This window comes from Centropristis striata, chromosome 9, assembly GCF_030273125.1.
Source record: "Centropristis striata isolate RG_2023a ecotype Rhode Island chromosome 9, C.striata_1.0, whole genome shotgun sequence".
NCBI lineage: Eukaryota > Metazoa > Chordata > Actinopteri > Perciformes > Serranidae > Centropristis > Centropristis striata.
The window spans coordinates 33,105,176-33,391,979 of record NC_081525.1 but is presented as its reverse complement, the minus strand read 5'-3'; the positions used below and the strand labels follow the sequence as shown (position 1 = coordinate 33,391,979).

Genomic DNA, 286,804 nt, shown 5'->3' with positions numbered 1-286,804 from the left:
ATAAATGCACTAAATACACTTCGCTGATGTAGCTAAAGTGATTAACTTCTGTGAATATTGACGAATAAAAAGTATGAATACAGAATTCACCGGAACGCTACCACGCATGGCCACACGATGTCGCCCTTGTTAGAGCTATTCTGAGCATTTATTATTAATGCAGACAGAGGACAGCCATTAATTATAAATATATTTATTTGTATGTGTATGACAGCATCTAATCTTAGTCTCAGCAAAGCTTAAAGTAGCATAAAATGGCAACTTCCATCCACTGATGATAACGCTGTGTGAAAACCTGCAGAGCACAGAGTCGACCTTGAGTTGGGATTAACTAAATCAACTTCAACAATCAACTACAATCAGTCATCATCTATCCATCTTTCTATCTATCTATCTATCTATCTATCTATCTATCTATCTATCTATCTGTCTGTCTGTCTGTCTATGATACAGCAAATGATAAGACATGTATACAAATAAATAAAGCTCTACTAAAAACCAGACTTAAACAATAAAAGCCAATAAATAAATAGACAGATAAATCAGATAAATTGTTGCAATATGCTCTAGTTGCTTTGTTGTTGTCTTTTTATTTTCTTTATAGTCATGTTTGAGTATTTTCTTAGTTACTTTGTGTCTGTTTGAAGTTCATTTGCCCCTTTTCATAATCATTATGAGTCTCTTTGTGCCTTGTTGCATCTCTTTCTAGTTGTTTTGGTCTCTTTTTTGTGTCTTTGTGTTTTTTCATAGTAACTTTATGATTCTTTGTGGCCGCTTTAAGTCTCTTCTTGGTTAGCATATGTCTTTGAGTGACATTTGGTCAGTGAAGGCCAGAGGGGCGTTGTGCCTATGTGCTATCCATCCATGTGTCCATGAGGGAAAACTCTCACACACATGTACAAACACACCTCTGTTTGGTTGTATATGTCTCCTTTTTACTGTCTGGCTGCAGCCCAGGATGTTGTATGCAGGTGTAAAGGGGAGAGGGCAGAGTGCACATCTCGTCTTCACAAATTTATGAGATGCATTAACATGTCACTGACGTTTTTTGTGTAATTTTAAAGACTCATCTCAATCAACCATCCTTCACTGCATAGCTACGTGTGGTTTACATCGAAACAGATAAATAGAGGGTTGTTTAGTTGTTTTTTTAAAAGAGAACAACATAATGTTCCTGATTTCTGAATCTTTCACAAAACATTGTGGTTTTCTGCACAGTGGGCTGAAATTGATGGTGTGGTGCAGAAAATAATACATGATTACTGTTTTTATTAGATTTTTTGTATCACGGTACACTTGTAAACATTTACCAGACTCCCATTCAACTGTTATTGGGTTTCAATATAGAGTATAGATATTTAACATTTAGCTCAAACAGGAAAATCACACTGAACAAAACCCGGCAACATTTTCCTTTTTCAAAGGGGATCTGGTATGAAATAACAGTATTAAAACATGGATGGAAATGTATTCTGTATTTACAATTATACAGGTAAAATTGTTACTAAAATTGTATATACAGGGTTATACACACTGGAATTAACACTATATGTAATCAGAAACTCTTTATAAAGAGATATACAGCACAGCCTGCTTCCACTAAAACAACATTATTTATATGCCATTGAACAGGATATGTATGCACAGTAAGATGATTTTTTTTGCACCCATAATAATTCAAAACTACTATATATTTGGCAAAATAATTTAACTGAAATCAGCCCACTGCTGTCAGACTCTAAGTTCTAAAAAGAACATCAGAGAAGTTCTGTTTAAATGCCTCAACAACTGAGAGAAAAACATGTTCTGCTATGCCCTTGAAGCGCTTCAAACGTCTCCAGCCACTATTGAGGCGCCATGCTTTGTATCTTCTGATGATCTATGAAATAACCCTGTGAAAAGCCTTGAATTACTCTGGATACTTGTACCGCTTGTATTCAGTTCTGCTGCACAAAATATAATAAAGTTTCTATGTATGAGTGTCGCCCTCTTACGAAAAAAAGGTCAACAAAAATCTCCCAGTAGCACGTACTGAACATGAACGGTACATTCCTCTCTTTTTCACAGCAGAACAAGATTTTGTGTTACAGGAGACAGTCTCATGTCTGCTCCTACATGTCTGCATGAATGTGTGTGTGTTTTTATACGTGTGCCTCTGGAGCCGTAATGCGTCCTCCTAGTGACGGGCGAACAGATGTTTGGTACAAGAGGAGACACCTTAACATTGTCTGACACTCATGTGCAAAACCCATAAAACAATATGGGCATTCAGAGGCAAATTTAGACCAAAAATAAATGCAGAGTTTCAGCTGAATAACCTGTCCGCCCTCTTCACCCTCCCCTCCATCCCCCACTCCTCCTCCTCCTCTGTTTGCAGCCTCATCCGGACCGCCTCCCCATCCAATCCCACTTCCAGGCCCAAAAATAATACAATAACAGGATTAATAACAGCGTGTGTTCACTCAGACAGCCTGTTGAGTGTTTGGATATTTACCCAGCAGCTCCGGGAGGAAAAGTACAGGGGTCATTAGGCACATTCTTCTATTTCAAACAGGGAGAGCTGTTAAATCTGTAATGATGTGTAAATGGTCAGACTCAGGGAGTCCTTGTCCTGCCCAGGTAAACATTGTTTCCCCTTTTTGCAGGAAAAGGTCAGACTCAGAGAAAAATATTCATTTCCACTGTGCTCATAAAAACAGCTTCTAGTCTTTGCTATAAACAAACAATTCTCTACAAAGGTAAATATACAGAGGACATATCCAGACAGAGACACACAACATTAGTGCAGCGGTGGCGTCAAGTTATTTCACTAATGATGCAAACTCATACTGCACACACAGCAGGCAGCATTATAAACCACACTTCAGCATGTCGGTCGTTATATATGTGTTCATTTACATACATCAGACTTCATTTAACACTCTTAATAGTTTTGAACAGCTGAATAAGCTCTGTTTATTATCACCACGACTTCAAATCATTGGATGATCTATCATAAATTTTACGGTTATATAAACAAAAACATTAACAGTTCAAAGCTTTTATTACAAGGTTTTCAGTTGTAACTGTTTGAGTTACTGTTTGGAGTGGCTGTCTGTGTGATTGTTTGTCAATGTCTGTTTTATTGTTAGAGGTTTTATTGCCTCTGTAGAATATTTTATTATGTATTTTATTTCTTAAAAGCCAAACCAGGCATGAGGTCTGCAAATTGAAAACACAGTTAGAAGTCCATAAGTTACATCAGTTGCATGTAGTTGCATGTAGCAACATCTACATTCATTGTCCCTAAAATAATAAATTAAGTTTAAATTAAAATAAAATAATAAAATGAATTCTAAATAATTAATACATTAAAAAATAAATGAAAATAAATTAAATCAAATCAAATCATTATGTATCATTCGGCTATTTGTTCTCTCGTGGAGCTGATGTTTGAGAAATGAGAAATAAAATAAAATAAAAAAGTAAAAATAAAATAAAAAATAAAATAAATATGTATTATTAGGCTATTTGTCTTCTTGTGGAACTGATAATTGAGTTCATAATATTCAATAACAATGTGTTCCATGAATTCTGAAGGGTGTAGATTTATATGAACGATGGCATGGTGTTAATTATCACACAGTCTGTCAGAATAGCATTAATCACTTAAATCCCACAGACTCTTCAGCAGCTCTGTTACAATGAACTCAGACTATGTGAACAAGCTCAGTTCAAACCCACAGAGGTTTATTTTGAAATCTCATAGATGGGAGTTTGACTTAAAGCTGAAGGTTGTTGGGTTCAGTATTGACAGTTTGTGTCTGTACAAGGAACACACTGACTACATAAAGTGTCGCTGCAGTCTCGCCTGTTGGCTCTGACACTTGTTGACCGGGAGTCTCAGACAGTCGGGGCCTCTGGGCACGGCCTCACAGACCTCCAGCCCGTGATAAGAATGGTTCAGCCGTGGTGCTGCTGATGTCAGCAAGTTTGCAGTCAGGTTTTCCTGGCCGTCTGCAGATCTGTGGAATTTCTCTCCTCCTCGCCATCTCCAGCGGGGGCAGGCAGGGGCGACCGGCAGCTCTGTCCGTCCTGTACGCCCTGCAGGCTTAGCACGTCGGCCTGCCCTGAGCAAACAGCACCTGGAGGCTCTGCACTGACACTCTGTCACACTCAAATTCACATCAGTGGAGCACCTCGACGGCTCTCTGACCAAAGATGGTGTGGGCTCAACAGAGAGGCCAAGTTTGGGTAGGAGGACTAGTGAAATCAGGGGTTATAAAGTAGGTTTACAACCAGTGTGATGTGGATATCTGTGGTGAGATGCACTGAGATTCTCCTTGTCCCTCACACTTTCCTCTTTATTTCCATATTTTGCATCCATGCACCTTCATCATTACAGTGTTGGAAAGTCACCAAGCGTATTTCCTCAAGTGCAGCTTTGAAGTACTTAAGCATTTCCATTTTATGCTTCTACTCAAATACATTTAACAGGGAAATTTTATCCTTTTTTAAATTATGCAACAGATATAACAGAATGCTTTTCAAATTAATAATTCACCAACAAAAACACTTGATAATATGATAAAATACCAAATTAAACCAGTGGTTGAGGAACCATGGGACTCTTCTTATAAATATTAATACTTTCATAATGTTTAATAAAATATTATAGCAGTCAGAGGAACCATTATTATCTTGCCCTTCTATCAAGTTTTTATTTTATTTTATTATTTCTATTTTTTGTGAAGGCCTACCGATGGCCCACATCAAGATTGAAATTTAAAAATAATGATTAATTAAGATTTAAAAAAAATCACCTGGCTGCTGTCGGTTAGTTTACGTCACATGATGACCTGGAGTCATCATGTGACGTGACCTCCGTTATACTGACGTGCAGCTGCAGACACACAGCGGATCGTTTACATGGTGAGTTTGTGTGATTGATTATGACGTTTTATTTATAGTTACAGCGTCACGCAGCGTCACCTTCAGATCTGCATCATGCAACATAATCTCGGTCCTGATACAGTCTATGGTCCTGACTGCTCTCTGTGCACTGGTTGATGGTACAGTGTGCTGAAGCTGTTACAGTGACTGAATCATGTCGTGTTGTTCAGTCAGCTGTTGATCTGTGTGAGTTAAATGAGTCTGTGCAGGTCTGCTGGTACCTCTGATTTATTTGGTCATCCTGGATTTAAGAGAAGTTGCATTGAAACTTTTTGATCTGGACGGAACTTAAAATTTGTTTTTTTGTGTTAATATTTTCGGTATTCAGTACTGATCCGTACCTCAGAGCTTTGTCATTATATTTGTTTGCCAAGAAGTAAGTCATGTGTCTATGACATGTGGATCATATGGTAAACTGTCTAAACATTTTCTGATTTATGTGTTTTGGTGTTTGCAACACTGCTGTCATACTTAATATTCACATTTTATTTGTTTTTATATATATATTTGACTAAAGAGAATGCAGCCAGCTATATCCGAGGTTCAGGATTTTATTTGAATCTGTAATTAAATTACTCTTTGTATCAGTGCCTCTTTATCTGAGATGAGTTTACAGTCTGTTGATCTGGTGCAGGGAGGTAAACTGTTTCGTGACATAACCCTTTACGTAAATTAATGTCATCACCTCTGTATATACTGGGTACTAATATTTTACTGTATCTTTTATGCCACAAGAGGGCAGAGCACTTAACAGGCTGTGCTGGTTTTAAGTGCAGGTAAATAATTTTAAGCTTTTCCATCTAAAATATTAACTGATTATGATATCATGGCATGCTTTGCCTGAGTTACTTTCATAATCAATTATGTTAATTCAACTGATTACAGTTTTTAAAATAAAAATAATTATAAACACTAGCAAGCACTACAAGTAGTCTTAATTTTACCTACAGTAAGTAAAGGATCTGAATACATCCATCACCACTGTATTAGTGTGTTCGTATCAGTGTGAGCATCCAATCAGAAGTCTCTAAAACTTTCTTCTGCTTCTCTCCGTGCCGTTGTAATTTGCAAAATGTGGAATAACAGATGGAGATCATCGACCCAGCAAACGAGCTCTAACATACGCAGTGTCTGAGAAACCCACAGCACACTCTGTCCATTACCGTGAGAGGGAGGAGAGGAGTTAGTGACCTGCTGTGGCCCTGATGTTGCCATAAGACAGACTGTGTAAGTGAGTCAGTGAGTGAGCTGCTACAGTAGCAGATGCTGCAGAGCAGAAGAGAAAATACCCTCTATGACCTCAGCTCCCACCTGCCTGCATATTCATCTCATAAACATCCTGAAACAATTTCATTCTTTCATCAAGACTCTGCATGAAAGTTTTTCCACTTTGCAAGGACCACTAAAAGTCACTTTAAACAGTTAAAATATTCACACCCCTTTGTGTTCTATATTTAAGACTTGAAGCAACATTTGTTCTGGAGAGCAAAAGGAATTGTGTTTAAAATGGATGTGGTGAGTATTTATTCATATCCACGTCCTAGTTGCTAATAAATCTGGTGACAAAGTGTAAACAGAGCGTTCCCACATGGAGTTATTTCCGGGTGAATAAATGTTTTCTCAATCACTCATCTAACTGTAACACAACATGACAAACACGCAACAACAGGCTGGTGGTGTGAAGCTCCGTGTTGTAAACGTGCTGAGTGGAATCCTTTCAGGTATTTCTCTGACGTGTGTTATTCCAAAAGCATTTAAGAAATGCACCACTCCTCAATCCAATGGCCCTCAGCTTGTGTTAGCTGCTGTTAGCGGTGAATGAGCAGTGGAATGACTTCATGTTGTTAAATATTTGTTCAAATTATCCCATCAGAAGACCCATTAAATAAGGCATCAGTCTTCAATAGTACCTTTGTTTGAAAAAGACAACAACTTTATTATAAAAAAGAATAAAAATTCAAATAATCAAGTACTCTTGCACAAGATTGTAAAAGACTTTTCATGAGTGCGAGGTTAATACGCACGAAATACATATTTTAAGTCTTTTACTCCAATACATATGTGGTCAATATTATAATAAAGAATCATTTTCTCTTACAAGACAAACTGGTAATACATTTCAGGGGGTAAGAGCACCACTATTTACTTCAATTTAAGCACCAGTTCAGTCGTCCAGCATGAATAAATTAATTATAGCTTCATTAGAGCAACTACAAGGAAGTTCAATTTTTTGTGTTCATTTTGGCGGCCCCTGTGGACAAAAGCGGTAATGTTTCCATGAGCATTACCAACTCCTGTTTTACTGAGAAGTGAGTGAAAGAAAGATGCAACATTCTTAATACTTTTTTGAAACAAAGTTGTTTACAGGATGCGTAGCAATGAGGTAATATATCTTTTAATCACTATGTAAGATTAATAAATGTTTTTGCCCGTGCTCTTTCCTTTTGCCTTTTTTTTTGTTCTTTGGTCAATTCTTTTTTCTTTTCTCTTTATGCAGCCATGGTATGAGACATAACCACAAAAGATAACATCAAAAATAAAATTAATTTAACAATTAAAATATATTCCTATGTTTATGCAGCTTATGCTTCCTTTCAACTGGCTACTGTACGACTCACTGTCAAACTTTTCCCTGGAAAAATGTAAAAACAGGAGCACAGGCATTAAAAATAACAACATAGAAAGAGTCAATCTAGTTTAAACAGTTAAAACTCCTTGTAGTTGCTCTAATTTCTTTATATTTGTGAATCTTGTTGACACAATTTACTCAAGTGACAGTACAGTCTTGCATTGCATAAAAATGCATATTCTTACAAATAACATAAGTTAACATCCAGCCAGCCTGGCTGCAGCTACAATATATAAATACAACCAGATAAGAAAACATGTTGAAGAGCAGGAACAACAAGGTATAAAGTAAAAGAAAAAATGGTTTGTCTTCAGTCAGGTCAGCTTCTGTGGAACAAAGAAAAGACTTCAACAGAGAGCTTTTCTTTTTACTTCTGATCTCATCTTTAAAGAAAGAAGGCAATATTGCATGAATAAATAAGTCTGTGAAATAAATCCTGGACTAAATAAATCATGCATCAAATATATAAATAATATGAATGAGTCCGCATAGTTCAATAAATCAATGTTTTTAGGAATTATGAAATATCAAAATGTCCCCTGAAATAAATAAATGTATAATTATGAAATAAAGTCATCATAAATAAGTAAATGTAGTAATAAATGTTATTATTTATTTATTTCAGGATTTATGTCATGGGCATATTTATTTATTGTATTGTATTTAATCAATATTGACTAAAATGGCATTCAGTAAAGATTGACTTACACAGTGATCCTGCAGTTTCTTGCCTGAACGTAGCTTCCTGTGTACCTGATGTCGCAGCGCACCTCGTTGTTGGAGAAATCTGACTCCTGAACCAGCTGAGAGGGATTCACTGTCACCTAACAGAAATGGCAAAACGGCTACGAAGTGTAAATATTTCATGGGAAACACACTGTTGTGAAGTTAAATCATTTATATTGTCCTGTTTCATGAAGCAGATCTACACTCCCACCTTGAGGATGTAGTTTCCGGGCGGAACGTCGGTGATGTCGATCCACTGGCAGTCGATGTTGGCGTGATAGGTGTCATAGCAACCGGGACCGAGCCCCTGAGAACACAACAAAATTGCTGGCTTAGGCTGAATTTAACCGCCGTATAGGTATATTTCCTTAGGTATTCGACAAAAATAGTTGTGGAAAAAAACTGTAAAAACAGGCATTATCGAAATTGGAACCTTCTGACAGTCCTTGAATGAATCGCACGTTACGAAAGACTTCTTTAGAAAAAGTTTTTTGTCAAAATCGCATTATTCTACGTTTCATTTAAAAATTAACTAGATCCTGTTGAAAACATTCATTCTGTGCTCCTCAGTGACACTGTGAAGCAATGATTGATTCTGCTGAGACGAACAGTCACATGACAAATATTCATTGAAAATCAGACAGAACTGCAGGCTGTTTACACAGAACAGAGGGGAGAGGACAGGAGAGGTTACATAAAGGTTGTAAAAACACAAATATTTCAGTATGTATAGCATGTGGAGTCCAATTCTTTTCAATATCATAACACTTGTGGGCACTTGGAAAAGTAATGCATGCATGGACAGATCAATAGAAAAGTCTCTAAATCACCAGGGCGACCAACCTGCGTGTGAGCAGTGCAGGCGAAGCGCCGTCGTACCCCCGGGTCACAGGACGTGTCCTCCAGACAGAAACTGGCCTTGTGTCCCTCTGCGACCTTCTGTTCAGTGGAGACGTCCAGCAGGTCGTAGTTACTGAAGGCCTCCATACTGTGGTAATGTCTGCAGACACAGAGAGACAGACACACAGATCAAAATGAGAGCTTTACTGAAAATATGTTGTGAAAATGATTATTTCCTTAGAAGCAAAAATAAAAAAAGAATGTAAAAAGTGGCAGCAAGAGTTGCCAAACACTTTCATTAATAACAGTAAACAACCGCAAGTTATTTTACAGTGTTTGGCAAGTCTTGCTACCAGACTTTTTACAGTTTTTTACAATATCTCATGTTTCATCACTTTCTGTTGTTCGCCAAAGACTCACAACAACGTATATTATCACAGTATTTAAGTAGTTAAGTGGTTAACACTGTAAAATGGAACTACTTCATTAGGTTCAGGAAAAGGATTTGGGTTTAAAAAGTACATTTTTCTAATAATCCATATGTACGTAAGTGAAGTTACAAACATTAATAAGTCAATGTTGACTTTTGGTTTCACACCTGACATTAACAGTGGTGTCCGTCAGGATGTTGATGCATGTCGTGTACAGCACCTTTTAATGAGTTAAAGTCCAGTTTGCATTGTGGCTTTAAAAAGAAACAACAGAAGTAGTTGATGTTACAGTTAGATGAAGATACTGCAGTATCCTTGTATATGATTTCTGTGCACTTTCTTTTGTTACAACAGTTACATAATGCACTTAAAATGTGTATATTTTGAAGAGCACAAAAACAAGCATTTAAAACTGTAAAATATGTCTTATTTCCTAACGTTAACAGAAACGGTGTCAAATATATGATTCAATAAAGTCTGGCAGGTCAAAGTGTCGGCAGGCCGCTGTGCATGGGCCGGGTAGAATAACAGTAAACTCACTGGTGACAGCTGTGCCATTCCCACTCATGTCTGGGCTTCACCGGCAGGAAGTCCGCGGTTCCTTGGTTCTTCACTCTCTGTGGGAACCGCAGCAGGACTCTGTAGTCGAGGTCGCTCACACTCGGGTGGTTCGCAGACCTGAAAGAAAAGGAAACAGGAAGAGAATGAGCCAAGTTTACTTCCAGTATCTTCGCTTTGAGATGAAATGAGACCGAGAAGACCTGCGAGCACAGCTGGAGGCGACTTGTATCACCTTTTTGTTTGTGGTATCTTTACATCACATTGTCCTCGACACACACTTCACTGCACACTGAACTCCTTCTGCTCCTCACAGAGCAGAGCATAATGGTGTGTTACTGTGGAGGCGGCGGGGATGATTTCTGGTCGTGCCTCAGTAGTTTTTTGCATTCACCTCAGGAATCCTTTGCCCCTAACTTCAGAGCTTCTTTTACTTGGCTGCTCAGATCAGAGGAGCGAGTCTCCGGAGGTTGCCAGGTTTGCGTCCAGCCGCTCTGTCACTCAGCTACGGCTTCCAAGTGGGCCCGAGGCCAACACACATCCTAATGTGGCTACCTCAAAGGAACCCTGAATGACTGTTATTTTCTTTCTTTATTTCTCAAGTGTATACCCCATTGATTTTCGTGTTCAGAGGTATAATCACACAGAGATTGTGCACAACATAATGCAATACAAGACTATAAATATACTTCTATCTCCACAAACTGATTTAAATGGCCTGACAGATTATTGTGCTGTGATGTCATATATATAAAAGAGCACCTGGACAAACAGTTTTCCTCGGCAGCACAGCGAAGTGCGTACATCTGCACTCTCTGGATGTAGGAGGCAGCCTGGATGTAGTAAGGGTCAGGAACCAAGTCTGGGAGACCTGCAAGAAAGACATTTTCCAAAAACTTTTAGATAATTTAAATAGAGTCCATTTTCAAAAACAGATAATAGCCATTCTGGAGATGTTTACACTAAACATCAGTTTGATGGATATAAATAAAAAAACATGATTTTTTCAAAATTTTAAATAAAGAGACATCTTATCAAAACAGCCTAAAACCGCTGTTACTGACATTCCCACACACACAATTTAGGAAAACTTTGTTTGCAAATTAACCCTTCAGTCATTTTACATTTCGTTGTGTATTGTCTTCAAACATTGTCTCTCTTCTGTTGAAAGAGGTGGTTTTTCAGTAATATTCTTGTAAGTTGGGGCAGTAAACTTGAATTAATGATGGCACAACATCATCAACATCATCTTATCTTTAAGTAAAAAAATATATTTTTATCTAATCATTTGATTTATAAACAGGAAATTGAACACATCATTTGGCTTTCAATAACTCAATACATTTGATATTAAATACTTTAATAGCATTTTTTTAGCAGATTCGTGAATGGAAACTTTACACTTTCATAACTTATATTCTGCACCACTGCTGGCCAACTGCTAATGACTCGCTCTCAGTCTATCAATCAGCCATTTAATTTCAATTTAGCTCAGAGGCTTTCATACTGGAGACATTAGCTTTGTCATAAAGGGGCATTAACTCTCAGCCTCATTACAAATGCATTAGAAAAAACGGGGGGATTTAAATTTTGAGAATGAACTTGAGGCACCTCAGTACTGCTCACTCAGTGCTGCACTAAATGAGCTGTAATTAATGGGGTTTGTTGATTATTCAGACTTTGATTTCAGGCAGTTATCAATTAAGAGTCTTGTTTTATTAAAGTCGAACAGACTTTCTTTTTATTCATTTATTTATTTAATTTATAATCTTTGGTTACTTTGGTCTCACCATTATGGAAGAGTCTGGTGCCATAGCCGGGTCCCGGTGCAGGGCGCACAGTGACCCTGTTTCTGCGGTCTGCTGGGTAAACATTATAGAAAACGGAGTTTCTGTGATGAATACTGTGCGGATCCCGTGGGTCACCCATGTCCGCAGTCCTTGTTGTATCCGGCCTCGGACGAGGAATGTGTATTTCTACAGCGTTACTGGACAGCGCTGTGGGAGACACATCTGCCTCCGCAGTGATTCTGGTCAGTGATTGCGCTCTTTGCGCGCTGCGAGCGTCTCCCAAACTGGTTTGTTGGGGCGAGCGACGCGCATTCCCGCTAACCTCCGCCATGGTGACCCATCCAGGTGTGGCAGGTGACCTGGCAGTTGATTCAAAGCTTATTCTGCCGCCCCGGCTGTGCGTAAAGTCCGCTGATCTTACCGGAGACGCAGTGGCTTGCTGTGCGCCATCTCCAGGTGTACTCCGGCCTCCTCGTGGGACTCCGCTGCCGGAAAACTCCTGGATGGAGGTGAAAGCTGCGGCGCTGCTGTTGGACGCCGCCTGCTGTGAGCGGGGTCCCACAGACACGGCCTCCCCGCGCGTTGGGGACTGACTGCGCGCCCCGGGTCGTCCCGAGGCGAGTAAATACTGACCCGCATCAACACCAAGAACCGACGCATTCATTTGACTAAGGTCGTTTTGTTGAGAGTGGCCCCCGGCTGCGTCCTGGAGCTCTTCATGTCTGGTTCTGGTGGATCTACTAAGCGCAACAGGAGACTGAAGACGGTTTAAACCGTTTTTAGTTGTCAACAACAGCTGAGTGCGTCTTCTGCCCTGCGCAGGGGAGCGATACTGAGTCCCGGTGCTCAGTAGACTGTACACCTGACCGTTATTCTCCCACTGGATCCGGTGTCTCCAGGGGCCCACACGTGCGCGTAAATGGTGCTGACCGGTACCAAAACACACCAAAGCAGCAAGGAGGCAAAGTAACAGAAGTACAAACTTCTCCATGATGGTGTCTCTATGTGAAGAGCTTCAACACTGAGACATTAACGGCCAACATTTGAGTTTGACACGGGGTGGTGTTTTGAATACACTCCACTCCGTGTCGCAGCTGCGCACAGCATCACCACAGAGAGAGTTTGGGTTGAGACGTCTTCAAATGTTTGTAAAGTGAGTTACTCCCAGAAAAATGCTTTTATCCACCCAAGGAGCTGAATATTTAAATTTAACCATTTCACCACTGTAACCTGCTGAGTGGGCTTCATACAGTGGGCCTCAGCACAGACGTGCAAGAGGCCCCACCACCTCTCCTATACAGGAGCAAGACAATCTGCCTCTTTTCGTTGTTCTGTTATGTCTTGTGCCTCTTTGTGGTTGTTTTGCTTCTTTTCAGAGTCCCTTTGCAGCTGTTTTCCATTCTCTTTGTAGTTATTTTGTGTCTCTGTGTTTTTGTGTCTTTCTGTAGGTGTTTTGCGCCTCTTATTCATTGTTTTTGTACTCTTTGTAGGCATTTCTATGTTTCTTTGTGGTTATTTTGCATTTCTTCGTCTCTTCAAATGACATTTTGCAGAAGAGTTGTTCGATTAGGACACAATCTATAAACTGTTAAAGTTCCTAAAAGTCATTCGTAATGAAGATATGAAGCCCTTTGTAAATAAATTAATACATATCACGATAATTGAATTTAATCTGAAAGTGCCACTGACTCCTGGTTCCCTGATTCCACTTTGTGAATCAGTGTCTTAACTTGTAATACTATATAATCATTTATTAATTTAACTGTAGTTAGTAGTAAAAATATGAATCTGCAGAGTAACTAATGTTATAAAATAAATGAGTAAATGTATAAAGTAGCATAAAATGGAATAACTCAAGTAAAGAGCAATAAACTCAAAATTCTTGTCAAGAACAGTACTTGAATAAAGTGTTTATGTCTTTAATGTGCTGCACTGAGCTGCCTGTTGAACCTGTAAACTGAGGGAAGGTCGACCTCCACCACATGATGGCAGCGGACTCTCACTGAAGCTGAAAGCCAGAACTCTGCTGACTCTGTTTGAACTTTTCATTTTTTTCTTTTTCATTTTTTATTCTCTATTTTTATTCAGATTTTTACAGTATAATTTGAACAAACATGAGAACATGGGGTGTTTTGTTTTTAAAGAGGAAAAATAAAAAATTCAAAAATTACAGTAGACATTTAGACATGTGATAACACTCATACTTATATAATACTAAACTTGTATACATATGGAAAAAGATTTAAACAAAACAAGGGCGTTTTGGGGATATACACACTTTCTATTCCTGCCATATTTCTTCAAATGTATTTACTTGAAGCTTCAGGGAGAAAGTGAATCTTTCCTTTCCAAAAAGTTGAGCTGTGAAGTATATTTATCAAAGTCTCGTGACTTCTGTGGGTGTCAGCACGTCACACCCATTTCTTTCAGCTTTTGAATATAAATTCATATAAGACAGATATGAAAAATGAAGTGACGTGAAATTTGTGCTCTGAAATTTGGGATTCAGATAAACCTCCTGCTGTAGATCAAACAAACTTGTATTCGTGAATTCCACGTAAACAACCTTTAAACTTATGTAAACAAATGGAAGTCCTTAAGTTTGTATTTAAGATGCAGAACGCCCGTCTTATCTCCCAAAGCATGTCTGCACTTCTTATCTTAACTTGAGCTGTAGCCTGGGACATGCTTCCAAGTCATGTGAAGGCTATTTATAGCTCTAATCACTGTAGAGGACTTGACATCTTGCATATATTAAAATCCATCCATCCATCCATCCTTTTTCATCCACCTATCCGGGGCCGGTTTGTGGGGGCAGCAGGCTAAGGAAGGTATTGGAGACGTACCACTCTCCAGTGACATTTTCCCGATCTTCCTTGGTAACCCTGAGGCTTCCTGTGTGTTCTGGGCTGACCCTGCAGCCTCTTACCTGTTGGACATGGCTGGAGCACCATGAGCTCCAGGAGGCTTCCTTACCTGATGCTCCCTCTTGATGTCTGTGTCTTCATCCTATCTCTGAGGCTGAGCCCAGGCACCTGAAGAAGGAGTCTCATTTTGGCCTTTTGCATCACAATCTCATCCTTTCAGTCACTCCCCAAAGCTCATGGCTCATCTAGTCATTTTTTATGGTTTGGTTAATTTAAGGGCTGATATCTAGAACTTTTCCATGGTTTTCTTGATAATAACCAAAGTCATTATCAAGAAAACCATGGAAAAGTTCTAGATATCAGCCCTTAAATTAACCTCTCATGAGCTATTTTGTTATATTTGTCCAAACACATGTACTTTTTGTTGTACCAGGAATTAAAATGAACAAGAAATTGAAGAAAGCAGTGGTCTAATCATTTTTTCCATGACCGTAGGTGAGGGTTGTGTAAAGGTCTCTCTGGTTCGTAGATTGGAAGCCCGAAGAAATCACACACCAGAGAAAAAGACTGGTCTAAATGCACACACACAGCACACACACAGCACTCGCAGGATCCCAGTCAGAATGAGCAACGATTTCTGTGATATTTCACATTTTCCTTCTTTTCTAGCAGTTAGACATACATGCAAACCAAATCCTATTGGCCAGTTACTTATGACATGGACAGGCCAACAGCTGTTCAAGTAGGTTTTGATACATATTGTGTGTGTGCATTGTTACAGGCGCATATCTAGCCTAAACAAGATAACATATTGTGAGAACACACTGTGTTATGCCTGTCTGTGAACAAAAGACACAGCTACAGTGAAGAAAAACGCACTGGCTGTATGCCTTATTATAATTCTTTACATATAATGTAACAGTTGGAGGACTCAAAATGGGGGGGAGGTTGAAAAGTCATCAGTGTTGATTATGTAAGACAGAGAGCAGTTCAGGAGACTGAGACATACTGAAATAAAAACAAGGACAAGCGTCTCCCTTTCAAAAACACAACACAATATTTTCTTCTTCTGAAACCTGCAATCTTTCAAAGACTTTCAAGGCCCTTAAGGAATCCTGCATAATGTGTGTATAAGAGAAGAAAACATGAAAAACTGCATCCACCAGAGGACAGTCACAGTTAGTTCAGGCTTTTGCAGTGAGAGGGAAATCTATTCAGGTCCTTTACTTCAGAAAAAGCACTAATATCGTGCTGTAAAGTACTCTGTTACATGCAAAAGCCCTGCATTCAAAACCTTGAAAAACCTGAAAAAACTGACTCTGTGTAGTTAAATGTTACCAGTCAGTGTATTAGTGTTAAATTTGTTCTTTTTGAATCAATATTACTGCTGTATTAATGTATATGTTGCATTTTACTGGTGCAGATGTTTAAGTCTCTGCTCATTTGATCAATTTCATACACTGATTGGTAGTTTAATCTACATCAATGCATCTTATTCTATATATTCATCATATGTTTTAGCATCACTGTCCTGGGAAAGCGTGTAAAAAACAGCCCTGTTTTCGGCTTTGTGACGATGCATTTTCCAGCTGATCCAAGAGGGTTTTATAATAGTTTATTTAACTTAAGATGTAGAAGCATTTTCTCAACACATGGTTGATCAAAGTTGATGACAGAGTGCCAATTCAGGGACCTAGCATAATAGAGAGCCACACAGTTGGCATGCAAAAAGTAGCTTTCAGCAAGTTGTCATTTCTAACTTGACAGATGCTTTTTAGGGCTCTGCAGTGTGAGGCAGTTGCAGAGTAGTCTATTAAATGTAAGCATTTGAAAGTGAAAGCATTGAAAATGAAAGCAGATAATTAAAATAGAATGCATGGTAATGGACCTGCACTTATATAGCGCTTTTCTAGTCACTTTGCGACCACTCAAAGTGCTTTAAACTACAGACTACGCTCATTCACCCGTTCACACACACATTCATACTGGTGGCAGAGGCTACCCTAAACACACCGATGAACGCAATCAAAGCAATTTGGGGTTCAGTATCTTGCTCAAGGATACTTTGACATGTAGGCTGCCATGGTCTGGGATTGAACCACCAACCCTCCGATCGGTGGGCAACCCGCTCTACCAACTGCGCCACAGCCACATGCATTTCATGTTGTGTTCAGTGGACTGCGCAAAATGTTTCAGGGCCACCATGGTTCGCAATTTGGGCAAGTATGTAAAAAGGAAATGTCAGTTTTATTGCAAACATTGAAAATCAACCCATTTCTAAAGCTGTAAGAAAAATGTGTTGGAGTAAAAAGTACCATATTTGCCTCTGAGATGTAGTGAAGTAAAACTATAATGCTGCATGAAATGGAAATACTTTAAGTGGACTTACAGGTTCCTTACACTTTTTTTGTCATATTGTGTCAGTTTTTTCAGTTTATCTTCACATAATGTTGTTGTTGACAAGCAACAAGTAGGTGAGAGGCCTTCACCTTTGCCTTTATTTGTCCCGCTCATCTTCTGGTACAACTATTCTGGCCGCCTGGACGTGTGGACAGACTGGTAGCCAGCGGCGTTGTGCCAGTCCCGAGTGCACTGTGACGAAGGCGAGCAGCACTCTGGGGATTAGAGGAGGTCAGAGTGTATAAAACCTCCTGTATCTGCCCCTGTACCAACACGACAAGAACCCCCCTCTAAATATACCCACACACCCTGGCAAGCACTCAGAGCCTTTCAGCAATCTGTGCAAGTATTAATCCTTGAGTGAGTGTGAGAAACAGGAGCAGGGGAGTGTGTGTGTGTGTGTGTGTATGTGTGTGTGTGATCACAGGGTCCAGGTCCTAGTTGGCTCAGGCAGGCTGTAACCGGATGGGTATCATTCCACCAGCATGTCGGGTGGTCTCTCACAGTGTAAGCACTTCAGATCTCTCAGTCAGTGACACTCCCCTGTCCCTAACTCGTTGACACGCATGATTTAAAACTGCCAGCTCTCCTGGCACTAACGTCCAACATATGTGCTCCGACACCATCAATGAACACAGGCTTTAGTTTCCATCATGGCTGCTCTGGAGGTTAAAGATACAGGTTTTCACCATAGAGTGTGTATTCACTAGAGGCCTGTATTTTCAGATGAAACCTGGAAATGTGGTTCTTGTTTTTCTGAAAAAAAAAAAAGTGGTGGAATGTAACTAAGCACATTTACTCAAGTATTGTTCAATTCTGAGGTATTTGTACTTAAGTATTTCCACATATATAACTTTATACTTCTACTTTACTACATTTTAGGGGCAAATATTGTACTTTTTACTACATTTACAACCAGCTATAGTTACTTTTGAGGTCAAGATTTACCATGAAAGAATATGATCAATTGAAAATGATGACCAATGTTTATAAATGAAACCTCATAAAGGTATATTAAGTAGTTAAATTAGCCTTACCTGGACAACAGTAACATGCTGCTTACATAAATGCATCAATAATATTAATCAGTCTGTGGGGACATTCTGCATCGTGATACTTTGACAACATTTTGATGCTGATTCTTTTGTACTTTTTTGTACTTGTACTTTTGTACAATTGAAGTAAGTTTTAAATACAGGACTTTTACTTGTAGTGGAGTAATTTTGCTTTAACTTTTGTAAGGAATCTGAATACGTCATACATCACTGATCAATGGAAAGTTCCATTCAGTTATTATCCTGATTATTTCTTGCCTCTACTGGACTACGGTGATCTGCTTTTTATGAATGCAACTAATCAGAGCCTTAAGAAGTTGGACTGTGTTTATTATTGTGCTCTGCGTTTCATTACTGATTTTGGAAATTACACACATCATTGTACTTTGTATGCCACGGCTGAAATGCCGTCTTTGTATGTTCGCAGGCTCTCTCATTTGCCTAGATTTTATCCATAAATCTATTATTGCTTTTCTTGCTTCCCTTCCCCATCCACTTTTACCTGGTTAAATAAAGTCTGTGTATATATATATATATATATATATATATATTACCTTAAGTCGGGTAGCGGGGGCTGGAGCTGATCCCAGCTGACACTGGGCAGGGTACACCCTGGACAGGTCACCAGACTATCACAGAGCAGATACTCTGTGTCCATGTAGAGCCACTTTAATGACTGGTCGGATTCTCATCTCAATCGGACAGAACAATTCATAGCACGCAGATTGGAAGATCCCAGGCAAAGTTTGGCTATGAGTACAATTTTAAACAGTTAAAATGAAGAGGAAATGGAGATTTTATCTTCAGAGAATCATATTTTTTTACGTTATCTTTTGCATTAATGGCTAAAAGAGAAAAAGAAAAGAATTGACAGAAAAAAACCCTGAAGTGACAGTGATAGATCATGGGGGAAACAACAATCAACCTTGTTTTTTCGCTCAATACATGGAGAGAATTGTGGTTTATCATAAAAATGTATATGAATTTATGTAGGGGTCTAAAACAATTTAAATTTGTTTCAGCGTTGTCATATTACAGATAGTCAGTCACAAATAGATACATTACCTCATCGCTATGCATCTGACAGTGGTGCTCATGGAAACACTACTGCCTTTGTCCATTGGGGGTGCCAAAATCAACACAAAATGAAAGTTTCTTCTAGTTGCTTTAAGTAAAATCCTCAATACATCAATGTGAAAATACTATGTTGCGAGTAAAAATACTGCATTTAGATTCTCAATAAAGTAAAAGTACTGTGCAGTACTTATACTTAAGCATAACAGCTTCCACGACTGGCTCTGAATGTAAAATGCAGACAGTCAACTTGAGCTTACATGCTACAAAACTCTGAGTGAGAGTTTTTCCATGTAGGTAATAAACCTCAGCATCCCATGACGCACACTGAGAAGAGGTTTGGGAATCCAAACAAAGGACATATTCACTAATTTATCAGCCCTCTATTACAAAAACACATTCAAGAGATATAAAAGCAAGAATGGGATGACTCCTGAGTCCTGACACATACACACGTTACATCAACATGTTCTGTATGTGTGTACATATGCAAACACGCTGACATCTATGATCATAAAAACAGAAAATAGCCTCCATCCTCAGTCTGATATTACTGACTTTAGACAGGCCCACAATGCTGATGGATCAGTCACATGATTCACAGCGGCTGTGAGTAATGAGGTCAGGTTTGTGCAGGAAAATGTCTAGACTGAATTTGCTTTCACTGTAAAGCAGCTTTGGATAAAAAAGCCACTGTTTTACACTCACCTCAGCGTGTGTGTGCATGTGGTCAGATTTGCATGTGTGACACACATAATGCTGTTAAACCTTTTGCGTATGATTACCCATTGTGGGTAGGGTTACTGTAGGTCAGGGTTTTTTTATTTACACATTTTTATTCAGTTATTTATTTTTTATTAATTCTTTTGTCTGACATTTTTATTATTTTAATTTATTTTGATTATTTATTTTTTTGGCCTCAATGTATTTTTCCCCCAATAAGAAGATTCTGTTGTGTTTTGTTTTTCAGATAAAACAAACAAACACCACCATGTTCAGATACCTCTGTGAATAACGCTTCACAATATATATATTTGAAACGTGTGTGTGGGTGTGTGTATGTGTGAATCCTCATAAGTATGTTTATACAAAAAGATCAAAAACACAGAAACAAATTGCCGTCTTTTCTTTGTTACATGTTTAATCAACAGTTCGACCTGTGTGTGTGCTTTAACATCCGTAACGCATGCTGCTGTCATTTTTAGCACTGGCAGTCCAGGACACTGTGGTCAACCCACGTCCGTCACATTATTCACCAAGACAAACACATGGGAGATTGCACGTACCTACAGCTGACGTCAGCAGGAACTCAAAGGTTGTTATTGTAACAGGTGTTGATTAGATGAAGGGGAACATGGGCAGGTTATAGCTGCACTACATGCCTTTATTCATGCTCTCTGCTGCTTCAATCACCCAAATCACTTAATCACAGGAAGCTGAAATCTGTTTTGAACATGTTGTGTTAGTGGTGGAGTAGTAGTAGTAGTGGAGTAATTTCAATGTGTGGTAAGTCCTGCATTCAAAACTTACTTCAGTAAAAAATATTAAAGTATCAAAATGTACTTCAAGTATCAAAAGTAAAAGTACAGTGTGCAGTGTGCATAATGTGCAGAATGCCCCCCTCAGATTGTTTTATGCATTCCAAATAAAACTTGTATTATTATTTTTGATGCATTTATATAAGCAGCATTTTACTGTTGTCCAGGTCGGGCTCATGTTAACTAATATACTTTTATGTGGTTTAATTTATAAACATGTAATAATAAACACTGGTATCAGAGCTGTACTAAATTCTCAGATCCTATCTTGTAACTGAAAAAGTCAGACTGGTGCATCCCGACTCCAAATGGTCCTTTGTTCCTCTGATGAAAGAAACATTTGTAGTGAATGTACTTTGGAAGCAAGTGGCCTCAGGACGCATGTATCTACCTGACCCGTTCTTTATTTAGCTGTGGCATGATGAGCTGTTCACACCGACTCTGTGACAGGATAAAGTATTCCCTCGGGGGAAATGAGAAATTATTCTGGCCTATTTATACCTGTGGGAACATAGGTGATGTCGACACGTGCCTCGGCCCTCATGTGCTGTAAATCTAGCGCTAATTGCCTAAATCTTGTGGTTAGTCTATGACCTACTCAGGCATCTACTTTCAGAGGACAGAAATAGATGCTGGAGCTTTCTAAAATAGATGTGAGCAAAAAATTGGCTCAACCTGGATATAGTTCATGTGGATTGTTTATACAGGTGTAATTCAGGTATTCAGATAATGACATTAAACTTATTAAATGTCTTGCCAGTTAGGTCATGTTTTCTAAGTACAGCTGAAACTGAGCTGCATGAAATCCAGAGAGGCCCACTTTCTTCATCTTAGGTACTCGACACAGTCAACCCTTATCCTCAGTGGTCCTAATATTTTCAGCTTGTGCCGCTCTAAAGTTGTTGTCTCGATGTTCTGCATTTCTACACCTTTTCCAAAGTTAAATACAAGCATTTTTCATGCATTTTCAGCACCTTGCAGCTGTGGTAACTTACATATATACTTCATACAGTATAATAATTGAGGATCATAAGTCAATAGAATCGCTGTAAAACCCTTAATTACACCATCAATCCATTTTGTATTGGGATTATTCAGATTTCTTTCTAGTCTAATTATTTTTACTTAGTTTGTTGACCAATAGGTGGAATGCACAGGTGTGCATGTTTTGTATATTGTTTGATGTTCATTCTACATTTTTCACTTTCTTGAAACTCAATAATCATATTTGCATATGCATATAACAATTACGCTTCACACATTACCGTAAATAAAATGTTATTGTCATTTTTAAAAATAAATTTGTGTCATGCAATAGTGGCAAACTAAAGGACACTGCATTTTAAAATGTGCTACCTGTTTGTGAGTACAAATTAAATGATTAAAATGAAATGTGCATGTTTATCCTTGGACAAGAAAATTACTATTTTATTCAGGGAAAACAAGAACTGTTTTAAAAACGTTGGTTTCTTTTGGCAAGTATACTGGGCCAGAGGAGTGAATTTGGAGAGGACTGATATGTTCTGCTCGGAGCAGATTAGGAGCCTTACGTGTATGTAGGTGACTGTGCATTAGAATGAAGTTGACATTGGCAATCACGAGTTCCAGGAGAAACATTTATATATGTATATATTTCTTTACGTTTGTTTTTTTGCTTTATTCTACAGTGAGATACAGAGAAGACATGCAGGAAATGGCTCAGAGCTGTATTTGAACCCGGGCCGCCTGCTCAAAAAGACTAAGCTTTAGTGGTAAACACTACCAGTGTTTGACCATTTTGTGTATTAATATTCTTTGTCTTGTGTTTGAATATTGAAAAAATAATGCATCATTTGTTTCTTGTTGATTGCACAACAATCTGTAGAAGAGTTTATTTTAGCAGCTGTTCAAATTAACTTGCTTATTTAATAGAAGTTACATGATGTGTAGATGAAAACACCAAAGTTTTTTTCCAAATTCAAGCCCTTTTCCACCCTTGAAAATATATTAAAATTAAGCATTTGCAAACCTTTCCTGACAAACCCTATAAATGCTCAGAGGGACACAGTGAATGAAAGCACACTAAATTATGGTTTAGTCCATATATCCTCTGATATAGTCAATAAAATGACCACAAATCTTAATACATGTACAGTAAGTCAGATGATTGCCTAATTTCCTCTAAAATGGATTGAGTTGTTTGGTCAGGCTGTAAAATGATTTGAATTCAGACTATCAACACCTGCAACAAGATGAAACTATCAAATTGAAGGTATGTGTTAAAGCCAGATTATGGGCATTAAAGCTTTGGCTAGTGTTTACAGCTAAACACAATATAATTTGCTTAGATACATATAGAGAATTATACCAACTACAAAATGTAAAGTTTGTAATGAGATGAAAATACACAGAGGTTCTTGATGTACTGTCTATCAACAGCAACTAACATATTTATTATTAGGAGAATGTGACAAATGGTCCGGTATAAGTCAGTGCTTCAAAAAAAACAGTAACAGAGAAATGCTGCTTCAACAATCAATTTGAAAGGGAAAAAAAAACATATTGATCATCTCAAGATGATAAAAACAATGATAAGTTAACATTGCTTTGTTTCATTCACAAACAATTAAATTAAAAAAAACTTCATAAAAAAGAATCCATGGAACTATTTACAACTTCTGTACAGGGATGGAGAGGAGTCTTCCTGCTGCAAGAGACAGAAAAATATGTTGTTAGATGAGGTTGTATACATCCTTTTACTTTTAAGATTGTACCAACAGGGTTCCTATATACATTTATTTGTTTAAATATACACTCTCACATTTTAACTTTTAGGCAGCAGAAGAGACACTGGAAGCGTTGGACAGATTTTTCAAACTAGGATACATGTAGAAACCCCTATAAGTAATTGCAGTCAAGTCAGAAACAGTGACACACTTTATCAGTCGTCTTACCTATAAACGATTGAGCAAGTTGTTCTGAATGCTCTCATACACCTGGGTGTAGATCTCCTCTTTGGACTTCAAACCATCTAAGCACTCTGCAACACATGAAGAGTTGACCAGTTAATAAAATGTTTGTTTGACAATCATCCTCGAATTACAACAAAGACTGTAAGAATAGATGAAACCAAATTTCACAAAGTTTGATCAAATATAAGAAATGGACACAAGCAGCAACATACCAATATTCAAGCCACAGCTCTCCATCTCTTTCCTGTGCTTCAGGTACATGGGCCACACGTGGCCGTCGAACAGGCCGGGGGGGTCAGGGACGGTGTACTGTCTTGTACTGAAAATAATAGCACACTGTTAGAAAACATGCACTTGCCATGAGAGGAAGAAGGATAAACAGCTGAAGCGGACTTCAAAAGAGTAAAAGTGACGTAGTACTGCAATTTCTGCGCAGGCTCACCTTCTCCTTCTCTTGCACTCCTCGTAGGGTATCGTGATGTAAAAGCTCTTGTCAAAAACGTCCAGCAGGGGCCTGCAGGAGAGAAGAACACTGATGAGGACACAATGTCTCAAACCACATCAGAGAAAAGGAACATAGTCATGCACCAGCTCAGACTTTCTCTTATCTTTATCTCTGCAGCATGCTGAACATTTCATTGCTAACGAGTAGCTACCACCCAACAGGCTGCTTTAAGGACGACCCAGAGTGCCCCTTTCTGCTGAACCCCTTATCTTTAACTGCAGGATCTACACATGTTCCCGATGGCAGGCATGGAAATGTACCGTGTGACACGACAAAAAAAACCCAGCACATCCAGTCATGAATTTCTCAGAATGTGAGAAACAACAATGGGCCTCAAAAGAACAGATTTATCCTGACGTGGCCTGTACTTTTGATGTAGCAGAACTTGCTTGATTCACAAAAAGACAAATCACAAGTGGTACAGGTCAGTTTTAAGAGTCATGCAGTTTTTCATTAATGGCTAAATGGCTAATTACAAGTGACAAAATAAGAGAAAGTTAAGATGGGAATAAGAAAATGTTCTTGCAAGAGGCCCATTGTTTCCTTATACTGAAAATGTGTGAAAAAAAATTAAAAAATGAATTATACAAAGATGGTGGCTGTTAATTTATTATTCATATTTTATCTAAAAATATACATTTTTATTTTATCCCTTTATTACATTGTTATCTTAATTGTTTTGTTATCGCAGAGAATGTAATGGCACTTGCATTATATTTGAAAATAAAATCTTATTAACTGCCCAGTCCTAAAATAAACTATACTCAAAAATCGACTTACGCGTAGTTGTAGAGCAGAAAGCCTTCCACGATCAGAATGTGAATCTGATTGTCCGGGTCGGCCACATCAGATGGAGGAGACAGACTGACGCCGTGGGAGCGGGCGAACTTGACCGGGTTCTCCATCCATCCTTTTACTGTGTTGGTCATGGCCTCCATATCCATAGCTGTGATTACTGTAAAACGACAGAAGAGAAAGACAATGGAAAGGATAGATAATAAATAAAGAGAGGCATTAGTGAAGAATATAAAAAATTGGAAATGTGTTTTGCGTGCTGCTCCAAGTTACTGGAGGATATAATCAGCTTTATGGTGTTGTGCATGTTGGAGAGTGGTAGTATGTGACGTTACAGAGTAAACAATGAGTCATTGGCAGTCTTCAGTGAAGTCTTACCATCCCATTGTCTAAAGCCGTCCTCTCCGACTTCTATCTGATCAGGTTTCTGAAATAACAGTCACCAATAAAACATTGCTGCAACCTCACAGCTCTGAACACTTGCAGATCCCACTCACACGCCAGAGTACTGAGGCTAACCAAGTACACACAGACGAACATGGAAAATACTAACGGACATTCACAAAATAAAGCAAGTAATTTGCAAAATTACAAAGCTTTAAAAGAATGGGGGGAAAGGAGGGAAATGCTTAACACCATATACTATGGAAATGTTAATGAAGATGAAAATAAATGCATCTGGCCATGTTAGAAAAGAAAAATAATGACTAAAGAAGTTAAACCAGGAAAAGAAACTATGCCGCATGAACATCAAGTTAATTTCCGTATCAATAGTAGGGGGTGGGTTACTTGCAAGCACCTACTACTTTCCTTACATGCAATGGTCATGCAGAGTTAATGAAGAGAAGAAAATCTAGGCCAACGAAAGCACACTCTTATTATCCATTTGTTAAAACTCACCTTGAAAAAGTCATCTTGGTGCACAACACAGCAGTTTGGCAATGTCTTGATCAACTTATTTGTCAGGGTGGTTTTGCCACCATTAGTGACGCTGTAAACAAAAGTCAAAAATACATTTAAAAAAAGATTATTAATAATGTTTTGCCAGATACTATTATGTTTTAAATCTATTTTTAAATTGTTCTATAAAACATTTCTTTATTAGAAAAAAAGCAGCCATGCAAGTTTTCCGCCTAAACACATGGCACCCTTTGTTTACATTTTATTGTAACTTAAGTGTAGTTGAATTGGGAATTGGTTTACAGGACAGAAAGCAACATCTGGCTTAAACACAGTTAATTGTGATAAAAAATGTGTGGGCAATTTAAAGAAGCACTGCATTAGTAAACAAATTGTGCGAAATAAACAAAACATCCTGTTTTCATAAAATAGCTGGAATAACATGTAATGGAACAGTGTCATTTCCTTATATAAACATGTAAGTATAAATGATAATCAAAACATTAAACTGTTTTAGGTAAGGGACAATACTGAAGTTAAATCTCCCTCCACTTTTGAATAGTCTGGCGGTGAATTTTCAAATGTCCCGCTCGATCTATGACAACAAACCAGCCACACCGGACGTGACTATAAACCGGTTTAACTGCACGACTTTCTGGCGGGCAGCCGATAAAACATGTGGCATAAAAGGATAATGTCTATCAACAAGAAGCTATAGTTAATCACCATTAATAAAATAAAACCGTTGTCTGAATGTAAAGCTTAATTTAAGATATCTCCACCAACAATAACATAACTACTCACAAGATTATTTTAGTCATATGAACAGCGTGACACCACCGAACCATCAGTCAATTTTGCTAAGATGACATTACAATACTTTGGAGATAAATACATGTAACTCTCCGGACAAAATGTCGGTTTATAACAAGCCGTTTGATTAAAAAAATAATATATACAAAAACTTACCCGCCAATTCCTATAATGTATTTCATCTTTTCGTGTCTTCTCGACAGTCCTGCTCAACGTCAGCTGAAGAAACAGTCAAGAGTAGTTTTCACTAAAGTCGAAGATGAAAATCCAACAAAATAAACGCTTCAAAAAGTTGTAAATGTAAGTTGTGATGGCTATGTTGACTTTTCTGTCTACTGCTCCATTGACTGAGCTCGTGAGGAACTGCAATTTATATCCAGCGTGCGCCGCGTTGCGTCACCACTCACGCAGGCATGGGGCGTTCTCGTGATTGAACGTGCTCGTACCCTTTTTAGTCCTCTACGTGCCTCTTGGCGGCAGCCAATCAATGCCCACAAAACCTCTGTCGCGAGCCAATCACAGCCATGGAAGGTGTACTCATTAACATATATTTCTCAGCAGCTGCTGCTGTCCACCACAGATCAGCCGCTCGTACTATTCCATTCACCTGATGACCTGCAGACTACTGTGGAAAACTACCATTCATGGTATCTTATTTAGATATTAATATAACAGCTGTCTTTTACCGGCAAACTGATGGGATAATCTCTATTAACAGTGTGATAAATATAAATAAAAAATCAGTGTGAAAACTGCAAATTATAGAAATGCATGCAACTTCTATTAGACTAACTATCTATAAACAAGGTCATTAAGGTAAAAAAAAAAAAAAAAAAATCGAATTAAAAATGAAACAAAAGTTTAAAGTACCATTTAAGCAATGTACCAATACCTCAATAACATTTACATTTGTACCAATACCTTAAAGATAGATAGATAGATAGAGTCCCTCAGGAGTGTGAGGGACGTGTGAGCCAGCAGGAGGCTAAATTTAAAGAGAAACTGCCTAATTAGGACATATGTCATGGTTTCAGATGTGAGCCAGAGCAGCATGTACAGCAATGCCTGTAACAAAGAATCAATTATCGGTCAAAAAAATATGAGTTACAATGATCACCCATAAAGTTGGAATAATTTTGTTTTCAGACACAATCCTCTGTTGTGATTTCATTTTCATTGTGATGTTTGGAAGAGATTGAGTAATAAAGTTTCGAGAATATATACACTTTATCTGTCAATAAATCACATTGTCACAATCATTTCATGGAAACTTTTTTTTTTTTATATATTCCAACTTTATGGCCAACCTCAAGGTAAATCACCTTCTGTAAAGTGTCTCGTTGTCGTGTGTGACATTCATGTCTATTTGTGTGTATGCGTCCATATGCAATATGAATCCTGTCACAGCCTCTAAGGGTCAGAGGTCAACAGCCAGGGTCTAGGTCTGTCAGTATTAGTGTGTAAGGGAGAAGGATGTGAAGGGTGACTCATGTGATTATCTTATGCTTGTGGTGTCATCACAGGACTCACCTGATCTAAGAATAGACCATATACATTTTCAGGAGTCTGACCTGAACACAGGCCTGCCCAGACATCATGATAATAATAATAATAATAATAATAATAATAATAATAGTCAATTTAATATTTAATATTTTGTATTATCATTATTTTATTATTTAAAAAAATATGTTCCGATTATAGATGATTAATATTTTTGTTTTAAATTATTTTATACAATATCTGATAATAACGAATAACTAATACTAACCAATTAATAATTATTTTTAATAATATAAAATAACAATTTACTTTACTTTATATGTTATACTAATAACGATAATAATAATAATAATAATAATAATAATAACTAGAAGATTTCCTCTGGGGAAATTCTGAAAGGGCCACGGGGGCTACTGCCGGTGTGTGTACACTATGATGAGATTCTTCAGAGATTTCAAACAATTTATACTAGTAATGTTATGATACTATATTATATACAAGGAGTACACCTACAACAAGCATTCCTTTTGAAGTATTTATACAGCAACCTATGCCCTATGTGTGTATGTGTGTGTGTGTGTGTGTGTGAGTGAGAGAGTGTGAGAAACATGTGTATCTGGAGGAGTGCGCGCGCGTGTGTAACTAAAATCACATAAAGTTACGTGTGTGTGTGTGTGTGTGTGTGTGTGTGTGTGTGTGTGTAACTAAGATCACATAAAGTTACCTGTGTGTGTGTGTGTGTGTGTGTGTGTGTATCTGTAACTGTAATCACATAAAGTTACCTGTGTGTGTGTGTGTCTGTCTCGGGGCAGCTATTGCAAAATACAAGGTGCTTCACAAAAAGAAAAAAGAAAATACAATACTGAAATGAAAGATAATATACATTAAGGGCAATATAAAATACAATGAAATTAATGAGCAGCTCAGATAAAATCAGAATATGCTTTCCGATAAAAATACATCTTTAGAAGAGATTTAAATGGAGACACTGACTCAGACAGCCTTATTGCCTCTGGCAGGTCATCCCAGAGCCTTAGGTTCCTGATTGCTAAAGCTCTGTCCCCTTCAGTTTTCATCCTGTACTCAGAAAGAGAAACAAGACCACTGCCCAAACTATGCAAAGGTTCATGAGGGATTTAAAAGTCTGAAATAGAATCTGGAGCCTGGTCATGAAGAGCCTTGAAAGCAATCAAAAAGATCTTAAAATCAATCCTGACACAAACAGGGAACCAGTGTAAAGAGGCTAAAACAGGTGTTATGTGATGGTTCGTAAAGCAGCTGAGTTCTGTACAGTCTGTAGTCATTTCACAGTTCAGCACTTCTAGGCCATCATAAATTAGTCATCTGAAGTGTATGTTTGTCTGTAGAGTATAAATAATATCCTCTGTAAGAGTACACAGAAAGTATGAAAACATAAAACAGGTTTTGGGAGGAACAGTTTATTCAGTTGTATGTACAAGGCAGAACTGATGAATGATATATTTCCCATTTAAATCTGAGCAAACATTTTACAGCAGACAAATGGTAGGCAAAGAATTAATAACAATATAAATATTGTGCTTTTAGAATCAAAATGAACGTTTTGATTTTTGGAAAGGACTCATCAGCCATTTCTATGCAAACCTTCCTCATAATATTGGGTGTGACTTGATATAATAAACCTAAAAACTACAATAACTATAAATGGAAAGGCTACATTTTACATTCCTTCACCTTTCTGGATTTCTTTTTATTTCATTTGGTTAACAAACAGGCACTCAGTACAGCAAAAAAAAAAACTGAGCTACGTCAACTGAGCTGGTGCAAAAACAGGACAAAATAGCTGAAACGTTCAACCCTTGCTTTAACATTCCTGCACCAGAAAGGCAAAAGAACAGAAGTGAAATGGCACTTTTGAAACAAACATTTCATGACTCCTATTTTCTGAAACAAATAAACCTGATCATGCCTGACTAACAGCTACACAACTGCATGAAATCAGTAATGCTACTTGACAACAAATACAGAATATACTTTAGGAGAACATTTCTCCTTTGTAACATGACCGAGTCCAATAGTGCAAAAACAAAAAAAGGCATACAGGCAATATGCAGCTCTTTACAAAAATAAAAACTCTTACTCCGCTGCCCTCCCGCTACAATGAGTTGAACAGATGGAAGACGTGAGAGAAAATCAACCTAACCCCAGAAAAAACCCTATATAATGCATTAAGAAAGTCAGTTAAATATGAGAATGTGCAGACAGAAACATGAGGGGAAACTTTTGAAATCACAAACTATATCTCCACAGAAGCTACATAAACTAATGAAATTAGAACAAATTTCCTGTCAGAGGCCGCTTTCAACATCATGTTAGTGGTCAGAACATGTCCTCACACAGAAAATGTTCCCATATGAAACAGATGAATAAGAATGATAGATATGCACCAATTTTAAGATGAATATGCAATCATATGTACAATGTTTGTGTATTTTGTCTTGATTGGGGCCACTTTGATACAGATGTCATACAGAATTATTGCAGATGTTTTGTATATGGTGGATTAGTATTAGATTTATCTTACACATGACATACAGTAGATATGGATTTTGAGGAATACATAGTCTAAATATTCATATAAAGCATATTTAATGTTGTATGGCATCTATTGATGCAGCCCCAACCACATAATAAACAAACATTGTATTTTACAACATATATATGACTCTTAAAGATTTTCTCATATGGGATTTCCAGTTCACAAATGCAAATATTTATCATGTTCCAGCTGGTTTGTTTTATGCACAAGACGACTGAGGCACATTATGAATACAAGGTACTGTACAGATGTTAGTACATTGGAAGAGTTAATCTGCAAAAAAAACAGATAAAGCTATTTTTAAAATTAATAAAACAACACCAGTTTAAGTGAGTGCAATGTAAACAGAAAAACAGGATTTATGAAAAAAAAAAAAAAAAAAGAAAGATAAAATTATATTGCCTTGCTTGCACAAAAAACACGATTTTAGAAAATAAATAAAGTGACATTATCTGTTTTTCATGATGAACCGTTCATTTGGACATTTTAAAATGTCAGTACAGCAAAGGAGATAGCCTTTATAAGACAGCAAGTATGATGCAAAAAATAAAGATGAAGGCATCTGATATTTTATTATTTACAACTAACACACACTATATTCACACAAACCAGCATGAATATAAATGTGTGTTTGGTCAGCATCTGTAACGCCAATGTCGCTGTCAGACATCTCTGGTGTTAAATCTTTCAGAACATACAGTATGTACACATCACTAGTGTCGGGCAACATGTTTATTTCTCCAATTATCAGATTGTTTTCGAATTTTTTGTTCAAAATTCTGCAACTTTTCCGGTTAATTTAGTATATTTGTTGTATTGATAACAAAAAGTAGAATTGTATATCCCTCAAATGAAGTCACAGCATGAGTATTAACAACTGGAAATTGTTTCACCTAACTTTTCCAAAGTCGAATGTCTTCCTCGTGTTCCAGTTAATTTTTTGTTGCATTATAGGAGCGTGAATTTCTTGTCTATGTCCTCGTCTTCCTTAATATGACAGTTTGAGCTATACAACAGGTCCGACCACACAGCAGGTTAATGAATCGATGAACCCAATAATAGTTCCTATGCAGAAACACTTCCTATAGCTGACTTCCTTTGTACATTTGTATTTGAATTTGAAGTTGGAAGACACACAGGGGGTTGATGAGACGGAGCGTTCACGGTCTCGATGGCACAGATTGTCAGTTGAATGTTGGTAAAACAAGGAAGCATATGTAGACTTGTTGGACCCACTGCATCATACGGGTGTCAGTTGAAAGGTTCATGCTCCAAACACACTTAAAAACAAGGAATGGATGAAGAAATTATTAGATTATTGGCCACTCTTTAGTCATCTGTATGATGATGTAATGGTGTAAGTGGTGAATCTGTTTCACACATCAGGGCAAGTTACCTTCACCTGCAGAAGATCTGTCCTTCTCATAATCCTTGATCAACAAACATGGATTTTGGCCTGAAAATGAGGAGAAAACAATTTTCAGAAAGTTGGTGGGATGACAATATACTCAAACGAATGAATGCCCCAGCTCAGTAAATGTCAAAATACAAAATATGATTTTAAAATCCAGGTTGGACCAGTACCTCTCAGACTTTTTAATTGGCTCCTGTGGGACTGACTGCTGCTCCTGTTGTCTGTGCTCTTGCTCCATCCTACACACACACACACACACACACACACACACACACACACACACACACACACACACACACACACAATCAGGCAGAGTTATTGTAGGCATTTGGGCTGAGGCCCATTTGGTGTAGAATATAAATGCAGTCTTGTGTAGCCAATTTATTCAGATTAAGTGTTTAAACTGCTGTTCGTTTTGAGTGCAAATCTGTATGAATGAGTAATCTTATCAAAAGCACTTTACCTTTCCCTCCGTGCTTTAATCCTCTCCTCGTCAAATCTGGAAATGAGTAACACTGTTAAGTCCTTCAGTAAGTCCTTTCACAGAACTAGAGCACTAATCTTGTTTTACATTTATTCAAATATGTCACATTAGACTTGTTCTCTGCCAGATTTACATGAATGGTCATTTTAGTGTGATAAAAGAGACATCTGGAGTATCAGCTCTGGCTCGTTTTCTCCATCTAGTGGTCAAAGATACTTACTGCACCACACACTCTGGGACATGGACGTGCTCCATGGGGACAATCTCTGCTAGTTCATCCAGACTGTGGACATACTGGATCTTATTCATGAACTTCACACTGCAGAGGGCAACAGGACAACAACATAAATACCGTTATGTGCTGTATCACTGATGTCACAGTGTCACATAAAAAAATCCTCATGAAAAAAAGCATGCTCTGGTCCTCAACAGTGCATTGTGATCAGTACAATAAAAATCAATCTGCATCAAGTTTTGTGGATTTCTTACTTTGAAACATAATTGTTCAGATGTTGGTGTGTGCTACCTGATAAAGGGCCTGGATATAGCCAGGACTGTGCGTATAAACCAGGTGGGATGAGCGATCACCAAAGACTTCAGGTTCTTCCTCAATCTGCCATCACAACAAAAACAAGTGTATATAGTTAGTGCGGTTTGGTTCATTTTTACAAACAATAATAAAATAATAGGACAGAAAATTTAAGAACTTCAGTATTTTAGTTTGGTTTCAGTTAGGTTTTTTTTGTTTTGTTTTTTGCATTTTCATGCTTTTATTTGACAATGATAGAGAGAATGGAAAGGGGAAGAAAGAGGGGAAGGACATGGATGGTAAATGGACCTGCACTTATATAACACTTTTCTAGTCACTGTGCAACCACTCACAGACTGCTCACACACCGATGAACGCAGCATTGGGAGCCATTTGGAGTTTAGTATCCAAGGATACTTCGACATTGAACCACCAACCTTCCAATCGGTGGTCGTCCGCTATACCAACTGAGCCACAGCCACTACAAGCAGCAAAGGGACCTCAGACTGGATTTGAATCCTGGTCCACTGCGACATGACTTATGCACACTTCCAGTGAACCACTGGGACGCCCCAACTTCAGTATGTTTTTTATGCAGCTGCAGAACGGGCTGCAACATAGTTTCCCTCCAGGGCAATTGAGCACCTCCAGTGTACAGTGCGTTCAGTTTGTGCCTGGAAGGGTTTATTGTGCTGATGTACAGAAAGCATAGTGCTAACAATGGTTTCAGATTCATGCATGTCTGAACAAGTTGTGGCTCATTGTGCTACAAATGTGTCCTAACACTTTGCTCTGTACTCTTGTAGGCCATCAGGTGTGCATTGACTGTTTTGACAGGGATTACAACTACTGAGCACAGAGGAGGAGAAATCCTAAACAAAAGCGCTTTTCCGAAAGAAAAAGGTGGAGGTAATGCACCCTCTCCACAAGGTGGTGCCGTAGACAACTGCCTTTACGGCCAATGCCCATGGCCAGCCCTACAGCACAGCATAGCAGGATATGACAAAAACAATCTCTCAACAAGCCAGTGGTAGGTTCAAAATATCAACTGATTCATGATTGATTATAAAATATCTATACAAATTAGATTCCAGCCCCTTTAATAAGCTGCTCGCTGTAGTGTTCCTGTCAATATTGGACCAGTTCAAGAAACTGTCCGCTGTCACTTAAAAAAAAGAAAACATTGTAAAATGAATGATGAAGAAATCCTTTAAGAGGAGTTATTCCTGCTGTAAATCCAGCCTGTGAGTCATCCTCAGTCTCATACTGACTGACAGCAAGTGACAGCTTCCCCTCCCCTCCCCTCCGTGTCCGTCAGTATAAATGTCATGCGTTTCTCGATATTGATGTTGAACAGTACTCAGCAGCTAAATATAGCAGCCTAACTCATATTGCAGTCCAGAGAAGTACTTTCTAATAGCTATCATATTGTATATGTTGGAGTAGTTTCTCAACTATTTCTCACCTTCTGTCAATCATTTGATAACATTTCTTGAGCCAGCTGATCCCAGGCATCCTATTCCGAGGAGTGGCTCCGTTCATGTAGATGATCAGATAATCTTCAGCCACGAGCATCTCCAGACTGCTCACCACATACCTGTAGGAGGGACAGCATCATGTATGAATTATAAAAACAACAGATACATTAACCCTCTGAACTCCAAGCCGTTCCAATGTGTTTTTTACTCTTCTTACTGTGGCCTTGTGTTTCACTGCAATAAATAAGTCCTGCACCTCTAATGATGCACAATGATTGCTAGAAATATATACAACTCAGAAATGTCTTTTTTGCAGAATAACAGTTATGACATAAAAAGTTTCTCTGATATTTTTTTTTTTTATGGAATTTATACATACAATTATTTTCCAAGGGCCCACAAGTGTAATGAATGTTGGGGACATATACATATTGAACTATTTACATTTTTACAACCTCTCCTGTCCTCTTCTCTCTGCTCTGTGTAAACAGCCTTCTGTTATGTCTGATTTTAAGTAAATATTTGTCAAGTAACCATTCAGAATCTTCACTTTCCAGTTTAATGTTTTTCACAGAATCTAGTTATTCAAAATGGTTTATTTTTGGACACATTTTAAATAAGACATGTAGAATAAAGTGATTTTGACAGTAATATAGAGATTTTAAGCAATTTAATGAAAACTTTCATAACCGATAATCCATTCAAGGACCGCCGGAAAATTCAAATTTCGGTGATGATGCCTGTTTTTACAGTTTCTTTCTACAATTAACGGTGTATTTTCTTTTAAAGAAAACATATGTTTAGATTCCACCAGCAGGATGCTGTTCAAAGATCAAGACACACCTACTTTTAACCCCGTGTCTTTCCTAACAGACATGATAATAACGGTTATTTCTGACTAAAGGGCTAAACTACACTCAGCAGTCCATCCATGTACAGCATTTAACCCTGAAAACTAAAAGTCACTCACAGGAAGAGGTTCTCCATGATGTAGTGGTAATCCGGACAGCCGCTGTCAGGCAGGTAACAGGCAGAGAAAACAATGATGGCGTTAAGCCCCTCGCCATAGTAGCCTGATGGGAGACAGTTTCAGTTAATGGACTGTATCAGCATGAAGGTAAATATGCAAATTATTTCCGTTACATGAATGCTGGTCTTATAAGTATGTTGGAATTATAATATGTGTGTTAACGGTTTCAGATTTGTGTGATTCCTGTGCTTTCACTGACCTCCATGTGCGATGACCCGGAGGTAGGGTCTGATGACCTGCATGTCAATACGATGCTCCTGTTCTCCGATTACCACCGTCCTCCAGAGGCGTCCATTGACGGCGTTCCCATCCGCGTCCACTTCTCCTGAACCTTCAGCAGGAGCAGCTTTAGCTGAGGCCACCGGCGTGTCATCTGGACCAACATAGACAGATTTTATTCTTAGTTCTGCACTGAAAATGTGCCACACTGTACGCAGTAGTGGTTTTAAGTTACACTGAAATATATTGTCTGTGTGTAATCTCCTTTTAAGTGAGGCTTAGGCTGAACATTTGAATTCTTAACAAATTTACATTTATTTAGGATTAGGGTGCAGGTTTGTGGTGAAATTTTAAATGTTTGGCTTTGGTTGAGGATATTCAAACTCTTCTGTTATGGACAGTGGTGGAAAAAATACTTAGATCCTTTATTTAAGTAAAACTAGAAATACATAAGTAGTCTAAAATACTGTGTTTTTTTAAAATAAAAGCAGCATATCACTGTATAAAAATACTGTGTAAAAGTAAAAGTCCTCCATTCAAAATTTTAACCGAGTAAAAGCACAAAACTATAATCATTGAAATCTCTCTAGAAAAGCAAGAAGCGTCTGTGTGTGTGTGTGTGTGTGTGTGTGTGTCTAGGGCATATCTTGCTGACCGTTAGTCAGACTGACCTAAGATTTCCTATGTCGCTTGCACATGGCACAAAGGTGTGCATCCTCGATTTTGAAGATTTTTGAATTCATTTTTCAAAATCATTATCATTATTTACGTAGGACGTGTTACGGCATTGCACTGTTTCCGATCGAACGCCTTTTAGTGGAGCTCCGCCCCCTTGTATGATAGGCCTACACCTGGTCAGTAACACAATTCACTCTGGATTTCCTCCGCTGACTCACCTCATCTGTAAGTCTATTTAGCCTACCTATCTTTATAGGAGTTTTGGTGTGCGTAACTAATGAAAAGTAAGTGTTTTATGGAGTTGCAGACGTTGTAGTGTGGCATTTAATGTATGAATACATACTTTCTACGGGCACTGCACAACAATACTTAAAGTGAGGATGATGAAGGGGGTTTAAGCAGTGGACAGTTATGCATGTTCGTTTTTAACCACGCACCTTCCCACTCCAGCTCGTTCCCATTGGTGATGAACTCCAGCGAGTCGGTCTCATCCGGCGTATCGATGTCATCAACGTTGATGTCCAGGTCATCCGGTGTATCCAGGAAGTCATCGGACAGCAACGAGCCTTCGCTCTGGTCCAGTGAAAGGTTCATCTCCGGTGCAACCAGCGTACGGCGTTTCCGGTGGGACATGTTGCCTCCTCCTCCAGGTGGGCTCACATTCAGGGAGCTGGGGGGAGCTGCAGCAAGATGTCACAAAGACAGGTTAGTATGGACTCCATTATTATTTATCAACAGTGACCTTAAAGTCCGAGTGTCACTTACAGGCTCTGTCGTCTGTGAGACCACAATTGGGGTCCATGTCTCCGTACTCTGGTAGGGGTCTGCAGGGAAAAATACACAGTTAAACAACCAGAACTGAGCTTGTTGAATATAAAATAAAATATAAAGTCAGTGAGACAATAAAGGCCTCACCACCTCTCCTACACGTCACATTTGCCTGTTGTTTTGCCCCCTTTAGTCATTTTGCGTATCTTTTTTTGTAACTTTGAGTGTCTTTGTGGTTGTTTTGTGTCCTTTTATACCATTGTGAGTGTCTTTGCATCTGTTTTGCATGTCTTTAGTTGTTCTTGTCTCTCTGAATTTATTTCATTTCTTGATTCTCTTTGTAGTTGTTTTGTATCTCTCTGTGATTGTTTTGCCCCTTTCTTTTTGTTTATTGTTGGTCTCTTTGTGCTCATTTTGAGTTGCTTTCTGGTTAGAACGTGTGTCTTTGAGTGACATTTTGTGTCAGTGAAGGCCAGGGGGGGCTGACGCTTTGGGCCCCGGGGCTGTGCCCAGTCGACCCTTTCAGTAATCCATCCATGATCGCGATTAGGATGATGACATTCAATGGACCAGTCGAGTCGTGGGTGTTGTCACTGATCTGGCTAAGCAGTAAAAAGAGGGGCAAGCAGAAGAGGATAGAGATGGTAATTATCTTCACTCTGGGGAGAAATGAAGATTACAGGGCTGCCAGGCAGGGCGTCAGGCGGAGAGGAGGGGTGGGGGATAGAGGCGAAAAGAGAAGAAATAAAAAAATACAGAACGAGTGGAAGAGGGAGAAAAGGGAAGACGTGTGTCTCTGCATACAGACAAAGTGGTGCACGTCTCTTTCTCTTTACGTGGCTCATTATTTACACCCTGCGCAGGAGGAGGAACGGACTGCATATGCTCTGCATGTTTGTGTGTGTGTGTTGTCTACTGTGTCCATCTGTGTTTACTTGAGAGTAAGCAAAACTATACAAATAAGGACAGAAGTGTTTTTTGCATATCAGCAGCAGCACCCAGTGAGAGCAGGAGACTGGAAACAGGGTTTAAACCTATAATGTTAAAATGCAAGAGATGCAGAGAGTTCTAGCGCAGTGACGTTCAGCAGCAGTGAGGGTCTTAGCTGCAGTCCTGTGAAAGCCAACTGCTCCATCCTCCCGTCTAGAGGGAACAGTGTGCGACAATATGTGCTCCCCCTGAGCCAACAACACTGGCTTTAGCCCAGAGAAACAGACACAGATGAACAGTCGGACCCTTTTCCCCGGGGACCCTGCAGTGATTACCAGTCCAACGCTTCCTTTGTCACAAATGAAAGCAGTTCTATAAACAGATTTATGGGTTTTTCTAATTTTAACAAAAGCATTATAATCTCTTTTGTTCGTGGCTAGACTGTCCTTCAGCTACAACAATAATATCGGGATGAATCGATGATGCTTACCTTCTGACAATAGCAGGGGGCTGATCCGATTCAAACAGCTTTTTAACCTCACACACCTTTAGGTTTGTTTTGCTTACTCACTCCCTGTCTCCTCAGCTGATAGCACACAGTGTGGAGCAGAGCATCCCTCAGAGGCTACCTCAATAATCCATTTGCTGCTGGATGCTTCTCCGTCTCTGTCTGTCTTTAAACAAAACGTGCCACCATTTTCCTGGCGATGCTGTGTTGTTGATCTGTGACTGCTGTTGCGTCACATGACGTAGCCTGAGACCATTTACAGACAGAGCTGCACCTGCTCCCTGGCTTCCTGCCTCCCAATATGACGAGGGAGGAGAGAGGAGGAGAGAGGAGGAGGGAGGAGGGAGGAGGGAGCACAGCACTGGCTGTCATCACATTTCCTACCTGCTCTTTTTATGCTCATCAAGCTCTACAGCTCAACCTCTGCATCACATTCACACACTTTATACATACTTCTGTAGCCATATTTATGGTGCAATAGGAATACATTTTGTTTTTTTAATTCTTTCTCTCCGTTTCTCTTTCTAACTTTCTAACTTTTTTTCTTGTATTTAGGGGGAGATAGTAGGTCAGCAGCAGATGGTGGTACACAGATTTTGTGCACATTGTATTTTGGTTACGTGCCTATTCAAATGTTGAAAGTTTAGAGAGACGTAAAGCATCATGATAGAAGCATATGAAGGCCATCTCCATACTCAATTGTGTCTAGGAAGTTGTTGCACCAAAATGTAGCATTTTTTATCACTTGGGATTTGATAAAAATGCTCCAAATCCATCCAAAAAACACATAAGACATAGAAAAATCTAAGCTGTGATTTATTATGAAAGTCAATCCACTGCTTATACAGTAGATTAGAAACACAATTAGGCTATCATTATGACAACTAAGCTTTTATAAAATAAAAATGTTTTTAAAATACAAATTAACTAAAACAGCACTGCTTTTAAATCCACCCAAACTAAACTGCGATTGAAGTACTATTGTTGCCCTTCTGGCAATTCATCCATAATTAACTGCACAAGTATTTCTAAATAATGAGTAATTCATCCATAAATTAAAATGTGCTGCATATTCATCAACACACAGAAACACAATAATATGCCAGATAGCTAAAGGCACAAACACAAAGCTCTAAAGCTTTTTTTTGCTCAGTTATCCACTTTCAGCATCATCCAGCGAGCTGTATTTGACATCACTAAGAGAGTTCAATAGATGAGGAGCAGTAGAAAGTAAAAGGATCCCACCTGGGGAAATCTTCATCCTGCCACTCATCTTTCACTTCCAAGTTCTCCATTCGTAGAGTTGCCTCTGTGGTGCCCATCCCTCAGAGAGGAGAGCAGGGGCCTGGGGGTGCGGAGAACAATGATTATCAATGAGCCCCATTTACAATAACACAGGAAAACAGTCTGAGGGAATTAGTGTAGAGGGTCCGCTTCATGGCTCCACTGCAGGGACACGTGTTTGACTTAAATGACAAAAGGAAAACTTGGCATTGTTGGAGGATTTAATCCAACTAAATGTTCATTATAATTTAGGTGCTGTAACCACTGTTGGTCACATGGTTTTTATCCCCCCGCCAGGAGGGGCACATGTGAGAGGCATGTGACTGACTCGGACGGAGCCCACTTTCTGAGCTCCTCAAAGTCAAATTTCACATACAAATTTTCTTCCTGGGGGGAATTTGAGAAGCCAATGAGGAGGACGACGTGCCCACCTAATCCTCCCTCACCCCTCCCTAATCCTGCTGCACTGATGTGACTGCTGCATGCCTGTTTGATCTGCACTCACACTCAGGCTTTATGTCACCAAGAGTATTAACAGAAAAACTTTTCTTCAGATCTAATATTCATTCGTTTGTGCTCAAGAGTTTGAAGAGAGTTCACATACTGATGAATTAATGAATAATACAATGATTAGACACTGTGTGACTGCATAATCAATGGTGTCACTAGGATGCACTTAATTCTTCTATATGACATGATTTAGGCCTTAAATACCTATGCATTATTTTCATTATTTCTTTTTTTTGTACATGTTAAGCCACATTATGAAAATGCATGAAGTGTTGTATCATTGTTATGCTGATGACCCACATTGGAACCTCGCTATAAGACCTGTTTGACTCCCTAAATGACCATTAATGCTTTAAAACTAAGCAAGAATCAGATAGAAATTAAATGTTTGGATCTCTCCAGAAATTGCTTTAGATGTAGCTTGTGATGTAGGACCACATGGTTATGTCAAATATACGCTAAGAGTCATGGCATTTTATTTGACCCCGATCTTAAATTTTACAGATAAATGCTGTTGTGTAGTCACTTATTTATCATCTTACAGCTTGAAGTGAGGTCAAACACATATTATTATTATTATTATTTATATATTTATATTTATATTATTATTTTCTTTTAGTTATTCTAAAAAAATGCTTTTATTTCTTCTAGCCTTGTCAGTCAGTAGTCAGTCACATCAAAATGGGGTGCACGTCTGCGAACAAAATCTAAAAAAATCATGCAATATTATGCAGATTTTGACATCATTGCATTGGTCACCAGTGAAACTTAAGAGTTGACTACAAGATTTTACTATACACCTTTAAGGCTTTGAACTGATAGCTCCAGCATATCACAGTGACATTTTTCACCCCTCCTGTACTCTGAGAACACTGAGGTCATCTAATAAGCTGGTGCTTTTCCATCCCAGATAGTCGTTTGAGCCATAAAGGTGAACATGCCATCAAATGTTTTAAATTCAGGCTAAAACTTCTTTTCTCAGGTATTATGAGTTTTAGGAATGTCAGTATGTTCCGCCTTTTCTGTACTTCACTTTTGACTGTGTAGGTACTTTCGTAAGCAGGTTGTTTTTAAGATAAGGTGTATACATAAACTGACTTGACTTATTACAACAGAATAGGGACTCATTAATAACAGAGGCACAGGTCTGTTCTGACTGCTGAACCGCATGAGAGGAGCACTGTGGATATTTGATTCGACCTGTTCTCTTTGTAGTTCTCCTCTCAAGTATAAAATCCACAATGTCTGAGCAGGTTCTGCATAGTGACACAGGACTCCCAGGTTTGTGTTGGAGGGGTATACTTAGAAGCAGAGACACTTTATAGGTGCTTGTGTGGCCGGCATTAATGCAGTTCAGAGCATGTTAAGTGACCACAAAAATGAAATTATTCCAGTCAGCATCAGTGCATTACGTTGGGTTATAATGAGCAATAATGCAGCTGTGTTGCTGTGATATAGTTAGGGGTAGAGTGGTTTTGGTGGTTTTGGCAACAACACTCGTGGATACGTTGGGAGACAGCCAAGTCTCACACAGAGGAAATAATTCATTTCTGCAGGCCTGACGTTACACACGAGAAAAGTGAAGATAAGAGATTATGCCACGAAGAAAAATCAACTAACACATCAAACACTTGTTTGTAGAAGGTCAAACTCACATATAATCCAATGTGACAACATCCTGAGAAAGAGAGCATGGAGGGCAGAAAACAATTAATCATTTGTCATCATTTATCAGAGAGGTTTCTTCTTTCTTACACCATGTTTGACAGGTTGGAAAACGCATGAATTTAATGTAATTGTAAGTGAAAATATTCCAACAATTATTATAGATTTCTAGGAAATTCTGTATGGAGGAATTGACCTTAAAATGCAACCTGGTACATATGTCATTAAAAGACACTGTCCCTGTACAGGTATGTTCAATATTGCAAAATAAAAGATTTCTATACAAAATGAATTGCCATTTAATGTGCTGAACATTGCAGCCAAAGAGGAAAATGGCCCCGCTGCTTTTCTGGGTCACCCCAAAAGGAAAAACCCCTAAATGGATTTTATGTGTTAGTGGACAATCTAATGTGCATGCAGTCAGTCTAAGGTGTCGGTCTTGTGCAGCGAGCAGAAAAGAGATGCAAGGACATTAAATCATACTCACATGAGCGGAGTGAGATTTCCTCAAAACCTCTTGCTGCTCTGTGTGTCCTCCCTCCTCCTCAGCCAGAAAGATTCGAGGGGAGAGCGTACTGATCCTCCACACCGACAGAGAGGAGGCAGGGGTCAGGCTGAAAATCTCTCCTCTCACGCTCCCTGTCTTTCACTCATTCACATGCACACACACACACACACACTCGTGCACAGACACAGTCCTACAGTGTCCTCGATGTTAGCCACCCGCCAGCAGCAGGTGTCTGAAGACAGGGGGCACCTCTGTGCTGGACTCCCCCCGCCTCTTCTCCTCCGCCTCTGGCCACCTTTGTTGGGGAAAAGAAGAGCGAGCTGACCGGCTGCCTCTCAGCTCCTACGTCCACACCACCAAGACACAAAATTCCTTTAATCAGATTGCATCTGCTCTGGCATCATCATCATCTCTCCCTAGCTCCCTCTTTTCTCTACTCCAAATACCTTTGGACTATCTTTTCCCACTCCTAAATGTCAACTAAAACCCTTCTGTTGATTAAAAATATAAGCAACAGTCTCTGTATGCCTTTGCTTCGATAGATAATCCTGCTTTTACGTTCAGCGGTCCTCTATGTGGCTGCTGTTCCCTGGCAACAGCATCTCTCTCCATCCATAGCTTCTCCCCTCCTTCTCTGTCTCCTTCATGCCTACTATACCCCAAATCTCCTAACACATTAATTATTCAGCCCCTTACTTCACTTGCACCCAACCAATCATATCACCCCTGCTCAGTATGCTGCTGCTGCTGGCTGCACATTCCTATAACAGGCCTCTTTTATATAATTTTTGTTCCTCCTAATGAAGCCATAATAAAGAATTATATATAATTTTTATTTGACATTTGTATCTCTCTTTACATTTCTAGCACAAGTGTCTTTAATTTGCCTTTACAACCCAAGGTCGTGTGTACCTTAATAGCTGGATGATTATGATATCAAGGTAGTTCAATTAGAATTTGTTTTGTTTTATTTTTTGTCTGCAATTCAATGCCTGGCCGTTCGGTTTATATTAGAGAGACTATCTTTATCATAGCCGCAAGCATGACTGACATACTGCACACGCGACATTCAGCAGATTCATCAAGTGAACAGATATGCACAGCGAGAGGATTCACTTCAACCCACTTCCGGCTTCGCGTAAAGCCCGTTTTTTGAAAGTAAAGTCCCGAAAGGTGATGTTTGTCTTTACTTTTAGGCACAAGTTGAAAAAACCCTCACCCCAGTTTTTATGAATGAATTTCCTTTCCAGCAGAAGTGATACTTTATTATTTATCCTTTTTTACCATATTTCTTCCGTTTTTCTGCTCTTCGTCCCTTTTATTGTAATTGTACTCTCAACTTTCTAGTGTTAGCCTACTTATTATTATAAATTATCCTCATGTATAAATTGTAAAAGTGTCCCTATTTGGTTTATATTGTATATAACGTTTTCTTATTTGGCTGTCTAAATTTGTATTATTATTATTATTATTATTATTATTATTATTATTATTATTAGGCTAGTAGTAGTAGTAGTAGTAGCACTAGTAGTAGTATTGAATGTATTAATTTTGCATTTATCTGACAGTTTCAGTCATTTACATTTTTTGCAAACAGAAATGAAGAGCGTACAAAAATATGCTTTGTTGAGAAATTCAAGTTACTGAACTACTGTAAAATAGATAACAATGAATAAAATACAACTGACGTGAAAATATCTTGATCATTTAGGTTATTTATTTCTGCTTCCAGCATCACACATGAAAAACCTGGTGCTTTTCATTTTAATATGTTATTATGTTAAAATAATAATAATAACAATAATAACAACAATAATAATAATAATAATAATAATAATAATAATAATAATAATAATAATTACTTACAATTAATTTGGGGGTTTGGACTGCTGCGTGATGGTTTCACTTTTTTACAGTTTTACAAACCTAACAATCAAATGTAGATAATGATTGTAGGAAGGATGCATGGATTATAATAGAGAAAATCATAAAAGTAATCATTAGCCAATACTTCAAGATGGGCTCCATCTTAAACAAATTCAACTGTAAAATCATGATGAACAATAATCAAATAATGATGTGATATAATAGTATAACAGTCACAGCTTTGGTAGTTTATTTTAAATATTTTCGTAGATTTTTATTAATAATGCTTAGGCATATACTTGTATATAGTGAGCAGTGATGAAGGAAATATTCCATAAATACTGTAACTCTGTTACAAGAAAAAAATCCTGCATTAATAATAATAATATTTTAATTTTATACACACACACACACACACACACACATATATATATATATATATATATATACACACACACATCTATTTTATACAGTCTATGATATACATATATAAATATATTTACTTCAGTAACATTTTTAATGCAGGATTTTTCCTTCATCACTGCTCACTAGCAAAAAAAAAAGTTTTCAAAAATATTTTGTGCGCATGCGCGGGGCAGATATTTGGAATACCAAGGACAAATTGTAAAAAATCTCTTAATTCTAAAACAGTTTCGTTAAATGAACTGAAGTGACACATCTATGCATCATTTTGTGGCTGTGTTTGTGTCAATATCTTACTCACGGTGTGTGTGAGATGTGTTTTACGCAGTTCCGGTGTAGCGGAGCGGCGTCCCATTGGCTGCAGTAGCGGGGTGAACCGTCTTGACGGTCGGTTTGAGGGTTTCTCTGCTGTCTGCCAGTACCGTACTGTACTGGAGATGCCAAGATGGCTGCAAGCAATTATTTCGGCTTCACACATGGTGCCGGTCCGCAATACAGGTAATTCAAGTGGTGCATGTTGGTGTCAGCGTGTGTTTTGAGTGACATTAATCGGCCGCTGGCGTGTGACGGTCGGTGGGTGGTTTTCAGTGCGCAGCGCTGCTGAGACAGCTAGCTGGACCCGCTAGTTCGGTTAGCTAACGTTAGCTCGCAGGCCAGCTCTTCCCCACACGCTGCTTGACATTAGGAAACCCCAGTGCGGTCATCTTCAACACTTTACCACTTAAAAAAATACTTGCCTTCAAACCAAAAGTCTGCTACAGAAAGTGTCAGGCAGCTGGTTTAGTTTATGGAACTGGCTGCAGCTGTGACGGTGATATTTTGGCCGGCGTTGAGGATTAAGAGGGCTAACCTGGTCTAGCTGCACTGAAGGTCCTGTCTCTCACTAACAGTCCTCTTGTCATAGTTAAATGTTTGAGAACGACATGCTGCTAAAAAGAATAATTTAAGCAAAAGCCGGTCACCAGTAAGACTGACTTACATAGATTTGACAAGTTTGTGTGCCAGGTAAATCGTTTTACCTGTCAGTTTGACAGGTAATCAGATATAATTAGTATGTAATCTAATTATCATTCACCGTGGTTAGTGAATGATTCTCTTTGTTTGGTATTTTGGTTTCTCTTGGCACTCAACTAAATGATTGTCATTAAACCTGACAAACAGGACTACTTCCTCTGCACCACAGAGTGCTTATGTATTCGTTTTTTCTGTACATGTTTCCCTTAGTTTATCCACCAAGGTAAGCACTTTTCATGATACCAATTCACCAGTGACTTGTCATCAGGCATCAAACCTGTCACTGTGTTGGAGCTGGAGTAAGGTTTAAGTCTTCAGAAGGTGCACATTGCAGGGTTACAGTAGCTGTAGTCAGGATAAAATCTAAGATGGCATGTAAAGTAATTAAAATGAGTTTCACCTTTACCTGCTGCAACATTTAATGTGATAAACACATTCATGCATCAATAGATATAGTCCAATATTATGATATATTCTGAAATTAGCCATTCTGAATGAGTACTTTTACTTTAGGTACTTTATTTTAATGCTGACACTTTTGTACTTTTTACTCAAGAAAGAGCTGGACTTTTACTTGTAAGAGAGTATTTATGCGCTTTAGTACTGCTAATTTCACTTAAATGAAGGTCTGTTTACTTCTTCCACCACTGTAAACAAATTGTTGTTTTTGTTTTGTTTTGTTTTGTGTCTTGGCAAAGGTTCAAAATAAGTTCTGGCCAATTTCCGAGAGAAGTTAAACTAAGGAATTTCGGAATTTTTGTACAATTTCAACTGAATATGCAAACCATCTTTTAACAACATAATGCTCAGTCTCACCGCATGTTTCTTCACAATTACAGACAACTTGCCAGTTTCCAATTAAATCTGAATTTGGTAAAATTATAGCCCTCTGTATGAAGAGTGCATTACACATTACTGCCAACACTACTGCCCTGTCTGAGTCAAAGGACTACATGCTTTCATTTAAGGTTTGACTATATTTCCGCAGTGAATATATTTGATATATTTAGCTAGCAGATAGTGGCCTAAAGTGAAGTACACATTTTATAAGTAGTTTTTGCTTTTACCACATGGGGTGTTACATGGTTGAGTATGCTTAATGAGGAGTTGATATTTTTAAATTTATTCTTCATTATAAAACTTTTATTTTTCAAGTAAGGATTTCACTTTTTTGCAAACAGCCCACAATGTCAGCTCTATTAAAAAAGTACATTTTCCCATAAGTTAGTACATGCTCCCCTTGCCCAAAACCTAAAATATTTAACACTGAAGCATTCTGATAGTAGTTTTGTTAGCGGGCCTTTGTCAGGACAGACAAGTAGGTCAACAGCAGAGTGTTCACCCAAATTTATTGATCTGTTTGTTTTTGGTCAAATATCTAATCCACATCATGGCCTGTGGCATATACAATATTATTTGAGTATGAGATTTAAATAAAAGTTTTTCCAAATCCCTTCTTGATACTCTCTTTGCTTGCATTAGTCAAACTTGAAATTTCTTGTCGACATTTAAATGTACAACTGTTTTATTTCCAAAGGATCCAATGTGTTTTGTTAGATAACATAGTGTGATTACCCAAAGCATTTTGAGTGTATACTCTATTATAACCTTAAGTCATCATTTAATTAGCCTTCTCATGTTCTTCTTCATCCAGACACAGAAAGCCTAATAAAGCTGCTGTTATCATTAGTTACTATGTTGTTGCCAGTAACTGCTATCCTCATCCAAACCATGCTAACAACAAGGCTGCTGTGAAGTCGTTTCTGTGTGCTGCTAAAAATTAATTAGAGGACAATGCAAGGTTGCTCAGTCAATCATTTAATAATCGCGATCACAACGTTGTCCTCCACGAGTAATTAATCTTGATTGGGTGTTGACATGTTGCATTTAATTTGTCTCCCTATTTTTAGTGCCTGTTTCAAGCCTTGCTAGGGGCATGACTCATGTTGTTCTGCTGGTTTGTTAGTTTGTCTGTTGGTCTGTCTATCTGCAACAAGTCCAGACTGATGAATATATAATATATATATATATATATAATATCTTAATGGTTGTTTGCATTTAGAGCATCAACATTCATGCCCCCTTCAGAATGAATGGTGATCACTTTGGTGATCTCTAGCTTGAACAAGGTTCTGACAAAGTTTTGGGATGACCGGCCCAACAGTTTCTGACAAGTTCCGAAAATAGGATTGTTTTTTAATTGAGAAAAAGTTGCAGAGTTATTTTACATTTATTGGGGCAGAAGACCATTGCAGTAAAGAGACAGATGAATTGAAAGATTAACACAGTGAGATGAATTTTGACTCTAAGCCAAGCCGTTTTCGAGAAAATGGCGAAAACATGAGTGTTGAAGCACCAACTTGAGGTTAGTGAGTGTCATTTTGTATGCCTAGTGAGTAAAATTTGCAACCCACCTGGCAACTTTGGTGACTTTTGCTCTTGCAGTTTTTGCTGCAGGAGCATGTTAAGATCACATTTTGCAGAAAGAATGAGGAGAGCAAACACAATAGGGCTCCAGCAGTGAGTGTTTTACAGTAAACTGACTAATATTACCCTGATTATCATATCTGTGTATTAGCATTTTCCCAGGTAATCTACGATATTAACTAGTTCTGCTGTAAATTAGGCATCAAGGTTAGTTGTATAAAAGTACAGAAAAATTATGCCATGATAAAATAAACTGGTGTGCTATGTAAATTTCATTGTTGATGAGCATTTCAGTATCAGTTTTTTTTAGTTATTAAAAAACTTCTTGCACCTCTAATAATGGATTAATTCCAGCTTTACATTGGTACTAACTCAAGTAGACACCTCTGTTGTCCATAAAGATATCCTCTGAAAGCAGTCTAGTTTTCCTTTTTGCTTTACTTAATCTCCTTCTCCTCTCCTCTCCCTCAGTACCCAGCCTCCCCCGGCGTACTCCCATCCCTCTACAGCCAGTTACAGTGTCCAGCAGGCTCCAGCTGTAGCTCACGCAGTGACCGCGTCCTACTCTCCAGCTCCAGTCCAGGCTGCTCGGCCTGTGGTCACTGCTCCTTACCCTACCTATCAGAGCCACCAGGCTCCCCCTGACTACGCCTACAGGCAGCCAGATCCCCCGGTTCCTCCGCAGCCCACCACCACCCCACAGACGTACCAGGTATACTCGGACACGGTCAGTCACTTTCTGCTTCCTTTATGATCTTTGCTTCTCAGTTTTACAGCATGATGTGGTCATATTTGTTGATGTTATGTAAAGGCTTTTGTTTTGGAGTCGCACAATGTGACTTTAGCCACTGAGACAGATATGTCATAATCTTGCTGCAGTTATGTTAAAATATGCTCCTTTCCTTTTGAATTAAAATGTTTTCTTGTTTTCTTGTTAACACCAGCAGGACAACTACAGCTACGGGCGCCCTGCGGCTGTGACTACTTATGACAATAAACAGTACTACCAGACGACTATAGCTACAGCTCAGAGGACGCCCACAGAGAATTACTACCAGACTGGTGAGTCAGTTACATGTTTCCTTCAAAGTTTTGATCATAGCTAAGCGGTGATAGATCTGCAATGGTTAGTTGACTAATGGTCGATAGACAGAAAAAATAACTGTCAACTATTTTGAGAATAGTTTAATTGTTAAACCAAATTCCCATGCAAACGTGGCAAAGAAAGCTGTTTTCAATCTCTCACACATGGAGATTTTCTGCTTTTCTTTGTTTTACATCTCATTAAACTGATAATATTTGGGTTTCTGGAGTAACAGAACAGAACAGAACAGGACATTTTAATACATCACCGTGACTTGGAGAAACTACTATGGATGTTTTTCACTGTTTTCTGAAATTTTATTGATTAATCTAGAAAATAATCAACACATTCATCGATAATGTAAAAAGTCGTTAGTTGCAGCTCTAGTTGAGGAGTACTGCTGCGTAGTTGTTTCATGAGTCAGTATCGGTGGGAGCTGAAGACAAGCTTGAAAATGAAACAAATCTGGAGGTGTTGAGTTAGAAAGACGTGATCTTACCAGAACTCTATTGTCTGTTTCTCATGACTGCTTGAGGATAGCAGCTTGAGGCTCCACAAGATGTAATTAAGAGTGTAGAACAAACACGCACACACACATCTCAGTCTGGCTGGGGGATTCGTGGGTCTACAGTCCTGGTTTTATTTACTCCTATTCCTTTCTGAAGATGTGATATGATGTATGTGGAATGTGTCTGCTGCTCATTTGCTCGTGAAATCAGGATCCTTCCTGCGCTGCCAAAAACTCTCTGACAGGCCGTCCCAGAGGATGTGGTGGATGTGTCAGATCTATTTTGCTGCCTGCTCTCCTCACTCTGATATCCTTCCTCTCCACCTCGACTCCTCTGTCTCCTCCTTCCCCCACCCTTTCCTGTATCAGTAGGAGTAAAGAGTGCTTACAGTCCAGCCCCCTCCACTGTGTACAGCCAGCCTCCTCCTCCCCAGAGGCAGGTAACGCCCCTGAAGCCACTGGCTCCCTCTGTGTCCCCCAGCTACAACATCTACGCAGTGTCCACCAGTGTCCAGCAGCCGCCCACACCCATTTCATCCTACACCCTCGGGTCCTCCTTCGGCTCCACTGCTCCAGTCACCACCTACTCAGGTAACATAAGTCAAGAGATATATAAGAACTACAGCAACCAGAAGGAAATATTTCTGCTCAATATTCTCAATTTCTAAATATTACAACTGCAGCTGGGAGAGACTCCTGCAGGAGGACTGTGCTGCTTCGACTCGTTCTTACTCCTCTTAACGAACCACGGCTCCAGTAACACCAGAAAGAGTTAGATTTGCTAGATTTGTTGCTAGTCGCTTTTTTGAAAAATAGTCGCTAGGGGGGTCTGAAAAGTCGCTAAATCTAGCGACAAAGTCGCTAAGTTGGCAACACTGCCGCTCACTGCCCTAAGGAGCTACGATGCTACGTTGACGTTACATTACCTGCGATTATGGCTATATAGACCGTATATAAGTTTGAACGTTACCTTTTACGCTTATGTCCTAAGAGAGTCCGACAGGATTTAATGCGCTCGTTGATGGCTCAAAACAAGTCAAAAATAACGTTGTGTGTTGTTGTGCTCACACAGTGTGATTAGAAATCATTGGCGCATTGATATAAATGATCATGTGATATTTCACCAGCGGCGGTGCGCCAAAGGTAGGGGAAACACTGGATATATACATATCACTTTGAATATTTATATATATATATAACACTCAGACCAGCCCATCTAGTACTGACAACCATGTTCAAATAGCATTAAAAGTCACTTAAATCAACTCTCTTCCCCTTTCTGATGCTCGCTTTGAACTTCAGCTGGTCGTCTTCACAATGTCTACATGTTTACATGCATGAGTTTCTGACATGTGATTGGCTGATTAGATATTTGCATAAACATGCAGTTGAACAGGTGTACCTATTGATGTGGCTGGTGAGTGTATATGCATAATAAAAACAAATAAAATAATGAAAAGGGAAATGCAAAGTACAAATGATGGTAATACATTTTAAATCTTGATATGGGCTCAGTGGTCGATGACATCAGTGATGGATGATGGCATCATCTATCGACCCAACCTCACCGTAGCTGACCAGCTAACCGCTAACTTGGGCTTTCGTGAATGGCTGCATATTAGGCTTGAGTAATAAATCCTTATTGATTCTTGAGATAGTCAAGTATATACTTCGTGTCATAGATGTTTAGTTGGATGAGAACTTTATAAAAGAAAACCCCAGAGAGTCTGACAGTGTCTGTCTTGATGGAGAGAAAGGTGTGAGCTTATTCTGAGTAGCAGGGACAGGTGTTTACAAACTGATCCCTTGCTTATTTAAGCTGAAGCTTCTTATTACGTGTTGTTACTTGTTAAAGACGATTTTGTGATTAATTTTGTCCTTCTTGGTTTGGCTGCTGTTGAAATTGCGGTGCAGCTTCTGCTGAGATTTTTCAAGTGACCTATATCTTGTTTGCTTTTTTTGTCTGTAATAACCTCGCTCTCTTCCTCCTGCTCTCTCACCCTCAGGCATTAACTACTCCACTTATGACTCAACTGGCTACACCTCCACATCCACCCCCTCCTATTACCAGCCGGCCCGGCAGACTCTTACACAGCCGCAGCCTCCACCTCAGCAGCCACAACAGTCCCAGCCCCCCATCCAGCCACCACCTAAGCAGCTGACAAGCTCATCCTGGAGCAACTCGGGCAGCAACATGGTGACAGCTCCGACTGTAAACACCTACAAAAAGCCCACGTTCCACCAGAGCAAGCTGCAGAAGCCCAAAGGGCCTCCCAAGCAGCCCCAGCTCCATTACTGTGACATTTGCAAGATCAGCTGTGCAGGCCCTCAGGTAGGAGTTTATAATGGCAGAGTGCTGAAATAACAAGCTTGTATTTATTGTGAGCTTTTAACAGAAAAGCTTTATTGTGTTGTGCATTACAGAACACAAACAAACAAAAATAGAACAAACACATTACAATATGAACATTTAAAGCCATATACATGTACATGTCTTAATTTCTGTATGATACATGTATTATATGTTAACTGGTTAGCATCATGAAGTATCGGCATAAAAAACCCAATGAAAAATAACTAAGCATAATGTAACCTAAAGAGCAGTGGCAGAAAAAGTATTCAGATCCTTTACGTAAGTAAAATTATTAATACTACACTGAAATTACTCCACTACAAGTGCTGCATTTAAAACTTACTTAAGTAAAAGTACAGAAGTACCAAAAGTAAAAGTACTCGTTATACAGAATGGACCCACTCGGATTGTTATACTTATTAAAAATTAAAAGTATAACATTTTTTATATTGATGCATTTATGTAAGCAGCGTTTTTAATTTTGTAAATATAGGGTGACCTACTGTACTTTCGAGGTTTAATTTTTAAAAAATGTCTAGTCACTTGAAATTAATTTAAATTCATGTCATGTTTTTATGTTAAATCTTGATTTGTAAATTAACTGAAGCTGGCAGCTAAATGTAGTGGAGTAAAAAATACAATATTTGCCTTTAAAATAGTCAAGTATAAAGTTACATAAAATGGAAATACTCAAGTAAGATACATGTACCTCAAAATTGTGCTTAAGTACAGTACTTGAGTAAATGTACTTAGTTACATTCCACTACTGCTATAGAGTGAAATATTTAAAAAATATATAGATAGAAATAGATATGGATATGTAGATATCTATATAGAGATGGATAGATATTTCATGTATGTGTGCATTTTGAAGTTTCAACTTGATAATCGGTTTAATGATTTCCTGCATCAGACATATCGGGAGCACCTTGAGGGCCAGAAGCATAAGAAAAAGGAGGCAGCTCTCAAATCTGGGGGCCAGACAGGGGCCAGCAACGGACCCAGAGGAGTCCAGACTCAGTTACGCTGTGAGCTATGTGACGTCTCCTGCACCGGAGTGGACGCCTACGCCGCCCATATCCGGGGGGCCAAACATCAGAAGGTTAGCATAGCTCTGATGCTTTTGTCTTCATCTCCAAGTGTTTAAATGTTGTTATTTAAGAAAATATAGGCAGCTGTAGAATATATTGATGTAACATGCTTTTATTATTGGACATGGCTGTGGTGTACTCATGTGATGTTCCATCTGAGCTGCCAAGTCTTGGAACAAAATCTGCCTTAGGGATTTGGGATGGGATTAGGTATCAGTAGCCTTACATGGTCGTATCTCCCTCTGTCTCTCTTTGTCGACCTCGGAAAGGTGGTGAAACTTCACACCAAGCTGGGCAAACCTATCCCTTCCACCGAGCCAGTGTTGGTGAATTCACCCCCAGTTATCACAACCTCGACAGCTGGGAAACCTCCCGTCTCCACGTCCACTCCTGCCTCTGTGTCAACCACTCCAACTCCCACTGTGACGCCCAAGGTGGCTGTAAATGCCACAGCCAAAACATCAGCACCTGTCAAGAAACAGGCTCCTTCAAAAATAACTGTCATTTGTAAGTTTGTTGATTTGTTACAAACACTTTAGCCCCTCTTCATCCTTTGCATAAATTAAGTACTGAAATTCTGCAGTTTTCAGGAAATGACCTCACTTTAAAAGCATTGTGCACCTGCAGAAAGCGATATAATTAGGCAAAGAGAAAAAGTTCCTCCCTAAAAATGTATTTATAGCATTGCCTAAACGTGTTCTTTAAACTACAACATTTTGCTGATTTCTTGCTGTTATGAAATTTGGTGTTTTTGAAAATTTAAGCTTCAGCTTTACAGTTCACTTTTACTCTTTTGCATATTACTGTGAAGGCAACATATGATTTCATTAACAAAATGAACTACTGTCAGCAGCCCTTGGGTTCAACAAATGCTGTTCAAGATGGAATTTATGTAACCATAAAACCCTGAATAGTTAATTATCAATAACTCTTTATCAATCTTTGGAATAGAACCAAAGATGGAGACTACAAGTAGATGTTAAACAAAGAGGCATATGATGTTCCTTAAATTAACTCTATTTATTATATCTTATTGCCGCATAGCCAATAAGCCTGTCAGCACTCCAGCAGCTGCAGTGACAGCAGCAGCAGCAGCAGCAGCAGCGGTGGTGGCTGCCAAGGCGGAGGAGCCGATGCAACTTTCAGTCCAGAGGAGAGACCTTCAGAGTGACGATGAGGACTGTGACAGAGCTGGAGGTCAGGGAGACATCCAGCCAGTGGGACACGACTATGTAGAGGAGGTGAGAAGAAAACGGGCGGATATCCAGTCAGCATATCGGAGAGCTGAGCTTAAGTATTTGCATCAGACCCAAAAATCAACAATTATTATTCAAAAAGTTTATTGTACTTGTTTCTTTTCTTAGAATAAGAGTTAAAGATAATTTTTGTTGTGCTTGTTGTCCTACTTGATCTGTATTTACATTTCAGGTCCGTAATGATGATGGCAAAGTGATTCGTTTCCACTGTAAACTGTGCGAGTGCAGCTTCAACGACCCTAACGCTAAAGACATGCACTTGAAAGGAAGAAGGCACAGACTCCAATACAAGGTAAGAAAGATTCCTGTCTGACTGGTTTCCAGAGAGACGGAATGAACAGGGTTAGGGTACTTACTGTAAAAGTTGTTGATGTTTTAGATAGTGGTCGACCGATACAGGTTTTTTTAAGGCCGATACAGATTATTTTGACATCAGTCTTAACCGATATGTCCTGCCGATTTTTTTTTAAGCCGTTATTGCCTTTTCTCCCTCCATTTACATGATAAAAATGACACAATGATAACAAGTCTCAATTTAAACAAAAAAGAAACATTTATTAACAAAACAAACAAAAACATATTAACAGTTTGATAGCAAAAAATGTGTATGTTGTTTAGGCCTCGAGGTGGTGGCGCCTCAGATGAGTCCACATATTTGATGTGATTCTTTTTTCCGGTATCAGCACCCAACTCACCAGCGAATGGCAGATGTTGCACCGAGCCTTGCCTGGTGTTGGCTCAGTGAAGTGGGCTAATTGATCTGTGAACGCCCGCACGTATCGGCCGATACAAGTAAAAAACGCATCTCTAGTTTTAGATAACATTAGCTGTCAAGCAGGCATCTGTTCACAATAGATAGCACTCCAAACAGTTCCTCCTCTTCTCATCCCTTTCTTTTGGTTGGACGGTAACAATGTTTAGCAGATGCAGCCATTATCTGACACCGATTGAGGTTGAATGGATGGACTGGTTTGACAGACGTACAGATACTTTGTGTGGTCCCAGCAGCTTTTCTTTGTTATTGTTCATTTTGTGCTTCAGTATAACCAAACAAACACATAACCCAGATGTCCATAGTTGCATATGTTTCTTTTGTCAGATGATTGCCTGTGAATTTGATCACAGATCATACTGCGAATGCTACCTTTTCACTGCAGTAGCGTGTGATTAGAAAGAAAAACTGTAATTTTTTTGGACAGCTACATTGAGGCTTTTCATAAAATTACTGAATAAATATATACAATGTGTCAGTGGTGATGCAGATCATGTGATTCGCTGTATTAATGCACAAAAAGATTCGGAAACATTAGAAAATGGCTTAAAGGTGCCATTTGGAGTTGGAGCTGTTTTTCTTTGAGTGGATCCCCATTTTGATGCACACACACAGTTGATACACAATCCTACCAATGGTGTCACACTTTTGCACTGATCAACAGGTGGCGGTAACGCGCCAAGATAGGTGGAGAAGAAGAAGACTCCAAGCTTGTTTACATTTATGGATGTAAACCATGCTGGATTTGAAATACTTGAAAATCAGTTGTGGACATGTTTTATTATGTATTTATTTATTGTTTATATATATATTTTTTTATATCAGCAATTGGATAGTAAGTCCCTGCCACAAATGGGATCTAATTCTGTAGAAAACACTGCTGAAGGTTTAAATGTAATTTTTTTTTAAAGCAATTTTTTTGTGGTAGAAATGCCAGCTTGAAGCAGATGAAGCCCAAATGAAAAGAAAAAGATCAGCAGTAGTGTGGTAATGGCCTGAGAATATGCAGGATCCCCTTTGCAGTGACTTTCATCACATTCTTGTTACAGTCATTTTAAACATTTTCTGTCCCCCTCTCCGTGTCTCTGCAGAAGAAAGTAAACCCGGACCTTCCTGTGGAGATCAAGCCCAGTAACCGGGCCAGGAAGCTGCAGGAGAGCAAGCTGAAGAAGCAAAAGCAGAAGGCCGTGCTGAAGAGACAGAGAGATGACGAGCAGCGCTGGCACATGGAGATGAGGTCAGACTCATGGCCAAAGTTAGTAACCTAAACTTACTTCCACTCTGACTCGCAAGTTTCCTTGGTTATCTCAGAATAGACTTAAAAGGAAAAGATAAAGACGCATTCTTCTAGGTGATATGAGTAAAGAGGAAGCTGAGTGTTAGTCTGAGTTAAAAAGGGAATTTCTTGCCTGATTAAATTGCCTGACTGTTTCCTGTTTTTTTTGTTAATTTCATCAGCTTTCTTGCATGTATAGTAAAATACAAACTCGTAACAACCAAAGGACGTTATATTAATCCAAAACATTGTGAGGTCTTTGTCTTGACAGTTCTATAGCCAGATTAGGGTTTATTCCAGAAAATGTCTTATATGCACAATGAAATGTACCAAGTTTGCTTTTTACATAAAACAAACTGCATAATAATTATCTTGTATGATCAACAGTAGTTCAAAGTAAATGTTTTGGTAAAGTGCTTTTTAATAGACTACTGTGTGCTGTTAATGGCAGCCATTACATCTCCCTGTGGGAGTAGATTACTTTTAATGAGTGACATTAAACCCCTCACCCCTCCCAACCCCATCTCCTGCAGGCGATATGAGGAGGACATGTACTGGAGGAGGATGGAGGAGGAGCAGATGTACTGGGGGGAGCAGAGGCGCAGGATGGCTCCTCCGCCCTTGATGAGCCGTCCTGGTATGCCAGTACCCCCTCTACTGGTGAGCGCCATAAATGCAGCTCTATGTATGAAAAAATAAAAACACAAACTTTCACTGAAACTTAATTCCAAGTGTGATCAAACATGTTATTCTCTCCTCGACTACAAGACGTGTGTGCGTCGGCCAGACTCTCCTGATGACCGTCACATCATGGCGAAACACTCGACCATTTACCCCGTAGAGGAAGAGCTGCAGGCTGTCCAGAGGATTGTCTCCCACTCTGAGAGAGCCCTAAAACTGGTGTCCGACTCCCTGCTGGAGAAGGAGACACCACCTGTTGAGACCGCTGCTACTGAGGGAGGAGATGAAAAAGGGTAAAGAGTGACTTCTGGCAAATATTCACATTTTTCTTTGATAAAGTTGGTAAAAAGCAAGGCTTAACCCATTGAAGCCTGGAAAGCGGATACGTCGTTTTGTAGTATTTGTATAAGCTCTCAAATACCTTTTTTAATTTAATTTCTATCTGCTACAGAGGCTGAAAAATCTATTATTTAGTAGAAGAGTTGACACTTTTTTTCCCAGAATTTTTCCAGAATTTCCAGAAAAAAAGAGGCTTATTTTAAAATCGCCCAGCGATTTTTCAGGCCTCAATGGGTTAAGGTAGTTAAAGCCTTAAAGCATTTTTATGTTTTTGTACAAGATGCAAGAGTGCAATGATAATTTAGGTTCTTGACATGTGGATGATTCCCAGATTGGATGGATGGATGGATACCAATATCAATCCATAGATGCTATTTAAAAAAACTGTACAACATAGACACTACATTTAAAAACGGTTTATAATACAATAAGTCTATTAATTAAGTTATAAACCTAAAGACATGACCAGCAATACAGGAAATAAATATGAAGTATACATTTGTTGTTGAAAACAACCTTTTTCTCAGGTAACGCATGTCATTCAAAACACCCACATACAGTACATTGGAGCTCCAGATGTTCGGTCGTGTAAGAAAATAGAAGCCATTGATAAATAAAATGCACATTATGACTCTTATCACTGTTTTATGAAACCTGTTTTTGCAAAACCCACTTCAGCTGAATCGTTTGTTTCTCTTGACAGTACTGAGAACTCAGCACGGCTGCTAAAAGGTGTGATGAGGGTGGGGATCCTGGCCAAAGGCCTGCTGCTTCGTGGGGACAGAAACGTTGAGCTCATCCTGCTGACTGCTAAGAAACCTACCATCACTTTACTGAAGAATATCGCCAAGCATTTGCCCAAAGAACTGGAGGTACGAAAATGCCGTCTGTTAAAATTAGGACGATGGTTGAGGTCAAGGGAGGGAAGAATTGTGGTAAAGTTGGAATTCACAACACTGACATGCTTACATTTGAAATTTTGTCTTAAATTTTATAGGATTTCATGACCTACACCTGGATGTGGAGTCATAAAGACGAACTGTAAATCCTGACAAAAGCTTCCTTTGCCAGATTTATCAGTATTTTGTTAAATATCATGTTGTCATATGCTTTTTGAAAAGAGGAAATTGTCATCTACTGCCTTGTGACTTGTGTCATAAGAGCTGGATACTGAGGGACCGAAAGGTTTTATAGTTATGTGGCAAATAGCGTGGAGACTTTTTGTTCCCACTCTATTTTATATACAAAACAAACAAAAAAAAGGAAATTGAGTTGCAGTTCTCCCACATGTTGGCAAGCAAAATACAAACCCAGAAAAATAATTCTACTTTCAAATCTCCTCATACTAGATGGATTTCTCTGATATGCTAAACGGCTCATTTGTCATTAGTGGACATGTACAGCTGTCCTTCACAGCCAGAAACAACACAGCAATTAGTCCTCCACGTGTATATAAAAGATTGTTTTTAACAGTGAAAGTAAAACCAGTAGCATGAACTCTGTCCTGTTAGCTTTTATACACAGTTCACATGTGTTCATGGTTCAGGTGTGCCCATAGTAATAGAATAAGAGTAGAACCGACATTCCCATTCAGATCAACAGAGCAGTGCAGAGCAGAGCGGTAACCATATTCATGTTTACCGTTCCCATTGAACAGACATTATAGCGCCTAACGTCCTTATAAACATCTGCATAAATAAACTTATGGCAATTCTTGAGTGATGAACACCTTGAGGTGAGCGTTTGCAGCAGCGATGAACAATCAGGCAGTGGACCGTACGAAGCATTGAGAGGTGCCTCTGCTGCCTTCCTGCTAGAGTAGAATTGAGGATTGCTGGATTTAATTGTTTCATATTTCTGTTGGTAAGCCGTCAAATTCTTTTCATTTTATAAATGATAATCTAATATTACAAACGGTAAGCTAAAATGGATATTTTCAGCTAGAAAAGAACTAAGCAGCGAGCTGGTTACCAGTGGCAGTGCTGGGCCTAATGCCTAATTATTGTGCACATGTTTATCAATAGAGCATCTGTTTACAATGGTACAAACGGATACATAAACAATAGTAGTAGTAAGACAATAGTAGGGCCAGACTGATATGGGACATTTTATCCAGTGCTCTGCTGGACAAACTGTGTTCTAAATCACTCCAGGATTCCTTCTCGACAATATATGTTGTGGGGGAAAAAAACAACAAAAACACTATGGCTGTCTCCATCTCATTATCTGCCGGCATACTTTGCGGCCCAAATGACGTGTACTGTTAACACAATGTCGCCATTTTGTTTTGTACCAGCCAAATGACCACAGCGCAATGTCCCTTCTATCCTTAATCTATTTCTGTGGAGCTGCCGCTTTACAAAGGTAGTTGTGTAAACACATACAGCCTGTTTCTTGTGAATTGTTCTTAGAGGATTTCCAGGCTGTTTATTGTGCTACACCGTAGAAAACCTGTGTTGTTTCTGGCTCTGGGAGATATTTTTCCATGTTCATAAATGACATAACTGCCTCTAGTCTAAAGAGAACTAGTTTTTGAATTTACTGGGATTTCCGTTTGAGCTCCACTAGACATGGGGATTGGCACCAAATACAAGGTTGTGATGTGTTGTAATTCCTCACTCTTCCTCCCTCCTGCTTTAGCTGTAACGAGTGTTTCATTAAAGGTGCTTTTGACTGATCTTTAGATTCACTGCCTGGTTATGACACCTGAATCCTACAGAGTGAGATGGGGCTTTTTTACCTGAACTATTCCATCGCTTTCCTATATATTACAATTACAAAGATCTATTGAATTGTTGAGAAATATATTCTAGTAACATAATAGAACCCTGTTTAAAAAGGGGAACTACCTTGAGAAAAATAATAAATTGCACAACCCAGGGTTAAAAACATAACGGTATTGCCCTGTAAAGTCGCCAACGACGGCTATTCTTTGCCCCTACACCCCTCCTCCTCTGTAGTGAGTAATCCCAAGTGTCCTTTTAACCGGCAGACATTTTCTGAAGATCAGTATGAGGTGCAGGCTCACCCCGAGGAGGCGAACATCGTGATATTTTCAAGCAAGGAGCCCAAAATGCAGGTGACCATTTCTCTTACCTCGCCGCTGATGAGGGAGGACCCTGCTTCTGAGAAGGACAAGCAGGCAGGAGGAAAAGCGGCTGAGAAAGGTTAGAGAAGCCAAAGCTTTCAGTACCAGGCAACCAAATGTAAGCGATGTGTGTAATATACACTTACATATATAAAGATATATACCCTTTGCTCCACCCTTCCACCCATAACCAGCCTAAATTATTAGGCTGAAAAGCTCTTAAATTACGCAAAACGAGAGGTGGGACTTCTAACCAAGCCCACATTCAAGTTGTTTTTTTCTTTAACCCCTAAGATAAGATTTAACTCACACATTCATTTGTCCCACTTTTTTCATTTACCCCATTTTTTGCAGTTACACTAGTCTCCAATTTCTTTATTTCTTTTCCACAACATGGGAATCAAAAGCCGGGCTCTCCGACCTTTCTGTGCCACGAGGGTGTGTTTATTTTGTGAACACACGCTCAGATGAAACCTTTGGGAAACTATAATAATAATAATAGACTGAAGGTGTTGATCAGTGTGCAGATAATGCCCAGGGATGGAAATGCTTCAAATGATGAAACAATTTTATGAGAAACATTTGGCTTCTGGTTGCATTTTGGTCGATACTTACGAGGGGATTTTGAGGTCCAACGACTTCCCCATTCCCTCGTCTCTCATCCCTGCATCATACTGTGGCATTATCAATGAAAAGGTGTTGGAGTGTCTTTTTATCGCCTCACAATGATCAGTATTTAAATAATAAGATGACATTAGTTAATCCATTGTCATTGCTTTCCCCCCCTCATTCAACAATTAATCTAATTTCCAAGATCATTGTGTTGCAAACACTCCTCCGCCTGCTCCAACAACTGTCAGTATTTTAATGTGTTTTTTTTCCCATTTGGAAAACATGGTAGAAATGTTTTCTGTGGCCGTTGTCTTTTATTTTTAAAAAACTTTTGTTTGGGTTTGTTGATCAGTGCCCCTACTTCTGTATCAGCAGACCTAGGCAAACCGACAGCTGATCTGAAGACAACACTTGTTCACATACCACTAAGAACTGAAACATTAACGGAACCAGGTTGCCCATGTTTATTAAGCTTTTCAGAGGAGGAAACCCCTCTTGTTCACTATCATCAGAGGGGCTCAGCTGCTGCTAAATCTAAACTCCCCTCTCTAAGAGGCATGATAAATATGGGTCTGTGATTCTAAGTGGTATGGTAGTGTAGACTTCAAAAAGTGGCTTTGTTTTTCTTATGCATTTCCCCTGTAAGAAAGCTAATGTCCTCTGTTGTTGCTTCAGTTCTAGTAAAGATAGACATGTGGAAAGCCCCAAGACTGATCTTGTGAAATCTTACTTCATCACAGTCATCAGTAACCACATTGAATGTTTTTTTTAAGGTGACTTTAAAGTCTGGTAAATGTGTTTCAAATTTGTCCTAATACTGTCCACTAACCATTTAATTAACAGACACAGACACAAGCATTATTTATTTTCACACAAACATAACTTTGAATTTTCTCATTTCTAGCACTACTAATTTAGTTAATCTTGGGCTTTGTCATACTGATCTCACTCAATTGGTGTGCTTTTTAAAGCTGATATTGTCTTTAAAATATGGAAAGCCAGTGTGCTCTTTCTTGTGCCTTTATCTGCTGGAGAAGTTTCCTTTTAAACCCACTTGTAGAGGAGTAATGGGAACCATTGCTATCTCTACAAAGCAGGGCCAATTAATACATTTGATGTAGAAAGCATTTCCAAAGGGTTAAAGTCTATGTTTGATGGTTTTTTTGGATCTGAAGGTCAGCTGCTCAAACTGTTCAGTCGAGAGGTAGAGATTCCGCAAAAGAGAAAAAACAACAACACAAAAGCGTTTGCTAATCAGACAACTTTGGCCGCCCACGAGAGAAAATCTAGGGAGGTCTTCAAGAATTAGATGGAATTGGGCGACTTATAATTGTTCTTTCGCGTCTGCTCATCTTGACCAGCGAAACGGAAACAGCTGATCAGTCGTGAGTTCAATGTTCACTATGTCAGAACTTAATCTGAAAAAAATGTTTACATCTCCTGTTAAGCCCATTTACTATTTTCTAGTACTATTACTATTTTATTTAACACCTCAAGCGAGGGTAAAAACCTTTATCCGCATTTTTGTAAGTTTTATCAAATTTTCCCGTTTCCATCAAGCTTTTCTCATGCGAATCTTAAAAATGTGCAGAGAAATTTTTGTGTGAAGTAAGTCAAATTGACATGATTGTAGATTTCTCAATTAATAAAGATTGGGGCGTGATGATAATTTCCTCAACTGGAGTAATGTCATAAAACAGTTAAGAGATAAGTTGAGAAATGATTAGACGGCATTAGTGTAACAGGAAATACACATATTGAGAGGGAAACCGTTTAACGCTTGACGTTCATATGATTAAACCTTTTTTCATGTGAATTTTGACTGGTCATCACAGGAAATGATTCATGAATGAGAATGCTCGTCCCTGCCACTGAGACTGTTTATAATGGTATTGTTCATACATGCTGTATGTTTGAGGTCAAAATGTCTTCCAGATGATAATGGGGTCCAAATTTGAAATCTCTATAAAAGTCTTGTGTGGTTTAGTCACCTTTAACTAAATATTAAATATAACTGCACAATTCTGCTCTCTGAATGTTTTTCATTTCCTTCTTTTTTGCACGTATTTCTGTAATCTTCCGTTCCAAAGAATATATCTGTTAAACATAGAAACAACTGCAGTCTCCCTTATTCGTTGATCAAATGTTTTCCTTTCCTCTCATATCTTCCCCTCATTATTTTTCTCACAAAACAAACTGAGGACTATTGAAGGACTCAAGGAAATGTCTGGTCACATGAGATAAACATGAGTGCACTGTGTTTAGCACATCAGCGACTGTGCATCAACAGTTACAACACTTACTACGTGTTGCTAAGTCATGAGCTTGTGCATGTTATCTCCACCAGGTGTGGCTGAAAAAGACCCGACTGATCTTCTGAATAAAAGGAAATGTCTGGAATATCTGGCTGCTCTACGTCACGCCAAATGGTTTCAGGTAAATGCATCACAGGGATGTCAAAATGTACTACAAAGGTCTATCATTTGGGATGAGATTCATGGTATATTTATTTTAAATAGTGTATTATATTCTATTGCAGAAGTGGATGAATGAGGGATCTTGAATGAGCTGATCTCACTTCCTTATATGCTAAAAACAGACTGTGGGATTTTGTGTTAAAGCAATACACATGGGGTTGTCTTGTGAGAAGACATTTCATGTGGTTCGTTTTACAGAAGAAAAATATGCAATTTCTATTCCTATTTCGTTGTCAGTGAAGCCCCAACATAATGACGACAAAATTCCCTGTTAGACGTTGCTCAGTAACAATTTCGCAAACCAGCAAGCATGTGTGGCCATCTTCTCTTTACTTTTCTACTTACAAACCAGATTTGTAGTTTTGAGTACAATTATTAATGATTAATTAAAATATACACTTTATATTCATTTATTTTAAGTCACCAGTTAGATTTTATAGTGACACTGTTTGAAGTAGAGTCTATCTCAAATAATTAATTAATAATCTTTTCTTTCTTCTTTTCTGAAGGCTCGGGCCAACGGGCTGCAGTCCTGTGTGATCATCATTCGGGTGCTGAGAGATTTATGTCAGCGGGTTCCCACCTGGGGGAAGATGCCTGGCTGGGTGAGAGGCTTCAGCTGTCTTATGTTTTGATTTTTTGATTTTCTTTTAAGTGGTGTGTGAGATTTGTAAAGTATTGGGTCATCTTTGACAGCATGTGCACTGTTGTATGTTTGATTTTAACGTTTAGGCCGTTTTCCCACATTTGGTTTGTTTGCTCTGGTGGGATTAAGCGACTAACACCCAGGTTATAAGACAGGAAGTGGACCTAACGTCAGAAACCCGCCTCTCATTTGAGTCCGGTAGTAATCAGATCATGTTCAGCAAAATGCAGAATAACTTTGCTTGAGTTTGTGGAATCTCTACAGTGAGAAACAGCAGGACATGCAGTCCATTATTGTTTTGAATGCACTCGCCGCATCCGTCCCTTATTGTACACATACTGCCACTGCTCTGCTACACATCAATACCATCTCCTTCCACTTTGTTCCGCAATACAGACTTCCAGGAGTCCAGCATTGACCCCTGTACCGTGACGGTTCAGCATTAATACACAAACAGTTACAGCCCTTCTATTGTATGTGAGGAAATAGCTTTAACACACAAGTGTTCTATCGAGTCAAGATGCTTTAGTCCACTGTGATACTGTAAGTGTCTTCTTCCACTCAGTGTGTGTGTTGCTCCCTCCAGGCGATGGAGCTGCTGGTGGAGAAAGTGATCAGCAGTGCTGCAGGCCCGCTCAGCCCAGGAGAGGCCATGCGCAGAGTCCTGGAGTGCATCTCCACAGGAATCCTGCTGCCAGGTCAAACACTTACTCACACCTCATTAACATGTATATTTAAATTAATTCTCCAGTTTTGTCAAACTTGAATCTTTAAAAGAAGAATGATTCAAAATGTCCTGCCTCTGATTTAGTAACTTCTTTTTTCTTCTCAATTTCTGCAGATGGACCAGGGCTGATGGACCCCTGTGAGAAAGAGCAGACAGATGCTTTAGAAAGCATGATGCTTCAGGCCAGAGAGGACATAACTGCCAGCGCACAGGTACCCAGACAGCATTTATTTCATGGCCACTGAAAAGTCTATATTCTGATTGGCCAGAAAGTTTTTTTTCATCTATAGTAACTAGACAGTGTGGTATGACAACCGCAGTGTGGCATGTGACAACTGTGTTTTTTGAGGTGTTTGTTGTAGTTATAAATAGATGAACCACTTTTAAACTGTGGGCAGAGTGTGAGGTTTAGCTTTAGTGCTGAGTGCAAGGGTTATTTATGGGACCACCAGCAGGTTCATGCAAATTTAATTTCCATCATGGTGAGGATGAAGAATAAACACCACTGCACACTGACATTACTTCTCTATGATTTATTAGGAATATGTATTTTTAAATATGTCATTTTGGATAGTATTATTATTTTTTGAAACATTGAAAAAGCAAGTTGTTCCTGCAACTTCCTAGCAACTGATTGCTAAATCAGAGTTCAGTTCTCTGTTAATTTCAGTCATGTTTCAAAATTGGTGAAGCTGGATGTCCAAATCCACTAATGGTCAGAGGAATATAACGAAATAATAATAAAACGATTACTTAAAGTTACAACATCCAGAGTGAAGCTTGTCGTCTGTGTCTGTGTGTCATCTGCTGCAGGGGAAGAAGAGTAGACCACAACATTTGCTCCATGTCATACCTCTCTTTATTTCCCTATATAACTGTACAAACCTATTTCCTGTTTTGTTTTTTTCTGGTTCCAGCATGCTCTGCGGCTGCTTGCTTTCCGTCAGATCCACAAAGTGCTGGGCATGGAGTCTCTGCCAGCGTCAAAGGCCAGCGCTCGCAACCGCAAACGTCGACGGGACGGCAGCGACACGGGCGAAGGGGAGGGGGAGGGCAAAAAAGACAAGAAGGAAGAAGTAGAGAGGGCTTGACCCCTGCCTCCAGAGTGGAGGCGTTTGCTAGTTTAGAGACTGGTAGAATGTCACAACTTTCAAATTTTCTTATCTTGAAAACAATCTTAACACGCAGCTATAAACATATGAATATAACGGACTGTACATGTTACATGTCTACCCTTGAATTAAGAGGAATAATGTGTTGCGAAGAGGAGACTGAAGCTTGAGAATCTGTTCTGCAAATCCTTCTCTTGTATAGTAATTACCTGCAGATTCAGGGTCTTTTAAAGTAAATTGGCTCAGTAAAGAATCATTTAACGCCTCATTCTGCTCCAGTATAATTCAGCACACTAACTTCTGATCATCCCTCTTCAGTTTATTCACAACAGTTAAAGGGATGGTTTAGATTTTTGTGGGTTTGTATGAAGTACTTATCCAAAGTCAGTGTAGTACCTACAGTAGATGGTGACAGCACACCCCGGCTTGGAGAAGCAGGCAGGCAGCACCAGACTCCATTGACAAAAGCTGTAATTTTACCTCCCAGAACACTTTAGTTACTGGTCTACCGCTGCGTCATCTTAATCTTTGTTATTGTGTGACTTTTGTGATGTGAAAAGTTAGTTTAGATTCACAAAAGTCACACAATAACACAGACTACCCATACAAGGCAGCAGTAGACTAGCAAGTCCTGTGTCCTAAGGTGTAAAATTGCGGTTCCTGGTGGTTTTGACAAGATTGTAAATAACAGCTTCAGTTCCCCTTTATAAACTTAACAGGGCTCTCTGACGGCAAGGTTAAACGGTAAAAAATTTGAAAACATACAATACACTTGAATATGAAGTCATTTTTGTTTTCGAAAACAATTTAAAGTACATTTTGTTCTGCTGCTACATTGCATAGCTTGTTTCTCCAAACTGAAGGGATTGCTATCTACTGTAGGTAATACACAGTGTCGGTGGGTAAGTACCTCATACAACCCCACTAAAAATAAATCTGCACTTTAACTTTAAACCACCACAGTCAACTACAGTTTAATTGTTTTTATTGTGTCAAAGCCTTCAGTTAAATCATCAGCACCTTTAGCTTTATTTCCTGAAGACTCTGAACTTGACTTGCTTGAGTTGCTGAACTAATGTTGGTGCATGACAATTGTACACCAAAATGTGTTTTTCAGTCTGCTAAACAAACAAACAAACAAACAAACAAAGATGGGGGTTCAAGTTTGAAAGCTTTGAAACTGTGAGAGAGATCACAGGAGACTGTGTTTAGGATCTATATACAAACAGTACTGTGATGTTCAGTGTGCCTAACATGGCACATTAGTGATAAATTGGTGTGACGCTGTTTCAGCACCTTCATGAGCTCTCTCCCTCTAAACTACAGTTTCAACATTTCCTCGTACATTTTGAAAACCTGAGGCATCACACTTTAAAAACAAGGCAACATTGAAATAACTTCCCCTTGAAAATGAGTCAAGAAGGTTTAACGAGAAAGACATTGTTTTTTTCTTTCTGTGGAGGTCACACTGGAGTGTAAATCTGTCTCTAAGGAGAGAGAAGTCTTATGTTGCACAGTCTGTAGCATGCTGAGGGAATGAAGCACTTACGAAATGACAATGTTACTGTATGCAGCCATAATTTTATCATCTAAGTAATTATGCCTAGCAATCTTTTTTCTTCCAGAGTATGGTTAGCATAGGAGAGAAGCTTTAGTCCGAAAAAATAAGACTGAATATCTACTGTAATGATCAAGTAGTCCTTTGACTTTCTTCCTTGTGCCTGCATCATGTTGTGTATTACGGAGTAAGGGGAACATTCATGAGTTGTTTTTTTGTCAGATTAATATTGTAATAATCTTATCTCACAAAGATGTAGGATGGGGGAGGGACAGTTGCACAACTCTTTGGCTTAAAAGTTGATGTGAGGAGAGAATTATTGTGCCGTTTTTAGTTTGAGTTATCGAGAGCATCGTATATAAGTACTGCTTATTTTATTTCTGAAGGATGTTGCAATCTATTTTGTATTGCTTAAACGGAGAGTGTGAACGTTGCTGTCCTTATTATTTGAATGTCTTTGTAGTGTTGCGTAAAAATTAAGGGACGGTATTAAAACACTTTTAAGCCATTTTGTGTCCTGGGTTATGTTCTCTGCAGGGTTGGGCAGTAATGCATTTCATTTAATCTGGGCTACATAATCAGATTACTTTAAAATTTCAAGGATTACTTGGCTACATTTGTGATCATGTCTTTAAATGATGGCAGTTTTATGGATCATTTTTAGATTCCCCCTTTAATTACATTGAAAAAGGAAGTAAAAAACTTGTTTGAGGAAGTACTTCTCTTGTGATGCAAGAGTTAATTTCTTCATGTGGCCTTTGATTAAAACAAACAAATGAAACAAATATTATCCCACATCCCAGACCCCGTTGTAAAATGTTTTGGATGTTTCTTCTTAACTCACCGACTACTTGGAATACACAAGTCATTATTTGATATAAGAAACATATCTGCACTGATACAATTGACAATTTCACTAATGATAAGATTTCGATTTAAAATCCAATGCAAATTTTAACACTGAAGAAAATATAAATCTAATAAATTCCTCTATACAGACCAACTGACAATGACAAAAACATTCCTGTTGCAGACTCTTTCATAGGAATCAATGGGACCCACCTGCACCATGGTTAAGATTTGGGACCAGTTTTCTTTTTGACCGAAAAATGTAAATTCAGACCTTAACACTGAGAAAATCTGATGAGTTGAGGCAGCACTTGGCTCTCACAAGAAGAGAGCCACAGTGACACGGACTCGAGAACCACAAATGAGATTGAGCCCTCTTTGCACCGCATTGGTTTATTTTCATCAAAAGCAGACCACAAACTACAAATGACCCGTCTCGATGAGCTAACTTGTAGTACAGAGTAGGTGACTCCTTTATAACCCTGTCCAGATGGTGGCCACTAGACATGGTGTCATCTTCAGATTTTGTGAGTTATATTTGATTGTAGATTACTCCTTCTAATGTATGACTAATAGTCCAACTCCATGTACTTTTTGTTTTACTGCCACAGGCCAGAGGGACCAGCTGGAATACCACAGGCAACTTATTAGCTAACAAGGTGTACCTAATAAAATGGCAGTGTGGTATTCTGCTTCTGTAGCCCATCTGTAGACGTGTTGTACGTTCAGAGGTGGTCTTCTGCATACTTTCTGCAATTTTGCTGTTTGAGTTGCTGTTGCCTTTCTATCATCTCTAACCAGTCTGGCCATTCTCCTCTGACCTCTGTCATCAACAAGGCATTCTGGCCCAGAGAACTGACGCTCACTGGATATTTTCCCGAGGTGGTTGTGCGTGAAAATCCCAGTATATTAGCAGTTTGTGAAATACTCAGGCCAGCCTGCCTGACACCAACAACCATGCCACATTCAAAGTCACTGTATCCGGTTGTCTGTATACATCCATGGGTTGGAGGAATTAAGTGTGTTACGATTTCCCCGTCTCCTCTACACTGCTTAATATATAAAATGCATTTTATTTGAGTTGAAAAAGTTTGAGCAATTTAAAGAGAAAAGGAGAATATTTGTGGATTTTCTATATCATGAAAATAGAATTAATATAAGTATAATTCAGTATTAATGCCATGTAACTTGCATTCGGTAACTATACAATTCAGGATAAATTCAAATATGTTTGATTTCACAGAAAGTGAAAAATATACAATGAACATCAAACTATATACAAAATATATAAACAATAAATATATAATCCGGGACACTGGTCAACAAACGAGTAAAAATAATTAAATTAATCACGAATGCCAGTTCAAAATAAATAAGGATTGATGGAGTAAAAAAAATAACAAATTATGTATTTAATCTTTATTTATTCTCATATTTCTTTAGTCTTATTTATAATGTAGTTTTTTATTTTATTAATTAATTATGTATTTATATATTGCTTGCATATGTGTTGGATATGCTCTGTTTCTTGTCTTGTGTTTGTCTTTTGTTTTATTGTTTTTATTATGTTTTTGGTTGGTTTAACCAAGGCCGGATTAACCATATGGGCAACTGGGCAATCGCCCAGGGGCCACGACCTCTAAAGGGCCCAGGGCCGTGTGGGCACAAGCAAAAAAAAAAAAAAAATATATATATATATATATATATATATATATATATATATATATATATATATATATATATATATATATATATATATATATATATATATATATATATATTAAAATGAGCTGAGGACCAAAATGCTACTTAATTATAGATTCTTGATTTTTGTTTCTTCCTCTGTGATTGCTTTATCAATTGGATGCTTTGAAAGTGGTTGGTTTATTACTTCTTTTTTTTTGTGAAAATTGAGGACACTTCCTTCCCTATCTTTTTCTATCTTTTTGTACAGTGTCTGAGTGCGAAGAAAGGCGCCTCCCAAATAATTTTTTTTATTATTATTATCTATGTAGTGGGTCAATTTTGCCAGATTAAATTGATGCTGATGTGTTTTGTTTTCATAATATCATATGTGAGTGAGTGGCCTTGACAAGAGGACATTGTGGTGCATTTGTAGTTCTATGAGCACTTGCACATCTGTACATGAAAATGCACTTGATAGTTATTTATTGATATATTGAGTATATTGTAATTTATTCTGTATTTTGCCAGATTATGGTGATCCTGGGGGCGTGATGATGGGGCCCTTGAATATTGTTGCCCAGGGTACTGCAAAGTTTTAATCTGGCCCTGGGTTTAACAAAATACATAACAATAATTAATTTACAAAAAATGAACAATAATATTAATTTTAGGGTTTTACAGCAATTCTACTTTCTTATGGTCCTCAGGTACAGGCATTGATTTGTATTTCATGCAGTTTACATATTATGATATTCAAGGACTACAGTTCAAAGTAATGTGCCACACCCCCGGATGTTTAACCAGTAAACTCTTTCTACATTACCAGAAGACACAACTTTGAGCAGCAGGGGGTCAGCTCAGCTGCAGCGTCACGTCTTGCGTCGCCTCATGAATTATGAACCACATTTTCCTAAACATTGAGGAAGTGGTCCGACAGACTGATGCGAGTCCACAGCTGCAGGAGGCTGCATGTGTTAGAAAAATAATATCTACACTTTCGATTCCTGCGGAGTTTTGATATTTTGAGGGAATATGACAGAAAATGCCCCCGCTGACTGAGACGAAGAGGATTTGAAATCGGGGTTTTTTTTTCTTGCAGTTTACGGACCGGGCTGTCCTGAAGAGGAGGGCTGTCGGTATCTATCAGGAGAGCCGCAGGTACTGAAACATTCATGTCGACAAGAAGGCAGACTGAACAAACTGAACAAGCTGTCCGGGGTGTTGTACTTTTAATTTATGCGACAGAGCAGCCAGGCACAGAGCTGTCAACATCCTAACATCTGCTCTACTGTATTTCTGGATCAACATAGCCTCGACAACAGCCACTCTCAAAGTCTCTGCTCGGCATTTAGGCACAGCATTGTTTTTAATTGTATGGTATGTAATTGTTAAAAGACATTTTTTTTTTTTTTTATCTCGACAGGTGTTCAACACAGAATTATCCTCCTGCTCTGCTCATGGCAAAGGTATGTAGGGGAGAGCGGGGTCCGTGGTTCCACATGCTTTCTGCTCCTTTAAGAGTCAGCAGAACATAAATATATGACACCATGTCAGCTTTCTTGACCTGATCTAGAGACATTTGAAATGTGTGAAACTTCAGATGGATTTTGATAAAAGATTTAAAAGTGTGTGATGGTAGGTGGATTAGAGTTGGGTCAAATGTGAGCAGGGTTGGTAGGCACGTTTTCATAATGAAACTGATAATAAGTCAGCAAGTAATATAATATAGTAATTTACATATCTGCTAAGGCAATAAAAATACAATGATGCTTAGTTTCAAGTGTATGTGCAGAATTGTGAATATTATGTTCAGCTAAAATCCTTCACACTAAACATGTACTGTGTTTAGTAGAGCTTTACTGTAAAACTCTGATTCTTTATTTCAGACACTGTGGTGTTATTGGGTTGATTAAGATAAATGCAATGGTAACATGGTTTACCTTATTACCACAACCTCTGTATTTGACCCATCCATTTTTACACGCCTATGAACGCACCATGGTTACAAGCAGTGCAGCACATTTCTGTGCCCGGGGAGCAGTCGGGGAGGGTCACGGTTTAGGTGTCTTGCTCAAGGGCACTTCAATCCTTGACCTGGGATTCGAACCGCCCACCCTCCTTGGTGGTTTACAAGCCCGATTCTCTAACCATGCTTCTTTTATTATTTTTTCCCCTCTCCTCCTGCAGATGAGCTGGGCTGCAGGTACACAGTGTGTAGCCAAGGGGGACTACAAGAAACCAAAACCTGGAGAACTAGCCTACCACAAAGGAGACATCCTCTCTATTGTTGACATGAGCAAGGTACTGACGTGTTTTAAGAGGGCCAACAGACAGTGTTTACAATTTCTCTCTCTCCATTTGACACAAGACTCTCTCTTTTGTAGAAGAAGGGATATTTTAAGGCCAGACACAACACCACGGGAGAGGAGGGACTCATAAACTCCACCAATGTGCGTGAACGAGAGGCTCTGCGCGTGGACCCCAGCCTCAGCCTGATGCCGTAGGTCTCCTCTTAAATCTACCTCTTTCTCTTTGATGCTCACATGAGAGCTGGACCTAGCGTCACTGCATACGTAGATACAAGCAGTGTGACTGTGACACAGAGACACACAAGTTTCTAACTTTAGCTGCTGCCTTTTCTCTAAAAAACACATCTTGTGACCACACGATGTGTGTTGGATTACAAACAAACATAGTCTCAGTGTTAATCACCTCAACTTCCCTTTTTTTGGTCTGTTATCTATTTGCATTGTTTTCACCTGCTGTTTAAGGGTTTTCTCGTGTTCAACAGTTCTGCTTATGTTGCAGTGTTTGCGTCACAATTTTGTTTTGCACAATGGAAAGAAGAAAAACGAAACAATTTCCAACATTATCTCTGTATTTTGTCATTTGCAAAAATAACATTTTCTTCCATCCAGAGATTTGGTCTCAACAAATATTATTTCAAAAGCAAATGTGTTATTTAGCCTAATTCATACAAACCTTCTGCATTCCGGCCAGGAATAAGTTTGAGTGATGCTGTTCTGTCGATTTTTGCTGATTTGTTGAAAAATGCTACCGTAGTGCAAATTCTGAGATAGCAGAGACATGATCTGTCCTACTCGCCTTCAGATATGCTGACCCTGATATACTTACCCTAAACTCACCTCTTAGTAGAATATCTCGATAGCGGATATGCCCCGCCATGTTAGATGTTTTATACAAATTGCATATTATATATGTATATTTTTCTGCTTTCTTAAAAAATCTAGAGATTCAGCGTTAACTGTGGTTTGCAGAAACATATCATGCCCACATTTATTTTGGGGACTGGGTTGCTTTTTTATTTATGACCTCTGCTCCCTCGCTTTTTCAGGGAGCTCTTATTCCAGATTTCCACCACAGAGACGTTTGTGACTTATAAGAAAGATGTTTTTTTTGTGCTGTCTTTCACTAGGTGGTTTCATGGGAACATCTCTGGTCCAGAGGCGGTTTGTAAGCTCCAGCCGGCCGAGGACGGGCTGTTCCTGGTTCGAGAGTCTATCCGTCATCCCGGTGACTATGTCCTGTGTGTCAGTGTCTCTGGAGGAGTCATCCACTACCGGGTGATTTATCAGGAAAACAAGCTGACCATCGACAACACAGAGTATTTCTACAACCTCATCGACATGATAGAGGTAAGACGCTGTTGTTTTTGGTTACATTCAGTCCACACTGTTTAATTCAGTGTAACCAGGACAAAATCAGCTACAGCATACGCAAAATCCCTGAAGATCTTTCATGTGAGGGTGAAAGGAAAATACACATATTGCTCCAAGACTGATGGAAATTGTTTTGCCAGTCAAGTTTCATTTAAGTAATCGATCTGTAATTTCTTTACTGCACAACTGCACCTACTTCAAGGACGAGAGAAAATATCTGAGGAGCTTAAAACTCATGTAGTATAGAAAATAACTCCATTGTGTTTTCAGCTCAGGTCTTTCTTCTATCTGCCAGTTTTGCTGGAGTTCTGACCTCTTTACTCCGAATTCAGCCACATTATAGTGTAAAAAATCAGTTTATCAACCCTTTTCTTTCATGAGCATTTCAAGGCTCGTGGTTTCTAACCAGCGGGGCTGCAGCAAGATTAATCTGAGGGAGTCACAAGATGATAAAACGAGGAAAAGAAAAAAAAACATTTTCCATTTCACAAACAAAATAAATGGTCATTTTTTTTGTACTTTGAATGCAAACAACTCGCCAGAGTTTTTAAAAAGGCAACAAAAAACAGCTGGTTTATTAATAAAAAGTGCCAGTGGAGGATCATAGAAAACCCCAGATAGCTGTCATACACCTAAACTGGGCAGGGAGCTGCAACATGATGCTCTATTTGTTTTCAATGTTGTATAAACTCTTTCAATGTAACTTTTAAAAAAAAATTTTTACAACTAATATGGTTTCAGCTATTCAATGCAATAAACAGTACGATTTATTTGTCATATAATGTAGGGTGAGTGTCAATCCTTGTGCCAAGTTAATTACGTTAAAAAGTAAATATTGCAAAAGTGGCCCAAGCACAAAGAAAAATGAGTGTCCTCTGCTCTACAGCCTCCGTGTTTGTACCAAATTGGTGGCTCAATCAGCCAAAGACCACCAACATGACTGAAAGTCACCCGATGTTCACACTGAGACCACAACTTGTGTGGTGGTGTCCCAAATATAAATTTTCTTGTGAAGGGTGTAGCAACCACCTGCTGTATTTACGGCCAAGTGATTATCAGCCAAAAAAAACCATCAGCACATCTGGCACCAGTTAAAATGAAGCAGAGACAGGAAAGAACATGAAACACAGGCCTTTTATGGTTTATCTGTGTGTGTGGCTGGTTTCTGTGTGAGCGTGTATTGAAAGCTTGGCTGCAGAGAGGTTTGGAGATAGACTGCACTGAGATGGCCAGCTCTCACTCAGCTACGTCTTATCAGCGAGCCACAGATGGCTCCAGGCCTGAGTCAGACCGGCTGAGAGAAAAAAAAGGGAGAATATCCAAATGAATATTTGGCCTGAATCATGTTACAAATGCTCTTTTGTCTCAGCGTTGGCAGACTGCTGTCGGTGTAAAACCAGCCTCTGATGTGTGACTGTATCATATCTTTCTTGTGTAATTTAATTCAGCTGCTGCGCCTCGATGCTTTGAGTTTTGTTGTGAGAAAAGAAAGACTTTAAGTGTGTTATTTCTCATAATTTCTGAAGCTAAAAATAGGTTTCACTTAATGTGTCAAACCACAGACATTACCTTTGATCGAAGGGCTTCCTGTGTACTGTGGAGGTGTTTCTGTGACAGAGTTTAGATGAGCAAGTTCATGTTCTTTAGAACTAGAGAAAATAATCATGTATTTTACAAGTGCTTTGTTTATCATCAGTCAGAGTTTATTTATGTAGAACTTTTCATACAGATAAAAAGTAAGACAAAGTGCTTCACACAAAACCCCACTCACAATCCTAGCAATAAATAACTTCATAATTAATAGTTGTAATGATAATAAAAGCACTCAATAACAATAAAAACAAGACAAAACCAAGCAAGAACTGAGAAAACACTATATTAAATGTCATCAGTTTACAGTGGAGAGACACCAGAGGCAGCAACCTGAACCAAGAAGTGAAACAGATTAAAATACATAAATAAATAAAGCCATCATCGTCATATGCACAGCAAGTACATGGAAGCAATTGTTGGCAATAAGAATCTTTAGTCTCAGTCTCCCTCCAACAACTGTAATAAAATATTTATAAGAAAGAGAGAAAAAAAGAAAAAAAACTAAATGAGAATCATGCAAGTTAAAAGGAATAAAATGTCACATAATAAAACATTCATAAACCAAATGTATATGGCAGGCTTTAAACATCAAATCACACAGAGAGTGCCTAATTAAATTGCAGATTTTTACAGATATTAAAAAACAAACATCAACTATAAATAACTCACTATCTGTTGTTGTGTGTTTCCATCTTTTGCAGTTCTACTCGAAGAACAAAGGCTCCATCGCCACAACTCTTCTGAAGCCCAAACAGAAACAAGGAACCAAGTCGGCGGAGTTGGAGCTTTCAAAAAGTAAGTCTGATGTCAGGAAGATAAAATATAATGATAATGATTATGAAAGCATGTGGAGAGATGTGTCAGCTTTATGTCTCTCTCTCCTCCCCAGCTGGATGGCTGCTGGACATCGCCCAGCTCAAACTGGGAGAGATTATTGGAGAGGGGGAGTTTGGTGGTGAGCTTTTATTTGATTTTATCTTTTCTTCTTCTTGGGTCCAAACTCAACCTCAACTGGCTGTGTGGACTTAAAGCCCTGACAGATACCATCTTAAGTTTAAAACTTGTGTCATAAGAAATCAGTCCGTTTGACTGTCAACAGCAACTTTACAGCAAATTCTTTCTAAATAAATCTCAGATACTCATGAAATAATGACAGCATTTTGATGTCACGGTCAATGTAGTGTGGTAAGTTAATTAATTTTATCTTAAATACTGACTTTTTGACTATATTTTGAATTCTATCCTTGTGTAAACAACAGAAGTCAATGGAAAAATCTTATGGAGCAATCCAGCCATTGCAAAAAAAATTGAACTAGGAAATCTCTTTGTTGTCTAGATGGAGTACAACCCTTAAACTTTTTAGGACGCTGTCTAAAATGTATATGAAACAGAATGCTATGATTTGCAAATCTGCTGTGCCATACATTCAAATGAAACTTTATAAAGACTACATGTTATGATCAAACCAAAAATATAAAATCTGAATTCTAAATTTGACATCACAGCTGTTTTGGAATTAGGGTTGTACACAAATTTTGATCAGAAATTTTCCTTGATAACAGAATTTGTGACACACATTTGAAATCTGCTTCATCTGCAGTCGTTGTGTGAAGCTGTGAAGCGATCTCTGGTTTCTCAGTCGGCAGGAAGCTCGGTGTCTGAGGTCGAGAGTTTGAGAATAAATATGCTCGTATATCCTCGGGCAAGGTGCTGTGTGGATAGGAGAAGTTTTAAATATTTATGGTCCGGGAAGTTCTGCTAACGGACCCTCATGTATTTGTTCTTCCTCCTCAAAATGCTGACTCAGCGCTGTGCAGCAGCTTTAATGATCTTTCTACCCTCACAACGTGAATAATGAAAAGTGTCGTCAAACATTTACAGAAAATAGTAATTCTGTTTGAGTTAGCACGGACGCATTCTGATGGGTAAATGCTGTGTGTGATTCTCACCTGCAGCTGTTTATGAAGGAGAGTATCTGGGCCAGAGGGTGGCAGTAAAGACCATTAAATGTGATGTCACAGCTCAGGCCTTCCTGCAGGAGACCACAGTCATGACGTGAGTCCCAAGATTTCCTCAGTTTTATTGTTGTTGGGTTTTTTTTTCACAATTTGTCAATTCAAGATAAGATGATATTATTATTATGAGTAAAAAATATTGAGTTTGCTCAATGAAAAATGAACTTATTTTCGGCTTATTGTACATGTGATTGTATCATTTTAAAAGAAATGTAACTTGTTAGTGTTTTTAATGTGGATTCGCTCCTTCCAGGAAGCTCCAGCATAAAAACCTGGTGCGATTGTTGGGCGTCATTCTTCACAAAGGGCTTCATATTGTCACAGAGCTCATGACTAAGGTAAACATGTCATTTATCAGTGCTGCTTATTAAAGTAAAACATGATCGTGATAACAACCAGTAACACTAAAAAAGATCATATAAATAGGTAGCATAGTAAACAGTTTTTTGAAGATGTGGTGTTATATCAAACTCTGAGGCTGAAAATAGAAATCCAAAATAGTAAGTGAAACCCTGTAGGTTTGTCATATTTGACCAAAATACTTTCAGACGTTAAGATGAATCATTGGTGGAAAGTGTTTTTTAAACAGCAGCGAGGGAGACCCCCGTCTAAACAGAGAGCCGGACTCACCAGCTATGAATACATCTGCTTTTTTCTGCAAATTCAAACACCAACAGATAATGGCAAAAATAGTGAAGAGGGGTTCATTAGTTTACAATTCTGTTTTACTTTCTCTGTAATCAAGTAGTCTGGGAAAATCCTGGAGAACAGACAGAGGGGTTACCTGCAGGTTTGTACTAATGTTTGTTTGTCATTCATTTACTGAGGTGTGTGTGCTTTCAGATTTAGTTTGAAATCAACTGCCATAAACGCTTGATTCTCTACAGTCAGGTGGCTGAGAGGACTAATTGATTTTTTATGGTCTTTCACGCTTTAAACCTCTGGAGTCACCAATCACACCGGCGTGATCAAATCACATGACTTCTTCATGACGTCACATCATAAAATCTTCCCTCTAAAGTACTGGCTTGAAACTCCATGGCAGCTTTTGTTTGATGATGATAGGCCAAGTAAAACGGGAGTGAGTTGAAATATATTTATTATAAAAACATAGAACAAGATCTCTTTCTCATTTTACCTCTTGTATGTAGTATTTTCAGCCTGTGTTCACATTTGCAATGTAAAACTTTTCATTGAGCATTGAGATTCAGTTGTCGAAAGTAAAAAAACACAATTTTTAAATCTGACTTTATGGGGGGGGATTTCAAAATGTTGATCCAATAAATCAAACAGAAAGATAATTATCAGCTCATATAGGTGAGAGTTGTGCTTAAAAAAATGTTTACCATGCCATGTTGGTGTCATTTTTTAAAGTGGTATATACAGGCAGAATGAAAAGGATTCAAAAATGGACGAAATAGCCCAAAAATAAGGTTAAGGCTATAGAAAGTCCTCTTCATAAATAGATTATTTTGTACCTGGAGAAGTACACGCTGTACAGTCAACCAGACTGACGAGTTAAAGGACAGAAAAAGAAAAATACCTCTGAGCAACAGTTAAATGAGAATAGTAGACATCAGCAAATGTGTGCAGATATAAGGAGGAACAGGCTCCTGTTTCAGTGTGCACAATAATGAATAAACAAGCTGAAATTAACAGGTTTGTGGCTTTAGAAAATACATTCTTCAAACACAATCACAATCACAATTTCAACCCATTGAATCTAACCATAGAGTAAAAAAACAGCTTCCCTAAATATTTAGAGCCCAGTTGCACTTGAATGATGTTTGGCTTCCCTCCATGTTTTTTAAAATGTTCCCTCTTTAAGGAGTCGGACTTCCTCTCCTTGTTAATGACATTAGGCCAAAATCCAGAAGCTTATGACTTTAGGTAACATTTTAAACTACTTTATAACTTGTGTAAGCACTAGCCCAACCCTGCCTGTAGTATTTCTATATGTTGTGTCTTGTAACATAACTTTATTCGAATATAATATAATTTTTTTTTACATTCTGTATGTGTTTATGTTGCAGGGAAACCTTGTCAACTTTCTCAGGACGAGAGGACGTTCAGTTATAAGCTCAGTTCAGCTGCTCCGCTTTGCTCTGTGAGTTCAAACTTCAAAGAAAAACTGATGATTTTATTGTTGCGTCTGGCAGAAATTATAGAAATTATAGTGCTTAAAGTATCAAAAGTAAAAGGACTTGTTATTGGGGTTGCAAAGAGGTGGAACATTTTATGTAAAATATCGGTACATTTCCAGAAACTTTCCATTGGAAGTTAAGGGGAATTATGGAAATATTCAAAACCTGAAACTTTCCACGGGAATTATGGGAATTTATGGGAATTAACTTGAAATTTGGGGTAATTTAAACAAACTGTATCATATCAAAACATAAATACTAAACATTTTGTTTTGTCATAACAGACATCCATGCAAAATAATACAAATAAAAAACATTTCAACAGATTTCTTTCTAAGTAGAAATGTATAAAGTTTTGATTATTTCATTGAACAATCAATTATTTCATTGAGCAACAAAAATGTTGAATGAATGTTTAGTTAATTATTACTCATACCCCCAACATCACCCATTTAAAAATGAAGTAAAATGATTTATCTATCATTTATTCTAATAAATTCCCATGGTAAGTATCCAAATTAAAAAAAATCCTAGAATTATGCAACCCTACTCATTATGCAGAATGGCCCCACTCAGTTAATAATCTATTATCACTTTATATACTTTAATGTGGTTTAATTTATAAACATGCATAATCCTTTTAAATATATTCATTACTTGCCCCTAAAACGTAGTGGAGTAGAAGGATAAAGTTACATGTGTGGAAATACTCAAGTAAAGTACAAGTACCTCAAAATTGTATTTAAGTAGAGTACTTGGATATGTACTTATTTAGATTCCACCACTGATGCTGTGTCTGTTTAACAGTCTTCTGCACAAAATTCAAATGACAGTTGTTTGTGTGTGTTCAGTGATGTGTGTGAGGGGATGGAGTACCTGGAGTCTAAGAAGCTGGTCCACAGAGATTTGGCAGCTCGCAACGTGCTGGTCTCTGACGACAACGAGGCCAAGGTCAGCGACTTCGGCCTGACCAAGGTGGACTCCAAGGTGTCGGATAACGCCAAACTGCCGGTCAAATGGACCGCCCCCGAAGCTCTGAAGAAAGAGGTCAGTTTGAAGAGCTGCTATCTGGGATTTCTTTTTATATTTCTCTATCTATCTATCTTTTTATATTCTCAAACTGGCATACACTCTGTAACTGGACATTAATTCACTTGCTTTTATCACATTGTCTTGTTTTTACCATGTTGTGATGTTTTTACCATGTTGTCTTGTTTTTAAAGATGTTTATGATTTTAGACTTTGTAAGGTGACCTTGGGTGACATGAAAGGCGCCTATAAATTAAATGTATTATTATTATTATTATTATTATTATTATTATTATTATTATCTGTTTCTGACTAAGCATGACAATGATTTTAACTAAATACTCCAGCAGCTCATTATAATGGTAGTTTCTTCTTCTTTGTTGAAGGCTGTTATTATTGTGCATGCATTATGTAATGCCTGTGAATGAGAAATAATCCGACAGTAAGGAGTGAGTTGATGTAAACACCTGTAGAATATCTTTCTTTCTTTCCCTTATCTTTTTATTATTTAGTGAATCAGAATGACAGAGTTTGACTACTTACTGGGTTTATAGCAACATAGACAAAGTATTTATCTGTTAGAAATGATTCTATATGTTTTATTTGTTCATATATTTGTGCAGAAATTCTCCACAAAGTCAGATGTTTGGAGTTACGGTGTTCTTCTGTGGGAGATCTTTTCATACGGACGTCAGCCGTACCCCAAGATGGTATGTAGCACCAGCACATGTCACTGTTATACTGCCTGTGTGTTTATATACGGCTGTGTCCAAAGGCATGTAGGTGCATTACAGACATGTCAGTTATAAAATACTTTAGGGGGCTGCAACCAGGTAACCATTATCTTAGCTAAGCATAAAGACTGAAAACAAGGAGTAACAGCCAGCCTGGCTCGGACCAAAAGCAACAAAATCAAGATATTACATTTTTATTTAGTATTAAACACATCATATATTAACCCTCTGAACCCACAACCCACCAGCAGGTTTGAAAGGCATATTTTCTTTTAAATAACTACAAACAACAAATTGAAAAGTACTATTCATTATAGCCAGAACCTGTAAAAATTCTTGAATCATGTGAGACGAACCAAATCTTAGCTTAAAATAGTGATATTCCATCAAAATCACTTTATTCTGCATGTGTAAGTTAAAATTTTGTGTCTAGTGTTTTCACCAGATCCTGTAAGACATTAAATCCTGTGCAGTCATGTGGTAAAAATTAGATGATACAGAACTGCAGGCTGTTTACACAGAACAGAGAGGAGAGGACAAGAGAAGTTGTAAGTAGAGGTTGTAAAATGTAAATAATTCAATTTGTAGAGCATGTGGTGCCCTAATTTTATTTCCAATGTGTGGTTTATTTGTGATTTATGTGTTATAATGCACAAAAAAGTCTTTACATCTGGCCATGATTTAACTGTTTCCATAGAGGTGCAGGACATTAATATTGCAGTGAAAATAATAATGATAATATAATAATAATAATTAGGATAAATACCCTGAAACTGCTTGGAATTCAGGGGGTTAATGTGTACAAATAAAAAGTTGTGTTTTATTGAGTGAGTCAGCTGGCTTCAACTTCTCATTTAAAGCAGTAGGAAAAAAGTGTATATATTCCTTTTAATCAACAGACAAAATCAGTCCCCTTCCGCAATTAATTATCTGACCTCTGTGGAAGACTTGTGACATTATGAAACAACTGCAGAGACACTCTGAGAAGTTTCAGACCTCCATCTCTCTCTGTACTCATGAATAGTTGGTTTTGAGAAAAGACATCTTATAAAGACTCTGCAAAAATAAAACTTCAGACAAAACTGTCCTGTTGACCCTGACTCTTCTGGAACCGACAGGAAAGAGTATCAAGGGTGTTACTTAACTATGTTATTGTGCCATGCCAGGATTTGTGTCAGTAGCACGTAGTAGGAGTGTTCCTGGGAAGCTGCCAGGCTTCGTGGTTAGATACGTCACTAGACCGCCATCGTCTGGGCCGACTTACTGCGTCTGAGCAGGAAACTTCACGGTAGTGCGTCAGCGAGGATAGAGATTTAATGCACATTGTGAAAAGGATGAGATGTAGAAATAATCTACTTGTTCTCAGATTAACTAATCTGTTGATCGGCCGGAGGAAGAGGAAGCTTCTCTTTTCCTGTGTCGTGTAGATAAGACGTCAAAGCAGGTGGTAATAGGCCAAAAACGGAGGGAGCAGAGTTTGACGTTACACAAGGACCAGATCATGCTGACTGTGACTATGCTACTTAAACACAGCTCTGTTTGTCACACTAGTCGCTCTCAGGTAATCTGTGCTCCTTGACGGCGGAGGCCGGTCAGTGAGGACAACAGGATAAGGCAGCATTAGTGTGAGGGGGCTGTTAGCATGTCCCGTTTGCAGCCTACTTCAGGTGTCTTTTTAAATGCAGCTGATTACCTGCTAATTACAGCTTGCGACAGTATGTACGCACGTCTGTTTATTTGTGTTCCTCTCAATTAAACTCAGCACCTACTAAATAGTTGTCTCTTGGCTGAGAGACTACGGAAACAGGTGTGAGTGTGTGATTAGTATCTTTCAGGTGGATATGTATAATAAGGTAGACAGAAGAGTTTCATTTAACCTCCAGAGTGCAGTTTAAGAGCCTTAAATTGCAAAAGAATGTCATCACTTTGTGACGTTGCCCTTTTTCTTTTCTTTAGATATTTTATTTTTATAATTGTGAACACGATTTCTCAGCAACCCCTTGAATTTCTTTAAATTTGGCACAAACGAGGGCGTTCCCGGTGGCACATCTGGTAGAGCGCGTACCATAGAGGCATTGTCCTCATAAGCAGGCGGACCCGGTTCGAATCCGACTCGGAGCCCTTTCCCACTGTCTCCCCCTTCACTCTGTCCTATCAATTAAGGCCAAAAATGGCCCAAAAAAATATCTTTAAAAAAAAAAAATTGGCACAAACGTCCACTTGGACTGAAGGATAACTGATTAGATCTTGGAGGTCAAAGGTCAAGGTCACTGTGACCTCACAAACAGTGGTGAGTCTGTTGTGCCCAAGGAAAAAACTCACTGGGGGCCTGTTGAACCAGCGTTCATCATTTGGCTATATTATAATGAATCTGACACCAACAAAAATAATTGCAAAGTGTAAGCATTTTTTTTATAACAAAGGTTAACATTATTTTCAAAATATGATTATAAACAACTTCAAAGTTCTAATATATATATATATATAGATTCAAACTAAATGTACAGTACAGTACGAGTTCTGCAGGGGGGGCAGATTTTTCAGGGCAACCTAGAAGTCAGAATCACCCTGGTTCCCTCGACAAAAAAGATTTTTTACATTGGATTATTGCAGAAAATAAGGCTGCATGTCTACCAAAGAAGTTAATTTCAGGTGCTCTTCTGAAAACGTCCAGCTGGGAGCACTTAAGAGCACTTTGGAGACACTGTGTTTTTTCAGCTGAGACATTTTGGTTGCATCTAGTTCCTAAAATATGGAATATCTATAGAAGTTAAAATGTTGGCACAAATATATGCTGAGCTCCTCGTCATGTTGCTGCTGTTTTTGGTCATCAAGGTGGTGCTTCAGGAAAAAAAACAATAACTTAATATAATCAGATAATCTTCACATATGAACACAGATTTTATGATTTTTAAAATGCAAAAGTATATGCAAGTGTGATCACCAGAAGTGAATAGCTACTTTGGACTAGCAAACGCCTTTTTGTAAAAGCTTCAACATAGTCGTCCACTAAAAGCTCTTTGGTTTTGCTGATTTTGAACTTTAGATGGATGTGGCACTGTGTGGCAAGCTTCCCATCAGTCCTCTGTAAAAATAGTCTGTAAGCGACGATGGTGTGTTTATTATTAGATTTTTCAATATCGTAATAATTGACATTTTGAAAAAAAATACACACTAAATACCGTACATACACCATACAATACTACATGTATGAGTCTGGATAGAAATAGGTGTAAACTGCAAGACGGTAATTTCTGTCTTAACTGTTTAATTCACTTATAGGTATTTACAGTTTATTGATTTATCACCTTCTCTCTCAGTCTCTAAAGGAGGTGAAGGAGAAAGTGGAGGCGGGCTATCGCATGGAGGCTCCAGAGGACTGTCCCCCCAGTGTTTACTCCCTGATGAGGATTTGCTGGGAGCAGGAACCACGCAGGAGACCTACTTTCCACAAACTGAGAGAGAAACTTGAGCGTGGTTTAGTACAGTCCGGATCAGAGCATCAGGATGGGACCAGGTCTGGATCTGGATGCTGATCTTGATTATGAATCTTGGAACTCAAAATGGTGTGAATATTAATGAATAATGCATTTTAAAATACATGTTTAAGTTATTTTGGACTATGACAAGGAATTACTGAATGTGATTTCAGTTGGACTTTAAATTTTTCTAAAGATTTCTAACTATAATACAAACATTTAAAATCAACCCACAGGATAATACACAACCAAAGCCTTGTTGGTGGACACTGTTTGTTATAGAAATGACAAAAAAACACAATGGATCCCTACAACCAAGCAGTGTTAAAGCCAGTGGTAAGTGGCCTTATAGTGCCAAAATGTGTTGGAAAGAAACCTAAGAGCTGTACATGTGTGAGTTTGTATTTCCAGTTGCCTCGGCTCAAAGTCAGTTTTTTTTTTTATGGGTTTGAGGTTAAATGCTCGAAATAAGGTCTGTGGTTAAAACAAGATTAAGGTTGTTGTTTTTTTCATGTTTTCCTTCTATGACATAAAGAACATTGGTAAATACCCTTCTTGTGAATGTTGAAGCTTTTACAAAAAGCAAACTTGCGTTTGCAAGTCCAAAGTAGCTATTCACTTCTGGTGATCACACTTGCATATACTTTTGCATTTTAAAAATCATAAAATCTGTGTTCATATGTGAAGATTATCTGATTATATTAAGTTATTGTTTTTTTTCCTGAAGCACCACCTTGATGACCAAAAACAGCAGCAACATGACGAGGAGCTCAGCATATATTTGTGCCAACATTTTAACTTCTATAGATATTCCATATTTTAGGAACTAGATGCAACAAAAATGTCTCAGCTGAAAAAACACAGTGTCTCCAAAGTGCTCTTAAGTGCTCCCAGCTGGACATTTTCAGAAGAGCGCCTGAAATTAACTTCTTTGGTAGACATGCAGCCTTATTTTCTGCAATAATCCAATGTAAAAAATCTTTTTTGTCGAGGGAACCAGGGTGATTCTGACTTCTAGGTTGCCTTGAAAAATCTGTCCCCCCTGCAGAACAACAACAACATCACATGTTTGAATGTCACTTCAGTCAGTCAGGTAGGAGCAGCTGGGGTTTATTACTATGTAGATATAACACCTGTATGATCCAAGATATACAGTTTTGCATGAAAAGTAAATACAGGTTGTTTGTATATAATGTCACGGAGAAAAACATCAGAAAAAGATTAAACATGCATATGGGAAAGAGAGAGATGGACAAAGAGGATAGATGTCTGTCACTCTTTTAATCACAGATCAAACAAATCTGCTTGTATCCCCGCATTAATGCTGAACAATATGCCATTGACTCAGGGCTAAATTTGAAAAATATTTAATCTTATTGCTGGTTTACAGGAAGAAAAAAGAAAAAATGCTTAGCAGTTTGCTTGTGTGCAGAGAAGATGAGGAGGTTAATTTGCAGCAGATACAATAGATACAATGGCAAACTTTTACCTTCATACTTGGGGGGCACTTTGATTCAATTCCTTTAAATTTAATTTATTTCATAAGAGTAAATCTGTCGGGAATATGGCATTTATTAATACTTTCTCTTCATTCTTTATGAGGATTTTGAGGATTATAAGAGTGACTTTTTGTTGGCCCACCATCCTCCTGGGATTTCTTGGGATTTTTGCAAATACAGAATGATTTCCGTTTTTGTCATCTTTTGAGAGCACATGATTATTTTATATGTACTGTTATATACTCTATTTATTAATATATATTACTTATTTCACTGGGTGCGATTGTCGGCTGCTTTTATAGTAATTCATGCTATGAAATGTTCATCTTTCTGATTAAAATAAACACTTTCAGTTCAAAACTCACAACAAAATGAAGCCTCTTTTCTTGGGTTGTTGTCACGTCACAAAACCAAATTAAAAAAGATGTAATTTGACCGAGGTCTACGTAAGCCGGATATTTGTCTCTGTCCCAGGAGACGGACCCTAAATTGAGTCTTGATCCTCCGTCTCTTGTTATTGCACAGTGAAAGCGAGGCTCCTCCACGATTTGTTCAATCTGCTCTGTGTTTTCCTGAAGCTCTCTAATAGGATGAGCAGCAATTTTCTGCACAAGGATTTATGAAAGAACCAAATGTAAAAAAATATGAAAAGATTTGGAGTCTTTGATGGTGGATGAGTTCTATATTATTGAGGAAAGGATTTTCTCTTGGAATACTAGAGGTTATTTCCTTGTTGTTTGCCGGTATGTATTTTTATGGCACTGATGCAGGAATATCAGGAAGCTTTCATCCCATAAACGTCAGTGAGTGAGTTCTTTTGCCCTCTGAACTGTACTTTCTATGATGTAGATTTTCTTTTCGTGTTTTTTTGTAGCTATGCATGCAAAAAATAATGCACTGTAATTTGAAGCAAATCCACACAATCATTAACCAGGAGGGGCTTATGGCGGTAGAAAAAGCAGGAAGTGAAACCTTGCTAATAAAGACACTGAAAGCCCTTTTAGGACACGTGTCGGGATGGATCCAACAAACAGTATAGATTACCTAAAATATGATTAATATTTGGTGATAATCATTGGCTGGAGTCTAAGACCTGTGTTGTGGAAATTGCTGATGCTGAACTTCACACACAAATGAGGAAGGAGACTCCAGATGTTTTAAGTTGCTTTTATAAAATGACAACAACTGTGTATCACAGTACAGTGTCAAAGCCAGTTCTGCCAGACCTGTCCTCAGCCGTGGTATATATGTTTTAACATTGTGCAAATATGCAAAAATGTTACTAAATATGGCTCCTAAACCTATGCATACTTTGGATCAGTCATTGAATATGCATGGACCAAGAAGCACCTTTCTGTCTGATAGAAAGAGACAAATGCAACAGATCATTATTGTCTGGTAAACTCACACAATTATTGTTACTTACAAGTTGGAAGAAAGGATGAGTCAGTGTTCAATACTTTTAAATAGGGCAGAGGAGAAGTTATAGACATTTCTTTAACAACCTGCAGACATCAGTAGATTGTCTTACGTGTTACTGCAGACACTCTCAATTTCAGTCTGGTCTCAGATGGATTTTTAAAAATTAATTCTGATTTTCCAGCTTCATCAAGTGACTCCAAATTCAAATGTCCAAATTCAAATTCAAAAGTTTTCATCTTCTGCTAAAGCAATGAGGATATGAGACAAGCCTGGTGAAAAATAATTGAGCAGAGAATCATCTGCTTACAGTTGGTTGTTTTAATGTGGATGTAAAAGCTTTAAAAAAGCTGAGTCATTGTTTTTTTTCACATCCAGTTTGCAGGATTTCAGAGCAAAAACAACATTACTTGAGAACACTTGAGACTGTACCATGTAAGCTGTTTTGGGGGCGTTTGTAGAGCTCCAGGTAAAGCCATGTGCAATACCTGACTGACGTGCAGCAGTCTGTTGCGAGAGGAATGGTGCAGAACAACCTAATAGGACTTATGTTGGTTAGGTTTAAGGAGATCAGAGCACTTCAGAAGGTCTAAGTTCAACAGCAAAGTAGTTAATATAATCTATTAGGTCTTAGAAATGAGACGCTCTTCTAGGAAAACTGTATCCTCTGAACATCTGCTCATTCCTCCAGGATAAGTACTTTCCTTTGCTTCAAACTATTACCCATCAAAGCAGAATCATTGCCTTGCAGAAACAGATTATTGTTATTGATACATTCTAATCATCACTTTGAGATGATTTTTCTTAGGTAAGAACAAATCCTAAGAACACTCAGGAGTACTCTTAAGCACATTTCAGTGCTGACATGTTGGCATGGTTGTGTTGTCTTCTTTTGTTAAGTTCAATAAAATACATTACAGTGAAATTTCCGTCATATTTATGTATTTATTTATTAATTTCATTTATTTTTTCATTTTAATTAAATTAAATGTGCCAACGCTTTAACATGAATCAAGTAAATTGGAAATCATTAGTGATGCCACCCTATATTTATAGGTGGCATTTCTCTATCCAAGGCCTACAAAACAATAATAATAACAAAAATAAAATCAAGCCAAGGTTGCAACCCCTCAAACCAATATAAAAGACATATTTTGAGCTTACACACTCTACACTATGGTAAACTCCTGCCTAACAGGGCACACGTTTATATATATATATATATATATATATACTGTATACATATGAAAATGAATGAATGGATGAAAATATGACCATTCTATTTAAAGTGTGAATCAGTTGCAGTTTCAACACATGGTAAATTATGTTAATGGAACTACTTAGTTATGTTCAATAAAAGATTACGGTTTTGGTTAAAAGTACTATTTTTCTTACATGACTTATTCACTAAAATTAGTGTTTCATTTTTTCTTTCTGACGGGAAAACAGTGGTATCCTGGTTCGTGTGTTTGGTTGACCTGTGCATCAACCCAGGCCTACGGCCAACTTGGACTTTGTTGCTCTTTGAACTATTTCACCTGACTTCCTCCTAAGCTCCTGTAATAACAATGTCTAACAATAAATGTTAATATGGGTCGTGAATAAATTGCTTGTTAAGGCAGACCGTCTCTAATTACAGTTGGTTGTTTAAATATGGAATTGAAAGCGTCAAATTCATAATCAATCTCATAGTCAGCATTTCATATCCAATTTGCTGGATTTCAGAGCACACATAAACAACATTAAAAGTATCGCTGTTTCACTACACGTGAAGTGCATCAGCTGACAGATTGTTGACGTGCAGTGCAACATTGTGAAAAGGGCTGGTGTAGTGTAGATGAACTTAATAGGGCTTATCCTGGTTAGATTTAACTAAATCAGGGTCACTTTAGAAGGTCATAGGTCAAAAGCAAAGAAGCTAATATGAACTAGGCGTTAGGCGTAAGATGCTCTTCCAAGAAAACGGTATCCTCTTAACATCAGCAAATTCCTGGGCTGGTGGAACTATAACCCATCAAAAGCAAGTTCATTAGCTTGTATAAACAGACTGATTGGTGCCCTTTCACCTGGATGTTGTCCCTGTGTCATTTATGGTTATTATTGTAATAGACTTGTATATTTTATTATTTTGTTTTACAATACAAATAAAAACAACTTCCAAACATAATTCAAATTTAAGACGCTGCGGGCCAAATGGCCCAACAGTAACATCATCAACAAAACAGAACAAAGCAAAACAGGAGGCCCAAGGCAGCGTTAGTGTATCTGAAGCAAGCCTTCAGCATAGACGTTTGTCCAGTGTCCACTGTACCATTGTCACATGAGGAATCACAATCCTTAAATAATAGAGTGGTGTCCATATTATAATGTCTGTGTGATTACTTCTGAAGCACCCTCACCGCCTTCATCCAACCTTTATAGTGAATTCAACAACAACAACAAAAGGTTTAAATGAAACCTAGGTTAAAAAAGAATATATACACACACACATTCATTGCAAGTATAGATGATTTGTTGAGACAGAAGTTGGCTCAGATAGATGGAATACATATTAACAACAGTAAGATAGGAAAACCAAAACCAACTAGTCTGGAAGCTAGTTCAAAAAGTCACATTTACTGAGTGAAATTGTAAGAACTTTCTCATTTTTCATTGAACCTCACTACCTCATTCGTCAGACTATATGATATTTTCTCAAATGGCACCACCTTGCTCAGTTCTGACACCCATTCCTGAAATAATGGGCCTGCAGCATCTTTCCACTTTATCATTGTTATCTGTTTGCCAAACATAATGCTTGTCTGGACCCAGTTAGCTAATGGTTTTATCATGTGGTTGATAAGTTTAGGGTTTTCTAGTATGTAGAGTTCAGGACAGAATTTGTAGTCTGTCCCTACTATTTCTGAGATATACTTATGGATCCTGGTCCAAAGAGCATGAGCTAGGTCCCCTAACAGCCTGTCACATCTCCAGCACTCTGAGGAGCCTTTCAGTCTAAATACCCTGGTAGGGTACCAGTAATATCAGTGGAGGACTTTGAACTGTATTTATCTTATCCTGATGTCTCTGGAGACATGTTCAGTAATACCAATAATTTTATTCCAGTCCTCTTCTTCTATTGAAGAGGACTAATGCCCAGATCTTTCCCCCTCGTCAAGTGTTTATAAGCATAGAATAATATTGGGAAGCCTCATGGCCTCTGCAATGCGTACAACTGAATTTAAAAGGTACCTGGCCCTGGGGAGAGGCTAGTGGTGAGCCAAAAATGCTAACCAAAAGGCGTCTTAATTGAAACTATCTTCAGAATTGATTATTAGCCAGATCAAACTGCCAGGTTGCCAAAAGACTTAAGTATGCCTCCTTCATATAAATGACCCATAGTAAGAATCCCTTTATTCCCCCATTCTTCCCAAATCGCTGACGACATAGGTAAAAAAAAATAAAAATCTGTTAAAATCCGTTATGATTATTGGGCATGATACATTTTAATCACTTTCATTTTGAAATGAGTCTTTGAATCCAATTCTGATTGAAGCGCTGACAAAACAAAAAAGATAGTCCTAGTCTGTATCTATTGACCCAATTACCTTGCACTTTAACCTGCCCCTTTAATCTCATACCACAGACTCAAACAAAACATCAGACTTTAGCACTTATAAGAAGCCTAATAAATCAGCACACACGTCAGCTTTCTACAGTTTATTAGTTTCACTGAGGTCAGTAGGTGGTCTGTCTGAACATAACGTCACTTGGACGAGTCAACAGGTTTGCTTCCGACTAAAAATGTCCTAAGATCTGTGAGAAGTTTAGCTGAGAACATACCGTACAGTAACTTAAGTAGATCAGGCTCAGCAAAATCCATATGCATTGGTCTGCATTTTACCGCTGAAGATTTAACTACGTGCACCATGATTGTCCATGTTTAGAATTACCAGACAATTTTCAAACAGGGACAGTAAATGAGCTTTCACATAATTGCATCTGTCACAGTCCGCTGTTATTGCTGAGATTTCACACATTGGGCTTAATGCAGAAAGAGATACTGTATGAACAATGTATTTATGTACTTATTTTTGTTCCTTTCCACACTGTTTATTCATATTTTGTTTTGATTTCTGGAACTCATCGTTATCTCTTATTTCCTAGTTCTCATTTCTCTTTCTTAAGAAATGGTCGAGAACACTTTTACCAAGATCAGAAAAAACCCCACCTTGTTTCCATAGTCCACAAATGCAGTGTTTAGTGGGCGTTACCTCTCCTAATAAACAAATTCAACAGAATATACAAAAGGAACTCTCTTCTCTTGGTGATTGTCATTATGTTACTATTCCTTTGGACACACAATTGTTACTCAAAGTGAAACAATTTGAATGAAGTGATTCAGGTAAGATCATCTAACTGCACGCTGCAGGGACTCCAAATATCTCTTTAATCTTATATCAGAACTGTGAGGATCAAGCTGTGCAAGAACAAGAAAAATCCACATATAAATACCGTTCTTATCAAACAAACCAGATTCCAAAAATGTTGGGACATTGTCTGTTTTTGTAAATATATCCTGATGTTTTCTGATTTTATCTGTCTCACAGAGCATCCCACCTTCCCAGAAGAGATATGTTGTGGCAGACAGTCACTCTGTCAGTTACCTCGACAGGTCAGGTGAATGTAAACATGTCACTGTGTGTACCGAGTTAAAGCTTACTCTCCTGGGGGCAGCTGTAATTCAAGCACCTAAATAAGGTTAAGAACAGCCATCTGTCTCTTGGTCGAAGGCTGAAATTAGACGTACTTGCGTGACAAAGTGCCTGGCTGTCTGACCGACCTATCACAATGGGAAAAAGTAATGCACTCTGATTTAAAAACAAGATATTTAATAATATCTTAATTTTTATAATATGGAGTTTCTCATTTTAATAAACAATATAAAATATATTCTTCTTAAAAATCTTCTACATTCATTAGGTTCATGTGTCAGTTTCTGTCATTTTTCTTTCTTATGATTGTCGTAGCTCTTCTGTTTTTAAATGTTTTGCCGTTGACCTTATGACAGTCCTAACATTCACCTCAACCGGAAGTTTTTTTTTGGCTTTGATCCTGACAGATTGAATCAGCTTTAAAGAGCTAACATTAATGTAAGGATACAACTTTAAGCATGACATCTAAGCCATGATAGTGGATCTAATTATCCTCGTGTGGAGCGGATCAAAATCTGCTTCAGCAGCCAACATCATTACAACTGTCTTAGCTATAAGTAGTCATTATGCAGAATGGGCCCACTCAGATTGTTCTATATATTCCAAATATATTGTTAGATTATTACTTTTGATGCATTTATGTAAGCCGTGTTTGACTTAATTTTAAGTACTTATATACTTACATACCTTAATGTGGTTTAAATTATACACGTGTGTAATCATTTTTAATGGACCATGTTTTTTATGTTCAATCTTGAACGAAATGTAACTAAAGCTGGCAGCTAAATGTAGTGGAGTAAAAAGTATAATATTTGCTTTTAAAATGTAGTGAAGTAGAAGTATAAAGTTACATAAAATGTAAATATTCAAGTAGAAGTACCTCAAAATTGTACTTGAGTAATGGACTTAGTTACTTTCCACCAATGCATAAATGTAATTGACTGAAATAAAAAAGGGGGGAAGAAAAATATATCAGAAAACCTGTGTTATAACTTGCAGTACATGAGGTCACAGCATTATCTGATTTGTTTCTGTGTTACAGCGTCTGTATAAATACGCCCATCACATCCATGTTCAACAGAGTCAGGGGTCGCTAACTCAGGCTTTGGTAGATTATTTGATTCTGCAACCACACATAAACCACACAAAATGGTTTACATGATCAAATGAGTGTCAACACCCTAACTGAAAGTGTCAACAAACCACTGGCAAAATAATCAACCACTATCATCAGCAGAAGTTCAATACCAGTCAAGTTTGGACACACCTTCTGATTCAATGTTTTTTTATTTTTTTTTATTATATATTCTACATTGGATTACATTAGTTCTTTAGAGTAACCACCTCCTGCTTTTGATGGTCTCAAACCCATTAAGAAGGCAAGAAAAAAGAAAAGCTGACTGAGACAATGCAAAAATTGTGCAAAGCTCTCATCAAAACAAAAAGGTGGCTACTTCGAAGAATGTAAAAAACAAAACATATTCTGGTTTGTTTCACCCTTTTTTGTTTACTGCATAATTCCATATGTGTTCTTTCATAGTTTTAATGCCTTAACTATTCATTTAAAATGTTGAAAATAATAAAAAAAGAAAAACCATTGAATGAGAACAGAACTGGTTCTGTACATCTAAATTAAATCCAATTCATTATTCCATTCCAATCCAAAATGAACACTAAGAAAATAAGTTTGCTTGATTTAAAATGAGGTTAACAAACTGTTCCAAAGACATAACAGCTCAAAAGTTGCTAATGTTGGCTATCTGGAGGGTTGTTACTAGAAACAGACTAGAGCGACTTGAGCCAATATTGAAAGGGAAGGAACTATTGTTATCATGGAGAAAAAAACAGCCAATCACATGACAGCGTTCCCTCTTTCTGCCTTCGTGCTTTTGCATGACAGAAAACCAGAAAATCACATGAATTCACCTTCCCCTTTACACCACCACCATCACCCTCTCTCCCCTCCCTCTCTCCGTGTCTCTCCCTCTCTCTCCCTCTCTCTCCCCTCCCTCTCTACGTGTCTCTCCCTCCCTCTCACCCCCCTGTCGTCTCTCTCCACTTCCCTCAGTAAGCTGACACTGCGCATTTACACGTTAGCTGCTTTTACCTCTAATAGGATAAGGGGGACTTACATTGTCATCTGATAAAACTAAGCAGCTTGATAACTGCACTGCTCCTTCTTAACCAATTTATGCACAATTAGGATAACAGAGAAACAGTGGAAGGACAAAAATGAGGAGGGGATAAATGAGCACCTTAGACTATCATTACTCCGTAAGCTTGTTGGCAGCGAGAGTCAATTTTCAAACCAACTGGTGACTGGAATGGGACTGAAAGATTGTTGAAGCAAATAAATGATGTTATTGTGCTACACTTGTTTTCTGGCTTTACTGACTTTTTATTATTAGTATTCAAACTGAAATTTAAATTATGATGAGCCCTCTGGGACCACAGTTGAACCTAAATAAACCACTTTCTGTCTCATTTTTTGATTACGCTGATTACGATGTTAACAATTATGTTTAAAAAGTCTGTTTATTAAACCATTCAAAGGCAGAATTCAGATGTGTCTTTTCCAGGTTTTTTCACTAGCTGTGTCAATGTTAGCTGTGCTAAATTTGTAATCTACAGCACAGAATTTACTGCTGTGAACACCATTACTCATCTCACTTTGTTTCGTTTTCTTTATTTCTTTATTTGGGATCCCCAATAGCACTACTGTTCTTCCTCGAGTCAATTTATAACAATGGTCTGCAACCTTTCCTTACAAAAGAGCTACTGTTGGCCAAAAAAGAAAGATGTCAGAATAGAGCCACAAAACTTATTTTGAGCAGACAATGACGATAAAAGTCTAAAAGTAGGCAACCAACTTTACTAATGGGTCATAATGAGCATTTATTGATATGATTTTGTCAGAATGCAGTGAGGACCCAAGTGCAAATGAGAAGCTGGACACTGAAGAGATATCTCAGGAGATTTGGAATTGAAAGCTAGCCTAGCTGGGAAACCATAAACTAGACTTGAGGTTGGAAAAATGTAGAGGTTAAGGCATTTTTATGCATTTTTTATGCATATATAAGCTACACATTTTTACAATTGAAGAATACAGATTGCTTTGGGCCGACATGATGAAAATGTAAAGAAATAGATGTTTCATTTTGTATAATAGTTTTGCCATAGCCACAGGGAGCCACTGCAGAAGGCCTGAAGAGCCACATGTGGCTCCAGAGCCGCAGGTTGCCTCCCCTGATCTATAACAATATAAATATAATAAGTAAATAAGTAGTTCTCTCACATTAATTTAATCTTAAACTAAGCAGGCAATAGCCTAAAATTATCAATCAAATGGACACGTGATATTTCAAACCCTTAATGTCATATATTGCCTAAACAAAATTTCTATTCAAACCAAATTCTTCAAGCGACCATGAACACATTCAGCTGGAAGTTACTTGTTTAACCGAAACACCAGACGCCCTATGTTTAGTGATTTTTTCTTCTTAATATAACAATGGAAAACCTCAAGTCCTCACTCAATAATGTCTACATTTTATGTCAACCTGTGTCCTCCAATAGCTTAGAAAATGTGTCACCTGTCCAACCGACACAACCTGCCACCAAAGTAATAGCAGAGCCACCAGATTCATCTACACGTACATTTTCTGCTGACTTTTATGCCAGTTTGCCTCCAGCTAGCCAGTAAGTATGTGTGCTTAGATGCTGATTTGGGGGTTAAGATGCTTAAAGTGGTCCCACTTTTTTTACGGAAGAGGATTGGGGCCAGGTAGGAGGAAAAAATAATAGGAGGAGGAATTGACAAGAATTAATTCAACTTTTTGTGTTCGGTAAAGTTGGAAAAATATTCACATATTGGTTGTTCCTGTGTCAATAAGTCATCAGAGGAACATTGTTTTAGAGAAACGTCTATCTGAACAGTAAGGTAAACTGCAAGCTACAACAACTGATTTTTCTTCAGTGCAATAACCACAATATTTAAGGGTGTAGTAATTCTAAAGTCCCCCTACACATAAACAAGCTATTCGTGGTAGTAGGCTACTACAACTGTTCTTTTGGGATTTTTTTTTTCTTTTATGTAATTTATGTGAATTTTTTAAAACATATATTAGACGTATTGAGGAAAATCAGGTTGTAGCTTGCAGTCATTTCAACTTTTTTCTAAACATTGTATTTCGACTTTTTTCTTGAAGTGCATAATTCATTTTTGTTAAGTTATTTTTCCTCCTACCTAGCCCTAATCCTCTTCTGTACTTGTTGAGTCAAAAGCTTGTATGTATGTATGTTTGAGGGGTTTTTTTTTTCAAATCACCAGGTGGCACACATTTTAGGCCATTATCAGTACACAAATCCAAGGTCTTAAGTTTTGAGCTTGGCTGTCTAATCTGCAATGGAGCTAAAACACAGACAAGGTGAATTCATTATGAATTATGGATTGCCTTAAAGAACCCATTTTTCATTTGTCCTCATTTTTTTGAGGACAAACCAAACTTATTATTATCTTCCTTCTCTTTTCTCTCAGCAGAATTTGTTTTACATATTTTGTCACATGCACATTCTCCCAATAGCGACTGAAACTGAATCAGCTGTTCAATCGATGTTTCTCTAATTTATCTTTACATATGTTTGAGGTCACAGTTAATCTCTTTAGCTTCTTTGGAGTCGCAGCTGATTTCTGTGACATTAAGCCAGGGTCAACTCCACTGCTTTAAAGCTGCTCGTAGACACTTTTGTGGTTCAGTACACAAAGAAACAACATCCAAATATGTGACTATAATGAAACAGCAGCAAGGCTTTTGTTTCCAGTCTGCATCAAGCATTACAACCTTGAGGAGTCTGTTTATTGTCATCATATCATCATTGTCAAAAACAATTCACTGCAGCTTTAAAAGGGACGGGTTAAAGGCATAGTCTCATGTATAGTCAGCGTATTTCAGACAGTAGATGGCAATGGGCGTCCCCAATTTGAGAAGCAGGCGGGTGGACACTAAGCAGAGGACGGGAGCAGCAGCAAATTCTATTTTCGCAATCTAGTTTTTTTGCAAACCGCACATGTGCAGAACAGATCGGGAGCCACCGCAAGGCTTCTAAATGCTGCTTTATGCTTCTTGCAGTCAGTGCTGTGTGGGTGGCGATATTGCGCGATAGCAGCCTGGACAACTGTGCACAGTGCCTGAGCACAAAGCTGTGCACCTCCTAGATTTTGTAACCCCTCGGCTGGATTGTCATTGTAATTTTTGCTACAGGAGTCAACAACAACAGAGCAAGACTACAGAGGAGAATCTGTTCTTGACCCCGATTAGTATGACGGCAGAAGTTTGCGGGAACATCTGCACCATCCACACCACTCTGACCACAACAAGCAAAAGTTATCAGCTACGCTTGCACTAGCTAGCTAGCTAGCTTGGGACCAGTTATTAAAAATGAACAGCTGATTCCTGAGAGTGGATTTAGTCCAGCGCAACTGCTGAACAAGACATTTTTAAACAACACTTTGATGAATTGAAGGCAGACTGTGAAACTGTCAAAGAAAACACAAAGTGCACTATGGTAACTACCTGTCAGTCATACGATAGCCCTGCTCTAAAGCATACCCTACTTTATTGTCTATTTTACTCTAAATGGGACCAAAACAAACATCATGTTGTATGGAAGAAGACTTAAAACTACCAGTTGAGACCATGAACTCATCAGGAAAATGTTTACTGAGGTATTAAACTTAGTGAGAAGTAGGGTAATTTTCTCATAGACTTTCAAACTTCTCTTTGACTTCTTTCTGGAACCAGTGGAGTCGCCGCCTGCTGGTCATTAGAAAGAATGCAGCTTCAGGGCACTTCTGCATTGGATGACGTTGGTAGATTTAAAACCATCTCACTTAGTGATGTCATTTACAGTTTTGATTAACTAAATTAGCATAACAGTGTTGGTGGGATATTAATCCAAATATCTATAACTAACAAAATATTAGATATTGGTTCGTTTTGTGTTATCATTTCAAAGTTTCCTTTTTTCCCCTCTTTCTCTTTTAGATGCACATAATGGGGGGCTGGGTGTGCTTAGTGAAAACTTTCAGTGGGTCTTTTGTTTTTAAAACAATACATTTATGAAAGAAAGTTTTGTCCAGGCTTCATTAGCCTGGGCCTCCTGCTGTGGGGGTGAATAGAAATGACATTTAAAACAATTACTTGAGCAGAAACCAGCTGCCAATCACTCTTACAGGGGAAGGATTCCAATTAATAACCCTCTCCTAATCCCCTCGTTTCACCTCCTACGCCCCTTCAGCTTTGTCCACCTCTCCCTCCCTGTCTTTCTCCTCTTCCACTCTCCTCTCTGAGCTGGAGTGCATGGTGTCTGAACTCAGCTGGTGAACGCTCTTTGCACCGGCTGCCTTTATTCAGTTTGCACTTTATTGGAGTGTCTATGCCAGGACTGTTTTCTACATAGATAAATGATCCAAGAGAGATGCAAGGTAAGCAAAGCTGGATGAGTGACTGCGAGCAGAGCACGTTGCGGATCTGGGAAGAGTGAAGTTGGAGACTGAGCTGCTGAGAGGAAGAGGTGGAGCACTGCCATCAGCAACTTTAACAGTTAACGTTAACTACTTCTAAAAGGTAAGCTCTTGTTTTATGGCTGCCATACTTTTCAACAACAATGAACTTTTACTGTGTTGTGGAGCTGTCCAAAAAAGCATGGTGTGCACACATGGTGTGTAAATATCAGGATTTACTGAACAAACACATGCTGCTGCTAAAACTAAGGTATTTTTTAATCAAAACTCCACAAACTCCTGCTCCTCTGTGTATATCTGCTCTTTTTCTCCCATGTCTGTAGATTTATTTCTATTGCATAGCAGAAGCTATGGCCAAAATCTTCAATCCTATTTTAAGCAATTTCATATCTCGATAAAGATTATATCACTATATAGCATGTTTTCTGGTATTTCATTTGATTAAATAGTCAATGTTAAATCATCACATGGTAAAGCCTTTTTTAAATTCTGCTAGTATTTTCCTTTAAGAATTTAACTGCAAAATCGATTCAAGAGAAATTTTAGAGGAAAAATAAAAAATAATACAAAAAATAAAATAATAATCCACATATATGCATCAGATTTTCTCACCAAATGTATGTTAGCATGTGTTTGTTATGTTTAGTTTAGATGTAATTGTGTATCACAATCTCTCAATATGTGATTTCATCATGATCGTGATTCCATTGAAAGATGATGAATGAATTATCGCCCAGTAGAACTCAAGCAATAGATAAATTAATGAAGAATCAATACTGTGCACATCTCTTCCTATTGCCATTCAATTCACTTTACTTTAATTACTTACTCTACTTAAATTTATATAAATTAACATCATGTGATGTACTGCATATCTGCATATCCCAGAAGTAGCATTTTGATTATTTTTTTATTCCCTCTTTTTTGCACACATATATCTTCCAACACATAAATCCTATTTATTCTTCAGCAACATGAATGACTTCCATCATTGTATAACCTGTGAATGAACTCTGCAGACATCACACTTGTAGTTCCTTGATGTGGTTTGTTGCTCTTTAAAGATTTGGATCCTTTGCTCCAGTTACAATCCATACTATAGTATTGACACCAATAACAGTAAAAAAAAAAAAAAAGTACACTTTTTATTTCATTTTATTCCAACAGAGAGACTTTAATTCGCACAAATGGATCTGGTTTGTTGTTTATTTATTCATGATATGCTGCCTTTCTTTTATATAAAAATTGAAAAGTTGAATGTAGATTTAAGATGTTGCAATTAGTTTATATTCATAATCAACTCTGTATTAGAGCTGCAGAGAGTTGGCATGGGCCATATGGAGGAAATCAAATATCACAATATTTTTTTTATCATAAAATGCCTCAATATTAATTGTAGGGTACTTTCAGAAAGTATTCGCACAATTACATTTTTGATCAACAATTATCAGTAATGTGGTTATCATAACTAAGTAAATAATAGCTAAAACAGTTTCTGTAATGCCGCCTTTAAAATCAAGAACACTTTTGTCACATTAGAATCTAAAATCCAAGATGTGAAAAAGTAAGAGGAGTGGATTAAGAAGTAACTTGTGTCATTAGTGTCCATCAGCACAGTCCTCAGCAGAGACTCTGGCCCCCCCGTGAGCTGCAGAGGATAAGCAGGTTTAGATGGATGTACAAAGGGGCATTTAAGGTAGCCAAATGATCTCGGCCCCACTCCTGTACCTGCAGTCCTTCAATTTAACCCTTTTCCTCTCATTGCAGTGCACAGACGCTCGGATGCATTTATCACTGGATACCATGAGCATGGTGGACGACAGCTGCCTCTCACCCAGCAACTTCCACGAACTGGGGAAAGGTGGGGGCATCGCTGTGGGGGGCCGCGTCCACAGCATCGACGTCATTCTGGGTTTCAGTAAAGACCAGGACCCCCTGCTCAGCCCTGCTGGGGCCCCACGACCCCATAAAGTGGACATAGACGGCCTGGCAGAGCCCGGGAGGCAGCAGGAGCCCTCAGCACACCCGACATACAGCGGGCACCTTTCCACACTGAGAAACGGCAGCACAGAGCAGCAGCAGCAGCAGTACCATGGTGAGTCACGCTGCTGCTGATCAGTTTCTACAGTCTTCACCTTTAAGCATGGCCGGATTATGAGACAAGTGGCCCCTGGGCACAGACATAAAAAAAAAGCCCCACAACATAAGAGCAAGACACACTTTCTAATTGTTTAGCCCCTTTTTGTTCTTGTTTTGTGTTTCTTTGTAGCCATTATGTGTCTTTTTGTAGTTGTTTTTTTGCTGTTTTGTTATTGTTTTTATTCTTTTTGTAGTTTTCTTTGTCAGTGGTTGTTTTGCCCCTTTTTGTAGTTGTTTTTCTTCCTCTTTGTAGTTGCTTTATGTTTCTTTGTGGTTGTTTTGAGCCTCTTTCAGTCACATTTTGGAGGCGAAGGCCAGGAGGTGGGGCCTAATACTTTTGGTCCCTGAGCCTGTGCCTGTTCTTTAATCCATCCATGACCTTAAGAGCCCAACTGCACACAACCTTAAGTGCAGATCTTGCTTCAAAGTTTGTTATTAAGGTGAAAGTTTATGAATAATCTGATCTTTTGCTTTTAAACCATATGAGGATATTGATCAAACAGCAGCATCTCTGGTCTGTGAAGGAGTTCAGCTTTTCAGAGAGAAGAAGATTGATTTTGCTGCCCTGAAGTTAGAATATTGAAGCCTGTGAGCAAACATAATAAATCCTGACTATAAAGTTTGCTGGCCACCGACACAGATTGTGGTTCAAACTTCTTCAAGAGCCAGAATCAACTTGTGAACTTGTGAAAAACATCAAAGCCTAAATATGATTTTATACCTGTAACACTGAAGTTTTCACAAGATAAGGAAGCATATGAAACAGCATGTACACCAGTTTCAAGTTTATTAGCATGTACTGAAACCAGTGAAGGAAAGAAACTAAGTACATTTACTAAAGTTCTGCACTTAGGTTCAATGTTGCTTTGTACTTTACTTGAATATTTTAATGTTAGCTACTTCTACTCCACTACATTTTAGAGGGAAATATTCTACTTTTTACTGCACACGTTTATTTGACACAGTTACTAATTACTTTTTTTCATACAAAGACACATGATATGCTCAAATGATATGATACATTAATCTACCCAGTCATATACAAAGCATCTAAAATTGACTCCACATAGATGAATTACATTAAAATGTTCATTGGTGTCATTAGTGATTAAAAAGAAGCTAGTTTAAGTAATGTTTGAATTTAAGAATTGCTTGTAATGGATTTTTTTTTTGTATTTCTACTTTTATTTAACTAAAGGTTCTAAATATTTCTTCCAACACTGTTTAAAAGACATATTACTAATATGTATATCTTAAAAAACTGTTTCTGACAGTATATAAATAGCCACTTTTAGGAAACAAAAACATCCACAAAACTTTTATTACTATAATTTTAAGTACAAGTTTACAAACTGCAATGGCAGATGTTAATAAACCAAAAAATGGAGCATCATTTTTGTTTGACAGAGGCAACCAATAATTAGAAATATAATTTGAGTTAGGTACCACTGCATCTTGGTGCAGAATATCTGTGCTGTTTGCTTCCTTTTAAAAGCATTCACTTTGCCACCGGGAGCCTGTTGCATTAACTGTGTGGAGTGTGTGGGCTGAGATTGAGAGATAAATCACAGGACAAGATGGTGCAGGGGGTTTATGTCCCCAAGCCCAATCCCATCCCCTTGTGGAATTCCCCTAATCTTCTCTTCTGTGCAGATTAGATTGTACAGTAGTTTATTCGGGTGTTATTGTTATCGTTCAGCCTCAGAATCAAATTCATCACGTTTAATCTGAAGCTATTTTCACTCAAGGATCTGGCAGGTGGTTGGTGGTTTTGTGGCAGAAACAAAAAACATTTGTGTTGGGGATGGATATATTGTCAGTCGCTGAATCCAGGCGGACACTCATTTTTCTTGATTAACGTACATCAACACCAATGACATCACTCTTTTGTATGTAACTACCCTGTGAAGTCAGCCCCGTTCCTCGTGAATGAGCAACGTTTTTATGTTTGGTGTCAGTCGGCCCCCTCCTCTCTGAGCTGAGATGTTCTGCTGGCTGATAAACAGTGGGCAGCCTTCAGACCAGTGGCTGTGATGGGCTGACAGACCAGGAGCTGGTCACTGAACCAGACCTGACCTCTGCCTTTGTCAGAGCCTGGCCTTTGTCATAGCTGCTTAATGAGAGGTGGATAAATGAACCACTAAAAATCCTGCTTTGCCTTTGCCTCTGCTCCCGTTTGCCAGTTGAAAGACCACAACGACCCCTCCTCCGTTAACTCCATCAACACGTCTGAGTCACAGAAACATGCTCACAATCACAATTGTGTAATGTCAGTTATAATGAAGCAGTGACAGGTGGAAGGCAAAGTTTTGGAAAAAGGTCAAATACAGACTACAAACTATAACATCAAACTGATAGCTAAGGGTACATTTTAAAAAAACGTAAATAAAAACAGCTGTCATCCACGTTCTTGTAGTGTCGTGATGAATTTTCCTGCTGAATATCCCAAATCTGCATCTTCCCTTGAGCTTTACAGCAACTGTCTGTAAATCTGCTGCTTTTTAGCTGCAGCAGGCAACACTTTTTTTTATTGAATAGGTCAATGTTGATTTTTGGTTTCACACCTGATGTGTACAGCCCAACCCCAATCTCATCCATGTACAGACTTTTATTAAAAACATTTTTGTTATATGTCAGGAAGAAACGTGATACTTTTCCCCAGAAGCGTAATTGACAATGCAGTTTAGTTGCATGAGAACATCTCAGATGGACACAGTTAGCTGTTAGCTGGTGAACATCGTGGAGCAATTAGCAGCTAAAGAGAGCTATATTTTCCTCAGGGGTTGGTAGAGACCAAAAACAGAGCAAAAGGGGAATTTACATGCAGTGGATTTACATTTGCCAGGTGGACATAAACATTGTGTAAATCAGCCACTGTTTGCTGACTATTGACTTAAAAAGTTAATGTTGTGTTCACAACTTGTGTCCACTTGTGAACATCAATATACTGAAGAAAACACCATAATTTGAGTGAATAATTTGAAAAAAAAAGTACACAAACCAAGTATTTTTTGTTTAACAATATACTGTATGAGTTATTATATTTTAAATTGAAATGGCATTAAGAATATTTTTGCTAAAAAAGTTATTAAAAGTCATCTTTGTTTAATTCAATTACTTACTTGGTAGATTCAGCCAACAGTCTTGACAGAGTTAAAGACTTCCCTGTTCTCTGTGAAATGTTTTCTGTTATCACTGGTGCTGAAAATGAGATGAGATATTATGGAAGATTAGGAATGAAGCAACTGAAAGGAAATTGTTTATGTTTTGTTTATGTTTTGTTTGGTGAGAGGTGAAGTAAAATCATTGTAGTGACAACAGCAGCTTGTCAGTGGCTGGTGCTAAAAAAAGACATAGACATTTCCATGTTATTGTGGTTATTCCTTTAATTATAATCCTCTTTACAGTGACATTTAACAAGCAGTTTTGCAGTCCACTGGCCGTGCTAAATAATGTCTTATATTTCAATGGAAATTACAATCAGGTTTACAGATCAGTGCATAATAAGAAAGGGAACACTCTTGTTTCCAAACATCTTTCTGAGGATAGCTTACTTTTGGAGAAGATCAACACTGCAAACAACTTTTCTAAATCCGATTAGGAATGTTTTCGAGCTTCATTGAAGTTCTGGGGATTGCTTGCTTCACTGACCTACAGTAGCCTATTGTTGCAAGTGTCAAATGAATGTCTGCTCTACTGGAAAGTGGGCACTACATTCTTCATTTCAGCTTACCACCCTGCTTTGCTTTTTTTCCATCAAAATTTTAGTTTTAGTAACATATTGTAATGATAACCACAACTTTCAGAACTCCTGGAACTGATTTTTCTCATGTGCTGATGTACAGATACCGGCTTATTCACAAACAAGTGTGACGAGGAGCTGAGTGAACTGAGGAAGAGTGTAGAAGAGAGTGACGAAGGCAAATCTCCAGAGCCGTGCAAGGACGATCAGCCCAAAAAGAAGCACAGGCGCAACCGCACCACCTTCACCACCTACCAGCTGCACGAGCTGGAGCGTGCCTTTGAGAAGTCCCACTACCCGGACGTGTACAGCCGCGAAGAGCTCGCCATGAAGGTGAACCTCCCAGAGGTCCGAGTTCAGGTAGGAGGAACCAAAACATCACCACATGAGTCTATAGTTAGAATTATTAAATACATTCATAAATTAAATGATTAAAGTGTATAAGGTCTTTATGATATGAGTATATAAAGGCTCAACAATGTTATTGTCTATGACAGTGTTTACATTTGGTGCTGAACTCAGCAGTTGTTGTTTTTTAACTCAAGAATGTATCAAAATTATTGAAATTACCTTCAAAATATCACAGTAAGACACCAAGACCTTTAAGAACAACATATCAAAACCCATGCTGGAATTTGGGTTTAAAAAACTTTTGCAATTCTTTTTATTTCTGCAAAAATTGCATTTGTCTGTGATTGGATGGGGAGCACTTCTGTTTTTTAAACTGGTGAGAATCCCCCTTTTTGTCCTGATACCTAGGAAAGTCATACATCCTCTGAATGCTCTAGGTCTCTAGTTTTGTTGTAAAATTTCATGAGGCTGTGATTATCCTAGAGGTCACAACAGGTCATTTTATATAGAGAGGTTTCAGAAAAGAAAAAATGGCAAAGATATTTTGTCTGTTTACAAAAGTAAATATTCATGTTTTTTAATGTTTTGTCCATTGTTTCATCTTGTGTTGGGCCACTCCTTAAGTGGATTAATCAGATAGCCACATCACAAGCCTTACCTGACCTTAAGAGTTAAATTGGTCAGTTTCCAAATGCTGAGGTGCTCTCGAGGGCAGCAGCACAAACACGCCAAGCGTTTGACCTTTGGCTTGTCAGTACTGAGGTGAGGAGATTGTACTAAATAGTTATGCAAGCAGGGTGTGTGTTTCCAAGTGTTGCAACACATCATGATAGAGTCTTCTGAGGACAAGAAGGTGCAGTCTTTAAACCGGACGTTGGCTTCTTAGAGGAACAAAAGGGCTGAGGACAAAATGATAAGATAAGACAAAACAGTAGCTCAAGAATAAATAAGCAAATGAAAAAAGTGCCCAATTAAAATATAATAAGAAAAGAAAACACAATAACTAAAAAATACAATAAAATAAACAGCTATATACATTATATACAGAATTTTAAAAAGACGTAAATACAAATAAAATATTAAGAAATAAATATAACACCTACATAGATACAAGGAAAAAAGAAAAAGATAAGAAAAATATAAAAAGAAAAGAAAATATTAATATACGCTATGTATTAAATAAAAACTAGACAGAAATAAAAAAAATATAGCTATATACGCCTTTCACTTACTCAGAATTGTCTATGATGGATAATTGTACTAATGATACTGTAATATAATTGTAAAATACACGTGTGTAGCATATAGAGAATAAAAACCAAACCCGCTGTGAAAGAATGTGTAGACCTTGTTGGTGTAAGCTAGTTTTAAATAGCTTTACTTTTAACAATGTTTCTGTGAGTGCTGCACTAGAAATACTTGTTTATTTTTTTTACATTTTCAATTAATGTTGATAACTATATACTTGAAGGAGCATAATTGTATGTAAATCACATGTAACTGCAAGTCTAATGGGGAAAAAATCTGCAGACTGACACCGAAGAACAAATCCATTTATCCAAATGTATTTTGTCCTCCAGGTCTGGTTCCAGAACCGCAGAGCTAAATGGCGTCGGCAGGAAAAAATGGATGCCAGCACCATGAAGCTCCACGACTCACCCATGCTTTCCTTTAACCGCCCGGCACCGGTACACACCAGCATGGGTCCCATGACCAACTCCCTCCCTTTGGACCCCTGGCTGTCTTCTCCCCTGTCCAGCGCCACGCCGGTCCACAGCATCCCAGGCTTCATGGGTCCAGCTCAAGGCCTCCAGCCCAGCTACCCCAGCCACAGCTTCCTCAACTCCACTCCTCATCCTCCTCATCCTCACTCTCACCCTCATCCGTCCATGGGCCAAGGGATGCAGAGTATGGCTCCCCCTCCCTACCAGTGCACAGCACCGTACCCGGATAAATACCCTCTGGAGGATGTGGACCAGCGCAGCTCCAGTATCGCTGCTCTGAGAATGAAAGCAAAGGAACACATCCAGTCTATGGACAAGACCTGGCATCCCATGTGACTAACAAACCTGGCAGTCCATGTTACTGACACTGGGAAAGGCTGACGTTGAAGGTTTTTTTGGGAGTTCAGGGTAACAGACATTTGGGTAAAATGTTGGAAGATATGTCAGTGACTTGTCTGATAGCCACTGAGCAAAGGAGACGGATTTTGAACTGTGAAGACGGAGGATTTTAGGACTTCCTTTGGACCTTTTAAAAATTATTTTTCTTCATCTCAAGGACTTGAAGTAAACTCCACAGTCTTGTTGAATTGTTAATTTCAAACCAACAGTTACCAGACATCTGTTCTCCCTCAGATGTTAAAGTGTACAGTGTTGCTTTGGGTGCTGCTGTAAAAGCAAATTCCTTCTTGGTGACTACTGCACCCCAGGAGTAAGGAAGTGTCTTTCCTTATCAACCACATTTTATAACAAACCCTCATCTAATGTAATCTCTATGCAGACAGGCTTCCCTCTGGATGAATGCAGAGTCCCATGCATGTTCATGAACAGCTTGTCCTGTGATACAGGCAGGTTCACAAAGGTCACAAATGTCCTTTGAACATAAGAAATGGCAAAAATATTTTTTAATGCTGAAAGATGTTTAGGGCAAGACACTACAGATTAATAAAAGTTTTAACTAATATCAGTTTCATACTGATATATATCTGGTTGATAACTAATATTAAGGCAATTATTTTACAATAAATTTATGTTAAAATATGCAAATTATGCAACATTATCTAATGCTAACGTTAGCTGAATTTAGAAATCTAGAGACACAAACAGATACATGTATGTGTTGGATGTTTTCTTCGAACTAGTCTGAAAGAAGACATGTTACGGAAGCAAAATGGCCCAAAATCTCAAAATTGACTAGTGCATTAAAAATGTCTTTGTAGTGTCTCACCTTAAATGTGAAAGCTGTCTGTGAACAGGGAATTAAGCTAACATGAATATCACCCAAATATGGGGATTATTGTTGTTCTCATCACTTTTCTGTCCAGCATCAAAAGTTGAGTTGGACAAAACATCCTACATGCAGCTGTTCATTATTTCCTTTCCCCCATTTTTTCTCCAAGTTTATGTTTTTACTAATTAATCCAATTGTCGCAATTTCATGGGTCAGCTAATCAGAGTCTCAGAGTACTTTGTGGATGAAAGTCCAGTCTCAGTTTAATGTGAGAACAGCTTTTAAAAAATCAAGGCAGCATCTCTGACTGTGACTGTTAAATGCACGTCTCACTAATCTGTTGATTTACAAAAAGATGTGTTACTAGCTTTCAGCTGAACGCCTAATGATAGTATGTTGCTACTTACTGGCTGCCCAGTTTAGATATTTGTTGCTTAGATAACTTGGAATAACTGGAGGAAACTGTAATCGTGGTTTCAAATATACGGGAAGAGGAGAGTCTCTCGCTGTAAAATAATTATTTACTAGAGTCAGAGATGTCATGGCACCTTCAGAGCAGACCACGGCTGAGAATATACCAAAAATAATTCTGCACAGTTATAATATATTTCTGATTTGTGCTGAGATGCTTTAAAGAAGGAAGAGGGGAGAAAGACAGGGAGGCAAGAGAGCAGAGTAACCCTCTTTTTGCTTGAGTGGCTGTTGGAGGAGAAAACCTGTTGGCAGCTCAGTGTTGGGTGGCTGCGTGTACGTGCAGGGCAGCAGAAAGAGCCCTGTGTGATGCGTCACCCCACATAGTTTAGTCTTTGTTCGGCACAATTGATCCAAGTGTATCCTCTTTGTCTGAAATTGAAGGGGTGGAGGGGGACGGTTTCAGGCTGCACTAAATAGGCCCCTGTAACCATTTTTTTCATGGAAGTTTTTTTTTTCTTTCTCAATCAAAGGAGGAGAAACATGGATTGTAGCTGCTACGGTCATTAGTGACACAATATTGGTCTTTTCCCATCTGTTACAGAGTCAAGCTCTAATTGTCTTAAAGGTAGAGAAATCTAACCACAATGTGTTTCATATGAACAGTAGAGCTTCACAGATTTGTATTTGAGACATCTGAAGTGGTCGTTTGCAAAATATAGTTGCTTTTGTGCAGTCCAAGCAAAGTCAATCAAACTGCTGTTGGGTTGCTTTTTTACTTTTCCTAAGTCATTTATTTTTAGTGAGCTCCTAAGGAAAAATGCATCACAATGTTAGTTTACACTTTGTTTGTTTGTTTTTTGCAAATTAACTCTTTATTGGAGCATCTAACATGAGTGAATATGTTCAGACGGAAAACTTTTTTTTACTTTGTTACGGAACAAGAGGAAGAGGAAATTGTTCATCTTAAAGTGCAATTTAAGATTTTTTGTTAATGTTTTTTTATTTTAAAAAGGAGACAAATTTTACCCCTAAGTACCTATTGTTATTGGTTGTGATATTTCATCTTAATATGATAAGAAAGTTGTGCTGACAGCGAATCATACACTGACTACAACAACAAGAACAACAACAATGTTAAGTAATTTCTGGTTAATTTTAAAACCCATTGTTGTCCTGCTCAGAGAGGGAAACACAGTTCATCAGCTGCTTGTCATTAGTTCTCATGTAGTTTTTTAAATGTTGTTGTTTAGGGATGTTTAGACTCCTTATTGGACAATGCCAGGACCTCACACCATGTAGGACATGAGGATTACCTTGCACATTAAGAGCTTCTTTATGCTACATACAGTAAATGTGATTTTGGACCAAGAACAAGCCAAAGGTTAGATAATGGACAAAAATGCACTAGAAGTTTAACAGTTTTAGTTTTTTTATGTGAAAATGTTCAGGATATTTTCCTGTTTTGTTTCATACATGTCCTAGTTTTATCTGTCCTAGTGATATAATTGTTTTCTTTCTTTTTGATTTTGTCTGGATCATTGATGTCTGGAATGAATGAAGATCTACTGAAAATAAATATAGTTTGATAGAATAACGTATCTCCCATTTCTCACAAAAAAATTGTATTTTGATCGATACATTTTATATATTATATATATTAAAATGTCATCACAGTGACATATATATATATATATATATATATACAACTTTTCCTGCAGTAGCAGTACTTTCATGTTGACCTGTGCACTCATTCCCACACAGTCGCTGTAGTGAGTCTAAAGAGCAGTCTGAGATTACTACAGTATAATCGTTATCATCTGACATACATGGGCAGAGACATTTTTCTTTCTTTTCCTCTAACACTTGTGCCCTGTCTCTCTCTGTCATACAAGAGCTCTTTCTCTCTTTCACCCCTCCCAATCCTCTCTGCTGTTCCGTGGTTTGGTGGCAGGGTGCCAGCCTGTTAGGAAGATGAGACTCCAATCAATCAGGGCTTCCCAGGGGGGCCTCTGACCGCAGGGCCCGACTCCCTAATTGCCCCCAGGCAGGCCGGCAGGCAGGCAGAGCCGCTGCAACACATGTTCACAGAGGGACCGGTGCCGCCGTGCTAGCTGGCCTCCTCAGCGTGTGAATCACTTTCTTGGACAGATGGAGGCCTGGATGGGCCACACTACCACGGCCATATGGACAGGCCAGCGAGTTTAACAGAGAAATGTTTTTATTTTACATGATTAGATACTGAATTAGACACCATGGTTTGTTGTTGGTCAACATCTGCTCGTGTCACTTATATTATATTCAAGTCACAGAGCTAAGTATCTGATTTTCCGAAAAGTAAATACTTGTTGCTTTTATATACCTGGAGGCTCATTCAACAAAACTTAACACTCTTCTGAAGGCATTCCCAGAATCCTCAAAGTATTTTCTAAGCATCAGAATAAAAAAATACTTTAACTGATGCAAAATTAAAACAATTTATTATTGATTTTTTGTAGCATTTTATATTTTCATATGTTCACATTTTGTGTGAGAGGGGGATTAGAGCACCGGTGTTCTGGTTGACATTGTCTATTTTAACCCAAACCATTATCTGTACCTAAACCTAACCAAGTAGATGTTGCATAAACATCTACCACACAGAGACAGAAAAGTCCAAAAATAAGTTCCGCACTGGTCACAAACTCCAGTCTCCTGAGTGAAGGTCTTGTTTAACCCATTCATGACATGCATGCACTTTGTTGCTCTTTTTACTAAAACTACTACTGCTGAATCTTTCTGGCAGAAATCACCGTCTGCAAAGGAAAGGCCATAAAGCATTTCAAGCTATTTGGATTAGGAAAAATTTGTTGCAACTTGGGAAAAAGTTAATGTTTTTTTCTTGCAGCAGACAGAATATTTTTCAACCCACATACATTTTATAGGATTCTGGAAAAACATCCACAACAGTAGTACGTTTTGTTAAATGACCTTCTAGGATTTTCAAAGGGAGATTTTTTCATGGAATTCACAATTCCATTCACAACAATATTGGTGCAATATCTTAAGACACTTTTTGTTTTAAAAATGTGACAGAAATTGATCTACAGAGAAGAATAGATGACTATTTGAGCTTCAATTTCAGGGTTCACACAAATTACATTTGACTCACCATAAAGTACATATATAAATGCAAACTTGAGAGATTTCTACATTACTTTCATTACTTTTTATAGTTAATTTCTGTTTATCAGATCACTTCTCATGGTGTTCTCAATAAGATGAACAAACATTACGCTGACTGGATGAAAAAATGGGAAAAATGCTTTGGACGACAAAGGATGAAAGGAGAGACAGAGAATGTGAGGAAGTCAGAGTGGGAGAGAGGGAAAAGAGAAACATTAAGAAAGATTAAGCCGAAGAAAAGTGTGGGAGTGAGAGAGAAAGAGGGAGAGACAGAGGGAGTAGGAGCGGAGAGGAAGAGGAGGAGGAGGAGGGATGGCTGCTCATCAGAGTTAATGATGTAGAAAATCCCCCAATTAGAGCGTTTTCCTGTGTTGCAGGATGAGTTCAGAGCGGGGTCCTCTGACAGCCCGAGGATTAGTACCCGGGCCGGGCCGGGCCGAGCCGGGCCTGCACAGACACTAACTAACTGCTGGACAGCTTGGCACTGCTCAGCTGGGGCCGGGTCGGGGCTGTAGCCACAGTCAGGGGCCCGGGGTAGGCATGCGTTGAGCTGGAGTGAGTGGCTCGAAGAAAAGCATGGGAAAAAGAGCAGCAGCAGATAAACATGGAGGAAAAAGGTTCTGGTGGAGAGTTAGTCTCTACTGAAATCTAAAAATATCCAAACTCTTCAAATGTGAGCCACATAAGATTTTAGCTGCTGGTTTTGGTAACTACTCTTTATCTTGACCATTCGGACACAGCATGCCCAAAGAACACCACTAGAAACATATGACAAATATATGATGCTGATGTTGTCCCTAACCCTAACTCTAACCCTAACCCTAACCCTTGCTGATGCATCCGTCTTGTAACAGCAATGCATCCAAAACATAACCTAATCTAACCTGGACATCTGGATTGTACAGAAAATCAATCTGCCTACATGCATCTTGATGTCAAACAATAAATCAATCACAAGATAGCAAAAATCCTGAGTCTGGTGTTGATAAGACACAGGAACACAGCCTTAATCCTGCTGACCCAATAAATCTGAACATCAATCTGTCTCTTCACACAGCGCTCAGACGAAACCAATAAATGCCTTTTAGAAGGTATTCACCTGCAAATACATAAAAGCATAGACAGTGGAATTTAGACCTGAGCATGAAGACATTAAGTATATGCTGTAAATATTCTTAATGCAATGTGCGCTTACTGTGTTATTCCTGCAGCTTTTGACTGTCACATGGCCTAAGTGAATAAACACTTGAGACTTGACTGCAGATATATTTGATCCACTTGAGAATGAACAACTTTGACCCAAAAAAAAGTCTGTTAAAATGTACAGATGGGTGACAATTTAAAGGGAAAAAAAACATGTGAAATCTGTGGAACTCTAGGAGGGATGAACAACATTATATTTCAAGATATTCCCTCATATATGTATATATATATATATATATATATATATATATATATATACACACACACACAAACACACACACACACACATCAGGCATCATCAGGCATCACTAAATAGTTTTCTAACATTTTTCATAGGTATTCAACTGGGTTGAGATCTGGCGACTGTTAAGATCTTTGCATTTTATTCATTTTCCTACTAACCAAACCATTCAGTGAGCCCTGGTGCATGGAGCCAAGTGCATTTGATTTGTGTCTCCACTCTTTTTATTTAGGTTTGATATAACATACCTTGCATAGCTTCACTGTTTGGAAAATGTATTAGGCCATTGCACTGAAACAATTTATCATCTATTTAGAAAAAAACACACTAAGACTTGAAAAAGAAAAAAAAATTGACTAGAGTAACACCAAATCAATAGCTCTGCAAATAAGAGAAGAAAATACATGTAGCCTGGTAATTATTGGAGAAGAGCAAGAGTATTATTAATTGCATGTTTCTTAGAAGAAACAGTAACAATCTGAAATCATAAAGGTAATCCATTCTTGCACATGTCCATGTTTTACTTTTTAGTCTGTAAACTGTAAAGGTCAAAGAGGTCAAAATGTGAGGTTGTTGACTAAACTGCAGATAGGAAGACGAGCCCTGACTCACCTCTGCTACACAGTTACTGTGTTCATTAACAACAACTTAGTCCCTAATGACTAATTGATTAATTGTGCAGTCTATTATTTCGCTCCTGCAGCCCAGTAGATCTGAAAGGGCCACGGCTGGAGTTAACAGTCTTAATGGAGAGACGCGTTCCTCGCTAAGGACAATAAGGGAAAATAGCGGAATTAATTGGGTTTGATTAAGAGAGCTTTTCAATGGGACACAGCTTTTTCGCATGACATAATTAGAGGTCAGTTAAGGGGGGGGGGGGGGGGGGGGGGGGATTTGCCTGTTGGCGCCAGTGTTGTGTGGGTGTGTGTCTGTGAGAGAGACAGATAGACAGACACATAGAGAGAGAGACAGGGAGGGGGTGCTTCCTTCACACTTGTAGAACTATGTTGTGTGTCTGATGCGGTAAATTTCTATAGGCTCACTCACCAGAAAACACACAGTGAAGTTCACAGGGGGCCCTCTGTGTGTGATTATTATCACTACACTTGTCAGCATTAAAGACACAGTGCTCAGTCTTTTGTTTGAGCTACATGCTCATTAGCAGTGCATTGCAGAAACTATGTTATTGTATAGAACAGAGCGGTGACAGGAGAGGACATTCAGCAGTGATTCTGGATGAGAACTAAACATGCAAATAAACTCCAAACATTTGAACACACACTTTATGAAGTTATAATCCTGTTACAGTATAATCTAAAATAAGAGGATGGGCACACAGGCCGTCAGATCTAAAAATACATCTGAACTGTCATGAACCAAAACCAGGCTTCACGCCTGATTAGATTAATAAATATTTCATCACAAGGCTGCATCTGCAGTTTTTTTTCTCAGAACTGTTGTGATTTCACAGTTCTCTGCCTTACATGGATTTTGGATGAATAATGAGCCCAAACATGTTCAGTGGAGTCATTCTTTAATCCCACAGACAGCAGGCATTTACCTTATTGAAGTGCCCATGAGCAAGGCACTACACTACAAGCTACAAGAAACGTGCTCAGTCCTAAACAATATGGTCTGACATCATTTTCTCACATAAGCAGCGCTGGAAGAAGTACTTAGATCCTATACTTAAAAGTAGAAATACCATGGTCTAAAAATACTCCATTACAAGCAAAAGTACTAGGATATCATGTTATTTTTAAATGTAAACTAAACATAGTGGAGTGAAAACTACCATAGTTTGAAATGTAGTGGAAGTAAAAGTAGAATAGCATTAAATGGAAATACTGACGTTGAGTAAAAGTATCTCAAAATTGTACCTTAGTAACTTGAGTAAATGTTCAGTAATATTCCACCACTGTATATTAGTCACTACTTTTCTTAAGACTCTTTCATTTCCCAGCAAGTGATCAACAAAATGTATGTATCTCATCTCATCTTTTTGTTTGTCTGTTTGTTTGTTGTTGTGCTTTACATGCTATATTAGTAGTGTTCCGAAGCCCATCTTTTGATTGAAGCTTAAAAATGAATGTGGGTTTGTTAGACTGCAGGTGAGAATGGGGTGACATTCAAGACAAGACAGGTACATTCTAAAATAAGTTAATTTAGAAAATAAATAAGCAGACCTGGGCTGGTTTAGGATTTGGGACAAGTAAAGCTGACAGACTGCAGCAGTGTACTCCTGCCTTTAACTTTAAAAGTAGAACAAGCACGCCCTCTATGTTTGGTATTTGGACATAACAACAAACTCACCGACAGTAAAATAGACACTTAGCCATAGCCATTTGATAAGATTAATATATGCATCTGAAGACTTTCACTTTTAAGCATAAATTGAAATTGTAAGTGGGAAAGTAGTCTACAGTAGGAAAACTGTATTGTCCTATTTGGTTTTGTATTTTTGTATTATTTTTTATTGCATCAAAAAGGCACTTCATATTCAAAAGAATACAGTTCAAAACAGAAGAGTGAAAAAAGAAATTAACAAGACAAAAATAAATAATAATGAAATGGTGATGATGTAGGGAGTTTTAAAGTTTAATTACATTTTATATAGACTATTTTTGAAAGCAAATATATAGGCATATTTTCTTTTTAAAAAGACATTTGTGTAGGAAATATTTAGCCTCTCGGTTGTGAAACAACCTACTCTAAATCGTAATATGACAATATAAATCAGACATCTCTTGCTAACACTAAAAACTCCCACTGACTACAAATGAAGCATTTCCGTGTTTTGATTTGAAAGTCCTACGTCATGGGAGTGACAGAACTCCCACAATGCATTGTAATTTTCACCTGAGCTAAAGTGAATTAAGCTAACTTACATTACACATCTAAGAGTGACTAACTTTAAATATATCGTTTGTATTCGTCCGATTTCTCCCTGAATTGTTGCTCCTGTGTGGCGGCTGTGTGGTGACACCCAGGAACTGGCTCGCTGCTGTATGTATGTTATTTGTGGCAGTTATGAGCAGATTAGCCACTAGCTGAATTAGCTAACGCTAGCTTCTGCTTTTTAGTACAAATATCAATACAGAGAAGACAATTTGATGACATTTATCTACAAACAAGGCTCTCAAATGTCGTTCTCTGCTTTGGTTGGTTGAAAGTTAGTCGTACCGTAACGTTAACGGAATAGGTTACTTAATCTGTTTTTCCTCCCAATGTAGCATCAAGTCTTCATTTTTTAGGTGTCATTAATGCTTACATGATGTCTATTTATTTTGTTTAATACAAATGATCAGGGGGAGATTTTACGAAGCAAGCTATATTTATAAAGTGGTGTGAGATATGTGAAATGTTGTCTTTTTTTTATCAATAGCAGGCAAGAAATGTAGTTAGCTATAGTCATTTCAAACCTAGCTGGCCTTCTGGTTTTACAGGAATCAGTCAGTAACGTTATTTTAGTCTAGAAGAAAGCCTTTATTGTAATTGTATACCAGTATACAACGAAATTTGGAGTGCTGCTCGTCATTAGTACCTTTGAGAGACAAGTATAAAAAGACTAGTCTAGTCTAGTACAGGAAATACAAGAAAATATACTAAAGGCAATAAACACTCCAAAAAGGCAATACGTTAAAATGTGTAAAGTGCACAGGGGTTTCAGAATGGCTGCACAGAGTCCATGCGTTGCTCCATAGTCAAGATTATAGGAGGATGTTCAACGGGAGAAAATGTGCAAAAACTTTGATGATATGGAAGTATGTGTAAACAGTAAAATAACAAACATCAGCTTAAGTGTTAAGCGTAAAATAAGGAATAGCAGCGTGGTAAAAATGTCTTACTTAGCAGTGTGAATTACTCTCCAAAACCTTTTATTTCAACTGTTGAGATAACTTTGTGTGTGTGTTTTGACTAGGTTTCCAAACTCCCAGCCTTACCTGTGGCTGTGGGATCAGGATTTAAGGATAAGATGGATCCAGAATATGAACATCGCCTTCTCCGACAAATCAACATTCAAAATGACAACCTGAGCCCTGTTGTAAGTCATTTTGTTAGTTGTTTTTCTATAAATGTTGCACATTGAAGTGACCAACACTTACATGCATTTATAAACAAATACACTTATATAACTTAATATTTTGTTGGTTTTGCAGAAGCTAACACAGAGCCTGCGTGTTCGGACGCCCACCAACTCTCCATTATCTTCACCCAGTAAGATCGGAGACAGATTTATTCCAACCAGAGCTGGGGCAAACTGGAGCATCAACTTCCACAGGATCAATGTAAGAACAGTTTGTGGGTGCATTTGTTGAGGGGGGTGTCTCTCTCAAGAGAAAAGTAATAGTCATGTGTGGAATCAAATGAAGCTGATTATTGGATGAGGGTTCTGTCTGAGATACGTTTTTCAATGTAAAATGTTTAATTTTTAGGAAAATGAAAAATCACCAAGTCAGAATAGAAAAACAAAGGAAGCCTCTTCTGATAACATCAAAGGTAAATAAATGTTGTAAATATTTTTTCTGTTTAATTCTGTTACCTGTATTCAGGATTGAAGTTTTTGTGCTGGTGTTTTAAATTATATTTTTGTGCATGCAGCGGACGGGCTGGCCTACTCTGCTCTGCTGAAGAATGAGCTGCTGGGAGCAGGAATAGAAAAGATCCAGGACCCTCAGACAGAGGACAGGCGTCTACAGTCATCAACCCCAGAGAAGAGAAGCCTTTTCACTGTACGAACATTTCATCTCATGCTCCTTATGTATTGAATCACATAGCACATTAATCATACAAAATCAGAATAGATACACTGCTTGAGTGAGTCTTGAGTCATGGTAAAAAACAATATCAACCAATAGAATACTAGTATTCAGTTTCAACATATGTTTTATGTTATTTCAATGAAGCTGATAGATAATGATGGTTTCTGCTTATGCGTTCTTTGCAGTATTCACTCAATACCAAGAGGTCGTCACCAGATGAAGGCAGCAACATCTCCCCCTACTCTCTATCACCTGTCAGCAACAAAAGGTATAGGCTCTATTTTTTAACATTTAGTTGATGACATTGCAAACAAAGAAAAGTTGTCATCAGGGTTTAAAGTGTCAAACATTTCTTGTTGCAGTCAGAAATTGCTGCGTTCTCCAAGAAAGCCAACCCGCAAAATCTCTAAGATCCCTTTTAAAGTCCTGGATGCTCCAGAGCTGCAGGACGACTTTTACCTTAACTTGGTGGACTGGTCTTCTCTCAACGTGCTCAGTGTCGGGCTGGGTACGTGTGTTTACCTGTGGAGTGCCTGTACCAGCCAGGTATGAACATGAATTTGAATTTTTTTGTCTGTATATATTTGGAAGATATGTTCTTGGCAGCACAATACTATGCAACACCACAGTGAATTCCTTGTTTGATTGTCCTCTTTCTGTCAGGTAACAAGGTTGTGTGATTTATCAGTGGAGGGGGACTCAGTCACGTCAGTTGGATGGTCTGAAAGGGTAAGTACACGTAGCTTACTGCTTTTGCTAACTGTCAAGGTGAACTTTAAGGTCAGTCTTAATGAAAGGATTCTTCATGTTTTTAGGGTAACCTGGTGGCAGTGGGGACTCACAAAGGATATGTTCAGATCTGGGACGCTGGTGCTGGGAAGAAACTCTTTGCCCTGGAAGGACACACAGCTAGAGTTGGTGAGAACTTTTTTGTTGTGTTTTAAACTCTCAACATTGGCTGTAAAGTGCCTTAAAGAGATAGTTGGTATTAATTGAACATAAGCCAAACATATTATATATTATTATTATTATAAAGTAATATTAGTGTAAATGTAATTACATTTTAAATAGGGCATTAATTAAATGCCCAGTTTAAGTTTATGTGGGGGAAAACTGAAGACATTACCTGTGCTCTCAAAGCCAACAGACTCCATTGACAAAAACAGTCATTTACCTCGCATTAAACAGTTGCTGGAGTTGCTGGTCTATTACTGCCATAATCATTTTGTTCATACCATAGTTCCTCGTACAATGCCACTTCAATAAATCTGCAGTATCCCTTAAACAGGATCGCTCAAGTCATAATAAAAACACAGAAACTGAAACCAAAAAAACTACAGCTGTATTATTGCTTGACATTCTTGATAGTTTTGTACTGACATTTGGCTGAGAGCAAGTTTAGTATAAATTAAGCTAAATTAACGTTATCTGCAGGAGCGTTGGCATGGAATGCAGACCAGTTGTCTTCAGGGAGCCGTGATCGCATGATTCTTCAAAGAGACGTGCGGACCCCTCCACTGCAGTCAGAGAGACGGCTGCAGGGACACAGACAGGAAGTGTGTGGCTTAAAGTGGAGCACTGATCATCAGCTGCTCGCTTCTGGTGGCAACGACAACAAGGTACAGTTGCTACTGTCATTAAACATGCCTCCATCTTTGTGTATTTACTCATAATGCTCATTAGCGTGGTTGTTATGTGTCATGGCAGCTGCTGGTCTGGAACCACTCATCGCTGAGCCCAGTGCAAACATACGTAGATCACCTGGCTGCAGTGAAAGCTATTGCCTGGTCCCCCCACCAGCACGGCCTGCTGGCCTCAGGAGGAGGCACTGCTGACCGCTGCATCCGATTTTGGAACACTCTGACGTCACAGCCGCTGCAGTGCATGGACACAGGCTCTCAGGTCTGCAACCTGGCCTGGTCCAAACACGCTAATGAGCTGGTAAGTGACTCCAGATACAGTTTGCAGAAATTTCTAACTTTGACATTAGTCTCCATCTTTTCATCGACCTAACTCACTGACACCGCCTACTCATAGACCGACTGCCTCTGCAATAAAACAAGCTCACAAATCAAAGGGGATAATACTCTTTAAAGCATTGTGTCCTTGTAAATAGTGATACATTTGCACATTTCAATAGACCCTGGTTAGAGAGACAGTTCACCCTAAAATTGCATTTACTGTAAACTTCCTAATAACTAAATATTTTGTTTCTAGTATAGTTCCTACTTGAATCTGTTTACATCAGGGTCTGCGGATTGTCTTGAGTAACTGGGTCAAGAGGGTCATTTCTGGAAAGAGACATTGCTATTGAGTTTTTAAAAAATTTTGGACCTTAGAGCACCACAAGCAAATTGCCATCTAGTTCCATTATATTGGAGAGAAGTAGTGGGTGACCGATACGGGTTTTTTAAGGCCGATGCCGATTATTTTGACATCAGTCTTAACCGATCCCCGATATGTGCCGCCGATTCTTTTGGGCCGATTATTGAAGCCGATATTGCCTTTTCTTCCTCCATTTACATGATAAAAATGACACAATGATAACAAATGTTACACAAGTCTAAATTTAAACAAACAAAGTAACATTTATTAATAGAAAAAAAAAAAAACATAATAACTGTTGGATAGCAAGCAAAATGTATGTTGTTCTAGGCCTCGAGGTGGTGGCGCCTCAGATGATCCACATATTTGATGTGTTTTTCTTTTTTCCGGTATCAACAGCAACTCACCAGCGAATGGCAGATGTTGCACCGAGCCCTGCCTGGTGTTGGCTCAGTGAAATGGGCTAATTGATTGGCAAATGCATGCACGTATCGGCCGATGCCGATACAAGTAAAAAAATGCAAATATCGGCCCGATATATCGGCTGGCTTATATATCGGTCTATCTCTAGAGAGAAGGCAGACATATCTAAGGCCAATATCTCCGACACTCACAACAACTTTTGTAGCAACTCGCACCAAAACAATGCAGGCTGATGAACAACTGCAAGTAAGAGGGAAAATATACATTTTGGATTTTGGGGTGAACTGTCACTTTGACCATGGTTTATTAAATTGGTGTTGATCTCTCGTGTGCCAGTGTTCCTCTAAATAAAGACAGCAAATTGGATGCTGTGTCCTCTGTTTCCAATTGTTTTTTGTTAGATACCTTAGAACATGTATACCTGTTCTCTCTGGAAGAAGTATTTCAGCTTTCTGTTTTATATCTTTGACACACAATGTAAAATATGCATTGTTACTGTCCACAAACAAGGCCATCACTGACCCTCCTTTACATTATAATGTTGTCTTTTTCCAGGTGAGCACTCATGGCTACTCTCAAAACCAGATCTTGGTGTGGAAATATCCAGCTCTCACTCAGGTTGCCAAACTCACAGGACACTCCTACCGAGTGCTCTACCTGGTCAGTCTGTGTTTTCTTTCTGGTGTGAATGTGATCTTGCTGTTGATCGTGTCAATAGTAAAATATGGCCATATTTGCCAGAACAGAATATCTGATGATTTTATTTTATTTTAATCTTTTAAACATAAGGCCATGTCCCCGGATGGTGAGGCAATTGTGACGGGAGCTGGAGATGAGACTCTGCGCTTCTGGAATGTATTCAGTAAAACAAGGTCAACAAAGGTGAGAAGACACTTTTTGGGATCAGTATTCTGTAATCACAGACCCCCTTATAGCTGCAAAATAATTAATCATGTTTCTTCATCTTTTGTTTCAGGAATCTGTATCTGTTTTAAATCTCTTTACCAGGATACGGTAACTTAAAGCAAATATTAAAACTGTAGAACACTAGTTTGAGTGAATCCTGGCGTCACTACTGGATAGCTCATCGACACGGTGCTAAGGACACAGAGTACACTCTAAGGCATCCTGTGACATCAGAGGAAACGGCAGCGAGAACAACTGAGCATGTTTTTTTTTTCATGCTAACAATTGTTTTGGAAAATTATTGTTGACTTTTGTGCTCTCATTATGAATGTAGTCATTTTTTTTATTTTTAAAAATTAGGCTGATCTCCATTTGTTTTGTATTCACAGCAAAAAATCAAAGGCCTTACTTAAAAATATTATGTTGTGGATTCTGAAATGTGGAGAGAGCATTTTTAGTTTTTGTTTAACTCAGGTCTTATTTATTTAAATGGATAGTTCAGATTTTTGAAGTAGGGTTGCATGAGGTACTTATCCATTGTCAGTGTATTACCTACAGTTAATGGTGGTCTGCACGCCCCCAGTTTGGAGAGGCAGGCAGGAGTACCACCATGGAAGCTAAGCAATGTCACGACAGGGTCGTCAGTAAAACATATTTTAGCTGTGACTATAATAAGTACCTCATACAACCCCACTTCAAAAAATCCAAACTATCCCTTGAACGCTGCAGTGAAAGCTGACATGGCTTCAAAGGAAAAAAACTGCCATTACACATTATGAATAAAAATGTAAAAACATAATCACCTACTAAGGCCTTTACATTTTGTGCACCATGTTTACTGTGAGCCTTGGAGTACTAAGGTTGGAAGTAGTTGGCTGAAAAAATGCAGTTTTGCTCCTGTGGACAGAGTCTAATGCTGTGCATCTAGACAAACTACATAGTTGACTCTTTGTAGCAAAGGAAGTAATAAAAGATGATGGAACTGAAGAAACTGTGCAGTATCTTTTTTTGACGTGACAAAAACCATTACTATTCTTTTTTTTTTTACTTGATTTCTTTTCACTTGTATCTAGATTTTGCAATGATGTGTCTTAAAACTACAGTTTATCAAGCATGACTGTATAAAATCAATGCAGCCCAAAAATATGGTGTATAGTGAGCACAATTTTTCTTTTGAGTGGTCATTTTGCAACACCTGAAATTCGTTTATACAATGTTTTTATTTATACCAATGGACATATACATATTGACAAAAGGGATCATCAGAATCATATTCAGAAATACTTTATTGATCCCTTGGAGGAAAATTGCTTTTGTTACAGTTGCTGCTATAACACAATAATATAAAATACAAATGAAACAAGTCCAACGTAAATATAGATAGGTACAGATATAAATAAAAACAGAAATAATACTAATATAATACATTTTATTTTATTTTATTTTTAAACTTTATTTTTATTTTAACTATCTAAAACTACTGTGTTTTCATGACAACAACTGACTACAACCGGGAGGGGCGCTGTCTTAACGGATATGCTGACCGGAAATGCTGTGAACGGGCGGGAAGTTGAAAGTTTGAGTCTTCTAGATTAAAAAAAAAGAAAAAAAAAGCTATTACCAAGTTAACTAAACGTTACGTATGTTGAAATTAAGTGTTATCTGTCACAAAAGCACAGTAAGTTGAAGGAGTTTAATTAGCTGAATTACGTTCACGTTACGCTAGCTGTCCGGAATAGTAGCCTGTTGCTGCTAACGTTAGCTAGCTCGTTAACGTTACAGGTTGTTTACTTGCCGTTTGCCAGGATGGCGGACAGAAATCTTGTGCGGGAGCTGAAGCGTTGGGCGACAGAAGAGTTTAATCTGCCCCCGGACAGACTGCCAGATGACAGCTATTTTAAAACGTGGGTATCAGGCTGTCTGTTGTCACTGTCAATAGGTTGTCACAGTTAATGCTTCATTTGCAGCGTTGGATAAACACCGATCATTTGTTTTCTAGGCTCTGCGTCGGGTCAGGGAAGTCAATATGGAAATATATCATCCAACACGTTTATCAACAGAGGTCAGTCTTTTCACTGCCTTCCTGCTCTGTAAGATCACTTACCTTTATTTGGTGTAGTGCTGATGTCTTGCTTGCCCCCATTTCTCTACTCAAAATAACTAACATTATATCATTTCATCGCTAAAATGTGTCAGTATACCCAACACAAACAAATCCACAGACTGCCACTAAAATACATGTATAAATATATGTACATATCCATGTCAATAGGTATCACTCACCATAAATACACAGGGCCAATCATCCACTACTTGTATATATTCTTTATTTCGTCACTATTTGTATATATGTCCATATTTGTTTATTGTTTACCTCTGAGAGCATTGTAATATCACATCAAATTCCTTGTTTGTTGCACACATACTTGGCCATTAAAGCCAATTCTGATTCTTAAATAACCTGCAGTCTCATCCTCTGTATAGTCTTCAACTTGGAGGATTGTCAAATTATGGATCACAGCTTCCTGACAGTTTCTCTGTTTTTCCAGGAATGTGAGGATCATGCATGGCAATCTCCAGTGGTATCCTTTGTGGCCCTAATTGAGCTTTTGAAAGCAACCAGTGTCTCCACAGTGGCCATGGCAATACATTTGGTCGTTTGTTTGCTCTTGTAAATTGAGAGAATCAGTTATTCGCATGTGACTGTTCTGTCAATGAACAGACTCTCTGCCATCACTTTGATACCCATCAACTCCTTTCAGTGATTACCTAAGGTGGCATAAATATAATGGATGCTCTATTGGAGAGTCCTAGTTGTTTGTGGTTTAAACTGTGTGAGGGACCTTTATGCTCTGCACCTGTTCTCACTTTCTCTGTCTCTCTTTTACCTATCAATTGTCTAAAATACTGTCTTATTAATGTCATTTTAAATATGCCCTCATCCAGTACTTGGTATCACTCAGTGTACACTGAGTTACACTGATACTTGCACACTGATTTTCTTCAGCCACAATGACCACTGTGTGTTCAGCATTTACCCAGTTCTTTCCTTGACATTATGATCTTCAAGGTACAAAGTTCTTCAAGACAAAAAGGTAGGTTATAACTTGTTTTCCTTTCTTTGATTCATTTTTATTTCAGGATACACTTGCTTGAGGTTGTACTTGATTAATCTCGAGTAATCACATTTTCCATTTCAGTAAGAAATCCACACATAAACTGAACTGCGTTTGATTTGCTGGTGTTTTTGCATGCTCAGTTGAAGCAGGCTGAGGGTCAGAGTGAGGCTGCGAAGCAGAAAGAGCTTCAGAGGAAGATAGAGCAGCTGAGAGCTGAGATTAGTCACCTGGACTCTCAGATCAGCGGAACAGAGGAACAGTTGGCTACTCAAGGTTAGTACCTTACATGCAGCAAGGGCTGGGTATGTGATCAGACCACATTACTCCTAAGCAGATGGCGGAGAGCCACCCCATTGCTGCCAGTTGCTTAGCTTCTATAGTTAAATAATATTTAAAATTATCTTCCACACCAAGTGTTATCTACTGTCTACCAACAGAGAAGTCCATCAACCGTACCTGGGCCCAGGTGGAGGATAGCAAGCGCAGAGAGCTGCTCCTTCAGGCCTTCAGGCAGGGCTGCACCTTGGGCTCCAAGGTGCTCTCTGATGACATGCAAAAGATCAGTGGGCACTGCCAGTCACTGGAACAAATGGCCAAGTAAGACAGAACACTGAATAAAAATAAAAATGACTAAAGTAGGACCATTTACATAACTAATCAAGTATTATGTAAGTAAGAACTGTATGGTGTTTTGCAGGAAAGCAGAGATTGAAGTGCTGTTTGATAATAAGCCTTCCAGCAGCAGTGATTGTGACAACCTCAACTCTAAAGCTGCAGCAGAGGCACAGGTCCTGGTAAGAGCTGCCTAAATCTGTATTTTACTAAGTGGATTTAAGTAGGGTGCACTTTATCTGGCATGTGCAGTGTTGGTGCATTGCTGCTATCCATTATCAAAAATAAAGAGTGAATGGGCCAACTGGCAAAAATGCTACACAGTGGTTGTGTCCAAAATCACACTCTATTAACTATATAGCACACTATATTTGCCACCCGTGATTTGAGTGTCCAAACTGTGTGAAATTGATCTATTCAGTACTCTCAAAAATTCCTTCAATCAGAGGACTTTTTTTATGGCATGTACACTACTTTCTGCTAATAACTACACAATTCAATGCTTTGCAGTTATGCAACTGTACATCAGTGATATATGAAGAGTCATGAGAGCCTGAAATCTCAATTCACAGCTCACTATAAAATAAACTGCTGGTTCTTTTGCCAGCTGCTTGCTTCTTGCAAGTTCCACTAGTGAAAAAGAAAGCAACATATGATAGTGGTATATGATCATATGAGTGTGGTGGTATTTTGTGAGTGATGTGGTTGGATGTGGGCGCTCTGTTTTTCCCCCATGCTTTCAGACATTTAAAATCACTGTTTTACTTTTTTCAATTAGCGAGAAGTGAGAGAGCTGTGTGGCGACAGAGTCCACTTCTATCAGTCTTTACAAGAGAGTGAACTGAAAACAGCACACTCTGCAGCCAAACAGTAAGGACTACAGCGGATACAATGTTTAAGAAATCAACTATTCACAAATGTCTTACTGAATATTCTCAACTGTTTCTTACTTGAAATAATCACATATCTCTCTTTTTCCTCTCAGTATGAGTCGTGAACAAAGGACTGCTGTGTTTCAGTACTGGCTCAGTGCTGTACAGGTTGGTGTATTTTTTTACTTGTGCATATACGTTTATTTTCCCTTTCAATTAACATGCCGCTCAACATCATTGTCATCATCAGAACATGTTGGATGGTTATCCTCCAAGCCACATCCTCTCAGCATTGGAGTATTTGGCTTCCAGAGAGCAGAAGGAACTACAGGAGAAACTCGCCTCTCTGGATGTGACGCGGGATGTGACAGCTCTACGGTAAGCTTTAACTTATTATAAAGTTCTCAAAGAATATAGTTTTCAGCATCGGAGTATTTATGTAGCACTTTAATTGCAGGTTCCATTATGAAGGCAATCACCTACTGGACATGTCAACAGAAGAGGATAATGAGTTGCCACCAGTTAAGAGCCTCTTACAGGTGCTAATTGCACGAACACACAGACATTGTAATGTGATATTCAGGGAGCTCACAGAAGAGAAAAAAACATGTTCATGTGTTTTCTGGCATTATGATTATGATTAAAGTAATTTTATTTGTGGACTTGTCATTTTTTGATTCCAGGATGCTTGGGAAGAGGTGGAGCACTGTTTGGTGGAACTGGCCCAGACTCGCTCCAGAGTCCAGCGGCTCCAAAACCAGCTGCAGGCCCGTAAGGAGGAGGCTGAGCAGGAGGTGTCTGGCATTGCTGATGAGCTTCACAATGACACCATGGCACTGTAAGTGGACTAACTAGAGTTTGTTGATGAGGTGCCCACAAATCATGAAAAGAGTTTATTATCTTTCCTGTCAGAAAGTAGCCACAGAGTCTTTCGCTAGTAGAAGCTTATTATAGTCAAGCATTTGTAACTGAGGATTGAACAAATTTGTCTTTTTTTTCCTTAGTTCTTTGTTTTGTCTTTGTTGCTGTCAGGTCAGCTCTCGAGGTGGAACTTCAGTGTGTGATGCAGGCAGCAGCCAGAGATCATATCAGAGACAGCTGTATCCAGCTGGACCAGCATGCTCGAAGCCGCCAGGAGGCGCTTAGGAACCTCCGCAGCCAGTGGCAGAGCATCCTTGACTTCAGACAACTCGTGGTGAGACTACATTGACAACATGAAATCTCTCATTACCTCTGCCAGTATTATTCCTGGATCAAGCATTTTCAAAATGGTTTAAAATATATCAGTCGTATATCATTATTTATATGATATAACCCCATTTATATTAGGGAAATGGGGTCCTCAGGAGTTGGCTATGTGTGCTGTTAGCTGCCTGTATATAAACATCTTGATATGCTATATATACTTTTATGAATTTTAAAACATAGAGGTGACAATATTCTCCAACATTTATCATTTAACATGTCCTGTTGTGTGTCTCCAGGTTCTCAGACAGGAGCATATCAGAGGACTGATTAAAGGGAACTCCACAGCCAAGACGGAGCTCATCCGACTGCATACAGAGGTGAAGATGTTCTCCATCTATGACACTAAAGTAGAAAGATTATTTATATGATTTGCTTTGATCTGTGGTGAAAGAAATGGCCTTTTGAAACTAAAAACTCGATCCACAAGAAAATCTAATTTCTGAACATCTCTTGATGATTTCTATCCCTCTGTCCTGTTTCAGTTACAAGAATTTGTCCAGGGCAAACTGGTGCCGCTGTTTCATGCTGTCATCACTGCAGCCAGCGGTCAGAGGAACTCTATTTCCAAGGAGGCCAGACAGTTGGGAACGGTTTCGCTTCCTGCTCTGGACCGTAGGACTATTGACGGGTAAGAACATGTTACCTGATATACCTGAAGGGGTAAACCCAAGTCACTCCATATTTTTTCTGCTGTTTCAGAATGCAAAGAATCCCTGCGTCATGGCTGTCCATCCATCGATTGCAGTCTCCGACCTTTTTCAGCTTATGTCAGAGCCTGGCATTCCCACTGTACAGGGTGAGTTCGGGCATAATCAAACAGTCTGTTGTAACAAAAATCTTCTTTGCCTCTTCTCTGACTAAATTTTCTCCTTTTTTGTTACACTTCAGGCTCCAGAGGAATTGTGTTCCCAGGCGCGCTCCCAGCAGCTTGAGTTGCGTTTTCTCCGTCAGTTACTGCAACTTCACTCTGCTACTCGGCAGAAAATACAGAAGGAAGCAGAGTTGCTTCCTGCTTCTGATCAAAAAGGTAATCAGGGGAACTCGTCAAGAGTAAAGCTCTTATCATGCTTAAAATACAATGTTAGAAAGTGCTGTTTGTACACTATGATGAATAGTGTATATCGATGTTCCCGGAGCCAAGGAAAAAAAGTTTTAAGAATAATTATACATTTTTCTAACAACAAAACTATTGTTTGTCTACACCGTGCCTCTTAGCTCTGCTGTCTAAAGTCGTGGAGGAGGATCAGAAGCTTCTCGAGGCTCTGGTTCCAAGAGTCAGAAGCCTCACTCAACGTAGTGCTCAAGGCCTTTCTTATGGGGCCAAAGTCAAAATTGCCATCTCTCACTGGTAAGGCCTAACTTATTGTGAAATAATGGATGAACAACACTTGGCATTTTCAGTGTGTAGTTCTCTTTTAAAAATTGTCTGTAAAGGAGAATTATTGCTTGTATTTTCATGGTTTGATCACATTTTTCTTGCAGGCCTCCAGTGTGAACAAATAATCCAAAAACGGAGAAAATCTTTGATGCAAACTGTGACACAACTTGTGCAGTTAAATTTATCCAGTCAATGCTCATTACTACTCAAACAAAAAACACCTCCACATAAACAGTCTCACACTTGTACAGGTGCATTACTTGACAGTGAGACAGCCAAATTGTTTTAATAGTAAAAGTTTAGTGAAAATGCATGTTTGGGAAGTAGTAGACATGAAACTGGATAAACACAGCCTCCATTAACTTCAATTCATCAACAACCCCCCCCCCTATTTTTGGATTCTTTGTTCACTGTAGAGGCATGCGATAACAATAAGTTTTGTTCTTGAAATAAAAGGTAACATGAGGTGATTAATTGATACACAAATGATCATCTGGGGGTGAGGTATTCCTTTCAGGGAAACCTGGTTAACTTTTTCTGTTTTGTGTGTTTTCATACATGTAGGTGGAACAAGCCAACCCAGCATGTCCTGCCTGAGATCAGTAAAGGAGGACTGACTTTTCAACAATGGCTACAACGGTGGAAACTTGCTGCCAAAGCCTCTTAGTGGGACACCTAGTTGTTCAGAAAATATAAAGGAGATCCCTTCCTGCACCTTTCAGTGGCAAAATGGCCATACTACAGTAGTCAGAAAATGCAAATCACAAATGTTTTTCATGCTCGTTACTCCTCTTGATGTTTGACTATGTACATGTCAGTCACTAATAAATGATTTTATATCTGATTATTTTCTCCTGTGTTTCTTGAAATGCATTCAAAACACGGAAAAGTTGTTGACAACTGCCTCCCACTGTAGTATCGAACGAGGTGAAACAGTGCTGCACTTTGCTCACATGCTCGCTGAATGAGCTGCAGATAACTAGCATTAGCCCTGTATCGATCCGCCTCACAGTCTGCGCTCATTCTGTCGTTGATCATGTAGTTGTGGGTACAGTGAGGAGTATGAAGCTATCGCTTTGCACGGAGCAACATTGTTCCTTTGTAGCAGTGAAGGGGGAGTGGAGCAATCTGATTCTTGAAAACTCAGCTCCTCCCATCGCTGCGGCTGCGCACTTCAATTTTTCAGCCTTTTTCTTTTTTCTTTTTTTCAATTTTTCACTCCTACTCTGGCTTCCGGACGCCAAGACAGACCGCTGCCGCCGAATTTAAAGAGACAGGCGATAGTTATTTTAAATACGATAAACGACAACCATTGTCCCTTAGCTTCTTTTCCGACGCGTCTTGCCTCAGCTTGTTGTATTCAGCGGCGATGTTTCATCAAAGTCGCAGCGAGTAGCAGCTTGTCTGTCATCACCTCCACTCTGCTGGGTTTCCCGTCCCTTTCTGCGCTGTGCCGAGACTGTCCAGCTAGGCAAAGTAGGGCTGCTTGCTGGCAGGCTGGCTTCCCGACCGAGAGGAAGGTTTGTCGGCTAGCCAACAACTGGAGGTAACAGCGAAGCTTCAAGTTGTGGTAGCGGCTCTCCAGCCTCCTGTCGCCGGGATAATGGCGAAGATTCAGGCGCACAGCACCGCCAAGCAAATAAACCAAATCCAAGACAAGCCTTACGTTATAACACAAAAGCAAGTGCAGCAGCAGCACTTCCAGAAGCTGAAGGTAAGAAGACACGACAAGGGAAAAGTCCCTCAGAGTCACAACCATTTTGTTCGTCGTATCGTTGCTCCGATCGGAGGCTTTTCTCTTTCTGCCTCACGTCGAGAGGAGTGAAAGCAGCGGCTGGCTAGCCTCAGTTAGCTCGCTGGCCTATTAAAAGTAATTCATGGCTAAACAGCCGAACATTGACATTTAAGGTTAGATGTGGAAGCTGTGTTTCATGTATGAATGTGTGAGTGACAGTGGAGTTAGCGCTAGTTAGTTATTTACGGTGTCAATAGGAGGCTGTGAGGAGCAGACGGTAACTAACCCTCGGTGGTGGGAAGTTCCTCCTTCTTCCTTTTTCAGCCTCCCTGAACAAAGTGGAGGACGGCAGCCAGGCTAGCCAACAACGGCTATTTCACTTGATTAGCAGCTTCATTACACATCTCTTTGTTACCGCAGTAGTTGTATATGATGGTGCTGTTTTTGCCAGTTGGCCGGGGACCAGCTGTGACTAAACGTATTGTATAAACGTGTGTGTGTGTAGGTGTTGTAAGTGCTCGTGGAGTTATTACCGTCAGTTAACTGGCTGTTGGCTAACGTTAGCTTCAACAACCCCCTTCAGATGGGCTCTGTGTGTCACAACGCTTTGTGTGACTGGGAGCACATATTTTTTAATCGTAACCCAACCTCAGCTTTGGATGTTGTGAATAAAGAGAGCTGAGGTCCACTGAACAAAAGCTGCTCGGTTGTATTCGCCCATTTATTTATTTATTTAGCGGGTACTTGTACAGCTTGTACAGCTAACTAGTGCATTTGTTGATACAGCACTTCAGCTGACAATGGAGAAGGCAAACATCACCTATTTATAACACTTCATTTGGAAAAAAAAGCCCATATATAGTATTAAGGAATGAAAATATTTAGGTTTGTTAGTTGCACCCTTTCGAATCTGATTGTAGTACTTGCCAATATATACAATTAATTAATGAGAAACCGTGCAGACAAGCCATTGTCTTGTTAAACATGTTAAAGAGCAGGATTGTCATCATTTAGGACCTTCACCATCAACAATACTAACAGGATGTTTATTTAAAAAAAAGCTTCTCCACAGGTCTGCATTAACGATTTTTTTTTCTTTCTGTCTAGGTTGAAGATGCCTTGTCATATCTGGACCAAGTCAAAATTCGTTTTGCCAATGATCCTGGCATATACAACAAGTTTCTCGACATCATGAAAGAGTTCAAGTCACAGAGGTATTTATGCCAGAAGTTCCTTACTAAATTAGTTTCAGTAATACATTTTTAATGACTGTATTCCTTAAAACAGTCTCTCTTGAGATACTGAATGGTGGAGCGTTTGATTACGTTGCAAAATACAAGTACCCAGGGATCAGCCACACATTTTAAGGCATTTATCAATAACTAAGGAATTGCTGCATCCACTCTAATTATTCAGCAATTTATATTCTCCTGAAATGTAGCTGTAGGTTAACAGAAATGGTCATTTATTTATTTTTAAACTAAGCTGCAACGTTGTTTTTGATTAGGAGTTTATGAGGGAGGAAGTTCATCTTTATTTTTCTGTTTTCACACCACATATTTCTGTCTTTGCCTGTTGTCTTAAATAGCATCGACACACCAGGAGTGATAAACCGTGTGTCACAGCTCTTCCATGGACACCCAGACCTTGTCTTGGGCTTCAATGCCTTCCTGCCACCGGGGTATCGGATAGAGGTCCCCAAGAATGGGGTGGCTTTCCTCCAGTCTCCGTTCTCCACACAGGTGAGATACTACAGAAGTTGTAGTAGTAGTGTAGTTCAAAAGCAGTGCTTTATTTATATTCAAAACTATTCAACTTTCAGCAGGTGCATCATTACAAACTTCTAGTAAGTTTAAAACTAATGTATGCTAAACTTTTAAATTCTTAAATGTAAATCGATTTGCTTCATCTGCCCTGAATTTCAATTATGTTATCTTTAAAAAAAATTGCAGATACCAAGGTTTCCAAAGATCCAGAATAAGCCATAGTGAATTGTACAAATACAGTTTCCATTTTATTTTTCATAAAGTTGAGTCAATACCCAGTTTCAACAGAAAATGTATAATTTCGTAAAAGTAGGATGCCTTACACTGACTGCATTAGTTTTAGCAGGTGTACCTAATAAACTGACAACTGCGTATTTGTAATGTGTAAAAAGCATTGGTGCGAGTGGTTGGTATCTATCTTGGACAGTTTGATATGCATTAGATATAATATCTACTATTCGATATATTAAAAAAAAAATACAGAATCCATTAGTAATGTTTTGATGCACTGTGACATAACACTGGTCCAGTGTGGTTTCAATTCAGTTTACATTTGGTATAATCTCACATTGTTTTAATACATTAATATATGTTTTCTGTTTAGGTTGACAGAAAAAAAGACATAGAATACAGAAACCAGTTTCAGTTTCACATGCAGTATGTCCAGTGGACTTTAAGGTGCTTTTGAAGATGAAACAATAGTCAGAGAAAGAAACGTTCTTCTGTCACTTTTATGCAGACCAACATGCCAGACTAAAAGAGGAAATTCAATATACCTAAAACACATTCCTCTCTGAAAATGCCAAGAACCAAATGCCAATAATGTTTTCTTCTGTGAGAGATTTCCTTATTTGAAAGGATTGACTAAGGAATTTGTTTGGGCAACCTGGAACCAGCGAGGTGTGTTCGTCTGTTCGTTACTTGAGATCTGCATCAAAACTGTTTTTTTGCGGCCGTGTTGAAATTAGAACTAGTCCGGATGAATGTTTTTGTATAGAAGCAGTCATATCTCCTGTATTGATTTTGCATTTGATATAACACTGCAGTCATCAAAATGTCATCATGGAAATATCTTACTCAATATAAGTTTGATATTACTTAAGTAAAGTAGACACAACATATGTAGAATAATGTTGTCAAATAGTGAAACTTCTTAATTGTAATTTTAAAGGCAACACTCAATGTGTCCAAAATCCATCAGTGTTTACTTTTTAGTAAACTATAACTTACTGTCAGCCATTTTAGTTGATTTTAGCCTTAATTCTGAAACAACGTCCTGAATCGCACATTATGCACTACATGTGTACTATTGTAGTTTTGTGTCAATAAACAGTAGTATGTAGCTGTAATGTAGCTGTAATTAACATGTCACTTCCTGTCAGCCACCTTGCTGGCTGAAGATGCGTGTCGCCTCAGCTGACCTAATTTAAAAAATATTACGCCTTAACTAGCAGAAGCAGAATCTTATCTTACACTCGGATTGAAGCGTTATTGTTTTGTCCACCAATGTGTCTTATAAATGTTGATGTTACTACTGCATTGCATTTTGGTACATTTAAGCCGATGTAGTGTCCGGTGTTTACATACTGTAATATCTCACAGGAAAGTACATGAAATTCACATACTATTGGTCTCGTACAAAAAAATCTCTATCTAATCTTTAGTGCACTTTATAGCATGTTAGTAATGTTAATAAGGGATTTTGCCTGATTGTCAATTTTTTGCATTACATACAGTACTTTTCAAAAGTCTTAGGCAGATGTGAAAAAAAGTAAAATAAGAATGCAAAAATAGGAATATTATTATTATTATTTTTTTTATCAATTAACAAAATGCAAATTGAGTGAACCAAGGAAAAATCTAAATCAAATCAATATTTGGTGTGACCACCCTTTGCATTCAAACCAGTATGAATTCTTTTAGGCACTTTTTCAGACCTGACTCTTGCACAGTACTGTAGTTCCCTAAAAATATGTTAATGCAATTGAAAAAGTAGTGTTTACTCCTCTCTGGTAACAATCACACTTTGCAATGGGCCACATTATTTATAGATGTGAAAGTTTACTGTTCATAAAATAGTTTTGAGTTTAGTTTTCCCTAATTTCCATCCTGTTTCACCTCAAAGAATTTGACTTGGTGCAATTTACATAGGGAGGAGTGAATGAGTGAACGTGGGAGTGATATTTTTTTTTTCAGCATTAACATTGCTTAACCACCACCTGGGCATTCCCCAAATCGTGTTTTAACCAAACAATTTTAGTTACCTTAATGCACCTCTCAACACGCCACTCAACTTCTTCCTTCTTCATCTGCCCAGGTTTCCCCAGGACAGCAGGGGAAGAGTGTAACCACCTCTGCAGTGACCGCAACCTCAGGTAGTGCCTCTGCCGCCAACATCGAAGCTGGACCTGCCCAGACCAGTGAGGTCAAAGCAGCCCCCTCAGAGTCCCTATCCTCCTCAACCACAGCAGGACCCCCAGAGCCTCCCAGCAGGCTTTCTCTTCCCCTGACGAGCAGAGAGAGCCAGAATCAGGCGACCACCTCGACCGTTTCCCCACCTGCCTCAGAGACGAGCCCCGTAGAGTTTGACAGTGCCATCAGCTATGTAAACAAGATTAAAAACCGTTTCCTGGATCACCCAGAGATCTACAGAGCCTTCCTAGAGATTCTTCACACATATCAGGTACTGTGGAGATAAAAGGGGGTGATTTAAGTTGCTTTTTTTGGAGGCATACTATGATATAATATAGGCAGTTTTTTCCCAGTCACTGTGTAGTGTTTCTTTCATTCCACCTGTTCTGCCTCAAAGACTTTTCTGTTTTAGAGGTCTCTCAGTACTGTAAGTCTAGTGAGAACCTGAGGCCTTTCTAAATAGCTTCATCATGGTATTTTAAATAAGAATTTATCGAGCAAGTAAAGGTTATAGTTAAGATGTTTTTGTACGGTATCAAATTACTGCATCAGCCTGTTCCTTGGAGGACAGTTTGTATCTCCTGCACGAAGACGATGACTACATTTTTGTAGCCAGGCCAAAGAATTGAAACTTTTTAAATCAAGTGTGATTCCTCACCTCTGATCACCATTTTCCTCATTCAACCCCTCAGAAGGAGCAGCTGGAGGTGAAGGAGAGTCGGGGCAGCCGAGGCAGCAGCGGGATGACAGAAGACGAGGTGTTTTCGAAAGTTGCCAGCCTTTTCAAGGGGCAAGAGGACCTGCTGGCTGAGTTCGGGCAATTCTTGCCTGATGCCAAGAGATCATTGGTCAGTAAAGCAGCAGGCAGATAAATAATGTAACGCAAAATCAAAAAGTGTGTGAACATGCATCACAAGTGAATACTTTTAAAATTTTTTATTTAATGCTACTGCTTAGAAATGTAATACTTGTATTTTCTTAGTAGTCAATGTGCTCCGATTTTTATTTTTTGAATACAGTAATTAAAAGTCCAGAGTAAATCTGGGATGATTTAGTAGACGAGTCGATCAACAGAACATTCATCAGCAACTTATTTGATAACAGATCAATCCAGTGGAAGGCCTTTTTCAAAGGAAAATTCAGTTGCTTTTGATCCATCCTCAGATGTAAATATTTTTGATTTTTAAAGTTTTCTATGAAAGTAAATGACTGGTGGTTACACAGAACAAGTATTTTAATACAACCGCTATTCCAAAAAATGTTGGGACTTAAATCAAATTCAGGGTTTATATTTACAAAAACATATTTATCAGTGTAAACACACTATATATTTTCTTTATACAGTTTTCAATTCATTAGGATTAGCAAATAGTGGAAGAATTTCAACTTAGGCTCTGTGAAATTGTGAATTTTCACCATTTTCTGACACTGTGTGACACTTTCCTGTGTTCTTCATCGTCTGCAGTTCACAGGGAGCTCACTGACAGGAGGGAAAGAGCAGCTGAAGAGGCCGGAGGAAGAGGACACGATAACCAAACAGAACAAAAAGAGGCCCAGGCCCATCCTGCTGCAGCACATGTCCCCACTGCTCAAGGTAAACTCTCCATTTAGAATAATGGCCTCAGGCAATGCACCAGTGTATCTACACATGTCCTTGAAAAGGTTCAACTCTTTGCATCGTTTTTAAAGCAACAATTCAAAAGCTTCAACTACAATAACTTTAATAACTTATATAAATAGAAAGATCATTGAGCATTTATTTTTTATTTTTTATTTAGAAAAAAATGAAGTATTCCTGTACCAAAGATCAGTCCTTTGCTTCAGTTGGCAAACACGGAGTCTTAAGAGAATTCTCCTTCTTTGATAAGGTGAGGCTTCAGTTTCCATGGCAGTGATGTTGAATTTCCTTCGTCCTTGATTCATACTTTTCTTTTGACAAACTGCCACTTCTTTTTATGTCTTTTTATTAATTGGTTTGACTTCCCTGTGAAACCACTCATGATACAGGTTCGCCGCCTGTTTAAAAGCCAGGAGGTGTATGAGAACTTCCTGCGCTGCATCGCCTTGTTTAACCAGGAAGTCGTGTCCGGAGCGGAGCTGCTACAGCTAGTCACTCCTTTCCTGGGGTTAGTGCATGGAAAGATGAATGAACTGAATAAATGTGAATTGGTTGGATGGAATCAGGAAAAAAATATGTAAAAATTAATGGATACAGTAGCTGACTATTGGTATTACTGCAGGGGGGGCACCACTGTTAAAATTGTTGACATGTATAAAAGGCTTTTAGGGCTATTAAAGCTGGGGTAGGTGGTTTTCTGGAAAAAGCAATACAGCCTTCCTCCTGCAGCTCTCCCGTCTCTTTCCTGAGCCCCTCCCTTCAGACGAGCATATGCTCCTCAAACACAAAGTGAGTGATTAATAAACCAAATGAAATGTTGCTACTGATGTGTTTAACAATTTCGTAGCATCGACTGAAGGAATCCTCATGTTTGGAGTCTAAATTAAACAGTGAATAAGCGTATTGAGCAGCGTCTTTACCCCCATTACCAGGCAAAAATCAGTGTAGCAGTACAAACCTGCGCTTTACACAGTAACCTGAATGAGTACTAGTATTTCATTTCAATCATCCTGATTGTGCTACTGATGCTGTTATATAGCAGCAGTTCAGTAAGAATAACTGTCCTGTTTTTTCTTTGCAAACTTGTGCACCTGTAAAGCCCTTTGAGATGACAGACTGATTTGAGGTTCTAACGAGCTACATAAAAATGAACTTTTTTAGCTGCAGCCATGAGACTTTGACTACAGTTAGCAGAAGACTTAACTATTAGCATCTCTGAAATGCTTTGCATACGCCATTTCTATCAACAAATGTCTATGCACATTTTGAAGATTTGCATGAGAAAAGCTTGATGAGCATTTGATAAAACTTTCGAAAATGCACATACGTTTTTTCGATTGCTTCAGGTGTTTTTTTTTCTTTATCAAATAATAGTTAGTACGTTAATGGGAAATGGTTTCCCAATGAAGTTCTGACTGATTTAACTCGCATGATTTATCAGGTGTTTCCGCACATCTGCTTTGTTAGAACAGCCAATAAGAACGCTCTCTCTAAAAAGTAGCAATAATTTTCCAAAGTCTCTCGTCACAGACTAGACTTTCTAAATCCTGAAAACAGCCAAGAGGAGGTGCAGAAGTCTAGTTTTCTCTCAGCCAACCTTTGAATATGCTGAACGGTTATGGACTTTTTGCCCAATGCCACCAAATTAAACTGCTTACCCCAGCTTTAATTATTTTTTATAGGTATATGCAAATTGTACTGATCTCTACATATGGAACTTCTATAATCTTATCAATTAGGAACCAAAATGTGGGTAGGATTTTTCTGATGGAGTACTTTGGTTTGTGATCAGCTGTTCTTCTCCTGATTTATCTCTCATTCATGATTTAATATATCTCCTTCCAGGAAGTTTCCTGAACTGTACACACAGTTCAAGTCATTTCTGGGGGACAAAGAGCTCTCTCATGCTGTGTCAGGGCTGTCGGATCGCTACATGGAGGGGGGAGGGGGCAGGGAGGTGGATTACGCCTCCTGCAAGCGCCTGGGGTCCAGCTACAGAGCACTGCCCAAGACCTATCAGCAGCCTAAATGCAGCGGGCGCACTGCCTTGTGCAAGGAGGTACAACCATTTACATTTTCCTAAAGAGCTGTTGCTATATCTGTTCATTGCTTAAAGGCAACATGTGGAGTTTTCTTGTAACCAAAGTTTCTGATTACATTTATTGTGTTACTCACCAAGACACAATGTGTGTATCATTGAGGGCTGTTGAATGGATTTCCTTCTTCATTTTCACAGCAGATTGTATTTAAAAGTTAGAAACATGCATTGTTTAGGAGTCCTCTTCTTCCTTATCTTTTGCTACCATTTTGCTGTTTTCTAGCATAAATTTATTCAATGACAGAGAAGCTAGAATGTCTATGTCATTGTTTTCCAATAGAAATTGTTTTCCCATTGTTTTGTTTTTTACATTTGTGTGTCTGTGCAGGTGTTGAACGACACGTGGGTGTCGTTTCCCTCTTGGTCGGAGGACTCCACCTTTGTCAGCTCAAAGAAGACTCCTTATGAGGAGCAGCTGCATCGCTGTGAGGATGAAAGATTTGAGGTGCGTTCACCCTACTAGGACTCTATGTACACTTCTTTACACTTTGTGTTCTTGCTTTCTGAAAAGAGGAGATAATACGCTTCAGCTTGTAGAGCACTACTATACTGGATGAGCTGCTCTCTGTACTCATTCAGGTTTGGAAAAAACTAGTGAGGCATGTGAAGGTTTTCTTTTATTGCTGTTGAACCTCTTGTGTGTCAGAAATACGTTTTTATTGAATTGTAGTTGATGGCTGCCTTCTGTCTCATACAGTTGGATGTGGTTCTGGAGACAAACCTGGCCACCATCAGGGTGCTTGAGAGCGTCCAAAAGAAACTCTCTCGTCTTTCACCCGAGGACCAGGACCGGTTCAGATTAGACGACTGCCTGGGCGGTACCTCTGAGGTCATCCAGCGTCGTGCTGTGTATCGCATCTATGGTGACAAAGCCCCCGAGATCATCGAAGGACTGAAGAGGAGTCCTGCTACCGCTGTGCCTGTGGTGCTCAAGAGGTCAGGACTGACTTTTTATTTCAAATTATTCACAGTAAAACTGTGTCATGGAAGTAATTCAGTGCCTATATTCTTGTGTATTACTATGACAGTAGACATTTAATTTCATTGGCATTGCCAGGGTCGTTTCAGACTGCTGTTTCAAGCCACCATATTTGCACCTCTGTGATGTTTCGCCTTCAATCTGAACATCCTAGAAGCATAATGTGGGGACCGAGTGATCTGTACCGCCTTCGGAGGCGTTAAATTGTCAAGACTGTTCAAGGGTGTGACGTACGTTATTTGTGTGACCAACACCGGGGTAATAAGAAAGGAAGTGGGCCGTGTCATCAGAAACGCACCTCTCACTTGAGTCCGACAGTAATCAAATCATGTTCAGCAAAATACAAAACAACAGCACAACGGGCATTTCTTCTGCCATCATTGTTTTGAATGCATTCGCCAATGCGGTCCCTTATTGTACACATACTGCCACTGCTTTGTTACAAGCCACTACTGTCTCCTTCCATTTTGTTCAACATTGCCGGATTGCAATGTGAATTCACAGACTGGGGACGCCAATATTACGCCATTGCGCAATCAGTATGAATGTTCTAAGGCGTAATGATGGTATAACTTTGTTACGGCGCTGAACTAAACCATAGGGCTGCACAATTAATCGAATATTAGTGCTGATTGTGATTTGGTTTCCAACAATTTAATAAACTTGATTGAATGCGATACCGATGCTTCACTCATATAAAACTCTGCTGCATTTTAAATCAAGCACTTCCTAAACCATCAGCCAGCTATCAGGGGAAGATAACAATGTTTTGGCCTTACTTTTGGGGAGCTGTCATGCTGCTGCGCTCGTACCCTGCAGCTGCAGCTTGTGTAAAACTGTAAAAATGTTGCAGCTGCAGTCCAGAATAGAAGAGTAACACACAACAGAGCAGAAAGGAAAATGATAATCAAATGTCTGGAGCAGAAGGCGAAGAGCTCATCCCTCATCAGGTCTTTGGAAGGATTTTGGATTTGTATTATATGCAAAGAGTGCATAACATTAAGCACAACGCAACACAATTAACTTCTTCAACCTCCTGAAAAACGCCACAAACTGCAGTGTGATGAGTGCATGGAGGCCAAGTTACCTCACTGAATCCCTGCCTTGGTTCAGCATCAATATCCATAACAGCTTCACTGTGCAGTTCTCCACCATATTCATACAGCTTTTATTTAATTTGTTTTGAATTAAGAGTTTAAAAAAATGGTACTTATTTTTCTGGGCGATTCTCTGTGAATAAGGACCAGTCTTATTTAAATGGAAAGATTTGTACATTGACAGAAATGTAGCAGCACATGGAAGTGAAAGCAGTTCTCTTGCTCTTTCTTTTTTTTAATGTTAAAGTGCAGTAAAACTATTTTGTCCCTAAAATCAATTAATAAACACGATCTCTGTATTGATCAAAATAATTGTGATTATCATTTTGGACATAAACCTGCAGCCTCGCTGTGCCAGCAACAGTTTTTAAAGAAGTCTTTGTTTATTCAGTGTACTGTTATAGACGCAGGGAAATATATTTTGCAGGCAGGGTTTCACAATAAGAATGCATCCTGAAAAACCGACTTTCCCACCCACAGATACTTTAACTTTATGTTTAAATTGCCATCAGTTTCAGTGACATATTTATATATGTAGCTGTGTTTCGTGAAGTATTTACATTAAAGGTGTGTCTTCCTCTGCAGGTTGAAAGCCAAGGAGGAGGAGTGGAGAGAGGCCCAACAGGGTTTCAACAAGATTTGGAGGGAGCAGTACGAGAAGGCTTACCTGAAGTCCCTCGACCACCAAGGAGTCAACTTCAAACAGAATGACATGAAGGCCCTGCGCTCCAAGAGTCTTCTCAATGAGATCGAGAGCGTCTATGATGAGGTAAAAACTTTCTTCCCGTCTTCTTATTACACTAGAGCTCTCATATCTAAATTTTTGGGCTGGTTTGTAGAGCCACAATACATTTTTTCATTACCTCTAAACTATTCTTGAACTGATCTTCTTTTTAAATTTCAATATAACCCTTTTTAGATTTTCAAAAAATGCAGCCAAACCTTGAGCCCACCATACATGATAAATCCCCTTATTATGGTGGTCATTTAATTGTGATGATTGGGTGAGTTGAGCCCAGCATTCCTTTAAGCAAATCAGTCCTTCCTCTTATTTTCTGGCTTCTTGTATAGTTGAGTTTTACGGTTCAGTCGTGACTATAAAACAGGCGATGGCATAACAATCTCAACTCAGGACTTTATCACAAGAGTCAACCAGAAGTTCACCTGAATCTACTAATGAGCATTGTGTGATTATCAAAGCTCCAAAACAAGCAAGCCGATAAAAGGGCTTGATGCTGTTCTGTAATTTCCTTGTATGCTGTTTTCTTGTCATCCTTTATGTAGTGCTGCTGTTTAAAGAAAACTTTGTAGCTGCGAAAGATTTGATCATATTTTCCCCTTAAATATTATATAGGAAGATTAATCTTTCCGAGATCAATGAAACTCATTAAAACGTGTGTGTGTCAGTGAATGTTGCCAGATCTCACCAGAGAAAATATAATAAAGAAGTTGCATATAATGAACAAGCCAAGTAATTATATCAGGAAGCGATGCTGCGTGTCTTTTATGTTTATCTGGCACGTTGAACAATATCTTCACGATGACAGACTCCTACAGAATCTGCAGACTGCTTTTGTATCGTCCCATACTTGAGGTTAAATCCTGTCTTTTTATCCTCTGTCTTTCTCCCACTCTTTGTTGAAATTGTCCCAGGCATAGAAACTTAATCAATTGTGAATTTGTCTGAATCACTGACTGTCAGTCACCTGTGTGTAATGGGCAAAGGAAGGTTGAAGGGAACAGGAACAAATCTTATATTCATCATGAATGGATCCTGCTGCAGAACAACCTGGACAAGAATATTGGAGAGAGACAGGAGAGGGATCTGGCCCAAATATGCCACTACACTTCACTACAGTGTAGTGGCACTACATTACTACGTGTATTCATTAATTTTTTTCTGTCTCCCAGCGTCAGGAGCAGAGCACAGAAGAGGGCGGAGTCGGACAGCAAAGCCGTAACGGCTCCGGAGCAGCCTCATCCAGCGAGCCTCACATGGTGTTCACATACGAGGACAAGCAGATCCTGGAGGACGCCGCCTCGCTCATCATCTACCACGTCAAACGTCAGCCCACCATCCACAAAGACGACAAGGACCACATCAAGCGCATCATCCAGCACTTTGTCCCCGACCTGTTCTTCTCCCGTCGCGGCGAGCTCAGTGACACTGAAGACTGGACGGATGAGGAGGTTGAGCCTGAGGAGGGAGGAGAGAGAGGAGTAGTAGGAGGTGGAGCAGCAGCGGGAGTGGCGGCGGCGGCGGCAGCAGCAGCAGGAGGACCAGGAGCAACAGGAGGAAATGGGAATTCTAATAATCCATCAGGGGCAGCAGCAGCCACAGGTAGTCAGTCTCAACCCCAGCCTGCCCAGTCACAGCCGCAGACCCAGTCCCAACCCCAGCAGCAGCTCAATGGTGAGTCCAGGCGGAGGCGCTGCAGCCCATCCCAACCTGCAGACACGGAGGCCTCCACCACCTCCAGTAGCACGAGCCAGCCTGCAGGGACCGCCTCCTCCACCCCTGGATCAACGCCCATGGAGACGAGTTCAGGTGCAGCAGGGGAGAAGGTGGACCTGCGCGACCCTGAAGCAGAGCACCAGAAAGAGATGGACGGCGTCTACAACCTTTTCTTCGTCAACAACAACTGGTATTTCTTCTTGCGGTTGCACCAGACGCTGTGTTCGCGGCTGCTTCGGGTTTACCGACAGGCAGAGCGGCAGCTGCTGGAGCATCGAGCCGAGCAGAGCAGGGAGAGGCTGCTGATGGCCGAGGGAAGGAGAGAAAAAGCATGTGACCTCGCCATGGAGCTCCGCCTCAAACAGCCCAGTAAGTTCAGCTACTCGCTGGTTATGCAGATCATAGAATAGTCTGATTAAAAAATTCAATAATTTGGGTTGGTTCAACCAGATCTCACATCTGTCTCAACATGAATAAACAAATCAGTGTAGGACGTTGGATCGTTTTAGATCCTTGAACTATGATCAAAAGCTGTAGTAAAGTTGTAACCTCACGAGGGAAGAGAGTTAATTACTTTTAATTAATGAGCACTGAATCAGAACGTGAATTAAAATCTGTTTCTGATGTCAGTTCACTTAAATTAGTCCAGGATTCACTGTGTTGAGTCACACTACATGATGAGAAAGGCTTCTTTGAAAATTATTCTACGTGTCGAAAGTCCCGATGCTATTCTTGTCTTTGCATATGAAGTAGCATTATGTTAGAGAGTGAATAACAGATTTGAAGAATATAACCATAGATATACTATTCAGTGTGTTTTTATTGGTAACAAGTAGAGCTGTACTGAATAGTTTGATGCTTAATGATCAAAAACCCTGCATAGCATCCACATGTCTACTTATTTAGTCTAAATTAAGTATTTTTGCACAGTTGCATATAAAGATTATGCTACCAAGTTTAATTATTACTATTCTACCATGTGTTGAACATGCAGGCATCACTGGAATTTAACTATAGAGTGTTGTAAAATCCAAAAGTCAGAATTTATTGCAAGAAGACGGATGTAAAAATAAACTGCTTCAATCCATATTTATTGGCTTAAGTTTAGGCTTTCAAAACCAACATTTTCACTGTGAACAAAAAACGTTTAGTCTGCCTCTTGATGCTCACATGCGGAGGCACGCGTCTGTATTAATGGGGCGGTCTAACAGAAACATAAATTATATTTATAGAACATTTACTAATCCCTTTATTCAAATTGTGAACTTTGTTTAATATTATTTTTTTTAGCTTGATGGCGACATACAAGCTTCATCCAAAAACCTCAAAAGTTTAAAAAAAAAAAATTGATCTAGTCAATAGTAATCAAGGCCATTTCCTTTTTGCATCATTCATTAACCCATTGAGCTCCAGGCAAATCCAATTGGCTAAATTAAAAGGCAAACACTTTTCCCAAGTCAAAGCTTTTCAAGCAAGTGAACCACAGAGTGGCGCTGAAGTTAACAATTATCTCAATCAATGAATCTTGTTGTCTGTAAAATATCATAAAACAGTGAAAAATGTCAACACAGTATCGTTGAGCATAAAGTTATGTCATAAATTGTCCTGTTTACTCCAACCAACAGTCCAAAAATAAAACCCACCGCACCGTAAGGCCAAGAACATTTTAACATTTGGTATTTTATCTCGTAAAGTGATTTGAACAGTTAATAAATTATGCAAATATCTGATGATTGTCTTTTTGATTGATTAAATGACTGCAGAGAAAAAGTACATATGAACATTTTGAAGTACTGATCTCCACATTGACCTCCAGGTTAAAGTGCAGCTTTTGGTCAAAAGCTTTATCTGAAAAATACTTTATCCAAGCCTTCCAGCCAAAACTCATGTGACGTCTCTTTGTTCTACAGGTGAGGTGGAGTTAGAGGAGTACTACCCCGCCTTCCTGGATATGGTGCGCAGCCTGCTGGATGGCAACCTGGACTCCACACAGTACGAAGACACGCTGAGGGAGATGTTCACCATCCACGCCTACATCGGCTTCACCATCGACAAGGTCATCCACAACATCATTCGGCAGGTAAGCAGAGTTTTCCGTCACGCTGAGTGCCCATATTTGACAATGCAGACAGCATTTAACATATTCTAATCCCTTCTGATCTTTGACTTCAGCTGCAGCACCTGGTGAGCGACGAGGTGTGTCTGCAGGTGGTTGATCTTTACCTGGCTGAGAGGAAGAGGGGGGCAGCGGGGGGAAACCTGTCCTCGCAGTGTGTCAGAGCGGCCTGGGAGACGAGCTACCAGTGGAAAGCTGAGAGAGTCATGGCTGAGGAGAACTGCTTCAAGGTGAGCTGCTGAATAACAGATTTGGCCCTGACATTATGCTGCTGTTTCAGGCAGGAAAACTATTTTCTATTATCAACTATTTTCGCTGCAGTGGAAATATGCTGTTTGTTCAGTCATTTTAGAGGACAGTAAAAAAACTCTCAGAACACTAAATGTTCCCAGAAAAGCAAAGTACGTTTCTATCAGTTATTTCTTTAATGGAGTGTTCTGTTTATTCCAAATGGTTAGTTTTTGCCAAAGTTTTGAATGAGACATGTAGAATTAAGTGATTTTGACAGAAATAACTCAATTTTAAGCTTTGTTTTGGTTACTTTTACTAAGGGAAACTGTTGTAACCTATGATCTGTTCAAGGACCGTTGAAAGTTCAATCTCTGACGATAATGCCTGTTTTTAATTAAATTCAACTTTATTTATAGAGTGCATTTCATGCACAAGGCAGACTCAATGTGCTTCACAATGGATATACATAATTACAGTTAAAAAACAAAACAAAAGAAAAACAAACAAACAATTTAAAAAAATCAATTCCAAACGCACACAGTTCAACCGAATGCTGTTGAAAAGAGATAGGTTTTTAATCTGTTTTTAAAAATGGCTACTGATGATTTACAGTTTCTTTCTACGATAAAAAGTGTATTTTTGGCGATCTTTTAAACAAAACACACATTTCAGAGGATTACACATGAGCAGAGGTTTGAACAGCTCAAATATCCTGGTTTTATTTCTGGCTTTTGTGAGTTGATTTTAGGTAGTTAACTGATGTTTCTTTGTGTCATCAGGTGATGTTTCTCCAGAACAAGGGTCATGTGACGTTGACCATTGAGCTGCTGGACACTGAGGAGGCCCAGGCTGATGACCCGTTAGATGTACAGGTAAACACACATTCACAAACAGACTCATACAGACACCTTCAACTCATTTGAATGGATCTTGCTACAGTTATTAATGTATTTGCTGTCTTCTCCCTCAGTGCCTGTCAAGCTACATGGAGCAGTTTGTAGGAACTGAGTCCAGTCTCTGTTCTCAAGCAGAAGGCTACTTCTTCAAACCTGTGTTTCTGCCCAGGTACACAAGTTTAGCACTTTTGGAGGTTTTGACTTCACCAGACCACTTCTCACATACCGTCGAGTTAAATCAACCTATTTCTGACTGTGCTGATGTGTGTGATTATATTAGATATCACCAGTCTCTATTTTACTTCTATGTCAGTGTACATTTTAAGCATTTTAAAATGCTGGAGGAAAAAAAAAACATCTGCTTGAGATGTAAACTTGCACAATAGATGATATGGTTGGATTTTTCTGTACAATTCTTTAATATTTACTTCCATTAAATTGGTATTAAAATATTTTTTAATATATATATTTTATATATATATTTTAATAATATATTTATTATTAAATAATAAAAGGCCATTGTTTACAGACAGTGGCCTTGCACATCTGTGTAGAACGTGAAGATATTTAAAGTGATTGTGCCGGTTTTAAAGTGTCGAGGCTTGAGCCGGGTAAAATTATGCTACAATTTTGGAATTCTGGAAAAGTTTCAGTTACAACATAAAGTCTGACTTTATTGTTTACATCTCTGATATCATTTATACAAATTAATAGGGTCTGATTGAGCATTCGGGGCATTCAGTTGTTCATTACAGTATGTCATGTAAACATTGTAATGTGATCAGCATGTAATGGTCTAGTAAACGTGTCTCTGCTTGTAGGAACCTGCGTCGTTTCCGTCGCTGGCAGGTGCGGCAGGTGGAGGCCATGCGCTGCAGGAGAGAGTGGCACCGCCAGCTGGGCGTGGAGAACGCCGGGAGTCTGGACTGCCGATTTAAACTCAACACTCACAAGATGGTGTTCGTCATGAACTCTGAAGACTACATGTACCGCAGAGGAGCGCTGGTCAAGGCCAGGAAGGTAGGCGGGAGTCTGCAAGCAGCTCACTTTTTATCTGTTTATTTATTTGTTTTTCACGTCAACTTGGGTGACACTGCATTGGCAAAAATATATTAAACTGTGAGGACTTGTTGCATCACTACTTAGATGGTTAAGTCAGCAAACACTGGGAAGTTTGTCAGTGAACACACCACTCTGTGCACTGTATGTCACATCATTCACTCTGTAGTTTTTGTATAGATTTCCACTTGTAAAATAAACTTGATGTATCCCAGTCATTTAGTCGGCCCTACAGCAGGGAAAGCTGAAGATGATTTAACTTTATGCAAATTAACACAAAATGTCATCGTGCTAACTTAGCTGCTGAGAGTGCTGTAGTCCAGCCAACGTGTTTGGACGAGCCGGCTCTCATGATCTAATGTTAGCAGTTGTGAAAAACATTCACGATAGTCTGAAGACACATTCTGCAAAACAATGTTGCATAAGAGCGAAATTTTTTGACTTTCGAGAAGTTAACTTAGTCATCACGTCATCAAACATTTTGCAAGCAGCATTAAACTTGGCTTTCATTTTAAGAGTGAGAGAATTTAAAGGAACGTGATGCACTTCTTCTGCAACAGTTAGATGCAGGTTGTAAGTGCAGTTAAAAGTGGTCATGACTAAAACTAGAAGCCACAGCCAAGCACACATTCACACTGTCTGACTTTGTGATGATTAGATGCACTCAAAATAAATGTAATTTTGGCAGCAGGGGTTCATGTTCATGGCCTGTTCTCACGCTGTCGGACAGATATCCACAAACTGAAACACAATCACAACAACACAAAGGTCAATCCTGGCTCCGATAGCATTTCAGAGCACCTCTTCTGTTTCAGCTGTTTGACCTCCACTATCTAAAAAGCTGCTTTGTATCCTGATTCTTGTGTGCAAAGTTCTAATTATTACAAGTACAGTAGAAGTTTTACTGTCCCATATATTTATACAGAACATTTTCTATTAATAAAAGCATATAACAAAGAGTGTTTCTGCTATATTCATTTAGTAGCAGCGGCCAATTTGCAGTTGAGTGTCTTTTTTTAAATTATTTTTATACTTTCTGAATTGCTAATGGTATTTACATGAACACACCATCCAGGGGACAACTAACACTTTACCCCCGCTGCTGAAAAAAATCCTCGAGGAAACACTGAAATACCTTCATAACATGGCTTTATCATATTATGTTGTCACATTTTATTTATCTTTTTTGCTTTTATGCTTTTTTTCACAATATAAACACCATTTATACATGTTAACTGTTACATTTTCAAAGTAAAATATATGCTTTAAATAGAATTGAAAACGCTTATTTCTCAACATAATCACAACAAAAATCATCAAAACATTTAATCAAAATTAATGAAAAAAAAGCAACTTGTAAAAAGCATCCATTGCTGTGGTTATAAATGCATTGTGTAAACTTTTTTTCATAATTGCATTCACAGTAACAGTTAAGATGCGTTGTTAAAGGCTTTGAGAGTAACTAGAATTTGACTTTGTATGAACCCTGGTGTTTGCATCACTGGCATTTAATTTCAGTTTCCTGTGGTGGTGTAAGAGATGTACGTGGAGAATCTGGGTGACGATGTGTGTCGAGAAAATCAAACCTCACTTGTACATTTTCTGCTTGTTAAATTCTGTGTGCCGTCTGACAGTTTTTCCTCTTCCTCCGCAGTCGCAGCACAGAGTGGCAGCGAGCCAGCATGAACGCTTTGACAAGTGGCACCAGGGCTGGCTGGCCAATCACGTTACGGCCTCGGCTGATCGCTCGGTGCAGAACTGGTTATTGGGCGAGGAGGAAGAGGACATGATCCCCTGCAAGACCACCTGCCTGTCGACTGAGGTGAAAGGGCAGGCGGTGAACAGATACCAAGTTCATTACAGCGGTAGCAAAGCCCCGGCCTCCCCGTAGAGACGGACACACAGCACAGACACACACACACATGCATGGACGTACAGGACATTCATACACTAAACACAGACATAAACAGCTGCAGTCCCACTTCTCCACTGTCCTCCACGACATGTCCACTCATTCACTTCCACTGATGGATGAAGAAACACAGTGCAGACTGTTTACAGCAGTGGACAGTGAGTCAGTGAATGAGTGCACAGCGAGAGGAGCGATGACGTGGAGGAAAAGGACCAAAACAGACAGTGAAGTAATCAATGAGAGTGAACTCGACCCCCGATCGACGGGACGAGTCGGACACGACGGCACAAACGGAGCTCATCATCCTCATCATCATCATCATTCTAGCTTCTCTGGTGGCACTAAACGTTAATGGACACTGAGACGGTTGATCATGCGAGAAGTTATGAGATCATGAAATTTGTTTCAGAAATGTGAATGTCTGTTTCTTTTTCTTCTTTTTTTTTTTCTTTTTTTTTAAAGTCAAGTGTAGTTTTTAGCTTCTAAAGCCAGAGAGCCTTCTGTTTGTTGGTTGGTTGATTTATGCGTGTTTATATGGAGAGATAATGGTAAACGTGTGTATGTATGTGTATCCTGCTCTCTTCATTTTGTCTGTTTGTATGCCCAGTACAGGCTCTACAACTCTAGTAATTGCATTATTACTGTATGTGCATATATATATAAATATAACAGGGATCCTGTATTTTTATATATGCATCTACACGAGTTGATTGATACATCTTAAGATCACGTGGTTCTTTACAGTGTTTGCTGTCAGCCAACTCTTGATGTTTTGCATTTTGTTTTTTTGTATTTTTTCCCTTTTTTGTGTTGTAGCTAAACAAAGTTATCACAAAGGCAACAAGGAGTCCTTAAATTAATTGGTTTAATATGGAGGAAGCAGTCAAATTATGTATCATATTCATGATACTAAATGTTTACTTTGTATTGTCCTTTTTTTTGCATACTGACATTGAAAATAAAAGCAAAATATCAGTGTTAAAATAGAATGTATAACATTTATCCTGTATCAGTTATCATAAAATAAACAACCTAGTTGTGACCTTCTTAGATGTTGACTGGCAGGTTGTCTGTTTGTTGACTTGAGAGACGTTTCATGTAAAAATTGCAATACCTTGATAATAAAACAAGAAACGAGAGCTATTAAAATGACAGCAGAGTTGAAACGGTACATTCCTGACAGTAGTGCTGGCGATTAATCGATAATTTAATCGTCAAATACTTTGATAATCTATTAAGGAATTTTTATATTCAATACAATACCACTATATATTTTTTAATAACTCGATACAGCCCTAAACCAAATGATAATTGATGTTAAAGTAGTACATGTTGCAGGGCTGTTTGATGCAATTGTAGACTTATTTTTTTTCTTTTTTCTAAAAATATGATTGTTTGGATTACAAATTACACATCTAGATTAATTTAATCAAACTCAATCTGCTGAGTGAAATAATGCAATAAACTCCAGAACAACCACTAATCATCTTTGTGGTGAGACTGTTTTGCTGTTTCAAAGATCAAGAACGTTTTTGTTTTTTTCAGTCAAACAGTATTTCTTTTAAGTCAGTTCGTTTGACAATTTGTCTCAAAGTGAAGCTGTCTTCTCCTTTGGTTTAGTGGGTGCTTCTTCTCTGCCAAGAAGTGAGATTTTCAGGCTTTTCAGGATGACTCATTCATCCTTACTGGCACACTGAACATAACGGCGTCAGATTCAGTCACTGAGAACAAATGGGAAAAGGCTCAAATCCCTGATCGCTGCTGCTGCTTTGGGACATAAATGTCAAAGTATTCAAAACCTAAATCTTTTTTTTTAGAACCTGCAAAGCCACTTTTCACCATAAGAATGAACCTCTTCATTAAGCAATAAAGAAAAAAACTTTCATAGTATTTCATAAAATAATTCAATAAAGCATTTTGTACAAATGCATTAAAGTAAGAGTTTAATAGTCTTAATAAAGTTCATTTCAATAAAGTTAGTTTAGTATTTCATTAAATAAAGTCATAGTGTTTTGTCATAAAAACATAGTATGGTACGATATTAAAAAAAGGTTAGCATGTAGTTTGTCCAAGACTGCCATAGAACAGTCCGTTGATAATGGTAGAGTATAGTTTGTCCAAAACTATTTTTTAAAAAGCATCATATTATTGTATGTCCAAAAAATAGGGGGGGGGGGGGTCATACTATAGTGTCGCAAATTTTGTCAAAAATGGTTGAATCTTAAAATGCCTAAAAATGCTAGAAATGGCCCAATGATACTCTGTTGATACACAGGTCGTAGTATATTTTGTCCAAAAATAGCGAAAAAAAACACCCTATTATGTATGGTATCATACAATAGCATGTTGATTTTTGTCAAAAATTGTCAAATTTTAAAATGCTTAAATTGGGTCAATGATAGTCTGTTTATACATGTGGTAGTATAGTTTGTCCAAAAATAGCGTAAAAATACCGTATTATGGGATGTCCAAAATTGACCCCTCAAAAAAAAAGTCATACTATAGCATGTTGATTTCTTTAAAAAAAAAAAAGGTCAAATTTTAAAATGCCTAAAAATGCTTAAAATGGGTCAATTATAGTCTGTTGAAGACATATTAGAGCACAATATGGCCAGAAATGACAGAAAAACACCAAATTATAGGATGTCCAAACATTTTAAAAAAGCCGTACACGTTGATCATGGTAATAGTGTAGTATATAAAAAAACACTATATAGCATATTCAAAAAAAAAAAAAAAAAAGTTTACACAGTGGACAATTTGTCCAAAAATGTCTAAAAACCGCTTTAGAATAGTATGTTACATGGTAAGAGTATAGTATGTTTAGATGTGTTTTTTTTTTTTTTTAAAACACAACATATGTATGTCCAAAACTTAAAAAACCTCAACATACTGTATAGTATGTCGATTTTTTTTTTTTTTTAATTGTCAAAATGTAATTTGTCCAAAAATGCTTAAAAACACTTCAGAATAGTACGCTGATCATGGTAATAGTGTAGTATGCCAAAAAATATTTAAAAAGCACCATATAATAGTATGCCCGAACATTAACATTATTAGTATATAGTATGTTGAAAAAGGTAAAAGAAATAAGAGGTCATCTTGTAATTTGTCCAAAAATGCTTTAGAATACTACATTGATCATGGTAATAGTATAGTATGTCCAAAAATCATATCATATGTACAGCATGCCCTAAACATTTTCATTACAAAGCCTTTTACATATTATAATAGTATATAAAAAAAGTAATTTAAAAATTATTTAAAAGCTGTACATGCATTTTATTCTTAAATTTCTTGGTCCATTACTGCACTGTTGCTGTCATCAGCTAAGATTTAATACAGTACACAGACTTTCTGCGGTGAAGCTCTCCATCATCAAAGTACATTGTAAAATACTGAACAGAAAATGAATCAGAAGAGGAAACAAAAAACACCCTGAGAACCACAGCAAACAACTAAGAGATTATGTGTTAATGTGCGTGTTGTTATTTTCACAGTCCTGCATCATTAAAGGAGGACATTCTTGTCTTCCACGAAGGTCAGAGACATCCAGGAGACCTAAAAGTAGACTGTGAGGAACTGAAGGTCATAAAAATCTGGGGAAAAAAACAAAAAAAAACAGTCGAGAGGCAGAGAGAGTTTTAAAAATAATCGTGGTTTATAAAACCCAGATATGACAGGATCACCAAAGTGTATACAGAAATACAAATACCATCAGGAAAACCATCATAGAACGGTGTTATACACTCGACATGTACAAACTACTCTGTAAAAGGGACTCGGGGGAGGATGGTTCAGACTGTAAGACATTTTACTTTCTTTATGTCTCTTTAAATCACATTTAGCCACAATGTATTTACTCTATTATCTTTATCAAAGTAGAACATCCATCTACCAAACTACAGGTACTATCACGTCCATCTAGATCAGAGAGCGGGCACGAACAACATCAAGAGAGGCAGAGGGAGGGGTGGACACATATCAAGCACTTTAACATCATCGGGGGGAGGGAGGGGGGTTCAGCAAGCAGTGGAAACAAAAATCACCCATGAGAAAAAATGGGATGTCAGGGCCAATCTTATCAAACACAAACTGTACAAAATAACCCTGTTTTTGTCACTGTCACTGGGTTACACATACTGAACATCTGGTCACTAAAACGTTTGTTTGTCTCACAGAGAAGCACCTCGAAAAATGCTTCGAATAAAGATCTGTGTGTGGAATACTCAGTTTAACAGTATCATGTCATGGTGTTGGCTCCGCTCTGTTCCTGCGCCCCATACGGTATGTCAAAGTGCTTCTGTCAGCAGGGCATGTTTACAACAAACAGATGTAACGTCCACAATATTTTCATGCACATTCACAAACAGTATTACAGCTTCAGGACACAGTGATCAGCCCCTCACGCCTCCTCCGTGAGCCCTGGACGCAAAGCCTTGAAATAAGAAGGAATCACTGACAAGATAATCACATTCTCCAGTTCTATGGATTTTTTTTGTTGTCTATTTTTATACAAACACATTGATTTACACATGAAAAAGAGTGCAGGATCGTGACCAAAGAAAAGCTCCTCATCACCTAAAAAATACTGCTTGTCAACGTATGAAATCAATCATTGTCACAGTAGCTACAATGATCGTCAATATACACATCATGTCAAATAAATTAAGACCTATGTACAATGTAAAACTAAAGCAGCATGCAGGCAAGACAACAGAGCCTTTTTACAAAACTATCTGCTGTAGAGTTGTGCTCTCCGACACAAGAGAGAGAGGCAATGTGTGTGTGTGTGTGTGTGTGTCGTGTTTGGTGCTATGTAATGGTGTGTGTCCCATGTGTGTAAATGGATCAGGAAGCTACCCATCTTCTACATTTTAACACATTTTCTTTTTTTTTACTTTCTAGTTCACATTTAGCTCATTGCACACAGAAGCTTTTCAGTCTTTTAGCCGCTACGGGAAAAACAGAAGTAGAAGAAACTTTCTATAACGCACACACGTGTGTTTGCAGCTCTCCGGGCTTCGTCTCATGACTAGCTGGTGGTGACGCAGTGAGGCCACAGAGTGTGGGGGTCGAACAGGAAGAGAAAGTTGAAACACAACAAACCAGCATTAAAATTAGCATCTTCTTGTATAAACGCCGGGACAGCAGCAGCAACACTTTAAAACTACAACCAACAGCTGCTGCTTTGAAAACAAGCTGAGGGGACAAATAGTGGAAGTACAGCACATGTTTCCTGGTTGTTACCAACATTTCTTATCAAAGATTAGTAGATTACATTTGATCTACATCACAACACTTGAAATCATTTTTTGAAAAGTGCTAAAATGAACGGGGCAACATTAAACATCCGAGACAAACAAACAACATTTATCTGGTGTTGTGATGTCACCTGAATGTGGTGATGAAGCTATTTTTTTTAAGGCTAACCCGAAAGTTAGCATCACTGAGCTTCTGTCAGAGTGTCTGGTAGTTGAAGTGTGTCGCAGTCAGTGTTGGGGAGTAACTAGGTACATGTAACGGTGTTGCATACTTGAATTACAAATGACAAATTAAGGAGTTTTCTCTCATTCATTTAGCTGTTTGTAGTGCAATTTTGAGCGCTGTTTTTGATCGGTTCTCTTGTTTGAATTTAGGAATTTAATTTAATAAGCTACATTAGTATAATGAAGTAACTGAATGAGGCTACATTACTTATTATATTTTAAAGTAGATAACTAGTAATCTGTTATTTCTTACACTCCAAATTAACCTTTCCAACACTGGTTGTAGTATGGGGTTCTCAAACTTTTCTCTTAATTCGAAATTCTGTTCATATTGGAAAAGCTAATAACAATTTAACTTTACATGCTGTTTTGCTGTCTGAATGAAGCATGTTAGCCTCGTTAGCATCGAAGCTCTCCTGTTGGTTATTGTAGCCTTCGTTAATCAAATTTAATCCATTTTAAAGTGTTTTACATTTTCCTTCCTGGTCCCTACGCTCAGTTTGAGAACCACTGGCACCAACACTTTGACTCAAGAACAAATCAACTTAACCTTTGAAGCTGTACATCACATCACTGTTGAGGAACTTCTACTCATATTACTGGGATTTCCAACAAGACGGAGACTAACAGCAAAAGCAAAACGTTCACTTTAGTAAGAGAACGCTCAAATCTTGAAACAAGCTTTGTGCAGGTTGGATGGACACATTCATAAAAGTAAAGCTTTGGTAGTTAATGCACATACATTTCCTGTAGCTTATAGGGCACTTTGAGATGAAACGGTGACTCACAGGTCGGTTTTGCACTAATTTGAGGTTCAGGATAAATCAAGGTCTAAATATTAAAAACGTTGGCACGAGTCTAACCGAGAAAAACATTCCAAATATTATAAAATACAAATAACAATCATCGTGTGGATGCTCAAACTAGTCTCACTAGTATAAACAACACATGTAGAAGTACTTAACAACTACAGTAGAGTAATAATGCACATCAAAATATATTAAATATATTACAAAGCAACTTCACAGACTAGAAAGGTTTGAATCAAAACAGCCCCATTTTGTGTACAAGTAGGGTTTTTAAAATGAGTGTATTAAATGCACTTTTCCTGCAAGTGCCTCCAGGTTGTGATTGTACACTGACGTTATTACAACTCAACCAAAAAAAAAGAAGGAAAAATAAGTGTATAAAAAGAATCAACGAGTTGAAACCAGTTGATTTGTTTTGATATGCTGTGATGTGTGTTGAGTCCTTCCTCAGGTTTCTATTGGTTAATATTCAGTCTTTTGATTGGCTTGTCTTCTCCCTGTTGATCCTAGCGTAGTTAAAAAGGGTGTAAACAGTCTTCTATGCAGCTTCTCAAAAAAAAAAAAATCCAGAACAAGTAAAGAAAAATCTAAAGAAACACAAAGATCTCAAAGTAAACAGCGCATACTAAAAAAAGTCCTTTAAAAAAGAAGAGGATAATCCCAGGGCAGTGTGGTCTGTGTTTCCACTTATGTGCAGAAAGCTGACGTGTGTGTCCATCTGTCTGTCTGTGTGTCTCTCTCTACAACTGTAGCTATTACACTCTGTTTGTGCTTCAGCAGGGTTTTTTTTACGTGTGTTTCTGCATTATAGTGTGTATTGTGTGTGTTTTTCTATACTTATAAAGACCAAATATACTCACAGGGATGTAAAGATGAGGTAAATTGTCCGACATGGGGACGCTCTGAGTCCTCACTGCTTTAAAGGTTTAAACTGAGGGTTAGGTCACTACTCTTACCACTACAAAGGAGAAAGGCTGAGGTTGTGTGTTAGTGAATGAGGTCCCTATAAGTATAGCATGGCTGTGTTTGTGTGTGTATGTGGAATCAGCTGAAGGCCTCGTCGTCCGTGTCTTCAATAAGCACCTTTGTGTCCTTTTTCGATCTGGAAGAGGATTGAAAAAATGATCATATTATAATCAGGCATTTCATTCATTTATAGAAATGATAATGACTGTTGCTGTATGCTGTATGAACTGTTTTCTACAATTGAAATGAGTCCAAGACTTCATAGTTCTATCCCCAAACAAGTCCTATTTATTGCATTTTATATATATATATTATAATGTTCACAGAAAACTAAACCGAACCAAAATAAAAAAGCTTGTTTTAGCACCTTGTATCTAGTTATTGTAGTGCTGTTTTTCTCAAGGACATGGTGACAGCAAAGATGAAAAACGTCAAATCTCTTCAAGGAATTTGGTTGTTTTAGTCAGTAGACTTTATAGTCATTTGTACTCGTCTGTCTTTATAAATCAAACTAAAATAAAAAACTATGAGTGCGTGAGCCTGATGTCAAGTGCCATGTTGTCTCTTACTGTGAGGAGGACAGTAGGGGGCGTCGGAGCGACAGGCTGTAGGACCTCTTCCAGGTCTTCTTGCCCGAGCGGTTCCGGACGCCGTCATCCTGGTCCATCATCTGCTCCAGCAGCGTCTGGTCATCAGCGTTGAGCGGAGCCACGGAGATATCCCTCACAGCACGAAACTCACCACAGTTATTCAGGTGCTCGTTCTCCAGACGGAAGAAGTTCCACACGAAACGTCTGCAGAGAGAGAGAGAGAGATGAGCAACAGCGTGAGGACAATGAAGTGGTGAAACTATATTAGAAATCAGTGTTAGGGTCTATGGGGATGAGTGGCTTTGAAGAACACCATATGCGACTTTAGGGGTGTGTTTAACAAAAGACTATCATGTAATTTAAACCAGTGGTGGATTGTAACTAAATACATTTACTCAAGTACTGTACTTAAGTACTGTTTTGAGGTACTTGTATTTCTATTTATGTAACTTTATACTTCTACTCCACTACATTTTAGAAGTAAATATTGTACATTTTACTCCACTACATTTAGCTGACAGCTTTATTTACTCATTAGGTCAATATTTAACATTAAAAACATGATGAATTTAGAATGATTACGCTATTTATTTAGATTAACAACACAACAGTATATTAAATAGGTAAAATTAACAGTATAATGATGCTTCCATTATTGCATCAATAATAATAATCTAAAAATATATTTGGAATATATATATAACAACATTGAGTACTTTTACTTTTGATGCATAAAGTACATTTTGATGCTGATACTTTTGTACTTTTACTTCAGTAAGGTTTTGGATGCAGGATCGGAGAATGGAGTAATTGCACAAGGTGGTATTAGTACCTTTACTTAAGTAAAGGATCTGAACACTTCTTTCACCACTGATTGAAACCCACCTGAAGACCTCGAGGGGAGCCAGCACAGTGGATACGATGTCGCCCACAGAGTGGATCTTGGTCGTTGTGGTCAGAGAGATCTGGATCGTCCAGGCAAAACGCAGGATCACATCTTCTATGATGGCGCAGTAGTAGTAGGCCTGGACGCAGACGAGACAGGATTAGGGTAACTGTGTGAGTGTGTGTGTGCGTGTGTCATTAGATTCCTATGAGATTGTACCTTGTGCGGATAAACAATTTCTTCTCTGAGGAAGGTGTTTTCTCCGGCTCCACGGTCAAACAGACCCCAGTCCATGCGCAGATCCCAGATCAGTGTGTACAGGGAGCTGATGGTGGAGAACACGATGAGCAGGTAGAAGAACATGTCGGCGTCTGTGTGTCCTTGCTCTGAAATAAACACAAACACAAACTCATTGAGAATTTTCCTCTCAAACATTGACAAAATGTGTTTGATGATCTGGTATGAAAGGAACTGTATTTACTTTTGAATTAACGTTTACAGAAGCTATCACTTAACTGAAGTGAGTCAACAACCCTGTGACCACTAGAGGGAGCCCTCCTGTCATGAATACACATGCAGTGATTAATAGCTGTCCTGTGGAGGACTACGCAGTTCAGAGTTTAACTTGCACTCACATCAGACATTTTTCACTGAATGGAAGATGACCAAACATGAAATTACACATTGTTATCTTTCTGCACTACTGATATCTCTTCATGAAGGAGAGGTTATAACTATAGTTACACGCAGAAACTGAACTCATGTTGAGTTGTCCTCATGGATTCTCAGCTCAACAGAAAGCTTTGCACGTGTCTTTACTTGTGTCAAATATCAACAAAGGCAGTATGCAGAGGTATTCATATCAATTTCAGTTGAGTGTCAGTTATATCGTTCCGTTGCATAAAATTTGACCTTCTTTAATATCCAAAGAAAGACCTAGTACTTTATTTGCTGAGTAAATATTTATACTTCTCTAGGGGCAAGTCCCTGTATGCGTTGAATGAACTTTTTCACTGCATCTGCATGAGAAAATTATGTAACTCAGCTGTAAAGAATGATTAAAAAGTATTAGATTTATTATTACTTATTATATTATTATTTATTAAGACTGTTGGTTTCCAGATGAAGAAACTGCTGCTTTTAACACCATTAGACTGTTTAATCTACCATTATGTTTGCTTTACTTTTGAAGTCTCGAGTTTGGCATTTCGGCCATCACGCTCTTTATTTTTTCGAGTCAGAAGTGCTATCTACTAGCACTGAGTAGAAGTTTAGTTAGCAAGGTGAAACAGTGTCTTTTACACTTATTACTTTGTACAGCCCTCATTAAAAAATTTTGGATGTGGAAAACAATGATTTGCAAATCATTTGCAACCTACATTTAGTTGAATACAGCATTAAGACAAGATATTTAATGCTCAGACTTTTTTGTAATTATATACACTTAATTTTATGAATTCTGTGTTTATTTATGCTTTACTGAGCGTCCCAATCTTTTTTTTAAATTGGTGTCGTACAATTGAACGCTGAACAAAACACTTGCAGTTGACCGAAATATCACAATTAACTTTATGAGATGAAAACACTCTGTGAAAGAATCAAAATTCTAAGATAAAGGGGCGTTCCCGGTGGCACACCTGGTAGAGCACATACCACAGAGGCCCAGTCCTCGTAAGCGGGTGGCCCGGGTTCGAATCCAGCTCGGAGCCCTTTCCCGCATGTCTTCCCCTCTGTCTCCCCCTTTCACTCTCAATATCTCTCCTATCAATAAAGCTACAAAATGCCCAAAAAATATCTTTGAAAAAAATAATTCTAAGATAAAAACACTACGTGGACATGGTGTCAACCCCTGTTGGCATTAAACAGAAGCAGGTTCTGATTGGCTTCACTTTTTTGCTGCTTGGCTGCACTTCATCAAAAACAAAATATTACAGTGACAGACTGAAATAAATGCATGTTGGCTGTAATGATAATAACCGTTGATGTTTAAACAAGCTCTAAGTAAGTTTACAGTGATTTGATGTGCTGGGTAATGTCAGTGTGTGTGTGTGTGTGTGTGTCACTGTGGATGTGTTTTGCTTGTTCCTCAGTGGGCGTTGATACATAAATCAGCACCCAGTGGCCTAACACAGTGACTCACACAGACAGAGACAGCAGCCACCAGACAGAGACCGGCCTCGCTCCCATTTGTCATAGTCACTGCTTCTTCCCGCTACCAGCCAAAGAGACGCCGGGGAGCAAAGCGAGGGGACATTTCTACCCGAGAGTTACTGCTGCGCTGCTCTGTTAACTGCTGCGCCCATTGTGCTGTTTGCTGCTTCAGCTGAGTGATGGGTTGGAAGAAGTCCCTACGGCCACACTGAGATTTCCCAGCTGTAGATTAAACTTAGTCCTGGACAATAGATTCTTTTCACTGGAGAGTATCCAATGATGTGATTTCCTCAGCTTGTAAAGTGTAGGAGTATTTAACCCTTCAGTTGCTCTTAAGGCTGATGTGTTTTCCACCACGCTGGTTAGCCACTGGACCATTAAGAGGTTAAACATGCTGAGATGGACATTGATTGGATGCTCAGTAAGGGCTAACGGTGGTCACTGGCTCCTGTCACACACAGTTGCTATTGCAGTAAGATATTCATGAGGATAAACATAATTTAAGGCAGAGCACTTCAGCAGGCTCATTTTATGCAACAGGCTCAGTTCTCGCTGATGGAAACGAGTTCACACCAGGAACAATCAGTTCCTGCTATTAGGAGTGATTAGGAGTGATTTGTCTGTTGCAGTGGCAACCCAACCTGTCAACAAGGTAATTAGGAGCCTTGAACCTAGACACCGTTCAACAACAGACCTCAGCCAACAAAATATAGAAATTCCAGCAGTCTCCAAACAGAGACCTTCATCTTTGAAATGTCTGGAGAAATCGGGCTCATGCAGGAACAACTCGTACAAACAGATTTATTCTAATGGAGCGCACTTTGTGGCTTTCAATAAATTTCTCTTTAGTACCAAATAAGGAACAAAATTTGCAAGTAGTCATACCAGTCATACACAAATAGTCTGACTCTCTCCACAGTGCAGAAAACAAGGCATTTTTGCTTGACTTAAGAACCATAATTCCATAATTTAAATAATTTTGAAGCTTACATGGTGCAGGAGTTAACTTTAATAAAACAACAAAGCAGAATGAAGCCTGTGCTTCGGCTGCATTCTCACAATATCCGTGCACACCTTTCTGCAGAGCTGTGCAGAGGTAATTTGTGCTTTAGAACATAACCGCCATGAAATCAGAAGATAACATTTTATTCCTAGGATTCACAGCTTTGTTCCCACGAGTGCTCTCTCTTCATTCATTCTCTATATATCACCTGCTCACTGCTGCTCTCAGTCTCCGCTTTGTTGAGATCAATTTACATATTATACTACAGTCTTATAAGTACAGTCTTACCATATTTTCCAATTGTTTCAGGTCCTGTTATACCACTACTGAGTTGACACTGATAAAATTTGTGAAATCCTTTCACAAATTGTTGGCGCGCAGATTATGCTAATCATCTGTTGAACGCACACCTGAACAGGTGATGTTCAAAATGCAGAAACAAGGGATGTACTTCAAGTTGGTGCAGGTAAGTAAGAAAGCAAACCTCAGAGAGAAAAGTTTAAGAGTTTTCAGATAAGAATACAAGAAATGTTCCTGCATAAGCACTATTGAGGCTGCACCTTCATCACAGTTAACTCCATACTGTGTGACTCCTGATAAAATATATTCACTGCAGCAGCAGTCTGTTTGGCCTCAGCAGGGGTGAATTAGAGTTCAAGCAGGCACAGAGAGAAATTTGACTAAAAGTCATATCTTCATTGGTTAACGTGTTTGACTGAGATTGTGTGTGTGTGTGTGTGTGTGTGTGTGTGTGTGTGTAGTGCAATTTCTCTCCTGATAATGAATGAGGGGTCAGAACATGAAATGAAGTTATAAAAGCTGTCAGCTGTGGGCTCATCTCTATTCCAGCAGAGTCCAGCAGACATGTGTTCAGCCCCGGGCTGGTAATTACACTCTCCTCTCCTCTCCTCTCCTCTCCTCTCCTCTCCTCTCCTCTCCTCTCCTCTCCTCTCCTCTCCTCTCCTCTCCTCTCCTCTCCTCTCCTCTCCTCTCCTCTCCTCTCCTCTCCTCTCCTCTCCCCTCCCCTCCCCTCCCCTCCTCTCCTCTCCTCTCCTCTCTGAATCACCATCCCTTTCAATTTGATCGCTTTCTTCTCTTTCGTTCTTTCTTTCCTATCTCCACTTATTTTTTACCTTCCCCTCCGTGTTCTATCAGCTCTAAATTTTCTGATCCGTTACCTCAGCTTGACTTGATTTATTTCCACCCCTCACTGTCAGCTTCCTACAGAGCCCAGCAGGACTAATGTTCCTCTTTGGAACCTCCTGGTTATTTTAACTGTTCTGTGGAGTGTGTTTTGATTTTGATGTCACAGACAGGGAAATGTCTTTAAAACTATGTTTGCACTGGCGGGGCAAGCCTCTGTATTTCTTCTCATTCATGACCTCTCACTTTGTTATTTGCCCAGGCAAACAACATTTCTCTGTCAATCGCTGTTGCACTATTCTTGCCCACCATGCAACATCCTGTTCTCCTTCCTTTGCCTGTCCATGACATAAATCCCACGGGTTTAAATTATCATTAGGCCTGTAACTCCCCTGCATCTAAAACAGCAATAAGTCTCAAGCCAATGCACATAAAGCTGAGCCCGTATTGATCCTGAGTAGCGTATCTGCTTTTATTATCAGGCCTCACACAGTATCTTACAGGGTTTGGGAATTCTGCCTAAACCAGGAAATCCTCCATCATCTCTGGTTACAGGCCTCTGAGCATCTGCTGAGATTACAGTTTCATGACAGTGTCCAATCACTTCTTCACAGCCTTGAATTGAGCATTGCTCTGAGGCACAAATCTGCTTTGTCCACTGCACCACATGAAAAAAGATTCAACCCTTGAATTCCATATTGACACAACACAGCCACAAAAAGGTTTCTTTCTAAAGACTGCATAGTAGTTTGCAACATGTACAGCAGAGAGGTGACTGCAGCTCATCATGTGGAAGAACTAGACACTGAATACTGCTCAGTCCTCTACAGAGAAGCCCATGATTTATTTGTTGCATTCATGGTTTAAGTATTTCACTTTCCCGGAGTTAAATGTGTGCAGTTCCAGGAATGAGTGAGGCAGTGAGGTCACACACAAACCATCAGGGCTGTGATCAGGTTAGTAATGAAGGTGACACATCCACCAACAGACACTGGGAGCTCTGCCAGATGCTACTGACACTCCAGCCACCTTTTACAGCTGGACCCAGCAGTGTGAACATGACACCACCCTGCTGTCTGTTCTGGCAGATGCTGATTAATGCAGGAAGACTGGCCATAATCAGTCCTGCCTATAATACCACTACACTACAGCACAGGCTTTTTAGCTGCAACCAGCAGCTTGATAGCTTACTATCAGTATGTAAGTCAACATAACAAAGACTCCCAACACTTGAAATTCGGCATGGTGCGTGTGTGGGGATGTGTTTTTACATGTTGGCTAAAATGGGGCGTGGTCTATCACAAAAAAAGGTTCATGATTTTAAAATGAATTCACAGACTTGCACAAGAATATGTGGAAAGGTTGGTCATGAGCCAGAGGACAACTGATAAACTCTTCCTGCCAACTGTCAAAAAAGGGGGAGTGGCTCGTAACAAAACAGTGCAAACTTAAACTGATTCACAAAACAACTGTCTTGTGAATCTTGTGGGAGGCATCTCTGTACTCAGCAGAGCTTTCCTCTTTCATCTTTGCGGATTGGCCCCACTCTCCTAAGCCACTGCCCCTTACATAATTTATGAACCGTTTGTCGTAGACACTTGTGTGAAGCATCATTGGCGTCTGCAGAGAGTTTAAATGCATGAGGGTAAAAGAGTCACATGATAAAATAGTGTCACATCAATGGGGTGCAATGAGTTTTTACCCTAAGAGGCTGAAATTTGGGATGGAGGTCAAGTGTTCATGAAGTTATGGATAAACGTGGGAATGCATGCATGTGCACGGTCTCAGCTATTGTTACTTCTCTCTTGGTTTATACCTGTGCTTTGTATTTCCATATCTGGATGTGAGATATTCTCACACTGGTGCCCATATTTGTTTAGCAAAGGCTTAAAAATTGACCAGAACAATCATTTCTGCAGCAGACACATCAAATAGCTCCACAACAGGCAATTTCCTCAACCATCCATTCACCATCAATGTGTGTACGTGTTCCCACCCTGCTCCTTCGCTTAACCAGAGATTGGTCTCAGCCTCCATTATCGTGCTGGATGAAAGTCAGCTTCATACAGAATAACACATGAAGAGAGGCCATTAGTCTACAGGCTTCAGACCAGAGGAGGAAGGAGGATATGGTTTAATGGACGCTTCTCCTACCGAGCTGTAGTAGAAGAAAAAAAAAGAGGCCTGTCTGTCTGTCTCTGTCTCGTGCTGGTTCATTTAATATCAGATCACTGGCGGTCAGCTTAGGAAGCAAGCATATTGATTTGAATTTATATCGGAAAAGAATAAAGTCAAGCTGGGAAATAACATTTAGCGGTTTAAAAGGTTGAAGATGAAGTTTCATAGTTGGCATTTTGCTGCCAAATAAATATATAAACTGGCATCTGAGAAGAGTTTAAATAGATGAGTGAACAGGAAAAAAAATGCTTTCAAAGAAGCCACATGGATAAATATCTATGATGGAGAACTGAATTACAAAGCATGCATGCTGGAAGGACGCTTTTATTGCCCGGGTGCTGTGTCTTTGAACATTAGCTCTTTTGTGATATGGCTTCTGAATTTGAATAATTGCAGGCTAATTGTGAAGCTGTCAGAGGCAGAGTGACTTGATTTTTAATGGTAACGGCTCCCTCTTTTTGCCTTTCAATTTTGTTTCTGATAGATCTCAAATGGGAGTATATCTCTTTATGTCCCTCTATTTTTCTATTCTACGACTTCTCCTTTCCTCAGTTCTATCTCTTCTTTCTCTCTGGCCTCGTGCCTGCATATTGAATGTCATATTGTGAGAGCAGAACCTTGTTTATTTGTGTCTGTGTTTGACAAACCTTTCCCATTTCCATTATAAAGCTCTAGGCACTGACAAGGAAACCAAGGCCAACTTCTAGCATTTGCACTCAAGGTCACCTCTGCTTTCTCAGCACACACGACTCAATTCAAAGGCTCAAAAAGCCTGAGTATTGTTGACATCCTCTTGTAATAGCAACACATTTTGTTGTTCTTCTGGACTCCTGTGTGATTCTGAGCTGTATTTTACAGCATTGTAATTGACAGAAGATGCGTTTAAACATAACCATGTTACATGACACCAAAGATATATACTTGCGTGTAGATATATTTGTGTGTCCTACCTCTGTGTGTTGCGTAGAGCGCAGCGAAGGTGACGACAAAGAAGGTGGTAGAATATTTCCCAGCATTCACCAGGTGAGGGAAGGCCCTCTTGGTGTCACGGTAACGCCTCAGGCATTGGATGAAGCGGAACCAGGCGGGCAGACACTGGATGATGGCACGCAGGCCGTACGAGTAGCTGTGGCACACGTGGATATCAGGGTCTAAAAAAAGGAATAAAATGGTGCATGATTACGTTACAATTTATTTTTCTTGATCTCAATGTCCTCTGCACATTTCCCTTCACATAGAGAAGCTCATCATTATTAGAGTCACATGGCGACCTTTGTGTGGCTAAACATTTCCAATCCATTAGCTCCATGTTAATTGGCTGCATGGAGGCCGAAGTGTCAGTGTTGGTCAAGTGGATGGACAGCAATTAAAACCTTATTGGCATCACACTTCCTGACAGGACAGCTCAAGTTTCTGGCACAGCGTCAAAGATCCAAAGGTTTGGATCTTTATCTAAATATTATGATGCAAAGCAGCAGCTGAAGAAAAAAATACTAATTATTTATCAGTGGATGTATTTAAATATCTATACCATCAATCTGAAATGTTTAGTACATTTTAGGATTACTTTGTGTTCTACACTATCTACAGGCCTCCTTTATGGACCATAATGAGCAGTTATGAGTGAGGATGCACAGGTGAATCCTTTGCAGAAGTCTCTCTGGCACCCGATGATCTGACAAAGATAATAAAATGCAGCAGTCTATGCCACATTTTTAATTGGAGTTTAAAGTTTTAGTGCAAAAATTTAAATTGAATCTAGGCTTAGAATAAAAACTAAACTTAGGTTAAAAGAAGGGTTTTAATTTAATATTTCTTAATTTTAACGAAGTTTGGTGCAACTGCAACATGATTTAAAGTTAAACCGTGACAGACAGCAGTGCAAAGGACACACAGTGATAAAATTAAGCCATTAGGAACATGGATTCAAGCCTCACCTCTGATCTTGGGCAGCAGACCCTTGCTATTGCCCCACTGCAGCTCAAATATGTAGTAGCAGATGAGATACTCCAGGTCCATCAGAACAAACACCAGAGAGTTGAGCTGATCAGCCAGCCAGAAGTCTGCAAACTCCACCCGGTGAAACGGTGCTGTGCAGACTCGAAACTAGAAATAAGACAAGAGAGGAAAGAAGGAAGGAAGGTGAAAAGGACCGTTAATATATTAAAGTCAAGCTGTAATATTTAATCTCAATGAGTTATAACAGTATCTAAGAAAAACATATGCATAGAAAAATGTATTTCAGAAAACACCATGGCTGTCCTCACTGCTGGAGTGAATTCTGTTTATGTGCATGCGCTTTCAACACTGGGACTGAATTAGTCAACAATTAATTAGTGTAGAATTGCTGCAGTTCATCAGTAGAGAAGTGCAAACTAGACACCAACCTCTATTAAATGATCTATAACCCATGAAGGGATCGAGCCTCTAGACTACCTTATCAGCACACCGCAGGACAACCTAATGAGTCACGCTTTGTGTCCGTGTGCATAAATCTGTTCATTTTGTGTGTCACTACTCACTGGTGTACAGCACAAACACATGAAGTAGCTGGCAGTGTTTTGTTGCGTGCATTGGCTTCTATGGGCATGTTATTTGGGATTTGACTTTTGGCAGGAGCTCCGTTATTGACCGTGCTTTGTAAAATGATCCAATGCTGCTCGACTCTTTCCATTTACCCCCCAGGCCACATCTGACATTCAGGAGCGACTGTATGCCTCTCACCATGTACACTTTCAGACAAACACACACACACACACACACACACACACACACACCCTCTCTCTCCACTGGAAATGTCAAAGAATATAGATCTATTTTTTTTTCACGTATCAGCTCATTACATATTTCTCTTAACCTGTCAATCAACATTTGTATTGATCGAAGGGCCATCTCACCTATATCCGCTCTATCTGTGTGGAGTCTCAAGGCTAAGCCCTCTGCAGTGATGTGGTTAGGTTTTCATTTCTTCAGCAAACATTAGTAATCCAGGTGATAGCTCTGCACTTTGTCCTTTTATGAAATCTTTGTCCTCTGTCTGGTGTTTCTTGTCGGAGGAAATAAACTCATTTTATAACACTGCTAGAAAAAAACAGCAGATTGTTTGTTCTAATAAAACTACAATTCTCCCTAAACACCCTTAATCACTTATTGCGTATTCTATGAGGCAACACGTCGTACAACAATCATTAAAACAGCTCATATCAGCTCTAATTCTGTGTAGGTGGTTATGATTACTAAGGACCAATCAAGACCGAGGCTGATTATGGAGCCGCATCAGTAGAAGAGGGCTGAGGGAGTGTTGCTGAGGACTGTTGGGAGTTGTGAAGGAAAGGACAAGAATATGAGGAGGGGGCCTGCTGCTGCTGGGGGGAGAGGCAGGGAGGAGGAAGACGAGGAAGAGGAGGAGGGACAGAGGAGCTCAGGGCATCAGCATACTGATAGATCTATGCCTGTAATGATTGCACAGTCACAACCCACCTCCCCTGGGACGAGGCTGCATTCTATTATCCCTCAACCCTCTGCCCTCTGTCTCGCTACACCCCCCTCTATACACACATACACATACACACACACACACCCTACCCCACCCTCACTCCTGTAGCTCGGCTCAGACAAAGAACAGAGTAACATAGGAGGGTTTTGTAAACATGAGGCTTGAGATAGATATCTGAATTGTACACGCCTTCATTGTGTGGGACACACACACACACACACACACACACACACACAGACACACTCTCATGGATGGCATATTCAAATTATGTCAGCAGCACAACACGGTAACAAGACAGCTCCTAAATAGCAACAGGAGACAAACAGTTCCCACATGTCCGTTTTTGAGCCCAAGTGACCACCTTTCATGACAGTGACCTGTCATCCCACATGTTAAGCACGCCTGAGTGTCCTGGGAGAGGGACGCCTCCTCAGGTTCTCTTCCTGAGGTTTCTTCCATTTCTTCTAACCTGTTAAATGGGTTTGTCTGGGGAGTTTTTCTTACCTTAATATTTACAGTATAATACTGTAATTATATGAAAATGGACATAGACGTAGGGGTAGGCTAGACAAATGTATACATTATGAGGTGTGGACCCTTACTGGTAGGAAATTTAAGTTGTGGGCCCTTTCATTTTTCATTGTATACCCCAAGATTAGAGTAATATCACTTGCTACGGTCTGGTTTGGTTGTTTTGTCTTAAAGTATGTCTGAAATCTTGCAACTACTGCAAATAATTATTAATTTTAATGCGAATCACTTAACATTTTACATTGTCTCTTGCACTTCCATATTAATACCTCATCTTATTTGGTTCATTCTGTTATGGTGAGCCATTAATGTAACTAATTCCTGGTTAACAGCTGTCATCATTTGTCTTCTGTATATTTATGAACCCTGGCTCATTTATCCAGCTTGGAGTAAAGTAATTATAAAATATCATCCAAGGTTCAGAGGTGTAAAAGAAAAGCTCCAATAAATAAAGGAGTGGACTGACCAGCAGCTTGAGGAGCCAGAAACGTGATTTGTAGTAGCAGGTCTTGAAGGGGTTGATGAGGAAGAGAAACATGAAGCCATAAAGGATGAGTGGGTTGATCTGCATGGGGAGGTAGGTGTACTCTGAGTAGAGACAGGACAGGATGCTGAGACACCACAACACACCCAGGAAACCGGCAATCTGCAGCGCACACACAGGGGAGAAACAAAGAGACTGGCATTAACAGAAAGCACTTTTGACACAAAATCACAATCAACAAGGCAATCCGAATAATTATGTGCAAATGATGTTGTGTTTTGTTATTCCAGAGTATAAATAAGACCCTGTGGACATTAGGTATGGTCTGTTTCTGCTGAACTTAATAAATAGTAATGTTTTCCTTGCATGTATATTTCCCTGATGACTAAACAACCCAATTCACTCATTTTGCATATTTAAAAAATGCATGATCAAGCATATCAATCGTGTTGTTTTTTTCCTTACAGAGAAAAAGTTTATTTTCAGGGTACTCATTCAGTAACAGAAATAACTGTTTACATTTCCATATTCTGACCTCAAATAGGTGTTGGTGTGAGAGGTTGTTTCGGGGGTTGATCTCGAAGATGAGGACATGGTTGACTCCAGCCTGTCTCCATCCGTACGTGTTGATGCCCAACAGGAAAAGGAACTGGATCAACAGGAAACCGCCCCGATAAATTCGCACCAGTGGCCATACGTTCTCGAAGCGGATGAACACAGCACCTGATAAAACCACAGTGGATTTTGTGCTTTTTAAAGATCTGTTTGATAACACATCTGAAGGGGAAACAGTAATAAAACCTGCCAATCATGCTCCCTATTAATATGAAACAATATACCAAAACTGGCAGTTATCTTACAGTGACACATGACAAATTGTGCAGGACGCTACAGGATATGAAAAATGTATGAATGGATGTTTATGTGACTTACCACTGAGAACGAAGGCGATGGCGAGAATGATAAAGAAGCCGCAATAGAGACCCACACGAAAGGTTGTCCAGGCCAGAGCAGGCTGAATCAGGCAGAGATGAATACAGAAAAACATTATTAATATTCCATAATGTTAATTATTAAGTCACCTAATCACTGTCCTATTATATATTAACCTTCTGAAACTATCTGTAGCAGTTTTTCAGATTTTTAAGCTTCAATGAATATATTTGTATCACATTAACTAGACAGCCCAAGGAATCCAATGGACATGCATACTTTAGGAAAATACCATGCAGTTTGAGGCAGGAACCATGCAGTTTTTTTGCATGCAATATAAATGTGTTATATAACACATTCAGTGGTGTCTAAAAATGATGTATTTGAATATTTCTGCATCCTGTGGTCCCTTAAAAGTATTGGATTGCATTAATTGGGTATGAGTGGAAAGATGAGACTATTGTGGATTCAGTGAGCCCAACTGAATTCTTCTGCGATGATGTTAGTAAAACTTTCCAAAATGTTAAAGGTTGGATTCTTTCTCCAAGTGGTCTAAGCCCTTATAGACTAAACTTTCAACATCTGAATAAGCACTTAACTCAAAGTGTCACTATGTATTATGACTAGAATAACTTGACACACAGTGATGAGCATCTAAAATTAATCTTCAGGTTCCCCGCTTTCAGATTCTGCAAGGCGTCTACTCATGACCTGCTACCTCCTCCTAAACTCCCCTAAAAACGACAAAAACGGGTCTCAAAGTTCTAACAAGCTCACAGACACTGTAGTTGTTTACGTTTAATAAGTAACTACAACTTTTAAATGTAATATATCTCCATACAAAGCCACTCTGACTCCTATTATCTGCTTGAATATATTTATTATATACATCCCTGATGATGAAACAGAGAGATCAATATTCACATAGCATAATTCAGGTCTGACATTACAGTAATTAATGCATTAATAGCAGTAGATATAACATAAGGGGGTAAAGTGGCACTAGCCTCGATTATTTCTGAAAGATATCCTGTTGTGGAAAGGCACTTATAAAATCAATACTAAAGGCTCTCATGGTTTCTCTGTCTTTGTCTCTACCCATCTTCATCCATCTCTCCATTTCACTCATAAAAAACCTCTCACCTTTTGATTTAACCTGTATTCATCACCAGCAAAACATCTTGAAACCAACATTACAGTAAGATGAACGCAAAGATTATTCTTGTTGGGATATTCAAAGACACGGATACAAAATTTGTATTCAGGTCATTTTATGATGTACAGGGGGAGAGATGTCTTGTGAGCCTGAAAAATTTGATATTTGCTCACATTTATTAGCCATTTATTTTAGTTTGCAGTCTCCCTTTCTACTCTGACAATAAATCAAAGGGCACTAACTGAGGAAATATTATTGAAGGCATTAGCTTGATTGAGAGGTTATAAGTCCAAAGGTTTGAGACATAATAATTAGGATCATATCACTAAGTGTTTTCCACTGTAACCAGCTGTACTTCTGACCTGAGCTGCACCCAGCGGAGGAACTCTCAACCTCTTCATGGCCTTCTGACGATCTCCTCCCTCCAGCTCTGTGGTGACGATGGTCTATACAAACAAAAATACAATCATTTAATCTTTGATTTGCAGTCTCTATCAATGTGTGTGTTTGTGTATGTGTGAGCAGGCACCTCTGTCTCGGAGATGAGCTGTGTGATCTTCTTGCAGGTGTAGAATGGCGCCACCTCCACGTGAGCCACCCGCCAGTCGGCCCCACGAGGAGTATCCAGGATCTTGTCATGTTTCTTCAGGATTTTGCGGAAACCAGTGAAGTTCAGATTCTGTGGACGGCAACCCAGGAAACAACAGTTAGATACCAGACTAACAAATGGAATGTTTAATTATTTAAATCAAACAGGAATTACAAAGCACCAAAAGTGTGAGCGTAATGCTACCTGGTAGTTCTGAAGCAGGATGAGGCTGAGGTAGAACTCGCTGAAGGCTAGCTTCAGGTCCTTGATGTTGTGGTGTTTGCAGCGCTCCTCCTGCGACAGGTGGAACATGGTCTTACGTCTCCGCAGGCCGGGCGGAGCGTTGCTCTCGCGCTGAGCATCAAGTGAAGACTGAAGCTCATTCTGCAGCGTGGCAGAACGTCTCTGGGCTTCAGCAAGCTTTTCTATGGGTTTAAAATAGTTAAGGTTAGGTTTTAATATGGCTGATTATTTCTTACTGTTGTGGTGCACCATATGAACACATTTTTCAAATGCATATTTTCACACATAGAAGCTGTGTTAAACAGCTTCTCCCACTATTCTTCCTCAGTAGTTATATTCTTTGTGGTCTGACCTGATGACCTCATTCTGAGTCCTGTGTATTGTTGGTTTTGATGAAGTAGGTCAATCTAATTCAATATTACTGCCTGGGAGGGACAATTATATACATAAAAAGTACAAAAATGAGGGGTATGAATTGTTACTATCAAATAACATCAATAAGAGTTCTGTTGAGTACACAGTTCCTCACTGTACGATGTGTTTTTGTAATTTCACCAATATGCCTGAGGGAGAGAAGAAAGCGAACTCTTTAGTTTTGCTTTTGCCTGGTAAACTACTGGTGATACAGTAGATGTCAACTTGCTTCTTCAAACTTGACACCAGTGATCTTGGTAGAGGCAGGTCTCAATAACAAGCATTACAGAGAAACCTTTTATAGACTGTGTCTCCTCTGCTAGCTCTCCTGCTGTCTGTTCCAGGAAGCACAAGCGTGGAGACTATTAGGTTGAGCTGACATGTAAATGTTGCAGAGGGAGGAACCATTATCTGGGTCAGAGATAGGTTAATATACCCAGAGAGAGAGGCGGGGGAGTCACACAGGGCCTGGGCAGTAACCTGCATTTCATTAACTTCTCTAGCACTGACTTCTACCTGCTTTTCCCACACAGAATAGCTTTCATTCTGCTACTGCTCCTCCTTCTTTTAACCAATCAAATGCCATACCAGGTTCAGTCATGGAACAATGGAGCCCACATCTTTTCTTGCCCCTTTACTTTTTCATTCGCCCATTCTGCTTTTCCTTTTTTTCCTATACATAATCTTCTAAAAATAGAGGTGTAGACTTGTCGGCAGTTTTCATGGAGTCCAATGTAGAACTACCATTGAGTTAATGATTTCATTAGACTAGTTTGTGGACCTATGTTAAAATAAATTTCGATATCAAATAAATTAGTAGTAGTTTTTCATTCGTAGTATTTTCGTACAGGTCCAATGAGTCCACTGAGTGTGTTTAGTCAGTGTACAGGCTGGCTAGCACCTCCCTTTCATCACACTGATACACTATGGCTTTTAAAAAAAGAAATACTATAACAGCAACTTTGGCAATTGGCAACTGTTTTGAAATAATAAAATATTCCCTAAAAAATATTTCACAACAGATTTTCTGAGAAATGTGTTTAGACAACATGATTGTGTATAATGACATCTGATTTAATCACAATTTCATCCCACTGAAAGATGATGAATGATCATATTGAATTATCGCCTAGCCGCAGTCCTAAACTGGGAAAAGCAGCTGTGATGATGTGAAGGGCTCACTGGTGACTTTCACGCTTTGTTGCTTCAACACACACACACATTCTCCACATATCACACTACCTTCCTCACAGGAATGCCACAGCTTTTCTCTGACATCTAAATTCCCAGTAATCCCTCTACTCGACTCGTACAGTCAGTCACAGCAATGCTCGGATGAACACATGACAACAGCAGGAGGCGTGAGAAAGTTGAGACCCTTGGTGCCTGCCACAGAAATCTTTAGATTAAATCTGAGGATTGCAGTGGCACCTTCACAACAGAGGACATGGCTGGACAGTTCATGTGTGTGGGACTAATGGACCTTAAACAGACAGGTGTTGGTGGTTCAGATTTCATCTTTAGCGGAGGAGTTAAAAGACCCTGTTGTTCCTCCTCTGCTTTAAGGATGAAAGGATATTCTATTAAAAAAAGCAGTCTGCAAAAATGTCTTTAACCCATCAAGATAAAAGTGTCGTCCAGCAGGTAGGATTTCAGCGCAGTGCAGTAGAAAGGCTCTAAGAGGTCAAGGACCCCTTTCAGAGGGAGCTACAGAGGGAAAGAGCTGTGTGGAGGCAAGTGTCTTATGTAAAGTCAGCACACGATTTTTCTCCATCTATCCACTGCTGTCTCTCTCTCACAACCTATCCAGCTTTTTCAACTACTACACACATACGCACACACACACACACACACACACACACACACACACACACACTAACTGGCATCAGATAAAGCTGCCTGTCGGATACAAATTTCCTCCTGTGTGTGGCGGATAAACAAGACGCCTGAGAGCAGGAAGGAGACACTGATGTTTTCATACACAACATTTAACCAACCTCACAGCCCAGGTCTACTGAAGAGACGGTGACTCACTGATGGTAACACTGATGTGATATGACTCTGCTGTCGTCAGACTTACAGACTTACTTGCATCAGAAATGACAACAAATGTTTGTGTTGTTTTCTTCCTCACTCTGTTTTTATTCATAAAGACAGATACTAACATATACACAAAAAAAATCAAAAGCCTCAAAACTCTGAGGAGTATTTTGATGTTTGGGTAGCACTTTTTATGATGCCCATGTTTAAAGTATAGTTTCTAAAAATTTTAATAAAGCAAATGAGTCTTTAGAGTGAGTTTTTAGGGGAAACATTAAATTAGTGAAATGTAAATGTGCATCATACTGTTGTGTCAAATTTGGAGTACTCTATTATTGTAATGATCCGTTAAGCAAATAAATTAATTTTTTGCAGTGTTTTGTCTGTTTTTCTTGCACAGATTTTACTTTAATTAAAGCAAACGATGAACACTTGCAGTAAATGTTCTTGTATATCATTATATCTGCATATAATTCAGGAATTTCATTACTTCACTTAAAGCATCTAATGACCACTTAGAGTAGAATCAGAATCGTTTTTATTGCCTTGTATTGCCTACTTGGCAATTAAAAAAATCTGATTCTGAGTAACTAATCACATTATAATGCATCATAAAAGTGACTTTAATGCTTAATAAAAATGATTAAAATGTATTACACCTATGATGATTTTAATATGCTATGATAGTTGCAAAGAAAGAGCAGCAATTAGTAAGAATTATGATAATTGTCTTAATAAGTAATTATGAAATGCTTTACAATTATTGTCAGTGTTATTGTTGTAAAGCACCATCCATATTTATGAGTGCTTATAACAACATTTATACAGTGCTATAAGCAGATAATACACATTTTTAGTATGTTAATAATGCATTATGGAAAAAAGGGTGCTATTTGTGGCCCTAATTGGCATGCACCTATCCATATACTTTGATGCCGTCATAAGCAAAGATTAGATATTTGTTTAATGGATTTTTTTATCACTATGATTCCTCTTGCACTCATAAGGCGAGGCTGCTGAATATACAGATAATAAATGGCAAAAGAGTAAAACATAGTTGTAATTCCATAAAATATGTCTTCATTAAGAGGTTGTTAAGGCGGTATCTGTGCACTACTACATTGCAGTGTACTACAAACCATTTATTTAATGTTTTTATATGGCTTAGAAATGCTGTATCAGGGGGCTTGGATTAAAGCGTTACCCACATTCCGTTCTGTCCTAAGCAAAGGAACTACATCTCATTATCGGCAAAAGATAATAGGTCAGGACAATAAGAATTGGCATGTACAGTAGCTAACATAGGGCTTCTGGCATATGTCAGTAATCAAAACAGACACTATTGTTAGGGGAAAAAATAACTTGAGGATCAAAGTTTCTTCAGTAAATCAACCGTCAGCTAACAAGATCTGCAGTGATTTATGCGTTTTTTTATTTGCTGCTCTTGCCATCCATCTGCCAGTTATGTCCCATCATTATGAGCTGGAACAATCTTGCCAGTCAACCTTGGCCTCAAGCTGACCTGTAGTTTCACAAACAGCCTCTAGAGGAAGCACTCTGTGTCTTCAGACACCCCCTACTTCCCTCTGAAGTTTGAAACCAGAAGGCAACCGTCTGGTACCAGAATACCAGAATATATTATGGCTGCCATCTCATGTTACACGGCACACACATACTCGTTCCCTGAAATACACACAGGCAGGCCTGCTCGCCATAACACGACAAGCACTGGCTACTTCAATCAAAAGACCAAGATTAGACACAATGTCATTCAGCACTGAAACAGGCAGCTTAGCAAAGAGTGAGTAAAGTGTGCATACAATTATGACATCTGAAACCTATGTTTTTACACACCATGTGTAATTTTATTAATAAAAAGTTATTCTAAGACCAGGTGCAGAGTTTATGTGCAGATGGAGTATTATTGCAGAGCAGAAACAATCAGAGATTTATTGTTTTTATTAAATCAAGGTGATATTGCTTCATATTAGCACAGATGATTCAAAGTGAATTAAAAAGTGTTTCTCACTACCAGCCCAATAATCCAATATAATATCTGTTTCTGATATCTGATCTGAAACTGCATTTCTAATTTGACATTAATGTACCTGAAGTAAGTAAATACCTGAATAGAATGTGTTGATTTTCAGGAGCTCCTTCTCGCAGGTCTGGAAAAACCTCTCCTCAAACTTAGCGTAGTATCGCTTCACTGTGTCTTCATCTGTGACTGGAGAGAAAACAAGGAGAGAGATAAGAATGGTGAATAACATAATAATAAAGCACTGATGCACTCTTCTTGAGAGTTTTTATTATGTTGCCCTTTTTTTGCGATTACCATTTAAGCAGTTTATACAGTGATAAGCAATGACAAAGTGGGGTTTATATTATGGTGAACAGCACTAATAGACAAAGTCATGTCAAAAGTTTCTCTAATAGACAGTAACAAGAACAATAAAAACACAACTTGTTTTAAACTGATGTCCTTTCCGTTTTAGCCACATGCTAAACAAGGGTAGGAACTAGAAGATTTAAATCAAGCCTCATACACACATTTGGCCTTACAGTCCTTCTGTTATAAGCCATTCATTTAATCCTTTTTGGATCTAATCCTAACCCTTCTTTTAACTTTAATGATGCCATCTATCAGTTAACGCAGAGTCAGCACTTACTGGTGAGTGCACTAGAGGAAAAAACACCTGTTTATTGTTGGTGTTTATGTTTTCAGGACCTACTAGGTGTCCAATCCTTCAAAAGTGCATCCTGTAGGTTTGTCTGAAATGAGACATCCGTACAAGGTTACAATTCAATTAACAGCTTCCTTCCGTCTCACTCGGTCTGACAAAACCCTGCATGTCTTTTTCAGGACTGGCCAATTCAATCAGCATTGATGCTCTGTCTCAAATAATCCTCGGCCTCATTCACAGCAGGCTACCTGACACCTCAAAGATTTTAAAATGTGGAGTTCCCTGTCAAGCCAACACAATGAATCTCTGTGTCATGTTCATGGGCATATATTATACAGTTAAATTAATGTCAGTCACTCTTACCAGTATGGATCTTTAAATTACATTAAACCAAAGCAACATCAAACTATGACAATAAGTTCTGCTAATTTCCCATCACTTTTATTTATCAAATATCTAACAATAATTCATCCACCGTGGGCCTCACATATTCTTACATAAGCATGACCTTCTCATCACTCAGACCTATTGTGTCATCGCTATCTAAATGTCAAACGCACACGTTCATTCCAAGCAGAACAAAGAAAGATGTGGGTTTTGCTTGATAAAGTGTCAGATCCAATAGTGATACCACATCGTAAACATTTGCTATTATATAAAGTGAGCCTTGGCTGTAACTGGTAGATGGAGAGGCTTTTCTATTCAACAAAGTAATAACAAAGAGGGGCCCCAGGCAACAGCCTGTCAATATCACTGCTCTATTCACACACAGGCACTCACACACTGCAGCAGGGGTGCATAAACCTGTGATGAAGAAGTGAAAAAATGTTCAACAGCAGCTTCAACGTCCAACAGCTTTACAAGGAAAATAAATGAGAAACTGCCTCCACACCCGTTAAGATCAATTACAAGTTAATTAAACTGCGTTGTGCACATAAAAAAAACTGTACAGCCCAAAGACGAAATTCTAAGCAGCATAAGAAAAACTTCCTGCAGTAGTAGCACAAATACCCTCTGAATGTATGCTGAATTATATGAGTGTATCAGAGTAGGATTTATTAAACATCCAAAACAAGATCATTATGGTAATGACAACATCTAAAAAAAAAAAAATGCCTGAAATAGGGCTTGGTGATAAGGCCAACTCTTCTATCCTCATATAGGTCACTTCATATCACTATAATGATATACATCATGATATAGCAGGTTTTCTGGTTATTCAATATTAAATAATGCTAAAGCCCATTTTTGTATACTTAATGTGCCATGTTAGCAAAACAGCACCTCTATGATTCGCTCCAGCTTTGCTCCCACATGAAAAATGTATAGTGTAGTCTGTAGTTGTATTGGCTCTAAACTGGTTTATAATTGTAGTTTGTAAAAAAAAAAAATAATTAAACTGCATACTTCCACTTAACAAAGACAGTGGCTTTTTATAGAGAGAGAAAAGGGAAACAAAGCTCTTAGAGCACTGGTAATATTACAGGCTCAGTGGTAAGGAAAGACAAGAGTTTAGTTAAAGGAGAGGAGAGGTTAAACAAAGATGCATAAATATTGCTGTAACTGGTCGAATAGGTCATTGCATGTCCAAGTTCCCCACATCCCCACTTAATACAGAGTGAAAGAGAAGAGGAAAAGACTAAAGGGGGGAGATGAAAGGAGGAGAAAGTGAAGTGAAATAAATTTAGATGGACAATAAAGAGAGAGAGAGAGAGAGACACACACAGAGAGACAGAGACAGAGACAGAGACAGAGAGAGAGAGAGAGAGAGAGAGAGAGAGAGAGAGAGAGAGAGAAAAGGAAGCAGATGGTCTCCAATCTGCCTCGCACTTCTACACAATTGCACAGTTCAGCTGCAGTCACAACTCCTTCAGCCCTACAACGATGCAGAGCTCAGCCACCTCAGTGGCTGCCAGCTGACTGACTGGCTGGCTGGCTGCTGCAGACGAGTGGATGGATGACTTCTTGGATAGAGGGATGCATGCTTGAATTGCTGACCTATCGGCTGGCAAGCAGGTTAGCTGAATGACTGAAAGCCTAGCCAGTTAGTGTTCCATGACAGAATGACTAATGGTTCAACATTATCCTTTAGTTAGACCTGCAGGCAAGCAGCAGACTGAGCTGTACTGTAATTCAGAGTAAAAGGTTACACAGCTAATGAACACTTTGTATGAAAGAGCACAGAAGGAATAGAGACGTAGAGTAACAGGAGGGGAAAAGACAAGGAGCAGTTAGTAAACTGCTGGTATATGATTAGGTTCTTAATTGTAATATATATAATATCACAATTAAAAACCTAATATTATTTAATAATTTAGAAACAGCTGGTCATTAAAGCTTCTGATCTAAACCCCCTCTTTGGGCAACTAAGGACAAATTCTGTTGTTTTATTAAAAAGAATATTTATTGTTTTGTTTTGGGATATATATTATTTTAAATGAATTATATTTTTTAACAATTGGTACGATACTGTGCAATATATTCAGTGACATATTGCATACATAAAAAAAAAAACAGAACAGAATGCAGTGAATAAAAAAAAAATCCTAAATGAAATAAAAAGACAAGATAAAAGAAGTAGTAGGCTATCGAATATGTATTTGTATAAATTTAAAAACTATTGCAGAGCAAAGAGAGCTGTAATTAACGCAATAAGTCCTCCAAACCATGTAACTACATAGGCTTCTAATAATCCCACAGGAGCCTTTTTTTCAAATGAATATGAAATTGTGAAACGGTTGCGTTAGTTACGTAGCTGATGTAAAGTACGACGTAGACGTGGCCTAGCTATGCCTGGGCCACGCATGGATTTTAAGTTGTGAATACATTTTGTGAAATTATCTTCTTTCTCACTTGGATGCCGACTAACAAAGTGAGTGTGTTGGTGGATGAAAGTGTAGATGAGAGGGCAGGTATAGAAGGGGTTATGAAATGACCAAGAACCCCCGTCTCTTTGTTTCCCGCTGACCTTGTGCACTACTGAACACATCAGTGAAGGTGTGGAGGTGTATTTCCACATAACAGTGCATGCACACATCTCTTTTTGTTCATGCATTTATGTGTGTGAGGTGTAAGAACAAAGGCCTCAGTCAGAGTCAGTTCATCTTCACAGCTGTGTTTCGCTGAGGCTTCACCCACAGACTCTGCTAACATCTCTGCAGCTGCTGAAACCATCAGCCATCTTCCCTCAATCTGCCATACGTTTTACATTCAACCAGCATTAGCATAAAAGAGCGACAGCAGCATCTCATAATTACATTGTTTCAACACTTTACCTGCCTCCTATGATGAACAGTGTAAATGCATGAAACCTAATTACAAAGACATTCTGAATTCATGCAGCTTCTATGACATTCACTGTATTTTTAATTTAATCCACGATGTCCATGTTCATGTAAATCTGACAGCTTTTCTTTCAGCTACACAGTATGGGTTCTCGTTATCACATGTCTGGGAGGATGATTGCAGAGATGGCTTTCTAGATTCCAACAGTGTTCACCACATGGATTTGAAGGTAGATAAAACTTTGGTCTTCATGGGAAAGGAGAGCTTAAAGGGAGTGACAGGATAGAAAAAACGTTAGTTCTTTCCTAACAAATAAGCCGCAAGGCTACATGCTATTATGACATCACAATTCAAGGTTAATTATTTTATTTTTTGCCCCGATGAGGAACTTATGCCTCCTGCTCAAGGTGCTGGACTCATGTCTCCAGAGAGATCACTGCCTCCAGCATGCAGACGGCAGGGCAAACAGAGGTCCCTTCCACCCTGTCCTCCTGACATGCTAAAAGGTCTCCTGCACATCTAGTTCCCCTGGTATCTAGGATGAAGGAACTAATAATGCTCCCTTCACAGGCAAAAAACTCTGGACCTTAAACAGAGTTGTGTGCATATTCATGCGTGTGTGTGCAGTTGTGTGTGTGGGTAAGAGATGATGATAGAGCACCTCGGTAGGGAATAATGGTTCTGTCCCTGCAGGGCTGTGCAGTGATATATGCTTCTGCTTTGTGTGTGTGTGTGTGTGTGTGTGTGTGTTTGTGTGTGTGTGTGTGTGTGTGTGTGTGTTTAAACTGTGTGCCTTGGACAGTAATTCTGCACTGTCAACAGTTAAGGCTATTGCCCTTTGCCTTCAGCGAACTAAACAAGCCTGTGTTTACAGTGGTTGTGGGGACATTTCGTAACTATGGTGTTCATATACCTGACCAACCAGAGATGAGCTGCATTTTGCTCAAGGCAGCATAAATACCATCAATTGAAGATCTAATTAAACTGAAGCAACAGAAAAATCAATATGTGGCTTGATTAGATTTAGGAACATCTAACATCTGTAAATCACAGCTGTAAACTAAGAGTGGTCAGCGGTGATGCCTACTTTTGGTTGTCTCCCCCCCTCCCGGAGTAGTTAATGAAGCAGTTATTTAATGAATCATTTATTAAGTAAAAACATTTCACAACTCAAAAGACAAACATGAAAATCAAAATACTGATTTTGTCCATGTTGTATCATTATAAATTTGCTACTTCAGGTTTTTTGACAGTTGATCACAGAAAATGACTCGACACTGAGTTGATTACATGTGATTAGGTTTTCAATTTAGGCATTTTAAAGTTTTAATTACACAGGTTAAAAATTAATAGACTATTCAATGATGACTAAATTATCCAATAAAATGTGAAAGTGATGTCTACATACTGCATAATTTGTCTGATAATTGGTCAAATAACACAAACTAGAGACCATCCTGCGATGGGATCGCTCTAGCAGCAACACCAAATTGGGCCAGGGGCGTAAGGTACAGTGACCACATTGCATCATGATGACAAACAGAGGTGGGGAAAATATAGCCAGATAACAGTCATGACGGATAATAAATAAAAAAATATGTGTAGGTATTCAATTTACAGTATAACATTGGCCATTTTCTAAATCAGCAAGTGTTTCATATTTTAACTTAATAAATACACAAATTGCCAATGACTGAATTTGTGTGGACCTGTCCTTTAATCAGCAACCATAAGACCCAATATTTGTGTCTTTGTTTCAGCATTATCAGCACGAAAAACAAAATTACTGGACCGTCTAATCAAGCAGCACTTGCAGGTGTCCTAACAGCAGGGTACCCAAGGGCTTTTGTACTCAAGATAATGAGACATACTTGAGTACAACATGCTATGAGAGGAGAAGATCCAGTGTAGTATAGTGTGTTAGCTCAATCATTGGCTTCACTTTTTCAGACAAAGAATTGTGCTGGTAGCTAGAAAAACAACTCTTGACCTACAGTATTCCCAGGGCGGCTTGTAGAAGGCAGCCCCCCTCTCTCCGCTAACCCCATCTTCTGTAGATTGTATAAATAAATGATGAGACAGCTTCCCCAGAACCCTACTACTCTAACCCCCCAAACCCTCCACACACACACACACACACACACACACACACACACACACACACACCACACACACACCACACACACACACACACACACACACACACACACACACACACACAGAACCCAACCCCCAACTTCTTATATTCCCATACAGGAATTCTGTGACGCGACCCCATAAAACCGGCACATAAATCCTTCGGGCAGACCCTCCAGTTTGTTAACAGGGAGAGAGAACAACAACCAACACACAAACACATACATGTGGCACATCCTTCACAGCTCTGCTCGTTCACTGCTTTGGGTTTTTTGTAAGTTTGTCGTTCTAGTACTTCTTATTTTATTCTTCTTTTGCTCTATCACCTGTTTCATGCTGAACATCTGTTTCTGTTAAGTTAGGAGGGACAAGAAAGGTGAAAAGAAGAAGAGTAATGGTTTCCTGTGTGTTAGGAGCTTAGATATGATTTGTCATTACACTGGAGCCTGGAGAGAGGAAGCAGCATCTATCTCTTCACCATCCTCCAAGACAAACACAAGTAGAAACAAGCCGACACACTCAGTCACACACACACATTGTATGTCCCTCTTTTCAAGCTCCATTTATCTCATTTAACGACACCTCACTGCGGGATATAAACTATGTTCTCATAGCATTATAGTCAGGGGAGCTGAGGAGACCATTATATTATGATTGTTGCTATATTAGCCTTGCTTATCTCTTCCCTCCAAGCACACAGGTGTAAATCACAAATGAAGAGAGCGACAAACTGAGCTATAAAAGAGAATAGAATTGGGCTAATATTAATCTAGAGAGACAAAAGTGTGTGAGTGCATAAAAACAACTTCTACATCCTCTTGTGCCAGATTATAAGGAAGGGAAACACAACACTAAAACCAGCCAGATAACACCCCCTCCCATCCTCTCCATTCCTCCATCTCGCTTTTTTTCTTAACTTATTCCCATTCGCCCCTCCAGCCACAATTAATTCTACCAATCATCTCTCTCATCGAGGCCAGGGGAGCATTAAGAATGCACACTCACTGGGCTAGACTGCCAGCCAGGGACAACCGGAGGCAGGAAGAGGAACTACTGTAGCTCCCAATCCATTGTGTATCTATTTATACTGCCAGACTGCAAGCTAAGCAGCTCCAAAAAATATATACTACACTGGTGTAGAGTAGTGAAAATGATATGATGGAGAGAATCACATATTCAACACATTCTGAGAAGTGTTAATATCTGTCTCTTGTGTGTGTGGAAGAAAGAAAAATGAGCGTGAGGTCCATGTGATGGGTTTGTTACCCGCAGCCAAGAGTAAAAGCAAAAGGCCAGATGGGGTGTGAGATGATCCTGGGGACCAGAGAGAAAACACACAATTCCTCCAAAACTTGAGAATATAAGAGAGCCCTACTGAGGGAGAAAGAGGAAAAGGTGAGACAGAAAGAGACAGAGAAATATGTGAGAAAACCAATATAACGAAGCTATGATAGACTGAATTACTGCAATGTGCTGTATATCAATTTCTGAATGGAAAAAAATGTGCATGAATGGCAAGACAACAAGATTGGTGAGAAATCATGTGAAAATATGTGTTACCTAATTCACCACTTATTCTAAAGAAATAGCACTATACAGCACAGACTTGGTCAATTTATTACATGAAGAAAAAAGTACTATATCAAAATTAAAAACGTGGTTAAAATGTATAAAGTAAAGTATAACAGACAACATGTAGTAGTTTTTGGATTCTTTCTATCAGAAAAATCACTTGAGTCCAAGTAGATGAGAAAACATTTCTGAATGCTTTTAGAGTGGAGTAATGTAAAGTAGTAGTGTGGTGCTTTAAATACTGTAGATCTGTCCAAGGTACTGAAATCACAGCACAAACGGGTTGCAATAGGGTTTTTTTTGCAGATGACATTTTGACATGTCACAGTATGAAAATACAGGTGTGATAATTAAATTAAAAATGGTTGAATTCCATTAATCTGCTTCAGAGCAGAAAACAGAGACATAATTAAAGTTATTAAAGGGGAACGTCAGTATTCTTCAATTTGGACTCATTTACTGCAGTAGTACGGCAGTTAATGTGGACATTTCAGCTCATGCTGTGTGCATCTGTGTGTGTTTAAATGTCAAAATTAGGTAAATTGGTTTTAAGCATTCTTGTCCAGAAATAAAAGAATACTTACCTGAAAGTTACTATATGACTAAGTGGGCATAAAGCACACAGAAAACTTTTCACTGTGTAGCAATTACTTAAAGGGAGTCGTTAGAAAAGAAATGTTGAGGCAGCTCGCTGATGCAAGTACACTATTAAGCAAAGTTTCTAAGGACCACATAAAGTGGGTCATGGCTTATTGTTGTTTCCATTGTATTTACAGTAAAACAGTCTGTGGATGTGTGCATGCCTACTAAACTGCTTAAAAATGTATGACAAGACCTTTTAAAATCTGCCCTGTCAGTTACCCTTTTCTCAGCATTATAGCCCGGATAGTTCCCGTATCCCTTAAAGCCCACATGTGCACATTCCAGATGACTGCAGAACAGAGACACACACTTTCGGGCAAGCACACCTGAGGAACAAAAAGTATTGTGGTGACTTGATTTGGAGTTCAGTGGAGGGCTAAATGGACATGGTCGAAAGCACAGAGTAGGTTAAATGGGAATAAGGAAGACGAGGGAAGAAGTGAGATGAGGTGGAATTGGGCAGAGAGGAGAAGTAGGCCATAGATTCTTCCAATTGGACAAACAGGAAGCAGTATTATTGACCAAGGGGCTGATGGGAAAGTTAATTACTCCTGCTCTTTATTCTTCAGAGGACAGTACTTCTCCCTCCCTTCTTTCCAGTCTTATTTTACTAAGCTGCTGCTGTGAAGTGTTATCTCCGACAGTCAGAGTGAGAGAAAGTTTGGCCCAGACCTCTCTCTCCCTCTCTCTCTTTCTCTCTCCCTCTCTCTGTCTGTCTCTCTCTGTCTCTCTCCTCCCAGCACCACGCAGGGCCTTGAAGATGAGGATAGGCTCTGTGAGAGTCTCACTGACTCCCTGCATCTCTCTATAGGTAGATAGAGCCCAAAGGAAAAGGCAAACCGATAACAGCGTGAATTAAAAGATGTCTGTTTCATCTCATCGGGTGAAATGTTCGCCTGAACTTTTCAGCTTCAGTCACATATCTCTAACTTTGTCAGACATCTTAAGCCCTTTGAGAGCCACAATATTTTGAGTCTGTCAGTGACATCCACCATGGGGATTTTATAAGCTGAAATGAAGAATGCTGTATAATAAGCCTGTCCGAGGTGCACTGTCAAGTCTGAACAAATGTTTTGATTAGCATGTGTTATATTTCTCATTCCAAGCTTCTACAATTCTAGCGTTTAATGTGATATTTATTGCTAATATCAGGTTACTATAGACACTCTCCTATGGTTTGGATAATCCAGACTTTATTCATGTGGCAGCAGTCAAACACAGGATGTGGACGAATATCAGTGTCTCAGTATGCAAACTCACGCACTGCACAGATCATTTATTAAACATTAAATGAAGCAAATCTAATCTTACAAGATCATCTCTGACTTTGTGGAGCCAGCGTGGAGCCTGTAGGTGAGTGTAAGAGGACTCCGCTGAGAGCCTCTACAGATACATACATTCAATTCAAAAACAATGTTTTAGGGTACACTATATTCCCCCTTTTTTTTGAAAAGCCCACATAGCCAATTATTTCAGATTTCTGAAGTTTTAATTCTATTAATCACCAATCTGAAAGACTGTGGAAGTTGTCATGCTCCAAATATAACAGGTATAAGGGACATTGACTTGCTGAATCATTTTATAAAACTGCACTCATTGTCATACCAACACAGATCTACACTCAGAAACGAAACATAGTTCCCTTTATAAATGTCAGACAGAATGATCAGCATGATAGAGAAACTCATAAACACATCAGCCACAGCACGCTAATTTTTTTACACCAAAATGTACAACCTCAAAATGTGTGTTTGTGTGCAAGTGCATGTGTTTTTTACTTGGATTTTCCATTATCTGTGAACCTGCATCTTACTCTAGTGACCTGGAGCCTCAAGTGCACTTCACATGAAGTACATCCATGTGTTTATGGATTAGAGGATGTCGCCACTTTGATAGTTATCTCATCTGAAACATCTCCTGCCTGCACTTTAGGATGCCTGTCAATAAGGTTTAGAAAAATAACTGAATGGCGATCAAAGTGGTTCACTACTTGCTGTATTGAAGAAATTTTGAAACTAGTAATTGAGACCATGAACTAATTAGGAGGATGTTTAAGGAGGTAAGAAATCAAGTAAGAAGTAAAGGTCATATTCTCTTTTATACAATATGACTTGTTTTTGCAGGCAGTGGAGTCGCCCCCTACTGACTATTAGAAAGGAATGCACGTTTAAGGCACTTCCATATAGGTTTCACTTTTCAGACCCAGAGGCTACCTCAACTTTTTTTAATACAATATATGCTGCAGAAAATAGGTATTGCAAGAACTTCATAGTGCAAACACACTTGCATATGTATGAGCCTGCTTTGACTGTGACTGGACAATATGGCAGCACAGAGCTCGGGGAGGCAACATACCAGGCTGCTCTTCCAAAAAATATTCACAGATTCACTGAGCTGGAAAAATGAAGGTCACATGAAGCAAAACCTATTTAAGAAATTAGGGGAGGTGTCCACGTGGAAGGAGAGAGTGGGACAAGGGAGACAGCGGGGAGGCTGCTGGTTGGGCGAGGGGTGGAGGGCACCATCAGCATAGTGTGAATTTACAGCACATGCCCAGTGCCTCAAGGGAAATTCTCTATCTGTGTGACTCTGTGTTTGTGTATGCATGTATCTTCTACTGTACCATTGTTTTGTGTTGTCAAATACATTATTTTAATGATGTTTGAGCGAGGAGAGGGGTCTTATCAAGGACATTATTACAACTGAGTAAGAATGAAGATTAATAAATTAAGATAGTTTATGCTATAAATATAGGTTAAGATATTAAAGAGGTTAGCTGGGGTGACAGCAAATCTTCCTATATGTGAAGTCAACTCATGTTTATTTATATACCACACGTGTGAATCAATTAGTTCTTTAATTTTGTTTCCTTTTTCTCTCAAGAATTGGTCTTCTGGAGGAAGATAAAACTAAATAAATGCATGGTGTTAACCCTGTGAAGACTGTAGATTTAGTAAAGAGTCTCCAGTCACTTCTCAAGATCGTCAACTAACAGTTTAACCCCATTAGTCAGGGCTGGTCTACATGGACATGGTTCATTAAGATAACAACAGGGTTTATGTTCTGCTCTCAGCGTTACACAAGCATGATTGATATTAATCATCATCTAGTCTGAGGAGAAATGAAAATGCTTCACTGTGCTGCTGATGTCCCTTTTTACCACCATAGAGAAGAAGCTCTAGTGACTCTTTTCCTTTTTGCCACCTTCATCACTTCTTTCTCAGCTCTTTTGGAGGCAGAGTGCATGTTTACCTCCTCTCTCACCTCTCTCTTCCTCCCCATCTTTCCTCTTCACCGAGCTTGTTCAGTTGATATATATGCAACCAAGTGGAAGGAATAAGGGCGGCATCATAGACTCACTGCATTCATACAGAAAATATCAGGGCCATGTCTGTACAGGGAAGCCACAGAGGGAGCCATCAGGGTCCTTATTGCAGCTGCAATGCGCTACATGTAGCAATCATTTACTGTCAGAAGGAAGGGCTGTAAAAATCTAATTATGTCCCATTTTCAAAAGGCCCAAAGGGTATTGTTATCCCTGTCTTTTTTCTTTTGGGGAGATATGTTCTGCTTTACTTTTTAGCAAAGCTACATGCATTTTACCTTTAAACATATATAATAATTTCATACATCTTCATTTTTTTTATGCACAGCTCACTTGGTGACAATTGTCATTCAATATTAAAGTCTAAACAAGCACACAATTTTAACAGCAGAGCAGAGTGACTGTCTTGTAGGTTTTGCAGGATCTTACATCATCTACAACCGCTCCATTGTAATCTTGGTCTGCTGTTACACTTGAAATACACAACATGTGTTAAGACAGAGGAGTTCTCTGGTCAATCCGAATGATAAAATGTTACAATATGAGATTAGTAATCCATGTTTTCCATAGGTTTGTGGACTATCGGTTTAGCAGGGGGTGGTGGATCCTCCCTTAAGGAAGATTTTTTTAAAAGATGCAATTTTATATTATTTAGATGGTGCCCAAAATCGCTTGGGTGCTGGTATGTGGAAAACCCTGGTAATATTATGCAAATAATTGTACAACTGACTGTGCCGTTCACATTTAAGTGGGAAATTAAAGATTACTGAAAGAACAAAGAAACTGACATTAAAAACAGACTGATGCTTGCTGCCTTTGCACCTTGGAAACACTTGACATGGTTGATGGATGAAATAAGGAAATTAACCGTCTCACAACTGAAGCACCCATAAAACACCTGGAAGATCAGGGCAGACTCAAATAATTCAAAATATGAAGTCAACATGAATAAAAGCTACAGACAAAAGCAGCAATAATAATAAAGAAATAATTTGGTTAGTTGGTCAGTTTACTGTTGGTGGTCAAACAAGAAAAGTAACTGCTAGCTAATGTGTAAATTGAAATTAATATTTAGGAAAATAATGATACTACTGCGTAAAACAGGAAAAGAAAACCCTTTATTCAAACATTGGACCTGGAGCCAAAATGGCCCTCTGGAGCAGACCTGCTTTTTGACAGCTATAATAACACAGCCACCTGGTTGGGAGAAAATTGCTCTTCCATTTCCGTGTCTAGGTGTGTGTGTGTGTGTGTGTGTGTGTGTGTGTGTGTTTGTGGCTGTGCTTGCATGTGTGCCTGTGTGCACTACTATAAATGCACCAATAGACTTGCATGGGTTTGAATAAGTGTGTGTGTCCTGTCCCATTTTTGAGAGCTGGTTGGCTGGGAGTGACATTGTCATTATCGACATCTCTCCCCGCTCCCCTGGATCCTGTAGCCATTAGCAACCAACTCCGGGAGTTGGCCTCTCCTCTGCTGCAGCCAATTGCTTTCACATCACTGTGTGACTGTGTGCATGCATGCGAATGAGCAGGTGTTCTTTTCCACTTGTGTGTGTGCGTGTATGCACTCATGTTTGGATGCGCCTCTATGATAACAACATGATTGAGTGCATCAGTGTTGATTATTTGATAAAATGCAGCCTCACTGTTACTCATTTATTCCCAATTTATTTATGTGTTCAGACAAATGTTTCATGACAGCATTTTATTTCCACGACAGAACAACAGAAGGAAACATACACACACACACACACACACACACACACACGCACACACACACACACACACACACACACACACAAACACACACACAGGCATTTCATACCGAGCAGAACAGAAAACTGCACACCAGAAGGAAGCGGTCAGCGTAAAATAATCAATAGGTGTTGATTAGGCCTACTCAGTACCTTTGTATTGCATGGCAAGCAACAGCCCTTTTTCTGTGTGCCTAAAAATCAATACTCTGATCTCTGATTAGGCCGCGCTGCACATCTCACTGAGCAGAGGAAAAGAGCAGTACACACCAACTGACTGTGAAATGAGACTGAAAAAGCACTATTCCATGATAGATGGCCAAATAAAATTATATTTCAGGCTTAATTTCCCAAAACACAAATAAAGCTGAATGCATGTCCCTGAAAGGCATCAGAGGAGTGTGTGCAGAGCTTCTCTTTGGATAGAAGTGTTGTTATTTTCAAAGATAAGCAGCACTGAGCATGTATGATGTGTCTTTATAATGAAGTTACATACATTTATAGCTCTGCATTCTCCAGCACAAACATTGCGCAGTTGGGGAAATGAAATGATTTGCTTAAAAGCGCCATTGAAACACCAGAAAAGACTCACTTCCTCTGACACTCCCAAAAACAGTTGTCTGTGGTGAGGATATTGCGAAACCCGTTTGGGTTTCGCAATATCCTCACCTTTAGGCTGACACAACACTTTACATAGTGGAGTCAACACTCAAGGCACTCATTGGCACAGTAACATGAAAAACCTTTTATATTGAGGGCCCCGCTGGGAGTATGTGTGTATAAAAAACTCCTCTCCTTTGCGGCCAGCCTGGATCTATGGCTGTGTTTTCAAATATCACAGATGTGGGAGAAAGAACAATTATATTAGATTGTGTTTGCATCTGCTGACTAAATATTGCCATATGAAGCATTGTAGTGCTGCTAACCTAATTTGAATGTTAAAGGTGGAAAAAACACCGAATCTATTAAAAAAGCACCACAAAATGTCTTCTGAAGACTTAACACATCTGACTCAGGGGACTCTGTTTTTAGAGTGATGTTCACAGATATTGCCTGAACCCTCCAATGCTGTAGGAAAACAATTTGTATATGGATATGGTGAGAGATTATTTTTCAGTGCTACGGGTTGAATGGTGAAAAATACACATATACATGCTAATTTGTTCAGTGCGGATTGAGACAAATATACAGTACTTATCAAGTATGCTAATAAGTCTTTGTCTCTGTTACCATGGGAGCTAGTCATGTGACAAACCACAGGGGTTTGTCCATACAGATCTAAGAATACCTGTGGGAAGCTTGTGCGTGTGTGGGTGGGTGAGGAAGAGAGAGAGAGAGATCATATATTATAGCTACATTACTGGCTGGCGGGTGCGTTTAATCAGGCCAGTAATAAAAGCAGGGTGGGCTGATGGAGGAGGGTCCTCTGGGAGTCCCAGCTTTTTGTGTCTCTTAAACCCCTCTGGACCAGGACAACCTCTCCCTCACTCCCCCACACCACCATCTCTCCACCCCCTACTGACATTCCTATTCCCATATTTCTCTCATCTTTCCTCCTTTCTTTTTTTTTTCAGTTGGGGGTCAAACCTTCTTCCAATCACCACAGCTCAATACTACCACTGACCCTGATAACAGGACCAAAGACCTTCAAGCAAACCACTCCCCTTTGTGGACACACACCTGTTCCCCCCTCCTTTAGCTAAGCGGCCCCTTCTTTTATGCCGAGCGGCCCCCAGCAGATGATGGATGTGACAGGGAAGGCCCTTGTGGCGGCTGGGAGCTCCAGCCTAGCTGATGGCTTATTCATTACAACGGGCCTCAACTGTCCTTTGAGGACCCTAAAATGCCAGAGAGCAGAGCTGTGCTCAACACAAACACCTTTATTGTGATGGATGTGGCAGGAGCAGCCCTGCATCTACAGGTATCAACCCTGCTGCACTGCCAGCAGCTGGGCTACAGAATCTGACCTTTGAAAATGTCGCCTTTTACTGGTGATGTAACACAAGAGTGAAGACAATTAATTAGCCTTGCTCATTAATTACACAGTTAATGCACAGTTTGTACTGTTAGTCAGAATTAGTGTCATGGCTCATACCCACAATGCTGTATTCATAGAAGTCTAATGTTACTAGTGATATTTTACAAAAAAATAAATAATAATAATCACTCTCACTGAAGTTAACCTTAACCCCATACACAATATGCCTGCCCTGTATAACCCTACATTTAAAGGGACAGTAAAACCCAAATTTCCTCTGGTAGTGTGAAATGGCAAATTATTCTTTGTATGTATGGATTATCATGCCCTTATACTAAAGTTGAGATGAAGGCACTGTTCATATATGTGCGTCTCTTACCTTGCATCCAGACAGCTGCACCCACACACCTAACCACATAACTGACCTAAACCAGTTCTGCTCATGACCCCTCAGACTCCTCTCACTTTTAGGATAGGGCACTGTACCTTTCTCAGTCTGATTGACTTTCTCTCCCTGGTTCAACAGAATAAATACATCCTGCCTTCTACTTCGTCTTTGTCAGATACTTTGAACAAACTGTTTGAACACTGTACTCTGTCCTTTTCAATTGAAAATATTCTGCATATAAAACTTTTGGATGTTTGTGCTCACCTTGAATTGTTTTGTTTAAGACAGAATTCACCATTTCTGACACCACATAATGCTATATATCAATCTAGGTTGTAGAGTTCTCTAGTTGCTACTTTTTTTTTAGTTTTGGAGATATCGGCAGCCTTCTCTCCAATATAATGGAACTAGATGACACTTAAAAGCAACAATAAAATACATTTGAAAATCAACAGGCTTGATGTGAGCTGTGTCATGTGGGAACAATAATAGAGAAAAAAGGTTCCATGTAACTACTCACAACAAGGTCTGTGGAATATCTTGAGAAACCAGGTCATGACTTCTGTAAAAAGACATTGCTCTTGAGTTTTTCAAATGCATGATTTGGCACTTTGAGCACTATAAACCAAGAGCTATGTGGTTCTGTTATAATTCGTAGACCAATGTCTCCAACGCTTGGCAACTTCCACCAGAACAATCTGGATTGTTAAATAGCACTACAGGTAAGAGGATGAATATGTATTTTTGATTTGGGGTGAACTGTCCCTCTGAGCATTCATTTAAACCTTAGTTTTGTCTATATTGCCATCATGCTTGAGGATGGATCTACATGTGAAATCAGTATCATCAAATGGATCTTATACGTATAGCTTTTTTGGGGGTTTTTTACGCATAAATTGCAAAAGGGCACAGCTTATTGAACTATGCATTTATCTATTTAATTTTGTTTTTTAGACTTATTGAGAAAATGTTTTAAGTATTGATAAACCCCAAAAAATGACTGCAGTGTATTTTGATGAGTTCACACTGAGTGTTGCACTTGAGCAGACAGCAGCATGTTCTTCATTCTCTTTGTACAGGAATAGGAGGGTTAATAATTGGCTTTAAGGCAAATGTCTGTTAATATTTTACAGAGAAAAGCTACATTTGTCCCACTGCTGGGGCTTCATTTGGTTTCAGCCACTCATTGGTGTGTGTGGTCGTGCAACATGTTCTGCATATTATGTGCTCAGCAGAGCATGTCTGAAGCTTCAAGTCTGCATACCTGCAACTCTGAGTTCCTGAGTGTATTTATAACAGAAATTCTGCGAAGGCTTGCCCGGTGATCAAACATGTTAAATAGTACTTTGTAGAAAACACCTAAATGACACAGTTTTTGTAGAGTTTTGAGAGTCCACATATAAATGAGACCATGGTTATTCTCTAACTGAAAAATGTTCACAGACCCAGTTCTTGTGTCACAGCCAGGAAGCTTTAACCCAATTCAACATCTTTGCCTGTACGGTGCTTCAGGCCAACACAGACTTCAGGCAATAAGCGTTTGTAACTTTATCTGAGATCAAGTTCTGTCTGAATTATATTAGTCTCCTCACCAGACATTCCCACATCACACTTCCCCCAGCTATCTGTCTGGTCTGCCTATGAACCACGCTCCCAAAGAACACAAGCTGCTACAATCCTCCTTTGGTATCAACAGTAGCAGTGACAGTGCAAAGGTCCTGTGTGGGCTGGCAGGCTAAAGAGGAGTGATTACAGCTGAGTGGACTTTGGCCTCGGGGCCAGCAGGAGATGGATAAAGGCCAGAAAACAGAGCAAGTGACAAAAAGGCTTCTGCTGAGAGAATGACGACACAATGCTGAGAAAGAGAAACCACTGCTGGAGGTTAATTTATCAACCAACTTAAAAGGGTAGATGAAGGTCATTTCTTCCTTAAATGACCTCTGACATTCTACATTCACATAATGTAGAATTAGCAATGAAACTAAGCGTCTACATAAACTCCTTTCATGTGGATTTACAACTGAAGCATCTCTTTCATGTGCAATCACAGCAAATCACCACGGCGCTTTGTTTTGAAGTGACATGCTCTTCCCTGTGTCTCCATCCACCTCTCATCTCATTTTTCCTCTGTTCAGCTCATGAAGGAGGAGGGTTTAGCCCCTCCCTTTAGAGTTCCTAATGAGGCTCTGTGTGTGTGTGTGTTGTGTGTGTGCTTTTGTGTGTGGTACATATGTGTGTGTACATTACTGAATGCACTGGCCCTGTAATGGGCGCCTCATTGCATTACCATGGATACAGCTAGATGTCAATGTAGAGAATCTTATTATGTCCTGTCCGTCCGTCTGGAAAATCCTTAACAAGGAAATCTTGAAGGCCGATTTCACGTCTAATTACGCACAAGACTACAAAATGAAAAAAATGAAAAAAGAGCACAGTCCTGTTATTCATCTTAGTAATTTATGAATGTTCATCCTGGGACCTACATCTCTGATTACAAAAAAGTTTGGACACTGTGTAAAATGTAAACTTGTTGTAAAAGCAGAATGCATCAAATTCAGAGTGTATATTAGTTTGAACATAAAATATATTGCCTTTGTATATTCTTCAATTGAATATATATCAAAAAGGATTGACAAATTATCAAATTCCATTTGTCTTAGATGTTGTTTAAAATGTACACAATTTATTTAGGTTTTGGACATTTTAACTTTTTTGGAATAGGCATGTAACAAGTAAGCAAACATCTTCAGACTGATTGTTTAAAACAATAAATCTGCTGATTTTTATAAATAGAATAGCCTAAATCCATATCAGTCCATGGTGACCTCTTAAAATGGCTTGACTCTCCCCCTTTCACTCTTAATATCTCTGCTGTCAATAAAGCTAGAAAACGCACCCAAGAAAGCTAGAACCAGCCATTGTTTAGCATTTTGAGTCCTATTAATTACATAAACAATTAATCGATTATTGAGACAGTTGGCAATCATTTTTCTGTCACTCAACTAATGATTAATCAACTAAAAATTCTGTCTCACTCTCAACACAAAGACTGCTTTCTTCATTTTGTAATTACAAAGTTCCATGAGCCCTCAGATGTATTCCCTGACAAAGTGGTTTGGATGCTCCTGCAGTGTCCTGTCTATGGTGACCTTTATCAGCTGGGACCTCTGAGGCCGATATTGTGGTTATTAGTATTCTAATATCATTCTGAAGCCAGTTAGAAGGACAACAGGGGCATAATTGATCTTACTCTGCCACAGAGTATGTCACAGTATGTGTGTCTGTGTTTGTGTGTGTTCACATGAGCATCTCCCATTTACAAGCAGCGAGAGCAGCAGCCATAGTCTCCGGTGTTCAGACTGCTAATGTGAACATGATGAGCCAGTCACACAATGAATGGCAACAACACACAAGGTGAAAGGTCAAATTGCTACTGATGAAATGTTCGCATTTGTGCAGTTGTACACTTACTGTGGGGACCTACACACACACACACACACACACACACACACACAGACACACTCCACCCTCATCCAACAGAGGGTAGATGAAAGAGCCTGTAGCTGTGGTTGGAGGATGGGAGATGAGGCGGGAGAGGATGGGTGGATGCTGGGTGAGTGAGAGGGGGGTGTTGAGAGCGTGGGCTGACAGACAGACAACAAAAGACCATGCAGCGCTGCCCCAAAGTTCAAAAGAGCCCTTTCACCCAAGCATCTACAAATGTGCATGCAAACACACATGCATACAGCAACAAACATGGTGCCACTGAATTATTCTCTATCCACTGCTAGAATTGTATTTTCACACATTGTTTGTAGGGTTAGTTGTGTAATAAAACAGAGCTTTATGGTAACTGGGGGGTTGGTTCCTGTATTGAGTTATCAGGGAACCCTCCAACTCAATGGCCACATGCTCAACGTTGCTTTTCCTGTCCAAGGGACACACACGCTCCTGCACACCAACTGAAAAATGCAATCATCATCACTATCTATTCCTCCCTGCTATTTGTCTGAGACAAGGACTTAAGCAGCCTTCAACTCTATAATTTAGATGTGGCTCGATGCAATATTTAAAGCAATTTTTGTCATCCATTAATAACATACAGTTGTTCACACACAACCTACATGGTAGTTATGTTAAAAACAAGTTTGTGATTGGAAAAACAACAACTAATCTGGAGAATGAAAATGACCTTCACACAAGTTTGCCTGAAAATTGCTGAGTCAAAAAAAGAGGATTTCTACACTCCAATATTAAAACTAGAGACTCGCTTTAAAAACACGATTGCTGAAGTGGTAGAGCTCCGCAGGTGGTATCGGCTTTGTGGTCTTAGCAGCAGATTCACCCCCTGTGGAGAACAATCATCTCTAATGTACATTCCCCAGTCCATTTCATCTACACAAGCAACATCTGCTTCAGAGAGAATACACACACTCACACACAGAAACTCAATGAAACTCAACAATGTCATATTCCACCCTATAGATGCAATTCTAATACATTCTCTTTCCTCTCTTCAGTGATAACACCGTTCTCTGACACTAAGACCATACACTAAGGTGTACATCACTTACTGTACAGTTAAATTTGATTTTCATTCAGAAAGTGGGAAAGCTACAAAGACAACAGGGAGAAGAATAGCAACTCATTGACAGGCCAGAATCCAAGTCTTCGCTCTCCAGGGAGACACGTTAAGTCTCGTAACAGCGGTGGAGCTCGTGCCAAAGACAAACTCTTCTGCAGCAGCGCTGGTGTAACTGTGGCACCCCCTGAGAGTCTGTCTCTTAGGGACAGGCTTGTTATTGAAAGCGAGAACAAGAGTTGTCTCAAAAAGGATGCATGCACATGCACAGAGAGCCATGACTAAAGCATCGCTAACAGGATTGTGTAAACAACACAGTAAGGTTGTAAACAGACGATATGAAAGAGCAGAGGGTGCCTGGTGAATAAAAGACATGCATGAATAAATTCAAGAAAATTGTCACTCTTTGAAGGCTTAGGCAATTTGCTGCAAGTACACCTAAAGTTTAGCATGACTTAAGAGAGTCGATAGAAGGAATGTCATATCCCTGAAGATAAATATGCAGAACATAAAAACAAACACAGATTGCTTGGCATACAATAGCAGCCAGATTAGTTTTATGTTCTGGGATATAATCATATCAGTCTTTGGACAATAAAAGTTAAATGTACAAAAGATAAATTGTTTTATTTTCAAGTAGTAGAACTTTACTAACTTTATATTTACTAAAATTGGGCCTTCATCATGTTGGCTTTTTACAAGTCAAATGGCTCTGGTGTCTGCTCATTTTTGCAAAGTAAAACTGATACAAAGGGTTAGATATGTTTTTTATAGATGATGACTGTAATCTTCAAAATAGTGGTCAAATATAACTAACATGGGCTGTCTCCAAATGTACTCCGCCTAGTGCACCACATTTGTCCTTGCCATTTTATCTGAGAATCCTCAATGGATAAAAAAAAATCTCCATCTCTTTATAATTTCCTCTGTATGTATCTTGATGCGTCTCTCCATGTCTTTAGTGCATCTACTCAGATGGATAGTTTCACCGTTTCACCAAAAATGATGAGTGAAAGAGAGAAAGGATGAACAAAGGATAGAATCAGAGGCGTGCAGTGATGCAACAATGCAGGAGGATTGTCAACTACAGAACTAAAGTGCTGAAAGCATCGGGCCAAGAGCTTTTCAGCTAGCTATGTTTAATCTGCAAAAACACTTTGGTTGGGCAGAATTTACATAATTGTAGCACTTATCGCGCCATCACTGGAAAAGTGAGAGGTACCCCGCCCAGTGCGAGAACAGTTGTCAAGGCAACTGAGGCGAGGGTTCAACGGGAGCATGTCACTGGCCTTGAGAGATAATCAGGGAGGGAGGGGCTGAGGTAGATGAGGTGACGTTAACGCTGGGAAGCTGACGGGAAGTCATTTAGTCATAAAGAGTACATTGCAGTGCAGGTAGGGGAGGTCAGTTCAAATAATCTCACAGATAGAAACACACACAGATTATTCAGATGCTGTGAACTGCACACATGTGCGACTCACAGCAGGTGATAAAGTAGGTTAAGGGACATTGTAATGGTCCTATTTAACTACAGTCCAGTTGTGGAGAACCATCTGCATGTCTGTTTATGCTCCGCTGACCACTCAACTGACCACTGAGCACATTAAGTTTAATGAGTTAATCTACTTTGTGTGTCCACAGATAAATGACTGCGGAGCTCTGACATAAATCTCTCTCTGTCTGTTTTACTGCATAAATGTCCACCTCTCTGCATTCTCAGTTTTGATGTTTTTACCTCACTTTCAAATCCTCTAACCGCCTCTGCACTTTTCTCCTGGTAATAGAAATGGCTGCAAAGGTTAAAATGCTATCTTATGTTTCTCAAAGCAAAATATGGTGTGTACTTTTGTGCACATGTGTGTGTGCACGATTAACACCATGCCTGAGCTATGAATCAACTGCAGAAGACGCACACGGGATGGCAGTGGTCGGTGGCCAAGCTCCCAGGGAGACGAAAACGGGCCACCTCCAACTGACCGTCTACATTTCTATCACATGCTCACATGCACACACACACACACACACACACGCACACGCACACACACACACACACACACACACACACACACACACACACACACACACACACACACCACAAGTGTCCAGGAGAATGTGCAGTCCTGGAGTCCTCTGTCTATCCTCGAAGAGAAACAAATTAGCAGGCGGTCTGCTGAGCTCAGAGTCTGGAGTGTGGCCAGAGCATGCAGTACTGAAGCAGGAACCACATAGTGCAGTTAGTGGCTGCAGGCCCAAGAAGAGGATACTCTTTCTATCTTACTGGTCTTAACAAACAGAAGTGACAATATGATAATGCATTATGCATATGGGATTATATATAGTGATTTGGTAATTGCTGCAAAATAATCCCCTTCGTTTAAGAACTAGGAATGTTAACAGCACATTTAATGAAAACCATTTTTGATGTTGGCACTACACTTAAGGTCACTGGGGTGACAAAAACATTATGACTCATGTTCTGAGAACCATGAAATTTCATGGTGGTTTGACAAGATATCCTGACCTGGAGTAAGGGCAGACACTAAGGGTGAATAGGGTTAACATTTTAACTAAGAGGTATCACCATTTCTGACACTTCACCAGTTGATTACTTACATTAAGAAAATTATGTCTAGGCTTTCTGAAATTTTAATGGTTACATATACAAATAAGGCATTGTCTAATTAAATATGTGCTAATTTTCATATATTTCCAGAAAAAAAAATAAAAACACTGATAAAGCCACAATCAATATTCTTGTTTCATTTTATTGACATAATAGAATCAAAGGTTTTTACTGAGTGAATTTTGGATATTTCTTTTTATCATTCCATAAATCAGAAAATACTATTAACAGCTGTGCCGTGTTTTTAGGAATAAAATGTTTTTTAAAATCAGGCTATGAAACATATATGAACGAACCCCTCAGTGGAAAAATCTTCAGATTATAAATAGGAATGAAGCTGGAGAAAAAGTGCTAAGGAAGTGGAGGTGGCTTAGAGTGTAAAATTGACTGATTTTGAGAAAGCAGCAAAAGATAGGTACCGCAATATTCCATACATTTTGCTAGACACTACAAGTGAATGGGCTAAAAATGTTTACTAATAGGTATCATCATGAACTTCCCCAGTTGATTATCTACATTAAGACACATATTTTCTGTATTAAAGTTGTTCTGAATGTTAATGTTGGGTATTTGGGATTTTTTTCTATCCACTAGTCTGAAAGAAGACATGTTATGGAAGTGAAATAGCCTTTGCATGAAAAAACTATGTTTTTGCCTGGAGTGTCTTGCCTTTAAGTGATAGACTGACAGGTGCACCACTACCCTTTGACTTCAACACTAACAGAAAAAAAGAATTATAGGAATTATTATAACAATAATTTGAGAACCTATTATTTGTCCACTTACTTCTGTATTTGCCTATATTGTACTGTAATTTTCTTGAGACTTCTGCGTCAATACAATGACAAATGCATATAGTGATTAGGAGAAAAAAGAATGAGAATGAGACGACGAGACACAGAATGATACAGATCCATTACAGAGACGGATAAAGAGATTCTCAGCAGAATCAACAGATTGACAAATTCCTCTGCTGAGCACTTATGCTGTCCGTCACTTTGCCAAGGCCACTAACACAGTGAGGGATGGCTGTATCCAGGCAACCAGGCGGCTAGCATCAGCAGCCTGTATCTAACCACCATCAACCAATCACAAGCATCAACTACCACCTTAGCCAATCATGACTGAAGTCAAGCAGCTGCTGTTCAACGGGGAGCTATCATCACGGCCAACCTACTCAGTGAATGCCCGATTGTCTGGATGCCATCAGTGGATCCAAAAGCTTAAAACCCACCCGATAACCTACAGGACACGATACAGCTGATAGAGGATATTACAGCGAGTAGGTTGTTGTTATGGACACCAGCTCTAGGCCAGGACATTTTAACATTGAACCACATAGCACAGAAATCTAACTTATGAACTTTGTCTTCTGTTTCGTTTATCTGGATCTCCATAAGCTACTCCATATAGCAGTCACTGCATCTCCTAAATCTGATGCAGTATATAGAGAACTCCTTATCAAACCCATTACCTTTCTTAGTGTTGTAGAAGTAGAGGACTTTTTCTGCTCTTCCGATCTGCCTCAATCTACATTTCAGCATTTCTCCCTCAAAACGTGGCAAATATCATTTAAACTAACCTATCCCTGTGGGGAATCATGGTCTCTAAGCTGTGAAGTGTAAAATGGCATGACACCGAACATATTCAATTTTTAAAAACATAACGACATATTGGAATATTTCCACTTCGGTCTGGTGGGACTCAGCAGCTTGCGTCGAAAGCTATCTGGATCTGACAGATGAAAACACAGTTCTATTAAAGCGTATTATTGCCCAGCATATTCGCTGGTTGGACCCAGTGTGTGTGTGTGTGTGTGTGTCTCAGTATACATGGCCAACAGAGGCACCTCAGCATGAACTAAGGTTGCATGTGGTCTAGGTGTAATAGTTGTATCTCCTCTCCTTCTCTTGCTGTCTCTTTCTAACACACACACACACACACACACACACACACACACATAAACACACATCACCTACCTCACTTTGACAGACATAAGTTTGGGCAAGGCAATCTGTTAGCCTAAGTGTGGCTGACGGCTCCTGTGATGTTTGGTTCACTCTTTGTGTTTGATCCTGCAGGTACAGAGGAAGTGAAGCCTACAGGGACATCTCATCCGCTCATTCTCATTCTCATTCCCTCTGATCTGCTGCAAAGCTGCATAACAAAACAAACATTACCAATACACGGAACTTGGTGAACCTTCTCTAAAGCTCTCTACATTTGTGTCTTTCTGGTGTTGGAAAGGACATCTACAGTGTATTATTCACCATCTTAGTTTATCGTATTAGCATGCCGACGTATGCTGATTAACACTAATCACAAAGTAAAACTGAGATATGCGAAGTGTAATGCAAGTAGCACCTCACCAACAGACAAACATTACCACGTTGCTAGGGTGTAAATTTATGTTCGAAGCCTCAAATATCATCCTCCATCTCTCTGCAGTCTGCTCCCCAGATAGTGAGGTTGATGCACTGAGTAATAGGCCAGTTGCAGCCCTTCACATTATCTTAAGCTTTGGCCCATTAAGACTGAGCTGCAAACAATGTGTTATGAGAGTAAATGGTATTTATAACTGTAACTGAACTGTACATGTAGAAGCCACAGCGAGGTGAGTGTCTGTGTGTGTGTCTGTGCACACGTGTGCGTCTAAGGTTTATGGATAGAAGCCGCTGGACTCATAAAAACAAGATAAGTGTTGTGTCAATAGTCCAAGCTTGGGCCATTAATCTGAGCAGAATAAGAGCCCAGGCTCCACTACTGTAACCATGACAGACACAGTGAGGCCGCTCTGTGGAGGTGGAGGAAATTCAGCATCCATTAACCTACAGGGTGGCCACATCATCAACAGAGGGGGTCAGGGAGGTAACGTTATAGCCAGCAACAGCATGGAGTTGCCATAACTTGAAATACATCACCACCCATGAGACGGAATATGTTGCCTTAGATACATCATCATATATCATGGAAATACTTGCTACTTTGCATACTATTTATATCCAGTACACAACAGTGTCTCTTCTCAGATTCACACACTGACATTTAAAACCTTAGTTGTTGCCTCTTGATAATGTAATTAATGTAATTGGTAATGTAAGTGGCACATAGTCAAACAGTATTGATCACTATAATAATATTGTTGTTTTTCATGATTGATGGTCAGAACAAAAATAAAAAGTGGCATAATCAGAGCAAGTGTATGAATAGCACCAGGGCCAGGATTTTTCATACGGATACCAGCACCAAATTGAGAGGGGGAGAATTCACCAATTACTGATATGGTGGCCAATATAGTGAATTTTGGGGCTGGAATAAAAACAGACAAATAACTTTATTAAAGAATATTTGACATTATTATATACTGAACATGCAACTTATAGTAAATTGTCAACTACATCACCATCTTTTGAGAAGAAGAGCCCCACTGCCTGCCTGTTCACTGTTGTTTTTTATAGGTGACAGAGGAAAGAACATTTTCATTTTCTACTTCTGGATGATGATACCATTTCTAAAAGTTTTTCATATTGGTCTATATCAGACAACAAATACATGGCTGTCTATAGGCTAATATTGGACAACATATCGGCTGACCGTTATATCTGTCCTGCTCTAAATAGCACATGCTTACAAAATGTGTTTTTAGCAGTGTGCAAACCAATTTGTGTTCAATTAATGAGATGCTTTTTTATTTTCAAAGGAATCCCTCAGCCATATTATCTTCCAGGTAAATATAACAACATGCTATTATTCATGCTCGTTAAGGGGTGTGTGCCTTAGTCAGCTTCATGTGGGTAAACCAAGGTGTGTGTGCTTGTGTGCGCATTTGTGTGAAGGTGTCCCTCCAGGCTGCCGTGGTATTCTCACAACAGCAGCTGCAGCCTCTCGATAAGAGTCACACTACGCAGCTTCACTTTGAGGACAAAATGAACTGAAATGTAAGGAGAGAACATTTGGAATAACACACTGACACAGTCACATACACACACACACACACACACACACACACACACACACACAAATATTTCTGTAATGTGGCAGATATTTAGAAGCGGGCAGATTAGCACACATGAAACAAGGCATTTTCCTCAGAGAGGGGGAACAGATTTAGCAGTGTCTGGAAACTGCATTCAGGCAGAGCTGACATTATAGTCAGGAACATCCTGAAAGCATCCTATAAAGAGCACAGGCCATTATTATGTCAGAGGTATTCCATATCCACTCAGTAGTTCTCGCAGAGTGTAATCATTTTCTATAACATGTTTTTTCTATGTGGAAGGATGCAAAAGGAAGCAGAAAATGGTGAAAAAGAGAAGGACAAATGAAGGAGGAATAGATGCAGAGCAGTTATAGGTGCCAGAGGGAATAAAAAGGTGAGAATGTAAGAAGAATGAAAGAAGAAGGAGGTAAAGGCAGTTGGGGCTTTAAAGAGTGTGGAAAGTAGATATCAGAGGTAGAATCAAAGAGTGAGGATAGAACATGGAATCAAAATATGGTGTAAGAAAAACAAAAAAGAAGAAGTGAGGATTAAAGGAACAATTGTAGAATAAGTAAGTACTGTAGTAAGTATTCTTGGACTTTTAAATGTGACCTGTCAGAGCAATGCAAACCTAGACTCTATATACATTCCTATGAATCAACACATAAGTGTCACACATGTACTTGACATGATGGCTGTTAATGCTTCAGCATGCCACTGACATAGCAAGATTGTATTTGGACAGTGCAACATTAGAACAGTATGCTAAGCCTTATATTTATCCTAACCACAAACAAAGTAATGAGTAGTGAAAGTAGTTACTAGTTTTCTAACTATTTATCTGAAACCAAGCAGACTATATACAATGGAAATATTCTCAATGAGCACTAAATCCATTATCAGAACTCAGCTATAAATACAGGAAAAAAATGCATATTGTTGTAGGTACTGTTAATTCAAGTTTCAGTTAGAAGACAATTTAGCTGCTCAACTTTCTCACTGGTTTGTCTGTGTCCATTTACTCATTGTAATAATAATGTAATAATTAAGTTAAGTAATAATGTAACTCTACCTTATGAATGAGCCATCAAACTTCCCATTGTACCTTTGCCATCCAGGCAGGGAGGAAGGAATCAAACACTTGATATTATTAAATTAGGAGCAATTTCCTGACTCAATCAGATTAGGAGCATGCTGACCTTGTGGTGCTTGAGAGTCACATCATTAACATGATTTACATGAGCAGGAAGCATTCACAAAGAATTTGTGAGCAAATTAGTAACTTTAAGTATTAAGACTAAATGCTGTTGGCTTAATATAAATCTTAATTATGACTGACAGGGGTAGTAGAAAGCAGCAACTTCAGGAGCTGAAAAAATGAAGCAAAGTGCTAAAAACTGCAGTTCCCCCAATTTGCCACTTGAAGCTGGCAGCAAAAGCAAGTAAATCTCCATAGATCCCCATAATAAAAATGCCCATCTTTAACAAAAATACACATTTGCAGTCTGGTAAAAAAACAAAACTGTTTTGGTCTCTTAAGCTAATGTCCTTTAAACAGTCAAGTCAAGTTTAAAAATGGTCTTATTTTCCCAGTCATATCAGACTCATACAATTCCAAGAATTTGTTTTTCCCATGCTAAAATTTAGCCTAACTTTGAAATCCTCCAAACAAAATATCATGAAATGGTTATTACCATTGGATTCCTTAGATCTTCTAGTTTTATATGATACCATACCATAACTTCTCTGTAGCCTTAAAACTGAGTCCACTTAGCCTCATAAAGAAAAAAGTTGACATGGTTCCCTGGCCCTAAACCCCACTGCTCCACACTCTTATCCCTTCTGGCTCAAAAATCCAAAATTGTAAAAAATACTAAACTCAAGGCTTCAAAAAAGTGCTCCACAAACCAGTGGGTGATTTTCATACAGTCTGAGGCTGACAAATGAGTTTGTTATATGAGCTCAAGTCATAGGACTGGGGACATTTTTGTAAAGACATTTTGGGTCCTGAATCTCTCCATTTCTTGAGCTGACCTTGGTGCAGGTGAAATTCCAACCTTTTTGACAGGCAGTTGACGTTACAGTTAGAATCCAGGGAGTGTATTATGTCAGTGATGGTCCTCACAAGTATAGACATACATACACATGCTTGTTTTGGGGGGATGTTTGGGAAGCATATGGGACACGTGGCTTGTTTGTAGGCATGCTGGGTAGAATATGTGTGTGTGACAAACAAACTCAACAGTGTCCGTTGTGAGTGGCATTTGTGTGGTGTGTGTGTGTGTGTGTGTGTGTGTGTGTGTGTGTGTGTGTGTGTGTGTGTGTGTGGGCATGTGTGAGAGTCTGTGTGTATCACTCAGCAGCATGGGGTAGATACCAGCTGAGTTTAAAGAGCAGCATGTAGAGGAGAGGCAGCCACTGTCTGTCAACCACCAGTGAGCACTGGGGCTCTGAATTCCCATCCATTCCCTTCATCTGGCCTCAGTACAAATAGACCACCAAATCAGAGTCGGAGATTTCTGTGGTTTCAGAGTGGTGTGTGCATGTGTGTGTGTGTGACTGCAGATGAACCATACTGACTGAGCCTCCCAAAGCCCTGCAGCAAACAGCATCTGGCTGATATATTTTCAGGGCAGACAAATCGACACTTGAAGATCTGCCCTGATCCTTGTTTACTGGGCTGTACACAAAAAACACAAACACACACACAATATACACACCTTGAGTGACTAAGGAAGTATAGTCAAAGCAAAACAACTTAATACCAAGAATAAAAAAATAAAGTCTTTTCTCACAGAAAATTTTAAAGCAATTTCATTATTGTCAATGAGGTGCTTGGAAAACAGTTCAAATATACAAAAGTTGTTTTCTTCAACCCCTAGAGTGTGCGAGTCCCTGAAATAATTAACTGAAATGAAACCCATCAAAAGCAAGTACAAAGTTAAACACAACAAGTGCTGAATGAAACAGGCACGGAGGATGATTTTTGATACAAAATATCAGAATATGTGAGTGAATTAGGAGGAAAACCTATCCCTAAAATTGCCAAAAAAGCAGAAATCTAAATTATAAAGACAACAAAGATTAAAAGGTATGGGATAAAACAAAAACTGTGTTAGTGCTGGTACAATGAGACCTTTCCAGTGTTAGGAAAATCAAGAATAATTTACTCACTTTGCCCTATTTGTTTGTGTTTACAAGAAGTATCAGCACACTTAAATGAGACAGTATTAAAATTCAACCTAGCACCCCGGCCCTTAGTTCTACATGTTCTACGGTTATTGTGTTTGAGTCCTTAAAGTCACAGCAACAAAACAAGGCTTGAGTGATTCTGGTCTCTTTCTTCTGTGCCATGGAAACGGTGACGGAGAAAGTTCAGCTCGGCTTTGTGTGTCCGTAGTAAGGTACAGAAAATAAGGTGGCAATCCTATAGTGAAACTAACTTTGAAACGTGGAGACACTCCCAAGGTCCCAGTGATTTTCTTCAGAAATATTACCTTGCATCCTAATATAGGATTTATCCTATAATGCTGCAACCCAGATTTCTGGCTACATTAAAAATAAATGCTTCGGAGATGAACAATGCTGCAATTTAAATCATTACACATGATTCATTCTCATAAAAACCCTAACAACAAATTTACAATAATCCTCTTACAAATGGCTGCTGTTCATGCCAGGGGACAATAAGCTGTTCTCTGCTCAATTGAGCTGAATACTAATAGGGTGATTATGAGGCCTAATTATCAGATGGCACTTGTCAAGAAGAAGCCGTGCAGTTTGCCCCGAGGACGATATGCAAAACAGAGGCAAACTGTTGTTTCTGCTGAAAACCCACTATGGGGTGTCTTTCTTTCATGTTATAGCTGGTAAGAAATCAAGAGGACACTTCTCTAGATGGCAGCCATGATGAAAAGTCAGAAAACATACCATTAGGCACAAGTGCATTAAAAATGCTGTGTACACACAGGACTCAACTGTAACAGTGAGTCAACCCTGCCAGCACTGAAGTCATCGGTTACCATTAACGTACATCATGAATACATAAGTCACATGTTGAGGAGGATATGAAATATGAATATTCCCTGAGGCCAGCATATGGTAGCAGGGATGGTTAAGAGGAATTGTTAAGAATGATAAACACGAACAATCCGCACATGGTAGAAATAAAGGTGCAATGTGTATTTACTGGCCACATGCAAAAAAATAAATAAATAGGGGGCAGCATTTCACTTTGGGCAAGACTGCATGATTTATAGCAGTGATGACACTGTTCAAGTTAGTCTAACCCTTAACAGTTAAGGGCCGTCCACACCAAGAATGATAACACAAAAGATAACTCTAAATAAATAGTTTTTAAAAATTAGTCTAATAAAATGGCTTGGATCACATTCAGAGCAAAAACCCTGACAGCCAATGAAAATCTATCCAAATTTACAGTGCATCACGTTCAAACACTATATGATAATAATAATAATAATAATAATACTTAACTGTTGCCTTATACTTTATATTCTTATAAATAAGAATAATTATAGATTAAAGCGCTTTGTGTCTGCCAATTCTGACTACCTCTTTAAAGGAAAACTAATGTATGATATTTTAGCTAACAGATAATGCAGATGTTGAAGGACATGTGTGGCTCCGGCATCTGGAGTGTGCATCATGCTGCTGTTTACAGAACGTCACCAGTCATCAGTTTGAATCGTTATAGTTGTACAGTATATGTAATTATAGTTATTTTCCTTGGCCCTTTATACACTTAATAAACCTTGCAATGTCCTAAAAAATGTGTAGTGAACTTGAAAAACTAAACTTAAAGAACTAACATACACCTGAATTGAGATACAGCCATAAAATGCTCTTAGCTACTTTAATGTACCTTCTACTTAACCAGCCACCTGTTTTTGGGACTCCTGTGGCAGGACAGTTTTTGAGCACTCACAAGCATCAGGAGGGAGACTCGCCATATTTCCAATCTCACACACTGTTAATAATTCAACATTTAATATAAAAACAGACGGGCTGTCCGGGAGGGAACAATAGCTGTGAATTATTGATATCTCTCTCTCCTCTTGTCTCTGGATTAGAAGACAGTGACATAGTGTAAATAAGAAGAGGAATTATAGCTGGACCAATATTCTTCTGCCCCCTGAAGAACAACCCCTGACCTCAAATGTATTAAACTGAAATTACGACCAGTTATTACTGCCGTCTTTGGAAAGCACTTAAAATGTGCTATGAATCCAAATTTTATTGAATAAGCAAATGAAAAGAGCTTCAGCCAAGCTCTCATGTCTTTTCTGTCTCTTGTTCTTTTTCTTTTCACACATCTTTCATGTGTAATAGTAACCTTTGGAAAAAGAGGCTCCCTAAGGCTTTAGCTTCCTTTCCTCCAATTACACCCAATGTCACCTCTCTTTTTTCTTTCATGCTTGCTCTCTCATTTTATCTGTCATTCTCAGCACTAAATGCCCTTCTGTCTGGCTGTCCACTTCTTTGTCTTTATCCGAGTGTGTCTTTTCCCACGGCAGAACAGTAGAGGATGAAATATAGGGAGACCACAGCAAACACAAAGATATACCACTTCTGTAACCCACCATCAATGCACAAACACACATGCATGCACTCTGCCGCTGACCCCCATGGGGCAAGACTCAATTTGAAGTCTCTGCTTCTTGAGAACTGTTTCCATCAAATATCAGTTCTGATATAAATCCCTTTGCTGCCAGGTACAGCGCTGAAGCCTGTGATTGTGTTGACAGTCTGAGAGTCGATACGGGGATATATATATATATATATATATATACACACATAGACGAGAAGATAGTCTCATATGAGCTTCATGTGATTGGTACATTTCCACGAAGTTTTCGTGCCTCTGAGCCAATCCAAGCCTGGTTCTGGCCGTTTCCCTAGATGCAACACTATAGTGAAGGACACTGTGTCTTCTGCAACGCCCTAACAACTAAAACATACAGTGTTAACCCACCCACATCTAACCACCATGTATCACTCGAACATGCAAATGCCTATCAACAAGCTACACTCATCTATAACAAATATATAATTTGAATTAAAAAACAAGCACAAATAAGAGCTTCACAATCCTAGTGCAGAGAATTCATTTAAATATCAGAATTAAAAATCCATCATTAGAAAGTGATACAAAAAAAGCTGTGTATATGTCACCAAGCGTTTATAGAGCAATGATGGTTATATCATTTCCATGCAACATTTATACAGAAATTGAGGGTTACAGCAGTGGACACAGTGTAATGATTTCATTGGCTGTACTCTAATTGCAGTGCCAAAAAAAACAGAAATAAATCAGCATATGGCCCCGCTGTCATCACCTATAGCTCACAATCACACCCACACCCCCTGTAGCACACAGCTCCTTATGTGCATGTGTGTGCCTGTTTGTGAGTATCTCTGCATGCGTGTGTGTGTGTGTGTGTGTGTGTGTGTGTGTATGTGTGTGTGCATGCGTATGTGCGCGAGGATCTACAGTCAGTTGTATGAAAGTGCAGCAGAGAGCCACAGTGTGAAACGATAAAAACATCAAAACACACACAACAAAGACAAGGTCACATGTCTCTGTTCTTCTCTCTATCCATCCATCATCACCTCGCTGCTTTTTATTGTTAGTTTCTGTTACTCAGACAGCTTCAGTCTTTGAATACAGGACAGATGCCATATGAGTGTGCATGACATCCCAATCTGCAAATACTGCTAAGTTTTCCCCCCCTTCCATTTCAGCCAAGCAATTCAAATTACACAATTTCAAATGAATCCATCAAAGCAGCCTGGTGTGAATCCTTGCTAGATAAATGCCATGCGGTCAGCTATGACGGATTGGTTAAACTCAGCAGAGCCGGGCTGATCTGCTGGCAAACAGCCAAAGCTGTTGATTGGGCGTCTCATCGTCGATTAAAAAACAATAACTTGCCTCATAACAGGGGTTAGATTAAGGTTTGTAAGCCATGCTAATGCTAAACAAATATACCAAACCCTGGAGACCTTGACAGCTGATTTCTAATCAAGAGAGTCAGATCTCATTACATTCACATGCATGAGATTGTTGAGCTCACTGCTGGTGCTCTATGTATATGATCCCCAGCCGTGTACCTGGAAAACAGCCAGATTATATGATTGATGCTTTCTGTTTATTTAACCTTTACAAGAATTATCATTGGACTAAAGGCCTGGCGTGTGAGAAAACAATTTCAGTGTTTATCTTAAGTGTAAGTGTAGAGCTACTGTCCATCTTTGAATAGATTACAGTCTGCTCCTGTCATCCTCATAAGAGTGGCAGCATGTTCATGAGGCGTGGAGATCAGGAGATCATTGCCAAGGCAGGAACAGATGTGCGCACACATACAGGGAAGCACTGTAATGCCAAGTTGTCATATACAGGAGTCATAACCCTGAAAGTAACAATCTACTTTTGGATCTCACTTTCACATGTTTGATTGTTTTATTTCATCATCTGCAGTCATTGCTTTCTTTATTTGACCATAGTAACCGTTTACTCACAACGGAAGTAGAGACCAAAAAATACCCAACCACTGTTACGTCATTTCTAGTTAGACATTTCTTCAAATTAGAATCTTCAAGATTATTACTGTCAAGGCTCTCATAACACATTTAAGAGCTGAGGATGGTCGAGGATGACCTTCACTCCTCTGAGCACCTCTAACCTTTCCTTCAACCCTCTCCCTGGTCCATTCCCTCTCCAAACACACATCATCATTTCTCCTTTACCTGCACCCCAGCTCCTATCACCTCAACTCGTCTTTACCCTCTTTTCTCTAGAACTCAAATCTCTTCAAACCATTTTGCCAAAACCACATCAGCACCAGTAGAAATCCTATCCTCCCAGACTCAGAGTGTAAAATGCCCCATATCTAAAAATACCATCCCTGCTGGAGCCACATCCTCGTCTGAACTCCTCACCCTTTCCTAACACGATACAAGTTGCAGTCCAGATGCCTCCTTCTCTAAACCAGCCCATACCTTTCCCTCTCCCCTCCTCCTCTTTCCTTCACTTCATTCAGGCGAGATCTAATTCACAGATGAATAATGGATGGCTGGATGGATGGATGGATGGATGGTTGGATAGCAGACTTTCATCTATCAAGGTTCTCTTTCTCTCTCTGTCTTTCTCTTGCGGGATGGCTGTAGTGCTAATGCAGGGCAACATGCATTGGAGATGAGCCCAGGGACCTCCCACTCAGTCTGTTTGTCTGTCTGCTGCCTGAAGGATCTCTTGCTCTTCATTTCTATCTCTTTCTGTTCCATACTGGCCGTTGACAATCACATCCAATCTATTTATTACTGTTTTCCAGCCGTTTTCCTTTATTTTATTCTTTCATAATCATCAAATCAAACATAAAAGCTTAGAGTGCCGGCCATCTTTCTTCATCCCTGTCTTCATCCAATTAACTATCACCTTTTCTATCGTTCATTACCTCAGTTCGATTAGTCCCTGACCTTGGGATAGTGATCCCAGGTTTGTATTGACCCTGACCCCCCTGCTTCCCTCCCCTCTAATACCCTTAGAAGCCTCATCAAAGGCCCAATCACACAATCCACTGCCACCTCCCTTCTTTACTGCTCTGTAGGACAGAGGCTGCTTTAAATAGACTCTGGAAGCTAAACCTGTTTATTTGAAGACAAAAACCATTGTGTCAGTTTGATTAGAGATGTGACTGCTCAAGAAATGTCCTGTTAGAATGGAGATTAGGTGTATAAATTTGAAAATATATTAACGCCAAGGCAGTCTATTATGAACCAATAATTTTCGACTGCATAAAGAGCCTCGGACCTCTTTGCTTCTCCTGAAAATTGATGTAGAGCAGAGAGACCGGCAGCAAAAACAGCCACATAAAATTTTTATAGGCAATAAATAAGGTTTTGTCTAAAAGCAGCAACAATAGCATATGTCTTGTTCTTGGAGCTCTAAAAGATCTCACTCAGTGCAGATCTTTAGTTCCTTCCATTCTCCTCACTTAAGAGCTGTTGTGTTTCAGAGTTACTATATTTGATTTCGTTTGGGTTGGATTTCCTCTACATCTACTTTCTATGTGGCACCAAGATTCAGGACAAAAAAAGGACCAGCCCCCACAAAAACCCACAATTAGCGCTTGGAAGTGAGCAAGAGCAGCAGCTTGTCAAAGAGCCCATCAATAATGCAGGCTGGTGGGAGACCCTGGCTGCCACACAACTGTCCTACTGAACCCTCCTGCCTGTCTACCTGTCTGTCTGCCTTTCCATCTGTCTCCCTTCCACCCATTGCTTCTCTCACCTTCTGAGTGCCTGCCTGACCTCCTGCCATGCTGCCAGCATGTGCCTGTCTTTCTTACCACACATAGAGTTGTATGCATTTCTCAGCCTGGCTGCCTGGGTGTCTGTTATGCATGTTACCTTGAGATGCTGTAGCTGTGGGGAATCTGTGTATGTATGTATGCATGCATGTATACATTTATTCATCTACTGTAGAGATGCATCCAAGGTTATTCAACACAGATATGGTATTACAGACGGGATATTATTGTTTATACTTGTATACTTGATGAGCAATAACACAAAGAAATCATAAAGACAGCATTCATATGACAGTAACAAACTGATCAAAAGGCAAAAAGCATCATTTAGAATGTAAAAAAGGGAAAAGGGGAAAAAGAAAGATATTTTATGCACATTTTGCAAGAAGTTTGAATAAAAAACTTCCAATTACAGACATGCCAAAGCAAGAAAATTACAGAAATCAGAATAGTCTTCCACACAAAGGAGTGAGGACAAACACCAAGGGGGACCAACAACAGTAATAACAGCTGCTGTGCCATCATATACGCCAGCAGAATAATAATCAGCACTGTATTACATACACAAGCTAGCAGCCTTCAGCTAACCTCTCATCATGTTCGTCAACAGCAGACAAAATGGCGGGTGAGCAAGCAGCATGGACAACAACAGAAAATAGAAGAATAAGTGCTGGCTTAAAGGTGTAGTTGAAGTTATTATCATCTGTGATTCATGTCCTGGCCTTTGTATAGTAAATAAGACACAATGGCTCACACACAGTCACAAAACTATTTATTTGGAAGTGGTTAGAGGGGGTTTGCAGAGCTGAAAAGGTGCAACGTTGAGTAGGTTTACTGTTATGGTTATTATTCAGTTTTCAAAGCCATGAAGAGCCGAACGAAAGGGAGACAATATTGTCCATAGGAAGCGTGGGAACAAAAACCTTGCAGGAGAGACCAGGCAGCTGTGATGCTGCAGGTGTCGGGGATGGGAAAACGAACATCTGGCCTTGTAGATGTTCCTTCTGACTCAATGAGAAACTGAATGAAATATTAATTTCACCCATAGCCACATACATCTGGCTCTGTGAAAACGAATTCAACATTTTCTATTTTCATTTATTCCACGTTTGTCTCCATCACATACAATAAAGCCTGAGCAGTGGTTTCATATTGCTCTTTGAAGAAATGACAGGCTCTGCTCTCTCTTCCCACTCTGATAGCAGCGCAGCAACTCTGGACCACTTAAACACAAACACGGTCTGGCCTGGGACTGGCTAGGCTCCATGCCAGACACACCAGGATGCATTTAAGCACATCAACTGTCTGCAGAAATGTAAAGTCTACTCAATACTCCCATAGCACAGACACAAACCTGCACACACGCACATGCATACTGACATGCAAACGGATGTGCATTCAAATACAGAGCACTGATACTCAGCAAATACAGATCATTTACAATATGTGTTCATTCCTGTATAATGAGACCTCTGCCATTGAATGAGACATGGCTGTGGTGATGGCTAGTGACAAAACACAATCTGAGATCAAGGACCCTGCATCAACTAAAAAATGTGCAAACACTCAAAGTTTGGGAGTTCACTCACATCCTTATCTCGTTCTTCATAATGGATAGGTTAGGAGTCCTAAAATAAAGGTAAGTGTCCTAATTCAATTACTCCAGAAACTGAAAAAAGAGATTACATCCATTTCCTTCACTCTAAATATAGTCCCAGCAGCAACATGACCCGGGGATAGAGACTTCTATGATATGAAATAAAACAAGTAAATACAAGAATTCTTTATCCCTCAAGCCATTATCCTGTATAACATGCAGCTTTAACAGGTCACTTAGCTGGTCACTTACTTTTGCACTTTAATATAATGATGATTATTATGTGGTCTTATTTTGTATGTTTTTCTATAATTGTTTTACTGTGGTGTCCTTATGTCTGAAGCACTTGACAAAATGGGTTTCCCCATGTGGGGTAATTTCTGAAAGATCTGAATCTGAATCTTATTTTTCATGGGAGGCTACTGAAATGATTTGGTGAATACTATCGCGTTTCATTTCCATTTCTGGAAATGCTAAAGCAATTCATCGCCACACAAAGAAGCACTGCAAGCATCCTATTTTCACACTGCTGCTTTTATACCATTATTGATTTGACTATATAAAACATGAAAAGCCCTGAAGGGATAAGGCCACTGACAGCCAAGCCACAAGATAGTGGTGAAAATAAGGTGGACTTTTCCTTAAGAAGGAGCTCTTTTCTACATAAGCAAAGTAAACGATTAATGAAATGGATGAGAAATGATCTGTTCCATTATACTTGGGCTTTTTTTGTCTGATTCATTTATATCTGACATCTAGACCTTGTGACTCAGACGAAAATCTATTCTCTTGTCCCCTGAGAGGTAAGTCAATAATGCAGCACCCCATTTCCCTCCTCGGACAGAGTGTGTGTTGTTCATGGAACTACACAGAAGCCCCACCCTTATTCCCAGTGTGTATCCAACAGTGCCATCACCCCCATCTCCCCTTACTCCCGGCCAGCACAGATACCATCACAGTAGTAGACTGGTCATTTACTGAGCAGCAGAATGAAGGACACAATGAATGAATGAATGAATGAATGAAACTGCAACTGAATGACTTGCAGTGTGAAACCTCCATAGAAAACACTTCATGAAATAAACATAGGCATGTATGGCATGTGCAGCATGTTAACATTGCTGGAAATAGTATGACACAGCGATTACTGTTAAAGCTGTGTGTTTATTATCCGGGGCCATTGTTCTCAGATTGCTGTAATAATCAGCAGACTAATTGAATTAAACTGTGGCATAACTCATTTGAATGGATGGAACAGGAGGAACCAGAGATCCAACCAGCTGTTCTCTCTGTTCGTTTCCTCATGGCTCTCCACAGTAAAGGGACAGGCGTGTTTTAATTATAATTACACAAGGACCAATGGAGAGACAGAGTGAATGAGAACAAAGGATCTTAACGAGAGGTGAAGGGTCATATGCAGCAGCAGAGCCATCATATTGTGCATGTTTTGTGTCTGTTTGCAACAACTTCTCTTAATTACTGTACGTGCATCTTGCTGAATAATATGACAAAAAATGTTGCTAAAAGAAGTGCATTTTGTGTGGTATGTTACCACAGATAATGTCTTTAGTGGAGGTGCTAATGGGGGTAATGTGTGTTTAAACAAAAGCGCTGCTAACACTGCAACACATAACACAGCATGAGAGACAATTATGCACTTAGAGAAAGATCAAACCATAAACGTTGCACATATTTTTTAATGTTGTTGGCTGCGTGTAGTGACAGTCTCACAACCTGACATCGATACATATGCAGAGGCCCTGAGAGAAGCTTTGAAGTGCTGCCTGTTCAGTGTTGTGTCTATCTACTACACAGCTCTATCAGGTACTGCAGGGTGTTCAGTGAGAGAGCAGAGTGGGTGAGCAAGTAGCTATAACCCAGTAAACTGTCTCCCTCAGGCAAGGGAAACATCTTCTGAATACCAAAAATGCTGCTTTTTGTAATGAATGAGGAAGGAGACCGAGGGAGAGAGTGCGAGAGGAGAGAGAGAGAGAGAGAGAGAGAGAGAGAGAGAAAGCACCCATGAATAAAATCATCATAGTTAGTATTCCACTCAAGACAGCAGATTTAATAAAAACATCAAGACTGACATCAATTATGTTTTTTTATCATCAATATCACACTTTATTTTATTGAATTTGATCAATTCAAGCACAATTTTGGTGCATTTAATGACATTTTTAGTTTGTGGTTTCTTGAGCTGAAACAATTAATTCATCAATTAGATGAGGAGCTATTTTAATAATTGATCAATCCAACAAAAAATCAATCCCTGCCTAATTATGGGGATTGCTGCTTTCTAGCCATTTTATTATGTGACAGTAAAACACTTGTGTTTAGAACTGTTAGTTGGACAAAACAAGCAACTCAAAGCCATGACAATGGACTTGTAGGGAAATTGTGATTAAAATTCAATCAGATAAGAAAATAATTGGCAGATTAATTAAAATAATTGTTAGTTGCAGCTCTACTGCACATTGTGCCGCATGGCCCAATCTGCATATCAAAACTAATCAATTCAAAATAACTTTGTCATTTTACCTTACATCTATCTGTGCAAAGCAGAATGAGAGAGCATTTCTCTGGTTTCAAAGAGCAACAGAGATAAAACTGTGAACACAAACATTTACACAGCACAACACAGTCCCTGAGCCTGTAAGGGAGGGTAAGTTAAAAGTAAATCCAAAAAAATAATAATAAAAAGAAAAAGTTAAGAAATTAAGAGTCTCATATAAGTAACAGTATTCACGGCCTGATGGCCTGTGGAAGGGAGCTGTTTAACAGTCTTGTGTTATTTAGTCTGATGCTTCAAAAGGTATAAGGGTTGTCTGACAATGTTCAGTGTCTTTTGAAAGCAGCATGCAACACAAAAAGACATATAACAAGAACAGAATATGGATTTTGGTACTCAATGAGTGTAGAAGTAAAAAAAAAAGTGTCCTTGAGCAATAAAGCAAACACAAAATTGCTCCTGATCCTCTACTGTCTTGCACATCCACCACCAGGGTGCAAGTGTTTGTATGAATGGCTGAATAAGAGGCAAGGCAATTTGTCCACTAAGGTTAAAAAAATGCTTTTCCAATATCGTTTTGCCCCAGTTTAAATTCAATCAGATTTAACAGATTGGGTTTAGTGGATGTGAAGAAAGTGCTGCAGTAAGCTTGAAGTTTATAACACGTAGTAATCTTGTTTCTCTTATGAAAAGTCAACACATCCTCAGCCACAGGGGACAGTACTGGAAAGGGTTTAATAATGTTGTTTGTCTGCTTCTACTGCTGTTTTCATTACAGACTTTCTATTTCCCATAAAAACACCAAAAGGGATGAGGGAACTGCCTTTCAAAAAGGTTTTCTCTCCTACAAAACAAATGTCACTGCTTATATTCCTTTCTTTGCATTCACCTGCTTCAGTGTTATGGTGTGTGAAGAAAAGTGTGAAAAGCACACAAATCAATTTGATTGAGTGGGAACTGTTGAAACGTCACAACGATACCAGACGAATGGCACAGTAGGATGTTCTACTGATTGATTGATCCTGTCTCTATTCATAAGAAAGTGTCACCTATCTTGTGACAAGCTGACAGAGACCGAGCAGTGACCCATGGGTACAGCTCAGACCTGAGAGAGGAAACCATTTATCATCCACGTTGAGCTCGCCTAGCATGGCTAACTGCCTCTGGAGACAGCACTCAAAGGAGAGACACGCCTCATATGTTACCACCAAACAAGACATGTGTCCCAAAGTACTGTTGAATGTACTTTTTAGGAATGAGCAACACAGATAAGAACACAAACATATACACACAAAACCAATGAGAATTCATATACACTTCAATCATATTTCATAGAATGTTTTACGTAATAAATCCTGAGGGTTTACTTTCACGCCTACTGCTCTCAAAAATAAAGTCAACAAATGTCTGTCTTGGTGCCTGAAGCTGACTCACACACACACAGAGCTCTATCATCCACACACTGTGACTGTGTGTTATGTCTCTGTAGCTCATGGTTAGAATCACATCATAGTCCCATCAATATCCAAACCGCTCAGTTGGAACTGAGCTGTGGGAGTCGCAGCTCTGTGAGGGGGCATGTTGCACAACAATCTATCACCGTACAGACACACACACGCTCATCCCATCACAGCACAGACATGCAAGCATGGCAGAGGTCAGTTTTGTGTGGCCATATTTTCAGAAGAAGTCCATTTTTTCCAGACAGTCACATAGACAGTGTGTGCTTCATGTACACATCATGAAGTACATCTCAAGCCTGCAACTAAAGAAAGTTGTTTACCTCCACAAACTGGTATCTAAATGGTTCACATTCTTTTCCACATCACTCATCACTTGCAGTCTAATGCCAAAGATTAATTATAGCCAGGGGCCCTTCTTATCTTTGCTGTGCTGCAGATTGCCGGTCATTGAACTCCAGCTTTGGTCTTTCACTTTGACTTTTGAAACACTGTTGTTTTAATCTACTGAGCATTTCTTTAGTTTAACATCTTAAGACCAAAGACAGTGCACAACATAAAAACATTTTCACATAAGCAAACTTTTAATGTTAATGTACAGCATGTTTTAGTGCTGTGCGTTATTTAATGCTGATTAAAAAGCTATACAGTAAGGTGCAAGGTAATGATTTGGAAACTGGCCCCTGGTCTGATTGAGTCATAGCCTACAGAGTGAATGGCAGCATGTTAGCAATGATTTCCACCTATTTTTAGCAGACGAAGGGGCTGTTATTCTGGGGATGCCCAAACAGGCCCCAGGCAGAGAGCAGTGGGTACACATGTGAGACAGACGGTGTGTGCTCGTTTGTCTGTCTGCGTTTGTTTATCCAAACAGGGGGTCTCCTTACCTTCTATGGATGGGGCTTGGTCCTGGGCAGCATACAACATATCCTTGAACGCCTGTTGAAGAAATGGGGAAACAAAATCACTGTCTGCAAACCAAAGCTACAGAAAAGTCTGCTCTATACACTGATGTAGTGTTTGTCAAGTCAGTACAGTCAGTCCAGTCCATTGAATCCAGAAATACAGAGGATATGTGTGGAGTGACCAAGTCTGTTCTACATCACGTCATATATAGTGTATTTACAGTAATACACATGCACACGTAAAAAGAGATTACAGCAGGCCATGAGGCATTACACAATTATTAGTGCCATCTGCTTTTAGAGTAGCATTTAAACCAGCCAAAGCCATCTGAGAGCCATTAACTAAACTCTCGTTTTCCATATTGGAAGATTACAGCAACCACCACACAGCTGTTAGCATAATGAACAACGCACAAATGCTGGCATTCGAATGATCTAATTTACTCCAAGTTACGCAGAGTTATTTAGATCTTGCAGTAGCTCATAGAACTGAGTATGCATAGGCCCAACGGTATAATGCTTTGGTTGCCAAATCTGTGGCTGAGTGATGGTGGTAAACAAAGAATTGTCCGCTTGCACCCAGTTTGTATTATATTATTTATATGAAACTAGGGATGGGAATTGAGAACTGGTTTCAGTGCAGAACCGGTTACAAAGCGGTTGCCCAAACCACCTGAATGATGAACAATGATATCATAAATTATAGATTAAATTAAATTGTTCTTTGATGAGTGCAGAGTTTGATAGACATTCAACAAGTTTTTAATTAAAAGAGCAGATTGGGGGAAATGACATGCAGACAGATCAACTGAAACAAGAGAGAGAAAGAGAAAGAGAAAGCGAAAGAGAGAGTGAAAGAGAGAGAGAGAGAGCTGCAGTGGTTAAATGAGGTTGTTTCTCTGCAATAAGACTGATCTTGGAGATAATGGAAACTGACAGATAATTGCACGCTGGCTCATCTGAACATATCAGACATCAGAGAAAAGACTTACACTCAATCCTGTTTCCTGACTGTCTTTATAACTGAACTGCCCCAGCCAAAAAATCTAACTTTATTAGGTCTTATTGAGTACTAGTAGTATTCATCATAGTATCAATAAATAAAATGTGCACATATGATGTAAAATTAAATGACAAAGTTATAATCTCGTACAAATCTGATAACCTGCATGTTTTTCCGTCTTATCCACAGATCTAAACAAACTGCTATCTCTGTCCAGACCTTCTGCTTTTGTATCATGACATTGAGAGAGCGTTGTGTGTGGGTGGAAGCCACTCTGAAAACTGCTCTGTGCATTAGAAGCAGCCCGGATTGTTGATACTTAAGTTCCTCTGTGAATTACATGCACAATGAGACTCCGACACTGGAGTCTAATCTGAGAGGTAGGCATTTCATTTGCATGTAGCATGTTGTCTCTACCTGATAAATATCACAGGAAACCAACTGTGCTCGCACACCGTTGGAGCAGGGCCCGGTCCTGGCTAATCTCTGGTGAGCAAAAAGGGCCCCCTGACTAATAGGTGGCAAATAGACATTCAGATTCAGACAGGGAGGCATCGCCATGGTGATGGCAGTGATGGGAGGGGGGTGGGTTGGGGTGGGGGGGGGGGTGCTCTTTGGGGAAATGGGATAAACCTGCAGGCTTGGCAGTAATAAGTGATGAAACCTGTAGACAATAACTAAGCCAAGCCTAATGGGGCCATCAGTTTGAATGACCATGCATTAACGTGACGATGATGTATACTCACTAAACCAAACATGTGCGTGATACAAGTACCAGACTTGTCCGACTGAGGCTGTTGTCAAAGGACGTCAATCCTCTCACAGCACAGACATGTTGAGTGGACACTAACCAAAATATTTAGACGGCCAAATCTTTCCTCTAGGATGCTTGAGAGTGTTATAGCTGTGCTTGAGATGGAACGGTGTGCATTATTATTAGTCTGTAGAGATCTCCGGCTCAACTAGAAAGCCAACGATGGATCACTTGAATCCCTAGCTCTGTGTCTGAGTGGATCCCTGCATGTAGGAAGAGGAGTAAAGAGGATGGGAGGAGAGGATAGAGGGAGGGGAGCAGGGGGCAGGTCTGGTCGGGGACCAGATGTCCTCCCAGTGGGGGAGGAACGATGAGGTGAGGATGGAAGGAAAGAGGGAGGTATAGAAAGGGGGGGGGGGGGTTCTCAGCAGTTGCCATGCCATGCCTGTTGTATACATAATGTTCATAATGTTGAACACGCTGATAAATCACACCTTCATTACACAAAATACAGATGATGAGAGCAATGCTGTATATTGTATGTACTATTTCCATTATGTGTCACAATACAAAGCTCACTGTGCCGGTTTTGACATTTAAACGACGTTGCTCCAATTAATTAGGGAAAGACGAGGCTTCACCTTTGAACAAACAGCAATCACTCACTGAAATCACACAAGCACCTGATTTTCCTCAACATGTCACTTTGCTAGTTTGAATTGTAAATGCGAGTCTCCACATTCTCCTCCTCCTCCTCCTCCTCCTCCTCCTCATCTAAGCTTACACGAGTGATTAGACTGCAGAGGTAAATGCATAAGTGGCCTTGTTCTCTCGCCCACGCATACACCTGCATCGCTACCTCTCACTCTTCCTATGTACCTCTAATGTTCAATACATATCAGTTGTGCTATATACATCTGAATTCAACAGTTGCCGCACCTTTAGTACAAGCAAGTTTGCCTTTGCATGATAAACCCTCAGGCATATAGAAAAATTGACTTAAAAAAGTCAAGTATACAGTAAACTCAGTTCATAAAACAGCCTTTTATAAATATTTGCAGTAAATGCCTATTGCATTTAAGTGCAAACCCTCTCCTATCTATCAGCCTACATCCCTGCCCTTTATCAGAAGCGCCTGGCGTCAGCAGGACATGCACACCTCCATACCAAACAACTGTTTAGCATTTAGGTTTATAACTACAATCCCACAGGATAAAGCAGACCCCTAATTAGTCTATCACTCAATCTCCTTGTCAATGCCTCCATGTTTAAATGAAGTGCCCTACTAACTAAAGCCTGTATCTGCTGGAACGGCCACTTTGCCGCATCCTTCTCATCTGCATAGAAACTGGCTGACCAATCTAAATTGACAGCGCACAGCTTTCCCCACAATAGCGTGCTCTAAAAAAGGAGCACAGTGAAAACTGGGCAGGAGGTTAATTAACCCAACTAGCACACAAAGACAAGAATATCACTTCAAACCACAGTCAATTCGAACGGGCAGCTGTAATATCGCATATGCCACAGAAAGTGTCATATTTTACTGCATGTAACAAAATGGCCTGTGTTGCTGGAATAATGAGTTTGTGTGTAATATAATAGACAGACAGCTGAATTACAATACAGGTGTCATGTTAGCTGTGGTGGCCACTGCAACACATAATGCAGAATAAATATAATATTGAAAATGATTGAATGTTTATCAGAATTTCTTGAGGTACTTGTATTGTTCCCTTCACTGAAACAAGCAGTTTCCGTTGCACCACAGCAGCATGTCAGGGCTTTGCATTTTTCAGAATTACATTAAAATTGATTTATTTTTTAAGTCTGTTTTATATCAGTGGCCCAAATCACTAAAGTCATCTGACTTTGTTTGTTACTGATAACTTGATGTTTGTCCTTGCGTCTTGACTTATTTCAAGAGCCATACAAGCCTTGAATAAGATGTCCATCATCTGGAGGTGTGAGCTCTCTCCCTGATCTCTTCCTATCCCGCCCACTCAGGAGGTAACGGTGTCTACAGAGGTCAGACAAAGACTGAAGGCAGCCGCAGTAGCACAAATACACACAAACCTATCCTTCCCGCAAACCCTATGTATAATTCAGATATGAGGAAGAATACACACTGTATGGATAGGGGACCGGTCCTGTTGTTCTACATAATTCAACAACAGCTTCACGTGACAACAATTTGTTTTTAAAGGCTGGGTTTTTGGATGGTTAAAAAGGAAACAAAACCTCTGCTCCATTTGAATCATTAAGCAATTGTCAATTGCAGTTGTGTTCATAGCAGATTTGTTGTGAGAAATAACAAATGATAAATATAGAATGATAAAGTCAATCAATATTTCATGCTTTTAGTGCTTTTTTATCAGTTATTCCAGCATTAAAGCGATACAATGTGTTCTTATGTATCAAAAAAGATTGTGCACAATTCCAGTAAAAATAAATAAATAAATAAATAAAAAGCATTTGCATTGAATTGCCCCTACTGACAGTTACTGGTGTAAATATATCACTAAGAAACATTAAATTAAAACTTAAATGTCAATTCAAGATGATTTTATCGAATATAACTGAATACCAACACTAAGCGTGAATGGCAGAGAAAATCTATCATCATCCATCTCAGGTCAGTGAGTGCCGAGCTGAAGACTGGAGGTGTAAAATGGCTGGTATGGTCCTGCATCTGTCCCTGGTCTCACTGTGCGGCACTCACAAAGAGCCCACATAGGCTATGTATGTATGTTAATAATCTATTTAAATGACATTTGAGCTGTCCTATTTTCAGTGTTTTAGCTGACACCTCATTATTGTTTCCCACTTTAATTACTATAACTGAAGATGTTTTTATGACATGATGATGACAGCATATCATTTATGTCCTGCTGGACCAATCCACGTGTTTGCTGAAAACATTCAGGGCATGTTTCCAAAATAAAACCAGTGCAGTGAGCTTCTGTTGAGTCTGGGATGTAGGCTGCTGAGGTTGAAGAGAACAGGGTCTTTGTCTATAATTCATAGAGCTAAATGGAACGGAGCAGCATGTCCTGTCACTGCATGTCTGCACTAAAGCTCTTAATGTAGAGCCAGCAAGAAGTGAATATGAAATACTCCTCAAGTACTGTACACCAGCCAACAAAGACCATGTGTGCACACAAAGGTCTCCATAAATCCACAGACATCACAAACCAGACAGATTATTCTGTTAGATGAAGTCTTGCAGGTTGATTCATAGACACAACCATTCCAGTTTAATTGTGCAAAATATTACAACTACATTGTGCTACACTTAAAATACTATGAAACTCTTGTGAAAAAACAGCAATAATTACAGAAGAATAATTGCAATTTTACAACAATGCATAATCAATTCCTAAGAGATTGCCCTTGTGCTCAGTTAGATTGATGCAAATAAAAAAATCAATGGAAAATGAAGAGTGCATTAATTGGATGAGATTATCAGATTATCAAGGTAATTCATAATAACCATAATTTCTCTTTTTTATATATATATATATATATACCACCTCAGTTTGATGATGAACAAACTAAAGACATAAATCAAGAAATAACACAAAAGAAATGTAATTACAATTAATACCACCCTTTTTCGTTTTTTGCAGAGAAGTGAAAAATAAACCAACAAAAAGGCTAGAGGAATTGATTTTTTTTTTTTTTAGAATATTCTGAAATATTTATATTATGTATAATTAAAATAAATAACATAATGATTTTGATGGTTACTCCAGTTAAAAAGGGCATTCAATTAATGAGTAAATTGTTTGTTCTCTTTATTTCTAGGTGTTAAAACTCGGCAAACAGTAATAATAAACAATGAATGCTCCCAATGGCTCTTAACACCCGCAGTCAATTTCCCCTCCATAAACAATAGGACAACCCTTATCTTCCCCGTCCTTTATTGCTCTCTGGAGCAGGCTAAACTGAATATGAAAACAAATTATTTAAAAGCTTTTACATTTTGTCACAGTTAATGTTGACCATTATATTCTACTTTCCTCTAAACAAGGGTGTATTTGTAGGAGTTTCGACTATATCCATATTAACAATGAGTTTATTTGTAATACAAGAAAAAAATCTCTTTACCTCATATTGAAGATACTGCTTCCTCCACTCAGGAGTGATGTGGGACGAAAGATGCTCCGCGAATTTCATTTTGCCGGAACAACTGTCCCCTCAAACCTCCTTAAAATCCAAGAGCGGCTGTCCCCTTCCCCGTCGACGCGACTTTTGTTATTTCAGTCAACTTGCTGGCTCAACATGCGGTGCGTCAGCCCCGGCGCACTCCGCTCCTCTTCACTCCACTTCTGCCTTGTCCCGGTCAGTGCACTCCGAGCAGATCCTGTCCCACATACTATAACACTGGAGGCAGCGGTCTCTCTTTAACAGGTGGTCAGTTTAACTGAGCCGGTAAGAGTGGCTCAGTGACTTTGCTCCGTCCCTCACTGGGCAGGTCTGGGGACACTGCGGTCCGCCATCGTATTGAGCCACAGCGACGTGGTTGCGTCAGCAGAGCGCGCAGTGGCACCGGGCGTTGTTGGGACCTCCAGTGAAAACTAGTTGGCAGTGCGGTCAGGGAAGCCCTCACCCTCTACACAGATAGACTCACTCAGACCTCAAACTCCCGTCTGACAAACATGTTGTTGCTACTGGTGTGTGTCTGAAATGACAGAGAGGGGTAAAGTTAAACTTCATAATAAAAATGCATTATCTGATACCTTTAAGCTTAAATAACCTGTTTTGTATCCAGTCAGCTTAAAGATTCAAAGATCATATAATCATTGCAAACATATTTGTTTTAAATAAAGATTGACTGTCCTCATCTCCGTCTTGCTAGTCTTTCTGTTTGTCATTCCTATATTCGAGTTATGAATATGCAGTGTTGTTTTTCCCCCCTTTTTTCTTATGTCTACATTTTATCTGGAGATGGGACATTGCATATAGACAACTTGGATGCTCAGTTTGATAGACCATCAAAATCATTCGTGTTCTGGAAAAGCAGAGTTTTTAAAGAACAGGATAACAAGCCACCATTACTCATAGAAGAGGTCATTATGTTGGTCATACTCCAAAGTTTCCTACGTGTATGGTAAATACAATTAAAAGTAATGAGAGTGAAACTACAAACATCAGGTTTAGATATGTTACTCTGTGTGTTTGCGTAAGACAAAAATAAGGCTGAGTTTTGAGCTGATCTAATGAGCGTTTGGGACAGCATTTCTGTGGCTGTTGCAGGAGAAAATGTATCATTATGCCAATGGCAGCATCTGCTGGACAAGATGCAACACTGCATTATGCCACCAATGCCTCCCACGTTGCTTCATTTACAGCTGTCAAAAAAACTCAATGTTGTCTTCTATTGTAGATAGGCAATCGACTTGAATATTACAACTGGAATTGGACGAATACGACTCAAATTTTTACATTAGTGTCAATAAACCACAGGTTGACTGTAAAACTGCGGCGATAATCTAACTTTTAAAGCCCAAAAATGTACTTTATCGGTGTTACAGGGATGTAGTGAGGACGTCACTAAGCAACCATGTAACACGCTAGCGTAAATAAGCTAAGAACCAACTAAACACCGTTCACTTTACATTGCAAAGCATGTTGACAGTTGTATGTGATAAAATGCAAATATTTTATATTTGAATACATTTTAATATCTTGTTTTTCAACCAGTCCAAAGAATTAACTTTCTGCAAGCTTCTTCAGGTATTAGCTATTGACGCTAATGTTAGATTTAATTTAGCTAACGTTAGCTAGATTAAATGACAACCGTTATTTTAAATTAAAGTAAATCTGGCGTTAGTTGTTTTCACAAAACAAACAAGAAATGCCCGTTTCTCATGTAAAATGTGTTATCTGTTTCAAAGACATAGTCTTACCAAAATAAACAGACCTTTCCGTTTTTTTATGTTTGTTTCGTTGTTTTTAGCGTGTTTTTTTCTCACCAAACAAGCACCGTGAAGAACCGAGAGGGATGTCCTGGGAACCTTTCTTACTAGCAGCAGGTTCCGCCGGGGCTTTTAGTTGACTGTACCAGAGACGGACCAATGCTAGAAACAAATCCGACTGTCACGGATTCTTAACGATAACGGATTAAAAAGGAGATCGGCGCAGAAATACTTAACAGATCGGTTTAAGGCAGCTACTCTACGTTCACCTTTAACGTTTTTCATACGGATCAGCGGCGCACGTCGTCTCCGACGGTACGCTACTGTTATAGACTATAATAACAATGGCTTCTGGGTCGCCTTCGTCCTCTCCGGACACTGCGACGGGCTCAGGTACAGACCCAGCCCGGCCCGACACGGGGGAGCCTCTCGGTGGAGCAGGCTCAGACTCGGACTCGGACCTGGGTTTGGGCAAATTTGACTGCAGCGCCATGGAAATGGGAGACCGGCTTGAGGGAGAAGAGCTGGAGCGGGAGTTTGAGTCCGCAGCCGAACGCGTACGAGATCTGGTCCAGACGGCCAGCAGGGACCAGCTGCTTTACCTGTATGCACGTTATAAACAGGTGAGTGTCATGTGAAATGGCACAGTGGACGTGTAGGCCAAATTTAACCCCTCAAATACTGGCACCATGTGGCTTTATTTAAGAACTACACACATAAGTCAACATGCTCGTATCATCACTGATTTTGGACAGATGGGGTAGGCCCAGATAATTCTGTGTTGTCATTTAATACTGCATCAGATGAATAATTCAGACTTGTTTTGTTTTCAGGCCAAAGTGGGAAAGTGCAATACACAGAAGCCTGGCTTCTTTGACTTTGAAGGACAGAGAAAATGGTATGTAGCCTGAAATTGGAAGCCAGTTTTCAATTAAAAAAAAACGTGTGTACATATGTTTTAAATGTTGCAGACATGCATGAATGTATTTGTCATCTGGGGTTGAAGTTTTAATGGCACTGGATGTGTACCTGCTTGCCTAAAATTTGAGGATATACTGTTTTAACTAAACCAATTCTAAAACCATTTACCTCAAACCCTCCCAAAAAATCAGAAACAAAATCAGTTTATATTAATATACATTTTAAAACAAATCGGTATATTAAAGCCTCTTTTTTTCTTCCACTCAAGCTAGATAGATAGATAGATACTTTATTCATCCCGACAGAAATTCAGGTATCCAGTAACTTATACAGAACATACTGTCCAGCAAACAGTACAGCAAAGCACAAAAATATTCAAAAGTCAAAGATTGAAAATAAAATACAGTAAAAGTAAAAATGCAGAAAAGTTTTTTAAAAAGTTTCCAGTGACAGAACAATAAACAATCTGAATTGGTGATTAAAGATTAACATCAATGCTTACATTACTACATAAAATATGAGATGGTGAAAAATAATTATCTATAATAAAAATAATGTATAATAATAAGTACTGTTTCAAACAATCTAACACATGGCGCAGCGATAAAATGCACACCCCTTGTTAACATCTGTAGGTTTATGGTTGTGGTTACATTTATTGTCTCATTGCAGGCAAGCCTGGAAGCAGCTTGGAGACATGGAGGGGGATCAGGCAATGCAGGAGTACATTTCCTGTGTCAATGTGTTAGACCCTGAAGGCTGCACAAAGGTAATAAGATCCATTTCTGACAAGTCACTGCTGATTCCCAACACCACTCTTTATTATAAACCACCACATATTGTTTACTATTACACAACTTTGTATCATTCTAAACCTAATTTAGTGGATAATGTAGGATAGGACCAAGGAAGTTGAATAAAACCCCCTTAAGTGAATGATGTTGTAATAAAGACAGATGTTTGCATCGTTCAATACCCTTACAGGTCAATGTTGACAGTTTGTCACTTGTTATGATACTGAACTGAAGGTCAAATTCATCAAATCAGGGAAAAGCCCAGACTATTATCAGTAAATAGACACTGCCAACCAGATAACAACATTCTGCTAAATGGCAAATCCACCCACCTTCATCTTTATTAAAACCAGCCTTTCAAAGTGTTAATAAACAACAGTAGTCGGTTCAGCTCCGCTCTACAGTATGCTGAAAAGGATGACAAATATAGAAACATCCAATGTCATTGCTGCCCTTTTTAAGATGCAGTGCAGTTTTGTGCCAGCAGAGGTCAGTGTGACAGTGTCATTTTGTCCCAGGCATTTCAGTGGCTCTTTATCCTGTGCATGTTACATGAAAAATACATGAGAATGTTATGTCGTGTTCCTCAATAGCTGACATTTTGGGATATGAATAATGCAGGAAACTGTCATAGTTCTGGCTGTTTAGAGGTGCCTGTGTGTATGGCGACATGAGAAAGACATCTCTACTCGTTCCTGTGTCATATCATTCAACTGTGTCAGGAGAGTTGTGTTGCTGTGGACCGGCTGTCCTTTGAGGCATGCATTCAGTTACAACAACAACTTTGTACTGAGTGCTTAATTGGGAGGGGTATTATTATTGGAACACTAAGATTAAACTTGTCATGACTTCCACATCAAAATGTGTGCTAACTGAGTAAATATTAAACAAGACAGATGGATGTTATTCTGCTTGAAATAACCACATGGTAAAGCCTATTTTTGTATACTCCATGTACTTCATGTGAGCAAAATAGTTTCTGTGATTTACTCCGACTTTGCTTCTACCTGCAAAGATCATAGTGTCAAAAAAGTTCCCTTAAAGTAAAGAGATATTTTTATGTTTGGAGTATTGACATTTTTAAAATAGATGAGAGACCTTTATTCACTGGTCCCTGATGTTAGGGCAACCAGTTTCCATAGCTTGTAATTCAATATGAGTAATCTGCCATGTCCGTCATCTGATTTAAAGGTCACGACTCGATTCAATTTTCAGCTTACACTTCTTCTTTTTTCCTCAGACCTTTGTCATTGTTAGACTATCAAGTCTTTATTTGCAAATATCAACAGATCATTGGATTCATGTCCTGAAAACTGTAAAGTATTGATAAGTGCACCAAACTTTTTTTGAGTTTTGTTTCTCGCTACATGCACTTTTACAATTCAAACATAGTTTTTTTTATATGTAAACATACATAGTGAGTCTGGTATGAAATATTCAAATAAAAATGTAATTGGACAGTTTAAAAAAAAAATTAAAAATATGTGTGAATTATAAACAAGTGATTTGTAAATTAATTATTGTTGAATTTAAAAAATATACAGCATTTTAAGTGCATCTTGTTTGTTTTTGTGGACAAAAAGGTACATTTCATTATCCACATGGTGCCCACGAACATCTGTTAATAGTCTTTGCAGAGTCAATGCAGATGTTTTTTATTTCACAAACTGAAATGAAAAGCTTGTTTCAATCAATTTTTGATTTAGAATTAAAAACCCTGGCAGCACCAGCACATTCCCTCTACAGGTGTAGCATATTCTACAAAGAGGGAGTGGATTCACAGTCACATTGCTCTACAAGCACAGCGCCAGAGCCTTTAGAGGCGTGTCACATGTCCTGTGTGACCTACTGTGCTGTTCTTTACATGCTCTACTCGTCCTCTGATGTCCCTCGTCTCTTCATTACTGCACTCTCTCCTCTTTGTTCTCCACCTCTCCTCTACCTGTGTTTCCTCTATTAGTCTTTCCCCCTCCCTCTTGTCTGCTTTAACCCCTTCACTCTTTTATTACCCCCCACCTCCCTTTCTTTTCCCCTCCTTCCTTATTTAAGTCTCTTTAATAGTGTCACTGTCAACCACATGTCCAGTCCTGACACTTTCTTTTCTCTTCGGCCTTGCTGCGGGGCAATACGCGCTGACTCTGCCCCACAGCTACACAATGCTAGGAGAGAGCCCGGCAGACAGGCCAGCAAACGCATAAATGCCCCTCTGAAAAGAAGCTGATTGTATTAGTGTTAACAAAGCACCATAGCATGGCAGTTGCTTTTCTTTTGGAAGCACAGTCAAATAGTGTAAGTAGAAGTGCATAGACAGAGAAGCAGGGGAGGGAATAATAGCAAGAATTTGACCTCTGTTCCTGCCTCAATTGTTGAGCAGACACTGGCTTTATATTACATTACACTGCAGAGGAGCAGGGCCAGTGCATCAGCGAATATTCTGAGTTTCTCAAGTGAATTAGGTTGTCCCCAAAAGTGCACGCACAGTTGTTTTGCTCCGCTTGTCATGTTCTCCCCACTCTCGCTATTTTCTGAAATCAGATTTGTGTGGGTTCTTTTGTGAGTCGACGCTGGTCAGCGAAGAATAGGCGGGGTAATAAAGTCTTGGCTGAACTGAATGTAAAACACAGAAGATTAACAAGAGTCACAAATTAAGGCGCTATATATTTTATATTGGTCTTGTGCATATTGGTAGACATTTATTACCAATGAGGTCATGTCTGAAGCCCAAGAGGCCTGTTTTAAAGTTACACATTTTTTCATTTGAACTTCATCTGTGTCGCTTTGCAAAGGCTGGAGGTGAAAAGCTATAGGTGCAGTGAATACATGACCCAAACCTTTTGTATTGCTTTGAGTACACAGAACAATAAGGCCAGTGCCTCTGTCCATATAGGACGACAACACAGGCTTCGGACCTGAGCAAAACTAGACTAGGTTGGTAGCTATCAACAAGAAGTGTGTTTGTAAACACTGACCAATATTTGTATAAAAATGTCATACTTTTAATTTGAATTTTGTATAATGTGGGTAATGTTCATTAATTAATGTGAGAATCCTGTTTTTTGACAGGAAAGAAGAGGAGCAGAAAGAAGAACAGGCTTCGGAGGAGCAGCAGTCAGCTCTCTATACCAAGAAGAGATGATCAGGTATTTATATCAAAAGAAACACACACAGAACCAAACATTAGAAACTGCCTATTACATTGATTATGCAAGGAAAGCATCTTGTAGGATTTCACAGACAGACTTTGTGCATGGTTGACTTCATACTGTCTGCACGGCGATACGGTTGGCAGGTGTAGAAAGAAAAAATGCTCCTACATAAAACTGCTCACAAAAGGTCTGTGGTTTATCTTGAGTATCCAGGTCATCATTTTCTCAAGTTTTACAAATGTGTTTTCGGCTCTTTGAGCACCACAAGCCGACTGCCATATAATTCCATTATATTCAATGGAAGACAGGCTATGCCCGATCTCTCCAACACTCTGCAACTCAGACCGGTTTAAAATAGTTCTGATTGATTAAAGCACTACAGGTAAGAGTTCCTTTAACTATGTGTTCTTCAGTTGTGACCAGAGCCTCTAAATGCAACTTCCCAGTACTTGATAGTGCTGGAACAGACTCAGCTTTTTCCTCCAGTTGTGAATCACTACTTACTTAATGCTTAGGTCAACTCGATCCGACTCTGGCTTTGTTAACCAACGGTCTTGATGCTGTATTTGATTCTATTCAACAGACCGTAACTGCAGTCAGGGCCCGGAGACGTCATACACTTCTGATTTATGTTAATGAAATATATTCTCCATTTACTTCTGCCTGGCAGACTTACTCAAGCTTAAAAACCTCATCTTCATTTCAATGAAAAAAGAGCTCTTTTGGAGATGAAAATGAGATGTGTGAATCCTGCAGGTTTTCCTCCTAAATGGCTGTATCTGATTAGTATGCACGGTCTTGGGAAGAGGCGGCCAGAATCTCCCCTTTTTAATTACGTTACGATTCGGAGGGGGGTACTTTGTGGGAGAGGGGGTGGAGGTGATGAAGACGTGCCGGGTAGAGCAGAGTGAGGCAGGTACAGCAGGTTTCCCAGAACGACGCTCCCCTTGGTGACTTCCAGTAGCAACGATACCCCCGAGGGGGAAAGCAGCATGGAGGAAGTCATTAACATAGCACGTACACACACCTATGCACACGTGTGCACACACAAACATACACTCTTGCTGCTATATGTCGACGCGATTGCATCCGAATCCATGCATAACCTGCCGGAACTGTCACACTCACTGCTCTGCTGCATTTCAATTTCCTCTCTCACTCACTCACACACACACACACACAGACACACTCCATATTAAACAGCTAAGCACCTGTTAACCAGATAGACAGTTAATTGCATTGCTCATTTTGATCTCGATGTGTGTGTGTGTGTGTGTGTTTGATATGTATCGACAAAAGCAGGATTGATTAGCAATATCCCTGGGCTACTGAGCTGATCAGTGTGTGATTGAAGAGGCTTTGAATGCTACATTTGTAATTCCCTCACCCACCTTGAAAAAGCACTCTGATAAACACTGGAGGCTTTGTTGTCCGGACACTTTGCTGGAAGCTGCTGCTGAGTTATTTGACTTCTCATTGTTCCGCGTACTTCTGTGGAGCTCAGCCATGTAAAGAGCGTCGACCGGGGTCCTATAGGGGGTGTGATGACAGCTTGTGTGGGCCCGTGTATGTGTGTGTGATGGATGGTGTGGCCGCGCTGTTGATCAGTGAAGCTCAGGCCAGGTAGATGAGTGTTCTCCACCACTGTGGCCAGTTTAGCCTGATGGATGAAGGACATATCTGCCAGTACACCAGACTGGACACACACATGTGAGCACACACATATACACAAAACCCTTGGTACCCCAGCTGTTGTGATGACAGAGTAGCCTGTGACCTTCCCAGCATGCATTGCGGCGCTGTTGATGTCACGTCGTTTATAGGAGCCACATTAATCATTTGTTTGTTTATAGCCCGTGTGTGTGTTACACTCACTGTGCTACGGACTAAATACAGGTGTGTGTGTGTGTTCACATGTGAGCTTCCATCAGCAATTGTGCATATTATATAACCTTACACTGCATTAGATGTGTGTTAGTGCTTTATATGTGTGAGGATGTGTCATGCACCCGTCAGGCCGGCCCTGTCCGACCATCGACGAAAGACTGATGAGCTGGCCTATTGATTAGTTGCCGGGGAGACGGATGGCGGCCACACATCAGGGACACTTGGGGTCACCATGGCCATCAGACAAGGAAGTGGGTGTGGCCCAGCGTGGAGACTCATGAATAAACATAGCGCTGGTAATCAGGAGTATGTAAATGAATGTGCTCATACATAACCCAGCAGCGATAAAAGTGTAATGAGTTATTCATAATTCATCACAGGCTGATGAGGAGATGGCGGGAAGAGGGGAGGGGAGGAACGAGAGAGCCGGGAGAGATAAAGCGTGTAGATGAAAAGCAGAAGAAAGGGAAGTACAGAGGTTCATTAAAAGAACAAACAGAAGACAAAACTTTGTATGTGTATCTTCACAGTAAACATTAAATGTGTTGATTGTGAGTCAGGGTGGTTTACGTCCCTTGGGCGTAGTTTTGAGTTGCAGTTGTGTGTGGGGTGAGTGGGCGGATGTTGGAGGGCAGTGGGTCACAGCGGGACAGACGAACCATGCCCTGATTCTCTGATACAGTTGTTTTTGTTTTTTTATATCAAAGAAACACATAAACACTGCCTAGCAAGCATTCTAAATGGCTTGTTAGTAATGTCTGTAAGCAGATATCTGCATATGAATGAAGATAACCAGATTTTATGTACAGCCCATTCAAAGAAGTCAGGAAAAAGACTTTTGGAAACCCTCAGAAACCCATTTTTGATTGGTTTTGTGTTTGAAAGCATCCGTAGTCTGTCAATAAATGGTAAATGGACCTGCACTTACAGTAAATAGCGCTTTTCTAGTCGCTTTGCGACCACTTAATGCGCTTTACACTACAGACTGCGCTCATTCACCCATTCACGCACACATTCATACTGGTGGCAGAGGCTATCCTAAACGATGCCACCTGCCACCATTGGGAATTCATTCACACACAGATGAACGCAGCATCGGGAGCAAATTTGGGGTTCAGTATCTTACTCAAGGATACTTTGACATGTAGGCCGCCATGGTCAGGGATCGAACCACCAACCATCCAATCAGTGTGCGACCACTCTACCAAATGACGCACAGCCGCCCCAATAGTTGTATGTGGTGATCTAAACAAAACCTTTAATCATTAAATAAATGCTGACATAATGTTGTGCTGTAGAAATGAGTCCTAAAACTCAGGTATGAATTAGAATTTCGGATTCCCTTGTCTCAAAGTCAATGGGTTTCTTGTTAGCTGAGTGAAATAAGGTCTGTGATTAACACAGGCTTTAGAGATTTTTGGCTTTTTCTCTGCAACATAACATATTTCAGTAAATAACCCAGTTGGGAAGTTCTACCTGTTTTTAAAAACAGAGGTTGCTGTCAGGTGGCTAAATGAGGTGTGGTGACATTATCATTTTCAGCCTATTTTGTTCTGACCTTGTAGTCATGTGACGTTCATTTGTTACTTCTGCCGATTGCGTAGTCATATTTTAAAATAATCTTGCTGATGAAAACCTGTAAGTATAATAAACTTTGGTTGCAGAGCTTATTTTCCACAGTCATACCAAATCTCATGGCAACATTCCCTTTCGCTCTCTGTCAAGAGAACCAGGACGATGCTAACTTCCAGGTTGGCCTACAAATCTATATCATCCATGCAGAACTCCATCACCCCTCTACTCTTTTCCCCTAAAATTTTAGGTTGTTTTTCATAAACTGAGTGGAGGTGGTGCTTATTGGCGGCAAAACATTGTGAATATTTTGAAGTAAGCTTGTTTGAGACGACTTTTGTGTTTGAATTTTCCTCACAAGATCTCTGTATCCTTAAACGGAAAAGGATTTGTAGTTTAAGGTAACTGAACCCCTGCCTGCCCCAGTGTTAAGGCCACATACTCAACACAAAGCTAAAAACATCCTCATTGATGGTGCGACTGGAGCCAGGTGTTCTCGTGGGATTTGTAAGGCCCGATGCAGCAGAGCAAGCCAACATCAGAGACAGGAACTGGGGGATTTGGCCTTGGGGATGACTGACTCGCTGCGTGGGAGTGGTAAAGCGGCTGGTATGCGGGTTTTCTGTCAGACAATAGAGCACTAAATTCAATTAATCTGAATGGCCGGCATTGGATAAAAGGGGAGGGGAAGGCGTAAAGCTCTAAATGAGATTTCGCCCCTTCTCTCCCCTTCACCCAGCAGCCCACCACCACTTCACCCTGTCTCCCCCCCAGCACTCACTCCTGTCCCCAATGCCAGGAGGTGATTAGAGACAGAGATATAATCAGAGGTGGGATAGGATGTGTGTGTGTCGTGTGCCAGTGCTCCCGAGGGAACTGGCACGTGTGGCTGCAGCTTGTGTGTGTGAGGCAGAGAGAGTAGTTATGTGTTTGCGTCTGTGTGTTTGATGACTAAATGATCTAGTAGCATGGTGTTTGCTCTGCTGGGCGTGCGCACACTTCACACATAAAGCACTTGAACTGACACGCAAGGCAGTTAAAGGGTCACTTCACCCAAATTACAGAAGAAAAAAAAAGACACATTTTCCCAGTGTCCCTGTTCCTCTGGATCTGCACATACTGTCACCATTTGTCTTTGGGAATAAGGTTACATCCACATTAAATTTTTTCATTTTTGCTGTGTTTATACCTCAGGCGAATTTACACTTCTCAGCTGTTTTCAAAAACACTGCTGGACCTGATTTAACTTCAGGACTGCATTTTAGTGCAGACGAGTGGAATCTAAGACTTTTGAGAAAAAGGTGATGATAGCTGCCTAATGAGGTATTACTAGTCATGAGTCAAAACATTCAAGTAGCCTGACATAACTTCTGTCATTTCATTCTTCTTGTATGGATACTTCTTTCCCATTCACCGCCATTGTGTGTGCACCATGATGTAGAGGCTCTTGAAATATCCAACATAGGTCTCAGAATGTGAGCAAGTAATACAAAGAAAGCCAATCAAAGTCGTCTGATTCTTGAAAGGTATACTATGTTTAGATTAAAAAAGAAAATCCCACTCAATGATCATTTATGACCCAGTAGAAGTGTGTGGAGGTGTCTGTGTCTGCAGAGAACCTGCCCTCTACCTGTGTTTTCTCTTTTCTTCTCTTCACTCCTCCTCACTCTTCAGGCACAAAGCTACACAACTAGTGTTGCAAATATAGCGAGGTAGATGTAGGAAAAGGTTGTCCCAAATTGAGAGTGAATCTGCTTCACATTGGTTGAGGCGAGGAGGAGGAGGGGACAAGTTTAAATATCTTAAAGTAACAATTCCTGCATAGTATGCCTTAACCCACAAAAGATAGTTCAAGGCATTAAGTTGACTGAGTCTTCTCTGTTTCTGTGTCTCTCTCAGGGAAGAGGATAAGAACATCTTTGACTACTGCAGAGAAAATAACATCGACCACATCAGCAAGGCCATCATCTCCCAGAAAGTTGATGTCAACACGAAAGACGAAGAGGTAAATACAGAGCACAGTGCCTGGAAATATGTCAAAGAAACTGTGCTGATGGCATGTAAGGGTTGCTATTAATTGTCCTACTAGGGGAAGAGGAAGTAGGGAATGTATGTATCCAGAGGATCCATGTTTAGACCCTACATGTGCTTGCTGAAGTGCACTTTAACAAGTCACTGAGTCTGTACCAGCTGCAGGTTGTTGTCCTGTGCTCTGACCCCTGGTGCAGGAGGTCAGGTGAAAATGATCAGTGGAGTATGATGGAAAATACAGGTCACTGGGGGATGGTCCATGCAGCTCTTTTTGCAATCGTTACATAATAGTTTCAATGATCAGAAACCACAAACACATGGGAACCTCTCCTCTGGCGGAGGTGAGTAAATTGTGTGAACAGCTATTACCATCGCGAGGTGTTTTTTTCTGGATTGACCCTGAAATCCATTCATCTGTCCCTGATTCATTATCGGCCGGGCCAAATGGCTCGCTCCCTTTCATCACAGCCATTTTTCTGATAAGCAGGCAGTCGGCTGGTGAGTTCACAGTCAGAGGCCAGATGGTCGAGGGACCTCGGCAGGGAAAAAGCTTTGTCTGGCCACTGCCATTGTTGTCGTTTGCACCGCTGCAGCGCAGTGTGCTCAGCAGCAGAGGGCAGTGGTGAAGTTTCACATCAGCGAGAGAGGCTCCTCAGTGCTCACTCTGTGGGTGTGTGGCCAAATATCCACATGTGTTATGTTGTTCTAGTAGCTGCCAACAAAGCCAAATATCAGCTTAGACTGCAAGTGTGTGGAGGATTGTCAGAACATATTCCTACATGTTTAACATACTGCTCATCAATGCTCTTGGTTGCTGCTTTGCCTCAAACGCTTATTTTTTCAGATAATTAAAAATTTAAAAAGTCATCTAATATCACAACTATATTCAAGTAAGGGTAAAAAAAATGACCAATCGATCAGGAAAAACAAAATATTTTAATTTCTATTACTATTCTCTTGATATCTCTCCTATTAATTATATCATTGTCCAACACACTTTGATCTTTTCTTTACTTATTGACAGAAACAAATTAAAACTCATCAAAACCATCTTAGTTTGTCTTTCCAGTGTTCCAGCAATTACTGGCAGGATCATATGGTCAATATAAGCCATTCATTCACAGATGTAAAAATATGCTCTCCACACTGTGTCTCTCTGCAGCTGCTGGCCTCTTGTGCCACTGGGTTAGCTTGCTGAATGAGAGTCCATAGCTGAGTGGTCTCGCATATGCAGACCTTCAGAATTTGTTTAAGCACTGAACAGCGCTGCAAAAATGACAACAATCGCCCCCAGAAACCAACCGAAGATGTACTCCAATAGCCCAAACAGAGTGTGCAGGTTTTGTTTATTTGTGTGTCTGGTTGTGTCTCTATTTTTACCTTTTCTAGTAACTGCTAGTCCTTCCACACAGCCGTGCTTCTGTTCACCTCTTCACATGAGGAAAATGGAGGCTTTTACTTATCTGCCCACTTGAGCAGAGAGTGCTAAACATTTATTACCTGTGCTTTACCTTCCCGGACTATTACAGCCCTAATCAGAACAGACCCTTCTTAATGCCCAAACTGGCCGGCCCAAACTGAATGTCTCTGTTAATGGTGTGTTCCTAGCTTTGAATGCTGCACTTATTCTATTTGACACATTCAATGTTTTATTAATCACTGCAACTCCCCCAAAAGCCCACTTAATTTGTGTGTGTGTGCAGTATCCCGCTGGAAGCAGTAAACTCTGCTCTTTAGTGAAAATGTGGCCAGCAGTCAGCAGCACAAACACCTGGAAGAGAGCAGGGAAGAGAGAGCGAGGGAGGGAAGGAAAGAGAGAGAGAAACTTATTGGTATTCTGGCCCGGCTCATAAGTATCCATTTTAACATGCAGCCATGGTGATCAATATGATTTAAGCAACAGAATTGAACTTGGAGAGTTTGCTTTACCTAATTGGCCTCACTGAAAAATGAGGTTGCATGGTTTTATTAGAACAAGGATCTTGGACCTATGGAGGGTGTGTGTGTAGGTGTGTGTGTATCTATGTGAGATAGAGTAGGGGGCTGCTGATCAGGGGGCTGCTCCTGTTTTTTCCACAGTGTCCCATCAATCAAGCTTTACAGACTGTGTACTATGATTTGTCTGTGAGCCCTCCTAGGTTGCCCTCACCTTATTGCTATTCTTTGGTCTCACACTCACACACACACACACACACACACACACACACACACACGTTGTCACTCTGTCCACAGATCGTTATGGCACAGAGGCCCAAAGGCTCTGAGTTCCGAATGATCGTGCATAATTTATTTTGTCTGAAAGCGAAGAAACAGATTGAAGTGGAAGTTAACTTTGAACACCATGAGGTAGATGAAGAGCAGGAGGATGTCCTGTGGGTTTCTGCTGTAATTCATAACTGTCTGACAAACTCTGAATGCCACAACCCACAGTCGGGTTTGAAAAGCAATTTTTCTTTTTAAAAAATCATCAAAATTACATCATTTATCTGCCGAAGCTTCAGGTAAATACATTTGAGGAAATATGGCAGAAATGGAAAGTGTATATTTCCCCAAAATGCCCTTCTTTTGTTTAAATCTTTTTCCACATGTTTACAAGTTTCATAGTTTATATGTATGGGTATGATTGTATGTCTGTAAGTCTATTATTGTTATTAAACAATAAAAAAAAATCTTTAAAACCAAAATGCTCCATGTCCTAATTTTTGTTCAAATTGTACTGTAAAAAGCTGAATAAAAATGGAGAATGAAAAAGAAAATCAGGATTTGAAAAAAGAAATAATAATAAAAATCAGAGCTCCAATTTTAATTGTAGTCTACAATCAGTGAAGCCAAAAATAAATTAAACAGAAATAATTGTCGGATCTTCAAATTTCAGAAGGTCCTTCACGCGCAGCGAATACAAAAAAAATTGTTTAATTTAATTTATCATATTTAATCAAAATCACTTTCTACTATTACTAACTCTATTCTACATTTCGCTTTGAAAACCAATCAGTAATATTGTGATACTGACTTGTGTTTGTGTGTGCAGGGCCGGGCTCTCCTGCACTGGGCCTGTGACAGGGGACACAAGGAGCTGGTGTCTGTATTACTGCAACACAAAGCCGACATCAACAGTCAGGTGAGCAGCAGTTTTCTCTTTTACTGTCTTTTTGTTTTTGATTCTGATTATTAATCAGTGGAATAATTAGTCTGTAAAATGCCAAATGAGCCCCTCTTGTTTAAATGTTATGACAACTTCTTATACAGTATTCATGTGGTATGTCTCATTTCAAGTTATTTGCACTAGAGAACAAAAGTCCTGCCTCCAACTTCAGCCTGTTTTACCTTCTACTTCCTGCTTTTTTTCTCCCTAACCTAACAACATTTGTTTGATCAGCATTCAACAGCTACAGCTCCTGTGAGCTTTGATCTGTGTTATATGGACTGAAGACACCAGTATTGTGTTTCAGTTTTTCAAAAAAGATCGATGAAAGAAACCCTTTCTGGGAAAATACATGAAGTGGAACGGGACTTCAGATCTTTATTGCGTTATTAGATTCCACATCCATAATTGTATAAACTACTGAACCAGAGAGAAGAGCTGCACTGATTAGTCAACATCATTGATCATTGTTAAATAAATACTTCATGCAAAGATGGCAATAGATGGCTGTTTTACATCATATTTAACTGAATATCTTTGGGTTTTGAGCTAACAAAACAAGACATTTAAAGACTTTGAGAAACTGGGATGGACATTGTCCACTACTTCCTAGCATTTAATAGACTAAACAATTAACTGGTAATAGAGAAAATAAATTCAGAGTATAATTGTTAGTTGCATACTTACTTAAGCTGGAGTATTTTTAGATGGTGGAGGAACATAAAAATTCATGTAGTGCAAAGTTTTTTTTGATGACACTTATTCACTCAATACAAATGCTTTGCTCTGCTGGAGACTTTAATGTCTTCGTTTGATCCCTTGAAGTGAACAAAGATGTGTTGCAACATTTTCCTAAATCAGGATACAAGTCTAGTGGCTGTGTTTTGTTCTGAAAGTAGGAAAGTCATATTCCTTGTACCACTGCTCTGCACACCAGTACATGCAAACCCCAAGCAAAAAGTGACATGTCCATTGCCCCTCTCTTTTCTCTCTCCATCCTTTCCAGAAGGTCACCTTTAATTCACTTTGTGCCACAGACAAATCCCCCAGGGCTTTAGCAGACAGAGTTAGCTGGTAGCTAGCCTAGTGTTTGGACTCCCCGAGGTTTAGCGGCATCCAGGAGGCTTTAGCTTTGGCGGTAAGCTGGCTCAGCTGCACATCGGAGAAATTACTCCTCTTCCCTGCCCGGCGGCACGACACAGTGCAGTTCACCGGGCTGCACACTGAGGCTTTAACTGTAAGGCCGAATCAATTGGAAGTAATCAGGCAAATTGTTTTACGTTGCACAACCCACATAATCAGGACATTTCACAAATGACTTTCTCTTTTGTGGTCATGCATGGCCCCTTTTGTTTTTGAATGCCGGCAGGGAGGGGGTGGATTTGTGGCGAATGGTTCATAAAAGACTTAACAGTGGGATAACTATGAAAACACTTCACTAATGATTTAGAGTCATATCAAGATAATGACAGCAGAGGAGGATTGATGTATAGATTGAGGCTTTTGTCCTTTTCTAAAGTGTAGCATATTTACAGCCATGTGTCTATCGATAAAATATAAATTGATAACCCAATGTGCCAAGATTTTTCAAGCACAAAACGTAAATCTTTGGCCAGGTAGTGATAATGGATGGCTGAGTAGACTTTTAATTTATGCCCCTGACAGTTTGGCTGATATGACGGGTTTTCATATCAAAACACACAGAGGGAAATAATCTAGTGTTCCTTTTAGCCTGAATCATTCATGAAAGTTATCCCCTTATCCCCTTTACACAGATCATCATTCACACACACATTCATACACTGGTGGCCAAGGCTAACCTACAAGCACCTGCTCATCAGTAACCATACAGACACACACACACACACATACACAAACAAACACACACACACAAACACACACGCACGATGACGCAGCAGAGTGTTCAAAACAGTCAGGAACCTGAGTTTTTTGCTCACTTTTACCTACGCTTACCACATTATTTGAAACTTTTGCCATGTTTAATTTGAACATCAGACACTGTAACATTATATACAAATATATATGCCAAAAATAAGGACATAACAGGTCCCGTTTATTATCCTGTTCAGCTCTAAAAATGTGCCTTTTTGAGCAAATATGTGTACGCAAAAACCTTTCAACATTGTTTCAGAAGGGGGCATTTTGTAGCCAATGAGAGCAAAGACATCCTGAGTTTGTGCATTCGGGTCATCAGACCTTTTCACCTGCTCCCTCTCAGGTGTTGGAGGGAGCCGTCCATGGAGAAGCCTGAGTATTAAAGACACTGGACCTCTGCAGCAGAGTTACTGGGAGCAGATTTATGAGGTGGCAAAGAGGTGGCTGAGAGAAAAATATAGTCAGCTAAATCATACCACTCTGTCGCAATGCCAAATTATCTCACTATGTAAAGCTTAGAGAACGATATGCTTCTCATTAGAAGCTGCTCGAACATCCTTTTGTTTTGTTTTTTTGTACTTGGGGTCAAGAAAAGAAACTGGCAGAGAAGAAGGAAAGGGAAGTTTGTTATATTAGAGAAAGATAAAAACTTGATGGAGCAGCTTTATATGTCTGTCCTTTCTGCTCCAAAGGCAGACCCCCGTCACATGAAACAAAGAGTGTGGGCGTTTTCTGTGAGGAATAGAGGAATGTTTGGGTTGTTTGCAGGCTATTACAGCGACCAGTAATCTCTCATGACCTCTACCAACTGCCGAGCAACCAGTAAATAAAGATCAAACATGATTTATGCTTAATTTGTTGATTAAAAAGGGGAGGGGGACTTTCAGAGTTAAAACAAAAAGTATTATTATTTGCTTGGCAGAGGAGGAAAATCGTTTGAAATTAATCAACTGATTGTTTTAGTGAATTGTTCCCAAACCCTGGTAACCTGCATTAAAGGCTCGTTTGATAGTTAATCCTGGATCAAGGCTGGGAGGGACTACAATAGGTAGATCTGTGTGTGTGTGTGTGTGCGTGTGTGTGTGTGTGTGTGTTTGAATACACAGATCACAGCTCTGCCACCTGCCAATAGATCGGTTCCCGTCCTCAGCGTATCACCGCTCCCTCAGCTACTACACCCAGAGAAAGTGGGGCACAAACTGTGGGAAAGATGACAGTAAAACCTCACTTAGTGTAATAATGGAAATTAAGGCTTAAACACTGGACTTATATCCTGTGTGCTAGAATGTATTTAAGAGCATTAATGAGGCCTCAGATTAAGTTGAGGACATTCCATCATATCACAACGGCCATGAAAACAGATCCCACTGATTTGTCTCTAATTAGGGTTTAGTTTTGTCCAACTGGAAGAAGTATAATTGTTTTAAAGACATTACAAATAAGGTAAGGTATCAGATGTCAATATTTAATGACCAAACGGCAACATACAGGGCTGGCAACACTGGCCACGTTTCCATTAAAGTTGAAGCAAATTTTTAAGCAAGAATGAAATTAAGTGTTTAGTTTTGTTTAGTACAGAAATGCTGATGTAATGTGGTCATAGTGATGTGTTTGTATGTGGCTCAACCAATCGTAACGAAGGACCGAAACTATCTCTCTATCTCTTGTTTTTTATATTAATTAAATGCTTATTGCTGGTTGAGCCGGGCTAGCTGTTTCCCCTCGTTTCAAGTCTTTGTGCTAAGCTAAGCTAACTGTCTGCTGGCTATTTACCATTCAGACGTGATATTAGCATTGATCTTCTCATTTCATTCTCTACTAGAAGACAAATACGCATATTTCCCAAAGCTTTTCCTTTGAAAGAAGTTGGCTCATTTGAAATATTGCACTCTCAGATATTTAGTGATTGAGGATGATCCTTTCTGTGGTCTCTACCTGTGTTTTGTGTGTGTTAGTGCTCATTCTCTGTCCAGATGGTGTAATCCCACACCCACAGGTGGAAATCCCACCTGAAACCCTCCTCTAACTGTCCCAACAAGCTTCAGGGTTGCCTTGGAAGAATGTATTTATAGAAAGGACATGCTCATTCATGGGAAGTGGAGTCAGAAAGGCAGGGCTTTGGTCCGGAGGTGCTGCAGACCTACAAGGAAGGTCAGGAATAGTAGAGTAGATTTAAGGTAAGTGAGAGAGGCGGGATTAGGCTGACAAAAAGGAAAGCTCAGGTGAGATGCAGGTTAACACAACACCAACACAATGCCAGGAAGGAAACATTGTTCAGGTTTAAAGGAGGTGATTGGAGGAAAAGGCAGTGCAGGTTTTAAGCACATGGTCTCACATCTTTTTACTCGCCTCATTTCTGCTTTTTTTTCCGTCTGTCTCCATCTTTCCCCTCTCCTCATCACTCTCCCCTCCCCCTCCAAAGCTCCCGTCCCCTTCACTCCATCCCTCCCACGCCTCCGCCTCTACTTTGTATTAAAACAACATGATCCATGAGGCGGGGAGGGCGACTCGCAGCACCGCTAATTCTAATTAATCCAGCGTGGTAGCATGGCCACGGCAGGCCCCAAGCGCTCCCAGTCTATCAGATAGAAATTCATAACTTAATTGAGGTCAGAGCCTCGAGCCGGCAGAACAAAAGTCTCCAGCCAGGACCAGCTAGATCAATAGTAATAAATATCTGACTGGGCGGCCTGCAATTGGTGGCTAGAGAGCACACAACAAGACTTGTACACGTAGAACCTGCAGTGTGTGTATGTATATATATATATATATATATATATATATATATATATATATATGTGTGTGTGTGCGTCAGTTTGCGACTGGCAGACGGGAATATCCTATTAAATGTACAAGATTTCTTATGTGTACAACTTTATTATTTCAGTTAATACATTAGTAAAAAAGTTTTTTTTGCTGGTATCAACAGTTTGTGTGTAAAAAAATAAAGTGCGGGAGCTCTGTACATACACATGTGGCTGATTTGTAATGGCATAGTCTCTCTTAAGGTATGGATCCAGTGATTAGATATTGATCTGAGCGGACTCGGGCTGTTGATTTATTTATATAATGGAGTCAAACTGTGAGTTCTCTGGAAACTCTGGAATTCTTAATAATATAAAGGGATGTTTCAGTCACATTAGCTGCTGTCTAGGCTGACATCTGATATTAGGTCATTGCAGATGTCAGTACTGCTGTAAATGTTGGCTGATAAGTCACAAGAAACTGCAGTACAGAGTGCCAAAGATGCAATATATTGCTCCACTGTTGCTCATAAAGTTGGAATAATTTTGTTTTCAGACACAATTCTCTGTTTATTCATATTTAAATGCATCAGTGAAGAGATTCATTGATAAAGTTTTGAGAAGATTTACACTTTATCTGTCAAGAATAAATCTCATTGTCACAGTCATTTCATGGAAAGAGGTAAAAATATTTTATTACAACTTTGAGTGAGCATGTATATACATTTTAGCAACAGTTAGTTATTTTGGTGATAATACACGTAAGTGGGGCATAGGGCTGTCAAGAAAAATTGTTATCAAATTTTTATCCATCCATTGATCCGTCCATCCGTCCGTCCATCCTTCCATCTATCCATCCATTCAGCCGGGTCATGGTGGTAGCAGACTAAGCAAGGCATTCAAGACGTACCTCTCCCCAGAAACATTTTCCAGCTCTTCCTGGGGACCCCGAGGCATTCTGAGGCCAGATTAGATATAAAATCTCTCCAGCATGTTCAGGGAGTCATCTGGATCTAATGTCCGATATTGTTATCTTTTAGCCGTTAAAACATCAGGTATAATTTGTTTGATTTATCCAACCAACACTCTAAAATGTTACAATTAACTATTTAATTCCCAAGTTAAAGACTGAATATTGAAAATGTGATTAAACAGTTGCTAGTTCTAACAATTATTTTTTTTTAAGATTATTTTTTGGGCATTTTACTGCTTTATTAGATAGTGACAGATAGAAAGGGGAAGACAGAGGGGAAGACATGCAGCAAAGGGACCTCAGGCCGGATTCGAACCCGGGTCCGCTGCAGCAAGGACACGGCCTAAATGATACGCGCTCTACCAATGTGAGCCACCGGGACACCCCGCTAGATCTTACATTTAAGCATGAACCAGGGAATATTCTGCATTTCTGCTTCAAACCTCGAACAATGAATCTAATATCAAGATGTTTGCATATCTCTTTTCCGTCCAGACTAATGGATATATCTTCATAAATCACTGACAGTTTGGTAAAATGTTACTGCTGTCTAAGAAAACTGTATCTTGCTTATTAGTTTTATACACATCGCACATAAAGTTGAAGTCATTTTTGTTTTCAGACACAATCCTCTGTTAATTGTGGTTTCACTTTCATTGTGATATGTTCGGAAGAGATTGATTAATAAAGTTTTAAGAAGATACACACTTTATCTGTCAAGAATAAATCACATTGTCACAATCATTTCATGGAAAGAGGTAAAAAATATTTTTTTCCAACTTTATGGGCCACCGTGTAATCTGGTAGTGCTCTTACATAGTGCAGATGAACTGCATGTTAAATAAACTGAAAAAATATTAACAATCACACTGTCTATAAATATTGACTTCTGCAATTACGATATTGGCACAAAGCTGCTCTTTGTTAAAGAAAAAGTGTTTCGGACGTTTCCTAAATAAGGTATTCTTGGTTTGTGCCAAATCCTCGGCTCACAAATCAAGAAGCATGTCAGAGAAAATATTCCATTTTAATCAAACTGAAGAAATTGTAAGCATTAGCATCTGTTCTTGCTCATTTTTCATGAAGAAGCATAGTAAACCTTTATCGGTATTTATGACGTTTCATGTTGAAGTCGCAGCATTCAGCAAAAATTAAATACCGCAGCTCTACTGTGAGCTTTTCAGAGCTTTTTGAATCCAAGCTCAGCCTGCTGTTGTAGCAAACAAAGAACACTGAACCATCTCATCTGTGTCCTCTACTGTGGTGTCAACTACTTGTGTGATCAAAACACACACACACACACACACACACACACAGAGCATGGTGGTTGATTGAAATTCTATGGTGGAGGCATTATTACACGTTTGTATCCCTCCCCTTTCCCAGCACTGCCTCCTATAACTAATGGCTCAGTCAGGCCAGTCATAACAAATATCCAGCAAGATTCGTCATAATTGTGTGTGCGCATGTGTGTTTGTGTGTATGTGTGTTTGTAATTGTGCAATCTATCCCCTGGAATATATAGGGTCTTTAAGAAAGGGAAGGCAGCAAGGTGGGAAAGTTAGAAGACGGAATATATTGAGGATTCAAAGAATAAAAATGGAGAATAAAATAGAACGGAGGGAGAAATAGAGCAGGTAAACAAAGATACACATACTGTTTATACCTCCGTATGTGTCCCTTTCACCTCTCTGGGTGTATAAGGACATCATTGACTATCTTACAAATCACTCAACATGGCAGTATTGTGTGATATTTGCATTAGATATTTTTATAAATTTGTCTGGTTTTAATTCACTAGATAAGCTGAAAATCGGTATTTGTGTTTAGAAGGTTATTTACTCCACTTTCCCAACAGATTTTCATGCTGTATATTGATACAATATCAAAATTCTTGTACTGTCAACACATTCTCAATGATTACTATGATCAGTGGCTCTACGCATATCGACATGGTGCTCTAAGTATCGCTCTAGTGTCTGTTTTGGATGGTGTGTCAGTTCTCATTCATTGCATGTATAGTGGTTTTTCAAAATAAACTTTTGTGTTCACAGGAAATGTACAGTTAGTTTCAGGCATCAAAACTACTTAAGGGTAGGAAAAAATATCAGGGTTTGAGTTAAAAACAACTTCATCTGTACTTCACTACTGGATGCAGTGACATAAAATGTGACATACTGTATCTACTGTACATATTGAAGTTAATTTACAGGCTAATTTAAAATGATAATGAAGAGTTTGGGTTTCATATGAGGCACAAACACCATCACCATAGTCTGGGGTTCATTTGACCCATCCACCACCCCTTTCACCTGCCCTTAACGGATCAATGCATTTGTTGCTCTGAGAATCTAATCAAGTTTTTACTTACTTGACAGCTTTATGCATCTCATACAGACACTAATGGGGACTTGTCTGTCCTTGTCTGAAGTCAGAGGAGTTGGGAGTGAGAACTGGTTGATACTTTGATAGGGCTGGGCAATATGGCCAGGTAACAATATACACTCACCAGACACTTTATTATATCTGTTTCAGTGTTGTGTGTGTTGTGCATTCAGAGATGCTCTTCTGCATATCTTGGCTGTAACAAGTAGTTATTTGAGTTACTGTTGCCTTTTTATCATCTCCAACTAGTCCGGCCATTCTCCTCTGACCTCTGGCATCAACAAAACATTTTGGCTCAGCGAACTGCTGCTCACTGGATATTTTCTCTTTTTCAGACTATTCTGAGATGGTTGTGCGTGAAAATCCCATTAGATCAGCAGTTAGTGAAATACTCCAGTACGACCAGTCCGTCTGGCACCAACAACCTCTCCACGTTTAAAGTCACTTAAATCACCTTTCTCCTCATTCAAACTTCAGCAGGTTGTCTTCACCATGTCTACATGCCTTAATGCGTTTAGTTGCTGCCATGTGATTGGCTCATTAGATATGTGCTTGATTGAGCAGTTGCACAGGTGTACCGGTGACTGTATATCACGATATAGCATGTTTTCTAATAATTCAAATAAATGATCTATATGAAATCGCTACACGGTAAATCCTATTTTCTATACTCCATCCAATCACAATGTAAATAGTCATTCAAATGGAGTAAATATAGCTGGAACAGTTTTGCCATTGTTTTTTGTTTTTTCCTTTTTGACATTAAGATAGACCGGACATAGGAAAACATATACACAAGTAATTTTATAACATTTTGATGATAAAAAAAGAGTTTTTTTATCCGGATTACCAAACTACAGAGACCTGCAGAGAAGAAGCAACACAAAAGGCAGAATGAACATGCACATGAATGTTCCTTTGCATGTGTCCCCAGCTTGCAGTATGTAAATTGTATCTATGTAGCTGCGGCTGGATGCAGGCGGGGTGTCAGAGCTACAGTGAGCACCTTCACACACTCTCGTGTCTCTGCAACAGATTAATAGTGGACTCTGAGACACTCCCACAGCTGGGCGCTCACATTAATGCAGATATTTAAGAAAGCCATTCCTTGCTTCCTCTTTATAATAGGTCCTAGTATAATTTATTGCTCCTGCATTTTCAAACGTGTGTGTGTGCGCATCTGTTAAAGCAGAGGAACCAGAACACACTTTCCTAATGTGTAACACACACACATAAAAGCACTGTAGGCAGCGCACACACACACCACTTGACATTTTATATGCCACACTGTAAGTTGCTGTTATAGGATTCATATTTAGTACCTGCTGCACATTAGCTGGACTCGATGAAATGAAAGCTGTTGCCGCGCTGTGTTAAAAGGGCCTATTGGACATAGATACAGTTATGAATCTATAATATGAGCACTCAGAAAAGAGCCAGCAACTTGACAGTAATAGTGCGGCCTAAAGAGCCATTCCAGCAGGTAACAGTCCTCTTTGCCATCATCAGCTGTTGTTTCTTTCTTATTGGCCACTCACTGGGCCTTGCCTACACTCAACTATTTGATTTCCATCGTTCTTAACCGTCCACATAAATTGTCAGGAGCATTAAAGCTGTCCTCGACCGTTTCAGACAGAGGAGGGGGGGAGAGAGCGAGAGAGTGAGAGCTGGATACAGACAGCGAGGGGAGGGGAGAGGGGTGAGGAGAGAGAATAAACAAAGTAAGTGTTTTGCCTTCCATCAGTCTCCCGCAGTACTCAGCTTTATGAGTCCCTCACTCCAAATGCCTCAGCCGCAGCCCCCGCTGCCTGGCCATTGATTTTCATATTACACTCTTTTATGTATTTATTTATTTCATATATTTCTTTTTAAACATCATCGATGAGCCGCAGGAGGACAGACGGGGCCTCTGGCGATGTTAATTCTCAGTTGCAACCTCATCCTCCACTCTGATGGCTTTAATGGAGGCTAAGGTGTCCCACGGGAACAAGCAAGCCCGGCGACATGGGGAGGGAGGGGAAAACAGGGTTGAGGAGATGGAGATTTAGAGAAAAAGAGAGGTTTCTTTTGTCTGGTGTGGCAGAGGAAGGCAAGAACATCAGGCTATTGCGGGTAAAGATAAGCTCAGCCTCGCTCAGAGCTCATTCCCCTTTGCTCCAGACACACAGGAGTTGTTTTGGGAAGGACAACCTGTGCTGAATTAAGGTGTGTCACACTTTTAGGCCTCTTGACAACTCTGACACAATAAATATCTATAATCCCTGGCATCCTCCAGGACCCCTGTCAGCTTCGGACCTGTAAATCATTCAGGATTTCCCTCCAAACTGTGATGTTACTGATGGCAGCCATGGGTGTGAGGGGGAAGGGGAGATCACCCGGGCACCTGAAGGACACTCCCAGGAGGTGTGAAGGACGGGGAGTTTGGCGTCAGGCTAATTTGACCGTGGGTGGCAGTGCTCACACGCTGAGTGGCAAGGTTACCTCTCCCTGCTCAGAGAGGAGACCCAGATTCAATTAGGGCCGGCCCCGGTCTGCAGATCCTTTTAACACGGGGGGCCTTCCCAACACACACACACATACTCTTCTCACGGTTAACACACACAGTAAACACAGGGCAAACTCATATGCATGCACAGGCCTTCACATACAATACGCACAAAACATATGTTTGTGTGATAATGTCCTGCTGCATCAGTTACATTTCTGTTTGTAAATGGTAAATGGACCTGCACTTATATAGCGCTTTTCTAGTTGCTTTGCGACCACTCAAAGTGCTTTACACTACAGACTGCGCTCATTCACCCTTTCACACACACATTCATACTGGTGGCAGAGGCTACCCTAAACGGTCCCACCTGCCACCATTGGGAATCCATTCACACACCGATGAACACAGCATCGGGAGCAATTTGGGGTTCAGTATCTTGGTCAAGGATACTTCGACATGTAGGCCGCAACAAACCGCCAACGGTCAGGGATCGAACCGCAAAAACACGTTTTTCAACTTGACTTCCTACTTTCCTTCTTTGAGATCGATTCTATCACAATAGACTGGAAAACTCCTTATCTATTTATTTACCAGGAAGTCCCATTGAGATAAAAATGGCAACTTCTTGTGGAAAAACTAGCCATGGAACATGGTAAGTAGAAAAGTCTGCAAAATTTAGAAGTAAAAGCTCTAAAAAATGCTCCAAGTTGTTCTGTCTGGTCCTGATGAAGGAGAGTCTTCCTCTCCTCTGTCTTGCTCAGATCTGTGTTGCTCTCTGATTAATGGCACCTGCTCATCATAATGCTATCTCCTGGAATCTGCATACCAATGATCCCAGTCGCCTATCGATTCACCCCTCATCTCCCCCCGCCACACACACACACACACACACACCCTGGAGACTGATCTCCATACATACACACACACACACACACACACACTCATTCCCTCTCTCTCCCTCCCCCTCCCCCCGACCACTGTCATTATAAAAGTCAGCAGCTGCTGCATGCATTGATCATAAATCATAATTGCTTGTCCATTTTTCCCCACTTGTTTAATGTTGCTGTCAGGGACAGTAGGGGGGAGAAGAGGGGAGGGCGGGGTAAGGAAGAGAGGGGGAAAAAGCCCTCAGAAAGTTTATCGAGACACAGAAAGATGATACAGAGAAAAAGAGCTGAAAGAGAAATGGAGAGGAAGAGTTGGAGAGAAAGAATAGATCGAGTTAAGTTAAATACAGCTTGTGCTCATTAGAGGAACTGTACACTGTAAAATAAAAATTGTGAAGTAAAAGGTAAAAAGTCTAGCAGCAAAAGTTGCCAAAGACTTACCGTAAAACAGTCAACACTCAAGTTATTTTAAAGATAAAAATAGTAATGTCTGGGTAATATTTATTTATAGAGAGAATAAGTTTAGTGTTTTACTTTAATATGACAGTAATGTTATGAGTATGTTTTGCTGGCAGATTTTTTACAATTTTTTTACATTCAATTCAAAGTTTTACTACTGTAAGAAAACAGAAAGTTGCCTCAATTTTACATTCAGCAATTTGTGTATTTTTACATAGAATTCACTGTAATTTTACATTCAAGACCATTAAGTAATGGAATAATACTGTAAAAAAAAATCTATAATGTTTTTAAATTAATTTTTAAACTTTTAAATAATTTACAGATTCCAATATACATTTTATTTAACATTTGCAATCAAAGTAATTTTACTTTTTTGTAGCATTTGCAATTGAAAACCCTGTAAAATAATACAATACATTTCTGGAAAATATATTTTTTTCAGTGTAGCTCAGGCTGTCTGCATAAACTTTTAACACTGCTGGAGAATATTTGCTAACAGCCCGCTAGTTTGGACCTGGCTACTTCCAGGGAACCAAAGCTTTGTTGCCGAAGTTAAATCGGTAATACTTAAAGTGATTGAGTTTGCTGCAATGTTACATCTCCAGTCTAATTTCTTTCTGCATCTGTTCTTGTATTTCCTGCAGAGAGCAACAGAGACTGAGCGTTTGTTTAGTTAGATTTTTGCAGCTGTTTGATTTTGGGGGGAAAAAATGTGTTTTTTCATATATATATTTTACAGATAATCTGCTGCCTCACATTACAAGAAAACCCTCCTTGTTTTGTGATGTAGCAGAGCTGTCTGCCAGTCGTCTTGGCTAAGGTCTTTTTTGTTTACAGTAATTACACTAATGTCTCAAAATGACTGTTGCGATGATTTATTGCTGTTAAATTCCAGCACCTTTTTAAGTAGTATTTTTATTTCCAGACAAAACATTAGTTAGTGAAAGACGCTGAGGAAGCCGTAGTTTGCCAGCAAAGTTTTGTCTATTAAAATTAATTTACCACTTATATTCTTGTTACTGTTGAGAATGACACTATTCTTACTAATACATATTAGAAAGATGGCACATAAGAAAAAGAATGGGCTTGATTGCCTACCAAATACCAAGGACAATTGGCAGTTGGATTGGCATTGTAGGAAAACATTAGTGCTTTTACAAAACACATTCACAAACATACACATTTTCTTCAGACATGCTGCAGAAGACTCTACAACCTCTACCCACAATCTCTCCTCTGGCTCAGAAAAACAATGTAACCCAGAAAGGCCAAAACATAGTTTCAGAGATAGGCTCTGTGTCCTATTTGTATTCCTGACTGAGTTACGTTACCGTCTCTGATATGCCCTTGATCCCTCACTTTAAACACCTTGGATTGGATGTTTGGAGTACTCTTGTGCGGTCAAAGGAGAAAACAAGTTAAACTCCTTTCCAGAAATGAACTCTACATTTGTGACAGTGGCTTTGTGGTCTCTCTGCAGAGAACAGAGTCGTTTTATTTGATCCTCTATCCGACTCTGGTCATTCCCGCACTCTGTTCGGACAATCTGACTGGTAAAGAAACAAATGTATACACACGATCATCTGTCTTTGGACCAATTTTGGACAAGTTACAGTATTATTTTGATCTGAAGTAAATACGACTGTGTGCTCGTATCTTTTTACATCCTTGATTTGCTGTCTTTCTCTTTCATCCATCTTGCTTCACATCATTTGTGTGGTAGAAATGATGAATTGGTGAGACTTAAATTCAGCAAAACTGCAATTGTACTAATAGATCAATCCCTATCCATGCTGCTCCTAAGCATATTGCTGCACCCCATTAGGGTGATACACTACACAGTGCTGGATCTGGAGCTGCTGCTGCTGCTGCTGCTGCTGGTATTGTGCAAGCAGCGGCTTTATTGAGCACTCTGCTGACATCCAGCCCAGCATTTCTGCACCGCAAGGGGAAACTTTGGATGACATGTAAAAGCAGGGGTTCAGTGCGACATGCCTCCGTAATGGGATGGGAACAGGGGTGCACCAGAGGGGGGTGGGAGGGGGGTTACTAACTGCAGGTATCGGGGGGAGAGTGGTGGTGGGACGGGGAGGGAGGGAGGGAGTGTCTCTTCCAGGCTGCTTCCAAAGCAAATGGAAGACAATCCAATTTCCTGTGATTCCATCAAGCCTCCGTCCTGGATGAAGGGGCATTAGGGAACGCTGAGAGGACAGGCCGCTGACCCCTCACATGAACATGCAAGAAGCATGTACGCCACACACACACACTGGCAAAATAATTCCTCACAAACGCGCACGTGGTCATACTGTGTATTTGTATTTTCTCTTACAGTTTAGTCTCACTGCACTTTAAGGCCTTTATTCTATTTTTTGTGATCATACTTTTCTGTGTGTGTGTATGTGTGTGTGTGTGTGTGTGTGTGTGTGTGTGCGCTTGTTTGTGCTTGCTGAACAACTGACTGCAGATTAGCGCTCACTGCAGATTAGGGCTTAAACCCCTTACACTTTAATTATAACTGTATGTATTTATGTGCATCAAGGTCTTTTACTTGGCCCCGGCTGTAAACATCTGTCACTGCCCCATTGTGCCGTTGGTGTATGAGTGTGTGTGAGCACGCATGCATGCATATGTGTGTATGTATGAAAATTAGTTGTTTTTTATCTGTAGATATAGTATCTGTAGAATGCTGGGTAGTAAAAAAAATTAGCCTTTACTCAATTGCATGTAAATTTCTTATTTTAGTTCCCCCTTTATCAAAATTGAATTCAAATGGCTTTATTAGCTTGAACAAAGCCCTCTCACATATTTGATATTAGATATCACATATTTCATATAAGATACATAGGTTTCATATAAGCAGGCTCTCTGATATACCGTGACAGTCCATTATTTCTGATTAGTACATAGTATAATATAGTGCACTCCTAATTTAAAACCGTTATTAAACACTAAACAAATCTCTCTCTTTTTTTGTGGCTCTTATATTAGTTGTGAGCAGCTGTTCCTTTACCTATAGGAACTGTCAGTTTCTCTCCCGGGGTTAACACTGAGAAGTTTATTTTTTTTTCATTGTGAGAGACAGACACAATGTCTGCAATACATCACAGGTTGCGATTTTACTCGCAGACAGACAGCATTGTTGTCCTGGGTTAACTATGGCACGCTTTCCACGCTGGTGGCGATTTGCATCTGTGCTCCGTGATCCACCCAGAGGGAATAGAAAGCTCTAATCCAATCAGCAGGTCCCTGAAGTGCTGCCCCTGAGAGAGAGAGAGAGAGAGGGAGAGAGAGAGAGAGAGAGAGAGAGAGAGGGAGAGAGAGGGAGAGAGAGAGAGAGAGGGAGAGAGAGAGAGAGAGAGAGAGAGAGAGAGAGAGAGAGAGAGAGAGAGGAACGGAGAGAGTGTGAGAGAAGGGGAACAATAGGATCACTCTGCACTGGGCCTAGCCAGAGAGGGAAGACAGGAAAGTGACAAAGAAGGAAAGGAAAAGGATTAAGATTGAAGAGGAAACCGAATGGGAAAGGAGAGAGAAAGGTGGATGTGGTAATGAAAGGAGAGAGAAGAGAAAAAGAGAGGAGTGACTGGAAAAAGAGAGAGGTGACGGCGGGCGAGGTAATGAAAGAAAAAGAACGAGGGAGGTGTGGTTTGGAGGGAGGGAGGTCAGAAGAAGAAGAGTGGGAAGAATTGGAAGAGAGTAGAGGAAGGACATGGAAGTGACCAAAAACAGGAAGGTGCGTGAGAGGATCTGATTTTAGAAGGGCAAAGGTGGAAAGACTAATGAATAATTTCACCATAACAGTTTTAGTAATTTGGAGGTATTTCCACCGCAGTGACATTTTACGGCGCAGAGAGAAATGTCACTGCGCCTGCTGGCTTTTAATCTGTCTCTGAGCGTTTGAGACCATTGTGCTTGGCTCATCCACTGCTCTTGTTCCGAGACTGGAGGAAACAGTTTGACCATTTATCATCCTTATGAGGTGCAAAGGCAGGCTGGGACAGTGATTAAGAACTGAATCTCCTGTTGATGATGCCTGTCATATATTGTGTCTTATTATACCTGCGCACACACGCACTATATTTCTCCATCCCTGTCCCCAATCCACAGTTCTAACAAGAATTATATCTTTGCCATTGACCCTGTGACCCCAAGTATCATTTTTACCACACACACACACACACACACACACACACACACACGCATACAAATGCACGTATGAGACACTCCATTGTCCCTGAGCTGATGTGTATCAGGGTCACACAGCATCCATGGTTAATATATTTCACAGATATAGCTGTAGAAAGTCTATATTCATCCTATAGTTGACAGATCTCATGAAAAGACCAGAACTTGCTCTTCTAACAAGTATTTCCTGCCCATCAGAAGCCTGATATCACTTCATCCTCATGGCCCTATGGCGTCCTGTGCCATAGGCTTCTTCTGTTGTAAAAACAGATCAATGAGCCACACAGTTGCAGCTGGACGACACATTTATTCATTATCATGATCACAGACAAACTAGTTGTTTTGAGTCTATGCTACAGTGCATACACCATCCTGCTGCTGCTAGAAACACCACCCTGATTACAAAAAAAGTTGAGTAAAATGTAAATAAAAACAGAATGCATCAAATTCAGAACTCAGAGTTTATGGTTACAAAAACAGTTTATAAATAATAATAATAAATATATGGCACAAATGGCTCAAATAATAACCCCCACCATCTGTTTATTTTCCAAAGGATTAACTAATTATCGCATTCTGATAACGTCCCAACTTTTTCAGACTTGGACTGGTACCCACTAGAGCACCAAATATATATTAATCTATTGTTCATTCACGTCTTATCTAGAATCAGAATCAGAATTGTTTTTATTGCCAAGTAGGTTTTCACCCACAAGGAATTTGCTGTGGTGTACTGGTGCATAAGATCAGACAAAGTACTAAACTATAGATATAGATTAAGGCAAGTACTTCAGTCAAACAACAGCAGCTTAAATAGAAAAAAATGAAGAATAAAAAACGTCATTGTACCAAAAATAAACCATCATCTAGACCATCAATACGAGAAAACTGCTAACTTCAGCTGTACAGTTGTGATTTTGAGTCAGAGATATCAGGGATTTCTGACGACCACGGCATTTCCAACTTGATCTCTAAGATCATATATTAACACAAATGGAATCAGTTAATTGAAATGAAACTATACACTGTTTGTTTGCATATGCGTTCACGACATGTGTCGTGAAAAACGTGATAATGGGAGGTTTTCCTGTTCCTCCCACTCTGCCCAAACTACTTATTAATACATCATAATGCATGGTTGTTTGTAAACAAAAAGAAAAATATGAATCCAGTTTCAGCTCTGACATGTGTCGGGGAGTTGAGCTGTAGAGAAACACCAGTTGGGTGTTTTGTGGATAGATAATGCTGGAGGCATCTCCACTGTAACATGTTGAGTTTCAGTAGCTTGTTGGTTCTGGTTGTTCGAAGCTGCAAGTCACCTGTAAGTTGAGAGATTTGATTTGCAGGTCACGTGTTTCTCAAATCAATATCTGCTTTGCTACAATGAAAACATGGCACATTTTGTCCACAGCCAACAAGTAGGAGGTGATTGGTATTCTAGTAGCTGTTTGTAAGTTTGAGCAAAGTAATTTCTCTCACACTAAATATTCTGTTATATCTGCTAACATTAAGTCTTGTTTTTGTCTTACAGGATAATGAGGGACAGACAGCGCTACATTATGGTAAGAAGGCCCCTCTTGTTAATATTGTGTACTCACTTTAAATTTATTTCTTTTTCTGCTATAAAGCTTTTTCTAAGTGTATCTATGCCTTTTTAGCAAAATGGAGAATATCTAATTTCGGAAGGAAACCCTTCACATCTATCGTATTCTGACATCATTTTGTATTGTGTGTGTACTTTCTTTCTATACAGCAGCTTGTTTTCTGCTCTTTGCCAGCATTGGTTTCAAATTTGTCATCTTTGCCTCCTCTTCCTCCCACACGCTCTCCTCCATTACTCATATTTATTTTCTACAGTTGTTTTTCAGTCAGTTTCTTTCATTCCTCTCTGTTGCGTCCTGTGTGTGCATGTGTGTGTCCTTTGGTATGTATGTGAGCATGTGTGGATGCCTGTCTTTTTTTTTTTTTTTTGCGAATGTGTGTGTGTGTAATAATCGGCAGGCCTCCCAGAGGAAATCAGCACCGGTCCTTAGACTCCCCTGACCCTCTCATGCCCCAACACACAAGTCCCCGAGGGGCGTTTCCCGTGTCCTCTGAGTGTGTGTGGCTGCACCATCTGTCCCCCAGCTTGGTGGCGTTGGTGCGGGCAAGTTGCATCACCCACCGGAGATCTGCACACACAAACGCACTCAGCAGAGGAAGCCCCGAGGATGGGGCATAAAAAGATGACTAATAAACATAAGCGATGAACTCCAAGAGACAAATAGCAGAGAATGAAAATTCATTCCCACCTCTCTTTGCACAGGGCCACAGTAGCTGGCAAGTGATTAATTGAGGGTTTACTGCTCACCATAAATTGTTCTCCTCCTCTACGGCTCCCCTGAGGGCCAGCCACTTTTTACAGCTCAAGGCCCAGGCGAGACACCCGCCACGCGCACACACACACCGCTTCCTAAATAAAATACTGTTTAGAGCAACAAGAGGAGGACTGCAAGCGTGGCTGGAAAAATAAGCCAGCCTTTGTTAGTCTGATTTGGCTGAAAGACAAGTTGTTCTCGTAGTGTTTGATACACACTTCATGCTATTCATTGACACAACTTGGGCATTGCACGCACTCTTGCTTACACACTCACGTGCATTCCGATGTATCATCATATCTCATGAACACACACACACACACACACACTCCCTCCTGCCAGCCCGCCAGCCACCCCTGGGCTGGAGGTTAAAAGGCCTGGCTGTCAATCACTGTGGCTGCTGACATCAGCGATCATGGCGCAGCACAGAGTCTGCTCTTTAAGAGGAGCGAGCGATTGACACCGACAGAGAAGAGCACTCAGAACAAGAGAGGAAGAGAGAGGAGGTGGGGGTGAAGGCGAGGTGCCAGAGGGGCGAGAGGTGCATCGGGAAAGCAGGGACCTGCTAACTGGGTTAAGAAAGTGCAAGCCTCCCCCGCTTCCTCCCCCTTCTACACAGAGAGAGAGAAGACCCTTTTAGTGGGGCACAAATTGCCAATGGGGCAGAAATGAAGTGTTTGAGAGAACCACAGGTCCAGGCCGGTGTCAGTGCTGGGCCTGCAGATGGGCTTTTCATTAACTGCAGCACTGTATATGCTTTACTAACTACAGTACGTAGAATAAAGGGAAACCTGGTTCATTACCTTATACAGTAACTGTAGGAGCCATAGTTTGTATTTAGTCTGAGTTTTTATATTTGTTTAGCCTGCAAGAATTCTTTTTCCATAGTTGAAATGAGTGTGGTTTTACATTATTTACCTGTTTCTTTAGACAAAAAGGCTCCAATAAAATTTTCTGTTGACTGTCATCATCTTCCGACATATTGCTTTAGTTATTTCAGTTGAGTTTATTTGGAAACACCATAAAAAGCAATTTGGACTTCAGCACGGATGACTTTGAATGTGTTAGTCTCAGTTAAGTCTTTTCATTGATAGCAGTCACTGCATAACAGGCTGAAATCAGCTGCATTGATCCACAAAAATCCCAATTATGACATTTATCCAGGACCTTTCATTCAATCTGACTTGTTTTTGCAACCAGGGGAGTCGCCCCCTGCTGGTCATTTGAAAAATGCAGGTCTACAGCAATTTCATGGTTGCTTCACTTTTGAGGTTGGAGCTTGCCACGGCAATCCATCCAACTATCCAGCTGTTGGAACAATTCAGTTTTAGTGGTAAATCGACTGAGAGACAGCTGTATGCTGTTTCCTGCTGCGCCTAACCTCCAATATTCTGTCTCTCTCTTCTTTTCGTAGCATCGGCGTGTGAGTTTGCCGACATCGTGGAGCTCCTGCTGACGGCTGGAGCCGACCCGTTCATTAAAGACATGGAGGGCTCTCTGCCTGAGGAGGTCACTGAATCCAGCGCCATCTCCTCTCTCCTGCGTCAGTACACGGCTCCAAAAGGCTAGATGGCCCACCTGCCGCCCCCCTTCCTCTCTCTCATCCCTGCTCCACTCATTTGCCCATCCTCCTCCTCCTCATCCCTCCTTCTTCCCTGAAGAGACTCTGTTCATCCCCAGCAGATAGTAGACCAGGATTGCAAAAGTTTTATTTGATTTTATTTTCAAATACCTGAGGTGAGTTTGATTTTGTTGGCTCTTTGGATGCACAAGGTGTAAACATTGGCCCTTCTGTTTGATAAGACACATGAAATGAAGCACACCACATGTATTTCCATTCATTTGAACACTAAATATTGACTTAATTTGCCCAGTAGGGCTGGGTGATATGACATACTGTGAGTACTGGTGGAGTTATACGAAGGTAGTTTACCTCAAATATCTCTTGCTGTATTTGATTAATGCATGCAGTGTTGCAACTCAATGAGCAGGACTGCTTATTGGCAATAATGAAAGGATTTGTGCGTCAATGTGATGAAGTATCTGGATTTGTCAGGTAATTCAGTCAGAGAACAACCAAAAAAAGACATTCCCTTCCACTTATTTTATCTGTAAACGGTACAATTTCAGAAAATTCATATCACAGTATATATACTGTATATATATATTGTTACTGCGATATGAAAGTGAATACTGTAATAAAATATTTTATACATATCACCCACTCCTACTGCCCAGGTCTGACAATCAACCAGGCCTTTTAGTCTGGGTCAGCCCTCTCTGACCATCTGTTCATGATTCAGTTGTTACGTTGAAGGAATGCTTTAATCATTTGTCATTTATCACATTAAAGTCTTCAACAAATACTTTCCCTCTGACTTATTCTCTGCTCGTTAGATAACTTGACAGTGTGGTGTTCTTGTCGTACTTCATATTATTCAGTACAGTGTATACTCCTGTACAAGTAAAACCTGAACTCACGTTAACCTAAATCACACATTACACATACAGATTAAACTGAGTGTTTTCATTCACAAACCTTTTTATACCAAATATTGTTTTGGAAGCATAGATAGTTTATGATAAGCTTTATCAGAATAGTAAACGTTTGTGTTAGAATTGATGTTTCAAACGTTGCACAAACCAAAGAAAATGGGAAAAATGGTGATAAAAAACCCCACTAAATGTAAGAAAACAGAAGAGGAATTACTGATTTTGTCAAAGGAGTCTGGTGGCTTTTAAGAGTTAACAGCTTTAGTTCCCCGTCAGAAAAGTTTAGCAGTTTAGCATTATGATAAAGTGGTGAATATACTCTACATATATAACATACATTTTAACTGATAGAGATTTTTTTAAGGTGGCTAAAATATATTTTGCTGCTGCCCCTGACCACAGCAGTACTTTGCTTAGCTTCTATGTCAGTACTCCTGTCTGTTTCTCCAAACTGAGGGCCTGTCGAACACCATCTTCTCTAGGTAATACACTGACTGTGGATAAGTACCTCATACAGCCTCGCTTCAATAAATCCGAACTAACCCTTTAACTAAAGCTAGAAGAAGATGCAAATGCACGTTTTGTTCACAGCAGCAGGGACAAAGCTTAATCCTTTACTCTCTAACACTCCCTCACTCCATGCCGGCCCTCATCCCTCGATGTTTTACTTAACAGGAAATCTGCCTCGACACCAGGCGTTAGATAACGGCCTCAACATGTCTGGTCGCAGCCTGTCAGTCACTCACAGATCTATGACAGCAGGAGATGGTCTGCGCGTCATTGGTAGTCATCACCAGGGGCTCCACTTCAAATTCAATTTTTGTCTTGACAGCTGTTGTACAGTGCCTGCCGTGAATTGAGATGCAAGTGAGCTGTGCTATACATGAGGTGAATTAAAATGTCTCAACATGATGTCTCTATCTGCATCCACGTCCTGTCCTTCCCTCCTTTACAAATAACACGGGCGGGGGGGGGGAGAAGAGAGCCGGGACTATTTTTTTCCCAAAAGTATCATCAGTCACTTTTACAAACTTCAGCCACAGAGCATTCAATGAAATTTTCTGCCTCTCCCTCTATGAATTTTGAGGAGGAACTCTACATGAAATCGTTTGAGTATTCAACCTGAGTCTGAGACGTGCTGGGCTACAATCCCACAAAGAGACACCAGTGACCATCTTGTTGTTATGAATTCCGTCCACATCTGGCCATTAGGCTGTTGGTGAATCTCTAAAGCCTGTTTGGGGCCCGATGTTGTCTCCTCGTTGCTTCCTAAACCCCGTTATACTGGCTAGAGGTAAGAGAGGGTGACGGCAGTCGTGCTTCCCCCCCGGCTCGTCTGCGAGACTCTGACACTAAGCCCATTATGCTTCCATTATGGGGCTTCAATTTTCCTCTGAGCTTTTCGCTTTTGACACTGCAGCTTCTTCCCTGTCCAAACCGCAGACTCACACACCCCCCCCAGGTCCAATGCTGTTCAGCCGTTCTGAATATTTATGCATTATTCAGAGGTGAAAAGTAATAAACTACATTTTCTCAAGTAGCAAACTTAGGTACAGTTTTAAGGTACTTTGCTTGAGTGCTTCCATTCTGTGCAACTTTATACTTTTACTGCATTATATTTCGGTAGGAAGTTCAGAGGCAATTCTTTACAGTGTCTCCAAGCTGCAGCGACATGTTGAATAGTAGGTTTTTTATTCTTCTACATTTTCTATTAATTATCTAAGCAGGAGATGGTATGTTTTGTCGCATAATGTCTATAAGTAGGGCTACATTTCACCTTTTCTGTCAAGCTGTGTGTTTACATAGATGGCATTTGTAACATCGATCAACATGTCTCAGGAGACACTTGACTCTATTAACTGTGGGTATTATCTCTGTTTGCTGCCAAAAGTACTAATTCAACTTTTAGTTTAGTAACTAAGTACATTTACTCTAATGCTGTACTTAAGTACAATTTTGAGGTACTTTACTTGAGTATTTCCACATACGTAACTTCTTCTACTCCACTACATTTTGAGGCAAATATTGTACTTTTAACTCCACTACATTTAGCTGCCTGTCTTAGTTACTTTTCAGGTCAAGATTTAACATGAAAACATGATTAATTTGAAATGATTTCACATGTTTATAAATTAAACCACATAACAGTTTATTAACTAGTTAAAATTAGCCCTATCTTGACATAAATAAAACGCTGATTACATAAGTGTATCAAAAATAATAATATAATAATATTACTGTATCCATAATAAGTACTTTTATTTTTTACTTTTGATGGTTTAAGTACATTTTGATTCTGATACTTTTGTTCTTTAATGTAAATTAGTTTTGAATGCAGGACTTATACTTGCAGTGGAGTACTTTCACAGTGTGGTATTAGTACTTTTACTTAAGTAAAGGATCTGATTACTTTATCCACCACTGCCATACATGCAAACTGATGATCAAAAAGCTGCTTCTGTCAGATTAATGCGTACAGGAATATGAATAAACAGGTTACGGTATGGTAAAAGGGTAAAATCCTCGATATGATCAAAACCGTAATAAAACTCACAACTGTGTTGCTAATGTGCATGTAGACTTATCACTATGACACTAAAGCGAGAGTGTTTAGTCCTGTTTGTTGTCTGGAACCTGTGATGTATTCGCGGATGTGTGTGTGCCTCTTAAACAGTTCCTCCAGAGGGACTCCTCCATCTCTCCTCCTCACCACTCTCATCACTCCCCTTTTCATCTTTCTCTCACCGTCATTCTGCACACTGGCTCTCTCCTTTTACCTCTCAGCTCCTTTCTCTCTCCTGTAAAAGCAATACCGTGTCGTTGCTTTGGCCAGCTCTTAATGCAACCCTTTCCTCCACACACACACATACACACACACACACACCATCCTCTCTTTACCTCACTGCAGCACCGCCTGCACACACACACACCCTAAGCATTGTGGCTGGGAACCCAGCAGTAAGCAGAAATCCCTCTGCTGCTGAAACACTTCCCACTAATATCAGAGGCTCGTTCAGTGGTGTCCAGGACTCTGCGTGTGTGTGTGTGTGTGTGTGTGTGTGTGTGTGTGTGTGTGTGTGTGTGTGTGTGTGTGTGTGTGTGTGTGTGTGTGTGTGTGTGTGTGTGTGTGTGTGTGTGTGTGTGTGTGTGTGTGTGTGTGTGTGTGTGTGTGTGTGTGTGTGTGTGTCTGTGTGTGTGTGTGTGTGTGTGTGTGTGTGTGTGTGTGTGTGTGTGGTTCAGCTCTAAAGCTTTATGTGTAGTTTATGGTGATGAACAAGCGTTTCTGTTACCAACCAACACTGAGGACCTGAGCTTTCAGACAAATAATAAAACACTCTCTCAAAGCATCTGTGTGACATACAAACATGTAGAGAGGTACACTAGAGGCCGCAGCCTTCAATACAGCAAACATATGATCATCACTACTACAGTATTTATCATGGTTTCCTCCGTGTTGTGAACCCTCCTCCTTTGGTTACCTGTCATCTATCCGATATGTGCAGCAGGATAATTATTGAGTGGGAAAAGGCCCAGTTTCACATTAAAACAGCATTGAGCTCACAACCTTGAGGGTGTCATTGAGAGGCCTCTGTTTGACTCCAGCCCCTCTTTAAGACTCACTCCGTCATCCTGCGGATCATTGTTCACTGCGGGCCCGATGGAGTCGTTTGGGGAGAAAAATGCCCTGTCTTGATGCTGCAAGATTGACTTTCGGGGGCCAAAACAAATCCTCTCTGTTTTGCATGTTAATTTATTCCCTTTTGCTTCAGACGGAAAAAAAAAACTGTTTCCTTCAGGAAGTTTGTAATAAAAGCCTTGCGATCGATGATAATGGCATTTGTGCTTGTGTTTGTCATCTTCGCAAAAGCAACAGTGGTGGAGTTTCCTCAGATTTATTTGTATACTAGTGCTGTAAGTGGCGTGTAAATTATCCTAACTGTCTGTGTGGCTTTTTATCTTTGTAAGGCCATACTATTAGAGCCTATCCATTAATGCCCATAGCCCAGCCAATCAATGCTTAAATAAAAATCAGCTCAATTTGTGGCGTTTTATGCAAACGTGCAAACTCCTACCAGGCTGACTCTTTGCTTTTTGTTTTTATAATGTAACAGGAATAGCTAAAACACAAAGGAATCGATAACACTTAAGTTTGGGTTAGGTTGGCCTGCTCTCAGACAAGTGCTGCACATTGCTGCATACAAATGAGTTTCCTACAGATGTACACTGTGGTGTAATTTCATTATAATTCTATACATAGTTAGCCAACACCATAGTTACAGGGAATAAATCCAGTGTAACCTGAGAGGTTTAGCAAAGCAGCAGCTGCGACTAGGCACAATAGGGACAGCCGAGCAGCCACAGACATGCATATGTGGTCAGGGCCAGACTGAGGTCGTGTCCTTCGTGTTCTTTGTTTTGTTTTGTGTATTAAGGCTGGTTCAGATACTTTTAGCTAGTGCTCTGACTTCAGGAACTATTTGATGCATGGCTATGAAATCTGGTTCAGATATTTATGTTCTTCTCTTCTATATGTGAACTGTTACGGACTCTATTTATGTAGGGCAGTTTTCAGGTCAAAATTTAAATGTGTCCAATACTTTGGTTTAAAAATTATTCCTATTAACCCCATCTATAGTTTGTGCTGAGTGTTAATTAGCAACAGTTGCATGCTAACATGCTAAAATTAGATGGTGAATATGGTAAACGATGCCTGCTAACATCTGCATGCTAGCATTGTTGTTGTCAGGGTTCAGTCAGATTACTTTGAAGTGCAGTTATTGAATGGAAATTCATGTTCATTTTTGTAATTACAAACGTAATACACTACAGTACAATTTTTTTTTATCTAATCAGAAAACTTAAAGTCACCATTAAAAATATTGCACTTTATACAAAAATATGATGCCGCCACAAAAATCTCATAAATATTCTTTTTTTGATTCACTTTTGTAATGCAAGACGGACACTTACTCAAAATGTTTATCTTCCATTTACAATGTAAATAAAAAGGAAATAAACCCAATACAATTCACTACTCATGATCTAATATCATTGGGTAAAATCAAAAAGTATTTTAAAGACATGATCTAAATGTAATCGATTTAATCCTTGATAATGTAACTTTAATTGCAATTTCTTTTAAATTAAGCCTGTGCTAAATATATTTACTATTTTATTGTAATCTGATTTCATAATTCTGACCACATGCAATCTGTTATTACCCAACTCTGGATGTTGTGATGTTAGCATTTAACTCAAAGCACTACTGTGCAGCCTCACAGAGCTGCTAGCATAGCTCTAGTCTAAATTAGACTTTTTAAATATTAAAAGCATTCATTTCAATAAAATTTAAAGTATTTGGTGTCAGTCCATCATGAATACAAAAATGAAAGAGCAGTGTAACGCTCAACAGCCATCTAGACCGACAATAATTAGCATGAAAATAAAAAAAAAACATATAATTGTATGGATGTGTGAGGAAAATGGGACTGGTGGCCTTAGTGGTTAACAATCCTGGCTACAGCACTGCACTATAGTCTTTTAAGCAGCGTGACATATTGACATACAAGCTAACTGGCGGCATATGGGCCATATTCCCTCTTTGCCTGACCACAAAGCATATTTTCCCATATTTCACAAAGCACTCCACAATTAGTTAACAGCACAGGGATTAAGGATAGATTTGACAGTGCAGCGCTGCAATCTGCTGCTGTGTCTCTTTAGCACTGAGAGGATCAGCGAGGCATCTGTTTCTCCACTTGTTTTATTTTTCCTCTCTCTTCTTCTCTCTCTTCATGCATCTTTCTTGTCACCCCCACCCTGAGAGCGAGAGAGGAAAGCAGCATCAATCACTGTTAACTGACTGACCACTGTCTGTTGGTGGTACTAAATGGATCCCCACAATTGAATAGAGGCCTAAGTGTGTGGTAAATGCTCTCAATGGGTAAATGAATTTGCGGGTTAACTCGCCCTAAGAGCGTTTAGATAAGGCAAAAATAATAAAAACACCTACAGCAGATATTTTTCCTTTTGATATATTGAAAACAAAGTTCAGCTGAAAATCTTAACTCTGACATTCATCACCGCAGGCCCAGTCCATTGAAGAGAAATGCACTCAAAGGGTAACCCAAAGACAATTCAGCTTTATTTTCCTCATATAGATTTGACTGTACACGGTTCATACCATTACACAGAAGGCATAAATGAATAAATTCAGTGCTCTCTTTTACATCTTTTTCAAAGACACATGGCAATAATAAATAGCGCTCATGAAACAAGACGATCAACACGTTTTCAAACTGTACAAAATTTACAACAATTAAGATGCAAACTTCTGAGGCAACACAGACTTAACAAAACTGTCGTGGTAATGTGTTTGTGTATGATTTCTACTTAACACTTTAGATTATAGCCCACAAATTACACTGTTTGTACATATGAAGTACCAATGAAATACTTACTTACAGGCATGTATAAGGGGAGGACACTAGTAAAAGTGGCTAAGGCTGGCTCTCAGTATTTGATAACTTAAAGTTATCGACATAGATAAGCCAGTACCAAAGCTTCCCCAATCAAACGATCCTTTTTGTATCCAGATCGAGAAAAGGAGACTATTTGTATGTTTTTTCTCGCAGCCAATCACAGCACATATTCCCTAACTTACTGTCATTATCCCTTGAACTGTACATATGAATTCCAGTATAGCCATACAGTAAGTATTTCTTTGATACCGTGAATTTACTAGATAATTAAACTGTAATTTGCGGACTGTAATATAAAGTTTTAACCCATCTTTTAAATGATGTCACTTCCTGTTCATTGATTTGATTTCTGGCTCTTAAATAGGATGCTCTGCTAAAAAAAGGACTTGGCAATTTCTCATGAAAAGGTGACCACATAAATAAGATTTGATTTCTTTTCTTCAGAAATAGGAGAAATGATGTATTCTTAATAGAATAACTACTGGCTTTGACATGCTTAAGAGGTCAAGTTGCTCTTACAGTTCAAAGAAAGTTTACATTTCAAGTAGAGCTGCAACGATTTGTCGACTGATCAATTAGTCAACCGTCAGAAAAATAACCATCAACTTTTGATAATTGATTAATTGTTAAAGTAATTTTTCATGCAAAAATAGCAGAAAATGCTGCTTTCAGCCTCTCAATTATGGAGATTTCTTGCTTTTCTCTGCTTATTCTTTGTGTTTTGGACTGACATAAGACATTTAATGAAATCATGTTAGACTTCAAAAAGCTGGAATGGACAGTTTTCATTAATTTCTGACATTTTATAAACCAAACAATCTATTAATTGAAAAAATAATCAAAAGATGTATCGAAGATGAAAATAATCAATAGTTGCAGCCCTAATTTCAAAGCAACCTAAACTTTTAGTGAATCTGGCTTCTATCTCAGCTGTCGCGGGGGCTTTAAGATGTTGCTGATGTAGCCTGAACTGTAAGAAACATACGAGCCCAGCAGTCATGCCAGCACTGAAGCGACAGTAGGGTATCAGCTCTGATAGTGGGGGAGCTCTGTGGTAATCCTTCTGACATGGAGGCCAGGCAGAAGGAGAACAGACTGACAACACATCTGGGGTCAGTAAGTAGGTTGATAGCAGGCAAAGCTAGAGCTCTGCTGGACTGAGTAGATTACAAAGAGAAGCCTGGATCAGACTGAAGAAACAGAAGAGCCAACACAAAGGGACTTTTTATCCGTGTTTCTGCTAATACTTGTTGGTGTTTTGAGTGTCAACTGTTCTGTATTTGCGTAACCATCTAATTTTCTCAATAATATCTGAAAAGGAATCTGCTTGTCTTACATCTGTGCATTAAAAAAAATAAATTAATAATTTAAATGTGTGATATATTACTAGAATGGTTTGAGTTGAATCCCTCCAAACCCTTTTGACTGTCCTCCAACACACGAGCTTCGCTGCCTGCTCAGTGAGTCTGGAAACGGATAGTTAAATACTGACGAACGTCCGCTCTCAGACAGCTTTTACACAGACAAGAACAAGTCAAGCACCTATAAATATAGAAGAGAGACCTGCTGTGTAGCAAACAGTGTTCGCCCTCATTCAAACAGAGGAGACATCAGTTTCTACAGACAGACGGACGGACAGACGGACGGACAGACCAACGGCCATCTACTTCCTAATAACTTGTAAGCTTCAGCAATACATTAAAAAACATCAGCATGGTTCAAAATTCACACTTGTGCCACTGTTCTTGTAAATTTCTCTCCCAATGAAACACTGTGTTTTGCCTTGTGCATATGTCTCTCCTCTCTTTCTCTCTTCCTCTCTCTGCAGTCCTGTCCATATGTGTAGAAAAAGAAGAGGAGAGTAAAGTGCATTGCCAATGTAAAAGGCTTCGATATGGCCAGACAGCAGTCCTACTCTTTATGTATCAGAAGCATGCAGGTGCCTCCTGGGTCTCATAGGGACTTTGATCTAGATTGTAGCCCTATTGTTGTAGCTGTTAGACAGGGATGGTATATTTTTTGGGGGGGGCGATATTACCTCCCCTGTGAGCATTAATCCACCGATATCCAGTCTCATTCTCAGAGTGAAAGAACAAAATAATGTCAGGTGATATCAAAAAATTGTATGATACAGTGTTGAGATTGAACATTCAGCTGTGTAGAGGTGTTCTTCGCTGCTTTTGTTCGGCCCGTTACAACTGCTGAGGGACTGAGAGACACACTTCTTCTCTTTCTTCTTCTCTTCACCCACAAATCACAAAATATACCAGTCTTGGAGGGTGATAGAAAGAAATGTAAAAAGCCTTGTGAGTCTGTGTGTTTTGTCGTATCCCCACAGCGATCTTCTGCTAGATTCAAAACTGGGAATGGTCCATCTCATCCAGCCATGAGGCGGGGCTGGTGGGGAAGTCGGGGTATCCTGTACTGCTGCCCGTGGAGAGGTCTGAGGTCGGGCCCCCTGCCATGGCCCTCAGAGCCTGTCCCACACCGCCCGGCCCGCCCTGCGCCACCAGACTGTCCATGCTGAAGCCCAGGTTGTTAAGGAGAGGCGTGTGGCCGGGCAGAGAGGTGATAGAGGAGGGTGACTGAGGGAGACCGTAGGGGCTCCCTGCTCGAATGTCGTGATAGGGTTGTCCCGACACGTCGACAGAGAAGCCTCCGTTCAGCACCCCGCTGTTGGTCACGTCACCGACGCTCCCGTAAAGCCCGTTGGTGTGGCCGAGGTCTGACAGGACCTGGTCGTCTGTGGAGGAGATGCCATCACTTAGCGTTAGTACTTTGTATTGGCAAGAATCTGGCAATAAGGCACGAATCATGATACAGGGGTCACGTTTCAATACATTGGGCTTCTAGCTGTGTCACAATTCTACAAATCAATGATTCAATTCAACTTCTTAATTTAAAGTCAGGATTTGATTCAATTTTTAATTTACATTTTTTTAGCACTGAAAGCTATCCCATTGTAAACCATATAGGCAAAATTTAAATTTAGCTAATCTTGCTTTTGATTTCACTAATTGAAATCATAAGCTAATTTTAAATGATTTTCAATTTAGAATTTCAATTGAGACACCCCTATGTGATATATTGTGATTTTTTTTTTTTTAATCTAATTTTAGGTCATTGTATAAAGAAAACATCCCCATATGCATAAAATCCAAGTTTTAAAAAAAAAAGTTTACTTAGGTTTACAGTAGGATATCAATTTGCATTAATCACATTCCCTGTAACATCAAACAGGGACAGTAGCATGGTATCACTACTTTTTGTGCAATCTGTCTGCTACGAATCTTTGCATAAAAATCATTTTTTATAAATGAAAACCGTATCTGAGAATCCATACAGTATGACAATAATATCGGGCTACTCAAGTGTCTCAACATTTTCTTACAATCCTACTTAGCATGAAGGGTGTAAAAACTTTGACACACCAACAGTGCTGTCAACTGTGAGAGCATTATATAGTTGTTATATTTCAATACAGTTAAGTGCTTTTATGAGTGAGATTTATTGTGGCAACATTATGTGGATTTCACAGCTACAGTAAGTGGACCGCTGAGCCACTGCTAATTATTTGCTAAGCATTTTTGGTAAGAAAGGATGTGCTTTACTTTCCTCTCTAACAAAGGAAGTCTGTATGTGTGTAATTACTGCAGCACAAAATATTTGTTTCCATCTCAATCCCTCCCCTGAGTGGTTTCAATAACAACAATACCCCAGAGCGCTTTCTCTCTAATTGACTAAAAGCCTCACATGCTTTATAGAGTTTCTGTCACCATGTTTTCATTTCTCATAAAAATGGCCTTCTTTTTAAAAGTGGCTTGAAGACTTTTATGACTACCCAAAACGGGGTATGTGAACATTAAATAACACAGAGATGTCTAAAATGTCGTTTGCATCCCACTAAGGACCATCCCTCTTTTCCAATAAGCTCCATCACAGCGACAAATGGAGGCAGGAGGATGCGTCAGCGGCCACAGGGTGGTGTGAGGGGAATGTGAAATGAGAATGCAATTTTGGATTTTCCTGACAATGTGCACTGAACAATGCTAAAAAACAAATGAATTACCACAAAGACACATTCATTTAGCAGCTGTTAGGCTCCCTTAATGTGAAGGGACTCTAGCACGACAGCATCACTGCCAATTCCTTTTCAGGAATTTCTCTCTGGAGCTACACAAGACTCGGTTGAAGTTTTCCATACAGTACGTACCTCTGAAGCTCAGTTCACTGTCACTAAGTCCTGCGTCATCGGCCGAGCTTTCCTTCTCCACTTTAGTTCCTCCTCTGCTGCGTTTGACACTTTTATAAAATTGAGTCCAGCGATGTCGACCTGCATCTTTCTTCAGACGCTTTTCCTTCGCTCGCCTGTTCTGGAACCACACCTGACGAAGATAATAACAATCAGCATTAAGGGAAAATAAGAACTGATATTTTAAATAATCATTATAATTATCATGAATAATATTGGACAAACTCAATGTTTTTATAATATTTGAAATGTAAAACTCTTATAACTATTTAGTTTGACCCAAAATAGTTGTGAACACATTGGAATACAAAGTGGAATAATGATTTTCATCCTAACTAACATAAATATGGACCAAGATTCCAAATGGTGTTGCAAAAATAATTCATAATTGAATATTAAATCAACAGAAAACTCAAGAAATTGAAGAAAAAAATGTTAAAGGAGAGAACAGACTCATAAAAAGAGGCTCCAAAAGAATTAAAGTTGTTAAATATAAAAAGTTTCATGAATATCATTAGGAGGTTATGCGTTTCCATTATGTCTTTGTGCCATCTTTAAAATAGAATAAATTCTTGTTCACTCCAAAATCTGATAATAAAGGCCTGTGGCCTTGTTTTAACAAACGTTAGGTAACTGCTTAGAGACCCTTAACTTGTAATTATTAGCATACAGAGCTAAAACATTTGTGAAAAAGCTTTATGATGAAAATGTTTTGCTTGTTTAAATATTCTCAAATCAGGACGATATCATGGTGTCTTTTTGCTGCTCAGTACAGGTTGCTGATAAGAACAGAAGAAAGCCTTTTGCAGGAATATGAAAAAAAGACAAGACCCTCTACCTGCACTACTCTCATGTCCAGCCCTGTCTCCGAGGACAGCTGCTCTCTGACATGGCGTGCCGGCTTCGGCGAGTTTTTGTAGGCACTTTTGAGGGTCTCTAGCTGCTTGGCCGTGATGGTGGTCCTCGGTCGCTTGGTCCCCGCCTCTGAATCATCTGGAAAACATCATTACAAGTGTGAGTGACTTCTTTTTACATTTGTCACATTGCCTTTACAGTCGGTGCCCCTCGGCCTTTGCATGGAGCGAATGTGAGTTAAATGAAGTGAATGGTCATGTATGGAAGTGTATTATTGTCCTTGTGCATCTGTCCCACTCCCACAGCAGTGGACATAAATCTACACAGCCGGAGCGCCAGAGGAACAGAGTTATTGGGGGCCGCACCATATAAGAGCATTGCTTCACTTTACATAATCAATCAGAGATGCATGAAAATCTCAGAAGAGAGGGAGGGAGAGAGACAGCATACACACCCAGACCACAAACAACATAGACCCACAGTCAGTAGTCATTTGACTGCATTACACTGTGTGCAGAGCTTGATCTGTCACATCTTTTACTGTGATTCTGATGCAAGTAAGTCAGGACAGACTGACATATAGGCTGTGCCTGACTGTTTGGATGTAAATGATTGTGGAAAAAAATCTTTTTAGGAACATTTTTAACCTGCACTTGTGTTTCAAATTGACTTTTAGTTGAGTCTCTGTTTATGTTTTAATATTTTCAATGCATGCAGACCTACCATTTTGTTTTGCAGTCTCATAATCCACCTTGCACACCAGCCTCCCATCCTCCATGAGGTAAAACTCGTCCCCGGTGGCCAGTTGTCGGCTGCACATGATACAGGCGAAGCAGTGCAGGTGATACACAAAGTCCTGCGCTTTCCGCACAACCTGCGTCGGAGGGATCCCCTGTTGGCATGATGCACACTTTGTTCCAAAACGTCTGCAGGAAAACATGAAGAAGAGAGCTGCCATTAGAACATTTGATGCAAAACACCAGCAGCAGGGTAGACTGACATCCTTCTCCCATTTATGCCCGCCTCACAGGCTGGTGGAGATAGCGAGACCAACCAAGATTAAAATTTCACATGCCAGACAGATATTTCGTCAACTGCAGCCAAGAATGATGGCACGGTGTCTGTATTAATAGAAGCTCCAGCTGTTGCAGAGAGAAAAATCAGCACTGGAATGCATTTCTGTTAACGATAGACCTGTCCGCAGGTTGATGGATGGAGAGGATCAATGCACTGTGTGGTGTGTGTGTGTGTATGTGTGCACGTTTGCATGTTTATGTGTTTACAGATGAAGTACTGAGAGCTTAGGAGGAGGAGGAGGAGGTGAAGGGAGTGAAGGAAGAAGAGGAAGAGGAGGAAGAGGAGGAGGAGGGGTGGCCACAGTAAACACACCCTGAGGAGAACCAATAAAACACTGACTCAGGAGAGGCTTTAAATCACACAACCAACCCAAAGAAATAAAAAGAGCAAGGTGAAGCCTCCAAATCACTGCTGGGAAGCAGACACCACTGAATCTGTGTGTATATGCACGTGTGTGTATTTCTGTGTGTGTGTGTGTGTGTGTGTGTATTTCTGTGTGTGTGTGTGTGTGTGCATGTTCTCCAGCCTAACATATGTCCCTTTCCACAGTACAGAACATGCAAGCGTCTCCCTGACATCCCCTGGGGTCGGCTAACACTGTTAGTTCTCAGTGAAGACTCCAAAGCTCTTTAGGTCTCATTCAAGCTTCGAGCATTAAAACCTTTCAAACACAATTTAGTAAAAAGCTGCTGATCCTGTTTTGTCAAACTCAATTTTCTTCTGTGATGCCTCAGAAATACAAACGTTTGGGGAAAAAAGGGGGAGAAATTACAAAGAGAACAGAAACAGAAAAAATTTTTTTCAATTTTGTTTTGAAATTTCTGCTTTTTCTCATGATGTCAGCAGCCAATTATGAAGGCATATTTTGGATATTATGAAAACCATAAGCACATATTTCAATTCTGAAATAGAGCTGCAAATATCAATCCATTCGTTTTCAACTTTTAAATTAATCAACAACTATTTTGATAATTTACTGAAAATATACTGATATCTGTATAGCTTTATGAAAATAAACTTTTGAGTTCAGGACTAAACAAGCTATTTGAGGAAGTTATTCTGGGCTTTGGGAAACTGATCAAACATTTTCCACTAGTTTCTGACATTTTATAGACCAAACAAATGATCAAAAGATTATTTTTACAAAGAAAATAACGGTTAGATTTAGCCCTGTCCTGAAATAAATCAGTAAATAAGGTCCAGCATGATGCCTTGAGCTGGGTTATGACACAGACCAGCAAAGTAATTGGATTTAATTCATATTCACCAAAATATTTTAAATGTTCTACAACCCTTATTCCCCAAAAGTTGTGACACTGTGAAAAAAACGTAATAAATACAGAATGCAATGATTTGCAAATCTTTTGTGACCTACACTCAGTTGGATAAAGTATAAAGTCAAAATGCTTAATGTTCAAACTGGGAAATGTTTAGATTTTGCATGTGGAATCGAGGTTGTAGCTCTTCAGGTGGACGTTTTGGTTAAGACCTATTTTATACAGTCTATGGTTAAGACATAGCAATAAAATTGATACAACCTTAGCTGTAAAATGGATTATCTTCTGTTATAACATAGTATCACTTTCCAAGAAATGCAAAGGCAACTGTAAAACAATTCCCAAACAATAATATTTAAAGGAGAAACACTTGGCTTATGCTAATAGGTATAGGCTAATGGTTGAAGCTAATATTGCCAGATTGCTAGAATTTCTTATAGCTTCACCTTGCTATATTGCTAAAATGTTTTAACAAAATATAATAAAAATGACTAGGTTATTTTGTAAATTTAAATACATTCTTGTCTCTGTTGAAATCAGTCAATTTACACTCTAAATAGTAGTGAAAGTGACCAAAATATGACTTTAGCTAGTTTAGATTTTAGACGTTAGTCTACAAAGGTCAACCATTAATTAGCTGTCAGACACGAGGTTGCTCTTAACTACAGGCCAACAAACCAATTAATAATAATAAAAAAGAGAGCCCAGGTTAACTATGCACAAATAGCAAACCTTCATCACTGAGATATACAATAAGAAAGCAAAAAGAAAAGAGTAACAGTCACTCTCCACCCTAATTAGTGGTTTAAGTGACCAAAATGTTACTTTGTCTGGGTGCAACTTAGATTTTAGACGTTATTCTAGGAAGGTTATAATTAGCCAGCAGGGTTAACCCTCTGGGGTCTGAGCCTATTTTGGCCGTTTTTGAATACAGGCCTATCAGATTTTGCCCTACATGTACCACATAAAAATGTTTAGGCTACTATACCAATATTCGGTATCCATTTTTTTCACCTATATGATCTGACAATTATTTTCTCACTTTAACCTACTTGGTCAACATATTGAGCCCAAAATTCATGAAATCCGAGTTGAAAAATGATATTATTTACGACAATAGAAACCGCAAATATGCTCAATGAACTGTTTTGGAACTTGAAAATGTAAACATAGAATTAGCATAAAAAGGTAAACATTTAAATATAATAAAACTATATGCAAAAAAAGTCCAATAAAAACATGTTTATTTATAGGCTTTTTTCCCCTTGTTAGCTGCAACTCTTCAAAAACAAACGATGTGCAAAACTACACTACACCAACGCTCAAAAATCAGGCTACTTTTAAATTAAAACTATGATATATTTGGTTTTACATGACATAGGAACGTCAAACAAAAACTGGGAGAAAATCACAAGTCTGTACTTTGGAGTGAAGTTGATAGCAGCGCTCCATGTGACCTATAGCTTTTTTGTTAAACGTCACATGATCTGATCAGGACGGCACCATCATAGACCCCAGAGGGTTAAGTGGCTCTCAACGTTCAGGCCAACAAATCATTTATTTATTTATTTTTAAAAGAGAGATCCCAGGTTAACTATGAACAAATAGTATAACTTCATCACTGAGATAAATCAAATAAGAAAGCAAAAAAGCAAAAGGCCCACTGACTTGAAGAAATCCTCCTTGCAGTAGACGCTTCCTGCCCGGGAGAAACATTTGTCCGCCAGCGGAGTCTGACAGTCGGCGCACTTGAGGCACTTGGAGTGCCAGTGTCTGTCCAGCACCTTCAGGATGAACTTGTCCAGGATGTGCTGACTACAGCCGGCACACTGAGGGATCTCTGCGGGGAGAAAAGGGCACACGGTGAGCAGAGAGAGCGGTGAGCCAACCCCTGATATCCCAAGCAATACATGTTTTACAGACACGTTGTCAAACGGTAAAATAACAATTTAATTTATGCCTAACGTGACATGAATTCAAATCTGAACTTTGTACTTAAAAACATGTTCCCCCCTATTACGCCTTAGCCTGTAGTACATTCTCCCACAAAAAAGCACAATATTATATTAATATATTTTTTCTCTAAACCATTATTATGATATATTACAGATATTATGATATTACAGCGTATTATAGTAAATGTCTATTGGCTATCATATTTAAAGATACAGGGTCTTTTTTTATTCTAAAAGCTTTTATCACTCCAGTCTTTAAGTTTTCTCACTAAATTTCTGATATATATATATATGATATATATATATATATAGGCCTATTATGTCTTAGTCCAATTTATTTAGTTTAGTTATATTTCTTTAAAATCATTTATCTACCTGTCTCGCTCCATTCGTACTTTTAGTCATTTTAATTTACGTAATGAATTTAATTTTCTTTTATCATCTTTAAACACACAAAAAAAAATTAGATGCCTTTTTTTTCTTTTTTAAATCTCATTGTGTTTAAAGCGCTTTATGAAATCTGTCCGGCTCTGTCCAAGGTGCTGAATCCGGGGCTGTTTCACAGAAGAGACAGACCTGGGCTTCTTTATGACATTCAGGTTGGTTTTTATTCATATTTGTTAATTTTGTTGACCAGGTCATCTCCTCTGGAGCCTGATCATATCGCTAGGTTGCTTTCTCTGGTGGCAAATCAAGGTCAAGACGAGATTCAGTTCTGCATTATTTTTTCATCAACAACATGTAGAAAACTACATGTGCACATTCTGACACAGTGGCCACTTGGTATTTCACCTTTCCGATTCGGCTACTTATTTCGCAGTGGCGTTGATAATCTACTACAATAAACTGCACGATTATTTTATCAATGAGAGTCAAATGTTTATCCACAACCAAATGCGCATTTCCTCTCAGAGGAACCAACTGCCATCATTTATGTATGTTAATAGACATTAAAGTTTGTGTCTTTAGTCAAAATGAAACGCATAGTTTCACAGACATTCAATCCGTAATGCATATTATGAAAAAAGGCCTCGCCCCGTGACATAAACAACAATCTTTAATCTTCCTTTTAATATTCTGTAAATAGCAGTGATATTTTTACGACATTTTCTTTCGCGGCTTCACTCAGTCAAACATCCATGATATCCGATAATGGAAAATCAATATCGAGGAGAAATGGACACAGCAGAAACCACCAGTACACACACACACACACACACACACACGAGCTGGCTGCGGCAGCGAGACAAAACACCATCTAACAATAACCGTCTAGAGCTCAAGATGTCTTATGTTTAATCTCATCACAGCATACAGTCTGCAAAAAAACAAAACCTCAAAGCTCTCGACTTATGCAACATGGAGGCAGCCTGCACACAACGTGGACACCCATATTTTAGCCGATATTGTTTTTAAAATGCAAGGGCAGCCTTAAAAAACGAAGCGCTATTTTTGCATTGCATTAATTTGAGACATTTGTGAGTAAAATAAGATACGTTGAAATATGCCAAACGCATGTACAAAACAGATTTTTGTATTTTTTGTAATTCGTTTTTCTAAAGAAGAAAAATATATAACTCGCATAAATATCGTATACATATGTGGCTTCATCTTGCAGCATAAAAACCAACATAAAAAGCGATGCACACGATAAATGCAGAGCAACATTCCTACACAGACACAGGGAGGTTACAGGCTTTGTTTCACCTCCACGCCGAGTCTATTCGTGCAGGGATGATAGAAGAAATCATTTAGAAAGGATTGCATTTGTGTATTGGCTTTATTTAATATGAGGAGCGATTCGAGACATTTTAAATATCTGGTAGATAAGTGGTGGGTGGATGAAGCTGAACGGGACCGAGAGAAGTGGTGCTGAAAGGAAAGCAGCACGATCTTGGCAACGAGAGAAAGTCCACCGTCCAGCTTCAGTGTGTGTGTGTGTGTGTGTGTGTGTGTGTGTGTGTGTGTGTGTGTGTGTGTGTGTGTGTCAGAGAGAGAGAAAGAGAGAGAGAGGACCTCGTGCATTCAGGAGGTCTTCATATCTGTGTATCTGTTGCCACCACTCTCCACTCTCTCAGTTCACTCCACAGTTCAGTCTCATCACCTCCGTGAAACACATCCTCATGATGTCCAGCAGCCAAACTGCTCTAACAGGGTTTTTCTTCCTATATACGAATAAGTGCACTCTGGCAGCCTCTTATACTTTCAATTGTCAAATGATTTGTGGTAATTAAACGTGAAGTAAACACTTTATATCCCAGACTAATAGCTTTTCAGGTTAAGGTTTGGGTGTAATTGGCCTGAGTCAGCAGAGCACTCTGTCCATGGTATAAAATAAATGTTTAGAGTGAATTATTCCTGGAATAATCCAGGTTTAAATCCAGGATGAATGCTGCTGGTGCTGCAGGGGGGCTGAGTGGCAGGATCTTTATCCAATCTTTTAATCTGCCTCGATTTATAAAATTAAAGAGCATAAGCCGACCACCATATAGTCTCTTTTTTCTTTGGTCAGATGGCTAAAATGACACGATATCATTATTCTATTTCATCTGTATTTTTGTTTTTTATTCCTGTTTGTTTAAACTAATCAGACCACAGCAATTTGGTCAAAATGTGTTATTTTGAAGCCAAATGTGTGTTAGAATTTGCCCTAAATAATAAAAGCTACAGGATCACTTTTGTCCAGTAATTATCCCATTTCGTTTTTTGGGAGAGCCTATTAGAGCAGGTCCATAACTCGCCTATAAATAAAGAGGTCAGAGCAGAGATGTATCCCATTGCACTTCTATCTTGATTGCACGGTCAGATTATAAAGGGCCTGGGACAGACTAACACGCAGGGAGGAACAGATATAAAGTAATTCTCACCTTTGATGCTGGAAGATGTTGAAAAAAAACTGTGATAAATATTTGGTCTCATCCTCAATAAATGATTGCACATATTATTTGTGACAGTCCCACTTAAAAGCATCCCTAATTGTAAAAAAAAATCAAGGCCTTGCTTCAGAGACGAAAACGACAAAGTAAAGTGTGTGGGTCATATTTGACCCAGTAATGAGTGTCAATCAAACTCAGCGTGTGTTTGTCTGATGGGTGATGACAACTGCGTCTGATCTCTTGACCATGCAGGCTCGTTTACACATTAACAGCTGCATGCAGGCTCACTGTGAGCCCAACAACCTGACAGGGATGCAACAAAGTTTGAGGCCAGACTGTACAATTAAATGCTAATTCTTTAAATATCAGAAATTATCTTTTTTTTGTTCTTCCTAAGAGGATGGGATTAAAGTGCAGTCTAAGTGTTGCATCCTGCAGACTACAGTGAGGCTCGTGAGGCTGCAGAGATTAATGGGACATGCGGGATGGTGGCTGCTTGGCTTTGAGGCTAATAATCAGTATTATTTAAGACATCTATGCTCGTTAAAATATAAGCAGCATGACACATCATTGGCCTGTACGTGACAGTCTAAGACAGAGAGGTTACTGTAACTAAGCCCCCTCTCTCCCTGCAGCACAGGGTGCACTCGCCAACCGGTTTCCAGATTGATAATTAAAAAAAAGGAGGGTAAAAAAATGTCTTACGTTGCAGTGGCACTCCGAGAATCTCCGGTAAACTCTTTACAGGACTCTCTGTCGGTAGGACCGCCGCACTTTGCATCATCGTGATCCAAACCGGGAGACAAACGCACGCACATACACCCGCAACACGGTGGGCGCACTCCCCCGTCCTGTCTTGTGGAGAAAAAACAAAAAGGCCTCTTTTTCTGTCTCCTCTCTGCAGGACTGAGCTCTCCTCTGCTGTCCCGTCAAAGCCTCTATCCCTGTTAGGTCTCTATTCCCGGGATGGTGTCCGTGCCGTGCCGAGCTGTTTTGGAGTGAATCAGACAGGCTGCTCGGTCCATTCAGCGCTGCAGGGGCGGCGGGGGCCTGACGTCACCGCGGCAGAGGCTCGCCGGGGAACCAATAGGAGCGCAGGAAGAGGAGGCCCCCTGGGCGGAAAGCATCCTCCATAGGTGTACAAGAGAAGGAGGAGAAAGCAGGAGGAGGAGAGGCGTCTAACATGGTATATGAAAATGTCTCAGGAGAGGCGGGACCTTGTTCCTGTGGAGACCATAAATAGCTCACTGCAGTGGCTCCTGGAGGGGCCCCGGGCCAGCAGGGCTCCTTCTGGTATGAGGAGGAGGAGGAGGAGGAGGAGGGGTCCCATGCATGTAGCCAGGAAAATGAGCAACAGTTCACTCTGATTTTGAAGATTTAACAATCAGGCAATTTATAAAGAAAAGATGAGAGTTGCAGGTTTGCACGTTTTGTCATTTATCTTCTACATGCAGCAGCATCTTTGGACACGAATCAACCAAAAATGGGAGATTTATAGATAATCAGAGATGTGATACTGGAGATACATTAATACTCTTTCTTTCTTCATATTTTAATTGAGGTTAAACAGTGATTCTCAAAGTGAGGTCTGGGGATCTTAAATTATTATTACCATTATTTTTAAAGGCTTAAATAGCCTAGTAGTCCTTTAAAACATATCTATAATAGTTCAGAATACACTCCAATCGAACAAATCTACAATTAAAATCTGCAAATATGTTTAATATATTATATTTTTCAAGCTAATTTATGTTCTTTTGTTGTAACTCAGACGTCTACAGAAGTGTAAAAAAAAAGGGGCTATGCCAAAATTTTCAATGGGACATCCATTAAAGGGTCCCTCTATATTCTCTATCTTGTAAGTGACCCTCTGCTTAAACAAGATGAGAACCACTGAGCGAGAAGACATATTTAGGCTTACATGCAATATAAATATAAAAGGTACATGTAAAGGAAATCTGCACGAAAAATATCTAATTATAATATTTCCCTAAAAACGACCCGTTAACGCGTTTTTCCTCTAAACCAGCTACATATCAGTTAAAATCTATTTTTACAGTGAAAATATGACACACTGAGTTGTCACTAGCAGCTATGGGACCACAGAAGTGATATTATTGGACTCATGTCTGAGTCAGATCCACAGCAGCTCTACCTGCATGAGCTGACCCGTCCCCGGCCTGTGCAGCAGCAGGATGTCTCTCAGTGACAGGTAGGATTAGGAGTCTGGGCGCAGTCCTCCTGACACTGTTCATTTCAAAGCCCATCGTCTGAGACTGCATCTCCCGGATAAGATATTCCCCCCGGAGGGCTGCTAGTTCAAGCTAGATGAACTCAATCTTCGCTTCCAATTTACTTCAAGCGTGCAAAGAAAAGCACAGAGTGGCGCTTTCCTGCCGGTCCGCATCCGAACCAACAGACAGGTCTCAGCACACACACATCTGGAGCAGCGTGAACCACAATAACACCAGAGTTTATTTTGGAGGTTTTATGTTATTTCATTGTATTCAAATTAATCATAATATAGCCTAATTTAATTTCAGGATTTTTTTTTCAACACGAATATTATCATTTTGAACATAAATTCATAATAATAACAATACTACTAAAACTACTACTACTTCTAATAACAATAATAATAATAATTATCGAAACAATCCCAATACTATGGGCGAAATAGTAATTTACTGATATCATTTAAAAAAGGGTTAAAATAGGTATATATATTATATATATATATATATATATATATATATATATATATATATATATACTAAAAAAGAGGCAAACTATTTAATGTTAACTGTTTAATTATTTTTTTCGTGGAAATAATGTTTTCAAATATTATTTTTTTTAAAACGTAATTTTCATATCAGTTAGCAATATAATGGTAATCAATGTAGTGAGTGTGTATACAAATTATTTTAAAAAAGGAAACTTTGGAAAATGTGTTTTTTTTTTTTTTTTTGCCTGTCTCTAATTCAAGCAGGTACAGCTCAACATTTTGTCTGCTACATGATGCTGATTCATCCTCCCATCTTTTTCAGCATATTTCCAACTCCGGACTCTTATTCTATTGTCACACAGCATTTATATAGCGGACAGAGCCACAATCCCATAAGCCGCTCGCTTGTGTGGTTAATGTTTCAAATGTGATTTAGTCAAACGAAACGCGCATCAAGCTGATTAAAAAAAGGAGACTGGGATATTACAGGAATTTTTTTTATCCACTATATTCAAAAGCTGCAGGTGTTCCCACCATCCATCCATCCATACATGGCGTGCATGTGCGGCCAAAGGAATCATCTGCTTTTACTTTATTTTCATTATACACTTTTCCCCTCAAGATCATTCAATTTATTCAACTATTCAATTACTCTGATTGTTGGTATCGAGACCTCTTTAGCTGCTGCCCTGGAAAACAATGCAGATAAAAATGCTCTTAACCTGTCAGCAAAGGGCAACACAATTAGAATAATTGACGGATGCAAAATGCAGAAAGAGAAAAGATGTGAGGGCACACATCTGCTTTACTGGGACACTAAATGAGGGGTTTTCCCTCGTTAAATGACCGAAAAGTACACAAAAATCCACATTTGGATCCATCAAGAAATATTTACACTGCACAAGATGACAACAATTTTTTAAAAAGAGGATATCAAAAAAAACATGCAAAAGATTTTGTATTATTTTAAATAAACGACATATATGTATATATATATTTTTCTATTATTGCATTATTATTTTGCTGGACCAACAGCCCCTCATCAATAAATCAAAATTCGCTTAATATCAAATCATATTTTATCCTTAAACAATGCACTCAAACACAGAGATGGAAAGCAAGAATAATGGTGAAATTATTATTAGAATAATGCACTTTGTGAGATAGGTGAAATGACGGATCTCTGTGTTACTGTAAGAGAGAAAAAAAGCGTGTAGAGGAAGCAGCTCTCGGGCAATAATTCACGCAGAGGGCGACTCCTTTGCCACCGCCGTTGACCCAGCCACCTCTAATTAGATCTAATATTTCAGTGGACGAGTTCATTGACATGTGAGATCCACAGATCCATCTTACTGAGCAGAGAGTCAGAAATACAGAAACACATCCATCTGTGCAGAGGGAGCAGGCTTAATATACAGGTGTGTGTGTGTGTGTGTGTGTGTGTGTGTGTGTGTGTCACCCTGTACTGTCATATATATATATATATATATATATATATATATATATATATATATATATATATATATATATATGTATATATTATGTATAATTTTGCAGCAGGTAGACCTGCTTCATCACGAGCCAACACATCACATATTTAATTAATTACATTTATTATTATTTGTATTTACTATATGAGTATAAATACAGGATTTATGCATTAATATGCTGAACATAATTACCAATTTCACAGAGGTCAATCACACCCACACAAAATATAATAAGAATAAATTAATATTTAAAAAGTGCACAACAGCACATGTTCATTGCAAATGCTGAGATCACATCGCACATTCTGTTTGTGTGCAAATAACTGCACAACAGCACAACACAACACAATTCACTCTTACAAAAAATTGCATTATATATATATATATATATATATATATATATATATATATATATATATATATATATATATATATATATATATATATATATATATATATATATATATATATATCTCCTTACTTCAGGAAGATGCATATTTTAGAGAGCTGCAGATTCCCTCGTTGCTTGCAACATTAATATATGACAGCACCGTGCAGACCTACCTAATGACCGCAGCTCGCCTCCTCCTCCTCCTCCTCCTCTTCTTCTCCTCCATGCAGCTCAGGAGGTTTTTTTCTCAGCCGAAGCTGGCAGAGAAACAGCAGCAGTCAGTCCACGATCTCTCCGGCGTCCACTGACACAACATCAGGTAGCAATGGCACCGTGTGTCCCCGAGCATTTGGTCCGAGGAGCAGAGAGAGGGAGAGAGGCGCACAGTGAGAGGGAAACCTTCAGAGAGAGCTGCACGGAGAGGAGAAAATTAAATTGCACTTGGGGGGCAAATTCTATTAGGGAATAGTTATTGTCTCCTGACAGCTCCTGTCCATTTGGGTAATTAGTAGAAGAGATTGGTTGAACAAACGAAATCTATTCCTGTCAGAAATGATATTTTCCAATTCCCTGATTGAACCTGACCCTGTGGTGCTAAGACGAGGCGCTAATAGGCTCATTTCAACTTGTACACAGTCCAGCCTGATGAAAGACTGGATGGAGTTTTTAAAAACTGACCTCAGAGGAGTGTTTTATTCTTCTCAAGACACAAGGGCGAAGCTTGTATAGGCCGTTCTTACTATTATCATTATCATTAATAATATAATTATTATTATTATTATTAGTAGTAGTAGCAGTAGTAGTAAATCAAGACAAACTCTGCATCTTTTTCTGACAGCAAATATATAACGCAGATATTTATTGCAGTTTAATTTTGAGTAACTTTACTGCAGATTATTATTATTATTATTATTATTATTATTATTTATTCAATTTGTTTATGTGTAAAGACAATATATATATATATATATATATATATATATGGCACTGTTTTTGTCACTTTATTTTTTTTTCTTACTTTTTTCCCACCTTTACTGCACTGAATGAAATTACATTCATTAGTGCAACTTAACTGTAGCTCCCAATATTGTGCTATTTACATTTGATATAAATATTAAACTCAAAGGGCCTGAAGCCTGTTTTGATACAAACAAAAAAGATACTAAAGTTCCTTCTATAAACTCAAGATTTCCTGAGGAAAGCGAGGAGCGAATCTTCCCACTTCAATGACAGGAGCAGAGTCAGCTGAGTGAATTAAAACAATGTGACTGACAAGTGTTGGCTCTTCTCCAACTTCATCACCTACACTTCCTGTAAGCTGCATGCTAAGTCTGCAGGAGGAGGAGGAGGAGGAGACCAGAACATAAAAGACAAGAAACAGAAGAGAAGAAGTAAAGGTCAGATTAGTGTTGAAATTAAAACAGTGCAGTGGAGCATATTATCAAGGCCTAAATGCAGTTGATAGTAGGATGTTATTGATCCTCCCTCCCTCCTGTCCACAGCTCTGCACTCTCCACTCTGCACAGATGAACTGCAAGGACTTTCAATTTGCGAAATTCAAAGATACTTCTCCTTCAGTCACTGAAAACACCCAAACCAACATGGGAGGACAGGAAGTCACGCAGCCAGACAGATATTGATTGCACACGATCAGACACAAATAAATACAGACTTGGTTTCTTCTAGTTTCTTCTGGTCGACTGACTGGCAGCACAGCAAAGTGACAAACAGCATCCCAGCACGCTGATGGAGGGATGAGATGTT

At 39.3% G+C, this 286,804-nt stretch overlaps 12 protein-coding genes across 21 annotated transcripts; 7 read left to right on the top strand and 5 right to left on the bottom strand.

The window, feature by feature from the left end:
* Window positions 1-8,265: 8,265 nt before the first annotated feature.
* Window positions 8,266-12,897, bottom strand: loxl5a (lysyl oxidase-like 5a). The gene is made up of 6 exons (XM_059341569.1): window positions 11,907-12,897; window positions 10,879-10,987; window positions 10,099-10,236; window positions 9,131-9,287; window positions 8,499-8,594; window positions 8,266-8,385 (listed from the first exon to the last, which is right to left on the bottom strand). Exons 1-6 carry the CDS (start codon window positions 12,895-12,897, stop codon window positions 8,266-8,268), a joined length of 1,611 nt encoding a protein of 536 aa, XP_059197552.1.
* A 10,336-nt stretch (window positions 12,898-23,233) lies between these two features.
* mibp (muscle-specific beta 1 integrin binding protein) lies at window positions 23,234-27,166 on the bottom strand. Its single transcript, XM_059341119.1, has 8 exons — window positions 26,961-27,166; window positions 25,992-26,082; window positions 25,470-25,518; window positions 25,077-25,251; window positions 24,234-24,305; window positions 24,004-24,110; window positions 23,774-23,859; window positions 23,234-23,526 (listed from the first exon to the last, which is right to left on the bottom strand). The coding sequence occupies exons 1-7, from the start codon at window positions 26,984-26,986 to the stop codon at window positions 23,774-23,776; spliced, it is 606 nt and encodes a 201-aa protein (XP_059197102.1). The 5' UTR covers window positions 26,987-27,166; the 3' UTR covers window positions 23,234-23,526.
* Window positions 27,167-29,730: 2,564 nt separating this feature from the next.
* On the bottom strand, window positions 29,731-43,243 carry atcaya (ATCAY kinesin light chain interacting caytaxin a). Of its 3 annotated transcripts, XM_059341662.1 has the most exons (13): window positions 42,870-43,243; window positions 40,169-40,268; window positions 37,483-37,541; window positions 37,155-37,397; window positions 36,020-36,193; window positions 35,761-35,863; window positions 34,778-34,909; window positions 33,310-33,396; window positions 33,004-33,102; window positions 32,763-32,798; window positions 32,470-32,538; window positions 32,282-32,341; window positions 29,731-32,165 (listed from the first exon to the last, which is right to left on the bottom strand). In XM_059341662.1, exons 2-12 carry the CDS (start codon window positions 40,243-40,245, stop codon window positions 32,308-32,310), a joined length of 1,113 nt encoding a protein of 370 aa, XP_059197645.1. In that variant the 5' UTR covers window positions 40,246-40,268; window positions 42,870-43,243; the 3' UTR covers window positions 29,731-32,165; window positions 32,282-32,307. The 3 variants fall into 3 exon arrangements, with proteins under 3 accessions (XP_059197645.1, XP_059197646.1, XP_059197648.1); XM_059341663.1 differs by lacking the exon at window positions 42,870-43,243 and having other exon boundaries at window positions 40,169-40,408; XM_059341665.1 differs by lacking the exons at window positions 40,169-40,268; window positions 42,870-43,243 and adding an exon at window positions 38,906-39,135.
* Window positions 43,244-45,548: 2,305 nt separating this feature from the next.
* On the top strand, window positions 45,549-68,708 carry zfr2 (zinc finger RNA binding protein 2). 7 transcript variants are annotated; one of them, XM_059341015.1, is made up of 19 exons: window positions 45,549-45,677; window positions 49,092-49,347; window positions 49,568-49,682; window positions 50,585-50,803; window positions 52,219-52,544; window positions 53,479-53,667; window positions 53,926-54,163; window positions 54,701-54,897; window positions 55,085-55,204; window positions 56,776-56,921; window positions 57,494-57,620; window positions 57,729-57,934; window positions 58,684-58,852; window positions 60,973-61,147; window positions 64,028-64,116; window positions 64,667-64,762; window positions 65,390-65,501; window positions 65,645-65,742; window positions 66,448-68,708. In XM_059341015.1, the coding sequence occupies exons 1-19, from the start codon at window positions 45,625-45,627 to the stop codon at window positions 66,619-66,621; spliced, it is 3,105 nt and encodes a 1,034-aa protein (XP_059196998.1). In that variant the 5' UTR covers window positions 45,549-45,624; the 3' UTR covers window positions 66,622-68,708. The 7 variants fall into 7 exon arrangements, 6 of the variants coding, with proteins under 6 accessions (XP_059196998.1, XP_059196996.1, XP_059196995.1 ...); XM_059341013.1 differs by having other exon boundaries at window positions 56,776-56,939; XM_059341012.1 differs by having other exon boundaries at window positions 50,582-50,803; window positions 56,776-56,939.
* Window positions 68,709-71,597: 2,889 nt separating this feature from the next.
* matk (megakaryocyte-associated tyrosine kinase) lies at window positions 71,598-85,981 on the top strand. Its single transcript, XM_059340419.1, has 13 exons — window positions 71,598-71,893; window positions 72,159-72,201; window positions 72,923-73,036; window positions 73,120-73,235; window positions 74,172-74,391; window positions 76,710-76,803; window positions 76,898-76,963; window positions 77,964-78,063; window positions 78,277-78,361; window positions 80,057-80,130; window positions 81,019-81,214; window positions 81,820-81,906; window positions 85,251-85,981. The coding sequence occupies exons 2-13, from the start codon at window positions 72,193-72,195 to the stop codon at window positions 85,464-85,466; spliced, it is 1,377 nt and encodes a 458-aa protein (XP_059196402.1). The 5' UTR covers window positions 71,598-71,893; window positions 72,159-72,192; the 3' UTR covers window positions 85,467-85,981.
* Window positions 85,982-101,326: 15,345 nt separating this feature from the next.
* Window positions 101,327-107,845, top strand: rx1 (retinal homeobox gene 1). The gene is made up of 3 exons (XM_059341617.1): window positions 101,327-101,639; window positions 105,529-105,785; window positions 107,357-107,845. The coding sequence occupies exons 1-3, from the start codon at window positions 101,327-101,329 to the stop codon at window positions 107,834-107,836; spliced, it is 1,050 nt and encodes a 349-aa protein (XP_059197600.1). The 3' UTR covers window positions 107,837-107,845.
* Window positions 107,846-116,545: 8,700 nt separating this feature from the next.
* Window positions 116,546-123,151, top strand: LOC131977680 (fizzy-related protein homolog). The gene is made up of 14 exons (XM_059341101.1): window positions 116,546-116,754; window positions 117,671-117,793; window positions 117,909-118,037; window positions 118,185-118,248; window positions 118,351-118,481; window positions 118,697-118,779; window positions 118,874-119,057; window positions 119,175-119,240; window positions 119,327-119,429; window positions 119,946-120,130; window positions 120,219-120,452; window positions 121,815-121,919; window positions 122,049-122,141; window positions 122,236-123,151. The coding sequence occupies exons 2-14, from the start codon at window positions 117,725-117,727 to the stop codon at window positions 122,275-122,277; spliced, it is 1,488 nt and encodes a 495-aa protein (XP_059197084.1). The 5' UTR covers window positions 116,546-116,754; window positions 117,671-117,724; the 3' UTR covers window positions 122,278-123,151.
* Window positions 123,152-123,723: 572 nt separating this feature from the next.
* Window positions 123,724-130,246, top strand: haus5 (HAUS augmin-like complex, subunit 5). Of its 2 annotated transcripts, XM_059341226.1 has the most exons (20): window positions 123,739-123,843; window positions 123,971-124,069; window positions 124,165-124,227; window positions 124,715-124,747; window positions 125,236-125,260; window positions 125,425-125,557; window positions 125,722-125,881; window positions 125,982-126,078; window positions 126,675-126,766; window positions 126,882-126,936; window positions 127,019-127,146; window positions 127,226-127,307; window positions 127,452-127,606; window positions 127,801-127,963; window positions 128,253-128,333; window positions 128,499-128,644; window positions 128,716-128,812; window positions 128,905-129,043; window positions 129,232-129,364; window positions 129,959-130,246. In XM_059341226.1, the coding sequence occupies exons 2-20, from the start codon at window positions 123,972-123,974 to the stop codon at window positions 130,059-130,061; spliced, it is 1,983 nt and encodes a 660-aa protein (XP_059197209.1). In that variant the 5' UTR covers window positions 123,739-123,843; window position 123,971; the 3' UTR covers window positions 130,062-130,246. The 2 variants fall into 2 exon arrangements, with proteins under 2 accessions (XP_059197208.1, XP_059197209.1); XM_059341225.1 differs by having other exon boundaries at window positions 123,724-124,069.
* A 171-nt stretch (window positions 130,247-130,417) lies between these two features.
* On the top strand, window positions 130,418-151,251 carry sin3b (SIN3 transcription regulator family member B). Its single transcript, XM_059341224.1, has 19 exons — window positions 130,418-131,108; window positions 132,237-132,343; window positions 132,718-132,871; window positions 135,213-135,578; window positions 136,000-136,155; window positions 136,773-136,901; window positions 137,086-137,175; window positions 137,315-137,433; window positions 138,771-138,984; window positions 139,352-139,468; window positions 139,721-139,959; window positions 141,685-141,868; window positions 143,011-143,923; window positions 145,465-145,634; window positions 145,727-145,900; window positions 146,681-146,773; window positions 146,872-146,966; window positions 147,619-147,817; window positions 149,511-151,251. Exons 1-19 carry the CDS (start codon window positions 130,998-131,000, stop codon window positions 149,745-149,747), a joined length of 3,867 nt encoding a protein of 1,288 aa, XP_059197207.1. The 5' UTR covers window positions 130,418-130,997; the 3' UTR covers window positions 149,748-151,251.
* A 5,178-nt stretch (window positions 151,252-156,429) lies between these two features.
* Window positions 156,430-227,439, bottom strand: xpr1a (xenotropic and polytropic retrovirus receptor 1a). Its single transcript, XM_059340784.1, has 16 exons — window positions 227,355-227,439; window positions 225,487-226,060; window positions 219,605-219,656; window positions 176,995-177,096; window positions 172,377-172,597; window positions 172,113-172,262; window positions 171,946-172,029; window positions 170,428-170,509; window positions 170,030-170,217; window positions 169,477-169,656; window positions 166,921-167,089; window positions 165,934-166,134; window positions 158,728-158,894; window positions 158,508-158,647; window positions 157,602-157,826; window positions 156,430-157,168 (listed from the first exon to the last, which is right to left on the bottom strand). Exons 2-16 carry the CDS (start codon window positions 225,553-225,555, stop codon window positions 157,111-157,113), a joined length of 2,088 nt encoding a protein of 695 aa, XP_059196767.1. The 5' UTR covers window positions 225,556-226,060; window positions 227,355-227,439; the 3' UTR covers window positions 156,430-157,110.
* A 60-nt stretch (window positions 227,440-227,499) lies between these two features.
* On the top strand, window positions 227,500-261,533 carry acbd6 (acyl-CoA binding domain containing 6). The gene is made up of 8 exons (XM_059340785.1): window positions 227,500-227,920; window positions 228,131-228,195; window positions 228,891-228,987; window positions 232,076-232,152; window positions 237,517-237,622; window positions 240,680-240,769; window positions 258,342-258,372; window positions 260,582-261,533. The coding sequence occupies exons 1-8, from the start codon at window positions 227,642-227,644 to the stop codon at window positions 260,734-260,736; spliced, it is 900 nt and encodes a 299-aa protein (XP_059196768.1). The 5' UTR covers window positions 227,500-227,641; the 3' UTR covers window positions 260,737-261,533.
* An 8,439-nt stretch (window positions 261,534-269,972) lies between these two features.
* On the bottom strand, window positions 269,973-281,218 carry lhx4 (LIM homeobox 4). Its single transcript, XM_059341621.1, has 6 exons — window positions 281,140-281,218; window positions 277,272-277,443; window positions 273,973-274,175; window positions 273,233-273,387; window positions 272,356-272,527; window positions 269,973-270,885 (listed from the first exon to the last, which is right to left on the bottom strand). Exons 1-6 carry the CDS (start codon window positions 281,216-281,218, stop codon window positions 270,497-270,499), a joined length of 1,170 nt encoding a protein of 389 aa, XP_059197604.1. The 3' UTR covers window positions 269,973-270,496.
* Between the last annotated feature and the right edge of the window lie 5,586 nt (window positions 281,219-286,804).

What these genes read in the sequence shown, in the direction of transcription:
- loxl5a (XM_059341569.1), bottom strand. Translation starts at nt 12,897, where the DNA reads ATGGAGAAGTTTGTACTTCTGTTACTTTGCCTCCTTGCTGCTTTGGTG. An exon ending in GAATGGCACAGCTGTCACCA is followed by an intron (nt 9,288 to 10,098) that starts GTGAGTTTACTG and finishes CTGTGTCTGCAG; the next exon opens with ACATTACCACAGTATGGAGG. An exon ending in CCTGCACTGCTCACACGCAG is followed by an intron (nt 8,595 to 9,130) that starts GTTGGTCGCCCT and finishes TTGTGTTCTCAG; the next exon opens with GGGCTCGGTCCCGGTTGCTA.
- mibp (XM_059341119.1), bottom strand. Translation starts at nt 26,986, where the DNA reads ATGAAATACATTATAGGAATTGGCGG. An exon ending in TACATTATAGGAATTGGCGG is followed by an intron (nt 26,083 to 26,960) that starts GTAAGTTTTTGT and finishes TTTTGTTTACAG; the next exon opens with CGTCACTAATGGTGGCAAAA. An exon ending in CGGCTTTAGACAATGGGATG is followed by an intron (nt 25,252 to 25,469) that starts GTAAGACTTCAC and finishes GTCGTTTTACAG; the next exon opens with TAATCACAGCTATGGATATG.
- atcaya (XM_059341662.1), bottom strand. Translation starts at nt 40,245, where the DNA reads ATGGGCACCACAGAGGCAACTCTACGAATGGAGAACTTGGAAGTGAAA. An exon ending in TATCAAATGATTGACAGAAG is followed by an intron (nt 33,397 to 34,777) that starts GTGAGAAATAGT and finishes TTGTGATGGCAG; the next exon opens with ATTGAGGAAGAACCTGAAGT. An exon ending in ATTAAAGCACGGAGGGAAAG is followed by an intron (nt 32,539 to 32,762) that starts GTAAAGTGCTTT and finishes GTGTGTGTGTAG; the next exon opens with GATGGAGCAAGAGCACAGAC.
- zfr2 (XM_059341010.1), top strand. Translation starts at nt 45,625, where the DNA reads ATGGCTGCAAGCAATTATTTCGGCTTCACACATGGTGCCGGTCCGCAA. An exon ending in GGCACAGACTCCAATACAAG is followed by an intron (nt 55,205 to 56,775) that starts GTAAGAAAGATT and finishes GTGTCTCTGCAG; the next exon opens with AAGAAAGTAAACCCGGACCT. An exon ending in CACAGGAATCCTGCTGCCAG is followed by an intron (nt 65,502 to 65,644) that starts GTCAAACACTTA and finishes CAATTTCTGCAG; the next exon opens with ATGGACCAGGGCTGATGGAC.
- matk (XM_059340419.1), top strand. An exon ending in CCCAGCCTCAGCCTGATGCC is followed by an intron (nt 73,236 to 74,171) that starts GTAGGTCTCCTC and finishes GTCTTTCACTAG; the next exon opens with GTGGTTTCATGGGAACATCT. An exon ending in TCACAGAGCTCATGACTAAG is followed by an intron (nt 78,362 to 80,056) that starts GTAAACATGTCA and finishes TTTATGTTGCAG; the next exon opens with GGAAACCTTGTCAACTTTCT.
- rx1 (XM_059341617.1), top strand. Translation starts at nt 101,327, where the DNA reads ATGCATTTATCACTGGATACCATGAGCATGGTGGACGACAGCTGCCTC. An exon ending in GCAGCAGCAGCAGTACCATG is followed by an intron (nt 101,640 to 105,528) that starts GTGAGTCACGCT and finishes GCTGATGTACAG; the next exon opens with ATACCGGCTTATTCACAAAC. An exon ending in TCCCAGAGGTCCGAGTTCAG is followed by an intron (nt 105,786 to 107,356) that starts GTAGGAGGAACC and finishes TTTGTCCTCCAG; the next exon opens with GTCTGGTTCCAGAACCGCAG.
- LOC131977680 (XM_059341101.1), top strand. Translation starts at nt 117,725, where the DNA reads ATGGATCCAGAATATGAACATCGCCTTCTCCGACAAATCAACATTCAA. An exon ending in TCAACTTCCACAGGATCAAT is followed by an intron (nt 118,038 to 118,184) that starts GTAAGAACAGTT and finishes TTTAATTTTTAG; the next exon opens with GAAAATGAAAAATCACCAAG. An exon ending in CCTACCGAGTGCTCTACCTG is followed by an intron (nt 121,920 to 122,048) that starts GTCAGTCTGTGT and finishes TTTAAACATAAG; the next exon opens with GCCATGTCCCCGGATGGTGA.
- haus5 (XM_059341225.1), top strand. Translation starts at nt 123,972, where the DNA reads ATGGCGGACAGAAATCTTGTGCGGGAGCTGAAGCGTTGGGCGACAGAA. An exon ending in CAGTTAAGAGCCTCTTACAG is followed by an intron (nt 127,308 to 127,451) that starts GTGCTAATTGCA and finishes TTTTGATTCCAG; the next exon opens with GATGCTTGGGAAGAGGTGGA. An exon ending in AAAATTGCCATCTCTCACTG is followed by an intron (nt 129,365 to 129,958) that starts GTAAGGCCTAAC and finishes TCATACATGTAG; the next exon opens with GTGGAACAAGCCAACCCAGC.
- sin3b (XM_059341224.1), top strand. Translation starts at nt 130,998, where the DNA reads ATGGCGAAGATTCAGGCGCACAGCACCGCCAAGCAAATAAACCAAATC. An exon ending in AGCACTTCCAGAAGCTGAAG is followed by an intron (nt 131,109 to 132,236) that starts GTAAGAAGACAC and finishes CTTTCTGTCTAG; the next exon opens with GTTGAAGATGCCTTGTCATA. An exon ending in AGATTCTTCACACATATCAG is followed by an intron (nt 135,579 to 135,999) that starts GTACTGTGGAGA and finishes TCAACCCCTCAG; the next exon opens with AAGGAGCAGCTGGAGGTGAA.
- xpr1a (XM_059340784.1), bottom strand. Translation starts at nt 225,555, where the DNA reads ATGAAATTCGCGGAGCATCTTTCGTCCCACATCACTCCTGAGTGGAGG. An exon ending in CTCCGCTGGGTGCAGCTCAG is followed by an intron (nt 170,510 to 171,945) that starts GTCAGAAGTACA and finishes TGCCTGATTCAG; the next exon opens with CCTGCTCTGGCCTGGACAAC. An exon ending in CCCCTACTGTCCTCCTCACA is followed by an intron (nt 157,169 to 157,601) that starts GTAAGAGACAAC and finishes ATCCTCTTCCAG; the next exon opens with ATCGAAAAAGGACACAAAGG.
- acbd6 (XM_059340785.1), top strand. Translation starts at nt 227,642, where the DNA reads ATGGCTTCTGGGTCGCCTTCGTCCTCTCCGGACACTGCGACGGGCTCA. An exon ending in TGTATGCACGTTATAAACAG is followed by an intron (nt 227,921 to 228,130) that starts GTGAGTGTCATG and finishes TTTTGTTTTCAG; the next exon opens with GCCAAAGTGGGAAAGTGCAA. An exon ending in ACCCTGAAGGCTGCACAAAG is followed by an intron (nt 228,988 to 232,075) that starts GTAATAAGATCC and finishes GTTTTTTGACAG; the next exon opens with GAAAGAAGAGGAGCAGAAAG.
- lhx4 (XM_059341621.1), bottom strand. Translation starts at nt 281,218, where the DNA reads ATGATGCAAAGTGCGGCGGTCCTACCGACAGAGAGTCCTGTAAAGAGT. An exon ending in TGCAAGGAGGATTTCTTCAA is followed by an intron (nt 274,176 to 277,271) that starts GTCAGTGGGCCT and finishes GTTTTCCTGCAG; the next exon opens with ACGTTTTGGAACAAAGTGTG. An exon ending in CAGTGAACTGAGCTTCAGAG is followed by an intron (nt 270,886 to 272,355) that starts GTACGTACTGTA and finishes TCTCCTCCACAG; the next exon opens with ACGACCAGGTCCTGTCAGAC.